The sequence below is a fragment of the Pseudonaja textilis genome, chromosome 1 (assembly GCF_049901715.1).
Source record: "Pseudonaja textilis isolate UNSWEBS1 chromosome 1, rPseTex1.2, whole genome shotgun sequence".
NCBI classification, from domain to species: Eukaryota; Metazoa; Chordata; class Lepidosauria; order Squamata; family Elapidae; genus Pseudonaja; species Pseudonaja textilis.
Window position 1 is genome coordinate 243,956,442 of NC_141990.1, and position 288,358 is coordinate 244,244,799.

At 37.9% G+C, this 288,358-nt stretch overlaps 4 protein-coding genes and 1 long non-coding RNA gene across 22 annotated transcripts; 3 read left to right on the forward strand and 2 right to left on the reverse strand.

The window, feature by feature from the left end:
- Positions 1-16,622: 16,622 nt before the first annotated feature.
- OVCH2 (ovochymase 2) lies at positions 16,623-58,228 on the forward strand. Its single transcript, XM_087929483.1, has 21 exons — positions 16,623-16,695; positions 29,229-29,338; positions 30,488-30,579; positions 30,980-31,152; positions 32,220-32,315; positions 33,128-33,279; positions 34,092-34,287; positions 36,550-36,573; positions 37,844-37,934; positions 41,610-41,743; positions 42,116-42,256; positions 42,904-43,034; positions 43,666-43,759; positions 45,288-45,419; positions 47,330-47,407; positions 48,275-48,461; positions 49,299-49,371; positions 54,033-54,228; positions 54,726-54,877; positions 56,374-56,542; positions 57,662-58,228. Exons 1-21 carry the CDS (start codon positions 16,623-16,625, stop codon positions 57,679-57,681), a joined length of 2,514 nt encoding a protein of 837 aa, XP_087785609.1. The 3' UTR covers positions 57,682-58,228.
- A 2,162-nt stretch (positions 58,229-60,390) lies between these two features.
- CYB5R2 (cytochrome b5 reductase 2) lies at positions 60,391-74,877 on the forward strand. Its single transcript, XM_026705799.2, has 9 exons — positions 60,391-60,541; positions 63,374-63,520; positions 65,370-65,442; positions 68,183-68,289; positions 69,587-69,716; positions 70,915-70,998; positions 71,761-71,846; positions 73,021-73,120; positions 74,021-74,877. Exons 1-9 carry the CDS (start codon positions 60,524-60,526, stop codon positions 74,191-74,193), a joined length of 918 nt encoding a protein of 305 aa, XP_026561584.1. The 5' UTR covers positions 60,391-60,523; the 3' UTR covers positions 74,194-74,877.
- A 2,285-nt stretch (positions 74,878-77,162) lies between these two features.
- PPFIBP2 (PPFIB scaffold protein 2) lies at positions 77,163-215,187 on the reverse strand. Of its 17 annotated transcripts, XM_087921179.1 has the most exons (30): positions 214,803-214,995; positions 186,202-186,299; positions 177,005-177,219; positions 150,252-150,344; positions 145,879-145,992; positions 134,022-134,153; positions 127,423-127,605; positions 123,995-124,087; positions 122,663-122,771; positions 121,512-121,544; positions 117,269-117,330; positions 107,524-107,599; positions 101,094-101,197; positions 100,938-101,002; positions 100,655-100,723; positions 99,682-99,742; positions 97,579-97,620; positions 96,572-96,719; positions 95,106-95,138; positions 94,203-94,338; positions 93,788-93,916; positions 89,984-90,134; positions 87,901-88,012; positions 87,387-87,475; positions 85,402-85,524; positions 84,946-85,071; positions 83,353-83,541; positions 81,612-81,785; positions 78,637-78,702; positions 77,163-78,295 (listed from the first exon to the last, which is right to left on the reverse strand). In XM_087921179.1, exons 2-30 carry the CDS (start codon positions 186,263-186,265, stop codon positions 78,224-78,226), a joined length of 3,063 nt encoding a protein of 1,020 aa, XP_087777305.1. In that variant the 5' UTR covers positions 186,266-186,299; positions 214,803-214,995; the 3' UTR covers positions 77,163-78,223. The 17 variants fall into 17 exon arrangements, with proteins under 17 accessions (XP_087777305.1, XP_087777306.1, XP_026561615.1 ...); XM_087921180.1 differs by lacking the exons at positions 95,106-95,138; positions 127,423-127,605 and having other exon boundaries at positions 214,803-215,163; XM_026705830.2 differs by lacking the exons at positions 77,163-78,295; positions 78,637-78,702; positions 95,106-95,138; positions 127,423-127,605 and having other exon boundaries at positions 81,033-81,785; positions 214,803-215,163.
- On the forward strand, positions 166,195-175,044 carry LOC148128134 (uncharacterized). The gene is made up of 4 exons (XR_015740912.1): positions 166,195-166,319; positions 172,249-172,322; positions 173,216-173,304; positions 173,459-175,044. It is a non-coding gene; the product is annotated as an uncharacterized LOC148128134 (long non-coding RNA).
- A 28,088-nt stretch (positions 215,188-243,275) lies between the features above and the next one.
- Positions 243,276-250,779, reverse strand: OLFML1 (olfactomedin like 1). Of its 2 annotated transcripts, none has more exons than XM_026705874.2 (3): positions 250,448-250,779; positions 247,199-247,490; positions 243,276-244,071 (listed from the first exon to the last, which is right to left on the reverse strand). In XM_026705874.2, exons 1-3 carry the CDS (start codon positions 250,571-250,573, stop codon positions 243,293-243,295), a joined length of 1,197 nt encoding a protein of 398 aa, XP_026561659.1. In that variant the 5' UTR covers positions 250,574-250,779; the 3' UTR covers positions 243,276-243,292. The 2 variants fall into 2 exon arrangements, with proteins under 2 accessions (XP_026561659.1, XP_087777287.1); XM_087921161.1 differs by lacking the exon at positions 250,448-250,779 and adding an exon at positions 249,124-249,239.
- Positions 250,780-288,358: the final 37,579 nt, after the last annotated feature.

Here is a 288,358-nt window from a genome sequence, read left to right on the forward strand (position 1 = left end):
CAATATTAAAAATAGCTTATTCATGTTTTCTGTTCCTATAAAGAGTTGGAAGAAGTGCTTAATGGGAATCTGCCTGCCTGCCTGTCTTATCTATTTATGTCTGTCTGTCTGTCTATCTATCTATCTATCTATCTATCTATCTATCTATCTATCTATCTCTATCTATCATCTATGCATTAAAATAGTTGGCAGAGGATTGGCCTTTCATGCTGTATTCTTGCTGCCAGATGTTTGAGGATGATGATAATGGGAACAACGATCTCTTTGTGCAATCTAAAAGCTGTTGGGAGCTGCTCCATTCTTTGTGGGAAGAATTCTATTGAGCCTTGACAAGCAGGTAAATTAATAATGGCTGCTAGATAAAGGCTGTGAAATAATGTTTTAGCTCTACAAATAACTAGACTAATAATAGCTTTTTATCATCAAGTGATGACTGATGGAAAGAGCTTGGAGCCTTCGATTCTCCTATATATGTGCTGGATTAGTAGGAAAGCTACCTAACTTGTGAGTATATTTTATATATATAAATGCAAATATCCATAAATTACTACCTCTCCCATTCCACCACCAGCCCCGTCCCCCCCAAAAAATCTTGTGATCAGGCCAACCAATGAAAACAACCCCAGGTTAGCAGCTTTATAATCTTGTTTTGTAGCCAATATTCAAGCTTGGTTGTAGAACAAAACTAGGGCAGGAACAAACAACTATGTAAAGACTGTTTCAATATGTCCATAACCAAAATCAGTCACTTTCTAAAAATGACTGTTTGGTTTTTCTCTTCCAAGTCTGTAAACCTCTGTATAAATTTATTTATACTCAGCCAAGTGTAATTTCCTCCTGACATATGCAAGTAAGGTCTCTTTCTAGCCAAGCTGCAGTTTTGGTGATTTCCTGGACATCCCCATGTGGTATCTTGGCAACACTTCAGCAGATGACAGCACCTGGCTGGTCTTGCCTGGGTTCAGAAGTCAAGCAGGGGCACACCTGGTTAGTACTTGAATAAGAGATTATCAAGGAATACCAGGATTGGTATGGGCTGGACCGAGAAGTTGAAGAACTTGCAAAAATAAATAAGTGGTACAATAAATTTCTGTATTATTTACAAAGGAAAAATGTGGCTTCCTGAATCTTAAGCTGTTGAAAAAAATCCAAATGACTTCCTTCCCTGTTTTCTCTGCCTAAAAGCTGCCTCTCTCTTTCTTTACAAGAAAAGAATGTACAGTAGTAAGAGCTTGGTTAAAACAGGCCAACTCTTATATAGTTGAACAGTCTTTCGCTCTAGTGGAAAAAAAATGAATAAAATCATTTAGATTTGTGACAATAGAATTATGACAGTAGCTTGCAGCACACTCAGAAAATAGTTTTCATGGAAAACATAACCAATAATAAAGGACAGATTTACCAAAATTATACCTACCATCTTCTCCAATTTCACCCCCTCACAATCTGCAGGACACTTCTTACTATTTCTGTTACTTTTGACACGGGGGTGGGGAATGGGAGCAAACGTACCCACTTCTAAACAAAACAGAAACCTTCCAAGTGCCCTCATTTTATTTTCTAAGAAGGCTTGTTGTGCTCATTTGAAATCCCAAGAGGTTTTTTGAAAATAAAAAAACCTAATTAGGAGTTGGTAATTTACTTCTTGACATATTAGTTTTCAGGTTTATAAATTGTGATACTCAAGAACCACATTGAGGACATCAGTTCTAGTGTAAGTATGGATACCAGGCTGCGCATGAATTTTACTTAGGTAAAACAAACTATGTAAGTTCTGCAATGAGGCTTCAGTAGGTACATAATTGCAATGCAGAAGGAGAGCTCAGACTTTGTTGGCTCCTAGCTAAGAGACAGCACATAGTAATCTAGCTGATCTCAGAAAACTAAAAAGAGTCAAGCCTGGTTAGTCCTTGGATGGGGAAAAAATCAGCAAATCTTTGGATTTATATTCCAACAGCATAATTTGGTATTTTGTGCAAAGAAAGGCAGTAAATCCCAAGTTCCTGTGACAGCATGTTCTGAATCATTTTCCTTTAATTCATTGCATGGTTTGATTATTATCAGACAGAGAGCCCTAGAACACAGGATCCAGGAAAATCTTTCTTTAAAACTTGAAATTGTTTGTCATAGTTCTCAGTTTCTTGCATAATATTACTTTTGCCTACCCAAACTTGCTATTCAGAGACACACCTTCCGGTAACTTCAGCACTGAAAGCATTCAAACAATGATGCTTCTTAACAAACGAACAAGTGGTATCAGCAAAGTTGTTTGACACTAAACCAATCTGAAAATCCTCATAAATACGTTTCTAGAAGTTTAGCAATAAGTCTTGTCAGAGATCTTGGTAGTCTATAAATGATGAATAGATCTGCAGCAAATAACTCCAGTTCTTTACAGATTTGTTCTGTGTGCCCTCTCTTTTTGTAAACATAATCTGTTATTTCTTGAAAGCATGAGGCATTATTCCTTATTTAAAATATAATCTCCAGATGTACAAACCCATTTAGAATGGCAGCACATTAACACCACAAGGACAAAATAATTATGAAATGCTGTACTGGAAAGTCAACCAACCATTTTATGAGCAGTTTGTAAATATTCATATAAGTACGTTATCCTAGTAACTCCCCAGAAATCCTAGCCAGGGAAATAGGTGTGAGTTATATGATTGTTGATTTTTGACACACCCAGCAACACCCAAAACACAGAACACTTTGAACACAACTCTGATTAACAGTACAAACTAAACCATACACTTTTATCTCCTACACAAGATATCTACAGAGAGAGACGAAAAGAAAGGCATATGCTTAGATGACCTGCGTTGACCTGCTTTCTACATTCAGAGTTTCTAGACCAGAAGAGTTGAATCCAGACTAAATCCCAAAAGGGGTGTTTGTCTATTTAACCAATGTAATTAAAATACATCCCTCTATGGTATTCAAAAAACAACAACAACCACATGTTCTATCCAAATGTGTTTAGTCTTCCTTTCAAACCATCACAATCAGGCACACTGTGGCAATGCTTGTGATCACTTTAAACAATTCTTATGATGAGTATTGAATATATGTGTGGCAAGAATGATTCATCCTTCCAAAAACCCCGTAGAGACAAGAGGATGTGGGAAAAATTCACCACTTCCTAGGTCATTGCCAATATTTCTTTGTTTATTTATTAGATATATTTGTTAATTTTCCATCAACTTTACCTTTGCAGCAACTTTGGGTGGCTTACAAAATAATAACAATATTTAAATATTTAAAATGTTTAAAATTTAGAAAGATTAAACAAAGACTAAAAACCAACAGGATAGGTAACATGGGTGTGGGAATCTTCTCTGTACCCCATCAGCCACTCCCAACCTAGATTGTCCCTATCGGGGCACCAGGTCAGCCAACAGAGACCAGGTTTAAGACTGTTCTGGGAGGTCAGGAGTGTGAGGGCCAACCTCAACTCCAGCAGGAGAATATTCTGAATAGTTCAATATGGTTGAAGAAAGAGGAAATGCAGAAATACAAGTATTTTTTAAGTACACAAGTGAGAAGAAAATAGATATTGAATAATAAAATATATATTTAGAGGAATCGAGTGAAATGGAATAATCTGCATACTGTGATAAAACCCACATAAGACCAAATTTAGCAAACAAGTGGAGACTGAAAGGAAAGCCATACTTTAAATGTTGCCCAACTACAACTCAGAATACACTCAAAATAGAATGATTGATTTTGTGAAATATATATACACTGCTCAAAAACAATGTAACTCCAAGTCAATCATACTCCTGTGAAATCAAACTGTCCGCTTAGGTAGCAACCCTGATTAACAATCAATTTCACATGCTGTGGTGCAAATGGAATAGTCAACAGGTGGAAAGCATAGTCAGTTAGCAAGACATCCCCAATAAAGGAGTGGTTCTGCAGGTGGTGACCACAGACCACTTCTCAGTTCCTACGCTTTCTTGCTGATGGTTTGGTCACTTTTGAATGCTGGCAGTGCTTTCACTCTAGTGGTAGCATGAGACGGACTCTACAACCCACACAAGTGGCTCAGGTAGTGCAGCTCATCCAGGATGGCACATCAATGCCAGCTGTGGCAAGAAGGCTTGCTGTGTCTGTCAGCATAGTGTCCAGAGCATGGATGCGCTACCAGGAGACAGCCCAGTACATCAGGAGACATGGAAGAGGTCATAGGAGGGCAACAACCCAGCATCAGGACCGCTACCACCACCTTTGTGCAAGGAGGGACAGGAGGAGCACTGCCAGAGCCCTGCAAAATGACCTCCAGCGGGCCACAAATGTGCATGTGGCTGCTCAAACGGTCAGAAAAAGACGCCATGAGGGTGGTATGAAGGCCCGACGTCCACAGATGGGGGTTGGGCTTACAGCCCAACACCGTGCAGGACGTTTGGCATTTGCCAGAGAACACCAAGATTGGCAAATTCACCAGTGGCGTCCTGTGCTCTTCACAGATGAAAGCAGGTTCACACTGAGCACATGTGACAGACGTGACAGGGTCTGGAGATGCCGTGGAGAATGTTCTGCTGCCTGCAACATCCTCCAGCATGACCGGTTTGGCAGTGGGTCAGTAATGGTGTGGGTGGCATTTCTTTAGGTGGCCGCACAGCCCTCCATGTGCTCACCAGAGGTAGCCTGACTGCCATTAGGTACTGAGATGAGATCCTCAGACCCCTTGTGAGACCATATGCTGGTGCGGTTGGCCCTGGGTTCCTCCTAATGCAAGACAATGCTAGACCTCATGTGGCTGGCGTATGTCAGCAGTTCCTGTGAGATGAAGGCACTGATGCTATGGACTGGCCTGCCATTCCCCAGATCTGAATCCAATTGAGCACATCTGGGACATCATGTCTCATGCCACATTGCACCACAGACTGTCCAGGAGTTGGGGGATGCTTTAGTCCATGTGTGGGAGGAGATCCCTCAGGAGACCATCCACCACCTCAGCAGGAGCATGCCCAGGCGTTGTAGGGAGGTCATACAGGCACGTGGAGGCCACATACACTACTGAGCCTCATTTTGACTTGTTTGAAGGATATTACATCAAAGTTGGATCATCCTGTAGTGTTTTTTTCCACTTTAATTTTGAATGTAACTCCAAATGCAAACCTCCATGGATTGCTAAATTTGATTTCCATTGATAATTTTTGTGGGATTTTGTTGTCAGCACATTCAACTATGTAATGAACAAAGTATTTAATAAGAATATTTCATTCATTCAGATCTAGGATGTCTTATTTTTGTGTTCCCTTTATTTTTTTGAGCAGTGTATATATGTAAAAGTCTGACTCACAGACGAACACAATACAGAAGCCTGATGATGGCAGATGAGATTCTGCCGAAATGTTGCTACAACTTTAAAAGCACAACTATAATGACGTGGGAAAATACCCGAACAAAGCTGAATACCATACATGTAAGTACCCACGAAAACTTAAGAATATATATATGACCTGGAAAACCAAGGCATATACGAAGTCCCTTGTGCATCATGCCCGGCCACATACATTGGACAGACCAATAGAAGAATAAGTACCCACCTGGATGAACACAAAAATGCAGTAAAAAAGCTGGAACACACTTCCTCACTAGTCCAACACATGAAAGCAACAGGTCATAGCATCGACTTCAATGGCACCAAAACCCTAGCCACTATGGAAAACCCCAGCCACAGAGTTATCAGAGAAGCCATAGAGATTGAAAAAAGACCTGAAAGCATGAATAGAAGAAATTATTCCACCAGACTGTCAATTATTTGGAAGCCTGCACTCACAAACAAATAATCTCCACACCACAAGCCAGGCCAACACCTGGGCACAAAGAGATCGCCCCTGATACCTCCAGCTCAAACACACCCCAACCAGGCACTCAGATGAAACCTAGCTTCCTAATAAATGATATTATCCATTTACTCGGATCCAAGCTGCACTAAAAGCCTCCAATACAGGAACACAATGTTGCCAGCCAATGAAGACAAAAAAAGCCACAAAACAGACAGAAGATATTAGAAACAACCAATAAACACAGACCAAGACTCTCAACCAATCAGGGTGAAGAAAAAACCATTCTGGCACAGCAGTAGGCTAGTCCAAAATTTAAAACTGAAATGGCTGTGAAAGTCTGACTCACAGATGAACACAATACCTGATGATGGAAGCCTGATGATGGCAGATGAGATTCTGCCAAAACATTGCTACAACTTTAAAAGCACAACTATAATGACGTGGGAAAATACCCGAACAAAGCCGAATACCATACATGTAAGTACCCGCAAAAACGTAAGAATATATATATATATATGTGTGTTTTCTTAAGTTTTCGCGGGTACTTACATGTATGGCATTCAGCTTTGTTTGGGTATTTTCCCACGTCATAGTAGTTGTGCTTTTAGTTGTAGCAATGTTTCGGCAGAATCTCATCTGCCATCATCAGCCGAATGCCATACATGTAAGTACCCACGAAAACTTAAGAAAACATATAGATAGATAGATAGATGATAGATAGATAGATAGATAGATAGATAGATAGATAGATAGATAGATAGATAGAGATAGAGATAGAGATAGAGATAGAGATAGAGATAGAGATAGAGATAGAGATAGATATATAGAGAGATATTATAGATATTATATAGATATATATTATATAGATATATATTATTTATATATGTGTGTGTGTGTGTGTGTGTGTGTGTGTGTATGTGGATCTTTGGTTATTCGGGTTTTCTCCCGCGTAAGATTGGAAGTATCTAGGCAATGTTTCGATGAAGTCTCATTCATCATCTTCAGGCTGAGAAGCACAGAGCCAAAGACACAAGCCTGAAGATGATGAATGAGACTTCATCGAAACGTTGCCTAGATACTTCCAATCTTATGCGGGAGAAAACCTGAATAACCAAAGATCCACATACAAATACCCATGAGAACCTCAGAAAATATATATGTATGTATGTATGTATGTATGTATGTATGTATGTATGTATGTTGTGGCTCCGGGCTTGGATTCAGCTCCTGTGACTGATATGAGTTCAAGTGAGGAGGACATGGCAGAAAAATATGAGCCGGCATGGCTCAGTGATTGGACTAGTAACCAGGATGACGTGACAAAGGAAGACAGACCTGATGTATTAGAATTGTCAGGACCTTTGACCTCCTCTGGTTCCTTATCTGATCAACAGCCAGGAATGGCTGACAGGGAAGTTTTGAGAGAGTCTTCTAGTGGAGATGAGAACTTGGAAAATTTGCGGTTAAATGTAAGGAACAGAAGACGTTTGAGAAGGCAAACTCAGCTGGAACGAAGGAGGAGGGCGAGTCAGTAAATTAGCACGTTGCCTCAATGAGTATAAAAGGACACAGCTGGGCTGGTACAATTTGCCAGGAACAAAGTGACTTATTGAGTGAGGACGTTACAGCAAGAAGCTCTGAGACTTGAGATTTATTGCCAGGATTGGTTTGCCGGACGGAGTAAAGATTTATGCTGTGGATTGAGATTTCTGCCAGCCGTTATCTTGTAAGATTTCTTTCTGTTTGATTTAATTTGAAATGGCTGCTTTCTGTTTTGTTCGTTTGAATTTTGAAGGGAGTCATAATATATATATATATATATATATATATATATATATATATATATATATATATATATATATATATATATGCAGGTCTTGGCATGTTTGGGTCTTTTCCCATGTAAGATTGAGAGTATCTTGGCAACGTTTACGAGGTCACACTCGCCATCTTGGTGCTTTCAGCTTCGTGCTTGTTCAAACAAAGCATGATCGGAGCTGCTGTCTCCCTATATGTACTGGTGGGTAGGTTGGTTGTGTTGTCATTTCTTGATGGAAATTGATGTTTGCAGATTGACTGGTTTTTTTTTGTAAGAACGTGTGGCTGAGGTATTGGTTGTGTGTCTGTCAGCCTCCTGTGTTGTAATGACCTGGGTAATGGGCTGTGTGAGGACCTTCTGAGTTCTACTGTTTTGACATCCTGGGTCTTGTTCTGTAATCTCCTGGGTCGTAATGATCTGGGTCATTAGCAGTGTGATGACCTTCTGAGTTCTATTGTTGTGACATCCTGGGTCTTGTGCTATAATCTCCTGGGTCATTGGCTGTGTTGCAACATCCTGAGGTTTTGTGGTGTAACCTCCTGAGTTCTGTGATGTGATGTTCCGGGTTTTGGTTTGGCTCCAAGTTTGAGGCCTGGATATGTGTTCATGGCATGTGTCCATTTGCTTGGTTTGGGGGTTGGGGTGTGTGGCAGCTGGTAATGTAGCCATGGTCTAGTTTCTGGATGGTGGTTGTCTTTTGTCTATGAGATGGGTTTGGGTTTGAGTCTGGTGAGAGAGAATGGTGGTGGTGTCATGTGTTGTTTTGGGTCTGGTGTTGGTTTTCATGGCTGGGACTCGTTTGTTGATAAGGGCTAGTTTCCAGATATATGGTAGGTGGGAGGCATTGTCCCGTTTATTCATGTTATGGGAGTATTTCTCTATTTCGATGGCAACCAGTGGAACTGACTGTCTCCAGAAGTTCTGGGTACTCAATCACTGGAAGCTTTTAAGAAAAGACTGGACAGCCATTTCTCTGAAATGGTATAGGGTTCACCTTTCCCAGGATCTCTACTCAGAGTTTGGCTTCCTCAATTTTCTTGCCTGAGCTGGGGGTTGGACTAGAACAGTGGCCCCCAACCTTTTTTGTCCCACAGACCGGTACCGGCATCACAAAATGATCCACGGACCAGTACTGGCATCAGTGCGCATGACCGAGGCAAGGCGAGCTGAGCGACCGGCCAGCCAGCTGTCCCCCACTTCTCCCCGACACCTTCAACTCCTCCTTTGTACCTTTTTTATGCTTTTCGGGCTCTTTCTTAATTTCCTCCTAACGCGAGACTCCACCACCATTGGGACGGCTCTTTGTTCAAAGCCGCCCCCCCCCTTGACGAAACTAAACTTCAGCACCCAAACGCCGCTTTCCAACCGACGACCAACAAGCTCACCCAGAAGCACTTTCTCAAGTGCCGTCAAAACAAGATGGCGGCGCCCACTTCTTTGCATCCTGGTAAAAAATGATCCACGGACCGGTACCGGACTAGAAGACCTCCAAGGTCCCTTTCAACTCTTGTTAAACACATGTGTATTTTATGCTCTGGACTATTGACACTGAATGCATGTAAACTCTGAAAAATATGTGGTAGAAAAATCATTCTAGGTGTAGGGACAGTGTAAAATATTAACACATGATAAATAATGGAACAATTAAAAATAATAGCACGGAGTTTTATCTCTCTCTCTTTTCCTATTTTTTTTCTTTCTTTCTCTACCTCCCTCTTTCTTTTCTCTCTCTCTCTCTCTCTCTCTCACACACACACACACACACACACACTGCACTTAACAGACAACCATTTTGGAAGCAGCTCCTTTAAATTTCTCCAAGGATTGAGTGGATTCTTTTACGTTGCAAAAGTGCTCCAAGGCTCGATTCACCCCCACCCTCTGTCAGACCACACTCCTTCTCACTCCAGGCACTTTACTCACACGGGGAAAGTGATACTTGCAGCATCCATGCCTTTCTTCCTTTTCCCTGGGGAGAAAGAGGATGTGGGGAATGGAAAGCTAGGAGAGCTATCTCAAGGGAGAGACTGGGAGACCGGGTTGGGGGCGTGGCTAGGCAGGGATTGCCACCGGTTCAGTGACCCATGACAAATAACTGCTACCGGTTCGCTTGAATAGGTGCGAACCGGTCGAATAGCACCTCTGATGTGGCTGGGCAATTGTTGCATGATGTTTCATAAACTCCTTGGTTTCTAGCTGAATCTTGTCTTTGGGGTTTCTTAGGATGTTGGCTATATTTTGGCCAGTGCCAAAGGTTGTCCTGATATTGTGTTTGTGGAGAATTTTGCTGATTTTATCTGTGGTGCCTTTGATGTAGGGGAGGAGGGTGATACCGTTGTCCTGTTCTGACACCCCCCAGAAACCAAGACACAGAACAGGAAAGCACCAGCCTGAAGATGGCGAGTGGGACCTTGTCAAAATGTTGCCAAGATACTCTCAATTTTACACAGGAAAAGACCCAAACACCCGTACCCGTGAAAATCTATGAATATCTATCTATCTATCTATCTATCTATCTATCTATCTATCTATCTATCTATCTATCTATCTATCTATCTATCTATCTATCTATCTATCTATCTATCTATCTATCTATCTATCTATCTATCTCTATCTCTATCTCTATCTATCTATCTATCTATCTATCTATCTATCTATCTATCTATCTATCTATCTATCTATCTATCTATCTGGCTGCCATTTAAATACAAGCAAAACTTAGGTAAAAATATAACAGCCGTATTCAACTACCAATTTAAAGGGAAGTGACTGAGTCTGCTTGCAGGTTGTCTGACAGCATAAAACAAAGCACACATTTTGAGCTCCATTAGTATCCTGATTTCTAGCCAGGAGTGTCCACAGGATGTGGCAAAGAAAGTCAACCTCAGATTTCTGCCTGTCCTCACAAGAATAATGAGTCTATGGGGACCTCCCCTATGTGAAAAATATTTGGTTGGCTTTCAAACAGGAGGCACTTTGTATATTCTGGATTCCATCTTGCCTTTTTTGACTTTGCCATACAGACACCCCTGTACCTGAGGGAAAATACAGATCATTAAGGCCTTCTGAAGTGGGCCTACATATGTATTTAAAGAGCAAGACCAATGGAAACATGTCACTTTTCAAAGAAAACAACAACCAAGAGCAAAGCCCCTACTATCTACCTTACCCCACTCCAAGAAGTCCCCCTGGAACTGAACGATCACTCTCATAGTATCCCACTTGAAGAAAATTACAGGTACTCAAAAAAGAGCATTCGTCAATAGTTTTTTTTTTTTTTTTTAAAAAGAGGCAAACCCCAGCATTCCTGCAACAGGAAAAAACATTCCAGACTCCCCTAGGAAAAAATTGTAAATATTGGAGATATGAGATTCGGTTCTTAGAGGAACAGAAACTATGGTCTGCAGACCAGGCAGTCAATCTGGGGACTTTGGAAAAAGTGCAAAGAAGAGCAATGATATGTTAGCAGCATTGCAGTATTTGAGGGGCTGCCACAAATAAGAGGTAGGGGGTCAACTTATTTTCCAAAGTACCAGAAGGCAAGACAAGAAACAATGGATGGAAACTAATCAAGGAGAGAAGCAATCTGGAATTAAGGGGAAACCTACTGACAGTGGAACAGCTTGTCATCAGAAGTGGTTGGTGCTCCATCACTGGACTTTTTAAAAAAGAGACAGGACAGCCACTTATCTAAAATGTATAGTGTCTCCTCCTTGAGCAGGGGGTTGGACTAGAAGACCTCCAAGGTCCCTTCCAGCTCTATTCTATTCTGATTGTTTGAGCTTTAAGTCCATGGCATGTTGGCTGACAACCACAAGGAGCAATGGAAAACAAAATTTAAAAGGTATTAAATCAAAATCAGATCATTACCCACAATGGAACAGAGAAAACAGATATAAGAAAATCACAAAGCACAAAAGGCCATAGCCTTTAACAGAAATCAAAAGGAACAAGGAACATGACAGAAAAGAAGAATAAAAGCATTAAAGAGGAATGGCAGAGCATTAAGCTGGAAACAGCCAAATAAAACAATGTTGTAGAGGCATAACGATTTACCTAAATTGGACTTGTAGGATTTTAAAGCAGGCCCCTAAGGCAAGTAATACCACCAATACCAACTTTCATTAATGCTGAAAGGCTCCACCCACTGCAAAGTTTGAAAAGCATTTCACATCTGTTACGAAAGAGACTCTCAAGGTACCATATTAAGAATGGTGCAAAGAGCCATTGAAAGTTACATGCTTGGCATTACAAGGCAAGATAGAAAGACCTGCACATGCATTAGAGGCCAAAGAAAAATATATGATGCCAGCAAGAGAGTAAAATAATTGAAATGGAAATGGGCTGGTCATATAGCAGGAAGAACTGATAGCAGGTGAACCAAGGCAGTCATAGAATGGATCCCACTCAGAGGTGGTATTCAGCAGGTTCTGACCAGTTCTGGAGAACTGGTAGTGGAAATTTTGAGTAGTTTGGAGAACTGGCAAATACCACCTCTTGACTGGCCCCACCTCCATCTATTCTTTGCCTCCCAAGTCCCAGCTGATTGGCTGGGTCTTCTTTTGTTGCCCTGCACAGGAGAACGGAGCTGGAAAGCAGGTTAGTGGGGTGGGAAGGGAATGGGATTTTGTAGTAACCTTCCCCCACAAGTGGGGAGGGAATGGAGGTTTTACAGTATACTTCCCCTGTCACTCCCACGAAGCTATGCCCACCAAGCCACCCCGTGCCCACCAAGCCACGACCATAGAACTGGTAGTAAATTTTTTTGAATCTCACCACTGATCCCACTTAATAAAAAGCGTCCATGAAAGAGACCTAAAACAAGATAGATTGATGACATCAGCAAGTATTGTAGGCCCAATTGGCAAAAGAAAGCTCAAACTATATTGGTTGGAAACATGTAGAAGAGGCCTTCATTCTGCAGTTGGTAGACAATGGTTAAAAGAATGATGATGAATATTCTAAGTGTGCACATTTCCATAAATCTGTATGAATCTGTATCATATTGATTGTTTCAATGTTGATTTAGTTTCTGGATTTATTTATTTATTTGATCAATGGCTTACAAGATAATAGGTATAAGTATAAACATGAGTAAGAATACAGGAAATAGGTACGAATAAATGGGGACAAAAGGACAGGGACGGTAGGCACAATTGTGCACTTATGCACACCCCTTACAGACCTCTTAGGAATGGGATGAAGTCAATAGTGGATAGTTTGAGGTTAAAGGAGTGGGGGTTTGAGGATGTAACAACAGAGTCAGGTAGTGCATTCCAGGCATTGACCACTCTGCTGCTGAAGTACTTTCTGCAATCAAGTTTGGAGCAGTTTACATTGAGTTTGTATCTGTTGTGTACTCTGGCACTTAGGTCATTAGATATGAGTACTCCAAGGTCCTTGACAGAGTGAGGGTCATCAAGAGGTCCTATCCGCCTAGCTTATATTTGGTGTACTGATTTTTTCTTTTACCAATTTGTAGGACAGAGCATTTGTTGGTAGAGATTTGGAGTTACCAATTGTTTGACCATTCAGACACATAGTCAAGGTCACTTTGAAGAACAGTGGCATTGTCGGTGGTGTTGAATAGTTTTACATCATCCACAAAGAGAACGCAGTTGCTTATAAGGTGACTTTTTCACAGATGCTGCATACTGTCAGCATTTTTGTCAACCTCTACACCAGAAGTCTTATAATCACTTGACAAATTAAATGAATGAATGAATGAATGAATGAATGAATGAATGAATGAATGAATGAATGAATAAGTCTCCAAACTTGGCAACTTTAAGACTTGTGGACTTCAACTCCCAGAATTCTCCAGCCAGCTATTCAAGTTGAAGTCCACAAGTCTTAAAGTTGCCAAGTTTGGGGACCCCTGCTCTACACTATCATCCTAAGACCTCTTTCACAGTTCACCCATTGCGAGCTCAGAGTTGTTCCATGAACTCTGAACAACATAGACAAGACCTCAACTTTGATGTGATGGTAGGTGGCAGATTTTGACATGGCCAAGAGAGGTAACAATTTCCTTGTCACTGATCCAGGAACTGCAAAAAGCAGGGAAAGAATTGTTTGGTGCTTCTGGGAACTGTTTTTTAGGTCAGGAACCTGAATAGGCAGGACTCAGAAGTCACTGATAAAACTTCGTTTACTCTAGATATACAAGAAAGGATGCAGTTATTCCTGTTAAACAACTCAAGAGCAGCTCCCTCTTTTTTCCACTTTAAAGTCTATTTGATCAATTCCACAAGACATCTCTGAATGAATTACTGAATTACATTTTTATGCAAGTTTTGAAACCAAGTGATCCTTAATTACTTGTGCAGCACAGTTCTTTGTCCCAAAGGACTAGCTTCTAGCAATGCCGTTCTGATCTAAAATTCAGAACATTCAGCCATTTTAATGTATACACATCCATAATGCAATTCTCTCTCGGGTAGCCAGCAGTGGTGGGATTAAATTTTTTTACTACTGGTGCTGTGGGCGTAGCATGGTGGGCATAGTGTGGCTTGGTGGGTGTGCCAGGGGAAGGATGCTGCAAAATTCCATTCCCTCCCCACCCCGCTAACCTGCTTTCTGGTTCCGTTCTCCTGTGCAGGGCTACAAAAGAAGACCCAGCCAATCAGCTGGGACTTGGGAGGCAGAGAATAGATGGGGGTGGGGTCAGTCAGAGGTGGTATTTGCCAGTTCTCCGAACTATTCAAAATTTCCGCTACCAGTTCTTCAGAACTGGTCAGAACCTGCTGAATACCAAGTAACAAGCATTATGCAGAACACAGAAATGACTGAGAAGTGGAGAAGAAAATAAAGAGTAGAAACAAAAGAAAGTGTGGAGTCTTTGGTACTCTTTGAGCTTGCTTGTTCGGTTGCAAATGTTAGGAGCCCCAATGGGTACGGAAACATCTTCAAGCAAACAACCAAGCTCAGATAGCACCAAGACTCCACAGTTCAACCCTGAGCAATGTTATTGTCTTCTATTGGAAAGACAAACTAAGCACATTTAATTCTATCAATGCCATTCACTATACTTCTCCATCCTTTGCATCCTTGCTAACTTCCTATTACAGCAACTGTAAATCTCCTGCCAACTATGTTATTTTAAAAGTACAAAAAACAGTGTTGTTTCCTTCTGTTTCTCCAAAGAAGTTCAACATACTGTATACCTGCACCAATTAAAGTTTTCTTAGCTAAGACCTGAGCTCAGGTCTGTGCCTGGGCTCAGTTGGGCCCTTTCAGGTCATTCCTTCCTTTGGAAAGAGTTCAATCCAAGTTTTTGCAAACCATTTTCAGACATTTTATTGCATTTTGAACACCGTCTTTTCTCCATGAGGCTGGCCGACTTAAAATCGAAATTTCTACCTGGATTTTCATTTCCTCCTATTTTTTCCACCTCCTTGTCCCCTTTCATTATGACTGACAGTGATCAGTCTTCCAGGCAACAAGTGCCAAACTACAATGTAATGGGTTTTCATGACCAGCTGTCACTTTGATGGGCTATGAACACACATCAGCTGATCTTAAGTATCAGACCATTGATTTAGAACTGCAACCAGACTTTCCAGCTCTACTCAGAAACACCTTCTTGAGTCATTTATGCTCATCTTCTCCAACCAACTAGATCTGTTAGCTGCACAATGATTCCAAAATACAGAAGGCTCTTATTTTTAGCCAGATTCAATGCCTTCCCAATCGCTGTTATTGAAAGAAAATACCCTTTGAACAAGGACTATGTTCATATAGTAGAGAAATAATTGAAGCCATGGAACACATTATTCAGTATTGATCTTTTTACACAGGTGCTCCCCAGGAATTACGATTTCCATTGTTTACTAAGTAACCTGGCTGTTATGATTTGTTTATCTTAAGTTGCTAATTGAATAAATCTCATTTTATTTCCTTGACCTGAATCACGCATTGTCCTATAGTCTATAGTACAGTTCACTTTAGTATGTACTCTAATTCTTTAAATATATTTTTGAACATTTTTTTTCTTTTTATCCTAAATAATTGTGAAATTTTATTTTATTTGCCAGTCTATGACCAAATATAGAGGGATTGACTAATTGATTCTAATTTCCATCACATCCATTTACCAATTCATACATTATCTTTTTTTTTTAAAAAAAGAAAACTTCTTACTCCTCTTTTTAATGCATTTAAAAATATATAATATAATGTCCTGAATAGAATAGAATACTTTATTGGCCAAGTGTGATTGGACACACAAGGAATTTGTCTTGGTGTAAATACTCTCAGTATACATAAAGAAAAGATACATTCGTTAAGAATCAATCATAACGTACAACACTTAATGATAGTCATAGGGTACAATCAGCAATCAAATCATACTAGGAAACAGTCAATATAAATTGTAAGGATACAAGCAACAAAGTTACAGTCCTACAATCACAAGTGGGAGGGTGATAAAGAGAGATGAGAAGATTACTTTACTATAGGAAGGAAAAGTCACAGTCTTCCAGTTTCTAGCCTGGTGCCTTAAGCCCTATAACAAACTGGCTCCCCAAGCACTTTATATAATTCCTTTCATATGGGTGACGCAATAAAATAATGATGGGGAGAGAGAGGGAGAGAGAGAGGGAGGGAGGGAGGGAAGGAAGGAAGGAAGGAGGGAGAGATGTTTTGTTCCATGACCACAATTTCTATTTTGCCAAAATGTAATCCTCTGTTGTAATAAAGAGTTGCTTAACATATCTGCACATTTTCTTCACCTCTCTTCATACCTAAGGATAACAAGATCCTTTTGCTTTATTGGCAATTGTATCCATTTACCGCACAAGGATACTAAAAAATATTGATCGTGGGGGGTACGCCCATAGTATAATGTGGGATTGCTTTAAAATTTTGCAGAAACTTTTATAGTTATTTGTTGTCAGTGAATCTTTCAACCTCTGTATTTCATAGTAATTTCTTGATGTGCATTTTTATCTTTCCATCTTGCTATTTGCCTACAGCTACCTAGGCATTGCTTTCCAGTGATGAAAACTGAAACAAAAGAGCAAATTGCGAAAAGGCTGTTGGAAGGAAAAGTTCACGATGTAGTTGCAATTGGTGAGTGACACATATCTATATAAAAATGCTGATGATGATAGATGATCCCCATACTATGTCACAGTGTGAATATGATGTATAGTGCCCCACCCACCCAAAAAACTCACAAAATATAGTTCAAATGAGCTGTGAATGTAGACCAATGAACTATGTTTTACAACTGGGTTGTTAGAATTTGAATGCAATTTCAGAGCTGCTTTGGAATGCTGATTGGCTTCTTTTCCTGGTTTGTGTTCACACAAATAGGATAAAAATGAAAATTTAAAAACCTCAAAGGTCACTATTATATCCAAGTGGGAGGGGGAAACTATGTGTGTTTTCTGTCTCATTTAAATTTGATTCATCAACCTTTGCAGTGCAGGGATGTTGGGATGGCATTTCTCAGAATACCAAGTGATCTTACTTCTAGAGCATAAATTTGTTCAGTTATGCAATATTTAACTTATTTTCCTTTTGTAAGGGACTTGTGGTGAGCAGCTGCCCAAAGGATCCAGACTGACATATTCCAGGGCACAAAATGGGAAAGTTAGAAAACAGTTAAGTAGTCTAGCACATTACTACCCTGATACATTTCAGTCTCAGGATTAGACCACAAGTCTCAATTGCAACTGATATTCAAAGATGTGCTGAGGCTGGATTAAACACTACTGGATAACTCTTCTTAAGGGAGTGATACTAAATTTCCTAAATAGAGGGAAAGCAAGTTATTCAAAATATGATTTTTGCTCCACAGAGACTCTATCCCAATGCTGTATTAAAGGAAATGAGAAGAGTGGTTCTCAAAATAGGAGTTTTTATTAGTAAGCCCTTCCTCCATTATGGAACAAAGTTGGCAAAGAACATTGTTATGTGGTCTTTTGGGGATTAGGCATAGACCTATATATCCAGCCTGATTTTAAAGTGGTTCATATGGCTGAGAACAATCCATGTTCTAAAACTGTGTCTTTAATATGTGAATTATGTAAAATGTTCTTCTTTCAAGATACTTTTCTTTTGCTTTTACAGTTTAATAATTGATTTTGCTCCTAAATGAACATTTTGTTTAAGTGACTCGAAGCCACTCCTTTACAGACAACTATGCAAATGTCATAAATGCACAATGGTATGGGGTGATTTTCTGCCTTCGTATTCCTAAGCAATGGAATTCAGCATTATGACAAATACTTGATACTTAGTCATTTTGCTCACCGCTGTGCTCTACAATCTTTATATTTCAGATGCTGACAAATAATGAAAACATTTATCAAATCAATGGAAACTGATCTTTTGAACTGTATTTTTTATGAAAGTTTGTGTAAAAAGAAGGCAAAAAACCATTTGAACATTTATCTCAAAAGAGGCATAAGTCCAGCTGGTGAGAGGCTTTAATTATCTAATTACAGCTGGGAAATTCATCTTATAGTATTAAAGTTTTTTTATTTAAACAAATCTTCCTGAAATCCATGTTGCTATTGCTTCCTTGCACTGCCAGCTTCATGGGGCTTGGTAATTTCCTTGACTTCCTGCTAACATTCTTCATTAATTATTTGCTTTTGGGAGAAATATCTTCTCTCTATATATATTTGTATGTGCGTGTGTGTGTGTGTGTGTGTGTGTGTGTGTGTGTGTTCTAGAATTGCTTAGTTATTACATGTAGCCATTTATTTCAAAGATTCAGTGTTGGACAATAACAATGATCAGAAAAATACTTTCTGAAATGCCTACCAACATGGCTGTCACTATAATTGATAGTGTGCTATTGCCACCTCATGGTGGTATTAAAAATATAACAAAGCCTAAAGATAATATCTCCCATTACCTCCTTGTAAAACAGATGGTGAAATATAATTTGTATAGGATATGGTATTATTGAGTGATGAAGAAATGTCTGCATACTGTTAGGAGATGATAGGTAGCCAGGTAGCAGGATAGCTAATAGCTAGATAGCTAGATGATAGCTAGCTAGATAGCTAGATAGCTAGATAATTTTCAGCAAGTTTAAAGTATATGTTATATTTTCAGATAATTTCTAGAGCAATAACTATGTTGCAGTAGGTGGAAGGCTTTTCAAGGTTCAGCAATCTGAATTATACACAATACGTTATCCTAAATACCAAGGAGGTCAAAATTTTGGGCTGACATTAGAAACTAAGCAGGATTGACCTTGTTAGTACTTGAGTTGGTGATTAACTGGCAATGCTAGGATTGTTGTTTAGATTGGGAAATTGAAACTGTAAGAAAGTAATGGCAAGCTATTTACAACATCGAGAATGCTGCCACTAAGTATCAGACTTGATTTGTAAGTGCCTTCACCTTATATGAGGTACATATGTGAAACAGATGTTCTAAATCAGGTGTGTCAAACTGGCAGCCCGTGGGCTAGATGCAGCATGCACAGGCCACGCCCACCCTGGCTCTGCGAAGGAAAAAATGTCGCAAAATGTCACATGACAGCAACATGATGCCACGAGTTTGACGCCCGTGCTCAAATTAGGATGAGGAATATAAGGGTATTAGAAATTAGGGAGGATACAAAGTAAGGATTTTAGGATATACAGACAGGAGTCAATTATTTGCAGATAATTGTCAGCTACTTTTGAAAAAGATATTGTTACATTCATGAGTAAGTAAAATGTTATTTTGAGTTTCTTTAATTCATAAAAAAATGCAAGCAGCCATCATATGTGTGTATGTGTCTGTGTCTGTGTCAATAAATGAAAAAACACAATAGGTCTCTCTTCTGTACTAGATAGACAGACAGAAATAAAGACAGACAGAAGGATGATAATAGATAGGCACATTATTCAACTAAATTGGTTTAATTTACAATAAGAAAGCATATAAAAATTAGGAGGTAAACAAGCATATGTAGTACAAAACCTTCAAGGAGGGTAAAATGTTGGGGAAGGGATGTTTTCCAGTTTTATAGGTTTCTTTTTTAAAAAAAACCAATGACAAAACTACGGATTATATATTTTGATTATGTTCCTGCTAGTTTCCAAACTATTTGCATATATTTAAAAAAACACTGAAACCAACAAAAGACAATTACTCCTTTGAAACAAAATTGATAGAGCTTCAAAAATTAATTCTGGTTTTTAATTTCTTTAATAATAACAAGGAGAGAATTTTCCTAAAAACGTTTTGAAAACAAACCTTTCTGAAAGTATATAGTATTTTATAAACATAATTGTCAAACTCTATGTACCTGAGAAAAAACCCTCTATGAGGAAATACGCAGTTAAGAAGTTTGATAATAATAAATAAATAAATAAATAAATAAATAGGATCAAAGAAGCAAGAACTACAGAGTTTTCAATAAAGAATATATAGTACTAGTTTGGGATCAATATGGAATCTTGGAAATTGAATTTCCCAACCTTAATGGGTCAATTAAGGGTGATTCTCTGAACAACTTGAAACACTTCTTCCCACATTTCTCTCTTAAGTTGCTGTTTATGGGATAAGCTGTCGGTGAGCTCACCTGTTATCTCTTGATTGTCTGTGTTCTCCATTTCTTTTCTAGCATCTGCACAACTTTTCACAGAGGGTGCAGTCTCTATATTTCAATGATGACGGATGCCTCAAGCGTCCTTCTTTTTCAGCATATACCTATCCCAATTCTATTCCCACCAAGCAAAGAAATTCATGAAGAGTAATACCTACTCAACAAACTGAAGATAGGGAAATGTTTTCGGTGAACATGTCTCCTTTTTAATGCTCTCAGTGCCTTAATCATAGGTAAGTTTACCGCATTGGGTTAAAAGGATTAAAAAAAATAAGAAACTGACTCACTTAACCGGAAAAAGTTGTTTTAATGGGAAAGAAAAGTTGGAGGATTGAGGACGAGAAGGAAAAGGGCAGAAGAAAAGTTGCCAACTCTACATTGATTCATAAAAGCAATATTTTCGTGGGAGCCAACATACTAGTTCCTGAATATATTCCTGTTTTCTACGTTAGCCAATGCTGGTCACCATTGACCATGAAAAGAGAATGCATTAATAGATGTTTTTCATGCCTCTCTCTCTTTAGAGACACTGAAACAAGCTGGCTTGGCTTGCCACTCTACTGTGAGTCACTTGGGCAATGTCCCAGAGGCATTGCCTGTTTGACAAGGCTTCTAAAAGGGTGGGTACTCAGTGAAAAGAGGTTGCGCATAAAGGCAAACAATGAGATTTTCTTGAAGCCAAGTTCTCGATGTGCATAGACAGCATCATCCATCTGCCCCTTCTGCCTAATGGATTCTTCAGAAATTGGCAAGCTGTTAGGATTCATTCTAGGTCGACATGCTATGTTAAAAACAGTTGTTCTCAAGACATTCCAAAGAAAAATACAGCTGCCTTCTAGGCTGAGCTGAAAAATGATTATTTTTGTCTTAAGCAACTGTATTTGCCTTAAAAAGCTCAGCTTTTTAAAATTAGGGTAAACATCATGGGTGCTTTACACATTCCAAGGAAGTGGTATCAGAGGCTGCATCTTTGCTTCAGCTGCTGGTGTAAGGCAGCAATCTGTGTGATTTCCATTGGTACGTTTTTTAAAAATTTCTACTGAAATGAGCTGTCAATAAAAGTGAGTCACAGCTGCAATGAACGTTTTGTCTGAGTTCCTAAGTCCCCAGAAGCAATCTTCATCGCTAAGCAATCTGGAAACAAAATTAGCTATTTGTCTATTTCCAGATCCACTTCACTTTGGGGTAGAACTCAGCCCACATAGACTGTCCTAATTTTATCTTCTGAAAGCTCTAAATGTGTTTTGCTGGCACACTTTGGCCTGTTAAGTTATGACGTGGTTTAGCCTACACAGAGTAAACAGGCAGAGAATTATTCTCCAAAACATTGAATGAGGTTAAAAAAAAAAAACCTCACTCTGCATTTTTCATGAGTTAAAAATATGTAAATAAGTAATATCAACTTTCAGCTGTATCTGGCCGGTCTGGTGGCAATTCCTGCCTGCCTTGTAGTAGGATGATTGTAAAGGTCATTCAGATTTTAGCCACCTACCATATGTCTCAAGATTGGACAGTGCCTACTGTTCAAGAAATGCTTACTTTTCTGAGATTTGCTTTCAACCGCCTACTTTCAACTACTGCCATTTTCATGTCCTTAAGAGGAATCATTTTAAATATTTGATATTTCCATCCCTTCAAAGATATTTATTTACACAAGACGTGTATTGTCCAGCCAGTGTATGGGAATTGGATAGTTAGGTAGCAATTGTGAGCTGTTCCCTTAAGGGAATGCATCATGGCAAATGTAGTTAAGGTATCCTGGGAAAGTAGTCCATGTCATGTGACCACATCTGTAATCCTAATTGGTCACTAAATTGACCCTCAATGGGTTGGGGGAGTTTTCCTCACTCTTGGCTGAACTCATGGACTCGTGGTAACTGTTCTACTTCTATCGTTACAAAATGGGTGAAAAAGGATAGGAGATAAACCATCTTTTTACCTACAAAACAGATATGCAAAGGATTGGTCATTAAAGCAGAACTTCATCACAAATAAGAGTTATGAGGATATCTGATGAACCAATAAAAGTACTTTGTTATGGATGTTTTGTGGAATTTATCTATCTGCATCTGTACAGGATACAGAATAGTAAAAAGATGGTTATTTGAAGTCCTGAAGCCCCTCAGTATAAAGACAGTTAATTTGGATTTGTGATAAAGTAAAGCTATGTTGAAGCCAGGAGTGAATGTGGAATGCTAAACTCTGTGCCTCAGTTTGAATTGCAGGGAGGGACAAGAATCCCCCTTTCCCCTTTTACGCAAGAGACTTTTCAAATATCCTATGCTTTGGCTTTCAAAGGCAATCAAATCTGCCTCCTTCAATCTTTTTTTTTTCCTCTTCCTTTACTGAGGCAGGATTCCTTTGTCTTCGTATCAAGCCAGGAAGGAGCAAATTCCCTCTCCTTTTCTCTTCAGCAAAAGAAGTGCTGTGTCTCAAATTACAACTCCTAACTCAAAAAGAACCAATTTGTAAAAGAAAGGGAGTGGCCAAGTATCTCTCATCCATCCCTGTAGTCATCTAATTACAAACCCTTTCCAAACGCAATGAGAAAGTTTCAGAAATCTTGCTGGCATTTCTAGAAAGGAAAACTAACTTTGCCTTGTCATTTCAACTGAAAGGCTTTGCATTTTTCCAGCTCAGAGGCAATAAGAGAAGCCTCTCCAGCCATTTTTACAACTACTCTGGCCATTTTATTGGGTACAGGATACAGAATAAGAAGAGTAGTTTGTTCAATCCATTGTTAATATATAGAAATACTTTGTAAAGAATATCATTGTCCAGAAATAATCTCTACTTTTTTGAAAAAAAATTGTTTTGAGATATAATAGGTCATCTATGCTCTCACCTTCCTAACCTTGGTTTTTCAGCCGGGGGGGGCGGGATATCCTTTGATTATATCATTAAATACCTTACTCTTGCTAGTTTGTGTCATGGAGCATTTATAATCTGTTGTGCATGCCACAATAGGCTTAATATGAATTTTTTAAAAAAAATTAAAATAGGCCAATGCCATTCAATAGTAAAATAAACAAATACTCTTGAAATCCTGGCCCTCTCTATGTTCAAAATACTGTGTAGCCTTACCAATTTGCATAATTATTCAATCCTTTACAGGTTTTGTGCCTCCTAAAAATTGTTTACATGAAGACCATTGGCCTGTTCCTGAGCACAGAACTGTTATTGTTCGTTTTAAATAACGACGCACCAAACTTTTCAGGGTAAATTAAGCTGGCCAAATGGAAGAATTGAGCATTTGTAGTATCTGACTGAAAAATCTGAGGGACCACAAGATGTCAGAAAAGATACAAAAAACACTTTGCTGCTGATTTGTGGTTGCCTAAATATGTTTTTTCCTGAAATCAGTATACCTTAGCATGCTTAAATCTGTTGGAAGAAATATCCTTCTGGGTTCAGTTCCAAGTGGGGGAAAAGACACTGGAAACATGGAAGCTGCTTGGAAAGATGATTTTAATGGTGGACAGGATCACATGCCTTGGAGCTCTTGGGCAAAGAAAAGTGAAGAGATGCTGAGAGTCCCTGGGTTTTATGCCCTCTTTGGGTTTTGACTTCCTGGGGCACAGGAAGAGTATCCTGATTGGTTGCTGTCAGAAGTCGTAGCTAGCTTGGTAGGTTGTCTGTGTGCCAAGTTTGGTTGAAACTTGGTGGGTCGTGCAATGAAGGGCAATTAAATGGCTCTGCCTGAAGGAGGTAGATCTTTGTTATGTAGAATAGGCTGCTCCAGTCCTTAATGGGTCATTAACAAAGGTGGGAGTGGGATGAGTTTCTGCCTCCTAGAAGTTCTACTTCTCTTTTAGGGGAAATATTCTACCTTTTTAGTATATCCTAAAATATTTCATTTTTCTAGGAGAGGGGTAGGTTTTAACTTCCAACAAATCCATGCAGGAACAGTTGGAAGTGGAACCCACTTTACTGGAGAAAAGAACCATTAACATTTTCTTTTATTTATTGAACCAAGCAGGTAATGACATAATTTTACAGTACATGATATTAGAGTGTGCTTTTTTGGGGGCTTATCTTATTATATATCAAGTTGTTCTGTTAGGTAAACCACAATGTATGGCTTAGTAAGGAGTTCAAACCCAGCTAACTTATTTAATAAGGTATGACTTAGTATGTTATATGAACCTATGGTAAAATGAGGAGCCAAATTGTTGGAGCAAATATGCTGACTCTGTAAACAGCTTTGAGAAGACTGTAAAGCACTGTAAAGTGGTATATAAGTCTAAGTGCTATTGCTCTACAGTACGTGATGTAGAGATTGGAGCATCAGACTAGGAATAGGTAACAGGAGATTTTTCAAGACTTCCCCCCCTCCTCAGCTATGAAGCTCATTTAGTGATTTTGGGCCAATCCTCATCTCTCCACTTACCTCAAAAAGTTGTTACGAAAATAAAATGGGATTTGGAAAAAGAGAGGACAATTCACTCCACTTAATCTTTCCCTGTGGTTATTTTTGAATCATTTTGAAGAAAGAAATGATCAGCATGTATGGTCTTAACCTGTTGTTTCAGTTTGGATTTCAGCATAATGAAAGAAAAATAATCAGTGAATGGAATAGCTCAAGAATAAAGTAGCAATGAAAAACAAGAGTGATGGGAATGAGTAGAATGGTGCACGTTCTAAAATGATCTTAAAAGAGAAGTTGTTGGCTGGTGCCTTGGAAGGAAAGAGCAGACTTGCAAATGAAATCTCATAATAGGGTAACCAGTAGTAAGTCCATCATTGTACGTCCAAGGCAGATTTGCCAACCAATAGACTCGGATTAATTTCATGCATTCTTCACAAATAACGAATTCAGATTTCTGACAAGAATGACCTCCTTCTTCTGCTGGGTAAGATGATAAAAAAAGAGGGGACAATGACAAAAAGAAAAAAGAGGCTGTAGGCCCGGAAACTGAACCACGACTAGCTAGCTACTTTTTGGCCAGCTTCATCTGAATCTAGAGAACTGAGTAAACTATGGTTCACTTAACCATAGAAAAGGCAGTTGTGTAATTATAGTTAGAGGGGAAAAAATATAATCAGGACCCATCATACTGGCTTTAGCTTGCTCTATCTATCTATCTATCTATCTATCTATCTATCTATCTATCTATCTATCTATCTATCTATCTATCTATTCTTAATTCTTAACCAGCCATGTCTCTTAGAGATCAATTGTTTTGTTCTGCTCATCTGTAAAGATGATTCCCAAGGAAATATTGTTTCTTTTTATTTTTCTTATACATATCCATCTCATGTATTCATAACTATGTTTATACTTATACCTGTTATCTTGTAAGTGATTGATAAATCAAATCAAATAAATAAATAAATAGAACTTCAATTATTCAAAGATTCTTTACCTTTGTCCTTATGAGTTGTACAGAGAGAAAAATTCTCTAATCTGTACAGTCAAATTTTGCAATTTTAGTAGTTCTCAAGGAACTCCTAGGTTCTAGGTTTTCTAGGTCTAGAATTTCGAGTCTGGTGGCATAAGGTATTCTGCAACGAGTGGAGGAATGGAGAACTCTTCTTGTTCTTTATTAATTATAAAGTAATAAAGGTAGGATTAAAAATCTAATAAACAAACTGATTTTCACATGTCAGATTGAATGCATCAGCTAAATCTCTCAATAAGGCAAACAGATCAGTGGTGGGATTCAATTTTTTTTTTACTACCGGTTCTGTAGGAATGGCTTGGTGGGTGTGGTGTGGCTTGGTAGGTGTGGTTTGGTGGGCATGACAGGGGATACTGCAAAATCTCCTGGGGGAAGATTACTGCAAAATCCCTATTCGCTCCCCACCCCACTAACCTGCTTTCCAGCTCCATTCTCCTGTGCAGGGCAACAAAAGAAGACCCAGCCAATCAGCTGGAACTCAGGAGGCAGAGAATAGATGGGGGTGGGGCCAGACAGAGGTGGTATTTGCTGGTTCTCCAAACTATTCAAATTTTCTGCTACTGGTTCTCTGTTTAAGTGCACACTTTAAAAAGAAACCCAACCCAGCCCAATTGCACTAAGCTTGCAAAATTGTCAGTGACAACTACGATTGTTTTCTGGAAAGTTTAAAGGAATCCCATGAGATGTATTTCTTTGTCATCCAATTCTCAAAATAGAGATCTATGTTACAGGAATTCCTGACTGTTTTTAAAAGGTCAGCCTTTTTTGCACATTCCTTTGGAAAAGAAAATTGGCCTCATAAAATTACAGTGGCTGGCTTGCTCTTTGCATAGCAATTCCCCCTTTAAAAAAAATCATACATATCCCTGGGAAAGTTGCAGATACTTTTTCCCATTCCTGAGGAAAAAACAGAATAAACTTTCCTCTCTCTCCCTCTTTGATGAATAATGCATCTTTTAGATAAAAGCTCTGCCGGTAAATAGTAAAGACTCCTTTGGACTAAAATTGAAAGCATCCATGTGATATTCCTGGCAAAAGTACAGAAATAGTTTTCCATTGCCTTAGTCCTTATTCTTTTTAAACATTCCATGTAGTTCATAGCCCTGGAACTTTCTATGGTGTGGGCCTAGAAACCAGGAAACAGTGATCCAAAGGTGCTTTTTCAAAAGGCATCTGGACTTTCTTGAAAACCTTTCGCTTCAGATCCAAGAAGCTTCTTCAGTTCTGACTCAGAAGCTTCTTGGATGAGAGGCAAAAAGTCTTCAAGCAAAAACAAAGGTCTTTATTTTGCACAATGATTTCAGTAGGAATTTCATAGAAAAGATGCTCTTAAATGGCAATCCTAGCCAGCTAATTAGATAGACAGACAGACAGACGGACGGACGGACAAACGGATAGATGGATGGATGGATGGACAGATAGAATAACTTTATTGTTGCTTTGAATGTACACTAATAGGCATACATTAAGATGAAATTTTGTTGCATAAAGCTCTCAAAGGGTCATCACTTCCAATATACAGTACATAAACATGATAAAATGAACAAATGAATACAAAATTAGGTATACGCCCACATGTATTATATGAGAAACTTTGGAAATGTACCTACTGAATGGTTCTCAGTTCATCTTCTCCAAACCTGTGGTCTCAGAACATCAAAGGCATCACTTCTCCTAATTCCCAGCCAGTGGTGAGAGCAGGGAGGCTGTATTTCGATAAAAGCATCAGCATGAACAGTTCCTTTGCTGTCAGATCTTTAAATACAGAAAATTAATTCTTTAAAACAAAAATAACATGGGATGCCCTTGGAAACAACTATAATGAAATCAGAGTTGTTAATCATCAGTTATGTTGGCATGAGGCCATTATGTGATGGCTAGTGAGGAGGCCTCTTTCTATTGTTCCTTTTAATGTATAGACAGTTTGAGAAAGATTCAAATTTAGCATCAAGTAGTAACGAACTTCAGTCTCCTGAGAAATTGGAAAGGAATCAGGCTTGGCTAAATGTGAAAAAATTTACTAGCGCTTGGTTAAAAGCTTTACAGCTGAATTAATGAGTAACCTGCACTTTAATGAGCGAGTTGTTGCTCTCCTACTGTGTTACAGTTTTTCTTTGGCTACTATAAAGGTCTCCATGCTGTTTTAACATAGCTACAGCTTGAACATGCCAGTGGCTTTAGGGCATCTCCTTCTACTTGTACTTGGAACAGTCTATCTTCAAAAAACAAGCTGTCCATCAATGGCTCTCCAACAAGGTATGGTTCCAATTGCATCTTTATTGCTAATCATTTTCAGAAGGTAAAAATAGTGATATTTCTATTGGGCCAAGTAAATATTATGTTTACTTATCTCAGTGACTTTATTTACCAGCTATTCTTTCTTATTTCTTCTGTAGCCAAGAGTAGGAAAAAGATAGGTGCTGGACTAGGACTGAGAAAGGAGGTTTTATAATCCCCATGAACCATGGAAGTGCACTGCATGATTTTGGGCCATGTACTCTTCTCAGCTCATCCTTTGCCAAAGGGTGGTTGTTGTGGAAGAACCAAAAAGGAGAAAAGGGTGCAACATATACTATCTTTTGCCTCTGGGAGAACAGTAGAATATACATCAACAAATAAAAGAATAGACTGTAGACCTTATATGATGAGTGGCAGTGACACATCACCTTAAAAATAACTTTGGGTATGGGTTTTTGTACATGAGATAATATTTCATTATGATTCTGGGAGTAGATCCTGAATGGACTATTATATGAAAATGTTAATTTTATATACAAAGATGCAAAAGGTTACCTCCAATTGTGTCCATCTGGAAAGCTCCTTGATTCTATCAGAGAATTTGGTGCATGGAAAACAAGATTTGGTTGATTACCTTTCCTTCAAAATCTGTTCAAAGGCTTGGAAGACATTGGACAATGTAGAATCACCTTCCTTCCCTTTTTATTCATAAATTCCTCTTTTGGAACAGACAGTTCTTAATTATGTGGACGTAACTGGACCTAAATTTGCAACCTGTTACTTTGCATTTTTATTACTCATGGATCAGTTTATTCTGAAGATTCAGGGAGACACCAAAACCTGATAGCTAAATACTCAATTAATATAAAATAAAATTTGTGATTATTTCATATGTTACCTTTAGTAGGCTTATCCACATGTTGATATCTCACTGCTATATGGCCTGAGCTTATAACATCTTGAACAGAATGTTAAATTTGTTAGTAAATATAAATATATCCATGTGGATAATAAAGACTTAATATTCAATATGATAATAAGTCTGATCTTTATGATTATTTTGTAGTTGGCATGCATAAAGTTAGTCTAACTGAATTTCAAATTAAGTCATTTGTGTTTAGAATTGAGCACATATAGATACTATTTAATTGCTTTTAATAGCATAGTTTAATTTGATCTACAGAATTCTACAAAATGAAAAAAATTCTTTCTATTTCTGTTATTTATCTGAATCTTTCCCATTGCATTAGAATAATATGATTAAAAATACACTTCATTAAATAATATGATTAGAAAAATTCAATAATTTGGGGACAATTTAAATTTAGACATGATCACTAAATAAAGTAGATGATTAGTACTAAGGGTTCCTGTTTTCTACATTGCCTCTTTTCTATGCTTTTTAGATTCAAGATGTGGGCATAAAGTCCTTGGAAGCGATTCGTGGGCCTTTTATAATCACTTTGCTCGGATTGTTGGTGGAAGTCAAGTACAACAAGGATCACATCCATGGCAGGTCAGTGTATTTCCTCCCACTCTTATCACACTAATAAGAAAAGTTAGGTTATCACATATCTTTGATTTTATTTTTGTATAGTTGCTTTTGCTAAACAGCACTTTGCAAGACCAATGGAGCAAATAATGAACAATGGCCATTCTTTTTTTTTGATCCCCAATACAACATTGTCATTAATTCTGTTGTCTGTATTATGAGAAACTGAGATAGGCATACTCTTTTGGAAAATCCAATTTTAATCTCATAGGTAATGCCAAACAAGAGAACAATGCATTTGCTCCCCCCTCCACAGTTTTTATTGGCCATCTGCGGTTACTTAAAGGAAAGACATTGTTCAGATATAATAAAAAAATGGGTTTTTTTTGTTGAAGATTTGTGATGGGAGTGTAACTTTTCTTTCAGTTTCCAACATTTTCCTCCCACAAAATGCACTTTGTCACTTCTAAGCTTCTGGCCACACCAAACAATGCAATATACTACATCCATTTTGATTGGCAGGTTTAGGCATTTTCACAAGCACAAATGATATGCTCTACTATAATCTGCCCCTTTGGATTTTTCCTCCCAAGTGCTGCTACTGCAACTATTTATACTGCACTATAAACCTGAGGAAGGGAATATGAAAAAAAAGATAGCTTCAGTCATTACAATGATATTAATCTCATATGAAGAAAACTATTTAGATATTGATAGTATTGGGCCAATTTTGAGAATAGCAATAGCAATAGCACTTATATACCAATTTATAGTGCTGTACAGTCCTCTCTAAGTGGTTTACAGAGTCAGCATATAGCCCCTAACAATCTGGGTCTTCATTTTACCCACCTCAGAAAGATGGAAGGCTGAGTCAACCTTGAGCCTGGTGAGATTTGAACTGCCAAATTGCAGTCAGCCGATAGTCAGCAGAAGTAGCCTGCAGTACTGCACTCTAGCCACTGCACCAGTGGTAAAGTCAATGGGTTGATGATGGCTATTAGCATTCAGTTCTGCTTCATATTATGCACAGGAGATATTGTTTTCATGAATTTATGACATTAATCTGACTTTTACTACATATTCACTGTACCCCACTGTGTATTCTGCCTTCTACTGTTCTTTCTGTTCTGAGATGTTCATTTCCTAAAGTAGTATGTGCTCTCTGTGATACAGGTTTCCTTGAAAAGAAGTAATCATCATTTCTGTGGAGGAACTCTTGTTTCCACTCAGTGGGTAATCACAGCAGCTCACTGTGTTGTAAGCAGGTACAAGCAGGCAATTCAATTGGAATATTTCAAGGTTTTTCTTTCTTTTTAATGCATTTACAGACATTTCTAAAATTCCATTTTCACTTTGTCATTATGAGTGCAGATTAATGAGGAAAAAAATGAATTTCAACAACTGTAGAATCAGGCTGCACCATAACAAAATGGACCAAAGTGAAGGGGGTCTGAATATTTTCTGAATGCACTGTAGATATAGATTAGAGGTCTCCAAACTTGGCAACTGTAAGACTTTAAGTCCACAAATCTTAAAGTTGCCAAGTTTGGGGACCCCTGATATAGATAGACAAAATCTCTGCCTAAAAGAGGATTCTTTACTTAATTAAGTTTTGAGAAACCCATCTTCAGTTTTTCCCAGTTATAACTCTCCACTGTTCTGTAGATCACTGCTGCATTTGCTGACCGTCACTGCTGGAGAACATGATTTGAGTCTAAAAGATGAGGAAGAGCAGACGCTCCCTGTCAAATACATAATTAAGCACCCCAAATTTAATAGGAGGAAACCAATGGATTATGATATTGCTCTTCTAAAAATGGATGGTCACTTCCAATATGGTAATATCCTAGTTTTAGATGATATGTCAACATATGTGTGATGAGCATGTGTGCCTATCTGAGCTATCGTATAAAAATGTGGTATTCAAAGGAAAATAATTTACTGTACAATCTAATACAAAGTCTAGGGACATAGTAAGTTGTGTCAGCAATCAGTACCAGAGGTGGTATTCAGCCAGTTCTGACAAGTTCTGGAGAACTGGTAGCAGAAATTTTGAGTAGTTTGGAGAACTGATAAATACCACCTCTGACTGGCCCCTCCCCCATCTATTCTCTGCCTCTTGAGTCCCAGCTGATTGGCTGGGTCTTCTTTTGTTGCCCTGCACAGGAGAATGGAGCTGAAAAGAAGGTTAGTGGGGTGGGAAGGGAATGGGGATTTTATAGTATCCTTCCCCTGCCACGCCCACCAAACCACACCATGCCCACCAAGCCACGCCCACAGAAACGGTAGTAAACAAATTTGATTGCCACCACTGATCAGTACCCTTACATAGCTTGATTCTCAGGAAGTCTCATGATTACGTTTCACTAGCACAGTATGTACACTCTGCTACCACCCACAGTGCAGCTATGAACAGAGCACTCTGTTAATTGCTTTCTGGATAAGGAAAGATGTGAGTGATTTAGAGGCAAAAGATTAAGTGTGGGTGATGAGAACATGCATCCTGAGGGGAAGGCAAGATTCTAGTTGTCCACCCAAAGGCTTGTGCCTGGCTTGTTTATCATTAGATGATCAAACAAAATCAGGCACTTTTACACAACTCCAATTGTGGATGGAAAGAAGACAACACATTTAAAACTTTGGGTGTACAGGTAGGAAACACAAAGACATTTAATAGTGGATTTTATTTTGATGTCCACTTTGGAACGGAATTGTATTTCCATTTCATAGTGTTAAATTAGATTTTATACTTTTGTAAATTATACTTTAACTTTTGTAGAAATTACTTTCTGTGCTGGGCCTCTTGATACCTATTAAGGTGTATGAAATTGTCATTGAGACATGAGCCACATTAACATTATTCATTCAAATGTGTAATCAGAACTTTGATCTGTTTTAATGTTAGGTGCAACAGTATGGCCAGTATGTCTTCCTGGCCCGCATGAAAAATTTGATCCAGGATATGTATGTGTCACTTGTGGTTGGGGTCGTTTAAGAGAAAGTAAGGAAATGATATGATATTTCAACATGTTTCATGCTTCAAAAGGAGTTATTATTCAATGTACATTTATGTATATGTGCTATCAGCTCTCTCTCTCTTCTCCTCCTTCCCCCTCATGGGAAGCCAAGGTGGGAGGCAAAAAATGAAAATGAATAATGTTAAAAATGAAAGTGGGGAGAAAGTGACAATAAATGCAGTTTTAAGTTTTAGGGAAGTGTGTTTTCTCTCTATGCCCAATACTATTTTCACTCCCAAAATAAAGTCAGCCTTGATTCTAGTGCATTCTAAGGCTAGATTTCCACAAATATAAGCAAATGTTAGATATTGCGGTAAAGAGAGATTCAGAAACATCTGCTTATTACTCTGTTGCTTAATTTATGAAAATGATTGCATAATAGTGTGTATCCCATGACGTTCAACCATGTGACATATTTCAACATGCAGTTCTCCTTTCATCTAGGGCTAGAAATCCTGTTTTCAATGGTGATCACGTTTAACAAACAGTTGGAAAACTGTTGGCTTCACATTGTAGTCTTTCACCATTTCAATTCATGATGTTTGAAAGTTTTGTGGAGGGAAAAATGGCACAATACACATTAAGTACTTTGAGGGCTAGTGGTCCAGTCCCTGGAACTCCAGATTAAAAAGGGATCAGGCAGTAAACAAAGATCTTTGCTTGAGACCCCTAACATCTATTTCTAGGTAGAATGAACAATCTGGACCTTGAGGGAATATGACAATATGACAACTTGCTATGCAACTGCTAAGCAACTTCCTGAAGTTTGTTTGTTTGTTTGTTTTTTGGTTTTCAGATGGGATTCTCCCTGACGTTCTGCATGAAGTCAGATTGCCTATCTTAGACCAGACACAATGTTCTGGAATCTTGTCAACTCTAAGGAGGCCTATTCAAAGTCACACTATAATGTGTGCTGGATTTCCAGATGGAGGAAAAGATGCTTGCCAGGTTGGTAGGTTATATCAGTAGGTTTATTAAGGAGAATGTGATGATGATGATGATGATGATGATGATGATGGTGATGATGATGATGATATTGGTAGTAATGGTAATGTTGTGGATGATGATGATACACAATATGGTAGTAAAATACCATTGTAGTTTTAGGTCCATTTTGTGACTTTTAGAAAAATTCCAAAAGAAACTATTAGGAGGAAAGGCCGTGGCTTATTAATAATAGATTTCAAGTTCATTTCCAGGTGGAAATTCAGAGCAAGGCTGCTTGATCATTAGCCACCAAAGAACCATTGCTTCAAAATAAGTAGAGTCAGCCCTGAGCTTTTAATGGTGCTTTTATTAGGGCGTTGAAAAATTGGCAAGAAATGTGAATAAAAATAATCTATTTTAGTTTTTGCAAGTAGACAGTCATTCTAGTGTTTCAAAGTGGGCATGAGAATAATTCTTCAGTAACTTAGGATCCAATTCTTCTTTAATCCACAGTCCTGCAATTTTTAATGCAAACTTAGTGGAGGCATCAAAAACCCATCCATTCATTGATAAAGACCAACCAATTATATTTTCTCAACTGGATCTCAAATGGGTTCCTCTCCCCTTCACTTTTCGGTGAAGTCTTTCATACATTAAGTCCTGCCCTAATTTATTCTCTAGGTAACATTGCCTCTTTATTAGGTGACAGGGCTGGAATGAGCTGCCCCACCAGTTTGCAAAAAGGAGTATGCTTAAGATCCAATAAGTAAAGAACTGCATGTAATGTTTCAGATGTGTCTCCTTTTGGGGAAAAAAAAATGTTTCTCCTGCAGGGGGATTCTGGAGGTTCACTTGTGTGCCAACGTGAACATGGCCCTTGGACCCTGATTGGAGTGACTTCATGGGGCATAGGATGTGCTCGAAGCTGGATTCATAATCTGCAAAAGAAGTATGCGAAAAGAGGAACTCCGGGAGTCTTTACGGATCTGACCAAGGTGCTCCCTTGGATTCAGCAGCATATAGATACCGGTAGTAACAAAATATCACCAATACTGTGATTTAGCTCATTATTAACCTCAATTAGCGTCTTATTGATAATAGTATTTGACCTGATTAGAATTTATGACTTGAATTCAGAATAGAAACTTGCTCCCCTTCCAAAAGTATCCCCTCTCCCACCCATGCAAACAAAACACCCATGTTTAGCCAATTTTTAATATCTGTCTTTTGAGGGAATCTTTCTCATCCCTTGTCAGCCTTGTGGGGTAAACCAGATAGGAATCACAACCAGATAAGCTTATTCTACTTTATTGTAAAGCTACATTGCAAGTATGAGAAAGAACAATCCTCCCTGCCCCTCTCTCGTTTCCAGCCTCAGAAACTCTTCTGGGCCTCTTGTCCTGTCCACTATCCACTACTACGCTGCCTGTTATCTAACCATTGCCTTAGATGTGTCTCCTGGCTCTTTCTCACAAGGTTTTCTCATACACCATCGCATTACTTGACAAAAATGTTGAAAGTTGATGCCTAGTTTTATGTTGCGTTATGTTATGATGTTGTTATGTTTTATGTTTACTGGGTTATAAAGTCAGGCTACATACATCTGGCTTGACATGAGCAGAGTCTGCTTTAGAAACCAGGTTTTTCTTGACTCTGCCTTCTCTGCTCTACTCAGATGTGTACCAGAAGGTGGCAGGCTTTCTTTCATCACCTTAAATCAGATTTGAGGGAATGTTCATTGCGAGGAGAAATATTTGTCTTGATAAAGTGTAATTAGAAAGTTTGTGGCTTTCCAAAAGTCACTAATTGCAACTTTCAGCAACTCCAGCTATTATAGCTTTTGGCATTTGTAGTTCAGCAACCTGTAGAAAGCCATGAATTCCCTACTTGTGCATTAGTGAATGCCATTCTGTTAGTATGCACTGGCAAAATTAGCAATATTCATATGAGTGCAAGAACATTGGGTAAGAAAAAGACACCAATGATGTTGGGTGTAATATACATGTAATGTTTTTCATTTTGTTTTGTTATACAGCAAAGATATGCACATGAAATGGTTCCAAGTTTGTTCTTCTGATCTCTTTGTTTTAAGAGGCTAGTTGTGCACAGAGGTGGGATTCTACCAGTTCTCACCTATTCGCTAGAACCGGTTGTTAACATTCTAAGCAGTTTGGAGAATTGGTTGTTAGAAGAAATTACTGGTCTAATCCTGTAAGGAAGGCAGGAAGAAAACATTCTGGTGTTGCTTACAGAAACTGCCTCTCCATTAACCCTTATTACGTTCTTGGCAGGATTAGACTTCCTGTCTCAGGAACGTCTCTGGAGTTTTTTTTCTCCTTTGCTGGTACTTTGCTTATGTGGAATGACCATTCAAAGTTACAATGGCATTGAAAAAAGTGACTTATGACCATTTTTCACGCTTACGACTGTTGCAGCATCCCTACAGTCATGAGAGGGCAGGCAAGGAGATGCGTGCCTCGATGTGAGTGATATTGAGTTGGCCACACCCAGCCAATAACATGACCACCAAGCCATGTCCACCCAGTCACATGACCACCAAGCCACATCCACCACCTAAGCCACACCCACAGAACCAGTTGTTAAAAATTTGAATCCCACCGCTGGTTGTGCATTATAGGAAGGTAACGTCAGAGGCTTTGTTGGTAGTGACTGAAGGCAGTATACCACTTTTGCACTACACTGTTATGAATGTCATTGGTTTTATTTTATAGAAATATCAATATTTAGCTTCAAACTGGTAATAGTTCTATTTCAGTCAAATTCCAATTTGGATTGGAATTTCAGTCTCTGAACAAGGCAATCGTTAAGCAAGTCTTCATGTGACCATATGATAATTTTATTACATTTTTACCACAGCCATTAAGCAAGTCAACAAGCCATTAAGTGAATCATGTCATGGTTAAGTGAATCATATGATTGCTAAGCGAATTTCATGGTCGTAAGTGAATTTGGCTTCCCCGATTGACAGTAACAGACTGATCATAAATCACAATCATGTGATTGCAGGTTGTAAATAATTTTTGTGATTGTGATCATAAATCACAATCATGTGATTGCAGGTTGTAAATAATTTTTTCCTAGAGCTAGGCTATCTTTAAGTGAATGGTTGTAAGTCAAGGTTTGCCTGTATACATTTTTTTAACAGAAAGACAGAGATTTGGGTCCAAAGAAAGCTACATTTTGCTGCTACAAATTCACTGTGACATTTTTGATGCCGTACAAAAATGAAAAGTTTATAGCTAATCTATTTCATTCATTCCTTTTAATTAGATGTCAAAATGAAGAGTTCTGTAGGTGAGTATAGAATTTCAAGAAGACCTTTTTGAATTTGAATATTCTTGATAAGTTCGATGTTTTATGGTCAACTTTGTGCTTATATCTGATAATATTTCCAGTCAATGCAAAATTAAAATGTGAAAAATTGATTTTTAAAAAAATATTTACATAGTTTCTCAATTCAACTGATTTTTAAGTAATTGATATTCCTTTTCCTTATAAATGCTGAATGTAATTAAATAATTAAAGTTGATATATTTAAGTAACATTAAAATAAGCAGTTCTTGAAATAAGATAGGAAGAACAGTGATGAACTTTTAAGAATTTTTCTTTAGCTTTAATAGCTGCTCACTGCTGTCATGCTGATTAATTTGTAATACCTTGTGCACAGTCTCATTTGGTAAGCAATTTCAGTGGATAAACTTTACCCTCCCTTGAAATTTATCTTAAGAACTGGTTTTATTTCTGAATTCATGTCTTCACTGCTTTTATTTTATAGATTGGTTAGTAAAATAAGTCTTTAAATATAGGAGCTATGCTGGCTTATTTGGACTCCAGAACTCCTTTTAAGCTATGGACCAAAAGGAACATGAGACGAAACAAGTCCTTAATTATTGGAACTAAGCGGCTTTCCTCCTCTAATTCGATGAAATTGAATTTTACTCAAAGCATGATTACATTTTTATTTTTTGTTATCCCATTCGACAAGCATTGTATTAGGGCATCCCAGATGACACACTGTCTCTTGTCTTCTCTCTCACAATTAGCAAATATGGAACGGTTGTAGCTGTGTAACACAACATATCTCTCTGTACCGACTGAATTCCTGCAAAGGTTCCCCAAACTTTATTTGAAAGCCCTGGAAACCTGCAAAACCTTCTTGTGTTAGCATTTTTGGATCTCCCCCATAGAAGCTTTAAATTCATACAGTCACTTTCTTATCTAAAGTAATATAGAAATGTTACTCCTTGTTTGTTACTCCTATATTTTTTACCCCAGTAAGATTTTAATGTAAAAAAAGAAAGCTGTTTTCTGTGGTCTTCTATGCGGTTACTTTAGTTTTGAGGAAGTAAAAATAAAAATAAGCGCAAGCGTAAAATGCCTAAGTAAGAAAAAGTGAGGAAAATAATCCACCAGATGTGCTGGAGTCAACTTTCAAAATTCCTAGCAATGATTATGGTGGCTAGAGAGTCTAGAATTCAAACTCTTGAGGACTGCAATAAAAAAAAAAGAATATTCAGTTTAATTGAAGTGTTCCATTATAACATGTTATATATTCACAATACAGCATCGTGTAACATTCAAGATGGTGCACTTTCTGGCAGTGAAGGAAAATTGGTTTTTCCTGAATTCCCAAAGCCTTTTTATCAGGATAATCAGTAAGTAGTTAAACTACAAACACTTATTTATTTGCCATTTTCTAGGCTCAATTACCCTGGATTGTTGCATACAGAGACCTTCTCAATCCATACTCTATTGTAGCAAAGTTTTTACAGGTAGTCCTAGACTTACAATCATAATGCAGCCCCAAATTTCGGTTATTAAGTGAGACAGTTATTAAGTGAGTTTTATTCCATTTTACAACCTTTCTTGACACAGTTGTTAAGTGAACCACTGCAGCTGTTAAGTTAGTAACATGGATGAGAAGTGAATCTGGCTTCCTCATTGAGTTTGTCAGAAGAGAACAAAAGGTGATCACATGACCTCAGAACACTGCAAATATGAATCAGTTGCCAAGTGTCTGAATTTTGATCACATGACCATGGGGTCATCCATGGGGATGCTGCTGTGGTGATAAGTGTGAAAAATGGTCATAAGTCACATTTTTCAGTGCTGTTTTAACATCAAACAGTCACTAAACAAATGGTTGTAAGTCAAGGACTACCTGTACATTTAACCAGAACTCTTCATTATGTAAACCAAGGCTCTTCAAACTTGGCAAGTTTAAGACTTGTGGACTTCAAGTCCCAGAATTCCTGAGCTAACATGACTGGAAGAAGAATTCTGGGAGTTGAAATCCAAAAGTCTTAAAGCTTAAAGTCTCATGTTTGAAGACCTCTGATGTAAACCCCAATAGAGTGACCAATTCAGAAGATTAAAAGTATGATTTCATTCATACAACATATTAAGGGCATTTTCTCATGGCCATATTAATCTTATCTTTAATTTGGATGACAACATCATCATCAACAACAATAATAATAAGGGCTAAGAGCAGGAAAGTTAAAGAAAGAGACCAAGGGATTAATTCTGGCTGTGCAAGACCAAGCCTTAAGGACAAATGTATACAAAGCCAGAATTGAGAAGACGGGAACAGACAGTAAGTGCCACCTATGCAAAGAAGCTGAAGAAATAGTGGTAAGCTGCTGCAAGATAATTGCACAAACTGACTACAAGCAGCGACATGACAAAGTAGCAACAATGGTGCATTGGAAGATCTGCAAGAAATATCATTTACCTGTAAGCAAGAACTGGTGCGACCATAAAATACAAAAGTCATAGAAAATGAAAAAGTTAAATTGCTCTGGGACTTCAGAATCCTGACAGGCACCTCCCATATAACACCCTGGACTTAACAGTTGTTGATAAGAAAGACAAAAAAAAGTCTGGGTAGTGGATGTGGCAGTGCCTGAAGACAGCAAAATAGAAGAGAAAGAACTGGGGAAGATAACAAAATACAAAGACCTACAAATAGAAATCAAATGACTATGGCAAAGGCAAGCAAGTGTAGTATCAATAGTCCCAAAACAACTGGAGCACCACTTGAACACCATAGGCGTTGACAAATTTGCCATCAGTCAATTGCAGAAGGCAGTTTTATTTGGAACAGCTTCCATCCTGCAGTGATATCTGTAACACCATCAAACATCCAGATTTGCCTATCCCAGGTGCTTGGTAAGGACTCATTAGGTAGACAAAAATGCCAAACCCAGTCTGAACATCTGGCTGACTGTACGATTAATAATAATATTAATAATATTGATATTATTATTATTATTATTAATAACAACAACAATAATAATAAAAAGCTGAATACAAAAAAGAAATAATTGAGAAGCAAATTGAAAACTGGAAAAGTAAAGCCATGCATGGCTAATACCTGAAAATTAATGAAGGCAAAGCTGACCAAAAGGTTACTTGGAATTGGTGAAAATCAGGAATACTGAAAAAAGAAACTGCAGGCTTTATTTTGGCTGCTCAAGAACAAGCCTTAGCCATAATTTGCATGAAGGCAAAGATTCAGCATGTCACCACCAACAGCAAATGCCGCCTCTGTAATGAGAAAGATGAAACAGTTGACCATTTAATCAGTGGGTGCAGCAAAATTTCACAAACTACCTAGAACGCCATAGCTAAGTTGCTAAAATCATTCACTGGAAACTGTGCCAAAAGTTTGGATTTGAATATAGTAACACCTACTGGGAACATCAGGTTGAGAAGGTTCTGGAGAATGAAAAAGTCAAGATCTTGTGGGACTTCAGAATTCAGACTCACAGGCACTTGGCCCACAACACATCTGACATGACAGATGTGTTGTGAAAAGAAAAAGGGCTGGTTCATTTACATTGCAATACCTGGTGTTGCACGAATTGAAGAATGCAGTAAGAAATAATCATGAAGTGTCGGGACTTTCAAATTAAAGTTGAGCAACACTGGAAAAGAAATCGTGTGTTATCCCAATTGTAATTGGAACCCTTGGACTAATACCTAAAGGGCTACCTAGCTATTTGGAAATTCTGAATTTATCAGACCTGATTCTACAAAAAACTACCCTACCTGGAACAGCTTATATCCTCCGACACTAATTTAACAGTTCCTAGGTCCTTGGTTAGGACTCGGTCTGTTGAGCTATCAACCAGCCCCAAAGGCTGTGAATCTCACTAAAGATTTAATAATAATAATAATAATAATAATAATAATAATAATAATAATAATAATAATAATAATAATAATAATAATAATAATAATACAACAACAGCAACAGCAATAACAATAGTAATAATAGTAATAATAGTAATAGTAATAGTAATAATAATAATAGTAGTAGTAGTAGTATTAGTAGTAGTAGTAGTAGTAGTAATGATGATGTCCGAATAATTTCTGGTGTCTGAAACCCTAGCCTCCCTCAGAATATGCTACAGGAGATTGGTACTGTCCATATAGATTTAATGCAAGACAAGTTAAGTAAAACGAATAATGGATTCCCATAGCTCACTTCTCCAATTACGCATCAATGGAGAGGAAAAACTTCTAGTGGGTAAAACCTCTCCATAACCTGGAATGCTTCTGGAGTTGAGGAGAAAGTGAGTTTTGTAAGATAGGAAAAGAAATTTGTTTACATTTGCTATGTCTTCATGCAAGTCTTTTTCATGGGTACATTCAAAGGGACCCAATTATTAATGAATTGCCAAAATATTTTGACAACCTAAAGGTATGTCATTTTAAAATGGTTAGTGAGGCATCTTCCGATTATGGTGAGCAAGATGTGAGGATGATCTCTAAACTTTAATGTGCTTTATTGGTGTTATATGAACCAGATATTGCGATTTGTAAATAATGGGCTTGAATTTATGCAAACTAAGATGATTGTAATTTATCAGCTGAGCCATGGTTAATCAAATGTGGCTTAATATGATAAGTAAAGTTATGTTCGTGTAGTGGGTTATTCGGTAAATAAAGCAAGCAATGAACCTTCTTTTTAAAAGGTATTATGTAACTATGACTTCTTTATATCCTAGAAAGTTCTAGACATTCATCTTTATACATCTTTTCATGGCATTCATCTTACCTTTTATTAGTCTGTGAAATTCTTCTTAGGCTGTTTGAATTAAGTTTTTCAGAAGCAAATCTAAAATCTCACTGGGTTTTATTAGAGATCTAAAATTATTATGTGTGCATGGGGGGGAGGGTTATAATATTTAACTGGATTTCAATATAATATGCATGGGAGGGTGGAAGAAACACATTTTTGTTTTATCTATGATTTTGTGCACCTGTGCTTAATTAATGGTTTAATTTTCAACTAGAATTCCCTCCATATTTTTTCAATTTAGACTCTGCATTTGGACTTTATCTGTTCCAGAAGGGAGGCATATAGTGTTGAATTTTTCTCACTTTGATGTGGAGCCAGATGCATTCTGTGACTATGATTCTTTGTCAGTGATTTCTATGGATGATCGACTCATTGGTAGGTTGCTTCTTCAAAATATATTGCCGCAAGCTGGCTTCTAATTAAAAACAGAAGTTTCTGCTATTGTTGACATTTCTTTGACAATCAAAACAATCTTCTACTCAAATGTCAGCATTACTTGACACTTTATTGAACTGAATAACCACTTATTACCTGCAAAGAAAATTTAAATCTGGGGGCTTTATGGCATGGAAAGAAAAATCATCCCTATATTCCACTATAGTTGAACTGGCAAGAATGTTTCAGCAAATGACCACATTTTTTTTTAATTAGTCTCTGAAAGTTGAAAGGATGAATGTGCGACCCTGATAATAATAATAACAATGCCTATGAGTATCAATATCTTCATTTCTACATATTGCTTTCTAGGGAAATTGTGTGGAATGAACCTACCACTGCCTATTTTGATTGGTTCAAACAGCGTAAGATTGAAATTTGTCTCAGATAACAAGGAAGAAGGAACTGGATTTAGCATGACATACCGAGCTATAAAACCAGCTAGTTTTCTAGGTAAATATTAATGCTCTTGATCAATCCATTGTGCATATTCAGATTATTCTTGATTAGAGATACTGCATAATCAATATAAAAATACATTATGAAAAACAGAATGGCATTTTGGAGCCACGCCTACCCTGCATTCGTCTTTCTCTCCTTCCCTTTCAAAGAGATAAATTTGGTCTTTGTGGTTCTGAACTTCTGAGTGCATGAACTTCATGGAGAAGTATCATTACTAAGTTCCTTGAGGAATAACTTAAGCCATCACAAGACAGGATGGAACTGAGATATGAAATGACTTTACATATAATAAGATGTTTACACTCAAGAACCAAGCAATTGCTGATACAAATGAACCAATCCACATCAACTTTAGAACTGGCCACTCTGACAAAAGAGGTACCACCACAAGCAAGGCCAATCCACTATTCAAATACACCATCGCACCATTTGTAGTAAAATTATCCCTTTCAAAACTGTTTTCATTCACCATCTAAGTAATATTTCTTTCCCTATAATGGTAATGTTCAAAGAGCTGTATTTCATTTTAATGTACATCATAATTATATGCATAAATTTCACAGTGTGATAGGACAACATAACCTTCTAAATGTTTGAAACAGCTTATTTATTTTGAAGAAAGTTTGGTTTCTGTTTAGATTCTGGCTGTGAATCTCTAGCAGTTCTCTTTGAAGAAGGAACAGTGCAAAGCATGCATTATCCAGAAGCATATAATAATCTAGCAGAATGCCAATGGATTGTTCATGCTCCAGAGAACCATGTTGTTAAGGTATAAGTCATATGCATAACATATTTCTTTCAATTAAAATTTACACATATTTGATTTGGTTCAAATGCACTTTGCCACTTTTTCTGTTCATGAATTTTATTTTATACATATTACTCTGTGTTTATATTAGATTTTTAAAATATGGAATCCAACATTTTTAGTATTGAGCCTGACTATCTTCAGCCAGGCTTTTATCCTATGTCCCTATCATTCTGATTACATCCCATAAATAAATATTTGTTTTTATGTCAATCCTGATTGCTGAAGTTTTAAAACTTTGGAAAACTTTGGGGCACATGAGGATATTGCTACTCTCATTTTGAGATCTGCCATTATATTAAATAGTAGTAAACTAAAGTCTGGATCTTTTTTGAATTAAACATTTGCAAAATGAAATTTTTAATATTTTAAGGATGTGAAACCTCATCTTCTGCACATTTCTTGGGAAGAGGATAATAGCATTTGTTTGTGCTTTGTTGAATGAAGTTTTTCTTGAGCATCATGTTTGATCAATGGTTTAACTGTTTGGTAACAGTAAGAGCTGTACGAATAAAAAAAGAAAAACATATTTATTTAAAATCAAACTCCTTTGTTTTGGAGGAATTTCAGTTTCTTTTTTATTTTTCTGAAGCTTGCATATGAACACTTTGAACTGGAAGAAAATGAAGACTGTATTTATGACTCAGTGACAGTCTATGAAAATGTGGCAAAGGAGAAAGAAATAGGTCTGTTATATTCCTTTCTAAATTGTGGGTTGATTCAGTTCTAATGGTTCTTGTGTATGTGCAGAAAGGAACTAAATTAAGAATGCTGGTATAATTGATTGGCTTTATAGCTGCAAGGTGCATGGTTTCCCATTTATCTTTGCCTGAGCTTTTCCTACTATATTAGTGGTTATTTGTTATACATAATCAGTCCATCATCTGCACAACTGTAATAAAAATACTGCAGAGTCTTACATTGCACTAAATGGTACAAGCAGGAGACCCTACACCATTTCTGAGAGATAGCAGTCCATTCTCTTTTTGAAAGCTTCCAGTGATGAGCCATCACAAATCCGCTGCTAGATCTCTTGTATCACAGATCTAGATTTGGTAATTGTGTCTGCGTGCATACAGTGTAATTTATCTGTCCCTCTTCCCTATTTGCAAAGCTTAAAATCAAGATAATTATTACATGATTACTTTATAGAGTTGTGCCTTTGGGTAATACCTGCAGTTTTACAAATGCTAAGAGGGGTGGAAATATCAAAAGAAAATAGCATAGGGCACCAAAGGTCATGGCTTGAGTCACAGGTGACTTTATATATTAGCGGGGCTTCTCCTGTGTCTTTGCCTTCATTGGAATGGAGCCACTCCTTTTACCTGAAGACTATCTTCAACAAAACATGTGGGCCTTTAAAAAAAAAAATCCATTCAATCACGTCTGATTTTCAGAGACTATTGGTCCCTGCAGTGTTTTAGGAAGGATTTTCAGAAGTGGCTTGGCATTGTCAATTTTTAGGTCTGGGAGACTGATTGATCCAAGGTCATCCAGCTGGCTTTGTGCCTAAGAAAGGACTAGAACTCATAGTCTTTTGATTTCTAGCCTGATGCTTTAGCTCAGGGATCCCCAAACTTGGCAACTTTAAGACTTGTGGACTTCAACTCCCAGAAACAATACAGCCAATACTGCACCAATTAATCAATTACACTAATCACACTAGTCAAATAATTTCACTAAGCAACAATCACCCTAATCAATTAATTACACTAATCACTAATCACACTGGTCAATTAATTTCACTAAATCACTAATTTTATTAATCAAATTACACTAATCACTGATCATTTACACCGATCAGTAATCACGCTATTTGCACTAAACACTCTAATCACACTAATCAATCAATCAATTGATAAATTAATTATTTTAGAGATTATTTCAGAGAAATTATTTTAGAGACATCATTAGCTCATCATTTATATAAGTCCTGTGGTAATAAAGTTATAAGTTTTGAGGTAATGAAGTAATCAGTGTTATAAGTATTGAAGTAACGAGGTAGTATTGAGAGTCAGCAAGTAAAGGGTTATTGCTTTGTTCGCTGCTGCTATCTGATCTGCTAGGTGAGACAAGCTGTAAAAGTTGTAGGTCTGAAACAGGCTGTAACAGAATGATTAAAAACACACTGAATAACTGAACATTATCTTTTAAAAAGAGGCAGTTTGTTGTTATGATCTTACCATTCGTTCATTCGCTGATTCATTTTCTTAGCTCGATCATGTGGATTTGCTGTCCCAGCACCAGTTCTGAGTTCCTCTAACACAATGCTTATCCACTTTCATTCTGATGAAACAGAGACCTACAGTGGGTTCAAAGCTGTATTTTTCTTCATTGATGTTGCAGGTAAAGAAATTGTTTGTATGTACAGCAGTTCCTCATACATACACAGAATACATTTTGTCCACTTCAGTATGTTGTTTATAGCAGCAAACTGCTTTCAAATTGCTAGAGATTTCAGTGGATCATGAATACGTTTTTCATTCTAACAAATCAAATCACAATTCATACTTTAATCACATTTCTCCTGCTTTTCTAATGTAATACTTGAATGAATGAAGTGAGGCATAAAATTTACTAGCATTAGAGCCTGTAGAGAATAGTTATTACTACAATCACCTACTGCAATTTATCAATAATTTAGAAGCTTTAATATCACCACAACCATGTCTAGATGATGTTGCAAAATTGTTAGCATGGATAGTCTCTAACCCTCAGATTGTGTTCAGAAACCAGTCCCTGCAATATCCAGATAGGGACGGAAAAATTATTATTTGAAAATCTAGACAGCTTGTGAATCAGTGCTGATAAAACCAGGCTAAATGATCCACTAATGACTTGGCATAAGATATTGCCTGAAGTTGCTCTTACTCCTAGTTAGCTGGTCATGGTTGCCATTCCTGGAAAACCAAAGCCATAATTTGTTTCTTTGTTTATAAAATGTATAGGCTGCCCATCTTACCTCAAGGTAACTCTGGTGGTTTTTATATAGAACCGAACATAGGTACTGTACAATATTCTTGACTGTTTTGTAGCCTTTTAAAGAACACCTGTACTGAAGCTTTTGGACCATCATATTTGAGCGTTTCTAGGATATATTGTGAAATAGGACTGCTCTGTGGAACATCTTACCCTCAGCAGTGAGGAAAGCCCACATTCTCTTGGCCTGCTGCAAAACCTGGCTATGTAGCCTGAAGGATGATGACGAAAAAGAGGCCTACACAACTATGTGGCTGGCTGACCCCATGAGAACCTCCCTGCCTTATTAAAAACTGCTAATCCCCCATCTTGGTGTATTGCTTCTTTATAATGTTGTTTTATGATTTTAAATTTTGTAATTCTAAATTATGTTGATTTTAATGTTTCATTTTATTGATTAAACTTTACACTGCCCAAAGCCACTCTCCATGGGAAATGTTAAGAAGTATAAACATAATAATAAATAAATATATTATTTTATATCTTGCGCCATTTTATTTTTTTAAGACTTTCTTTTTTAAAGTATAGTCTCTGGAATGACGTTCAGAAAAAATACTTTTAAATCAGGGTTGGCTTTGCCTCTACTGTTTTTATTATATAGCCTTGGACAAACTGTTCTTTCAATATTGTTTTCTTAGTTGATGGAAATGTATTAAACTATATAAGTAGTTTCTATTAGCAATATTATTATCTAGTCTCTGAATTATGTATCTCAAGGCTAACTTTGATATTAGAAAATCTAAGTGGTTGTGGAAATGTAATTGTGGAAACCTCCTTCAAGGTGAAAGTTAATCTTGAATTTTGAGCCAAGTTGAAAACCTGTCATTCTGCATTTACAGTATACCAACACTGTCCTCTATGTATCTAAGTCATGGTACATGACATATCTTAAACCTGATTTTCTTCAGATTTGGGCTTTCAATACTAACTGCTTCAGATTGAGGAAATCTGGTTCTAATTATTAAGAGGATGGAGTGATGGTGATAATTAAGGACCACTACTACTTTAACATTGATTTTATGTACCAGTTTCATCTGCTACTCCAGGTGTCCTTTGTACTAATCCTTTGTACTAATACACCTTTCGTGTAGTAAAATAGGAAAATATAGATACGTAATGAAGCCATGGTGCTCCAAACTGCAGACCATAAATTAAACCATATATACATATACATACATATACACATAGTTGTAAACTGAATTTTTTATCTTTCCTGGTGAAAGCTGAATAACATCAGGAATACTGATAATGTGTGCTTCTTCTTCTGGTTTGATTAGATTTAAATGTAACAAATTCAAGCAGTGGAGTGATACTTGAAGAAATCAGTGAGCCTGCAAATGAAACAGACATGCCTGGTAAATATGCTTCTCCTGAAACTCTTTTTAATAACCACAAAGAAGGTGAAAAGGAAAGCAGAGAAAAATCCAGAATTTAATTTGTAAATATTCTTGGAATAAATGTGACATATACTGTAGTATAACATATGCAGAATGATAATTATATACAAATTTCTGTAAGCATTCTATTGTCACTCATCAAATCTAGGTAGAAACTGTGTTGCTCTAATAAGTAATTCATGGATGAATCCACTTATTTAACAATAAACTTCACAGAGTTAAAATTTGAATTTTTGTACATTCTTTTATAGAATATTGGCCAGTCTGACCCTCTATCTATTTGGGTTGCACAAAGGCTCCATTATAATGGAAAGGCTTTAATGAAGAGCAAAAGAAAAAAGAAAAAAAGATGGATGATAACCCATAATACTGGATCATCAAGTATTTTTTTTAGCAAGAATTATGGAATGCCACTGACTTTCCTCTTTATGGATAGAGATGGGATGCAATAGCCATCATTTGGCCATTGCAAACTTGTAGAATGACTAGGGATTTGATGTATAGATGCTAACTGAAGGTCATCCAATGGATTTACTATCCATTTGGAAAAAGACCGTTCATTTGGGACAGACACTGTATGCCTCCCCTACTTTTCTTTACACCAACTTTTAGACTGGCAAATCCCCAATGTTGTGTTGCTGTTAATGATAGCTTGCCTAGAGCAGTGCTTCTCAACCTGGACAATTTTAAAACAGGTGAACTTCATCTTCCAGAATTCTTTAGTACAGCATCCTAAGCAATCTAAAGAATCAGCCAAGGATAAATAGCATTATGTTTTCTATGAAGAAATGTTGTGCTCTGTGTTCACATTTTCTTTGTCAGCAGATGATAACTGTGGATTAGCATCCAACCAGCCTAGATTTCTCTTTAGTCGGATAGTTGGCGGTGAGGAAGCTGTGCCGTATTCTTGGCCTTGGCAGGCCAGCTTGCAGATTTTGGATGAATACATCTGTGGTGGAGCTGTTCTCACAAGAACATGGATTGTTACTGCTGCTCATTGTTTAAAAAAAGAGTAAGTACACTACGGATGCTCTATTTTTGACAGAAACAGTCTATTCAATCTAGAAAACATATGAACAAATGCATAAATTACAGTGCAATGCTCTGTACTACTTACAATTGCCCAGGTAAGTAGACACATTGACTTAAGCCAGAGTGATTTGACAGTAGTTTGACAGTAGTTTAGTAGTTTAGTTTTAGTTTAGTAGTTTAGTGATAACCTATATGTCTACCATGTTTTTACCTATATTTCATCAAATCCACCACAATACATTTGACAAATGCTGTCCAGTTCTGAAGACCAATGTTTTGTATCTTAATTCTGCTAAGGTCTTCCTACAATTCTGATTCAATTTCAGGGCAATCATACTCATGGCTTGCCTTACCTCATTATACCAATATCTAACTCTCAACTCTCTTCTGCAAATTTAACTACATTAACTGGGCATGATATTAATGAATTCTTTGGATTTAATGACAAAGTCCCTCTTTGATAACTATTGATAATTATGTGGCTGCCTGTTGCTACATGACAGTTACAACATTTATACGTAACATTTATATTCTCATTTCTTCTCATTACTCTATGAAATAAATTGGAAGTTTTATTCCCTTTCAAATGACTGGACATTTTTAGACATAGTAAATATATTGAATATTTTTTTATTATATAATCGTATTACAATACCTAGTGGCAATGTGAACTTACTTGGTTTGTGATCGGTATTGGATTCTTATTTCAAATTTAGTATTTTTGTTTATCTACCAATGAATAACTGTGTAGGGGAGTTATGAGAGATGCTATGCTTGAGCTGATTAAAGCAATATTTGAATTATATTGTTTTTCTAGGGGAAAATATCAAGATCTTTGGAGAGTGGTGGTGGCCACTCATGATATAAAAGAGCAAGATCAGAGCAGCCAAGTTAGTACAAGTTGTTCTTTCTTTATAACATAATGTGAGTTGACTGTGAACTTGTAGTAGTCTATATAATCTATGAGCCTCAGTTCTTTTAAGGAAAGTGATCCTTGTTAGTTGAACTGAAAACGGTTTAGATGCTATTTTGCATTTTATAATACAGAAGCATGTTTCTGGTAAAGCCAGTCCTACAGGATTTTGAAGCAATGTGGAAGTTGTCAAACTTGTTTGGTTTAAGCATTGAAATATTTTGTTAAAATATTTACACTATTAGCTATGATTTCTATTTGGATCAGCAAATAGCTTCTAGCCTAACTGAGCTTTTTAAAGTGTTTGGTTCTGCTGCAGGATTACATTTACCATAGCTAAGACAGTTAGGCTAGAAAATGGCTTTCTTTGATTTCCAGGTATTGTTTCCTTTCTTTGTTTTTCTAGCTTTTTGTTTTTCTTTTTATTATCTATCTTTTTATTGTGTTTTATTATCTAGTAGTAAATAAGGAGTTGGAATATGAATAATTAAATGTAGAGACTTGATAATTATCTGATCCTAGGGAACCTTGAGTATCACTGAAGCAAAAATGTTCCACTCTGTGTTGAGCTGATTGATAGATGATGAAAAGTTGCCTGTGTTGAATGGTCTACAGCAGGGGTCCCAACTGTGGCAATTCCCAGGTATATGGACTTCAACTCCCAGAATTCCACAGCCACCATAACCATCGCTGAGAATTCTGGGACTTGAAGTTCACGCACCGTTAATTTGCCAAGGTTGGGAAACACAGGTCTACAGATAAGATGTACATTTGAAAATTGTCATTACAGGCAGTCCCTGTCTTATGATCATTCGTTTAGTGACAATTTGAAGTTACAATAGGACTCATGTTTATGATGGTTGCAGTGTCCTATGATCAGATGATCATGATTTGCAACCTTCCTAGTGGAAAAGCATAAAAATGTATTGTTTTTAAAAATTTATTCGACAAATAAATGGGGAAAGTCAAATTAACTGAATAATTGTATCATTCACTTAACAAATGCAGTAAGAACAGTTGTAAAATTGGGTTTGGTCACATTAAGATTTACTTAATAACTGCATTGCTAAGGGACTGAAATTCTGGTTCCTAGAGTGATTGTAAGTCAAAGACTTCCTGTACTATTTAATAATGCTGGACAATTAATAAAAAAGAGTCTTGCTCTTTAGCTGATGTCTTTAATATACCTAGCCACCCAGTAATGTAGGATAAGTTTATTTAGGACATCTAAAAAGCACAGGTGTATTATCTGCAGCTTAAGTGTTAATGCTGTAAGTAAAGGCTATAGTGTAATAATTTCAACAAAGGGGACTATTATTTTTAATGTGATGGATGGTTGAGTATTAAATACATGAGAAGAAATAATTATAGCTAATGCTTAAATTTAGATAAAACTAAATCAAATCTATTCTGGGCCTACAAACTTTTTAGTACGTGGCTCCCAGCATACTATCAAAAGCTAAATGCAACCTTTGACTTAAAAAGTTACACACTCCTGTCCTGAAAAAAACAAAAAAGCAAAAACAAAAAAACTCTGGGCAATTTGATGCCAGGATCAGGAAGATGTAATGATTATGTTCAAGTCACTTTAGAGGAGGCAGGTGAGAGAGCTCTGAGTCCCAGCCTTCCAGGTGTTATAAACAATGCCACAAGCCCCACGGAATTTAACCCCTTCACCTAGTGAATGCTTCCTTCCTGCACTACTCTTATACTATTCCTATCATAAGGAGCAGATGCCTTCATAACTTTTTTTTAAACAAATTTTATTCAATTTTTCACATAAAAACAAAAAGCTCTTTTTAGTGGACACACATATTTCCGGGTCATCACTTTTGCGTACAAATATGACAATAGTTATACATTCATATATGCATACTTAATTCTATTATTACCTTCTCCATTCCGAACTTTCAGAAAGGAGAGAAACAAGCAAATTAATTGTAGTCACTTATATTGATCTCAATCTAAACATCCCTTCATTTCATTTCAATTATTTCAAATATAATCCTTTGATATTTATTTTAAAAACAAAAATAATAATATATGTTTGCCTAATAAAAAAATGTTACCAATGTCTCTCCTTCCTTTTAATAGTCTGTATTAGCTTATTAATTTAAATAGTTCTTTAATCTGTCATATTTTCTTTCCATCACACATTCTTTCTATAAATTCTAGATTAATACAAGTTTTAACACAAAAGAAAAAGAAACAAGCATAGGTTTCCCCACTTTTACTGCTTTGAGTGTGACACCTCAGTAGTTAAAATATACCTTTGTTCCCTCATCTTAATTCCCAATAAACCTTTATTTTTAAGTAATTAAAATAATAATCATTACGTCTTTTCATTTGGATTCCGCAATATATTTTCCCCGCTTAATTTTATTTCTAATTTCAAAGAGGTAAAAGGGAAAGATTGACTATTCAATTCCTGGTCACTGATATTGACCTCATTTTTAAACATCTTCACATTCATTTCAATTATTACAATTTCTTCAATAGACCTTAACTTTTCTTTTAAGGATAAAAATGAATATTCATCTAATAAGAATTTATCAGTATCTATCCCTCCTTTAATAATCTATATTACCCTATTTTCTAAATATTTTTAATAGCAAATATATTCTTGTTATTCCTTGTCACCCTGCAGAATCCCCTTTTTAATTCATCAACCATTATCTCTGAAAAAACAATTTCTTTTCATCATTTTACTATTTCCATGTTTCTTTATTTCCTGCACCTGTTTCTTACTGCCTCTCCTCCCCCTCTTTTTCCCATATCTTTTCTGATTCCAGTTTATATCCCTCTCTTTCATATTATCTTCCTTTCCCCTTTTCTGCTGCACCTTTCTACCTTTCCTGATTTCACAGGTATTCCCCTTTTTGATTATCTTCTTGAATCTCAACTTTTTAACCTTCCCTCTTTCCCCTTGTCTTTGTAGTGTTCTTTGTGTTAATTGTCTATTTAAGATGGCTTCTCCTTGAGTCAACTCCTCCTCCTCTGAAGTTCTTTCTTCTTGTTCTTCAATCACCATTTTCATTTCTTCTAACACAGAGCAAAGTGATTCACCTCTTTCCTGTAGTAATTCTCTCATATTTTTAAGTTCCATTTTTAATTCCCGAAGAGATATCATCATTACACACTCTTATATTTTATAATTGTTGAAGTCCACAAAAAACACTTTTACTTTCCTTCTTTCTTCTTCAAGTTTTCTAAAGTTCTCAATTGGTCCAACCCAGGGTCTATACCAAAAACATCAATCAATCCCACAGTCATTCTCTCCTTGCTTCTTTCTTTATTCTGGTTCCGTTTTCGCTTTCTAAAATTCTTACTTTGTTTCAATATTTCTTTAACATTATATCGACATAAGTTCATACAGAAACAGGATGATTTCCCTTTTGTTTGAGTTTAAGTTTTTGTCAGAAGATGGCACTCTCCGTTATGCAAAGTCTTCACCTTTTTCCCCCTGTTTTATTATTTAGGGTTTTTCGAACCTCAGTATTCCAACACAATCCCGTCTCCAATTTGTAAATTTGCTATTATTATTTTTTGACAATCTTAAGTCCAGCTTTATTTTAGGCCTGTTTATTGCCAAAATAAAAACTTTAACCTTAGACCGTCTACTATTGACCTCACCCCTTTCCTAAGAGGTTTGTAGGGGGCGTGCATAAGTGGACTAACGTGCCTACCGTCCCTGTCCTATTGTTTCTTTTATATTTTTTAATATTTTTTTTTATTTTTCTTATATGTATCCATTTATTCATGTATTCATAACTATGTTTTTACTTATACCTATTAACCTGTAAGCAACTGACAAATCAAAATAAATAAATAAATAAGTAACAAGGTAGAAGTCTCAAGCAAGCAAGAGGTTTGCATGAAAGTGTTATGCTTTTTTACGATATGGCCTGCTTTGCACTGAATTTCTATAGTGGATTACTATTTTACCTATCTTATTCTATCACAGGCTCTTGCCTCTCATGAAAAGAAAAGATTTCTTTCTAAATGGCAATAGATAATTTATGACTTACAAACATTTGTTTAGAGACTGTTTAAAGCAGGCATGCCAAACACGCTTGCATAGGCCATGCCCACCCTAGCCCTGCAAAGGGCAAAATGCGGCCCACAATGCGATTGGGTTTGACAACCCCTGGTTTAAAGTTACGACGACACTGAAAAAGTGATTTAGGACTTATGTCACACAACTGTCGCACCATTCCCACAATCATGTGATCAGAATTCAGGTGCTTTGGTAACTAGTGTGTATTTACAATGGTTGTAGCCTTTTGGGGTCACTTGAAAACCATTTGTGACCTTCCCAGCTGGCTCCCAGCAAACAAAGTCAATTGGGGAAACATATTTGCTTAATAAATGTGTGAATCAATTCGTTGCAGTGATTTGCGTTAACAACTGTGGCAAAATAAAACATTACAAAATCAGGCATGAGACACTTAACAACCATCCTACTTAGCAACAGAAATTCTGGTCCCAATTGTGGTTGTAAGTTAAGGACTACCTATATTGAACTCTGCTGTATCGATGACAGATCAACTGGAATGCACCCAAGTTGACAAACATATCCAATATATATGAGCATATATTCTCACATAACTTGCTGCCATGATTTTCCCATGTGTATAGAAAAGACTGGTGAAGCAGTACATCGCACATCCAGATTTTAACACCAGTACTCTGGATTCAGACATTGCTCTAGTGGAACTTACCGAGCCTTTAGAATTCAATCACTATGTTCATCCAGTGTGCCTCCCGGAGCAAGATGAGAAGATTGAACCTTCAAGGATTTGTGTCATTACAGGATGGGGCAATCAGTATGAAGGTAAGCATTTTCCATTCCATCGAAAAAATATCTTGATGAGCCAGAATGATTCTTATCCAATTTGTCAGCCATGGAAGTGTATGAAAAAAATATAGAAAATAAGTAATGATAGACTGTAAGAATGATGATACGTATCAACTCAGCATGTTAGATTAAGGCAGGGTTAGAAGATCCTTTTTATATCAACAATTACATTTCCTTATAGGCAATCTCTTGGGGCCAAACAAGTGATAGGCAAGCCTTCCCTTTTCATTTTGCCTCCCGCCCCCCTCTTTTTTATTATTATCACTTTCTCCCTCTTCTTCTTCCTCAGAGAGGGCTGATCACTCTTGCCAGATGTCCCAAGTGATTTCACAGAGGGATTTTTAAATTAGACCAAGGGTTCTATAAAATCAGATTGAATATCACAAGTTGCTATCTTCCTTTTAAAGATTAAGGCTTTAGGCCTTATTGCTTTCTCCATTGTAAACCATTTGTTTTCTTCCTTTCCCCTCAAGATAGAGCACAGTCAAGTAAACTGCATCAACTCAGAGTTCCTATTTTGGTTTCTGAAGAATGTCAGAAATACTTTGTGAACCATCCTGGTGTGGTCAATGAAAGGATGTTCTGTGCTGGATTTCCTGCAGAAGGGGGAAAGGATGGATGTACAGTAAGCTGCCTATGGAGTATATGCATTTCCCAAATTCTGAAGTTGTACTTATACTAAGATAATGACAATAGAATTGTTTCACAGATATAAATTTACTTCTGTTAATGTTTTGCACCCAACAAAAAGTTCCATATCTAATAGAGGTTATGAACTAGCTACAAAGTTGGCTGCAAAAATCAGAACGTCCACTAGATGGCAACAAAGAGATGCTGAACGTTATATTTAGATTTTTGCAGTAGATCCATCAGCCTACCTTTGTATTCTTGCAATTGCCACCCCTGACTCCCCTCTCCACCAACCTCTCCCCTTATTAAATGAGCAGATATGAAGGAGATTTCTCTGCCTATTCGAGAAAGCTTCACCTTGAAGACTCTGATCTAGTGGATTTCCCTGATTATTTCCTAGATAAATATGCAGAGAACTCTCCTATTCATAACCCTCCACAGTACAGGATGGATTGCAATGGAACAAAGAGAGATGTGGAGCCTTTGATATTAACAGGAACATCCCATTCAGCCATTCCGAAACACTGTTTGTTTGTTTACCTGTTAAATTTATTTGCTGCCTATCTTACTGTAAACAATAATACAAAAGAAGAAAAATAACAGGCATGTAAACAAAAGTAAAATAATAGAACAATAAAATAAACAACAACAAAAGAATGTGTTTGTCTCTATAAAAAATGTTCTGTTTGATAGATTACTTAAAGAGAAATGTTTTGTTGGAAAACATTAAGGAAGCAATTCCTATGACTTATTTAGCTGACCTGCCTCCTAAAACGTGCATCTTTCAGGAAGAATAGATTAGCAAACATCTGCTATCTTGCACTGTCTTCAAAACTTAGCAGGATTCATTTTCATTTGCTGATAAATGGTGAGAGGAATAAGAAATAACCAGAAAACATTAATGGGATGGCAACAGGAGTTATGTTATTATTCACTCCTCATTGATTGTTATGCCAAACTTGGCAGGTCTTGAAAAAACTAACTAGCTTGCCTTGTCAGTACTTGAATCTGAGACTACCAGGAAATGTCATGGCTATAGATTAGATTGGGAAGATGAAAAAACTCCCTGGAGGAAGGCAATGGCAAACAACCTCTATATTGTGTCAGAAAACAGATGGATGTGTCCATGTAGTCACTATGACTAACTGATATTTGAAAAAGCAATAGCAATAGCACTTTAGACTTGTATACCACTTCATAGTGCTTTACAGCCCTCTCCAAGTGGTATACAGTCAGCATATTGCCCCCAACAATCTGGGTCCTCACTTGACCATCCTTGGAAGGATGGAAAGCTGACTCAACCTTGAGCTGGTGAGGATCGAACTCCTGGCAGTGGGCTGAATTAGCCTGCAATACTGCATTTTAACCATTGCGCCACCCTGGCTCCTGACAATTTCAGAACCTATACGCTAAGATCATAGTGACAATCCCTGAAAACATACTTCTTTGACAAACAGATTTTGTTAACATAATCTGTATGCTTTTCACTAGGGTGATTCCGGAGGTCCACTGGTTTGTCCCACAAAAGACTCAAGCTACTACACCCTTAATGGAATAATTAGCTGGGGCTTTGGTTGTGGAAGAAAAAGCTATCCAGGAGTCTATACAAATGTTGCTGCTTTTGCTGATTGGATCAGTCAATACATATATGGAAAAAATAGTAAGCGCTTATATTCATTTTAACAACAGCTCTTCAACTTTGATCTGGATTTTCTTCTTGAGCTTAATCTGTAGGGACTTGCACAAAACTGTTACAGACTGATAGCTGCCCTTTCCATATATCAGTGAGGGCAGAAACAATCTCAGTGTAATTCTGTTCAGTCAATCAAGTAATACTGCTCCAGCCCTTTAAAATTCAACTAACTGTAGAAGCCACCATGGGAAATACAAACACAATTACCAATAAATTATTCCAATCAAATTGTTGTAAGAGATGACAGAACTATTTACTGTTGTCTACTCCTGCACTACCCAAAATGCCTTTGCATCTGATTTAGGAAAGCATTCTTCAGAACCAAGAAAGCAAGTTTATAATCTGCAGTCCCTGGGAGCAAAGTTACTCCCACCTCTGACCTGACAAAACCCCGAGGGAATTTATCAAATTGTCAGGGCTCTCACTAGAAAGAGCGGGTGGGGCTTGTGGGAAAGGGTTGCTTCATATTAGTTAACTAAAGAGAAGGATAATTCATGCTTTCAAAAAGCCCCAAGCCCTTCCAGCTATATTTGCTTTCAAGTTGTTAATTTTGCAAGGGTTCTTTTGTAAGTTACCTGTGACCTGTGTTGAGCAATCTGGTTTAATGATTTCTATATTTTTCTGCATGTGTGGTTCTGTATATTGGACTGTGGAAGCAAAAGATAACATCTTTTTAGGGTTCCTTTGCATGTTTATGCAGAGATCCTTAAACTGCAAGTAGTAGTCTGGATCTTGAGAAGTCTTTTCTTTACCAGCTCCTGCAATTTTATTTTCAGATTATTATTATTTTTTAGTCAGAGCTCATTTCTTCCAGTTGGTCTGGCTGTCTCTGCATTAACAGTGGAGTTGGGCTACGATCTCAAGAGACATGGCAGGTGCTTCTCACACTGGCACTGTGATGAGATGTTGCCATCTGCTAGCAATGGGTTTCTAGAATCTTATCAAAATAATTGCAGTCAATGTTAATCTTTAATTAAATATATTCCCAGAAAGCTTAAGCATTTCATAATCATTCCTTTGTTGTAATTTAATGAGGATCAGCTTTTGATTGGCCTATAGTCATTGCTTCTTTCTTTATTTTTGCAGATTCATCAAGTATGGCATGAAGACCTTTGGAGAAGACAACTAAATAAAGGCACAATTCTGAAGGGCACTCCTTAGTTCATGTATCTGACCCCTAGATGTGTGAGCTACATTGGTCAAAAAAGGGAAAAAAGAGAAAAAGCTGTAACTGTTCTATTTTCATACTGGAATATTCATCTATAAGTACTGTCTTAATTGTGTGCTTACGTTCAAATTTCTGTATGCATTAAGAATTATTCAGATAGCAGTAGTAAAAGCACTGAATATGTTAGGAGTTCTAACTTTAAAAAAAAAAAATAGAGTGCACCTTGTTTTTACAGTAACTTTATCATATAGATGAATATATATATTTTTTCCATAAAGGAAAAAAATGAAGGGAGGAGAAAAAAAGGACAAAAGTTAAGGATGTAGCAGCACTACTGATTGTGAGGCAAGAAATGTATGTGATTGTATTATTATTTACACATTAGATCAACAATGTCCAGCCTCCTGATGAAAATTATACAGCTGTATAGATTTTTCACCATCATACTTATGAATGTTGCAAATAAATGGATATACAAAGACTTCTAATTGAGATGCTTGCCATATATTTTCAAATGATGCTTTAAGGCAGCGGTCCCAATCTTTTAGTGTCCTTGGACCAGCAGGGGCAGCAGGGGGAGGGGGGTAGAGGATGATTGTGCACACACAACCTAATCCAATGAATGCACAAATAAAGCTTTCCACACTTGCCCGCTGCTTTCCTCTAACAAAAGACAACGACATGTTGATTTTCCACTGATGTCTTTTCCAAATAAAGACTGAGAGTTCTTAGATTTTTTTAAGCTCAGCCCAGGTTGCTGTCCAGCCCTCTATTTCTCTTCTTTCTATTGGCCCAACTCTCTAATGCATCCCTAAGGGTCTGCCTACCTGTTAAAATGTGAACTAAACTGAGTTTATTAAACTGGACTTATACCCCAACTTTCTATTCACAACTTTACATCAAAGAGTGATGCAAGGCACAAAGTATTTCTATAATCATTCCTTGTCCAACCAAAGAACCCCAGAAACCAGACACCTAAAAAACCTCAGAGAATCCTATAGAAAAAGGCAGCACACTAGCTGTCTTCGGGTATTTGAATTCAGCAGCTCTTCTGTCTAAATTAAGAGAGCACAGGTAGTCCTCGACCAGGGGTGGGCTTCAAAATTTTTAGCAATGGATTCTCTGCCCGGTTGCCGGGTGGATCTGGCCGGGGGGGCGTTTTTGCCCTCCCTGGGCTACAGGGGCTTTCCTTGAGCTTTCAGGAGGGCAAAAACAGCCTCTCTGGGCCCGAAGACTCTCTGGAAGCCAGAAACGGGCCCATTTCCGGCCTTCCCAAACTTCCGGGAGACCCGTTTTTCGTCCTTCCTGAGCCTCCACATGCGCCCTGCACTTACCTGCATCCAAAACGGGCCGTGTGGGGTCTCCTGGGAGGGGCGGGGTGGGGGCAGCCAGGAGTGGGATTTGGGGGTTCTCTGAACTGCACAGAATCTTAGCTAGGGGCTCTCCCAAACCCCTGAGGACCCCAATCCCACCTGTCCTCGACTTACAACAGTTCATTTAGTGACTGTTCACAGTTACAACGGCCCTGGAAATAGTGACTTATGACCATTTTCACACTTATGACCTTTGTAGCATCCCCACAATCATGTGATCAAAATTCAGGTGCTTGACAGCCAACTCAAACTTATGACCGTTCCTGTGTCCCAAGGCCATGTGACACAGGAATGGTTGTAAGTTTGAGTTGGTTGTGCAGGTTCCTCTCGCCCCACAACCCGGTTCATGAGAGCTCACCACACCTCTCACGCTTCTCGCAGCTTCGCCTGCTCCGAAGGACAAAGGGCGTCTCGGGCTTGGCTTGAGTTCCGCGATTGCGACACCTGCCCATTCTTGGCTTTCTCTTAGGACGCGCACCTGCTCTGGGAAGGCATGGGGGATGCCCAAAGGTGGACACCCACTGAATGGCTGACGGGAGAGGGTAGCCCTTGTTGGTAGCCCTGAAGGCCACCGGCCGTGGGACAGGCAGTCCTTGAGGGTTCCCCACCCCACCCCCTTGGATAATGCCCTTCTGTTAAGTGAGACATTTGTTAAGTGAGTCCGTCTGCCCCCCGTTTTATGACCTTTCTTGCTGTGGTTGTTAAGTCAATCGCCACCGTTGATAAATTAGTAAAATGGTTGTTAAGTGAATCTGGATTTCCACATTGATTTTACTTGTCAAAAAGGTTGCAGAAATTTTGGGTTGTAAGGCAAGGACTACCTAAAGCAAAGCATGAGTCGGTGTTGCAATCCTGCCCAGTTGTTGCTATACACAACAGCTTTTCTTTGTGGCTCAGACAGTCTTCTCTGATCAATCTCACTGAAAATATACATTTTCATCATATTAAGGCACTGAGGAGGAGGAGGAGTAAAAACTGGAGTGGAAAGACCCTATCCCAATATATATATACACCCTATATCATTAAGTGAATGAAGAAGGGCATTATCCAAGGGGGTGGGGTGGGGGACCCTCAGGGACTGCCTGTCCCACGGCCGGTGGCCTTCAGGGCTACCAACAAGGGCCACCCTCTCCCCTCAGCCATCCAGTGGGTGTCCACCTTTGGGCATCCCCCATGCCTTCCCAGAGCAGGTGCGCGTCCTAAGAGAAAGCCACGAACGGGCGGGTGTCGCAATCGCGGAACTCGAGCCAAGCCCGAGGCGCCCTTTGTCCTTCGGAGCAGGCGAAGCTGCGAGAAGCGTGAGAGGCGCGTCGAGCTCTCACGAACCGGGTCGTGGGGCGAGAGGAACCTGCGAAGCTCCTTCGGCTTATTCCGCCCTCCGGTCTTACCTGCGGAGGAATCGCTGCCATGGAGTCGACCGGCTGGGTAAGCAGAACCGAAGCCGCCGCGGCTGGAAAGAGAAGCAGCAGCAGCAGCTCCTCGGCGACCCTCCTTCCTTCCCGATTTTTCCCCTTTCTTTCCCCGGACGCCCCCCCGAACCCACACAGGCAGAGCAAAGCGTTAGCCAGACGTGTTGGGGAGGCGGACTGTGGCGCCATTTGGCGAAGGGAGCGTAAGGGTGTCTCGGGAATTCGCTTCCCGCTGAGGAATACAGTACAGTAAACTTCCTTTGGTCCCAACGAAGTTTGTACAGGAGTGACCAATATATATGCAGACTCTGTATATTATACTTTGCATATTAGACTGTACCCGAAGAAACGCCACAGCGAAGAGCTCCTATTAAAATAAGACTCTAGAACAGAGGTCTCCAACCTTGACAGCTTTAAGACTTGTGGACTTCACTTCCCAGAATTCCTCCACCAGTCATGTTGGCTCAGGAATTCTGGGAGTTGAAGTCCACAAGTCTTTCTGGACCCCGCTCTAGAAATACAATAATGGATGTATTAACAATTCCAGGAAGGCAGATTCTGCAGGATCCAGTCTGGGTCGGTCGCCGGGACCAGAGGGTTTGTCTTCTGAGCTTTCTGATTTGAGGTTTTAAATCTGAAAACTCGGAAGACCAAACCTCTGGTTCTGGAGACTGACCCAGATTGGATCCTGCAACAGATTGGATCCCGGGACAGCTATATTCATCTTATATTTGTAAAAAGGCAGATTTTGGCTGCCTTTTTGGAGAAGTTTCCTGAAAAATGCAGTGTCACAGCATAGGAGGGCTTCTCTATCACCTCATTGGATAAACACATAGATAGTTTAAATCTGGATTCCAACAACAAAGAGAAGTTTTGATTTCATGGCCTAAGAGGCCCCCTCCTTACAAAATAAATTATATATTTCAAGGTGGGGGAGATTATGGTTACCAACATTAACGCCTCCATTTCTTGTAGTTTATTCCTTCGGATGATCTAGTGTAATACTGCAGATTTATTGTTTTTTCCAGCTTTCCAGGACACAAACATAAAAAGTTGGCACATAAAGTGAAAAAGTACAACCTCCATATCTGCTCCACCTCTGAAAAGCTGTAACCTGAACTAACCTGTTTATCATAGTGGTGCATTAAGACGAGTTTTACATTTCTTAGGTGGAAAAGTAATCAAAGAGGGTTTGAAAAATGCTTTTTCATTTATCCACAGTCACATATACAGGTAGTCCTCCACTTACAACCACAAATGAGCCCAGAATTTATGTTGCTAAGTGAGAAAAGGGAATTTTGCCCCATTTTTGCGACTTTTCTTGCTGCGTCTGTTATCACTGCAGTTGTTAAATTAATAACCCAGTTGTTAAGTGAACTTGGCTTTCCCGTTGCTTTGCGGTGATCACATGACCTTGGGACACAGCGACAGTCATAAATGTGAGCCAGTTGTCCAGCATCCGAAGGTAAATCGCATGACCATGGGAATAAAAAATGCTCATAAGTCACTTTTTTCAGTGCTGTTGTAACTTCGAAGGTTGCTAAACGAACTGTTGTAAGTCGAGGACTACCTTGCCTTGCCTTTGATAAACTAAAAGGTCACATTTTCCTCAGTCACAAAGCAGACTGCATAGCTTTTAGGCAAGCTGCTCCTTCTCTGGGCTCTTAAGTCTTTTTTGATGGGCACATTTGGGATTTTGAGAGCAAGTCATCCAACATGGGTCAGATGAACATCAGCCTGGGCAGCAACCAGACACTATTTCATTTTCTAAGAAGGATTCTGGGGGCACTCAGGCATCATGGAAATTCAGGTAGTCCTTGACTTCCAGAACAGTTCATTTAGTAACCGTTTCAAAGGGGGCTGAAAAAAGTGACATGGCTGTTTTTCATGCAGCATCCCTACAGTCACATGATCAAAACTCAGACTGGTTCTTAGGTATGTGGGCTGCAATGTCCTGGGGTCATGTGATCAGCTTTTGCGATCGTCTGACAAACAAGGTCAATGGGGAGGGTGGAAAAGCCAGATTCACTTAATAACCGGGTTACTAATTTAACAACTGAAGAGATTCCCTTAACAATTGTGGCAAGAAAAGTTGGAAGATAAGGCAAAATTAACTTAACAAATGTTTCACTTAGCAACAACGGTTTTGGGCTCAATTGTGATCGTAACTTGAAGACTACCTGGGCGGCTTATTCTTGAAACTGCTGCTTTGCTTTACAGCACAATAGCTTCCCATTTATTTATTTATTTCTAAAAAAAATAAACAAATCTTTTAAGGGTTAAATGGGGAAGGGAATTCTGCAGGTGCGAAGTTCTCTGGATTATCTCTGGATGCAACCTATAGGAATGAGGCCTGTTCAAAAGATTTAGAGCTGATCAATTCTATGAGAAGCTGATTGAGAAGGAGTTCACCTTTGCAGTGGAGACTTAAGGCTGCATGTCTATGGAGATTCTCAGTCATCCGGGTCATGGTTGTCCCAAAGGGGCTTTTTTTCATGAGGCAACTGGACTTTTTGGTTTTTCTTTGAAGACATTTCGCTTCTCATCCAGGAAGCTTCCTCAGCTCTGACTGGATGGTGGGAATCTGATGAAAAAGGTGACCTTAATGAACCGCTAAAAGAATGCAAATGACCAGCTGTCTGCAAGGAGTATAAATCCTTCCATTCCCCACCATCCAGCCACAGCTAAAGAAGCTTCTTGGAGGAGAAGTGAAACGTCTTCAAAGAAAAATCAGAAAGTCCAGTTGCCTCTTGAAAAAAAGCACCTTTGGGACACTTAAGGCTGTAACACATAAAACCAAGTTTTAATTCTTTTTACATACATGAGCTCTTTTCCCCCCATCTTTCAGGATATTTCCATTTTGATTGCTGTGGCTGCAGTTATACCATCTATGCTATTTTTGCTTTATAAAATAATTGGATCTCAGAGGAAGAAACACCCACTGACCTTGCAGGATCCAAATATCAAATATCCATTGTCTTTGATAGAGAAAGAGGTGAGCTGTCAGTTCTTTTTCTGGCTTGAATGTATGAAAATGTATGAAAATGGCATATAAAAAATTGCTTATAAAACTCTTGACAGCAATGTGCCAGGTTGGATATCTGTATTTTAAATGAGAGATTGCAGGGATTGTACTTGAGCCTTTGGCATAGAAAGTGTGTGCACTGATACACTGATACAAAACTGTGTCTCTTCAGAAACATTAAGATTTAAGCGTGTGATATTGGCCTACATCTATTTCTCCATGTTTGGAAGGCCATAAAGTTGCCCTTGGAATATTGCATAATGTTCTGTAACAGCAGCTCTGATATACTGAAGCAGCAACAGAGTAGTTACCACTTGAAATTCTAATCTGTGGTCCAGCAAGTACAACATTTTCCCAACCCACAGCTGGGTACATTGTGTGTTCAGTTCTGTGGGGTTGTGTAACGATCTAATAGAAGCATAAAAAGAAAGAAAAAGGATTATTCTAAGGAATTAAAACTTAAATGAGTATGGGGGAGGCACATTGCATAAAGTATGTTACCTGCTGGGTCGCATTCATGCCCATGAAAAGGCCAGAAATATTCAAACTGAATTGAAACAGAACATTTTATATGGAATATATTAGGTGACATTATTCGCTGTACTCAGCTTCATATTCCTGATGTGGCAACCAGCCGTATTTCTCATTGGCTGGTGACCATATCATCCAAACTGGGACACTTTGAGAGAGATAGGGGGAACACTAAAAAGTAATAGACACATATCAAAATTACATAAACTTTTTGAATGTCTTTAATTTCCCTGTGTTTCCCACTGACCTCACTGTCTATCCTTGCAGCACCTCTGGCAGTTCCAGATGTGGTTCTTCATTGAATGGGCAAACTAGCTGAATCAGGGGAAGTAGAATGAGAAGACACACAAGTCAATGTGTTAAGGGAAAAGCAAAGGCAGTACCAGGCACCCTTTCTCCATATTACCTCCTTTATGAGGCTCCAGACAGCTGCTGTCTTTTTCCCTGCTGCACAGCTTGTGTGGCTCAGACTTCACTTTTACCTCTCACAATGCCAGCTTATGTGGCATCAGTTTCTCTCTCACAGGGTTGCAGTGTTAGCTGCTTCTGTGGGGGAGGAGTGAAGTGCTATTCACTATGGGAGAGGAGCCAGCAATGGGGATAGTGGGGAAAGGGTGCTTGGAGCATGAAAATCTGGGACTAATGAGAAATCAGGATGCATAGTTACCCTACTGAGACCCTGGCTACCAGGCATGTCCAGATGCACACAGTGGGGATGGGAGGAGAAGCTGCAGAAGTAGTGCCTGCCTCATGGTGAGCTGTCATTATTTGTTGTTAGTTGCGAAGTCGTGTCCGACCCATCGCGACCCCATGGACAACGTTTCTCCAGGCATTTTCTTCTTCATGGATTACTGCCTAGTCATGTCGAAGGGGCTTGCATAGCTTAATGAATGAGCTATGCCATGCAGGGCCACCCAAGATGGACAGGTCATAGCAGAGAGCTCTGACAAAACGTGATCCCCTGGAGAAGGAAATGGCAACCCACTCCAGTATTTTTCCCATGAAAACCCCACGGAGCTGTCCTAGGCCATACCAAAAAACTCCCAATGGGTCAGATATGACTACAAGCTGAATGTTTGAGATCTCTGAATGAACCAATGCCCAAAGATCTTGTGGCTAGGTCACTTTTGGCATCCTCAGTTCCGCTTTATCATTTATGGTGCCCCTTTTCTTCATCGGTTGTACATTTTAGCACATGGAGTTCAGATATTTTCATGTTGAAAATATCTGAAATCATTTTTGTGATGTTTTATTGCTCAAAGTTTTTCACCTGATTGCTTTTTCCCAGGATATCAGCCATGATACCAGGAGATTCCGATTTGCGCTACCATCACCAAAACATATATTGGGCTTACCTATAGGTAAGCATGATCTTATTCTTCATCAGTTCCTGGTGCAAAGTCCTTGCATTGGTTCGCTCCCGCACAAAAAATATCTCTGAAACGCTCTTCTAGTGAAACTTGATTGATATTGAAACTGTTTTTTCCAGTGCTGCACAAAATCCTTTATTTGTTATCTCCTTGAAATCATAAGTGATTTTAATATTGAGAGAATAACAGTTAGAATAAATGCTACAATATGTACTGTATCATTTGTATTGTATTGTATGTATACAATTGTGTTATATGATACAATATGTATTGTGTAATGTGTAAGGAGAGAGAACAATCTGCTTTACAACAGCATTGGTCATCATTATAGGCTAAGCTAGTAGTAGAAGAAAATTAATAATGTTCAATTGAGGCAAAGGAGTGAAAATTAATTCACAAAATCTTATGAAGTCAGTTTATATCAAACTGAGTAGCAAAATGGCTCCCAGTGTGCCTCTCTGTATGACTGCACAGAGAGGTCAGTTTAGGATAGATGGTTCAATGAGACAAATGAAGGTGGCAATCATGTTCAGATGGACAGTCCTTTCTCATAGTGAACCAATCCTGTTTCATTCAAAACTCCCTTTGCTGGAGAGTGAAGGCCTAAGTCATGCTTGGTCTGGAATTCAGTCACATTGTAGGGGAAGCAGTCAAATTGTAGCCATGGGCAAACCTTCCTGGGTAAATCCAGTGGACAAGAGTTGGCTTTATTGTTAACTAATTGTGTTGCAAAATAGCTTATTTAGCAATTCTGGGAAATATGGGCTGAAAACCATCCAGCTAAGTGTACATGCTCAAGCACAGGTTTCTTTTCCAATGGTTCTGCTACCTACATTCAGTATCTTGCCCTATCTTTCTTTCTTTCCTTTTTTTAAATAACGTTTTATTGAGTTTTAACAAAACAAATAAAACATCTTATTTGAATACAGCATGGTTCCGGGATATCACATTTCCATACAGACACAATTTCATATGCGTATTCATCTTATGTATTCAATTTCATATCTTATTACTCTTTTTCCAACTTCTCACTATTTCTCCCTTTACTTCTCTTAATTTTCTTTCATGGTTATCTCATTTTCTTCTTATTCAATTGTATTTCTTTTTCCTAATTTTCTATATCTTTTTATTCATTGTACTTATACTTTTGTCTGTCTTGTTTACAATTTCATATGTTCTCTTCCAACATTCTTAAGAAGCAAAATTCCCCCTATGATTGCCAATCGAAGTGCAACACCTTTAAATCTTATTGTTATTATCATATGAAATCTCATTAAACATTGAATTTGTGCATTCTAAAATTATAACATTCAAATTTCTAATATCTATTTTATATCATGTAGATCTCATCATTCAGACTCTGCTTGGTACTTCCCCTTGAAAATGTAAAAAGAAAAATTCTAAAAACATAGCAAAAACAATATATGATTGCCCCATCTTTCTTATGGGAAAATATAGGGTGGTCAGATTTCTGTCCATTCTCTGATAGATTATTAAGATTGCTTAATAAGAGCAATAAGATTGCTTAACTAGAGTTTCACACAGTCTGACTTGCCTTATTAGTAAGTTCTTTTATTGTAGGTGTTTATATACTGTCCTTCCATATATCATAACAGGGACTGCAAAATAAAATCAAAGTAAAGCACAGGTGCAATAGAAGTGAAACTACAGCAGAAAAGTGCATGTATTTAGAACTTGTCTCTCACTGAATGCCAGGGAGAGTAAAAGATTTCAGCTTTAAAGTAGGGGTCAGCCATAGTTTTTCAAGCCATGTATGACTCATGGATGGTGAGGACATAGATGACAAAGACATATTCATGCTCATTTCTTTGACTGTGTCTGATTTCAAGGACAAAAGCTTGGAATATTGAGCCAGAAGCAGGCTAGGAACCTAGGCAGATGTTATGGCATAAAAGATAGGTCTGATGAGGAAGAATCCTAGTACTTTTAGGCTTCTTGCAGTAGTAGGCTTTCTAATGTCATCAAGGTATTTAGGATGGCAAATCAAAATATAAAGCGTGGGGAAGTCATAAGGTTGTCCTCCTTTTGTTTTTCTTGGTCCAGTCTAGATGGATTTCAGGGCATAGACTCATGGTTAACTTTTGGAAAAGGCAGAAACAGCTCAAAATAGAGCTAGGTTTAACTGCTTGATTGTAGTTACACCTGTATTTTATTTCAACAAGCATGCTGTGTGAGGCAATCTTTTAACATAACCTGTATCTGCCAAACTAATGACTTAGAAGAAGAGGTTGAGGAAGAGAAGAGAAGAGTTAATCTCCTATTGGTGTGTTAATCCCACTGTAATTCTAACACCATTTATGCTGCCATAGTTAATTAACACATGCCCCTAACTGCCGTCATGCAGTTAATGTCATGTTTTGTTTGATGACCTTCTCCTTTTCCACAAGCTTGAATGGTGACACTCCATACCCCTACAGGATCTTCAGTTCATGAAGATTTGTATATTTCTAAATATTATTTTCTTATCAGCTAGTGGGAACTTATTTCTCCCCCACTCACAACATTTTATTGCTTATCTTCGTAACTATAGGAGGCTCCCCATTCTTAATTAAATTTATAACTGACATTTATCTCTGGGAATGAGAAAAATTGTGTTCCCAATCAATTTTGCAGATGTTATCCAGTTTGGATAGATATCTCAAACCATTTGCTTTCTTCATTAATGCCATAATAATAAATTTGGAATGGAACCATCATTATTTTTCTCCAGGCCAACATGTGTACCTCTCTGCCAAAATCAGTGGTAACCTTGTGATTCGGGCTTATACTCCAGTTTCAAGTGATGAAGTGAAAGGATATGTTGATTTAGTAATAAAGGTAGGTTTAAACTGTTTTGACAAAGTAACTTTGGTTTTGGTTACTATGTTTCTTGAATAAATTGTTCCCTAATATTGCAGTTATATAAAAAGTCAAATTAAAAACAAACAATACTCCACGTTTTATATCCAGAAATTTTTTTTGAAGATATGGTTGGAATAGTGTGCAGAGTTATTTTAGCGGACCTCGCCCGAGCGCGAGACAAACGCTGAAGAAAAAGAAGAAGAAGAAGAAGTGTGCAGAGTTATTTTAGAGATAAAGTACTGAGACTGAGAAGGACAATGAGTAAATGATGAAAAATCTGTTTCTCTATAGTTTACTTAATTTTGTTAATTTTCTCAGCAAAAGCAATGTAAAATAGGTGCTAGAATTCTCAAAAATCTGGGGAGTTCTGATTTGAATTTCTTTTCTGTGACAAAAAGTTTAAAAAAAAGATATCGGATCTTGACAGATCAGAATATCAAAAGATAGAATGTGACAGAAAAAAAGTTTTTAAAAAAGTTTCTTAAAGCAAATATTTTATGTCTAATTTGAGATTAAGGCCCAGAGTGAATACTTCTTGTCCTGTCCAGAGCTTAGTAAACAATGTTTCCAAAAATACTCTGAAGTAATCTTGATCATGTTTGGGGGTTATTCATTTTTATTTACCATATAAATGTTGCTATTTGAGGCACACATTCTCTGAGACCTCACAAACATTAAAGGCCACTGCAGTATGAAACAGTTATACTTAAGACCAGTTATAAACAATGATGCTTAGCCTAGAGTACATGCTGTTCAAAAGATTGTTAAAAAGTGCTTTCCCTTCTGTGAAAAGATAATTAATATCTCTTCAGGTGAATTTATCCGGGGAAACTGTTCTGTAACTGAAAAGGCCTTCTCTCTAGAGCTTTTCTCTGTCTTGCTCTATGTAGTGAGGACACCAGAAAGAAGGATTTCTAAAGACCCAGCTGATAGTTTAGCTAGGAGAAGTTATATAGAGAATGCGCTGCTCCCAATTTTGTGGTCTAGAACAAGTACATAAACAGGGCCTATAAATAGCTGGTAAAATGCATAACGGGACAAAAATAACAATCTAGGTTAATATTCTTGTAACCTTATTGAGGATAAAATTATTTGCCCTCAGCACTGCAATGGATTTGTTTTATAGAGTGTAAACAGGAGAAATGTGGTATTTTCCGGCTTCTAATTCGTGATTTATGTAACACTACAAAATAGAATTATCTTTTCCAATGCAGATTACGGTCACCTAAATGTAAAATGTTGCAATTGTTGCATGTGTATGTATTCTTTCTAGGTTTACCACAAAAATGTTCACCCCAAATTTCCTGAAGGTGGGAAGATGTCCCAATACTTAGACACCTTGAAGACTGGTGATGCCATTGATTTCAGAGGACCTAATGGGCTTCTGGTGTACAAAGGATCAGGTACTATTTCATTGTCAAGTCCCAAGAAGTTTATAATTATGAATATTTGAATAAATAAAAGCAGTAGTCAAGATGAGAAATATTTATTTATTTATTGTTTTATTTATCAAATTTTGAAACTAGCTATCTCCTTACAAAGGGACTCTGGGCAAATAATACAGCACGTCACAAGTTGAACAAATCTTAGCTCTTTTGCCCATGCAATCAATGTTAAGTTGTTTGTGTTTCCTTTATAGCCGCTTGAGCTACAATAATCCCCAGAGGAATTTGGAATGGATCTTGGATATTTTATAGGTAGCATCTCCAACTTGAGCATACTTTCTTCCTTCCAGGCCTCCAGCTGTTAATGAATATCACATTATTCATGTGGTTGAATGTGATTTGTTGAATAGCATTCATCAAATACCACCTTATATATCAACAAATACCATATCCTATCTATTGTTTTTACAAATAACTCAAAGTAACAAACATATTATCCAACACATCTTCAACAATGTGAGGTGGGTTGGGCTGAGACAAAGTGACTACCCAAACTCACCCAGCTGGCTTTCATGGCTAAGGCCAGACTTGAACTCATGGTGTCCTGCTTTTTAACCTGATGCCTTAACTACTAGACCAAACTGTTTCTCTTATTTATAATAAACAGAATTCATTTCTATTACACTAAACATAGTTTGATAATAACCCCTGGAAGTCTCCGGTTGAGCTATCAGATCTGAGCTGCAGAAATGTAACCAACCATTAGATGGTAGCAAATACTTACAGAATATTAGGAAATAGTTACAGAACACTATACCCCTGTTATAATGGTGGCAAATGCTTATAGAACATTATAACTCTGTGTCACCATGTAAAGGTGGTTCATATTGCAGCTCAGATTTAGTAGCATTGTTTCAAAGGTCATAAGAAAGCTTGCAGGAGCTGTAAACTGCTCTGAAGACTCAGATTGTACATTTGTGGATTAATACTTAGTTTTGTATGAGCTCAGGCAACTGTGGCTTATTCAGCAAGCTAGTTCCAAATATATACCTAGATTAAGTCTGCTTATGAGAGGAAAGGCCTTTAGCACTGTACAGGTATTCATTCTTAGAAATTGATATAATATTGCAGATTTAATATACAGTAGTGTATACAGCTCTGTTTCAGAGCTTTGCAGTTCAATTTTGTTGGAATTGACGCTTGTAATTTTACACAGGTAAATTTGCTATCAAATTGGATAAAAAGTCTGAAGCAAAGATAAAGGTTGTTAAGCACCTTGGGATGATTGCTGGGGGAACAGGTAGGTATTCCTTGTTTGAATTTTTTTTTAAAAAAGCTACAGTATATACTCCTTGATTATAACGTATGATCTAAAAGGAACCTTTATTCATCTTTCCTCTATTACAAAAGAGTAAGCACAGAAGACTTGACCAAGGCTTAGCATGGAGCAGAAGATATGTCATATCTGATGCACAACTTAATTTACTTTTTAAAATGTTTGAGTACTAAACCTTGTCTAGAATATTGCTTAATAAACTATCTCTGTACTCAGTTTGAAATGCTGATTATGACATGAAATCCTAGTCAATTTGACACTTTGGCTATTGAAAAGCCACATTTTTTATTATGAGCCTAGGCATTCTTTGAGATCTTTAAGATTACATTTCTATTCTACTGATCTTCTTTTATAGTTAAACATAATTTAATATTCTGTCACTAGCCATGAACCTATGGCTCAGAAGCTGAATGTAAAATTAAATAGTGTGAGACTAAAATCATTTAATATAAAAGGAGAAAAAAATCAATCTTGGGAACGACTGTTTTATCTATCGTTTCTCTTTCTCTCTTTCTTATCTTATAAATTTTGGAGTATCATATTACCTTCAGTATTAAAAAAGCCTACATTTGTTCTATTTTATATACCCTGTCATACTCACACAAAGGCCCACCTAGTTTTATAGTTGTCAAGGATGGGAGTAATAATAAAAGGTAACCTTGTTCTACTTCTGGGTTATGGGGGAAAAATATTACTTCATTCTGAACCTTGGCTTTGATTTGATAGGAATTACTCCAATGCTTCAGCTGATCCGGCATATCACAAGGGACCCTACAGATAAAACAAAATGTTATCTCCTTTTTGCTAATCAGGTTGGTTGACTTACGCTTATTTGCCTTTCCTTTTTGTGAAATCACTATAAAAGCAGCTAGGCACCAGCAGTTGCTTATATATCTATACCATCTTCCCAACTACATATCAAAAAGCTTGTTCATAGCTCTTCGTTTGGTGAAAATCAAACATTTTTTTTCTGGTTCCTATGGAAAGCTGAATGCTATTGATTGCAAACAGAGGTGGGTGGAAGGATGGTAAGATAGCCAGGAAGAATGATAGTTTGAGTAGCCTCCTTACATGTACTCTTTATATGGCTCCAGTGTAAAACAAATATATGCCAAGTCAAGCGCTGACATAATTCTGCCTGCCCCAGGTGTTCATTGGAAAGGGATTATGCTTACCACATTATTATTTCATCGCACAGTCAGCCAGAAGTTGAGATTTGGTTTAGCATTTTTGTCTACCTATCAAGTACTTACCAAGGACCTGGGATAGGCAAATCTGGATGTTTGATGGTGTTACAGATATTACCGCAGGATGGAAGCTGTTCCAAATAAAACTGCCTTCTGCAATTGACTGATGGCAAATTTGTCAATGCCTATGGTATTCAAGTGGTGCTCCAGTTGTTTTGGGACTGCACCCAAGGCACCTATTACTATTGGTACTATCCTGCTTGCCTTTGCCATAGTCGTTCTATTTCTATTTGTAGGTCTTTGTATTTTGTTATCTTCTCCAGTTCTTTCTCTTCCATTCTGCTGTCTCCATGGACTGCTGCTGCTGCTGCTGCTATTATTATTATTATTATTATTATTATTATTATTATTATTATTATTATTAATAATAATAATAATAATAATGCCCAAGCATATTTAATTAATAGATCCAGCATAAGATGTGCCAAGTGTTTTAGGAAAACCCTGATAGTATTGGTAGTTTTCTGATTCCACAGAATTGCTTACATCCAATTCTAACCACATTGTCCACAACATAAGCCACTCTACCTGAGAGTAACTCATTTCTAGGAAAGGTGGAATAGACTGCACTATTGAGGACTAAGTCTTCTAAGGCAAAGAGAATTGATGAATACAGGAAAGCTAGAAAACAATATATAAAATAAGAATCCTAGATCAAAAGGTAAGCTAATGCAAATAGTGGGCTCTGCGTCAGCCTGCATGTTCAACTCTGAATGGCTATTTGACTTTTGGTTGGCAGACGGAACAGGATATATTACTGAAACCAGAACTGGAAGATGTCGCTGCAAACCACTCAGACCAATTTAAATTGTGGTATACTTTGGACAAACCACCTCAGGGTAAGCTGATGTTGCTGAAACGCTAACTGAACTGTTCTGTATATAACCAATTTTAAGATAACATGTATTTCTCTATTGCAATCCTGTGAGACATTTGTCTTGATACAATGCACCATTTTTACCAAACTATTTTTTCACGCATTGCCTTGATTGAAATTATTACCGTTATGCCAAGCACCTTTCCATTGTGATATCAGATATTAAGTCTTTATAGAAAGTGACTTGAGAAGTATATAGTTACTGTGCTGTATTTCTAAGTAATGGATTCACCTATCACAGTTAGTGATACACATTTTTTAACACGGGAAGGTGAAGAGTAGCATGAACATTTAAAATGCAGTCTTTCCAACTGTAATAACAACAGTAATTAACCCATTATGTTTGTACAAGTCAGTAACAAATTAGATTTTTTATCCCGCTTTTATTACTTTATATGTAACTCAAGGTGGTGAATATGCATAATAGTCCTTCCTCCTCCTATTTTCCCAACAAAAACAACAACCCTGTGAGGCAGGTTGAGCTGAGAGAGTGACTGGGCCAAAGTCACCCAGCTGGCTTTCATGCCTAAGGATTAGAACTTGAAATCTCCTGGTTATGATTCTATCTTTGGAAGTACTAATGTTGCTATGAAACAGAGGTATACAATCATGGCCACGTGTGTTTCCAGAATATCTCCAAATGTTGTTACCAAATTATCAATATGGTCAGAGGGAATTATTAAATATAAAGATACTGTATCATATACTGTGAAATCATATACTGTGAAATATAACATTCAAATTAAATGAAATCAAGCTTAGATTTCTTCAAAACGGAGGAACCATGAGAATACCATGAATGCATGCAGTACTACCTTCTGTTAGACATTGTCATGAAGCTTCTCTCTCATTTTTGTTGCAGGATGGAAGTATAGTTCTGGCTTTGTTACTGCAGACATGATAAAGAACCATCTTCCTCCCCCTTCTGGAGACACTTTGATTCTTATGTGTGGACCTCCACCCATGATTCAATTTGCCTGTCAGCCCAGTCTTGAGCTTCTAGGATATGCAAAAGAGAGCACATTTGCTTACTGAACTTGAAGTTAATTTGTTCAGCAAATGTCAAGGGTAGTATGGTTATGCAAAACATTTGAAGGTGCACGTTACAAAATGGTTGATATAAGCAAAGTGTTCCTCCTTGAGACAACTACGATCTCTCGGATCTACCTTGAAAATTTTCTCCAAATGTGTGCATGTGGTTTGTGCACAACTGCTTTGATTGGCTAGCAATCCCAAAGAAAGTGTTATCTGTGCAAGAATATTGTGACGGGATGCACACCTGAAGTAGTAGGGTGGGAGACCTGTGGTAACAGAATTTTTCCAGCGAGAGGCCTAGACTAAGTGCCTGCTCAGTTCCAAGCTAGGTGTGGGAGGGGGAAGAGGTTCAGGGTAGTCAGTCTACAGTCTCTCAGGATGTATGGTGTCTAGTAGATTAGATTATAGTTTTAGTCTGGCAAGATTCTGTCTATTAACTGTAAGCAAATAAAGGAATGATTGGGTGTTGCTGTATCATCTCTAGGCTTGGGCGTGACAAATACACATTCCAGAGGGGAAAGACTTCAGAAGACCTGTGCCGATCCTTCAAAAGAGGACACTTTTCTCACACTAATGCTCTTGGCACAGTACCCCTTTCTAATGCCTTGCCCAGCCTTAACTAAGTTTTATGAAGCTTTTCTGTTTCACTTCAATAAAATGCTCATGTATTTTGTGGGCTTTGAATTTCCATAAGATTTTCTTATGGCAATTTTTATTGGTGTATAAAGCATGAACTGCTTTTGGAAGAAAGCTGGTTAGGAATTAGTTGCAGTGGACAGAGGTGAAGAGCCTGTGGCTTCCTGTAATTTCTGTAGGGCATTTTTTGGAACAGTTGGAGCTTCTTTTACTCACAGTTCCTGAAGTTGACTTCAGTTTTTCACCAACATGAAGTAGGAAATGTAAAAACTATGACATGTAGTTTTTAAAGCATATAATTAAAAAGATTTACTTCAAGTATGACAAAAAAAAAATCCAACTGAGGTTTCACTGGGCTTAAATAGCTAATTTTCCTCCCCAAATGTTGACTCCAGCTGAACATGATGAAGCCATCAGCACACTAAGACTTTCCTTGAGAGAAATCATGCTCCTCTTTTTCCTTGGTTGGACAAAATCATATTGAAGTTCTTTTATGGGACAGTCTTTCACTGATGAGAAGCAGGGATGCATTTAGCTTGATGTTTCTTATAGGAATGATGTCGGTCATGTAAAAAGAGTCATATAACCTTCCATCTATATTGGCTGGAACCAAAACGTTTGCCTTCTGAATCAAATATGCAGGTTTCCATGTGCAATATTTAGAACAACCATGCAACTACAGCACAATTTCCAATCATAAACTTCACACCAAGTTATTAGTGGGAAATGTTCTTCATACAGATCAACAGCTGTAAATACAACTAAGACTGACATCACCTAATCATTTGTGATATGATTTGGAGCATAACATTTTCCACAGAAAACTTTAATAATATTTAGATAATAATGAGGACAAGCAAGGAAATTATAAATACTTTAAAACTCTTCTCATGCAGAATCTTATACCTCATTTGGATTCAAAATATTCATTCTGCATGACATAAATCATAATTCTGCCATTACTGTTATAAGATACTCTGGTCCAATATATTTTACCTTGTAGACCAAATATGCTTTAACTCCTGGTAACACTGTATACATGCTTGAATGAAATCATTTTTGTAAAAAAAATTGTACAATAAAGCTTGACATTAGAACATGCAATATTTTATATCCAGAATTATACCTTTAAACCAAATAAAAATATGTTCAAACTGATTGTAGGTCTGAAAGGGACAGCTGAATATTGAGCCACATCTGCAAGTTACCATTGATTTTAATATTCAAAGCCCTGTTATTTAATTGTGAAAGCTGGGCTGGTGCCACAATATAAATTTGTTGATATCTTCAGGTTAATACTTCTGCATGAAGAATAAGGCTGTGCTTATATTAGCAACAACTTACATTGGGAATGTATTTGGCAAACAAGGAATTTTATCACCAGTAGGTGGCAAACTTGTATAAAAAATTTTAGATGAACAAGATTGCATTAGAATTGCTACAAGCTTTTTAATTTAAGTCTTTAAACTGTAGATTGCTGCAAGCCTTTATATTTCCGCAAATATATATTTATATATTCAGAGAATGGCCAATTACCCCCCAAATCAGTTCTGAAAGAGAATAGTGTTGAGGTGTGCCATTTATCTCATTTCAAGAGGAAACTGAAGCAAACAATAGAACAATTCTGTTAGAATAAGAAAGAATACCATGTCAGATTCTAATTAACAATATTCCCCTGACGTGGAAAGCTGTTTACACACACTGCTGAAATATTACTAATGCTTCTCCCTGAATTTAAATGGCAAACTTGGATAGTTTAGATGCAACTATTAACTATTACCCACCTCCCAAATTGTCATACATTTTAATAAAATCTTGGTATATAGCTATGAATTTTGAAGGTGTTTTTAATACTGAAAACTGGTAAGTTTGAAGAGGTTGGTTCTTTTCTGATTAACGTTTTTCTCTCAATTACTGTAATTCTAGAAAATATTAAAATTTAATAGTTGGGAGATGACTTCAAGAATTTTCTGCACTGAAAAATAAGTGGGATGAAGTCCAACTGTGGGCATTTGCTTGTTTTTCATTGTTTCATTGTTTTTCATGCTTCCAATTAACTCCAATCTATAGAATATTTCAATGAATGTTTAGTTTTCAGTTGATTAGGACAAAAATATACTGATCTGCAAGGCTGTTGTGTATAAAGCAGTGATGAGCTTTCTGGCTGTATGGATATGGTCTAGGATTGGGGGGTTTCCAACCTTGGCAACTTTTAAGACTTATGGACTTTAACTCCCAGAATTCTCTAGCCAGCCATATTACCAGAAAATTCATCACTGCTTCATTGATGCCAGCTGTGAAAGACTACACCAACATGCTGTTGTATTTCCTTTGAATGTGTAAGTCAAACAATATGTAGAATTTATTACAATGTATTTAAGAGACATTTTGTGTTGCATGAATCAATACATCCATCTAAACCCTTGAACAAAGTGCAATCACCTCTGACTTTTCCACAGTTTCTATCACAGTACAACAATGAAATGTTATATAAGCAAATCGCTACTAGAAGTGTTAACCTGTCACAGCTTAGACTGGATAAGAAGGCTGTTTGCTGTAGACTACATGTATAGTTCAAAATGAGCAAGATGGAAGACGAGAATGATTGCAAAGAGGATAGGAATGATTTCTTCATCAAATATTGGGAGCTTTCAGCACTCAGTAGTTGATATACATAGCAACTAGTCAAGGTCCTCAGGAAAACAGTGAGTGCGGACGTTGGTGGTAGCACCAGATTAATAAGCTTTGAAAATCAAACAGCACCAGACCTGGTTAATTCTTGGATAGAAGAACACCAGGGAATACTGAGATTGTAGACTAGCTCAGAAATCTTTAAAAAAAATAAGAAAAAGACAATGGAAAATTGTTTCCATACTACTTCAAAGACAGCTCCATGGAGTGATTGGGAGTTATAATCCTCTTGATCATGACTATCTTTTGAACAGGTGAACACATTTTTAATACATCAAGGAATCACTATTTCAGTGCCATAGTTCAGTTTCAATATAAATCATTGCACAAACTACACTGGCAATAAAGAATAGCTACAGCTTTGAGATACATTGCAGTTCCACTGCACCATAACCAAATCTTAAAATTACAAAATATAGGAAAAAGGATCACTATTAAATGTGCTCATGGTGATTAAAATAAGTGATCAACAGATCTTTGATTTCCTAATTTCTAGAAAAATTGCATAGTTCTCTGAATCCATGTCTTAACTACCCAGACCAGAGTGTTTATCTGTGTATACGTGTATGTTTTTTAAAAGCACAATGAAGTTGCACATATTTTAATAGCAAAGAAAACAATACATTTTTATGTACAGCATCCAGCCTGCATCAGTTTTCTGTCATAATAGGAGAAAGGACTTAGTGTTACTCATGTGGCATCTTCATCTCCAGTCCTCAAAAGTTGGTGTTAAAAATTGATCGTTGTTCAGCATCTGATCTTGACTTAACATTGTCTGGAAATTAAAAACAAATCAAGCCACATCTACAGTCAGATACACTAGAAAATGAGAAATCTTTTTATGATAATAATTTATGAAGGAGTTTCTCCAAAATCCTTTTCCCAATCAGAAGCCTAGGCTTCTTCATTCCTCCCTTAAAGGATCCAAAACTTTGAAATTAATATTTTTCTTTCATTGACCTCTGTGGGAAGAAAGAAAATAAACGAGGGGAGCTTGCTAGATCTAAAAAAATCCCCCTCTTGCATGGGGATGGCAGCTAATATATAAATAATCTAAGCTGATTAAAAATGATCCATAATAAAATTTCTAGATAGCCCTCTTGAATTCATACATACCGTGAGGTTGCTTATTCCTCGAGACAGCTCTCCTATTTGCATCACTGTTCCTTCTGAATGGTCCATCTGCAAAATCATTTCGGCAACTAGATTGAAATTAAAGCAGCCATCCAATCTTAGCCAAACCTGCATGCACAACTTTTGGGATAGCAGAACTGTTCCACACATATGACACATGTCTCTGTGTTCAGGAAGTTGAGGTTGAATTACATAATTCCCTCCACCCCCAATATTGGAAAGATTTCCAAGTTGCATGTTTTCCATAAACATAGATCTGACACCATTGAATTTAACAAACAGTTAGTAGGTTAGTGGAGCCAAAAATGAAAAGGTAATTCATTGCGACTTTTTTTTAAAAAGTGGTATGTTTGATACTATATTTTTAAATAAAAGAATGCAACTGAGCTGTTTTCAGTAATTCAAAAAGCATTTCTGGATCTCATGCAGATTCAAATGCTTATCATGCTATTTTAATAACTCAAGACATTCATGTTCATTTTTTAACACATAAGACATCTATTTATATGCTCAATGCTTCATTATTCTAAAATGTATTTCAGTTTTTCATCTGACTCCAACATTTAGTCATGGCAGTTATCACTGCATAACACAGATAGTAGGAATATGTCCACTGTTCTTTCCCCTTTCTATCCCCACTCAATGTCCTCATTGTAGGGCCTGAATTTCTGTATTCAGAGATATTTGTGGTTATGGTAATTTGTTTCTAAATGATTATGCTGCCTGCCTTGTTTAGATCCCTGGGAGATTAGGTGCCTAAGAACATTACAACTAATTCTTGTGGTCTATGTTGATTAGTTGTTTTTCCACTATCCCTTCCCCTTGCAAATTTTAGAAATTGACATTTATCAACTAGCCTTACTTAGATGTATGCCTATTTCCAAAGTTGGATTTCATATAATCTACCTATTCCAGATAGCTGGGGTTTTCTTTTGGGTTAGATACAGTGGTGGGATTCAATTTTTTTTTTACTACCAGTTCTGTGGGCGTGGCTTGGTGGGCATGGCAGGGCAAGGATACTGTAAAAACTCCAGTCAGAGGTGGTATTTGCCGGTTCTCCGAACTACTCAAAATTTCTGCTACCGGTTCTCCAGAACTGGTCAGAACCTGCTGAATACCACCTCTGGTTAGATACCTTTGTCTAACCTTACAGTATTCTATACAAATCAGCCTTAAGTGATACTCAAATAGGCCTACTAGCCAATCATACAATTGACTGCATGTGTTTAAGGATTCTTTCAGGCCTTAAAGGCTAGCACCTGGGGTAGAAAAAGCTAAGAGCATAGTTTTCCTCCCATTAAAAATGAACATTTTTGGCAGACAAGGCAGCCTAATCTCTGTAATGTTTTTTTTCTAAGGAAACAATAGATGGCAATTATACACTTATTAAACTCTAAGATACAGTTCCTGAATGAGCTGTGTATTCCATACCAAACTAGTGTTCATTGATATTCAATTAAATTTTGTTGACTTGTTTTAATGGTTTTAAATCAATGTTTGGGCTGGAAATTTCTGGGTTGAAGTCTACACATCTTAAAAGTTGCCAAGTTTGAGAAATGCTGCCTTAAATGAATCAGGACAGAACAGATCGGTCTTCAAATAGTGTGGTTCCATGGTTTTCAAACTATAATCATGACTGCTTTAGATAGGCAGTGAAATAGCATATAACTCTAAATTAGAAGTTGTCAGGAATCATAATATTTAAAAGATGCAGATTCCAAGTTTAATTTTCATTTACTTTGTGGTATTACATGCATGCATGGTGAGAAGCTTTTCTGTACATGATTGATTCCTGTAAACTAGACAGATCCTTTATCCTCAGCTGAGAAGGGAGTTCACAGTGAGTTTGAAACAAAAAGAGGCTGAGCACAAAATTAGGAGGCTAAGAAAATATGAGGAAAAATCTATATGAGTGTTTAATTTTAAGAAGTTCCAGAAGTTTGACTGAAAATTGTGTTTTAAAAATAAACAGAACATTAAAATAGTTCCAACTGTGTATAAATCACACACATACTGAACAAATTACATGCTTTAAACAAAATGGAAAAACAATTACATTTTAAATGAGAGAAAAATGGAGCATGTTAGATGTAGTAAATCATGCATATGAAAAAAAAAACTTTTTGCAATTAATCTTGTGATATTACCATAATTTTTCTGATCAGTTTGACTCAGAAATTAGAGTAAATGGAAGTTTGCCTTGCTATCTTATATCTTGCAGAAAACTTCAATGACTCCATTTTTCAGGCTTTTAAAGAATTACTTTACACATTTTTCTATGTATTATTTCTTGGGACAGCAATTTATAAAATCAGTCTAAGCACTTTTAAAAGCATAATTCAATCACAAAAAGAGTAATCACAACAAAAACAATTAAGACGTTTTCCCAAGTAAATATTTTATTGCCTTCTTCAAGAAATTGTATTTTCAGTTGTTGTTTTTTTAGAAAAGATCCATCATTAGGCCTATATTTTAATGTTATCGTATGTAACCACTATGGTGCAGACGCTGCACAATTAAAAGAACATTTTAATAAAAATATACAATTCATCTGTGCTGTCAAGAATAAAATAGATCATCCTTACCATTGTGGACATGAAAAAGCTAATACAAAACGTTTAAAATTATTGTTGGGCATTACAAAGGAAATATAAAAAGCTCTGAGCTGCCACAACAGCTCAATTTTAGGTGCCTTGAATGTCAGCTACAACTGTTGTGTAAAGCTTTTTCTTTTCCTGAAAAAGGGCTTGAGAAGATGAGTAGGATGAAACAATTGCAAATGGGAGGAAAAAATTCCAAGTGATATTTTAAAGATTCTTCAAGCTTCATCCTAATACATTCACTAAAGACATGCAGATGCATTATGCGCTTTAGTTAAATTATAAGAAAAGGTTATCTGTAAGCTTCAGAATGCACCAAGAGGATGAAAGGTGAGTGCCTCAGTCCCCCTGGCCCACCTGATCCAGTTTCTCTAATTCTTTGTCAGGGAGGGTGTTATGCACTCTGTAGGCACCACAACTCTTCGGAGTGCCATTGGATGTACTTGTATCCATAGGGCAAATATAATCTGTAGATTCATCAAACTTCTTTTTTCTTAAGTTTCCAAAATGTGAAAATCCAAGTTTCTTTGGCTGTCAAGAATGAAAGGTGGGTGGGTGGAGAAAGATAGAAAGCATTGTCAGAAAAATCACCACAGGGGAAATACAGAAAACACTGACAGTTAAAAACAACCTCTGCTAATTAATAACACCTTTCACAGACTTTACAAGATTAATTTTAATGTTTTCATTGATTTTTCAAGTTCCTGTAGGAAATGAACAAACGCATCAAAAGGAAAGGGGGGGATTGTCTTTATGCCAAAGAGAAGGGTTAGTAAAGGACTCACGGATATAACTTTTTGGACTCCGTATAGGGAAATTAACCTGAGGTAAAGTTCTTTAAAAATCAGAGCATAACTTTTACCATTTTATCAAGAAGTATTAACATAACCTTTAAAAGGACAGGAATGGTAATAGACTAAACTTTGTACTGCTGCATTCATGTTCCTATTCAACCTTAACTCTCTAGGTACATTAAATTTAAGATCCTCAAGGGCATGCATACTTTTAAATGCACAGAAGAAAAACACAGATCCCAAGCTGCAGTGTGTGTGATACACAAAGTTGCAGAACATAAACAAATGCTTCTTTAAAACAAACTGATTACTGTACTCAATGCTGAGAAACACACACAAAGGTTCTTGTATCTTTATGGAGAGCTTTTCTTTCACTTCTGCTCCCAAATATCAGACCTCTCAAGTAGCATAAAACTATAGCAACTTCGTGATTCTTTTTAAAAACAAGCTTTAAAAAAATCTGGACAAAACAAGCCTTCTCTTCAAAAAAAGAAAAAAATACCATTGCAAGCATATTGCTCCATAATGAATCCTGGTTAACACCATAGATTAGTCCTCCTATTATGTTCACTTAGAAATAAACCCTACTAGCCTTCTTCTGTCGTGTGTGTGTGTGCGCGCCTTTGAATCAGACTTGATATATAAACCCATGCATTATTTTGGGAGAATCAATTTGTCCTTGACTTCTTCTTAGGGCCGAGAGGGAATAACCTAGCTGGCTTCTAAAGCTGAAAGAGGACTAGAATTCAGGTTTCTCGACACCCAGCCAGCCTTTTAATTTACAAGACCAGATTGGCTCTAACTTGAACGCAAAATGAATGTAAGTCAGATGCAACAATCAGCAGGGGAATGTTTGAATCATTGTGCCTTGGCTAGAAGCTATGCCATTTTTCCATCTTATGGATAAGTTTAAGTACAGTATTTCAGCTACTAACGCAAAGCCTTCAATATTATGCAGATGCTGTTACTAGAGCCCCCAAATGGTTTAATATTTAGAGCAGATATTTCTCATTTGGGGACACTAAACTGAAATCCTTATCCTCTCCTAGTCAGATTTGCCAGAATTCCTTCGGGTTGAATGCTCTTAGTGTACAAAAAAACCCTTGACTTTAAACTAACATACCAGTTATAATGACTCTTATTAATCTATTTAGAAAGAGCTCCCATTGACCTCTCAATGAAACCCACTCTCAAGCAGTTATGTGGATTACAAGATTGCTGCCTAAGAGATTACCGGCTTTTAAACTGCCAACTAGGAACTCAAGCAGGATTTCTAAAGTTTGTATGGTTTCTCTGTAGCCTACCCGGACTTTTGCAGTGGTGGTGAGAGCTGTATAAGCGGTGGATTCCATGATTTCTCTTTTATCTTGCTGAGCCTCTGGCCCGATGAGCACATTGAAATTTGTGGTTAAGTGGCGTCTTAGCAGAGTCTTTTGAGGTGGAATGTTGAGGAGCATTGCTAGAGTATCTCCATTGAAACGAGGCTCCAGGATCTGTGGGAGAAACAAAGAGCATCTGTGCTGCTTTAAGTGTGGTCTCTAAGCAGCAAGGTATTCTAAGGCTATTCTGAGGGTTGCCTGTTTTCATTAGTCTCTGCATATGCAGGATAGTATTACCGTATCACAGAGCTAGGAAGCGTCAGGGCTTCTTCACGTGTTAGCCATTACAAGCCATTCCCAACAATTGTATAACATTAACAGGACATATACATTTTAAAAATGGCATTTTAAAAGCAGCACTTTTGGGGGGGATATCAAAGAAAAACATCTGTTTCAGAGGATTATATTGCAGTTGTAGATCTATAGGGTTAGTATGAGCTTCCATCCATTTCTATTTGATCACATCTCTTATAGTGAGCCTTAATGTCTTGGATCCTGGAGTTGTTCCTGGGATTTGGGATTCAACAGAATTTTCCCTATGTCAGGAAAAGAAATTATTTCCCTTTCCTCCTATATTTCCCCAATGCACCGCCCATGCTATTCTAAAGGGTTCTCCATTTTTTTGCAACAAATCCATGAGAGGGGATTGTAACAAAGATAAAATATTTCCAATTTTTCTGTCCAGCAGTGACTTTGAGCAGCATAGTTTTGCTCAAGGAAGCCAGGATCCAAGCCAATCTGTTTGGAAAGGGGTATTGGTCGTTTATAACAAATCCATTGCCTCAAGGGATTTTATAATTGAATGACAAAAAGTAGTAAAAGAGAAAGAAAGAACAGAAAAACTTAAGAAGAGATGAACAGAATTAAGTAGGACTATATATGCATAAATATATATGCTGCCTACATTAATAACATCTGATGTGTCATTTTTAGAGGCACAAAGGAAGAGATCAATTGTAGAAACAAGATTTAAAAGAAGGAAGAGGAGGATTATATGCTTGATATAATGTTATGAAATGTATACAGTTCTTAGGCTAATGTGATCTTGTTTAAAATAAGATAAACAATAACTGAGGTCAAGAACGCAATTGTTTTAAAAAGCATTTGTAACTGTCTATCTTCAGTCTAAACCACTTGAATTTGCACCGTTGCTTAAAAAATTCATGATAGAAGATAATTTATTCTCCCTTGCTTGGGATAGTTTATATCAATTAAAAGACTCAGCCAACATTGTATCAATTGATGATTTGAAAGTAGTTTCTGCTCTCTAATTTATTTAATATAAGTGTTAATGATTTGGGTACTGGTTTATAACACAAGATCATTTATAAAACGGTAAGTTAAATACTGCCAAATTTATTTCACATAAAACATTCAGGGGAAAAAAATCCATAAACTGACTTTCCTTTTCTTCAATCAACAAAATGGACAAAACATTAAAAATTGAAAGTTGATGTGTTGATAGATTGTCATGTTAATATTGCAAAACTTAAAGGAAATTAAGCTCTTTTTTCTTACAATGAGTCCACCGTGAACGCCACTTCCTCGAAGGTTTGGTGCATATTCTGCCAAATCTACTGATCTGAGCCATTCCATCACTCTATGATTGGACCATTGTACTACTTCTGATGATGAAATATTATTCTGTATTGCAGAAAAAATGCATAGTAAATACAATAAATTAGTCCACGTAGATGCTGCTATTAAAGTGCTTCTTTCTAAATATTCAGTAATTCTTCCTTAATCTGTTCCATAGGTTTTATTCAAATTTCTTTTCCCAAACGGAGTCCATCTTATCTGTAGAATCACACATAAATATGTACATGGCATTCATATTTCTCTGAACAGAAGCAAAAGGCAAGGAGAAATTAACTAGTGCGCTTGCCTAGGAATGAAAAAGGTTGATAGATTTCCTCACTAATGGATATAAGAGCACTGAGTCTAGGAAGCAAAAATCAATGACTTTTATCTCACCTCATCTGCTGGTCTTCTGCGTAAGCAATGTGGGTTAAAATTGTTCAGGTGTAGAACGTGAATGGCACATTTAATGCTGAGGTGATGTAGCTGGCTTGTAACTTTGAGGAAGAGGAGGTCATTCTGTAAAGGAAAGCATTGTTTAACGGAATAAAGTTGCTAAACTTTAGAATTAGAATTTCTTAGAATTCTAAGAAAGCAAAACCACACGTTTTTTCTTTTTTCTTTCCTATTGAAGCCTGTATGTACCATCACTATGATTCTTAGTACTGTTGCCAGAGGTCACAAAATAAGAAGGAAACACTGTTTCTTGTTCTGTAACCACAGAATCTTCTTTGTATAAATAATCCTTGACTGACAACCACAACTGGAAACAAATTTACCATTGCTAAGCAAGGCAGTTGTTAAGTGTGGCATGTCTGGTTTTATGAACTTTTTTTGCCATAATTGTTAAGCAAATCACTTGGTCGTAAAGCAAACCCGGCCTCCCCCATTGACGTTGCTTGTTGGAAGATGGCTGGGAAGGGCGCAAACGGAGATCGCATGACCCTGGGACACTGCAACAGTCGTAGACACATGCTTGTTGGCAGGTGCCTGCATTTTGACCCTGTGACCATGGGAATGCTGCAGCGGCTGTAAGTGCAAGGATCAATCTTAAGTTATTTTTTTCCCCAGTACCATTGTAACTTTGAATGGCTGCTAAACAAATGGTTATAAGTTGTGGACTAACCTGTATGTGGTGTATAAAATATTGGGGAGGAAGGTGGAATGTGCCTTATGCAACTAATTAGCAGGAGATCCCGCTCCATTTTATAGGGGCTGGAGTTCTGAAGTTGACTGTTTCTTTTGACTATTGTACATCATCTCAGTTCTGGATCCAAAAACCTGGCTTTGTTTTGTTCTGTTTACTCTTTTGCATTATGATACTGGCAGTGTATATCCACACATTATGGATACATGAGAGCCAGTTTGATTAAGGCATCAGACTAGAACAGGAGTTTTAGGCCCAAAGCCATCTGAGTGACCTGGATCCAATCCCTTTCTCTCAGCCCTAGAAAGGAGGCAGTGGCAAACCACTGCTGAAAAACCTTGCCAAGAAAACTGCTGGGACTTGTCCAGTCTTTGAAAACTGAAATAGAACACGACTGAACAGAGAAAAAGTGTGTACATAGTATGATGCTTAGATTGATCTACTATTTAATATAGGAACCAGAGGTGGTATTCAGCAGGTTCTGACCAGTTCTGGAGAACTGGTAGCGGAAATTTTGAGTAGCTTGGAGAACCAGCAAATACCACTTCTGACTGGCCCTGTCCCATCTATTCTCTGCCTCCCGAGTCCCCGCTGATCGGCTGGGTCTCTTTTTGTTGTCCTGCACAGGAGAACGGAGCTGGAAGCAGGTTAGTGGGGTGGGGAGGGAATGGGATTTTGCAGTAATCTTTCCCCAAGAGTGAGGGGGGAATGCGGATTTTGCAGTAACCTTCCCCCAGGAGTGGGGTGGGAATGGAGAGTTTACAGTGTCCTTCCCCTGCTATGCCCACCAAACCATGCCCACCAAGCCACCCCCACAGAACCAGTAGAATGTTTTTTGGAATCGTACCACTGATAGGAACAATAATTTTTCTTGGGATCAAGATGTGGTGCAGAATGAGATTTATCTTCTTTGCTAGTATGATTTTAACAAAAACCATTCCCTTGTTTTAAGCTACAGCAGCAATTAGTGTTGTTGTTTTTTTTAAAAAAGTATGTGTGTGGGAGTCTTCCATTGTCATGTTTACCATGAATATCCAAAAATGGTCTGGATTGGCTACCTGTCCACTCAAAGTGTCTGGAAAGTTAAATACTGACAATACTTGGGAATACAAATTCTAAATATGGTTTCGAAAGAAAGGAATCCTGGGATAAAATTATTCTCTTCTGCTCCATCTGAATGAAAGAAAGGAACTTTTACTAGTCCCAAACTTTGAAAATAAGGATTTTAGCTTACCACAGTTAGATATTGTAGCATTCTGCCATCAACTCGTGATTCATGAAACTGATCTTTGTATTGAGGTAAACCAATATCATCAAGCCATCCTGCGGAATACACATAAATATATTTTACTGCTTAATAAAAAAAACAATTCACTTGTTGACAAGACTAAATTTTGTTTTTGCAGAATAGTGTTTCTAGCTTCTTATATTCTCTGGAGAATAATATGATTTCCATCCCTGTTTGTGCCCATTCTACATATTTCATATTTTCCCCATCAAAACAGCTTTTTAAGAAATTTAATCTAATTCCATCTAATTTCATGGTTTATATAAAGCAATACAAAGCTCAAAAACATGTCAGGGAAATAAAATTGAAGAAAATGAAAATAAAGCCTCTGTAATGTTTCTAGAGATGAAATTGAAGTTGAGTAATTTTTTTAAAAAAACATATACAAATTTCTAAATTGTAAAGTAGGCTAAAACCATAAACAATCTTTTCATTTCATTTTGCCATTTCAAATACTTACGTGTAACCCAGATATGATCTAACTCTGCAGACTTTTCATCTTGTTTTGTATTTATAGCTTTGACTGCCAAAACCAATTTCTTCCTGTGTAAAGGATGCTTAATTCCTAACTCCTGTAAAGGGAAGCAACGATGATAATTTAAAACAGTACCTGTCAACTTGACACACCTTCAAATAGACCACAAATACACTGCGTTCTTGAATAAAAGATACTAGGCTGAATTGGAAATTGGGAATTTCCAAAGTAATATTAATGTTTTAATGTTTAAACCTCAAGATATCCAATTTGTTGTCTGCTAGTCCAGGACATAGAGCTGCTAACAAGAGCAACTCTTTTGAATTCAATATATGCATGGCTGATTTTATTTGGAAATATGGCTCATAAATAGTGATGTACTTCACTTTTAAGCTTAAAATATGCCGAAAACAGTTATATGTGAAAAAGGCTTGTGCAAAATCTTTCTCTCTTTTTCTCTCTCGTGCCCCCATGTGCGCCCCCATGTGTATAACTGTAAGAGAAAAATAAAAAAAGAGAAATTGATTTTGAAAATCCTTATAAAAATGAACACGCTAGAAAAAGCACATACAAGAATATGCATACATTCTGTCCTATTTGCACTGCCTTCTGCTTTGTTTTCAGTTTTGTTGTATGATAATTCTGGCAAATCAACCCTGAACAAATGTTTTAATTCCTCCATTTCTCTATGATGGCAACCAAGTTTATATACTCTCCCTAAAAAGATATATTTATATGTGCATTACATAATTAAACCTCCTTATTAACTAGAGTTGTATTAGCAATGCCTGCTATTGGATTTACAAATCCTATTATTTGGTTTACATTAGTAGAGGTTTTAGGAATGTTCACGAATTACTGGTACTAAGGGTCTTTGAAAATCTTTTATTAAATGTGGACTGCAGCTATAAAATAAAATAAAACCAATCAAAATAATCTGAAACACTCCCTTGAATCATATATGCACCATTTAAACATGACTTATTCTGTCCCTCTACTAAACTTCTAGCGTAACCTCTGTAAGTGACTATGATTAAAAACAGTGTTCCCTTCCCCAAAGAACAAAGGTCTTACGCAAAGCAATCTGACAATTGCTACTCATTTTTCTTGCTTAGACCTCTGCTTTATATTTTGGGGAGATAATCCAACCTTTGATGTATGCTATGGGGGAGATATTGCTGCAGCCCAATCAAATATCACTGGGGGTTAATTATTTCTTTTATATTTTCAAAATTACATATAACAGAATAACAGAGTTAGAAAGTACCTTGGAGGCAGAGGTGGTATTCAGCAGGTTCTGACCAGTTCTGGGGAACTGGTAGCGGAAATTTTGAGTAGTTCAGAGAACCGGCAAATACCACCTCTGGCTGGAGATTTTACAGTATCCTTCCCCTGCCATGTCCACAAGCCACGCCCACAGAACCGGTAGTAAAAAAAAATTGAATCCCACCACTGCTTGGAGGTCTTCTAATCCAACCTTCTGCTCAAGCAGGAAACCCTACACTATTTCAGACAAGTAGTTATCCAATCTCTTCTTAAAAACTTCCAGTGTTGGAGTATTTACAACTTCTGGAGGCATTTTGTTCCACTGATCAATTGTTCAAACTGTCAGAAACTTTCTTCTTAGTTTCAGGTTAATTCTCTCCTTGATTAGCTTCCATCCACTGCATCTTGTAGTGCCTTCCGGTGCTTTGGAGAATACTTGACTCCTTCTTCTTTGTGGCAACCCCTGAGATACTTGGAACACTGCTATCATGTCTCTCCTAGTCCTTCTTTTCATTAGACTAGACATACCCAGTTCCTGCAACCGTTCTTTATATGTTTTAGCCTCCAGTTCCCTAATCATCTTTGTTCTTCTTCTTTGCACTCTTTCTAGAGTCTTAACATCTTCTTTATATCATGGAGACTGAAACTGGATGCAGTATTCCAAGTGTGGCCTAACTAAGGCATTATAAAGTGGTACTAACCCTTCACAGGTTGATATACAGTATCACCTGAATGTACGAACAACCAGGAAAAAAACCAGAATGAATTCTTAATGGCATTTTTAGTATTCTAGAATGTTTACCTTTTCCATATCCTGAGGTGTTGCTGTCAAAAGTGTATGGCCAGATGTTATCCACTGTCTTGCAAAAATGACATATTGACCAAGGCCAAAGTCCTCAAGCCAGCTGCAAACACGTTCAGTGCCCCATTGGGCAAATGGGGCATTATGATCACTAAGAACCGCAATTAAGGAAAAGAGATTTGCATTAGCATATCATTATTGACAACCTGAACTGGGACTAAGATAAAAGATTAATGGAATATATATATATAATGACGTGGGAAACAATAATGATGTGGGAAAATACCTGAACAAAGCTGAATACCATACATGTAAGTACCCGTGAAAACTTAAGAAAACACACACACACACACACACACACACACATATTCGTAGATTTTCACGGGTACAGGTATGCAGGTCTTGGCGTGTTCATAGCCAACGACCCAGGAGATTACAGCACAAGATCCAGGATGTCACAATAATAGAACTCAGAAGGTCATCACACAGCCCATGACTCAGGTCATTACGACCCAGGAGATTACAGCAGAAGACCCAGGATGTCAAAACAATAGAACTCAGAAGGTCATCATACAGCCTATTACCCAGGTCGTTACAACACAGGAGGCTGATAGACACACAGCCAATACCTCAGCCACATATGTTCTTATGAAAAAGCCAGCCAATCTGCAAGCATCAAATCCATCAAGAAATGACAACACAGGCAACCTCCCCACCAGTATATATAGGGAGACGGCAGCTCTTGATTGGCTGGCAACATTGTGTTTCTGTATTGGAGGCTTTTAGTGCAGCTTGGCTCCGAGTAAATGGATGGCTATCATTTATTAGGAAGCTAGGTTTCATCTGGGTGCCTGGTTGGGGTGTGTTTGAGCTGGAGGTATCAGGGGGGATCTGTTTGTGCCCAGGTGTTTGCCTGGCTTGTGGTGTGGAGAGTTTTTTGTTTGTGAATGCAGGCTTCCAAATAAATGACAGTCTGGTGGAATCATCTCTTCTACTCATGCTTTCAGGTCTTTTTTCAATCTCTATGGCTTCTCTGATAATTCTGTGGCTGGAGTTTTCTATAGCGGCTAGGGTTTTGGTGCCATTGAAGTCGATGCTATAACCTGTTGCTTTCATGTGTTGGACTAGTGAGGAAGTGTGTTCCAGCTTTTTGACTGCATTTTTGTGTTCATCCAGGCGGGTACTTATTCTTCTATTGGTCTGTCCAATGTATGTGGCAGGGTATGATGCACAGGGGACTTCATATATGCCTTGGTTTTCTAGGTCAATTTTATCTTTGGGGTTTCTTAGGATGGCTGCTATTTTTCTGTCTGTTTTAAAGGCAGTGTTGATGTGATGCCTGTGTAGTATCTTACTGATTTTGTCTGTAGTACCTCTTATGTAGGGCAGGACAGCTGTTCCATAGGTCTATTCATCTTCTAGGTCTCCATTATGTCTCAGTGTGTTTTTGTGGATTAAGCCGGTGATTTTGCTTTTGTGGAAGCCGTTAGCTGTCAGTACTTTAGTCAGGGTGCATAGTTCAGTCTTTGTGTGTGTCTTGTCTGCCAGGTGTTTGGTTCTGGTGATTAGTGTTTTGGCCACAGAGTTTATCTGTGCTGGGTGATGGTGGGATTGGGCGTTGAAGTAGTGGTTGGTGTGTGTTTTCTTCTGGTATATGGTGTGTCCTAGTGTGCCATCTGTTTTTTTGTAGATTAGTACATCTAGGAATGGTAGTTGTTTGGTTGTTTCCGTTTCCATGGTGAACTTGATTTTGGGGTGTGTGCTGTTTAGGTGTGTTAGGAAATTGTTTAGGTTTTCTTTTCCATGGGGCCAAATCACAAATGTGTCATCAATGTATCTTAAGCATAGTTTGGGTTTGTGGGTGGCATTAGCTAGGGCTCTGGATTCGAATTCTTCCATGAACAGGTTTGCAATGAGGGGTGACAGTGGTGATCCCATAGGGGCTCCTTCAATTTGCTTGCATCTTTGTCCTTTGTATATGAAATATGTATTGGTTAAGCAGTGTACTGTTAGTTCCATGAGGTGTTTAGTTCCATGAGGTATTTATTTTTGATGATTTCAAGGGTCTCTTTTATCGGGACTTGAGTGAATAGTGAAACCACGTCGAAACTTACAAGCAGATCTTCTTGCTCCACATGTAGATCTTTGATCATTTCCAAGAAGTGGTATGAGTTTTGTACATGTGAAGCTGCTGTTTCAGCATGGGGCTGTAGCTGTTTTGCTCAGTGTTTAGCTAGGTTTTGTAGTGGTGCTCCTCTGGAGCTGACTATGGGTCTGAGAGGTATGCCTTCTTTGTGTATTTTTGGGAGGCCGTATAGTTTGGGGCATCTGGAAGATTTTTCTCTTGGGATGATCGTCCGCTGGATCTCTTTGCTCATGTGGCTGCTCATGTGGTTATAATTTTCTTCTTGGTTAATTTTTCCAGGTATGTGGTTGGGTCTGTGTTTATGGGTTTGTATGTGGAGTCTTGGAGTAGGTCTGTTAATTTTGTTTCATAGTCTTTTCTGTCCATTACTACTGTGGCATTCCCTTTGTCTGCTGGGAGTATGATTATGCTGTTATCTCTTTTCAGGGTTTGTAGCGCTTTAATTTCTTCTTTCTGCAAGTTGCTTTTGGGTGGTTTGCTTGTGCATAGGATGTTGGTAACTTGGTATCTTATTTTATCAGCTTCATCTGTATTTAATTTGGTTAGGCTGGATTCTACTGCACATATGATGGATTCTGTGGGGATTTTTTTGGGTGCTATAGCATAATTGAATCATATATACATACATACATACATATATATATATATATATATATATATATACACACACACACACACACACATACATTTATACATACATACATACATACATATACATACACATACAAATATACATACATACACACACACACATATATAAATATATATATGTTTTCTTAAGTTTTCGCGGGTACTTACATGTATGATATTCAGCTTTGTTCGGGTATTTTCGCATGTCATTGTAGTTGTGCTTTTAAAGTTGTAGCAACATTTCGGCAGAATTATATATATATATATAAAGTTTGCCAACTATTAGTCACTTTAGATTAAAGTCAGAATCACTTAATCCCAGGATTATAATCATTATAATGTGGGGAGATTATATTCATAAAAAAACCTGAGCACAGAGAAATCCCACTTCATACTATCAAAGAATTTCCAACATATCTTTGCTTCCTTGCTATTGGTTTTTGTTTTCAAGAATAGGAAAATTTGCCATGTGCCGCTTGCTTTTGAATATTAATAAAACTAGAATATTTTTCAGAAACAAATAGATGAGCTAACCACATAACAGGACAAAAATAGAAGCCCAATAGCTTCAATATGACATTTAGGCTGGGTAGGCTTAGCAGCTGTAGCATTTCATGCTAATCCCATTGCAAATCAATTTGCTCTTTGGTCATTTGCTATGACTCAGTTTCAAACAACCGAAGTCCAATTTGATAAAGTTAAGCAAAGAAGCAAAATTTATTCTTGTTTCAGAAACTGAAGTCAAATAGAACTGGGAAAAGAAAAATTCCCACTCAACAGTGAAGCTTTGTCAATAAGAATTATTACTGATGGAGGTTCCTAAACAATTGAATGTATCCTGTACAATTCCAACCACATATTTACCAATTAGGTCCTCTAGAAAATAAATCTTGATTTGAAAATCTCTACATAATGGTAAAACAATGCTTTTCATTATGGAGTGAATTTAACTCTGTTAAATGAAATCCAGAGTTAAACACTTAAGCAAATAGTTAGCCACAAAAAATAAATAAATAGCCATCTTCTACCTCTTTTGACCCTTGGCATCCTTTGACCGAGATAACCGAGGTCCAGCTGTTGCACGGAGACCACCTCTTCGAAATTCAACCAAACCTAGATCGTCTCCAGGGAAATTTCCAGATTGAGTTCGACGTATCCTTTTATGGAGTTGTTAAAAATGACAAGTCATCAGAAATTCAAACACAGGCAGCAAACTTTACATACCAATACCTGAATTTTTAATGTCAGGTATATGGCAGTTTCTAATGTTTCTTCAGGTGGATTCATTAATCTATTACGTTGCTTCTGTTTCCTGGATTTTCCTTTTACATTTTGTTTTATTATGTGATTTTTTTATCAGTTATTACTGATGTGTGCTGAGCATATAAATCAATATAAAAAAATAAATAATCAAGATAGAGAGGGGGAAAAAAGCACACTTACTTTCCCCATATTTTTTTAATTCCTTTTGGACTTTTTTTATTGTCTGGAGATAACGGAGACTGTGCACCTGAATCTGTTCCAGATGACAAGGGTGAAAGTTCCTCTGAAGTTGTGTTGTCCATGTGGCCGGGGGCTCCTGTGAAATATAAAGGATATCTATGAACTTCCAGAAGCCCAAAGTATAAATCACTCAGAGCTGCTCATATATATTTGGTGACATTGAAAAAATAAAAGCCTGCATCCTCTGCAATGTATAAACTGGTGTTCTATGGGTAGAAAAAATAATTGTACATAATTTATTTGGTGTATAGTCATGTTGGCCATGGAAATGTTTTCCCACAATGTTGGCTCCCGCAGAAATGGACATGAGCACTGCCCCCTAGAGTCCAACACAACTGGATAAGGGAAACCTATAACTTTACCATTACCTAATTTGTAACACTGAATGGATAGCTGAAGGCTTCACTGATCGTATTATAAATTGAACAGGGTGTCCCATGATGGATATTGGTAATTATAGCCTGATTTGTAACATGGATGCAAAATATATATTTTCAAATGAACAGACTTCTCTATGGCATGGAATAGCCAAAATGTTTTCCCATAAGCTATGTTTTGCATGGCTTAATGGCAAAAATAAGATGCATTTTAAATATTTTTCCCAAACATGTTTTCTTTTGAAGTACTAAATACAGATTTCAAGGATGTTCAGCATCCATTAAAAACCACAGAATCCCCCGTATTGCTCTCTAAACATACGTCTTGTACTATTAGGACCATATGTGGTTTTCACTTGCTGGATCAGAAATCACAATTAAAAAAGGCAACTCCCTGCAATTTGTATTTTCAATAAAGGTATTTATTTCTATCATAAATGTGGCATGTTGGTTAGGTATACAATACCTAATACTGGTGCACTGACACTCCTGATGCGATCTTCACTCATTCCAAGAAGCAGAAAGCCATATGAAGAAGCAAAGATGATGTAAAATTGAAGCAAAACAAAGTTAAAGAGAAGCAGAGAAAGCAAACAGACGAAAGAAGAAAAATAAAAAACATAGACAGGAGGCCAAAATAGAAAAGCAGATGAACTTGAATGCTCAGGAGCAGTGTGCACTATGCATAGATGAAAAACTTTTACTGTGAGAAATACACAATTTAAAAAAAATCCTCATACTGAATACTAAGGCAGTACAAAGAATAAATCAAAACATGTTATTATTCTAATTTAGAATCCAAACTGTTCATAGCAAAATGTGTTAGAAACAAATCATGCTGATCTTCTATGCTCAGCTATCAGTTTTATTTATAAAGAGAGGTCAAAGATCTTTTTTCCCCAAGGAGAATCTATACATTTCAAAAGGACTGTTTACTATTTCAACAGTTCTGGGTTTTTGAGTGTCTCCATACTGTAAATGAAAAGCAGCAGCAGGTCCCTGTGGCCTACTTCTTAGGAATTCAACCATTAAGTCATGCAACTTATTTACATGCACCAGTTAAATTTGTGACCAGCTTCAGCTGACATGATAGCAATAGCACTTAGACTTATATACCACTTCACAGTGCTTTACAGCCCTCTCTAAGTGGTTTTACAGAGTCAGCATATTGCTCCCAACAATCTGGGTCCTCATTTTATCCTTCTTGGAAGGATGGAAGGCTGAGTCAACCTTCAGCCTGGTGAGATTTGAACTGCCAAATTGTAGTCATCTGGCAGTCAGCAGAAGTAGCCTGCAGTACTGCACTCTCACCACTACGCCACTATTCAAAAAGACAGCAATTCAAAAAGTGCAATAGCTTTACAACAACATGTAGGCAGTGTATTAAATAATGACAAATTAAGACTGATGGAACTAAAGTAATACAAGTAAATAATGGAAGTTACCTTTCCTGGGCCTACACTGTCATTCACATCACTGCCTTGGTCTGACAGTGGTTTATTATAATCATGAACAGAGGTCGTGATACAGAGGTGTCCACAAGGTTTTTAATGTGTGCCACGTATCACATTGTTGTGGCTGCCATTGTGACTTTTCTGTACACACCCCTGCAGTTGTTCATTTCCAGCCTTTGCAGTGGATGTAACAATTCAGTGTCCACAAAACTCTTCCCAGATGAATAGATACTCAGGCTAATTATATTTTAGGGCCATCATTAACTAACTATGCAGCTAACAGTTCTGAATTCAGAGAATCAGGAAATCCAACTTTCTATAGTGTAGGAGCCATATTGATGGAAATTAAGATTAATTATTCTTATAACATATTATTCTGACCAGTCCAAATTTTGCTCTGTGGCATTTTAAAAATATTTTTAAACCATACACAAATGCACACAGACAGCAAGTGCATTGTTGTTTCCATAGTACATACTCAGACTCTGTATGCCGTTGTCCTCATTGCCATTTATACAACATGGAGTAGCAGGTGTATTGTACAGATGGTTATCTCCGTTGTGTGCTGCTCGAGGAAGTTTCCCTGGCAAGGTTTGGTACTTGCTGCTTTTCACGTGAGATTTATTCTGTGTAGGTTACAATTTTTTTTTAATGAAAAGAGAAAAATAATTAAGTCAACGTCTTAGTCTAAACTAAGCTACATTCGTTTTGGTCAGAAGCTATCAGCATTTGTCTTCTGAGAAGTAAAAATATTTGGCCAATATAGAAATTCTCACTGTGGTCAAGTGTTCTCTACTATTGTGGAGGGATGTGAGTTTCTGGATTAAAGAATGTACGAGAGAGCAGGATTTGACAGCTAAAAATAGAGTAATGAAGGCAGTGGTAGAGAACTTTGGCACATATATATGTTTACATGCCACATATCAATATTGATAGTAATTATTTTATCTTAATTTATCCTTGTATGCTGCTTGTTGAATCACTATTTATATTATTTAAAGAAAATAAATACCACCATCCATGTGATATCTGGAACAGATGCACCATGGATGCCCCTAATTTATCTGACACTTGATAGCTCTTCCAATATACCCAACTCTGTGCCGAATAGTCATGGATAGCTTTTATGGCCCATTTAACTATTCTCACTGTTGAGTAGCCAGTACATTTTTTACAAACACCTAATTTTTATCATTTATAGATTAAGAAAGCTAGGGGTAATGTGTTAATATTTAGTACACAAGCACTTTGACATAACGTTATCCTATTATTCCCATTCATCAGCCTTAGAAAATGTTAATTTTAAGCCTTAACTTAAAATATTTATTTTTCAAAAAGTAAAAGTAAAAGCTTGGCTAAGTTGCACAGACTGCCTACATACAAAAATTCTTAAGCACACATTCCATGGTAACACAGTTAAGAAAATTATGCACAAAATAAAGAAATTGTTTTCAGAGTGTAAATGTTAAAATGGAGTTAATATACCTCTTCTTCTAGATCATGTTCTACTGGTTTCCCATCAACATGCTATGAAGTTGCAGGAAGGGCAATTTCAAAGTATGAGGGAGAGAAAGTAACAAACAAAATGTTAGTGTAGACATAAATGATGTGATATTTTAGTCCAGTCTATTGGATAACAATAATAGGTTTATTTTCTCCTCAATATGCATTGTCCTGCTATACTGATATTGATGTGCATGTCATATCTCATAAGAGTACAGAGAAGAGCAACAAAAATGATAAGGGATCTGGAGGCTAAACTGTACGATGAATAGTTGAAGGAACTAGGTATGTCTACTCTATCAAAGAGAAGGACCAGAGGTGACACAGAAGCTGCCTTCCAATACGTAAGGGACTATCATAGAGAAGAAGGTGTTGTCCTATTCTCCAAAGCATTAGCAGACTGGACAAGAAGTGATGGGTGGAAGATCACTAAAGAGAGATCCAATCTAAAACTAAGGATAAATTTCCTGATAATGAAGATAATAAATCATGGAATGACTTCCCTTCAGAAACTGTGCATGCTCCACCATTTGAAGTTTTCAAGAAAAGATTGGACAATCATTTAGTATAAGATGTTATGCTCAAGCAGGAAATTAGAAGACCTCAAGGTCCCTTCCAACTTTTTATTCTATCTTCTAAGTCTAGCTTCTACCAAGTCAATGGAATCTGTTGCAGGGGTTGCTACAGACACTACACTTATTCCAGTCACCTTCCATTCATTGACTCACATCCATTCATTGACTGATCATTGACTCACAGAGAACAAACTTCAAAAGTTGGCTACTGCAGAAATCCATATATGTAGCACATGTTGGAAAATAGTAAAAATTACATTCACTCCAATCTCATAACTCCTCCATGAACACAATGCAAGATATACTAACTGTACTAATCAGCTTGTATTGTATCTGTAAATGGACTGAAAGACCTGCTGATTTCTCTTCAAAAGTGAGTGCAATACATTATTGCATTGAGGTTATACAGATTGAATTTAGCAATGTAAATTAGCACAGAGAATGTACAATCGAATGCATGAAAGTGATACAAATCTTCTGCTCCATCACTGTATTATACTAAAAATAGGAATAGAACAATCTGTTTATAGCAAATTGAGCTGCAAGTAGGAGAGACTGTATTCTAATCTCGTCTAACCCCTGGTTTGATTGGGGGGCTCTTTATATGTGCAAAGGATTATGTAGACACGAAAGTTGGCAGTTCAAGAACTGTTGGCATGTCAAGTATGCACATATCCAAATGTGCAAATTCAAAGAAAAATGTGCACTGCAGGAAAAATAGTTAATGGATGGCCAACAGTTTTATAAAACAAATTCTCACAAGTATGGAATCCTAGGGCTCCAGTATATGGTAAACTGGACGCTGCAAATGAAACAGAATCTGTAATATTCCTGATAAGCATTAACAAAACTGCCATTTCTGGCCTTAGGGTATGAGATCTCCCCTTCATGTTTTTGGCCAGCAGCTATTTCAGCTTCTGCCTAGGATCTATCTGCCAATTGCATGTAGTATCAACATAGTCTCTCACATCAGCGTTATATCAATCTCAATGTCTCACTACAAATCAATTACTTATATGCACATCCAAATTATACACCACAGAAGAACAAAGTAAAAATGCAAAAAAGGAGAAAATAAACCTTTGTATTATATGGTAATTGGGAAAGTTAGTTCTTCATTTGCTATGCATAAGAACACAAACTTATCAATGGAATTTGTAGATACAATGGAAAGCCCACAAATTAGCTATTAAGCTGATATATTACCTTCATGGTGAATAAATGAGTATAATTTGTTAGTTATGTACAATCAGATTATTTTTGATTTGGATTTTTATTGCATATGTTGTTCAGAATTTGCCAAATATAGATAGCTTCTTCCTGATGTGGATGATTTAGCAGATATGTATTTGACAGTACAGAGTGCAGTTTCTTTCGATCTCAATGTCAAGGCAACAATGGAAGTAAAATTATTCTGCTACATGAAACTTCTGTGGATTGAGCTTTATATCCAGCTTTATACACTTCCAATGCATATTTATTAGGCAAACATTGAAATATTGGAGCTAACCTTTTCCAGAGATTCACTTTGCAAGTCTTCTAGACTACTTGAAATTTTTTTCTGAGATATCCTTCAAAATATAATGGCAATAATTAGTGAAACCATATACATACCAAATCACATTGATGGCAGCAACAAGTATTTGACATTTATAAAATGCTCTCGCATAACCTGCAATCTTAAATTTGAATAATAAATACCACCAATAAAACTCTTAGCGGTTAAGACATGGGTGTGTCCATGTATATGCAAGTTGGCTAGAGCAAGTTCGGATTTTTAAATACAATAAGATGCTTGCATGATGTTAATATGAATATAATTTGTGATATACATTGTATATGTAAGACAGAAGTGTACTGGTTTTTGACAGATACATTGGGAATATAAGAATCTTTTCCTTGCCATCCAAATGCCAGAACACACAGCCTTCAGGGAGACTGATTCGTTTATCAAAGGAAAACCAAACAGAATGTAAGCATAATAACTGAATTATTATTAGACTATATGAGATGCAAAGGAGGAAGAATGAATTGCACTTTATAGAACATATAAAGAAAACAACTAAATAAAGAATGAGTGAATAGGCTGAGAGAAAGGGGGAAACACAAAAGCTTTGGTTGATGGATTCAATAATATCCTCAAAAGGAGAAAATTTAGAAGTGATGCTTAAATTAGATCAACTTAAGATTCGTTTCCTTTTCTTTTCCTTACCACTTAATTTTATTTCTTTTATTCAGTATTACACTTCTTTGCTATACTTTTCATAATATAATCTACTTTGAAAGGTAACAGCATGATGTGTACAGTATGCATGAATGAATATATTGATAGAAAACCTCATTTAGATAAACTGGACAGCAAATTCCTACAGATGGACCAGAATACACTCAAAGATAGTTTGTTGTGGGAGCCAATGACAAATGGTGTCTGTTAAAATGACCTTGGTAATATCTTTAAAAAATAGTCACATATATTTTCTTACCTGTTTTGAAATTCCAGGGTTTCCCCATTTGTCAAAGTTAGTTTATTTGAGGGAACTGGAGAGCTTCCCCTGTTGATTGTAACAATATGGTATTATTTGAATTTGAATTTAATTTAAATATAATGTAAAGGGCAATCTTTTATTTAGTTTAACTCTATCTCAGGCTATTTACCTTTCCAAACATATATAAGTAGCCCCAAATTAACTATGAAAAATAAATTGTGTAGCAGAAATAGGATACTTTCAGCCATATCAATCAAGTAAGGAAAAAGTTAGCTCTTACCTGATTTCCAGTATTTTTTGTGGTGCAGGAAGGATTATAGGTGGGGCCAAGTCCCCTTGAGGTATCTATGTGAAAAGCATTTGAGTGTGGATTAACTTTCACTGAAAAAAGCGACAAATGAAGTGCATAATTGGAAGAAAGAATAAGCAAACCAACCTCTGGTTTATATTCTATTTGGGGTGCATGCATGTGGTTCCACTTTCTTAAGGTTGCTTCAAAATCAACTTCACCAGTACCAGATAAAACTCTTTCTGAGGTTCCTTGAAGGTACAAAATTTTAAAAATGTCAGTTAAAAGGATAAAAACCCACAATATTACTAAAGTCTAAATACCAATTGGCTGAATCAGCAAGAAAAGTTAAATAAAGTGGATTCGTTTAATGAACAATTCGTGATATATGTTGCTGATTGTTACATATTCTCTTTAACAACTACATAACATTTTCTAGAAAGGAAAAGATATGATTTTCCAAAGTAGAATTGAAAATGGTTAAAGGATTTTAAGAATGTGAGTTTAGTGTAGTAATTAAGGTGCTAGCTAGTAACCAGAAGACAGCTAAGTTCTAGTTCCACCATAGTCACGAAGCCTGCTGAGTGACCTTGGGCCAGTCACTCTCTCCATCAGCCCTAGGAAGAAGTTCATGGCAAACCACTTCCAAAAATCTTTACAAGATAACTGCAGGAACTAGTCCCAGGAAGTCATTTTTATATAAGGTATATAAAAATATAAACATAAAACAAATAGAGAAAATAAAATGATAAAGTATAAATAAATAAAGGATCTTTAAAAAAGGCCAAGGAAGTTATAATTTCCCAGTATATCATTAGTAAATTATGAATTATCAAATATTTTACCTTGGATAACTAAAAATCCTATTATGCTATGAACAAGAATTAATATCAAGAAACATGGCCAGTTCAATATAAGCCACCACATAACATTTAAAGTTATAGCTGACACTGTCAAAACTGAGAATCTGTCCTGCTTTAAGTGTCTTATGAAATTGAAATATGAACTCTGTGTATAGAACCCAATGACTAGATGGAGAAGATTGTGGTTTTGAAGTAATTAGATCTGAACTAATTATTGGCAATCATGAAAATACGGTTCGAGAGCTTTTGAACATATCAGCACCAAATGGCTAAATTACAAGGGTTCTCTTCTGTAACCCTAAAATGAGAGAACACATCTACTGTAAATAAGTTTAAACCTAGAGATCTGATGAAGTAATTCATTAATATTGGTTCATGTGGAATGATTATTACAAATACTAATTATTCAAGATAATTGAGCACCATTTGAACTATAGCTGGTGCAGAATGCAGCAACATGGGTAGTACCCCCCAAGAATGACTCCTGTAACACCTTGAGTTGCATTGGTTACCAGTCTGCTTTCAGGTGCAATTCAAGGTGATTACCTTTAAAACCCTTTATGGCATGGGTCCAGGTAACTTGAAGGATCGTCTCAGCCCACTGGGATTGGCCCATTCCACTCATGCCAGTAGAGGAAGCATGCTGTGGGTCCCATCAGCCCAATTATACTGGCTTGCAGGACTCAGGAAGAATCCTGTTCCTGCTGTAACATCTTGCCCCTCCCCCCCCAATGTAAGGTTGGTCCCAACCCTCCTATCTTTCTGTAATGGCCTAGAGATGCGGCTTTGCCACTTGGCTTGGGGCCCCAGTGGGGAAACAGCGCAACTGAGATAGTTGAATAATAACAGACCCCACCTCCACCCACTCCACCCCTACCTTCCCCATATGTCTTTGGTTTTAATTGATTTTTAAAAAGTTTTTTATGTTTTAACTTAGATGTATCTGTAAGCCACCCAGAGTTACCCTATGGTAAGATGGGAGTCCAATAAATTCTGTAAATATATAAAATGCCTGATTAAATTAAATAAATATAGATACTGCAGTATTATAACACTGATGCATTTTGAAGATGTCTTAAAAGCATAATTACTCTTCATAAGTAGTTCTCTAGTATGTACTCATGGGAAGGCAAGGTAATTTTAATATTTTTTCAGTGTTGAGGAAACCAAATATAGAGTATTTCATAGTATAACAATATAGAAGAGGCATCTGGCTAAAAACAGTTTTCCCTCAAAATAACTAGATTCAAGGATCTCTGTTGAAGATACAGATGCCTTGTTTTTGGGGGAAAATATTCAGCGTTTCATGCCAAATAACAATATTTGGTAGATTTATTTAAGTAGAAGGAGGAGCTAGTCAAATTATATTTCAAGAGAAGTACTATAAGATATTGGATTGTATACTAGAGCATGAACATATATGTATGAATATGTGGAGGAGGGGGAGGAGAGAGAGAGAGATGGTATTGAAGTTATTTTTTATGTTGTTCCATTATAGTTTTACCCATAATAGCCAAAGATAGTTAACTATAGCAGATTGGATCACTGAATGTTTTGCGGTAAATAAGCTCTTTTAAAGATACATTACATCACTGGAAAATATAACCATGCACAATAAAATATTGCCCCTTACTATTTCTTTTACATATTATGTTTAGATAAATGGAGGCAAAGCCACAGAGAAGTTACTTTCTTGCAATTCTTCCTGTATTTTTTGCCTGCTCTGGGAAAAAAGCGTGCAATTTAACCCAACCTTCTTGCTAGACCTATCATTTAAGAAATATTAAAGGATTAGGCTTGGCATTAGCCTAATAATACTACAAGATGGGAAATCTGATGATTAATTTCTGATGTCAAGTTATGTACCATGTCAGCAAGTATTAAACTGCAATACTATAATTATAGCTTCACTGAAACTATAATGCATCCATTGTACATTATTATAGCTAAATAGATTTAAAACTTATTATTTATTTAGATATGCAGCTTTTATTTTAAAGAAGGGAGAATAAATGTTCTGTATATACCAGTATGTTTCCCATTCTGACTAGATATCCACATAAAATGTCACAATTCCTGTATGGATTTAGAAAAGCCCAGTCACGAAGATAAGTGAACACACAGAAAATACATTAAGCATGAAAAGAAATCAGTTTTGATAATGAAGCAGGAATTATTTGAATACAATTTGCCATCCCATCCAATAAACTTTTCATGCTTAAGGACAACAGTTTGAAGAATGTAGACTGACGACCAAAAGCCAACTAATATTCTTTCAACCTTGATTTTTTTCTCCTCATTAGTTTTACGTTACTGTGGGAAAATTCATTATTAAATATTAATAATGTTTCCAAGGTCAAAATTATCACCACAGTAACTAAGCAATACTTTGAGCTCCCACACCTGGAGACTTTTGCATGCTGTACAAGTAAGTTAAGGTGACTGAGATCTCAAACAATGAAGCTTCCTGGAAAGCATAAATGGAATATTTGTTATGGTACAATGCTCTAAATTCCTGCACATGTGATAAGGATATGTATACACAGAATTCAAAACACATTACATTTATGCTACGCTCACCAATTTATCTTGCTGGCATTCTTTTCCCTTTTAATGATAGGGTTTTAAAAATATGTTCCAATGTAATGATTATACAACTTTTACTGTTATATTTTATAGTTATAGAATGAAAATGTTATCATTTCTTGACCTGAGAAAATGGAAAGGCATTTGTAGGCAGGCAAATGGTGATTTTTATCCCTATCTATTCCTTTTATGAAAAGGGTGATTTAATCCAAGTTTTTTTGCAGTCTTTCAAGCTGTACCTTGCTATTCAATTACTTCTGATTATTAGTGATTGTCTAGATTGTCTGTCAATAACTGTGTCAGCCTTGGAAGCCATTTTTTTACTTTTTTAGTTTTCATAAATTCAAGCTTGAGTCACCAGAGACAACATAAGACATGTCAGCCTAGTTTGATTGCCTTTGATTTTTCCAAGTATCACACTGTAGTACAGTATATTTAATTTACAGCTGTACCATTAGTCCTCCCAATAAATAGTCTGATTTTATCACAATTAGTATTGAAAAATTGGTTGTTGCAATCCAAATTATTCTCAACGATTTTCCCATCATCACAATTTAATGTATCCATTATTTCTTTATACAACCTTTCTGGATAGGCCTTAAGTGCTGACCTAATATTTTAAAATGAACCAATCAAATACAAAAAGGCAGAGAATATGAATAGTAACAGACTTCATTTTCCAAGGCTCAAAAATTCAAGTTATATTACTATGGCCATTAAGTGAAGAGCTATCTGTTACTTGTGAGAAGAAAGCATGACAGATCTAAAAAAATATTAAAGCACAGACATATTAGTGCATTATTGACTAATATAGATATATATGGTCAGAGCCGTGACTTTCACAATTATAATATATGACTGTAAAAGCTGGGTCATTAGAAAGACTCAACAAAACAAAAATTGAGGATTCTGAATTGTGCTAGAGAAAATACCTCAGCATGCAAAACAAAAACAAAAATATTCAGTGTTAGATAAAGAAAATCTAAACCGTTTGTTAGAGATAGCAATAATGCAGATTCTATAAATCTTAAATACTTTGGATATATCATTCAAAGACAGAAGTCCCTGCAGAAAATTCTGATGCCTGGAAAATTGAAAGTTGAAACAAATGTATCAATAATTTGATGAAATGGACTGGTACACCAATTTATTAAGGGCCATCACAATTTGTTGTGGTCTATACAATCAAATTGGTATAATCAACAAAGGAAAAACCAGAATCTTTTTGAAGGTTCCTTGCCTTCTCCATTAGCCACTAGTTGCTATTAGTGTGATCTCAGAAATCTCCATCTTTTTTGAATGTATCTTGTTTACTTTGCATTTCTTATTCTTATTAGAGCTATGGTGACGTAGTAGTTAGAATGCAGTATTGCACACTAACTCTTCCCACTGCCAGGAGTTCAATCCTGATTGGCTCAAGGTTGATGCAGCCTTCCATCATTCCGAGGTCAGTAAAATCAGGACCCAGATTATTGGGGGCAACATGCTAATTCTGTAAACCTCTTAGAGAAGGCTGTAATGGAGCGGTATATAAGTCTAAGTGCTATTGCTATTATTCCATAAATTACTGAAAACTGGATCAGAGAATCTCTAAGATTAGCACCTGAGATAAGTGCAGCCATTTAGTAGTTAGAAAAATAGGATATCCCTATTTGCTATTGGAAAGTAAATCAAACATTTCCACCCCCTTGGCTGCTGCTGTGTTTTCCATACCTGCTTACAAACTTCAAACAGTATTTTAACTTATAAGAATATAAACAGCTCTGCTAGTATTTCATCAACTCTTGCAGCTTGATTACTAGCAATATTTTATAGGACCTATCTAACTTCATTTCTAGCTCTAGTTCATTGATCAAACCTTTCTAACCATCATCAATTTTACAATCTTTTTGGCAAAGTTCCTACAAATATTTGCACCTTTTTAATTTTCTTTCTTCAGGAGAACTTTGTGTTCTATATTTACATAAAATAACAGATAACTGATAATCAGAGTTGTAAGGGACCTTGTAGGTCATCTAGTCCAACCCCCCACCCAAGTGGGAGACCCTATACCATTTCTGACAGATGGCAGTCCAATCTCTTCTTGAAGGTCTCAAGTGATGGCGCTCCTACAACTTCCAAGAGCAAGCTGTTCCATTGGTTGATTGTTCTCACTGTCAGAAAGTTCCTCCTTATTTCCAGGTTAAATCTCTCCTTGTTCAGTTTCCATCCATTATTCCTTGTCTGGCCTACAGGCGCTTTAGAAAATAGCTTGACTCTTATCTTAATTTTCTTAAATAAATCTCCTGTACTTCCCCTCCAAATGTTATCCTCACTCTCTGCTGTGTTTGTTTAGATGCAATTCCTTAGATGTGAGATGTCTCTTTTTATTTAATTCATTCAATGTAGCTATGCAAACATTTCTGTCTCTGTTGCCTTTTGAATTCAGCCTTTCTTTAGCTATTTTCAACATATCAGCAGCAAGCTTTCTTTTACATTTTTATATTACACTGTAGCAAACAAGTGCATAATCCTTTTATTTTAAAATGTTCCCTCTGAAACAACCACACAAGCATTTATCAGTCTATTCAATTTTAAAGGAAATGGAAGCAGATTGTTTTTTTCCATAACTCTATTTCTATATAATACCTTGTGGATTATAGCTCTAATCAATAGTAAGCTACAGTTCACCTGCTATAAACACAAATAGTAGAGCAAAAAACTCATTTAACCTTCTTTTATTTTCCCATACGGACACTGCAATCCACTGATGAATGACATACAATTACATAATAAACATAGAGGTTATTACAGTGCATTCAACACAAAATATCCACAGAGCTATAAATGACTATGAAAAAAAAAGGGGTTTAACAGTGTGTTGGAACTCAAAAAGTATTTTCTGCCTAATATTTCAGACAGAGGCCTCAAGACTTAATTGAAACACTTTGAAGTAGAATCTGTATTTGTGTAATGAAAGGATACATCAAATAACTTTGAGAAGGAAGCAGAAAAGTGATTTGGGGGGAAGAAGAGATAGTAATGAAGGCAGTTGGCCATTTTTTTGAGCATTAGATAAATGTTAGTTATTAAATTAGATGAGACCATTTTGAGGACCTTCCAATCAATACATCAGTAATTAATTATACCTTGGACTGCTAGCATTATCTCTTTCACCCTTCGGTACTGGCTTAGCAAAATCGTTAACTCTTCTATGCGGCGGTCCTATAAAGGAAAAGATAACAACATTAAATTTATAAGAGTATCAAAATAATCAATCACAGAAAGTGCTATGTGGAACATGTGGATACATGAATCTTTTTCTAGTCTTCCAAATCCCAAAGTTGTTTCTGTGGTTTGTTGCCAAGTGATAAAGGTATATATTTTTCTAGTTTGGTCTTAATCAGATATACAAAAAGGCAATGTGTTCTTACTGCTGGCACCAGCATTCACTTTGATATTTGGAAAGCTGTGCTTAAATGTTTGTTTTCTTCCTTGTAAAAAGCAAACCATAGGAGCATTTTTGCAGCCATATTTGATAAAAACATATAGCTTTTTCTGTTTCACTTTTGCTGTGACTTGCCTTACCTTTTTTCTTTTGCATATCTAATAAAGTTAAATAATTATTTTAACAAAAGCTGTTAAATTTTAACAATTATTTTAGCAAGTGATTACCAGACAGAATAAATTTAACTGCTGGGGGGAGATTTGTATTTGGAAGACTTGTATTTTCTCCTTCAGCAACACCTTTATTATGGTAACACCATCTTGACAGAAAACAGCTTTAAAGCTGTGTAGCAAGAAGCTCTCAATTTGCTTTGAAAAAATAATTCAAATAAATAACATAGCTAAAATACTGAGAAGAGTGAAATAAGAAGACATATAACCACTTTAACTGCAACAGAAAGTAGGTTAGGTCAAATAGTGAATTATTTAAAATTGCATTAGAATGTTTCACTCTTATTTCTTTCACTACTAAAAAGACAAGCTTTTATTGCAGGAGGTCCTGGGTTAACTCATTCAGTGACCATTCAAATTTGCATGGGCACTGAACAAATGGCTTCCACGATTATAATATTCCAAAATCTTGAAGTCACAATTTGCCACCTTCTTGATCAGCTTCCAACAAGCAAAATCAATAGGGAAGCCAGCAGGAGGTTGCAAATGGCACATGTGACGTCCAGAGGTGGGCTTCAAAATTTTTAGCAACGGGTTCTCTGCCCGGTTGCTGGGTGGGGGTGGGTCTCTGGAAGCTGGCAACGGGCCCATTTCGGGAGGCTCATTTTTCACCCTCCTGAACCTCCACGCGGGTCCTGCACTTAGCTGCATCCAAAACGGGCTCTGTGGGGACCCCTGGGAGGGGCTGGGTAGGATAGGCAGGGCCAACCAAAAGTGGGATTTGGGGGTTCTCTGAACTGCAAAGAATCTTAGCTAGGGGCCCTCCCGAACCCCTGCGAACCCCCAGTAGCCCATCCCTGGTGATGTCCTCCCTGAATGATCCATGGTTACTCTCTTAATGCAACCAAGAGTGCCGGAATTACTATCATTAAATGACACAGTCAGTGACATCACACTTCACTTTGCAACAGCAATTCCCAATTCAAGTGCTGTTGTTAACCGAGGATTATCTGTAATAGGGCTGTACAATGTTCTGGATTTGATTTTGAAGAAATGCTTTTGAATACAAGAGCCTCATTAAAGTAACTCTGTAGGTAGGTTACCCCATTATCCTTTAAGACTTTATGGCAGGTATGGAAGTGTCCAGGTATCAAATCCTGCGATAGCAGATGGGTGCTATATTTGTGCTCCTGTCTTTTCTCTACATCCTCTTCTGAATAAAATCTAAAATAATGCGCCATCCTATTCAACAGTGCACAATTGCATTAGTGTGCCTCTGCCACCCTCTCTGCAGATGGATAGCGTCTTGGTAATGGGGCAGCATATGAGGCCTCTTGGAACTTTCCCTACCTACAACTATTACTAAAATAATATTCACAGTATTTGCTCTAAAAGTCACATTATTATTTCGGGAAGATGCATCAGCTTGTACATTAATACAACATTATCTTTGTCCTCTCTATGCCCCACATTTCTCAAAGACATGCCAGGCTAATTTAGTTAACCACATAATTGATTTAAACTAGTAGTTCCCAAAGTACGCGGTACCACCCCGACGGGTGGTGGGATCCCTTAGGGGGCACTAAGAGGCAAGGGGGCCATCAGGGGGTCGCTAAGAAGCAGGAGGGGGGCGTTCGAGGCATCGGCCCGCCAGGTTCACTCATTGACTGTAGCATCACTCTGGAGCCAGAGCCTTCAATGCGGAAGCGGTGGCATGTTACATGCCGCTGTGGCTGTGTTCAATGCACAAACATCCCACTGCTGCCTCTTAGCGTCCCCAAGGGGGCCAGCAGAAGGGCGCTAAGAGGCAGCAGGGGGGCGGCGCATTGAATGTGGTGGCACATAACCTGCCACCGCTTCTGCATTGGAGGCGCCAGCTCCGGAGCAGTGCTAGTCAATGGGTGAACCTGTAGGGCCAGCCGGCACCTTGAACACCCCCCTGCCTCCTCTTAGTGCCCCTCTGCCAGCCCCCTTGGGGATGCTAAGAGGTGGCAGGGGAGTATTCGAGGTGCCGGCCCTGCAGGCTCATCCCATTGACTGTTGTACCACACCGGAACTGGTGCCTCAAATCCGGCAGCATGTTGGGAATAGCCGCCGCCACTGCTTTCCCAAAGTACTGCCGCTGTTGCATTCTGTCTGTCTGTCTGTCCATCCGTCCATCCATCCATTCATCCAAAAGGTCTGTCTGTTTGCCTGCCAGCCTGCCTGCCTTCCTACCTACCTGTCTGTCTTTCTGTCTGTCTACCTACCTACCTACCTACCTACCTCTACCTACCTACCTATCCATCCATCCAAGTCTGTCTTCTTGCTTGCCTACTGACCTACCTACCTACCTACCAATATCTATCTACCTACCTACCTATCCATCCATCCAAAAGGTCTGTCTCTCTTCCTGCCTGCCTGTCTACCATCTATCTATCTATCTATCTATCTATCTATCTATCTATCTATCTATCTATCTATCTATCTATCTATTTATCTGTCTATCTGCCTGCCTGCCTGCCTGCTCTCTCTCTCTCTTTCCATCCATACATCCATCCATCCATCCATCCAACCATGTTCAAAGCGCCAACCCCACAAGCACATCGGGAAAGTAGAGCAAAGCCAGTCTGGGAGGGAGGGAGAGAGAAAGAGAGAGAAAGAGAGACCTGATGCATCAGATTGAATAAGGCCTAGTTTAGTCTGAGGCCATTTTCCACATGGAAACATCTTTGCCAGCACATTGAAACCTCTTTGGCTTCTATTAAAGGTTTTGTGGATGAAACATGGTCAAGACTATCAGGAAGTTCCACATTTTGTTGAGGCTTTAAACAGGATCCATTGGACCAGATCTCCACCCTAAAAATTACTTTTGCTCAATGTATTACAGTGCCAATTCTGAAGAAGGCAAACCCAAAATGTACTGGTAAATTGCAAGAAGAACACACACACTCTCTCTCTCCCTTCTAACCCTGCTGGAGCAGGTGATTGGGCTAGAATAGATATCTTATTATCTTTCAGAAATGCATGAAACCAAGGATGAAAACCTCCTAGAATGCATATGGGTCAATATAAAAGAAAAAAAGAATCATAGGTGTATATTATAAGCCACCCAATCAAGCAGAAAATATTGATGTCCTTTTTGCCAGCCAACTAACAAACATATGCAGGAAACACATAACAATAGTAATGGGAGACTTCAATTATCCTGATATCAATTGGAAAACTAATTCTGCACCAAGTGAGAAATCAAATAAGTTCCTAACCAACCTAGCTGACAACTTTGTTGTCCAAAAGGTAGAGGGTGAAACTAGAGGGACAGCCATACTGGACTTAATTTTTACAAACAGAGAAGAAGTGAAAGAGGGAGTTGAAACTGCAGAAACCTTGGGTGAGAGTGACCATGTCATACTAGAATTCAACATAACACAAACACAAGCAACAAAACATAATGACACCAGAGTCTTGGATTTTAAAAGAGCTGATTTCAATAAACTCAGAGAGAACTTGAGAAAGATTCCATGGATGAAAATCCTAAAGGGGAAAACAACTCAAGAATCTTGGGAAACTCTGAGAAGTATGATCATAGAAGCCCAGACCAGCACAATACCACTGAGAAAGAAAAACAAGAAATCCAAGAAGAAACCAGCATGGCTGCACAAAGATCTCTCTGGCAAATTGAAAGAAAAAAAGGACAAGTACAAAAAATGGAAAGAAGGACATACAACTAAGGAAGAATATCAGCAGATAGCCAGAATCTGCAAAGACGAAGTCAGGATAGCAAAGGCTCAGAATGAACAAAGACTTGCAACAAAAGTCAAAGATAATAAAAAAAGTTTCTTGCAACATATAAATAACAAGAAAAAAATCAAGGAAACAGTCGGTCCACTAAAGAGAGAAGATGGCAAGGAAGTAAGAGGCAACATAGAGAAAGCAGAACTGCTTAACTCATTCTTTGCATCTGTCTTCACGCAAAAAGAAACTATAGTTGAACCCACCAAACCATAACTGTAAAAGACAGACCAGAAACAAAAGTTAAAATAAGCAAAAAAATCGTAAGAGAACACCTGTCTGATCTTGATGAAAACAAATCACCGGGGCCTGATGGATTACATCCCAGAGTTTTAAAGGAGCTGGCAGAGGTCATCAGAACCACTGCACCATATCTTTCAAAAATCCTGGAGCACCGGGGAACTAACAGAAGAATGGAAAAGAGCTGATATAGTTCCCATCTTCAAAAAAGGAAAAAAAACAAAAAAAAACAGACCCAGGAAACTATAGACCAACCAGCCTAACATCAATACCCAGGAAGATACTGGAAAAGATAATTTCAAAAACAGATCTGCCAACATCTAGAAACAAGTAAAGTAATAACTAGCAGTCAGCATGGGTTTGTTAAAAACAGATCATGCCAAACCAATCTTATTTCATTCTTCAACACAATGACTAAATTAGACCAGCAAAATACTGTGGACACAATATATTTAGATTTCAGCAAGGCATTTGATAAAGTAGACCACAAACTACTTCTTAGTAAGCTAGAAAAAAGTGGAATAGATAGTACCACCACTAGATGGACTCGCAACTGGCTGGCAAACCGTACTCAACGAGTAGTCCTTAATGGGTCTAAGTCTACATGGAGGGAAGTAAGCAGTGGGGTGCCACAAGGTTCTGTCATAGGCCCAGTACTCTTCAATATCTTCATTAACGACTTAGATGAGGGAATAGAAGGGGAACTTACCAAATTTGCAGATGATACTAAGCTGGCACGAATAGCTAACACCTAAGAAGATAGGCTCAAGATCCAGATGGATCTTGACAGACTAGAACACTGGACCATATCTAATAAAATAAAATTCAATATAGAGAAATTTAAAGTCCTACACTTAGGCAAGAAAAAACAAAAGTACACATATAGACTGGGTGAAACCAGGCTCAACAGCAGTAACTGTGAGAGGGATCTTGGAGTCTTAGTGGACAACCAGCTAAATATGAGCCAGCAGTGTGCAGCAGCAGCCAAAAAAGCTTATGCAATCCTAAATTGTATTAACAGAGGGATATAATCAAGATCAAGGGAAGTACTAATACCACTCTATAAAGCCTTAGTAAGACCACACCTAGAGTACTGCATCCAGTTTTGGTCACCACATTATAAAAAAGATGCTGAGACTCTAGAAAAAGTACAGAGAAGAGCAACCAGGATGATTAGGGGACAGGAGGCTAAAACATACAACAGACGGTTGCAGGAACTGGGCTTGGCTAGTCTAGTAAAGGAGAAGGACCAGGGGAGACATGATAGCGGTCTTCCAATATTTGAGGGGCTGCCACAGGGAGGAAGGGGTTAAGCTATTTTCTAAAGCGCCTTAGACCAGACAAGGAATAATGGATGGAAACTGAACAAGGAGAGATTTAACCTGGAAATAAAGAGAAACTTTCTGAGAGTGAGAACAATCAACCAATGGAACAGCTTGCCCTCGGAAGTTGTGGGAGCGCCATCACTTGAGACCTTCAAGAAGAGATTGGACTGCCATTTGTCAGAAATGGTGTAGGGTCTCCCACTTGGGGGGGGGGGGGTTGGACTAGATGACCCACAAGGTCCCTTCCAACTCTGATTATTTGTTAAATCTATTTCTCCTCCCTCCCTCCTTCTTTACTTCTTTTTCTTTCTGTCCCTTCCTTCCACCACCCCCTTCTTTCTTTGTCCCTTTTTCTTTCTTTCCCTTTTCTTTCTTTCCCTCTCTCTCTTTCTTTTCTCTCTCTCTTTCCCTCTCTAAGACTCACCCCTTTAGATCAGGGGTCGCCAAACTTTTGGACCTCAGGGACCACCAAACTCATAATTTTAAATCCCGGAGACCACAAATATGAATTTTGACTGACGGTGGCTTTCTGGCGTTGGTGGGAGAGAGAGAGAGAGAGAGAGAGAGAGAGATCTAATCCAACCTCTCTCTCTCCCTCTCTTTCTCACACACACAGGTGGGGGTGGGATTTAGGCCCCTGATTTAAAGCTGTCAAAATTCCAAAAACAGATCAAGTAGCTCTGGGGAGGCCAGTCATAAATTAGAACACTTGCTAAACAACCAGCCATTAAGTGAGGACCACTTGTATTTGGTTTACCAGTCACCTGGCCACGCCCACCCAGTCATATGACTAGCAAGCCACATCCTCAAATTAGGCCACGCCCATAGAAATTTGAATCCCACCCCGGGGTGGGGGGCACCGTGGATGAGTTTGTAGCACCAAGGGGGCAGCGGACTTAAAAAGTTTGGGAACCACTGATTTAAACCTTTGATATGCTAAAAATACAATCCCCAGAATGATAGCCAATTTGTACATGGAAGTAAGCCATCACTACTTTCCCCAATCCAAGTATTCATTACACATTATCGGTTGTATTTTATTTTATTTCCAAGTACAAAAAGAGGTCTCTCCAAGGCAATGAAATGGGTGAAAAAATAAGTCAGCTACTTCAATTCTGGACAGCAACTTCAATTCTGGATAACCACATTATGAGAAACACTGACATAAAATTGTTTAACTTACTGTGAATTACCCTTTTATAAAGAACCAATTCCTCCCCCCATCCCCAGCTATGGCTTGAATATAATCCATATTCCATAAAATACAAAGAAAAATAGAAGAACTATAATAAAAGATTAAGACATTTCACTATTGTAATAATTAAAAATAAAAACAAAATTCTGAAAGGCTAGAGACAGTATAAGGAATCAAAAAAGCAGGAAAAGGTCTGTATTTTATACAAGAATGCCAGAAACCATGACCTCAAAATGAGTGCATCATGGATAGCTTCCAAGGGAGACAGAACAGATACCTGAGGAATGGAGAAATCAGCCAAAGAAATAAACAAGCACAAGTTAGCCAATTAGTATTGTGCACAGTGAGATTTTGAGCAGCAACATAAATATAAAACCTTTAAAAAGAGACAATGCAAGCTGCATGCTCTTTATCCTCAGAAGAACTTCTCTTTCCTTGAGTTGGATTGGGTCAGATCTAGCAGTGAGAGAACAAGAGTCATGAAGGTGTAACTGCAGTTGCTTGTGAGCTACTGAAGGAGTTTGTGCATGTCTCTAAGAGGAGTGACAAAGGAAAGTGACTGTCTATACATGGGACTCAAAAACATAAAGCCCATTGGATTCAGAATAAAATTTTCTTAACACTAAATAAGCAATATTCATAGCTGCATGATCAACAACTACATCTTGATTTAAATTTTTGATACTCAACATCTTTCAGTTAGGAGTGCAGAAATGCAGAATGGAAAGGATATTCCTGAGCAAGGAAGAGTTTTTTTTTTCTTTTAAAATCTCTCTCTCAAAGAGATTTCTGAAGGAATATGGCTGAATGAAGATAATAGCTCAACAGACAAGTGGAGCCAACAGTTGCAGAAATTACACAGGGGCTGGCACAGATTGTCTCATACGATCCTTTCTGGATCAAAGAGATGAGAAATTGCTCAAGCTATTTCTCCTTATGGTTGCTCCTCTTCCTCACAAAGAGATTGCAAGACAGTTATCTCTGGCGATCGCGGTGGGTGGGGTGGTAATAGTGAAATTGGGAGACAGGGGAATTAATTCATATTTGTTCCAGCTGCAAATGAAGTCTTTCAAAGTTTGTGCACCTCCCTTGCTACCTATTTTTAGAAATTATCTTTTACCTACTTTAAAAAAATTAAGACACCTACAGGGTGTCAAGGCTGGAAGTACTGAGTGAGTGCTTTCAATCTTCAATATAAAAATATAAAGGTTTATTTTTATAATAATTAAGAACTTGAACAGCTGAAAGGAAGACAAAGTTTTGGCTACAGAAAATTTTAAGGGGTCAGAAAATTCTGGAGTTTTGGACTTTAAACATTAAGACTCTGAGATTATTTTTTTTAAATGCTTGTGGGAAAGAAATTTTGCTTTTGAGATTGAACGTATAAAAGACAAGTAATTTATAACAGAGTTTACACACATCTTTGAGGATCTGCATGGGGATCTGCATCATGAATTTGAAGTCAGCTTTGTTGGTTCCTGGGTGAAGATGTTATAGAACAAGCTATGCAGCAAAATTAATTTTCTGAATAAGAATTTGTCACCAGATATTAAGAGAAGACTCGATAAGGCTCTACAAATCACAAAGAAAATATAAATGATAATCCCAAAGAACAATTGCAATAATTTCCTTTTGTTAGATTTACAAAAGAGGACTGTTTAAAATGCTAAAGTAATTTGTAACCAGGATCAACAACCATTTGAATGGATTACTGAAAAAGACTCCTGTAAAGTTGGTTTATTCGACTAAGGATAAAATGGGATACATTGTCATTTTGGGTGGCTCTTTCTGAATTTGCTGATATTTTAACTGGAAAAATATGGTACTGGATTTGCTCACATTTAAACTGATGTAAAGATTCTTTCCCTTATACCTACTTTAGGTAATCCTAAATTTATAGAAGTTAGATTGGCTTTGTATTTAATTGCTTTTTGAAAATTTAAAGTGCGGACTTGGTCTTTCTAAAGGAGCAAATATTTCTCTTTGTTATACTAAATGTTGGTCTTTTGTTTATATTAGGATATTAGGATTACTTTAAATATATGAAATGTGGATGTGCTTAAAGTCTAGAGATATGGAATGTATATTGTAGAGATAAGGTGCTTTCTGGAATGTGGTATGTTGGAGCTTTTTTTTTGTAAGGGAGAATTGGTGCCTTTCAAATGTGGGCTTTCTTTTATTTAGATTACATTAGGAGAGTGGAACCATTGTATGGCTTTTAAATGTTATATATGATTCTGTTATACCTGAGGTATAGATATGGAATGCTTTGTTTGGATCTTTTGCTGGTAACTGAATTGAAGAACGATGCTACTATATGACTTCCTGGGGCTAAGAGATAGGTTATGGGGTGAAGAATCTTATAGTTGTTAGCTAAGAGGAGGTGAAGAGATTGAAATTGTTTACACTTGTCATTATGGAAAGTCACCTTTTGGGGGAGGAGTTCTTTTCATACATTTGTCTACCTTTTCCTTGCATTATTTTCTCTTTTTAAAGACTTCTGGTTTGTATTAGCTTTTATTTTGCTATTAAAAACAATATATATATTTTAAATAACTCTCTTTAAGAGAAAAAGGATGGGCTTGTTCTTCAGATCAGATAGAAACGTTAGAGCAGAGTTGAGTTCTGTAACTAAAGGCACAAGGCAGGTGCAGCTGGAAGCCAAACAGATTGTCTATCAACATTACCCTCCAACAAACAAAATGCATCAAAAGCCCCAGGGATAACTCATAACTGCTTTCTTACCTTTTCCTGATTTGCAGTCAATAGGGATTCCATTCCTACTTTCAAACGCTGGACTTCTTGGTCTAAAAATGGAAACAATATTTGAACAGTGCAAATTATCCAAAATGGTATACAAAATGATTGATTTAGGGAACCTCAATAGCTATTTCACCGTCATTGTCTCTCTTCCCATTTAAATGATATGCTGATAGCAAATAGTTCCTGAGTATCAGTTCCCAGGTTTAATCAGATGTGCATGTCTAAAAAAAAAAAGGTAAAGGTTTTCCCTGTGCAATTGCTTCTGACTCTAGGGGGTGCTGCTCCTGTCTGTTTCCCAGGCAAGGAAGACAGTGTTGTCCGAAGATGCTTCTGCAGTCCTGTGGCCAGCATGACTATCCGCCAAGGCACATGGAACACTATTACCTTCCCACCAAAGCGCTACCAGTTATCTACTTGCATCTGCATGCTTTCAGACTGGTAGGTGGGGAGGAGCTTGCACAAGGTTGGGAATTCATCTGGCATGAACTGCCAACCTTCTAGTTGATAAGCCCAAAGTCTTAATCACCAGCCCATCATGCTCTCCTCCTGTACATATCTCTTAGAAGGTTTCAGTTGTTGTTCCTCTTCCTCACCCTTCTAGTACTGTTAGTGATATTTTAAAAAGGAATGGCCTCGGCTTTTTTTTCCACAATTCTACCCTATAAAAGCCTTCTTTTGGTGGAAGAGTGAAGCTTAGTCAGCTACATAAGGGAGGAGAATGTGGGAAAGAAATGGCACTATTTTTATACAACATTCAAGTTAATGAAAATACAGCAGAAAATAAAAACAGAACAGGAAAAAACTTAGCCTAGAGTTGTACAACCGGTAAAAGATTCAAAGTATTGTATGTTTAAGAATACGCATAACTGTATCTGTGACTTTATATAGGCAGATTTCTATGGACTATGGAAACTAGTTGCTTATTAAAAAGTAAGCATAAAGTGTCAATATTTTAAATATGAGAAAACAGACAATTTAAAACCCAAAGTAATTGAGAGTAACTGACAAAAAAAAACCCATCTCCTTAAAACTACTTAAAACATCACTTGAAAAGACAAAGTTGCTTATAAATTTTGGATTTTGTTTTTCTTTCCCATTTCTAAGAATAACTGCCTCTTTCTACTTTACTAAATGGTATAAAAGTCCTTGGAAGAAAATCTAGTAATGCCATTCAAGAGAAAAATGGTAGCAACTGTACTTTTCTCTTGAATCTGCTTAAGGGAATTTTAGGAAAAGTAAAGTCTTGTATTGCACCACATACTATATAACAACCTTTTGCTAGTCTTATTAAAATATAAGATTTTTGTCTCTGTGTTTTTTTTAATGTAGGCTAACTTCACAGTCTTTTTGCAAACTGGATTGCAAGTATGCATATTATCACTAGATGGCAGCTAAGAAAAATGAAAAACTCAATTTCTTTGCTAATAACTAGGGGCTGCCTATATTTCTTGCAGCCAGTTTGGCTGCCTTGTTTTAGTCTTTATGTAAAATCTTGATTTATATGTTGGATTCACTCTAAGGTGATTTACTGTAATAGAACAGCTCAGTTATCCTTCAAAGATAAAACATGGATAAATGACTCAAATATTATAAGTACTATTGACTGGATGGAAGATTCTTCACTGCAGACATGAAATTGCTAGCATTTTAGGAAAACGATATAGCTGATGATGTAAAAATGATTTGATTATAATATCTGCCCAAACAATTCTGAATAATTTTAAGTGGACATTTCCCAAGTTCCAAAATTTTTTGTACAGTAATGCAAAATGATTCAATTTATTTAAGCTTCAAAGGAATAATCTGCAAAGATGGCAACGTGACACACAAGGAAAGTACAAAGAAAGAATGAGCGCTAGCTATGTACATTAGTCAGGTATGGAGGAAATATCATTGTTTAGAGATAATTTCATGCAGAAAATTTGGATTATTAATTCTAATGATTTATAAAGTTTTGTACAGTATATTGAGGAAGCAGCAGAATTAGTAATTATATATATATATATATAAAGTTGAAAGAAAGACAAGGCCATACAAAATTGCATGCAATGTGCAGTAACCAGACAGAAAAAAATTGTGCATTTTTAAAGAGATTTTTTAGGGTCAATTTGTTCTAGTGGTTAAGGCACCAGGCTACAAACTGGGAGATTGTGAGTTCCAGTGCTTCCTTAGCCACGAAAGCCAACTATATGAACTTAGGCCAGTTATACTCTCTCAGTCCAAATCACCTCACATGTTTGCTGTTGTGGGGAAAATAGCAGGAGGAAGCTATGTTGGATATGTTCATCGCCTCGAGTTATTCGTAAAAATAATAAAGTGGGATACAAACAAACAAACAAACATTAATCTTCTAAAAGAGCCACAGTGTTGGGGCTAAATACTGAAGTGCTGTAAAAGTACTTTATTAGACACGTAAAGTATTTTAAAATATCAATTTGTTTTTTTTTTTTTACAAAACTATAAATGTCAGATGGGTACTGGAAATAAAAAGGAAAAAAGTGTGTAAGAACTGAAGTTAATTCAATTCTATCATTTCTCTGCAACCAATGGTGGTTTGCATTTCAAAGTTTTTTTTTCAGCTACCCAGTCTATCCTACAACCTTGGTGTCTACAATCCAATAAGCAGGTCTGCTGCTGCTTAAAAATCTGTCAAAAGTGGTTGAGTATTGTGACCCATTGTAGAAAAGCACTTTAAAAGATCTTTATGGGTTAGAATTATATTTTATTACAGATAAACCCACTAAAATCAACAACATGTAATTAATCGGTAGCATTTTAGTTACTCAAAATGTTAACTATAAAGAACTTATACTGGAATTTATTGACTTTGACAGAGCTTATTTTAAAGGGTTATCTAATTTCAGACTGAGATTTATTTTTTGACAGATAATACAAACAACAAAAATGCTATCTGCAACACAAATCTTATGGTACAAGTAGTCCTCATTTAATAATCATTTGTTCAGCAATTGTTTGAAGTTACAGGATGCTGAATGAATGGTACTTATAAGTCCCTGAAGTTACGGCCTTTACAGCACCCCACAATTATGTCATTATTTATTGTTTATTTATTTTTTCATCCCATCTTTACTCAAGGCAGCAAACATATATAATACTTCTACCTCCTCCTATTTCCCCTACAACAGCCGTGTAGGGCTAAGATGAGAGAATAACTAGCCCAAAGCCATCAGTTGCCTGTTATGACCAGAGGAGCGTTTCAACTTCTCCCACCCACCTATCTCCCCATGGTCTCTGCCCTTTTGTCCACCCTGCAGGGACTCTTTGGTGGTAGTGGCAATGTTGGGGCTAAAGTAGAGGCCTGAGAACTTTAGTAATCTCAGCTAGCCACTTGAGTTGTTCTCCAAATAGCACACACTATTTACATAATGCTACAGAAGGGCTCAGAAGCTTTCAAAAGGATTGCAAGAATGATGCAGGCTATTTGGAGAATAGCGCGAGTGAACCTCGGGACAAAGGCCTGGCCTGGCTGGCAGCTGCTTTGCCACAGGGGTGAGCTAAGAAGGCCACATCAGCAGAGGGAGGAAGATGACAAAAGTCAGCAGTGTCTCTGTGGTGTGCAGAGTGGAAGGGTGGCCGGGGCTTTGTGCTGTAGGTCTGGGGTGGTTGGCCATGGCATGGAGTTGAGGAAGCACTCCTCAGCAATGGCACTAGGGTTGAAATAGTAGCCCGGGGATGATGGCAGCTGGCTGAGACTGAAGGCCTTGGGCCTCTACTTCTGCCATAGTGCCACTGCTATGAAGTGTCGCTGTGCAAGATGGACAAAAGACAGAGATGAGATGGAGCTGAATGGGTGAAGCAAATTGAAAAGGAGGCAGAGGAGGCAGTCACTCCTTACTGAAACTTGAGGCTGGGAGGGACCAACCCAGGAAGTGGATCAGGGTGGGTCCTCGCCTAACAACTGGTGGGGTTTGGTTAGTGACAACAATAGAGACTACCAGGATTGTTGTTACTAAATGATGTGGTCATCTGACATTGTATTTTACAATCACATCACTTAGTGACATAAATTCCGGTCCCAATTTCCATCATAACTGTGCCTGTGTTTAGATCAAATAGCTGTCTGGTTGCTTTCAATAGTGAGTTATTCACATATATTAACATTATGATTTAGCAGCTAAATATAAATTAATGTTCACTGCTGCAGAAATGCATTTTAGCTGAAATTTGTGTTTGAAAGGCAAGAAAGTGAAATCTCAGGGCTTACGTTTTTCTTTTAGCCTTTTCTTATACACTTCCTCTACAATTGGAGATGGAGAAAGTCAATGAAGAATGTAGGAAAAAACAGATGAGATAACTATATTCATTTCCATCGAAATATGCATCCAAAAAGAGAAATATATACTTGACATTTCTAATCTCTTTCCTATTTTCAAAGGGAGGTTAAGAATGTTTGTAAGGAGCTAAGCCACTTAAAATGCACAGGTCCTGCTTTTGGAATCCACAGACAATTCAAAAACAAGTGCATTTGCAAACATTTCTAGCAACTTTTAATCAATAGTCAAATCTAGTTTTTGACTATTTTTAGCCAATAGTCAAATCTAGTAAACGTGTGTTTAATGCAAAACATGCAACAACATTATGATAAATAGAACTCCTATCCATTTAATAAGTAATCAATCCCTAGTGTGTCTCAGGACATCTTTGAAAAACATCTTAAAATATTCATTTATTTATGGTAAAGTACCACTAATTCAATTTTACTGCCCATAAATAGGAGAACAAGATTCAATCATCCACAGTTGATCTGGAAGGATAAAAGGCTGAATAATTAATGTACAACATTATGAAATATCAAGTGGGAAACGGCCATGCACATAATTAGGTGCAACCCTTGACTCGGTGTAGGAATCCAAATAAGCATCTTTGACAGAACTTTCTACAATTTTTACTGAAACACAGCTAGTAAACATATATTTTGCTGGTGTGACTGATGTATAAAGCATTTTGGTAAATAATAGAAAGTATGAATAACATTTAATATTGCCCATTATTTTGTATAATAATGAAATTAATTAAATTTATTAATTAATGAAATTAATGAGCAAGTTTATCTCCAGCGAACTCTTAGCAGGAGTATATTCTTGCCTAACATAGAACAAGATTACAGTGGGAATTCCACCTAAATTGTTGAAAGCCAATTAAAACTGTGACACAATACATAAATAACGAAGCAGGGTATGGGAATGCAACTTTCATAACTTAATAAATGCAGAAATGCTGTATGGATAACTGAGAAAATCAGTTTTTATTCTCTCGGCACTGAGGCTACTCTATTAGACACTTCATTTTAAATAACAACTATATATGATTCTTTAAAACATCTGGCAATAACAGAAATAAAGCACACAGCATTACCTCTCTCTGCAATTTCATTATTGGCTGATGTCCTAGAGATTTGACTCTGTAATCGTTCAATTTCCGAGTCTTTTAGAGCTAACTGTTCTTGAAGCTGTGCTATTTCAGCCTAAGGGAAAAGATAAATAATAATGTTATTTCTACCTTAACACTTTGCCAATCACCGTGAATTATTTACTTCAACAATATCAGAAACAAATCCCCCACCTGTTTTTATTTTTGAGAGGATTGGAAGACCAGATAATGGATCCATATATGATCCTATACCTATCCTGGTTTTACATAGCATGAGCTATTGTTTTAATTAAAAGGTAGGGATTGTTTGGCTATAGGAGTTTCGAGAGAGGAATGGCTTTTGTGTTCAGATTTCAGAACAATTGTCTGTTAGTCTAGAAAAGAGGTTCTCAAACTCTTCAACTCAATAACCCTTAATGAAGTTTCAGATTGTTCACTGACCTTCAAGCACTTATTATATGAACATAATTTAATAAATTCTACTAATAGTCCTACAAATAATAATAAAACAGCAATAATAATGGATATTATAGTCCCACTGATGGCTTTGCAGAATCTTGGTTTAGAGTCTGGGGAGGTAGATTGCATACAAATTATTGTATATATATATATGCACCTTTTTTGACATGTTCTCTATTTTTATCACATTTCTTAGGATTTAACTTCTAGCAGCTAGCAATTTCAAACAGCAAACAAATGTTCATGATAACAGTGTGAAGTGACTGAAATATTCTGTAAGATCATTTTTCAGGAGCCAGTCTGCACAAAATGTTTTAGGATTTGTATATTCCCTTCCTTCTGATATTTCCCTACATCCCATAAAAGCATTCTTGTGAGAAAACTTAGAAACAAACAGAATCAAATGCACTATCACCTCCCTTTGGGTCACATGCCAGCATAAACCAACACCAAACTCCAACCATTCTTGAAAGCACATCCCATTATCTTGCGATTTCTGGAAGATGCATGAAAATGGGTTGTGTTCTCACGTGGCCTCCAGACCCGCCAAAAATCACATGAGACCAGGGTGTGCTTTCGCATTTGTGTGGTTTTTGAAGAATGCAGAGACTGCAAAAGAGCATTCTCTAAAGCCACTTCAAGAATGAAATCTCATGGGACTTGGAGTTGCCTCAGGTAGGCTGCAGGAGCCTGTCAACAAAAAGAGAATATTGCTCGAAGATAAGCAGAGTGTGGCAGATCCTGGGTATCATGCGATTGGACTTAGTGTGATGGTAGTGGTAACAAGCAGCAGAGTCAAATTGGTTCAGATCTTCCCTGCAGCAAACCTGAAATGTTTCCCTATATTGGGTTGCTTACTTTAGTTGCTTTCAGTTTCCATTCATATTGAGTCCTTTCATTTTCTAGCTCTTCAACCTTAATTTTCAGGTGTTTGAGTTCTTGTAACAAATTCTGGAGAGAAGTGGGAGGTAAAAAATGCTTCTTAATGACAGTGCATTTACAGTTCAATCATCTCTATATTAATCACATGTAAACATTATAAATGACAAATACATTCCATAGTTACATTTACAGTATGTTATGGTAAAATGACTTGACTAATAATATTAAAGATTTCAGTAGGGCAGTGTTTCTTAAAGTGTGAGTTTCATAAAAGGGTAGTTCTAGGACCTCTGAGGGTCCCCTAAGAACCTCTCAAGGGTTAAAAAAAATCAAAATTATTTTACCAGTTTATGTCGAAAAATAATATTCTATCAAACAATTGTAAGAAGCAAATGCATCAATTTTAATTTTTAATACAATAAATATTGATAATTATAACCCATACAAGCAAAAGCTTTTTTAGGGCCCTCCATAATTTTTAAAAGTGAGACGGAGCCTTGAGAGAAAAAGGGTTTAAAAAACACTGCGGTAGACGAAGCAGAATCACACATTCTATTTTATGTGGCAGATACACTGTTTTATTTATAAGCCAGAAATTTCTATTCCTAATCTCTTTTCATTAGTATCGGAGTTTGGTATTCTACAGATAGTCCCCAACTTATGAAAGAAATGGAGTTTGCCCATTCCATTCATAAACCATGAGTGTCATTACCAGACCAGATTTTCCAGTTGTTAAGCAAAATTGTTGTTTGGCAATGGGTCATTTTTGCCCAAAAAACAAAGTAAATGCTGATTTTTGGCAAAAAATATCATTAGTCACAGTCCCATAACTGTGGGACGCTCCAAATGGCCATAAATGGGGGCTAACTATCAAGTGCCTGAAACACATTCATATGATGGTGGAGGGGTCGACTACTGAAACTTTGTAAATGGATCATAAGCACCTTCTGGGGGGTCCATCATACTTTTGAACAATCACTAAGCAAGTCGTGGACTATCTGTGTAAAATCACTTCAAATTCCATTTTTAGCTTTATTTACAAAAAGACAACTGTGGTCAACATAACATGCATTCTTCTGGAGTGAGATGGAAAAGTTAGGTCTTAAGTATCTCTTGAACCAGGGGAAGGGAATATATAGACAGGATCTATGTGGATATAATATTCCCACACACCGAAACAGCAATAAAAATGTATTTCTTAGGTCCTGTTGTTCTCAGATAGATAGGACTTGGAAAAAGATCACCCTGTTTGATCTAATCTGATGAGGAAAATAACATATATAATATTTTGGGTCAGTTTCTTTTAGCTTTGTTTTGTTTTCAATCTTTATTAACCACTTACTATGTTATATTTAATGTAAAGCAATGAGACAGATAGAGGTGGAGGCATTCCTTTAAAGAAATAGCAGCAGCAAAACAAATATGTCCAAAATGTGATCCTCCAAGTTTCAAAAATAACACTGCAACTTCAGTAAACCTGAGCTAATAATAAATCTTAAAATGAGCTTACATTAGGCATAGCAGTGTCAGTCCTATCCTGTTGAATTCTACAAGCTTATCTAAAGTAGCTTTCAGTCTGACATATAAAGTGGTTTGGATCAGAGTGAAAGTTTATTCTACAAAACCAGATCTCCGCGAGATGTTTTTGCAGAATAAGCAATTAACTTTAAAGAGCTTTAGACGAAGAATAAAATGACTGAGTTTTTATAGAGGCTTTCCTGTCCCATTCATTTGATTCTCTTAAACAAAATATATAAAATAAATGAAATCAGATGCCTATAATTTAAATATATTTTGAAGGTCATTGCCTTAAATGGAGGCCCATAGTCAGTAACGTTCTCATGTCCATCAAATAATAAGAGTTTGATGCACTATGATTATAGGTAAACCTTTAAAAATTACTTAATTGGTTTAATTAAACTTTAATTACTATAAAATGAATTAAAAGCAGATTATGTCTGAAATGATTTTTTTTGCTTTTTTGTTAATTATGCATTATTAAAACAGATTTACCAAACTAAGCAATTAGGTTCAATATTTCTCACCTACTTCTATAAATAAGATGAGTGGTTTCTTTAAATAAAAGCATTATAAATTAATAAATAAGGATAAAAAGACCTAGTAAGTGCTTAACTAGACCTTAGAACATAGAATAACAAGGTTGCAAGGGACCCTGGAGGTCTTGTAGTCTAACTCCTGTTCGAGCAGGAGACCTTATTCCACTCCAGACAAATGTTTGCCTAATCTCTTCTTGAAAACTTCCTGTGGTGGAGCACCACCATTTCAAGGGGGCAACCTGTTCCACTGATTAATTGTTCTTGCTGTCAGGAAATTTCTCCTTAGTTCTAGATTGGATCTCTCTTTAACAATCTTCTGCCCTTTACCTCTTGCCCTGCCCTCAGGTGCTTTGGCTAATAGGTCGACCCATCCTTCTCTGTGACAGTCCCTCAAGGATGGAAGATAGCTGTCATATCACCCCTAATCATTCTCTTCTATACTAGGAATATCTAGTTCTCTCAATTGTGCATCATATGATTAAGCCTCCTGATCTCTTCACTGCTCTTTTCTGCAGTCTTTCTAGAGTCTCAACATCTTTTTTGAATCATGGTGACCAGAATTAGATGAGGTATTTCAAGTGTGGTCTCATTAGTACAGTATGGAGTGGTACTGTCTCTTCCTGTGGTCTTGATGCTGTCTTTTGTGTTATGCAACCTAAGACTGCATTGACATTTTTGGCAGCTACAGCACACTACTGGCTCATATTCACTAGGACTCCTAGATCTCTCTCACAGTTACTGCTGGCGAGCCAGATATTGCCTATTCTATACCTGTGCAATGCATTTCGTTTTTCTTGCCTATGTGTAGGTCCTTACTTTTCTAATCAGTGAATTGCATTTTTTTGGATGTGTTTAAGTCTTTCATGGTCTTTACAATTTGCAGCATGGTTCTGTTTTAATAACATACTTTGAGTTAAAATGTTCATGTACGAACAAATTATACAATGAGTACAACATAGTCATAACATTATAATTCATAATTTGAAACTACTTACATATTGTAAAAATCGGTTTTACAAATATACATCCAAAGGTGGATCACCATTACAATTTTATATCAGAAATAGTCACTGTTATTTCAAGCATACTCTTCAGCTTTGACAAAATTCAGTTTCACAAAATCCTTTTAAGTGTAAGGTAGTGTTGTAGGAGATGAAACTGATTTACAACTGGGAGTCATGGCCTGTTACTGCCCCAGTTCCAGGACAAGACAACATTACTTTGTTATGAAACACAGCATCAATTCATGCCAAGTGGTCACAGCAAACTCTGATTAGTAATAATTAGTGTATTCCTCAGAAAAAAAAGAAAAATGTATAGATTCAGGCTAGCATTTGACCTTCATACTTCACACTGAAAGCAATTCTCCTGTGAAGGGAATTCTGTCACCCATTCAGTGCTGTTTTGAGAACCAACTGCCTCCACACTTGGTTTCCTACTGTGTGATTTTCTTCCCTGGATTTGATTATTAATCTCCAGTTGCAGTCTACACATCTGTTCTTGCAGGTCACTGATCAGGTTGACTACTGACTAAATAAGAGAGACAGAAAATGACATCTAGAGACAACATGAAATGAAGCCAAGAACATACTTTTTGGAGTGGGGGTGCGGAATGAGATACAATAGGCATTAAGGTGTGTTCTTTTGTGAAATAGTGAAAAGCGTAGGGATCATTCCACAGAACAGATCCCGTTAATGCTTAAAACCAGTGGTGTGTAAAACTGGTTCTGTAGGCGTGGCAGGGGAAGGATACTGTAAAATCTCCAGTCAGAGGTGGTATTTGCCGCTTATCTGAACTACTCAAAATTTCCACTACTGGTTCTCCAGAACTGGTCAGAACCTGTTGAATATCACTTCTGCTTAAAACAACTACTTAAACTTTTCCTTCTTAATCTTAAGAAGCTCAGATGACAAGTAACATTGTAAGAGATAAAAAATAATGCTTTTGGAAGATTCAAAAACCCTTTGGCTTGATAAATGTTTCTAGCTCATTAAGAATATGTTATCTGTGTCTGATTTCCTCAACATCTGGCTGTGATCATAGCAAACCAGTGCTTTTTCTGCCATATTATAGAAGGCAGGAAACCCTCTCTGCAAAACTTACATTTCTTAAAAGAATATAAAAAATGAACAGTAAAAAGAAATCGTGTTACCTATTAAGGCTAGGCAATTCTTTAGATTCATCTGGGAAAACATCCCTCCAAAAACTTATCTGTAATTCATTAAAGCATTTCTGGTTTTTTTTTAAAAAAAGAATCTCACAACCATAGCAAAAAACATTCCATTGCAGCTTTGTGATTCTGAAAACAGAAGTGGTTACTTTAATGAGTTGCAGATAAATATAACACTTATGCTATGTTTTGAAGCTCTTCCAAAAAGTATCTGAAGCACTGACAGTCCTAATCCTATATTTTAAAATGTATCAAAGGCCTCATAGATCACAAGCTTTCATAAAATATTCCTAGGAATTTGCCTATTGTGGAATCTTATTAAATAGCAGTGTTCCCTTTGTTGTTTTTATGGCAACAATACAGAGATATATTATTACTGGCTTCTTCTGGGATAGTGTTCAGTTTCACAATCCAGCCTATAGCCTGGGATTTCCCATTCAAATACTTTACTAGCTTTGACTCTGCTTATTCAGAGCCAACTAAGAACAATCAGATATTGCTACTGTTGTGACAGAATCGTGATAGTTTTTAAAAATCAATTATAAATGCAAGTATTCTTATGTTGATATCCATCAGAACCCACCAATTTTTCTTTTTAATGCCAGGTAGATTTTGTTCAAGAATAATGAATTGAAAGAATATCTTGCAAAGAACCTGGTGTTTTTTTAAAATCACAAAGATTCCGTGACAGAGACATTGAAAACATCCTCTGAAAATATAAAGCTACTTCCCAAATAAAAATAGAAGCATTAGATAGCCTTTGCTGAGTTCATGGAGCCAAGATAGATGAGAAAGTTTGAGTTTGGCATCAGGTTTAGCATCCCATAACCTCAGTTTATGCTTTAAGATTATGATACATATAAATACACACCACAGAGGCACTGTTAAACTCTCTATCAACATTGTATTTCATTTTTATATTTGATGAGTGTCAGCTCATGTAAAAGTTAGTTTTAAATTGTAAAACACTAATGCAGCACAGAATGGTAAAATCTCACTTTATGCAGAAGTAAACTATTGGTTTTGAGTGGCTCTGTGATTATATATAAATTTCCACCTTAACTTATTTGTTAAAAATAACAAAGGCAGGATCTAAATAAATATATCAGTATGCATCGATCAACTTTGTATGCATATAAAATTGCATCTTTAAATCCTATAAGAAAATCAATTCTAGACAAGGTATTCAAGAAATGAAAATTATAAGTCTCAAAACCCATGTTCTCAATCTTTTTTTCTTACAATATCAATTGAAAATATTTTCAACCAGAGTGTCTTTAAGTTTTGAGAAGAAATTCTGAAGGTATAATTTTGGAGAGAAAGCCCCCTCACTAAGCCAAAATTTAACTGCCACTGCAGATGGAGAGAGAAATACAGGTAATCTCTGACTTACAACCACAATTGGGAACAAAATTCCATTTGCTAAGCAAGCTGGCGAAGTGAATTATGCTCAATTTTATTACTTTTATCACCATGGTTGTTAAGCAAACCTCTGCAGTTGTTAAAGTGAATCACATGGTTATTAAGCAAATCCAGCTTCTTCATTGGCTTTGCTTGTTGGAATCTGGCTGGGAGGGTCAACAAATGGCAACCAAATGACTCTGGGACACTGCAACTCTTTTAAATACATGCCGATTGTCAAGCACCCAAATTATGATAATGTGATTGTGGGGAAGTGGTGACGGTCATAAAAGCAAGGACCACTCATTAAACCTCTTTTTTCAATGCCGTGGTAATTCTGAACCATTGTTAAATGAATGGTCTACCTGTATATATTTTGCCACAGGCATTTGTTTTCAAACTAGAAGCAATGGGATTGTGACAGGTTCCTTTCACTTAGCTGAAAGCAGATGCTCAACCCTTCCCTGCATCTATCTCTCAGTCAGGGTGGGCCACAGTCTTCACCACCCAATTCTTGTGCCAGAACTAAGTGCAAAAATTACAGCTTTGTTTTTCATGACATTTTGTTGCCATAGGAACTATTTCACGTATATAGAGCCACATGATTTTGCTACTCTTCTTTCAATCTGTTTTTCTTTATTCCCCTGTCTGGGGGAGAAAAAAAACCTATGACATTGGTTTCATCTGGTTTCTAGTACCTGTGTCACTTCTTTTCAGAATTAAAATGGGAAACAGATTCAAGTTGAGTGGGAAAGAAGGGAAAGAGATGTCTCTGATTTAAGCCAATCTGTTATTTCTCCACAGAGCACTGTTTTCTGTGTGTGTCTTGACTGAAATAATAGAGATAAATCAAGGGGGATAATTTCATGTGTGCAGCACCAACCTGGATGCTGTCCAGCTCCAATCAATTTGGGGTGGCTCACAACTATAAAAGAATACAAAGAGAATACAAAAGAATACGAGCAGCAATTAGCCAGCTGTTTAAGGCTTTCCAGAATGAAACCAGGATGGGAGTTATATGGATTTCAAGGGGGGGACTTTATTCCAGAGGACAACACTGCTACGCAGAAGACATGTTTCCAAGACCCACAAAGAAGACAACATTCAATGGAGGGGACCTACAACTCAGCCATTGTGCCAGATCACACTGGACAGGCTGAAACAATTACAGATAGGAGGCCCCAAAGGATCTCCTCAAGAAAAAAAACAGCAAGCTGCTTGATATGCAAGCTTCTTGATAGTTTCCTCACTGACTTTGCTTGCAGAAAACCAGCAAAAGGCAGTCACATAACTATGGGATGCTGCAACCATTGTAAGTATAAGCTGGCTGCCAAGTGCCTGGATCACTCTCGTGTGATTATGGGGTTCTACAGTGGCTGGAATTTGACGATCAGTTTTAAGTACTACTTGTTCAGTGTTGTCACAATATTGTTACTTGTTACTGAATGAGTGATATTAACTGAGGACCACCTGTAGATGGGTACAGGTACAACAGTTGTATCCAACAAATACATACCAATGGGTCTACACCAACCGGTAGGAAGGTGATGAGTAATGTACTAGTTCAACATATTAATAAATTACTTGTATGGAGGGTTAGAAAATGTGAATGTCAAATCTGAAGATAACCCAAGAACGGGGCGGCTGGAAAATACTTTAGAGGATGCCAAAATTCAATAATACCTTGACAAAATGCAGATAATATCTTCATTAAAAGCAGAAAATAGAAACAAACATCAATTCCAGTATGGATAAGTACAAAGTCTTACATTTTGTTAGATAAAATAAAGGCATAAATGTAAGAGCTAGCTTGGTCTAGTGGTAAAGGTACCAGGCTAGAAATCAGGAAACTCTAAGTTCTAGTGTTGCTTTAGGCATGAAAATCAGCTGGGTGATTTTAGGCCAGTCACTCTCTCTCAGCCCAACTCATTTCACAGAATAGTTGTTGTGGAGAGTATAGAAGGAGGAATGAACGTTGGATATGTTCACCACATTGATTTGTTTATAAAAGTAATAAAGGTGAGATTTAAAAAATCTAAAAGAAATGTTGAAGAGATACTGAACAGCAATAATGTGAAAAAGATCTAGGTATCTTAGTGGATTATAAACTGAACATAAACCAATCAAGTTATGCAATTGCCAAAAAAATAAAAAAAGAGAGCAAATGCAATCCTAAACTGCATCAACTGCATCAACTGAAGTAAAGTCTAAAGTTTAAAAGAAGTGATTTCTCCTCTCTATTCTGAACTGGTCAAATGACACATAGAATTCTGCCTACAGTTCTGGGAACTGTATTTTAGGAAGTAGATTTGCAAACTGGAGTGTGTCTAGAAGAGAAAGTTCAAGGTGGTAAGGAATCTTGATGGGAATACTTAGGAAAAGACATTGGACATGTTCAGCTTGGAGCACAGGGAAGACTTCAGGGGGACATTTTAGCTGTCTGAGTATCATGAAGACGAGGGGCAGAGTTATTCCATTATTCAATTACATAAAAGTAACTTTGGTAGGAGTAAGTTTTAAACTGTAAAATCTGTTCAACACTGGAACAGATTACCCCAGGGAATGGTGGATTCTCATAAGGTATGTTTATGAGTGGTCATCTCTAAGATGTAGTACTGGCTGGAAACTAGATAATCTCCTTTCTAATCCTTTCATTGTATGATTCGATGGTTTCTCACAGCATGTCACTGTTTGGGGGAACAACTACTCTGATGTTTCCCTTTAGCAGTTATAGGTCAATTTCACCAAGCCCCTAGTGTTCCATCAGGTCAACTTTTAAAAAGCAAGACAATGACTTACAGAAAATAAATATTTTTAAAGGAACATGTTTTTAAACAGGAACTTAAATTATTTAAGTTATGTTTAAAGTTCTTAAGCAAAAAAAAAAAAGATTTTTACCAGTTCCAAACTGTTTGTTGCTTATTGTAAATAAGTATGAAAAAGATGGGATGCCTCTACATATCATATTTATTTGTTTATTTAATTCAATTGAGGTATCATTTGACTCCAGCTGATTCTGGGCAGCTCACAATGTATTACCATAGAAATCCAATAAATATCAAAACAAAATGGGATGGAGGTACACACATACACACTAAGGGGCAGTTTGTAGACCAAGTGATCTATAATCAATAATTAGCTTAGTGACATTTAAGATTAAGGATGAAACTGCATCAGTTGCTTCTCTTAGTACTCTTTCCAAGTAGTTTTGCAAAACAATACAAGGGATAAATTTATGCAGGTGGTAAATTCTGCCTGTACTGCCTCAGCAAAGGGATATAAAATTATGCTCAAACATGTTATACTTCTCTGGCTACTTTGAAATTGAGTTTTTCAGATAGCAATACATCTGCATGTTGCTCAGTATAATGCTGATAGAAGAAGGTACACACTATATAAGATAGAAATCAAGCTGGAAAGCTTTCTAACTGAACTGTAGAACTGATAACAGAAATATGAATTTAATCTAGATCTGATCTTTTGATACTGATGTATGTAATTGATAACACAATGGATGAAGCGTTGAAACATGACAAGAATAATAGGAGTAAAGGAATGTTTTTGAAATGATACGCTTTCCTTAAAGGACTGTGCCTTAGGAAAATATTAATTTTTATTTTTAAACTACATTAGGAGTATAAAATACGCAACATATGAACATGTGTGGCCAGATGGAAGATTGAGTATAACTCTATTGCATCAGAATAGATGGGGCCAAGAATTTGGACTTCCTGTTTTTGCAAGGCTTAATGTATCTATTTTATCTCTTAATCATCCTCCGCAGAAGAAACGAAAATAGCTTGGGTGCCATTTATTTTGGCAGCCTTTCCCTTCCACTTGTTTTTCTGTTAAAAAAGGAAAATCTGCATGTTTTCTCTTCAGCAGAATTTCACCATCTTTGCATCTTCTATTGATAAAGAAAAAAAATGCAACAAGAGGAACAGTAGAGAGCTCCATTACAAAAACTCTTCTTGAGGGAAAACAGCAGTTCAAATATGTGAAAAATAAATAAAACAAAATGCTAAAATAAAAAAGCCCACATAAAATAAAGTTAAGAAAAAAACTTGGAATTTACACACTCGGTTAACTTTGACATAAATCTGGAAGATAGATTTATCGAATTTGGTTGAGAAGAAGAAAGATGAAAGACAACTTAGAAAAATGTAAAGAATATTATCATCCTCTTTCTCTCTCTCTCTCTCCTTCCCTCCCTCCCTTTCTCTTCCCCCACTCCACTGGAAATGAAGTCTTTACAAAAATTTTCTTGCCCCAGCATAGGAACATGGCCTCAGTCAGCTTTAATAATGTAGAAAACAATCTGCAGAGTTCTGATCATAACTTCAGGAACTGAAAAGATAAACAAATCAGGCTTACCTCAGCTTTGTTCTGCTTCTCTTCATATTCACTTTGTTCCTTCTCCATTCCAACCAGTTTGATTTTCAGATCTGAAACTTCAGCCATTAAATCCAATTTCTGAGTTTCTAGCAACGTTCGACTTAATAGTTCCTGTAAAAAGAGAAGATGACTTTTCCAGTTATTCAATTCTAAAATAACAGAAATGGTCTTTTACTGATCCCTTTCTGATTTTAACAATGAATATGCAACATCTACTTTATTATTATTGTTGTTTGTTGTTATTATTACTATTATTGTTATTGTCATTGTTGTTATTGTTGTTATCATGGTTTGTCATACAGTCAGATGTTTAGAGAGGATCTGGCATTTTAGTCCACCCAGCAAGTCCTTCGCAGGACCTAGGATAGGCATGTTTGATGGTGTTTAAAGCTACTGTTACAGGATATAAATTATTCCAAGTAAAGCTGTCTTTTGCAATTGACTGATGGCGATTTTGTCAGTGCTGATGGTGTTTTAAGTGGTGCTCCAGATGTTTTAGAATGGCATCCAGGGTGCCTATTATTATTGGTACTTTTTTTACTTTCTTTTGCCACTGACTCCTATTTGCAGCTCCTTGTATTTTGTTATTTATTAATCTCACTATTACTACTACTACTACCGTAATTATTTTATTATCTAAGAGCTTTAGTATTTCATATATGGTATATGGTTCTTAAGCATGTTTTGAATTATGGAAGCAGTCAAATAAACATGTAGCACCAGTAAATAAAATAACCCATAGCTGTTAGAACATAATAAAAATACCAAAAATAAAGGGTTTGTTCCCCAGGGGTTCATCCAGAATACAGAACAAAATTGTTTTATTCTTGTAAGTTTAGAAAATTATATGTGGGACATTGGATTTTTGAGCAGGAAATAGCAACTGGGGAAAATGTTTGCCCCTATCCCCTCTTTCTTCCCACAAAGATGACTAGGTAGGGTATGTTTCAAAAATACAAAGGAATTATGTGGCCAATGGAGGGAGGGCGTGCTTTCTTACTCAGATGGCTTGTAGTGACAGTTAAAGTAAAAAAAGAACCAGAAAGAAATCTATAAATGATGCCCACTCTACAAATTAATCCTGGGGTGTTTTTTTTTTTTTTTGAGTGGGATTGTTCTAGGTTAAAACTCCCACAAATTGCTGGGTGGAACAATCTTAAAAAGAACCAGAAGATAAATGTGCACGAAGGATTTCACAAAATCACATGACAGCATACGGAGATACTATTTCTAACAATGTCATGTCACATTTTCCTCACAGCTAGATCTCTGACCCCATCTTTTCTGGAAGTTGGAAAAATGAGCATTAGTATCAACAAAGGAGCACCAAATAAACACTCCCGCCCCCCAAAACCCCCTTGCAAATAATGTGGCATCAAAATGAAATCAGTTGAAATCAATGAAATTTTATCCACAGATGGTAAAGAACCCAGGAAAAGAAATAATGGGTTAAATTATAAGGGAATATATTTTTTTCAGTTGGAGGTCAGAGAAAATATCCTCACTTCACCAGTTGTTCAAAAATAAAATGGTGGCATATTCTCCTTCACTGAAAGTGCTTAAATAGAAATGGTCACATGTCAGTAATGCTCCAGTGGAAGGTTTTTGCCCTGGGCAGAGGTTTGGAACCCATGATCTCCAAGGTCCTCTTCAACCTTTATAATCCATGAGCAGTGATGGGATTCAATTTTTTTTTACTACTGGTTCTGTGGGCGTGGTGTGGCTTGGTGGGTGTGTCTTGGTGGGCGTGGCAGGGGAAGATTACTGCAAAATCCCCATTTCCTCCCCACCCCACTAACCTGCTTTCCAGCTCTGTTCTCCTGTGCAGGACAACAAAAGAAGACCCAGCTGATTAGCTGGAATTCCGGAGGCAGAGAATAGATGGGGGCAGGGACAGTCAGAGGTGGTATTTACTGGTTCTACGAACTACTCAAAATTTCCGCTACCGGTTCTTCAGAACTGGTCAGAACCTGCTGAATACCACCTCTGTCCATGAGTAAATGATTGCTAGCACTGGAACTAAAATTTGTCCTAAATTGAAAAGAGGCCTAATAGTGAACACTTCAAATGTAGCAGAATTAATTTCTGTCTTATACTACAGGTCAATATACAACTTTTTTATTTGCATGAAAGTAATATTAAAATTCTTTCTATTAAAAAAGAAAGAAACAGCTGGATTAATTGAAGACATTCGAGCACTAAAGATAGCAGCAATAGACAAAGTTGTTGATTCCACTCCTTCAAAGTGGAATATCTAAGTAAATATCAAATTTCTGGAAACAAGTAACAGCAATTTTAATTGTCAAGAAAGAGACAATTATTGCAGGATTATCTTGGAGTCAATTGTGGGCAAGTTATTTGCAAAAGTAATTCAATAAATGCTTCAAAAAGGTTGAGAACAACTATCCAAGAATAACAGGACATTTTCTTGCCTGAAAGAAGATGCTGTGACCAAAATACAATGTCAGTTGTTTATGAAACACATCAATATACAGACTTATTCTTGTGTTTACTGATTTTGCAGGAGCATTTGACAGTTTCCATTGGCAATGGTATGAATGGTACTAGTCCAGAAGGTGTTCCTGCTAAAATGTTCCTTGCTTCACATATAAAGTGTATAAAAGATGACACAGTTCCTAATAATGACAAAATGTCCAAAGTCTTCCCGGTATATATTAGTGAAAGCAAGATGGGGTTGCTCTCTCTTGGGATTCAATACTATGGTCAATGCAGTAAAGTGGCAGTCTGCTGTTTGGAAAGGTATCATATTTGGATAAGATGACTTCATCACATATCAAATGTTATTTTTGCAGACAATGAAAAATATGCCTATGAAATCATGCTTGATATAAAAACTCCTGCTTATCTCTATCAATATTGACAAGACCGAAGTATTCACAACCAATGACTCTCAGACAACCACACACTTTGATGAAGCTTACTTGAGAAATTTACATACAGTACTTTGGCTGATTTATCCAAGAATATAAAATAGTTGCCACAATGTCAACAATCAAATTGGCCAGGCTGCTTTAGCCTTCAGAAAGATGTTTCTAGAGAAAAAGCAACACAATGATTGCTGCCAAAATGTAGTTATCAATAATCAATTATCAATGCACTTAAGACCTTACTTCAAATTGATTTGAAGAAGGTTGAAGTTCTCTAAAAGTTCTGCCTGAGCCTAAATAGTATAGATTTCAATCTATTCAAAAATATAAAATGAAACAATTAAAGAATGGGTCTTCAACCAATTTATGCTAGTTGATAAAATTCAGAAATGTAATGACTGTATGACTCCTGCCAACTTTCTCATCAACATCTCAGGAAATCACACCCGGGGACTGGAAGGTACAAAGATGATCTCCAAAACAACAAAAACAAAACCCACTAGCTGACACATATGGAAGAATTCCCAGGAAACAGGACCATAACAAAACAATAACAAAACAAAAACTGGAGGAATATACTATATGACATCAGCAAACCCACAGTACCTACTGATTACTGTAGATGATTACCAGATATAAACTGAGGATTCTTTTAACATCGAGATCAGATAATGAATGCAAACATAACTGAAAGGTATGCAGCAAAATGTCACAGAAATAGACATGAGGTTTTTGAACACCACATTTGAGAAAGTTATACAAAAACATTGTTCAACGAACAGTATGGAGGCAGTTTTCCACTGGTACTATATTATATATAAATACATCACATTTTAGCTGAACATATGAATGTGCATATAATATACACATCATATTAGAACATCAATACTGTCCTATATATCTATGAACTACAATTATATCCTCTCAACGTTTGTTTTATATTTTTATTTAATCCAGGTTATATTTCAGTGAAGCCATCTTAAATGTGAACCAGATGACACTTGTGGCTCAGAAAATATACTGAACTGAAAATTATTTATCTTTAAGTGGAGCTTAAAGAAATCACCATGGTGCAGTTGTTAACATGTGGAAGTAATTACTTCTATTTTCAAGCAGATGCTTACGTTGACCAATTCGCTAGTGGAATATGGCCCACTTGCTATGTGGAAATTACAGAGTATTCCAGCGGTATGATGCAATTGGAAGGCAGCTTAAATAAATATGGAGTTGTAAGAAGTAAAAGTACAGTTCAGAATTGTTACTTTTAAAGTAAAAATACAATATATGCCATATGAAGTGTGTAGAAACTCCAATATGAACAATAAAGAACTCAGAGTAGAGCCATAGAAAATAGAATATATATTACTTATAGCATTCTGCTTCCATGTAAACTATTTTTATTTCTATTAATATACATACATTTATTATCAATTAAAACAAGTTTCCAAGAAAAAAAATGGTGTCATTAAAAAAAACAATCTAAGTTGCATGATTGAAAAAGTTATGATTCATATACTCATCAATCACTACAAACATAATTCTATAAATTGGCACCAAATATTATTTTTAAGTTAAGATTGATTTTTAAACTAAGGATCTTCTGTGAGATTATTTGTATTTTATATGATTTATAAGTGTACATTTTCAAACATTCTTGTGAAAAACCTTGATTAAATAAATAAATACTACAGAACAGCAGTAATAATATGGTATATTAAATAGTATAGAAAGTATAGAACAGCAGCATAGATTCATAGTGCAACTGTAAGTTCCAAAACAGTACACTATTTTTGAAATATTTAGTTTATTTAAAACAACAAAATCTGGCAAATGCAGTTTGAAATTGCAACAAAATACCCAACTATCAATTTTTAAGAATATAGGGGACAGAAACAAGGCAAGAAATCATATACTGTAATGGAACAGTCCAAAATAAAACACATGCTTTATTAAAATATATATTATTGAAAGTACAAACTATTCTGTTCTACAGCATCTCTTCATGAAAGAAGTTTAGAAAGAAGCATCCTACCTGTTTTGCAAAATTCAGCAAGAATCACCATTGTATGAAGGCTGCACTTTACAAGAATCGTGTGTCAGCTCAGATGTAGTAGGCATGTAGAAGGGATGGGATACTCTTAACTCAAACACAGCTAAGAATCTGACTGGGTTATTACACAGTAACAGACATTGGCCTGCAGCCTTCCTCTTCACTGTTTAAAGCATTGCAAATCTAAGGAGAAAGCCCAAATTTGCCAGAGCAAACCGTTTCAACACATAGGCTTACGCATTTATATCCAACACTAATTTTAGATGTAACTTACAAAAGCTTAAGCAAGGACATTTTTCAGGGGTGAAGGTGAGATTTAAAACAGGGATCGCCAACCTTTTGGACTTCAGGGACCACCAAACTCATAATTTTAGATCCCAGGGACCACTAACTGGTTCTGTGGGCGTGGCCTAATTTGTGGGCGTGGCTTGGTGGTCTTGTGACTGGCTGGGCATGGCTTGTATGTAAATATTATACCTATTTATATAAATATTGGTTTTTTTTATAAAAAAGAGCAACTTTTACCCAAAATCAGGCAAGGCAGACAGGCAGATTGAGTTGCTCACAGAATCACAGATTCATTCAGAAATCTATCTATGTGCCATTGCTAGCTCAGTCTGTCACATAAAATTTGCTTGCAAGCAAACTCACAAAATTAACTCACAACACACCATGTATGTAAATATTGAATTTTTTATTTAGAAAAGCAACTTTTATCCAAAATCAGGCAAAACAGGCAGATTGAATTGCTCACAGAATCATTCAGTGATCTATCTATCTGCCATCGGCTAGCTTAGTTTCTCAAATTTGCTTGCTGTGAGTCTGCACTGAATTTGTTTGCAAGCAAACCTTCAGTACTAAGGGAGGTTTGGCTGTGCTTAGCTAGAAAGCAAGAAATCCAACCATTTCCTGCTTCCTAGCTAATCTAAATCTCCTAGCACAGCAGAACAGATGATGGTTGGAAAAAGGAAAAATAGCAACTTAGCAGACATGCTTACCGGGTAAGGAGTGAGTGAGCGGGGAGGGTTCCCAGGAGCCATGTGGGCTGAGCAGCCTTCTGTTTCTGTGCAGCCTGGATTAATTGCTTTGGGGGGGATGCTCTGGGGGTGAGATTTCTCTGCAGCCCACAAAATTTTCTCACGGCCCACCGGAGGGCTGTGGCCCATCAGTTGGCGACCGCTGCTTTAAAAGACTAAAAACCTCCAGTGGCATTCCAGCAATTACAACTGGCTGTTATAATATCTGCATAGCATCAACAATTAATGCCCCTTTTTGTCATGCCTTTTTGAGATCTGAAACCTGAAAAGGCAGTCTTGTTGTCATTTCAGTAAAAAGGCTGGCTGGCTTTTGTGTCACAACCCAATTGAGCTTGGCTAGACTTGTATGAGAGATAACAAGGAAGCCCAAGGTTAAAAGCCAGACCGGGAAAATGAAAAATGTCCTGGAAAAAGGAAACAGTTTAGGAATAAATGGCAGCTTCAGGGTTTCCAATCAAAGCTGAGAAATGGGGCATATGTCCCTTAAAGAATGCACATGACAGAAAATAGCAAACCTGTGCAGTGCAACACGTAAGCCTAAGGAATGCATGCTAGAGCTGCATAAGACATAAACAAGAATCAGGTCAAGTGGGGCTACATTTTATCCCAGACATCAGTTCCAAATGTACACTGTGGATCTTCCTGAAAATAATAAATATTCCTGTATATTTCCTCTCAATGTTTGGATATTGATCATTTTGTCAGAAAATTCACATTGGGCAAAAGACAAAGACAAATAATAAGACATCTACAACAGAGGTGGTATTCGGCAGGTTCTGACCAGTTCTGGAGAACTGGTAGCAGAAATTTTGAGTAGTTTGGAGAACTGGCAAATACCACCTCTCACTGTCCCTGCCCCCATCTATTCTCTGCCTCCCAAGTGCCAGCTGATTGGCTGGGTCTTCTTTTGTTGCCCTGCACAGGAGAATGGAGCTGGAAAGTAGGTTAGTGGGGTGGGGAGGGAATGGGAACTTTGCAGTAACCTTCCCCCTGGAGTGGGGTGGGAATGGAGATTTTGCAGTATCCTTCCCCTACCACTCCCCCAAGCCATACCATGCCCCCGAAGCCATGCCCACAGAACCAGTGGTAAAAATTTTTGAATTCCACCACTGATCTACAGCATTCACTGTAAGGACTTGTTAGGAATGTAAGTCACCTAACAGTTGGGTTGGAAATATATAAACCAGGATAGACATTTAATACTGTCTCTTTAAGGGAATGCTAAAATTGTAATTGGGTGTGGTTGCTCAAATGGCCATAAGATAGAGCCAGAAACCTGGTTTGGATGTCCTGCTGTTCTGTTGTTGCTAGATGTTATGATGGTCGATGTTTTTGGTTCCTGCATTTCCCTATTGATTGTTCCTGATCGTCGTTATTCTTGATTTGATGTAAGTCTGTTACTGAACTGTTTTTGATATTGGACTTTGTTATTTGGATTATCCCTGGACTGAAAACTGACTGCTATAACCATGTAAGACTTGGACTGTTTGTTGGACTTTGCTTAACCGTTTACTTGAAGTAAACACCTACATTTTACTATACAGTGCATCTGTGTGCTGGTTGAGTGTTATTCTTCACCACTCTCACTACGTTTCCCTATGTGCACTCATTCTCCTAACGAGGAATTACCTCAACAGGACTGCGCTGGGCAGAAGACTCGCAGAGTCTATCCATGAATACCAACTAGCAGACAGAAGACATGATGAAAACTCCTTAATCACACAACACAGGGACAGATTCAACCATAGTTTCAGCTGGGGAACTGTAAGCATCCAGGGCCAAGCTAAATCCAAAAACGTAAAGGGATTCCTGGAAGCCTGGTATTTAGATAAATCAACCATCAATAGACATGGAGAAATAAACCATTTTTAAACTCCATTCAAAGGAGACAAAAAATGCTATCTATTGATGGCAAGTATTAATAATGTCCCAGAAAACCAGTGTTGATGAAGTTTGAACTATTAAATTTTAAAAGTGCTGTGAAATACAAAGATTAACAGTAAGAGGATGTGAGAGGATTGATTTTTTTTTTTCAACCAGAAGATGAAGTAAGATCTTCCAAAGAGGCCACCTCTGGTTCCCTGACAAAAATAATGGCACTCAATGGCTCATCATTAGCCATACTTTTGGTGGCAGGTAAAGATCTTTTTATTTCCCTGTCTTTTAAAATTGTATTATAATTCATATTGTTTTAGATTTTTGACAACCATCAGTTTGTATGGGGCTTAATTTAGTATTTGTTTGGATTGGATATGTTTTAATTGTGTTTTATTGTATAGCACCTCAAGAACTTTAGCTATGGGTTCAAAATATAAAAACATATCCTTTTTTACTTGGAATATGTAAACATATATTTACAGTGGAGGGGTAAAGGGAAAAAAAGAACATAGAATTTGTAAGTGGATTGGTTAATAATACATAGGTTTCAACTCAGAAGCAGTATATTTCATACTGAAAAGAGACAGCACTGAACATTTAGCAGTTTTAATTTACAAATAATTTCTACTTCCTTTCTGCATTATAGAGAAATTCCTAACTTACCACAGAGAAATTCTTAATTTACCAGAAAGACTGGAAAGATGTGACTGGAGTCAACATTAAAGGAACATCACTGAAAACAAATGTTTGCTAGTTTACAGTGCATGAAAATAATCTTGTGTGATGGTCTGTGACCACTTTGGAGAGCTATTTAATTTACATTTGCTGAACTGGAATGTTCACCACCAAAAAGAAAGAGGCATTTAAACTAGCAACAAGAGTGAAAATTTCAAGTTTGTATAAATACAGGGATCTGGTACTTTGGCACTCTCTTACCTCCCTGGACTCCATAATGCACCACTGCCCATAGCACCCACTGCTCCTCCATGGTCTTCAGCAACTCTCCAGTAATGTCTGTCAGCCCACCTGGGGCCTTTGTTAGCTGTCTCATGGCTTCTGTTGACCTGCCAGCTCTCTGACTTGTTCAAAGCTTGACCTGCCAGCCCTCTGATGTGCTCTGTCCCCGATTGGCCGCCACTGACCTGCTCAATGCCTCCCCTGGATCTCCTATAGCTTCTGATGACTTATCTGATCCTCTGATGACTGTCTTACAGCCACCACCATACTGACCGTTCTTCCTAGTGCCTGTCTACTGTAACAATCTCTTTGCACTCCTTACCGAGGATTCTCACCTTTCCTCACTTAATGACCCACATAGCCTGGAGTTAAAATGGCAACCTGAACTACCAGGATTGCTTTCATTAAGCAACGTAATTGTTTAACATCACGTTTTATGACAGTATTGCTTAGCAAGAGCAATCTTGATTCGAACTGCTGTTGTAACCCAAGGACTGTCTTAATTTCAGAGGGAAAGGTAAACTATCCTATAGTGTATATTTTTATGTTCTATGGCTAGGATCTCAAAAAAAAAAAAAAGAGAAAGAGAATAGGAGCAAGCTTTTGTGTGTAAAAAAAAAGTCCCAAATACTCCATCTTTCCCCCAGTTTTTGCTGTTGATGCTGTTGTTTTCTTAGTGTTCCTAACAATCCTATGAGACAGATTCGGTTGAAAGATAATGGCTGGCTCAAAATCATTCAATTACTTTTATGGCTAAGTAGAGATTTGAAACTGAATGTCCCAGGTGGACTCCAGCATTCTATTTAGTACGGCCCATCTGGACTTAAATATCACAGTTACTGTTTAATTCAGTAATCTATTTTTCAGTTAACAGAACCAACCTAACCCCTCTATAACCTAATCCCTCTATAAAAGGATACGATTAGCTCTAACATTGGGATTTTGATTTTACTTACCTGTTCAATTTATAGCCCACCTTTCATACAGCTCAATGTTTAGACAGCACTGCCTCATCCTATTTTCCCAATAACAATCTTATAAAGGTGTATCAGGCTGAAAAAGATTGACTGCCCAAAGTTACCCAATCAACTGATGAAACTGAGACTAGGACTAAGTTTTCCCATTCCTACCCAATACTCTCTCTACGATACTATTTTGGTTTCCTGCAAGCAGCTAGTTAACAGGTAGTCCTTGACTTATGACCACAACTAAGCCCAAAATTTCCATTACTAAGTTAAACAGTTGTTAAATGAATTTTGCTCATTTTACAACCATTCTTGCCACAATTATTAAGTGAATCACTGCAGTTGTCAAGTTAGTCACATGGTTGTTAAGTAAATCTGGCTACTCCATTGATCTTGGCTTGTCAGAAAGTTACAAAAGGTGATCACATGATCTCAGGACAGTGCAACGGTCATAAATGTGAGCCAGTTGCAAAGCATCCAAATTTTGATCACATGACCATGACCAAATTTTGATCATATGACATGACTGCAATGGTTGTATGTGTGAAAAATGATAAGTCACTTTTTTTCAGTATTGTAACTTCAAATGGTCACTAAATAGCAATAGCACTTAGACTTATATACCACTTCATGTGCTTTACAGCCCTCTCTAAGTGGTTTACAGAGTCAGAATATTGCTCCCAACAGCCTGAGTCCTCATTTTACTGACCTCAGAAGGATGGAAGGCTGAGTCAACCTTGAGCCAGTGAGGATTGAACCCAGGGGTGGGATTCTACAGGTTTGCACCTATTCGTGAGAACCGGTTGTTAACATTCTAAGCAGTTTGGAGAACCGGTTGTTAGAAGAAATTACTGGCCTAATCCTGTAAGGACAGCAGGAAGGAAACATTCTGGTGTTGCTTACAGAAACTGCCTCTCCATTAACCCTTATTATGTTCTTTGCAGGACCAGACTTCCTGTCTCAGGAACTTCTCTGGAGTTTTTTTTTCCGCTCCTTTGCTGGTACTTTGCTTATGTGGAGTGACCATTCAAAATTACGATGGCACTGAAAAAACTGACTTATAATCATTTTTCACACTTATGACTATTGCAGCATCCCCACAGTCATGAGAGGCCAGGAGAGGAGATGCGTGCCTTGATATGAGTGATGTTGAGTTGGCCATGCCCAGCCAGTCACATTACCATCAAGCCATGCCTACCAATTAAGACATGCCCACAGAACCGGTTGTTAAAAAAATTGAATCCTACCCGATTGACCCCCCACAGCAGTCAACAGAATTAGCCTGCAATACTGCATTTTAACTCCTGAGCCACCACAATGAATGGTTGTAAGTGGAGGACTACCTGGAGATGCCACACTATGCTTGCCTCTCAAAGCATTTGTTGTTATTGTTTATTTTAACTGGACAACTATGGAATTAAGTTTTCATAGTTCAATAACTGCTGTGTTGCTTAGATTCTTTGTAAATAAGAGTAATTAATTGGTGGCACAAAACATTTTCTTCTTGGTTTGATATGAGAACAAAAATTGTGGGTTTTTTATAAATACAATATAATTTTATAAATGATAGATTTCATTTTGAAATTTTACACTGATATTCTTTATTTTGTTTTAAAATAAAATATTTTTATTTAAGCATTTTTATGTATACCAGTCCCCAAAGTCTGTAAATTCAGGTACTTTAAATCTCCTCTAATTTCAGCCACAAAGGAGACCAAGCAGAAACAGCTTCTAAGCTCTCAGTTTCAATGAATTTCTATATTATTAACAGAGTAGGTAACCAGTCAAACAGGTTCTTAGCCACATCTAGTTCTCTTGTTGAATTTTCACTGCCAGATAGTAATGAATAATGTACACAGTAGTATCACTTTACTTCCCAGCTGAATAGCAATATAAAGCAATTTGACTGAAAAATTCAACAACAAAGCAAGTAAGTACAGCTGATCATTGGAAACATATTTAATCTCAGCCTTAGGTGAAGGGTTTGTAGAATTAAGAGTGGTATTAAGTGTGCTTGTTTAAAGAAGAACTTGCACCAAAAAAAAAAACAGGTTTTCCTACCTGTTGAAGCATCTCTTCTGTAGCATTAAGCTTCAATTGGTGCCCTTCAAGGCAAACTTCTAAGTCTCGGATTTTTTCTCCTTGGGCTTCAACCTGATCTGTGAGAACACTCACCTGTAATTTAAGGATAAGAATAATGTCAAGCGTAGCAGTAGCAACAACCATGCAAAAGCAACAACATCAAAATAATAATACTTTCAGCAATCTCTTTCAGATCTCTTGTTTTTGAACACAGTCTTATTATGTAAAGTTTTCCAGTTAACTTCATGTCTGAGGAAGGATTTGAATCCACCTCCCCACAGGCCTAGATCTGTACATTGTTTTCCATTTCACATGCTTCTTAACCCTTCCTGCAAATATTACAAACTGATTCACAGTTTAACTATTTTGAAAAACAATTTAATTTTCACCTTAAAAGTCACTACATTGCATCTTAAAAATGAAGCAACAGAATTTTTAATTAATGAAAAAAAGGAAAAATTATATATCAAAAATTGACCTGAAGACCATGCAATAATATTTACATTAAACACTCCTTTGAAGGAAAAAGCCTCTGTAGAAACCCTGTTAATATTTTAAGCAGGCTTTGAGCAAGCAAAGTCCTTTCAGCTTTTGCCAATTTTTCCCTTAAAAGCAGGAAAAACACAAAGCAAAAAACCTTTCAGGAAGCTAACCAATAACCATTCTTCTTACAAGAAAAGCTCACCTATCAAATAAAGCCTCTCTAACTTACTTAACGCAGTACACAAAAGACATGTCCTAGTCCTGTCAGGGTGCTAGTTCTCGCCAATTCAAAATATACAAGCTTGAACATGAATGGAGAATTTATGCAATGAAATTGCCACAAAAGAAAGAATTATTATTACGGAGAGAGATTTATAGAAAAACATTATTAAGAAATAAATAACTATCCTAAAAGAAATTAGGAAATACATACACACATACATACATACATACATACATACTGTATGTGGTCTGAAAATGTGGTTTATAAATAGGATTAAAATTATCATATGATAAATGGGGTTTCGCACCATTCAGATTTTTTTTAATCTTCATAAAACTTAAAATTTGTGATAAATTGATTGAAGAGCTTCATCTCCTTTGGTATTGATAAAGGAACTATTGCAGAATAATGGATCGGTGACATACTTTTTGTACCTTTGTAATAGTACATAATTATAGGTTTTCCAAAGTAATATAGATTTAAAGAGAAAGTTGTTGACTGTGAATGCCAACATTGATTACAGATTCTTTTCATAAACAGTATTTTTTCAGTTTAAGATTTTTTTCCCATTAGTGTCCTTCAGCCTTCTTTCACTCAGACCATTCACTGAGACAATGTGGAGCCTATCATCTTTGTTATGATATTGACACAACAATGTCTGTACAACTCTAAAATATAATATATTTTGCTTTGTGTCACTTGAGGAAATCTTCCTTTTGGTCTGAAAGAACATGGAAAATTTTCAGTTGCAGTCAGAATACCATCTTTTTATTACTCTATATATTGCACTATATGTACAAAAATTTAGTCATTTCACATCTGGTGAGCAAAAATGCTGCAATCGATTTTATGATAATAAAAATATTTCTGATAAGACCCCTATTAATAATAATTAGATCAATTATAAAATTTCTTGCATTAGCTTAATTGTGTAAGCTATTGCAAAATAATTGAATCAATTATTTGCCACACAAATGTACTTTTGCAAATAATGTCATATTTCTACATGGTGCCCTATTAAGGCAATGCCTCATAAAAGAAGCATTAATGACTTGCACCTGCTTTTCTGAATGCGAAATAGATACTAGAGCAGGAAATAGATATACAGCTCACAAAAATTATTCTAATTATATCATCATCTTCAATTAACTATCATGAACATTTAAGGCCAATGGAAGATAAATGACTATGGTCATGAAAATAATAGGGATGAAGAGCAAAAATTGTAGCTTTGTTTCAAGACTACCTTGTGGCAAGGTTTAGTTCTATCACAGAAGATACATTCTCCAAGAAGCAAATTTATCACCATAGAGATTTGGCCTTTTGTCTTTCTTTTGGATAACGTCTAGTTATTAACATGAATCTTTAGGGAGATGGGCAGTCTAAAAACATGACATATAAATGAAGGAAGGAAGGAAGGAAGGAAGGAAGGAAGGGAGGGAGGGAGGGAGGGAGGGAGGAAGGAAGGCTTTATATGTTTTTGGAGAAAATTAAAAAAATACTATTGCTTACTTCCCAAGCTTGGAAACAACTATATATATCTTTTCTATCCAGATAAGACAGAAAATAAACATGTTTTCTTTTCTGACCTTTGAAGCTCTTAATGGCATAGCTTCAGGTACCTGATGAATTGCCCAATCGAACTAGGACAAGACCATCTTAGTTATGCTGACAGAGAGGACTTATTTTGGACTTTGTTGGTCAAAGAACTCTGGGGGAAGGATAAGACATCACCTAGCTCCTGTCTACAGCATATTTATTTCAACAGTTCCAAGAAGATTCTATCCCCATTTGCACTCTGATATAGGTGACTCTGAAAGCACAGATAAACCAAATGGTGTCAACAGCTTTCAGAAAGAGTGCTAATGACCAGATGACTGCAAAGAAATATAATCCTCCCATCCTCCCCACCTCTTCTGTCAGAATTATTCCTTCCATTGCCCCCACCATCCTGCCAGAACCAATGAAGCTTCTTGGATGAGAACAGAAATTTCTTCCTCAAGGAAAAACAACAAACAGTCCAACTGCCTTTTAAAAACACACTTTGGGACAACTCTATCAGGATCCAGAAGAAGAGGCTTCTCTGCTGTATCACCTGCCCTTTGGAACATCTTACCTTCTAAGATATCCTCAACCTCCTATCCTTTCCCAAGAGACTGAAGACCTGATTCTGCTGGTTGGCCTGGGGACCAAATGGAGGAGTTCCACATTGGAAATAGCTGCTGGATTGATGGCAGACTCCACTCCCCAACCCCTGCTCTCCACTCTCCATCTGTCCACATTTTTGATTTTCATATTGATGTATGCTCATTTGTTCTTATTCATTGCCTATTTCATTGTTCTATTATTTTACTTCTTTTTATACTCTTTTTATTTCTTCCTTTTTGTTGTAAGCTGCATAGAGTAGCCCCATAGCAAGATAGGTGGCAAATAAATTTAACACACAAACAAATGAAGAAAAATGAAGGAAAACACATAGCACCCTAATTGGAACTTTTTGTCTGTATGTTTGTTTTATACCATAGCTGTTTGATAAGGCTTATTTTCCTATTTGATGGGAAAAAATATTAGCATTGACCTGATCTAGGACACATGTTCTTGGTAGTCACAAAAAGAAGAGGCTTATGTTAATTTGAAACAAACAAGCAAAAAACAGACAACCAAGAGATTGCCAAGGGATTCAAGAGGCCAGGCATAGTGAAGAATATTGAACTTTTCAATAGATTCCATAAACTACTTTCATAAATCATTTCAGGACTTTATTGATAGTCAACACCCAGTAGATGCCAGGATTTGATGGTTTGTGTGTTTGCTTATTTTTCCATTACTAATTTGTAAAATGCCATGGGAGTACCTTGGGAAGAATGCTCCTAGGACTGGCATGGAAAACAGCCATTCATTTTCCAGGGTTGGTAGCACACCAATACAAGCAGTGCACTCATTTTGGTAAATAGACAATCCAACCAGGTCATTTGCCTCTCACACCCTTGTAACTATAGTGTAGTAGACTAATCCACCATTATAGCAGAAATCCAGCAGACAGAAAACTGAAGTTCTCCTTTAGCAATGATAAGCTTAGGCAAGATGAATTAGTATGGAAGATTTTAATGTAATAGACTGACTTTACACAAGGACACAAAAGACTGCACTGATAACAGAACTTACATTGACTTGTACGTGTGTATGCCTCTTAAAATTATTTTAAGTTGTTCTAAAAAGAATGGAGTGGTTTAATCATTCTACAAGCCTAAACTTCTTTCCTATGTAGCAGCTAGGTGATTCATCTTCTGTAAAAAGCAGGACATACTGTGTATCTGAAGAAAATGAATATGAAATTATTTTTGACGCCATCATGACTATTAAATGAATCAATGTATTTCATACTTTTTAACAAGAGGTGGCTGCATCTAGCTGATATTAGCTAATCTCCCAAAAGCAGGAGTGGATCTGGTCAGTACCTGGATGGGGAAAAATTGGGAAATCCCAAGGTTGGAGGAAATTGGAAAGTTTACAAAAGTTCTGGAAGAAGCAGTGGTAAATTACTTCCAAATTATTGTCAAGAAAATCCCATGGCTGTATCTCTCTAATTACTAGGAGGAAGACGTTGTTATGACACCACCAATGCAAGGTTATGTAAATATCATACCTGCAATATAAGAGATTCTTTATCACCTTCTAATCTTGTCAGACGTTCTTGATACGTCTCATTACTGGTCGAAGTATGATGATTCACCTGGGACTGAAAAGAAAAATAAGTTTACAACACAAGTAACAGAAACATATTTATTATATGTAATTAATCTAGTTATTCTATTTTTAATAAATATAATAGTTGTGTAAAGCTAGATCTTCCCATTAGTAGAAACTAGAGAGAGTGTGTGGTGTAGAAAGGATGCAACAAGGCTTTCTTTGTGTGTGCAGTTATTTTATCTTATTCACAGAGTATTATATAGGATCCAAATAAGTACACATCTGACTAGATTAGCCATAGGAAGGACATGGAGAAAAGCTGTGTGAATACAGTTAAAACAAGCTCAGGTCATTCTTAAGATTTAGCTGTTGATGGAACACCCAAGTCAAGAAATAACTCGTGCCTGAACCAGAGGGTTGTTAGTTACACCTTTCAGTAAAAAAGATTAACTTGCTTTAAAATAAGCCGGGAATGGGTGGGAACAAAGAATACAAGGTGTGTTCTGTTAATGAAAGGAAGTTTGAATCATCACATTTCTCCTTCAAAACACAGGCAAACTTAAGCAAAATGTAGTTATTAGGAGTATTTTTGTTATTCTATCTGCTATTATCAACTTGGTTGTCATGAACAGAGGTAGGAATAATGGTCATTAATTTACAGGTAGTCCTCACCTACAACCCCAATTGAGCCTGAAATTTCAGTTGCTAAGTGGGACGTCCATTAAGTGAGTTTTGCCCCATTTTACGACTTTTGTTGCCACAGTTATTAAGTTAATCACTCAGTTGTTAAATTAGTAACCCATTGGTTAAGTGAATCTGGATTCCCCATTGACTTTGCTCGTCAGAAAGTCAGGATTATTTATTGCACAATTCTTGATCAGATTTCTTCATGCCCATGTTTTCTGTCTCTTTTTTTTTCCAAACATAAATGTAATTCTTTCTAAACACGATGAACAGATCACTATACAATGTTTCAGATGCAGCCTTTCCATAGATTTATGTAGTGCTATTACAATACCATGGTTTGATTTTCAATCCTTTTAAAAAAATGTTCATTCAGTCTTCACAAGCTTTACAAATAGCATTGGGAACAGGAAAACATCTGTGTACACTCAGTTGAAAGTAGAGTCTATGAAAATTAAAATATCTTACTATCAAGAAAAATGCTCTATAATGTTTTCAAATTTCTAATTTCAAGTCAGCTAGAAGCTTGACTATTTATTGAGCTTTATAATAAATCAGAAAAATCATAATTAACCAAGCCTAAGAGATTAAATTCTTTATAATGAACAGGCACATGTAGTAACTAGAAAAACAGGTGCATTTTGAATGCTGCAATACATTTTCCCTAGCTCATTTTGTTCTGGAAAAAAATCATTCTACATTAAACCATAAATAGATAAAGTATTATGATGCTTCCTACTCTCATTTAAGCTTCAAAATATCCCAGCCTAAAACTACATTAGCTAACATCCACATGAGATGAAGTAATCAGGGAGAAAAACATCAGCTCTGCCAAAGCATCAGCTACTACCCGGCCTTAATAAAAATAGACAAACATAGTCCAGACAAGTTCATCTATTAAGTAAACAGCTGTTTCAGTCTTAAAAGTATGCAAATGTCTATAGTTAATGACAAGATAATAGCACACCCCAAAGGTGTATGTGTGCAGATGAAGCTTGAAGCAAACAGTCATGATTACACAAGAAAAAATATCTTATGACCAATCAACTAGTGTTAAAATAATTATGATTTTTTTGCAGCATCTGGTTGTTACATGTTCATGTTTTAAGTGCTGGTAACTGTTTACTGGTTATATTTAAAAGAATGTTATATTCTTGAGAGTAGGCATCTTTTTTGACCTATTTCCAAACTAACTGAAAAACCTTCCCAGAGGACTACAGAATTGCAGGAAGTTCAGAAGAGAGAGGGAAAACAGCTGGAATTGTCATTCCAGGCTCATAATACAGAATTGGAATAAGGGTTACATCAGAAGAAAATTTAGAATGGAGAGATATCATATCAATGCACATTCCAGAGACCTCTATGATTATTTGGAGGTTTAGTGGCATAAATTTCCTTTATACATAGAATACTGGATATCTGCTATACTATCTAAAATATTGGTACATGGAACTTTCAATCTGACAGTCATGTCTTTCTCTCTAAGTTGCTTAATGGTAAAGTCTTTCAAAGGGCCTCTGAAATATTGAGAGCATATATATCCCTTCCAATAACTTTATGAGATATATTCGGGTGAGAGAAATGATCATGCTGTGCACTTGATAGTTGAATTTCTGAATCTGAACCAAAATCCACTCAAGACTGGTCCAACACTAACCATAACATCTCACTAGCTATCCTCCTTGATAACATCATGCCTACACACTGATACAGAGCAGTAGAAATCCATGCCCTAGAATAGTGGTTCCCAAAGTGGGCAGTACCGCCCCCTGGGGGGCAGTGGAATGCCTTGGGGGGTGCTAAGAGGCAAGGAGGATGGCAGGGGGGCACTAAGAGGCGGCAGGGGGGCGTTCGAGGTGCCGGTCCTACAGGTTCACCCATTGACTAGCACCGCTCTGGAGCTGGTGCCTCCAACGTGGAAGCAGTAGCATGTTACGTGTCGCCACAGCCGTGTTTGATGCGCCGCCCCCCTGCCGCCTTAGCACCCCTCTGCTAGACCCCTTGGGGACACTAAGAGGTGGCAGGGGGGTGTTCAAGGTGCGGCCCCTGCAGGTTCACCCATTGACTAGCGCTGCTCCAGAGCTGGTGCCTCCAACGTGGAAGCGGTGGCATGTTATGTGTCGCTGCAGCCGTGTTCGATAAGCCACCCTCTGCCATCTCTTAGCGCTCCTCTGCTAGCCCCCTTGGGGACACTAAGAGGTGGCAAGGGGGCATTCGAGATGCTGGCCCTGCAGGTTCACCCATTAAGGTGCTGGCTCCGGAGTCAATGTTTCCTGACGTGCCTGAGGGGGGTGGCACCTCGAATGCAGTGGCAGTGGCACGGCTTAGCTCTACTTTTCCAAGGCTGCACTGCTGCCTGCCCTGGGTTTCCTCAACCCTGCCCTGTATTGGCTCCAGGAAGCAGCCCTCTACATGAGTGCCCCAGGAGGGGGGGGCACTTGGGAGGCTGATCCCTGGTGGTAGGGGCAGCCTGTGAACTTGCTGTCAGGCACGGCAACTACAAAGAGGAGCGGGCTTGGTTGAGCGGGATCCTGGATATTGGGCATGTGGTCAAAGCCTTCCTACCTATCTACCAATCTATCCATCCATCCATCCATCCATCAATCTATCCATCTATCAATCTACCTACCTATCCATCCATCCATCCATCTATTTTCCTACCTACCTATCTACCAATATATCTACCATTATATCTATCAACATATCTATCTATCTATCTATCTATCTATCTATCTATCTATCTATCTATCTATCTATCTATCTATCTATCTATCTATCTATCTATCTATCTACCTACCTACCTACCTTCCTACCTACCAATCTATCTACCAATCTACCTACCTATATATCCATGCATCCAAAATGTCTGTCTGTCTGTCTGTCTTCCTGCCTACTTGCCTTCCTGCCTACCTACCTGTCTCTCTCTATCCACCCATCCACCCATGTTTGAGGTGCCAGCTCCACAAGCATATCAGGAAAGTAGAGCAAAGCCAGTCTAGGAAAGAGAGAGAGAGAGAGAGACCTGATGCATCAGATTGAAATGAGGCCTAGTTTAGCCTGAGGCCCTTTTCCACATTGAAACATCTTTGCCAGCACATTGAAACATCTTTGGCTTCTATTAAAGGTTTTGTGGACGAAACATGGTCAAGACTATCAGGAAGCTCTCACATCTTGTTGAGGCTTTAAACAGGATCCTTTGGACCAGACCTCCACCCTAAAAAATTACTTTTCCCCAATGAATTATAGTGCCAATTCTGAAGAAGGCAAAACCAAAATGTACTGGTAAATTGCAAGAACACGCACATACACACTCCATTCTAACCCTACTGGAGGAGGTGATTGGACTAGAATAGATATTTCATTATCTTTCTCCTCTATCCCTCCTTTTTTATTTCATTTTCTTTCTGTCCCTTCCTTCCACCACCACCCCTCTTTCTTTGTCCCTTTTTCTTTCTTTCCCTTTTCTCTTTCTTTTCTTCCTTCTCTCTTTCTCTCTCTCTTTTTCTCTCTCTCTCTTTCCCTCTCTCAGGCTCACCCCATTGACTTGGTGCACTGTTCCGCTCGGGCTTGCTTGGGCAGGTCCCTCCAGTGCAGCGGGCTCAATGGGGTGGACCTGCGGGGCCGGCACCTAGAACATGGCAGTGCCGGCATGTTTGAAAAGTCGAGCAAAGCCAGAGGTCGGTAATTTTTGCAAAGAATAACAAAAGCTTCTGGGCTGTGCACAAGAAGGGACACACATGTCAATGCAATACAGCAACATAAAATAAAAAAATACAAATAAAACAAATCAACCAAGAATCAGCAAAGCATCTCTGATTAGATTCTATTCACTACTAGAATCTAACCAGAGATGCTTTGCTGATTCTAGTCCAATGACCTGCTCCAGCAGGGTTAGAAGGGAGTGTGTGTGTATGTGTGTGCATGGCTGTCAAAACTCCAAAAACAGGTCAAGTAGCTCTGGGGAGGCTGCAGTCACCAAAGCAGGCCCACCCAGTCACATGCCCACCAAACCACACCTACCCGGTCATGTGACCAGCAAGCCACACCCTCAAATTAGGCCACACCCACAGAAATTTGAATCCCACCCATGGGTGGGGGGCACCGAGGATGAGTTTGTAGCACCAAGGGAACAGTGGACTGAAAAAGTTTGGGAACCACTACCCTAGAACAAGGCTGTTAAACTCAAGACCAGCAGGCCAGATTCAGCCTGTGCATTGCTTAGATCTGGCCTGCAGTGCCACCCTGGAAACAGTGAAGGACCGGCCTGCAGTGCTTCTGCCAGTGAAAGCAGAGCTTGGGATGGCCTGCCCTTCCCAAGCTCCGTTTTCACTGGCAGAGGGTTGCAGGAGGCCATCACAGCCGAAAACCTGGGTTGCCACAGGTGCCCCCAACATGAGTGATGTGCCTGGTTCTCCTGATTTCCCTGGTGCTTGACAGTAATCCTACTAAGTCAATCACTGACTATGGTAATAATAAATGACGATGGGAAATGGAATCCATTATCACTAGGATGGGGTACATATACATGGCAACTGATTTGATAAAGACACTGGTAACCTTGTTCATGAGTATACACAAAACTCATGACCAGGAAAGAACCTTCCAAAATGTTCTATTAATTGGGGCTGCTCTGGAACCTAACATGCATTGGCATACAAAGGAGGAATTCCACACAGCTAATTTTAAAAAAATTATTTAATTATCATCTGCTCCACCTTCAAAAACTTGTAGATTTCTGCCTCTGTTAAGAATAAAATGCTCAATATACCAGACAGCATCGTAGGTCAAACAAAAAAAACCCCACTCTCCAGTTCTTGATTAAGGAAAATATGTCTTTTTCAGATAGGATGAGGAATACTGGATACTGGTTCTAATTGCCAATCAACAGTTCTTTCAAAATGGATCAGAGACTGTGAAAAAAAAAAGCAAGATCACAGAAGATGGAAAGAATTATACATATACACCAACATACCAATATTTTTTTTCATACACTAGTACCACAGTCAGTAATTGTTTTCATTATTGTATTTGTTTGCCATTAACACATTATGCTTTAATGCTATGTGGTTCTTTTGGTTTACTGTTTTTGCTATTGTTTTTCTGTTGTATGCTGCCCAGAATCACACTGTTGGGTTTAGGTTGCCCTTTTAGTCTATACAATAAAATAATAAAACAAATTAAAAAAATCTCTTTGTCTCACAGATTCCCTTTTGGGCTGGTTTTATAGATGACAGCACTTTTCCTTGCAAACCACTATGTTATTTTTCAATTTCTTGTTCTCACTTGATTCATTCTTGCTTAATTCTCTTACAATTAGTTCATTTGCCTTTCAGTTCCTCTCTTTCCCCACCCTTCCTCTGACTCCTTATTACACTTCTTTACTTCATGTAAACACAATACAATTTCAATTCTGCTAGATTTTACTTAGCCCTTCTCCTTCACTCGTCGCTGCTGCATCGTTAATTAAGTTTTCTTTCGCCTTATTGTGTGGATTATTTATGTATTAGATTTATATCCATCTTTCTTTCTCCTTTTATCCCCATAAAAGAATCATGTGACATGGACTGGGCTGAGTGAAAGTAATTGGCCCACACATTTTTAGTATTTTTTAAAAAATGTTATGCCCTTCAGCCTAAGATCCATTTTTCCCTGTAACAGCAACCTTATCAGACAGAATGCCCTGAGAAAATGGGTGGCTCAAATCCACCTGGTGAACTTCCATGAGTGAAGGTGGACTAGAACTTGGGTCTCCTTGCTCCTAGTCCAACATGTTGTCCATTTCATCACACAAACTCTTAAACATGAGAAGTGTCTGTGTTACTTTTCTTTTATCTTGGAAGCAATATTCTGCTAGATTACAACTGGAACATATTGTCAGGGGTATACATTCGTGTAGTAGGAAGTGTCACTAGAGAAATCAGGAACAGGGTAGGTAGAAGTTGTTGGTGTTCAGTCAAATTATACTGGCAAAGGATTACTGAGGCTTGGAATATGCTATGAAAATAATTTAAGCAAGATTGTTACAATGAAACAATTTACAAAATTTGGGGTACTATACTATATCTGTGAAGACAAACCTATGCCACGTGTGCTGGAAGTGGCACGCAGAACCATCTCTCTGGGCACACCAGCTGTTGCCTGTCGGTCTTCCAGTTTCCGGCACTTGCATACATGCCAGTGAACTGCTCTTTCGGTTTCCAGTGCTCCTCCACATGCACGCGCATGCTCCTGTTTCGGCACTTGGTGCTGAAAAGATTCGCCAACACTAGTCTATATTTTCCTGCAGATGTTATCCTGCTCTAATAAAACACGCCAGCAACAGTTCTAAACAAAAATATGTTCAAAAATGGGAGGGGAAATTCTTTTTTTCACATGACTTCAGAATGTACATGGGTCAGACTGGCTGCTCTTTGGACCTAAACAAGCTAAGGGTCTAGATATGAAGCAGGTTAGTCAGATTTTGTTCAGTACAATTGCTTATCACTTATGTAAGCAAAGTAATGTTTATATGCAAGATATTGAAAAACGTCAGATTGAGTTAACTACCCAAGCTATAAAAGAGAGCTGTATCATAAGAACAGACTGCTTTGCTTTTGCGGTATCATTATCCTTGAATACTTAATAAAATCCATGTGCCCTAAATGCAACTACTTGTGCAGAAAAGATATAGCAGAACATTGAGATATGTTCAGTGCATTGTGGCATTCTGTTAATGAAAAGTGGCAGATGGAAGCAGAGCAGAGACAAGAGAATGTGGTCATCCAGTTATTTATTTAGTAGCTCATCATTTTGAAGGCTGTGATCTGGTTTATTAATACACACTCAGATTTGAAAAGAAATGGAGTTAGGAACAGCTGCCTGAGCTTTTCAGCACATTTCTGATGTCAAGAGAGAAAACCAAGATCCAGTTGAATAATGTTGACTTTCTGGAGAGTTCAAAATCTTACTCTGAATCGTGCCATCATTAATGTAATAATCTGATAAAAATTATATAGAGAGGTTTCACAAGAATTGACTACATCACATATACCAAACATATCATTAGTATGTTTACCTACAATACTGATGATTGTCTGTTACTGGCTTTCCTTTGTATTTTCCCAAAGAAAGACTTAATAGCTCTAAGCCAAGTGGAAGCAAAAGGATTTATCCCCAAAACCAAATTTCTCCATTCAATCTCTTCTCCTTTAGACAGAAAGGGTGTCACATTGGGGGCAAGGCTTCCTAAAGAGGTGATTTGGCCCATGTAGGGGAACCATTTTAAGGTTCCCATTTTACAATGAGATATACTGCTTGAGGCCCAGAGCTTAATGCATCCCGCAAAGATTTCAAAATACTGTAATTTTTGATGTTACAAAAAGATAAACTCATTAAATGCACATCTAATGGATAAACATGCAATATTTCATTTAAATGTAAATCACAATATTTATCTTTGACTCATCCTTCACTTTTTTGGAGGATAGGGGAGATAACCCATATGAAAGGGTAGTTCTCAGCTTCCTCAAAAGTTATTTACTACTGCTCTATAAGAATTATTTTGTTGCCTCACAGTTTTTTCGAAATGGGTGAAGCCTCAGCCACCTACAGTTGCTTCCAGGTGAGATGAACAGCATATAAATTGAATAAATAAGTAAATAACAATAATTTGCAGGCACTCCCAATGAAAACATTGTAGCATATAAGTTAACCAGTGGGACAAAGTTATGGGAAGTATCTCAAACATCAGCTTGCTAATCGTCAACTCACCAAGCTAACATCTTTCCCCTTGGTTTGAGCTACATTCAGAGAATTAGCTGTGCACAGCAATATCATTCTCTATATGGGGAGATCCCTGTTGATACAGCTTTGTGTTGACCCACTGTGGGTACATAAAGACGTGGAATGTTGTTTTTAGCATGTTACTGGCAGCCTAAGTTGAAGTGAAAATCATAGTTTATCATAGAGAAATATGATCCTGTTTTCAAATATAGAGAAATACTTGGCGATACTGTACCAAGTGTCCCACCATTGAAGTGAAGATCTGTTGAAAGACAGGAAGAAGATTCAGTATCAAGGCAATGGTCAGTTAAGCAGGACTTGAGCCTAGGCCAAGAAATTAACTTGAGAAAATTGTCCCAGGCAAGTTCACAGGAAGGGGGTGCAGGGGGAAAATAATGTTCAAACTTGCTAGATTTTGTTATCATAGCTGTTATGATAAAAGTAGTCCTGACCTATAGGGAATTGGCTCCTTGATCTAGTCTATCTAGCAGGGCTGATAATGACACATACCACCTCTATGATTCTATGTAAGGTGACCTTTTATAGCCGTGATGGTGAACCTATGGCACGCATGACACGGGTGGCACGTAGAGCCATTTGTGCCGGCACACGAGCCTCAGGCAAACTTAACTCACTGCGCATGTGCATGTCGCACAGCTAATTTTCTGCTGGTTTGAGGCCTTTTTCGGCCTCCAAAGGCTTGGAAAAAAGCCTCTGCAGGCTGAATAAGCCCATTTTGTCACTTCCTGTTTATATCAGAAGTGACAAAATGGGCCTATTCAGCTTGCAGAGGCTTTTTTCAAGACTGGGAGGCTGAAAAAGCCTCAAACCAGCAGAAAATCAGCTGTGAGGCACAATGCAGGTAAGGGGGGGGGCGGCGTGAGGATTGCGCACGCATACGCAGGAGGCGTGGGAGGCGCATTGCCTTCTGGGTGCTGGCATGTAAGTGCACAAGGGCCATCACGCACACAATTTTTGCCACAGGAGACCAAAAAGGTTAGCCACCATTGTTTTATAGCCTACAGTTATATATACTAAACAGACAATTACGGTTCTTTTAGTATATCATGTTTTAAAAGCCCAGGCCTGACAATATGTTAACCAAGGCTTATTCTAGACTGGTCCATTGCTTTGACTTAATAGATTTCATGCTTTGATAAACATACGGAAAGAAGAAAGTGCCTGATAAAAGTAATGCAACACAAAGCAAAATAAGGAAGTGGCGAATTTGCATCACATGTGATCTTTTTAAGGCGGACAAGCCTTTTTTCTTACTATTTTTTAGCATAATTATTTTACTATGTTTCTCTTGTGAAAGAAAAAAAATCATTATTTGACTCCTGTCACTTGGCCTTTCTATATGCTGGAATGCAAAGGCACTTTCTGACATTAGTTTTCAAAGTAATTTTGGAACGCTTTCAGGAAAATATTGCTTTTTTCTGGGCATTGGTTTGATGATATATATGAAATCTTACATAAGCCTTTCTTTTTGTTCAAGTAAAGCAGATTTATGTTTTTTAATCTACTTCATCCATTAAATCTATTTCATCCATTGAATATATGAATGGTTTTAGATTATTTATTTCAGTTCATTCTTATAACAAACTTGTAATCTTGCAACATCAGAACAGAAATCACCTTTGAATCCTCCTCCCCCAGCCCAAGACGTCCTTCTCTTTGAAATTAGAGCCTGCTTTGGCAAATGCCACTGAGGGTGGATAGAAGCCCAGCTCAATTCCTTTCCCTCTCCCACCCTGGGCTGGAGGAAGTAGAGCTTTTATTACCAGCCACAGAGCATCGGTTTACCACCACAGCTGGTGTCCAAGCATGCAGCACCAATGTAATCATGTGGCATTTAAAAAAAAATCAACGTGGAATGAATTTTCAACAAAAATATGATAACTTATCAAAGGAGCTTGTGAAATTTCATTCAAATCATATTTTTCCCCCCCTCTGGGAGGAATAACAGAATAACAGAGTTGGAAGGGACCTTAAAGGTCTTCTAGACCAACCCCCTGCTCAGACAAGGAAGCCCTATATTATTTCAGATAAATGGTTCTCCAATCTCTTCTTAAAAATTTCCAGTGTTGGAGCATTCACAGCTTTTGGAGGCAGGTAATTCCACCGATTAATTGTTCTGTCAGGAACTTTCTCCTTAGTTCTAGGTTGCTTCTCTCCTTGAATTCTCTTCATGTACTATTGCCCCACTACATAGTTTTTCTTCTCAGCCCTTACTTTAAGAATCTTTTGTTTCTTAAAAGCCTTCTATATAAAACCAAAACCACAAAAATTCCATCCTACTTCTCTTTCCTCAGAATCTGAGCAGAAATAAGAGAATATTTAATAAAGTATATTGAGAAATAATCCCAGTTTGCCCCATGGCTTTGAGAATTAGTTGTCATAGTAAACAAGAAATCAATATACATTTATTATACAGCTTTCTGGAAAGTGCTCTTAAGCTCATTTGTTAACAAGTTCAGTTAAAAGAGCAATCTCTTCTCTTAACTCACCCATCCACCCTTTAGAAAAATCTTTTTAAAGTCTGTTTTTTAAATTCCAGAATTATAGACATGGGGCTGCAATCTTACATCTACTTACTTAGGAATAAATCACGACTCTAACAGGATTTACCAATGAAAAGATATATTCAACATCAGCATTAAATTCCTCAATACAAAAATCCAAATGCTTACTGTCAAGTTTTGTAAACTTCAGTGACAAATAATATGGAATGAAGTGAAGACTGAATCTAAATAATGCAGATCCCCTCTACATTTTTAAAATTAAATAGTATGAAAAAGAATACTTCATATGAACAGCATCTTAACTGCAACATTAAAGATAATAATACAGTCCCGAACTAGAGGAAATACCCGGAATATACTTCCAGCATTAGTGTACATAAAATATACAGTATTAAGTATTTCTTAATAATGGGTTTAGATTAAACATTACAAAATGAAGTGGATCTACATCAATTGGGACCAATACATTTTAATCTACTTAAGAAAGTCTGAAACTGTTTAAATCTAAAAAAACTACCTTGAAAGCTAATTAGCTTACTGACTGTTCAAATTAACTGAACTTTTATTAGTTTTAAAAGCTACTGTACAATATCTTTTCAAAAACCAATAAAGAAAAGCTTTGCAAACAAACACAACCACCTCACTCAATCAAACTTGAGCTCTTACTGAGAATGTTTTTTTCCACCACCAAGCTAAAGGATTGCTTGATCATTTTTGTTTAGATTGTCTTGCAAGTTTTACTAAAGACAAAGGAATACTGGCTATGTCCCCAGTCCCCTCCCTCACAGTTTCAAACTGTAGAACAATTTCTCTCACAGTGGCAGAAAATGTAACATGCTTAAGTCTTCTCTCCCTATACACGCATTAAATTGTAAAAATCAAAAAAAGAAAAGTCACTTACCCTCTTTAGCCACGTGAAGTGTTTGTAAATATTAATCTCACTATCCATGCTTCGGGCCCATTGCAAAGATCTTCCCTCCGTTTGTAGCAATTTCAGCTTAGTTATGGAAAAGCACAAACTCTCCTTTACTCCCTTCTAGCTTGCAGAATGTCTGCACCTCTCTGACTTTAATATGTCCTTCAGGCTGACTCTAAACTTTTCTATGGTACTGTGTTTATACACAACTGCATAAACTTCAGGCTGCATTCCCCACCTCCCCTACTAGCAGCATCTGGCTTTTTTTAAAGAGGAGATCAGTCATCAACTGGCTCTCATATCGTTCTAAAAACATCAAAAGATACCTAAAGCCAAGTAGACTCAGAAAGAAAAGGAAAAGAGGGAAGCTCCCATAAGCGCAATTGAAGTCTGCAGCGAGAGTGTTCTCGTTTTGATGGTAAAGTAACAAGCTAAAAATTGCCAGGCTGTCACAGAGAAACTATTTTCAAGTAATGCCTTCTCTAGCTTTCTGTTTCAAGAGTGGCTGGAACTCATTACCCCTCAAGACCCTCTATTTCCTGTCTCAGTTTTTACACTGTGTTTATCGGAACAGTCTTCAGAGTCCCAGTTTATTTCAGGCTAGCTTTAGCCTAAAAATAAGCCCTTGCTCTTGAGAATTGTTAGTAGCTCCTTTCTCACAAATACTTGGAAAGTGACTTTGTCTGTGTAATGCCAAATATTCCACACTTGGTTGTTGTTTTTAAGTGTGGGGGATGAATGAGCATATCTCAAATTCATAACTCAACATTCTTTTCATTCACTGCTGCTGCAGCTGAAAACTGTATTGCCCTGGAGCACTCCAGCCAGGTTGCGATCACGTGAGGTTACAGGGCTCAGAGTGGGTTCCTACTTGTAGTTTTGTTGTGTCCCTTTCATCTTCTATGCAAAACCATTAGCTTTAGCTTTTGATTCATTCAAAGGAAAATATTAATAGAGAAAAATAATCACATGTTCTAAACAGTTTCACTCTGTGTATCCACTGAGGGTGCTCATTGCAGTGAAGTTTATAAAATTTGTCATTTTCAGTTGATTTGACAAAACTTACGTATTTGCCGATTTTGTGGAAAAATAGGAAATGTCTTGTTCCAAATCAACCTTTGATCCATCTTGCTTAATACTGCCTTCAATGATTGACAGCAAGCTTCCAAGGTTTCAAGGCCTTCTCCAGAGCTGCTCGGGGTGTCTAAATCTTAATCTTTTGCATATAAGATTAGTAGCTGTGCAACTAAGCTACTCTTTTCTCCTAATGAAATGCTACTAAAATATTGGTAAATACAATGTAGCCCACTAAAGTATGATAAGTATAATTCCTGCTGCTATCTGATCAGGAACGTTACTTTTTGTTATGGGGAAGTATATCAGAAGTTGACTGCATATTAACTACATAAATAAAAGCAAGTCTCACAGCAGTACCTTTCAAAGCAGCGGTTGCCAACTGGTGGGCCGTGAGAAAATTTTGGTGGCCCACAGAGAAATCTCACCCCCAGAGCACCCCCCCAAAGCAATTAATCCAGGCTGCACAGAAACACAAGGCTGCACAGCCCACATGGCCCGCGGGAACCCTCCCCGCCCACTCACTCTTTACCCAGCAAGCTTGCCTGCTAATAAATTGCTACTTTTCCTTTTTCTGACCATCATCTGTTCTGCTGTGCCAAGAGATTTAGATTAGCTAGGAAGCAGGAAATAGTTGGATTTCTTGCTTTCTAGCTAGTTTTTAGACCTTCGGCTCTGCTTTTAAGCACAGCCAAACCTCCCTTAGGACTGAAGGTTTTATATTCAGTGCAGACTCATGGCAAGCAAATTTGAGAGACTGAGCCACTGGCAGATAGATGGATCACTGAATGATTCTGTGAGCAACTCAATCTGCCTGCCTGCTTTGCCTGATTTTGGGTAAAAGTTGTTCTTTTTTATAAAAAATTCAATATTTATACAAATGTTTATAATATTTACATACAGCCATGCTCAGCCAGTCACATGACCACCAAGCCACACCCACAAATTAGGCCATGCCCACAGAACAAGGTGGTCCCTGAGATTTAAAATTATGAGTTTGGTGGTCCCTGTGGTCCAAAAGGTTGGTGACCCCTGTTTTAGAGTACTATCTTTTTTAAAGGGAGAGGAATCATATAACAGTGAAACAGATTCTTATAATTATGGAATTAAGGCTTTCAAAGCATCAAATTTACTATGTAGATCACCTATGATAAATTTAAGGACTCTGCTTCCAACTAATAAATTTGTTGCAGGATCCATCTGCTTTAGTCACTAGGACCAAAATTTTATTCTTTCAAGCTTTTGAACTTGTGCTGGTGTCCATCATCAGGGAACTTCTCTCTCTCTCCAGAAGAGGTGCACTAGACTGTTCTTTGTGTTGTATTTATATGGTTCCTGGTTGTGTATAGCTTTTAGTTGTTAATTAGGATGTTGACGGTGCCCAGTGCATTCTGTCTGGAAAGAGATAAATTCCCTAAAGATGGGTTCTAGCATGAGCATGAAAGCTTGGAAGAACCAACCTTTGGTCCTGGTGATCAGCTCAGATTGGATTCTGTAATAAAGTTTGTTCATCCAGTCCATTTAAGAGCAAAGCTATTTTTCCTCAAATGCAGTAATATTTGAAATAGCACTGTTCAATGGCATAATCTAGATGGGGTTGTTGACTTTGAAAGAGAGTATTCAAACTAGTGATTTAATAGACTTTCGAAGCAGAAAGGTACAACTCTGCTTTTGGCATCTATTTTTTACAATATTTTGTTGTTTCATCATTTATTGCACTAACCATCTTTGATGACTTCATCTTGAAAGGGAAATAAAAACAATGAATGTTCATCAGACAGGTGTTCAATGAACCAGGACAGTAAATATATAACATATATGCAGCAGATGGGTTGGTGGGAGTTTTCTTTCAGACTATAGATGGTGCTTGCCATTTCAAAAATCACTTTGTAGACAATTCAGTAATGCTGACAGTCATCAACAAAGGTAACCTATCAACCCCTACAAAATATTACCACCTATTATAGTATGTAATAATATATATTCTGAGGACCATTGGGAATCTAATTAAGCAGTGTGTCCCACTTCAAACTTAGAAAATTCTTCCAACAATTTTTTCTTTCCCAAACTGTAATCTGAAAGTCATATATGTCTTCTACATCCCCATTTGTGAGTGATACCTCAAACATTTCAGTAAATGAAGAACTTCTTATTTCTCTTATACTTGAGAGGAGTGCCCAAGAAGTAGAGAAGTAATTTTGTTTATAATTTTTTGCCTAAATAGAATCCCCAATGGCAGGAGAGAACCCAAACAGACTGTAGAATTAAAATCAGTAGCATTTGAATTGTTAATTTGAATTGTTTATTTAATTTTAATCATCGTAGCATAGCTAGTCAAGTTCCCTTCTCAGGGTAAATGTACTTCCCCTATACAGCCTGTAATACAGAATGAGTTCATAATGTTCTGAGTGGCAAAGCATGTCTTCCATTGTCTCAACCTTCATAAATATGTCACCGAATTGAGGTCTCCCTAACAAGAAATGAAAGTCTATAGCTAGAAAGCAAGAAGAGCTGAAAGAGAGACTGTCCTGCATGCCACATCAAATATTGACTTTCAAATATTGACAGCACTACTTTCATGGAGAAAACCAGCATAGTTAAAAAGATTCCACATACCTATTTCTGGTTCACTGACCTCCTCCAGGTTTCACATAACTGAACCTTGATCCTCTCACTGTTCTTCTTCACTACAAAGGAACTGAAACTTCCAGAGACTTTAATCCAACACTCTTTTTAGTACTCTCATGGTTAGGAATGTTGACTAAGTACATTCCAGTGAATCGCATGCCATCCTGTTACCTGCCTCTTAGTTTCAGGTCACAATAGCACTCCGGCCCCAGGTAATTTGGAGAAAGAGAGGTTTTAAACAAACAGTGAAACACTGAACAAACTATGTTCCTTAAATGGGTGAGGAACTTCAATAAACTTCCTCTCCACCTGTTCATTTCTTCCGCTCAGGATACAAGAAAATTAGTATTTTCAATTTTGAACAGTGATTTACATCTGTTGCTCTTACTTACAACTATAGGATGCCACTGAACAGGGATGTCTCTCTCCTCACTTGGTAAGTTGATTTAATACTGTGCTTTTATTTAGAAGAGTGCTGTGGCCATTTCCCCATGCCAGAAAACAAAAGTAAACTGTCAGTGAACATACTGCCAGCAACTTCCTGGAACAGATTCTCAAGAGTTAACCCTTGAGTTCATAAATCCAGTAAGTTTTAAGTAATTTCCTCCCTTTCCTTTGATGTTTATATCTGTGTTCTAAACACACACACATAAATACATGTCTCAATGGATTAATGAATTCCTTCACAGAATTGATTTTGTTTTACTGCCTCTTTTTAGTTTGTCTTATAATGACTTTGAAAATTCTGTTCTGATAAGTCTCTCGAACATTTTACAATGTTGTGTTTTGTTTTTTTTTAAAAAAACACATTAACACCAACACTGTCATAATATCACAATCAAATATCAGGAGCAATCTGTCTGGAAATTAGACTCTACCTAGAAAGAAAAACAATGGTAAAACACAACTGAATAGTTTGTTTTAAATTTTCTGTAGAACAAACAAGGAATTTACTGTAGTTTTTAGCAGCAGAAGGACTTGATGAACTTGCTTGCAAAATAAATTTTACTGAATGAATGCTGTATTAGATCACCACCTATTATCTTGCCACAAGGCTTAATTTTAGAAGAGAGATTTTGTTAATTAATTGAGCAAATATGTGTTTAAGTAGATATATGCAAGTGTACGTATAGTATATATTACATGTTTGTGTCCACTAATGGTTCATGTCCATATATGTGTACACTAAAGAGGAGTTTCACATGCACTCAGAGCTTAGAACCAAAAGAGCAAATTGAGCCCAAATATAAGTCCTAGATAAACCAGCATAAAACTGGAAACAGAATATTCCTTGTAAGCAGAGCAAAACCAGGTTCTCCATATATGCTTCTTAATCTCCATGGCATAAAAAAGTAAAATATGCAAAAGTCCTAAAGTTTCTATTCATAAATAGAAAAGGAGCAGATTGATTTCTGTCTGGGTATTCATTTACTTCATTTCTACACTGGTTTCATGGAAATAATAAAAAAAAACTATGCATGGTCCAGTTAAAAGCATACAAAACCTGAAGCACAAAAATTAGAAAAAGCAAAAAATACTCAATGTACCCTGGAAGACCTTTATTTTCATCTGTTACGAGAGGGAGGTTAAAGTTAGGGCTACTCTACTTTTCAATGGATGGTTGGTTCAGAGAGTTGGTGCTGCTACTATCAAGGAGATTTTAATAGATACATGTGATCCTGAGCTTGGTGCAAACCAGAGGTGGTATTCAGCAGGTTCTGAACAGTTCTGGAGAACTGGTAGTGGAAATTTTGAGTAGTTTGGAGAATTGGCAAATACCACCTCTGACTGGCCCCATCTATTCTCTGCCTTCCAAGTCCCAGCTGATCAGCTGCATCTTCTATTGTTTCCCTGCACAGGAGAACGGAGCTGGAAGGCAGGTTAGTGGGGTGGGGAGGGAATGGGAATTTTGCAGTATCCTTCCCGTCATGCCCACCAAGCCATACCACGCCCACCAAGCCACGCCCACAGAATCGATAGCAAAAAATGTTGAATCCCACCACTGGTACAAACCCAAAGAGGGCTTTGTAGGTTAACACATTGTATCCAGAACCTAACAGAAAACCAATATATGTTTGTGGCCCAAATGTATTTGTTCCATAACTAAGAGTCAGTCAAGAGACAGTAATTAATTTATAGACAACTTAATTTTAAATCAAATGAAGCTTCTGAGTGATCTTTAAAGACAGACCCATGTAGAACACATTGTAAGTGTAGACAAAAGCATAAAGAGGTACCACTGGAGCTCCCCAAATACACCAATGGACAATATTACCTCTGCCTTGCTGGACCTCAATTTTAGCCTGTTTTCTCCCACCTAGACCCTCACAACTCAAGTACTGGGATAGGACCTCACTAGCCTCGCCATCATTGACCAAGGTAGAAATGTAAAGCTGAGTATCATCATCATATTTATGAAATGAATAGATAGATGACCTCAAAAAAAGAGATCTCAAAAAGATGATCTCAAAAAGCTCAAAAATGATTCCCCCCCTCCATCATGACCTCTCATAGAACTGCAGTTTAGAAAGGTTATTGGAGAACCACTGGAACTAATACTATGGGCAGAGTGGATAAAAACCAATTATTATTTTTTTTAAAAAAAATCTGATTTTTAAAATTTAAATCTATTTTTTTTAATTTTTATCAAATTTATTTTAATAAAATGCTTTTGGAGTAAACATCTATCTAAAAATATTTTTTAATCTTTAAAATACATTAATAATTTAGTTTATTCAGCATGAAATGGAGCTTTGTTATGTAGCATGAGGCTGTATATTCTGCAATATTTACATTTTTGGTAAAGTCATTCAATGAATCCAAGCTCTGCAAGCTGAACAGGAAACTAATAATAATGATTCTAACTACAAGCAAAAATGAGTCCTTACATTTAAAGAGCACCTGTCATTTCAGATCCATCATGGCACAGCCTGTTAGCGGGCATCCATTCACCTGCTGCTTGCCAAATCCCTCCCCTTGTTGTATCACCGCTGCATCACCAGCCGTCCCATTAAAGTGAATGGGACTGTCAGTGAGTCAACAGCAAGTCAGAGAAGCTGCTCCAGGACAGAGATGCCACTTGCTCTTTAATTTTTTTTTATTTAAATCGAGTTGATTTAAATCAAGCTTTTTTACTAGTGATTTAAATCACGGTTGAAATCATGAATGAAATTGGCTTGATTTAAATCAAATCCACCCTGACTCTGGGTAATGTGTATGGATAGCACTCTTATTTACTCCAGCTTTAACCTTTTCATGTACACGAACAGAAAAGGGGTGGAAGCTCTCCTCAGTTCTGCATAAAATGAATGGGATGTTGTGGGGAAAATGCCCACTTCAACAAAGAACCAAACATTTGTAGACAGAGGTAATAAAGTATTTTTCATTGCCACGTACAATTACAGAGATCACTGGGCTCTCAACAAAAGAATGCAAAAGATCTTCAAGCTAAATAAGGTTAGGGATTATATATCAAGCTCCCACAGTGGTGCGATTCAAAAATTGTTACTGTTAGGAATTTATGTCACCTAACAGGTATTTGGGTTAGAAATATACAAGCCAGAGTAGATATTTTAGTACTATGTCTTTAAGAGATTCCAAAAACTGCAGTTGGATGTGGTTTTTCAAATGGCCATAAGATGGAGCCAGAAACCTGGGTTGTTTAGCCTTAGTCTCAGAAGAGAGTGTGAGTGTATCTCTATTTCCTTCTGTTGGAAAGGATTGCCGTTCCTCCATTTCTTCTAATTGACTGATATTACTGGATTTGATGTAAGTCTGATAGTGAACTGTTTTTGACACTGGAATTTGTTATTGGATTATCCCTGGATTGAAAAAACTGACCGATTTACCTGTGAATGACTTTTGGACTGCCTATTTTGAACTTTGTTTAAACCTTTATTGAAAGTAAAACCCTACATTTACTGTACAGTGTAGCTGTGTGCTACATGTGTATTATTCAAACACTACTCTCTATACATCTCCCTGTATGCGCTCATTCTTCTAACGGAGAATTACCTCAACATTGGTTATGGGCCCAGGCCATATCAGGCTCAGATAACTGAGAGTTAGTGTGAATGCACAGTACTGTATACAGACAGCTGTTTACTGTTTAATTGTGGTTTACTATCCTGGTAAAGATGGCACAAGTCACTTCAACATGTCTATCACTGATAACCCAATTGGATGGAACAAACTGTTTCCTGGTCTATGAAATGCAGTCTACTGCTGTGTAAAGAAGGTTTATGGAATGTAGTTCAAATGTAAATGCTTGGGATCCAGCTAATGAGGATGATGCCAAGAAGCTTGCTGACTTTAAACAGAACAACGATCAAGCTCTTTGTATAATTGGACTAACACTGAGTGACCAGCAGCTAGTCCATATTCATGGAGAAGAGTCTGCTGCTAGGTGTTGGGAGAATTTGAAGAGGATTTATGTTCGTGACAGTGTAGGTGCACACATACAACTTACACGCAAACTGTTTAGAGCACGTCTTCTGAAAGGTGGAGATATGTTAGCTCATTTAAACTTCATGAAAAGAACTTTTCAAGAGCTCCATGAAAAGGAACCGATATTTTCAGAGCTGCATCAAGTTTACATCATTCTTTCCTCGTTGGATGAAAGTTATGATGATTATGTATCTTCACTGGAAGTCCTGCCCAGAGATAAATTGACATTGACTGAAATAACTGGAAGATTGTTAGAAGAAGCAAGAAGACGGCTGGATAGGGACCAACTGAGGAAGGAGCAACCACAAGAGGATTTATCTTCTACTGCCTATACTGTTAGGAAATGTTTTTCTTGTGGGGCTAGGGGACATATAGCTAGATTATGTAAGAAAGGAAAACAACAGAATATTGGCAAACACCAGAAGGCTAAGAAGAATGTTAGTTTAGCTATGTCTAGCAATTCAACTGTAAACCATGATTTGTGGGTTGTTGATAGTGGAGCATCACAGTGCATTACTAAAGATAGAAAAAGGTTTGTAAAGATGTCCACGAGTAAACAACATGTATCATTGGCAAATGGATGGAAGATTAAAGCATCAGGTAAAGGTACTGCATATTGTTCTTGTATAAACAAACATTTAACTATGTTATATGTACCTAAACTGAAATTTAATTTGTTATCAGTAAGGGCTTTAGTTAATCTTGGTTATGTAGTAACCTTTAGGGGAGATAACTATATAATAGAGAAAGAGGGTAAAAGTGTTACTGCTATTTTAAAAAGTGATTTATATGTAATACATGATGACTAGTTGAAGATGGCTAACTCAGTTTATAAAAATGTTAAGCATTTACTGCATAGACATCTAGGGCACATTAATTTCAAAATGCTCAAACAAACTGTTGAATTGTCAGAGGGAGTAAAATTGAAACCCTGTAGCAAGCATTTACACTGTAATGCTTGTAGTCAAGAAAAAAGTAAGCTTACTCCAGCAAACAGACTAAATGGGTTTAAGACCAAAGAACCTTTAGAAGTTGTTTTTGCTGACATAATTGGTCCTAAGAAACCAAGTTTAGGAGGTACCTGCTATATTTTGAGTATTATGGACCATTACTCACGATATGGTTTCTGCTATCTTATGAAAAACAAAACAGAAACATTCCAACATTTCCTTAACTGGCTAAGGTTTGCTGAGAGAAAAATGAAAAGTAAAGTAATTTTACAAATGCTTAAAAATGGAAATAACTCATCTGGCTAATCCAAAGGCTGGATAAAATACAACTCTCAGCTTCATCAATTCCTGCCAGCCCTTCTTTGCCATTCAATTTTTTGTTATTCAACTGTAAAGTGAAGAATTTTCTTGAGAAAAATAGATTGTACACAATCAAATGCATTTTTAGATCTTTCAGTTCAGAATAATCATAGACACTAAACCAGTAAATTTGAATTTTTTCTGATATATTACCTCTTTAACACTCAGAATAAGATTTATATAATAATCACACAGTTTATTTCCAGTTCAGTAATCCTTCTGGGAACTAATGTTATATGCCACAAATGCTATATACATATACATATATATCTTCCAACCAAAATTCTCTCAAAAATTCTCTCCCACTTATGTAAGTGGGATGGAAATTATACATGTTCAAATATTCCTTTTTGTCATCATTTCCATAATAGTTTTCATTATGCTGATAATCACCAATGGAATATAAGTCAGCATCAATATTTCCAAAATTAAAGTTATATATTATATTATGTTAAAAATGTGATGATAGTTCTAAACTTTAAAATTGATTAAAATAGATGTATTGGCTATAGCAACACTTCAATAGCAATGGAAAGAAAGCTACTGATTTAGGTAAGGGAAAGAAATAAGATTGTGACAACCTTTCCGCTATATATCACCCTATCCCAGTGAGACCGTGAAAATCCTGAACTAGTGCTTAGAAGATGTGAAGATTTGGATGGGGCAAATCAGAGACACTGTTTGTAAGTAAACATTTAAGCATTCCACTATTGGTGCTGATAGTAATTATCTTAGTGTTCACTCCAAAAGAGGTAGATCTTGATTATGAAGCACTCCAGAACTCTTACTTAAGCAAGAGACAGAAGCCGTGGCTTTGACCCAGCTTTTTCTGGGTGTACCAATTATGTAAAAATGCAAGTGGAAAAATGCATGTAAAAAATGGGGACCACTTTGGTGGGAAGGTAACAGCGTTCCATGCGCCTTTGGCATTTAGTCATGCTGGCCACATGACCATGGAGATGTCTTCGGGCAGCGCTGGCTCTTCGGCTTTGTAACCAAGATGAGCACTGCCCCCTAGAGCCGGAAATGACTAACACCTATGTGCGAGGGGAACCTTTACCTTTATCAATTATGACTATCTAGTTATAAATATTCTTATGACAGTAACTCATGTCTTGGTCATTACCTTATTTATGTAATCTGAAAGACTGCCCAATTTAAAAGGACCATGGGCAGCACATAATGTTCAAAACAGATAAAAAAACCCAGCAATTAATCAAAAGAAAAATGGCACAGAAGATTTAGCATAACCCATTGAAGAAGAGGGTTATTTAGGGTTTTCTAAAACAAAGTCAGGGATTTAAATAAGAATTAAAAGTCATCTGCAAGGTACATTTGTTCAGGCCACAAGCCTTGTAGTTGGCTTTCACTTGAACCTCTCCCTCTCCCTCCTGCAGCTTCATTTCGATAAGGATCTTTTTAAAAGCATACTGCTATTTTGAAAACAATCTCTTGAATTGTGGCAACATATATGTTGTACAATAGGTAATTAATACATATTTTTATTTATTTGCCTTGAAATAATTTGATTCAGAGGAAACTAACTCTTCGTGATTATACAACATACTATTTCCAGGCCAAGAACAATCAACTGATGGACTGCAAGTTGTCTCCCATGTGTGTTTTTTCCAACTCTACCAAAAAAAGTTTGCCAGATGATAGTGGGTATGTTCCCATTGATTTTCAGCAGAAAATGCATTGAAAGCTTAATGAAGGTGTAAAACACATCTACACTAAAGAAAAGCAGGGAGAGGAAATGAGACAAATTTCAGATCTTGGTCCCTAAACATAATATAACTGATTTCCACCTTTTTTCCAGCACAAAGGTAAATAGTAATAGAATGGAACCCTGAGCTACAGAAAGATTGCCTGCATCTCCTCTACACACCATTGAAATTAAAGTGTTGAACTCAGAAGAAGAAAAACCCAGAACATTAGCAGCTTTGCAACAACTATATTGCTTATCTTTTACCATTAATATTACAAATGCTATCCAGTGATATTTGCTAAAAATATCTACTAAAATGCTTAATATTTGTAAAGTTGATAAAAAGGGAAGTGGTAAACAGCCTGTTGAACTTTAGAGACTTGTAATGAAGCACTAGGACTGTAACTGGAAATTTTGGCCTCGGGTTTTGCTTTTTATTCACTAACTAAACATTTTGAGCCACTGTGTGGTATTACTTGAACTAAAGGCTTACTGGTGGCAGATATTACTCTAATTACAAAGTCTCATTTTACTGTCCTCATATCACTTCTCTGTGGGGTTGATATAGCAGATAAGAAAAAAGAAATTACATTTCAGGTTTGTTTATAAAGCAATTGAAGGAGACCAACTTGATTGATGGAGAACATCTGGGCTATATATCCCCATGTATTTCAAACCATTGTACTGCCCAAAAATTAAGTTATTATGCCCAAGAAAAAGAAAATAACTATATAAAACTTATTTCTAGAGCAAATAGACATTTTGCTAATATCATCATTTTATATAATTTCCTACTTGGATGCAAAATGGTTTCCAATAACAATACTCTAAGGGTATGACTTGGGAAAATAACTTTGCATAGAGCAAAGTAAAACAAATAAAACAAAATAAAATAAATCATGCAAACCTAATTTTAACTACATTATTATAAAGCAATGGATTACTCTTTCGTAGGGGAATATGAAACATTTCAAATTCGAATCATCTTTAATTTTAAATTGGTAGCTAATTGGAAGACTGCGTCCAAGATTTCACTGAACAGAAATTAAATCTGTTGGGTACCCTGCATATGACTCTAAGACCCATTCTAAGAGAGTTCAGCTGTGATGTCTCACGTAAACAGACTTTGATTTACAATGTGTCAGTCCTCAAAGTAAAAGAGGAAAAAAAGTTAATGATGGGAAAAATGTTAGGAGAGCTTTTGCCACTAATTGTTTTTACTGGAAAAAAAAATCATAAGTGCAACTCTAAAAACCACTGCTCCACCTATTTTAAAAAGTAACCCTTAAATTAATTTCTTAATGGGAATGCAAAGTTAGCAATGTCTATTCTATGAAACCAGTTCCGAAGCTTCCTAATAATTTCTATCATAAGACACTGATAACTGAAATGTTGCTCATATGATGCAGAGCAGATCTATCAGAACAATACAAAGCTTTTCATCTTGAAGAGATGCAAGGGAATCTTGTTCTAGGACAATGTTAAATATAATAAATTAAGATTTCTTTATTCTGTTTGACCAACTTGATATAGGATTTTAAACTGGCCATATTTTAAATGAATATTAAAATACTTTAATCAACAAAAGAACAGTATAGAATTCATAGTTGATTTATGTTTATTTTAGTTCTCTCAATACTACTTTGCATTATATGCTGAAGATTCATTACCATGTTGAAATAAACCAGTAGAACCAATTCATTTGTGCCTTAGCATTTCCTAATGTTATGATTGCCATGAATACTTATCGGCAGAAGTAATGCAAATAAGCTTAAATATATATCTGAAAATATATACTCTTTAGACAGTTCATTTATATCAATTCATCCAATGATAACATGAAGATAGTATGAAAAATATTAATTAGGAAAAAAGTGTAGCGCCTCTTTGGAAACAATTTCCTGTACAGGAAACTATTACTAGCTGACAACACATTCATTTTCTTGTAAGCTTATTTCAGAGCAGCAAATTAGATGTCAAATGGAATAATACAATTTCCTTTCTCTCTACCTATAATTAATATTAGGATGGTCACAAATGAAGCACAGAATTTTTTGAAAGTTAACTTTACAGAGAACTATAGGAAAGTAAAATTAATAAAATAAATCATACAAACTTTATAATTTTAGCTATATTATTATTAAGTAATGGATTAACCAGAACAAAATCCTTCAGATTTAAAGCTTAAGAGGGTAGAGGTAATATTCAAAATACAACACAACAAAAACGCCTTTTAACAATTTTAAGGAAGTGTACCATGCAGATTAGAAATTCTTCTGTTGCGAGAGTTTGTAAACCTATTCAAAAACTTTTAAGGTGTTTTGAAATCTGCAAGTGCCATGAGTTCTCAATATTACAGACTTCATTATGAAACACTACTTCTGTGTTGAAACTAGGGCCCTTAGCTATCAAACCAGCTACAAGTATTCCAAAGCTGTAATGCATGTTAACTTGATTCAAAGCACATATACATACTGTATTAACTTTCAGATTTCTTTTGCATATCAAGTTCCCTGTCAATGAGGAGGACAAATTCATGAAACTACTTAAAAAAAAATCTCTATTGTTCTGGAAGCAAAAACTGTCTTGCAATAGCTTACTTTTCTATCCACATAGAATAATAGAGTTGGAAGGGACCTCCAAGGCAGCGGTCACCAACCGGTGGGCCAGGGACCACTGGTGGTCCGCAAGAAAATTGTGGTGGTCAGCAGAGAAATGTCACCCCAAAGCACCCCACAAAGCAATAAATTCAGGCTGCACAGGTACACAAGGCTTCCATCACTTGCACTGTGAACAACACGAGGTAGTGAGGGGAGGGGGGGAAGGGCAGAGGGGGAAACTTGCCCCACTCATCCCACATGCCTGGCCTGGCCTGGCCACCAGGCTGCTTTTTAACACTTCTTTCTTCTTCTGCTTTTGGCTGCACACAGGGAAAGCAGCAAAAGTCTTTCTTTTTCTCCCACAAACTCTGCCAGAAATGAGTCTTTGGGACTCTACAAGGCATCCTGCTCCAAGAGGCTGCACTGGCAAAGACTCATTTCTGGCAGAGTTTGGGGAAGAGAAAGAAAGACTTCTGCTGCTTCTGCTACTTTCCTTGCATAAAGCCAAAACTCTCTCTCTCTCTTTTCCCCTGAGAACGAAGCTGGAAACGGTATCCCAAATAAAGAATGATCGATCGAAAAACAGGGTGGGGAATTTTCCTGCAGATTTTTTTCCTGCAGCCACTGTCAGTCAAAATTCATATTAGTGGTCTGTGGGGTTTAAAATTATGAGTTTGGTGGTCCCTGAGGTCCAAAAGGTTGGCAACCCCTGCTCCAAGGTATTATTCTATCCATCTACCTCTTCTGTTGCCACTTTTTTGTAGCAGCCCATCCAAGTGAAAGCCTCAGATCTGCTGCTATGTTTGATGCAGTCCTATTTTCCCACGTCATTGTAGTTGTGCTTTTAAAGTTGTAGCAACGTTTCGGCAGAATCTCATCTCATATATACAGAAGCCTGATGATGGCAGATGAGATTTTGCTGAAACGTTGCTACAACTTTAAAAGCACAACTACAATGACGTGGGAAAATACCCGAACAAAGCTGAATGCCATACATGTAAGTACCCGCGAAAACTTAAGAAAACATTTATATATATATATATATTGCTTTACTTACCAGATGTTCCTCCAGCCACTCATGTATGCAAGCTACTGTAGCTCCTGGCACTTGGTGCCATAAAGCTTCTTTCTCTTGAGGATCCTTGAGCATTTCCAACGCTACCTTCAAATCTTCCAAGAGGTGCAAAATTTGAAGTGAGCCAAAATACACTGATTGAGCAGGTGACACCATATCATAGACACCATTTGTATATTCCGCAGCTGCCTTAGTACCTAAAAGGAAACAAGAGAGTTAACAGAGAGAGTTCAATAAAAAGCTGAAGAACCAGATTAAAGAAAACTGGTTATTTGTTTATATACTGGAAAATCCTTGTGCATTTTATGTATTAGAAAGTACTCTCCGATTCCTTGATGTAATGTATATTCTTTTAAGTTCAACTGTATCTTATTTGACTAGGCTTCTTAGAAGATTTAACTTATGGCATACCAACCAATTATAGACAAAAGCTTCAAATACACTTACAAAAAGATGTAAATTATTGCATAGTTCTATTATAAAAGCTTTGACAGATATCTTGTAGGAGATCCTTGATGTTTTTAGAAATAGTTCTTTGCAAATTATTTTTTCAATATTTTATAATGCTGTGCTACCTCTCGACCAGGACAGCTTGCCATCATTAATGGAACTAAGAATTCTGAACTGTATCAGCAAATTCTGAATGAAAATCTCTTGGTACCTTTCTGTGAACTAAGGCTCAAGGAGAAATGGCTCATGCAACAAAGCAACAATCTAAAACACACCAATCGTATAACAAAATAATTAAAGCAAAAGAAAATTAATGTTAATGTTTTGGAATGGCCAAGTCAAAGTCTGACCTTAATCCCACAGAAATGTTGTGGAAGTGGGCAGTTTTGGGAAGGAAGCACATCAACATCTCTGAGTTGGAGCTGTTCTGGAAGGAAGAATCAACTAAAATTTATATGTAGGAATTATCACTAGTTATCAAAAACATTTAGTTGCAGTTACTACTGCCCAGCGGTGACATATCAGGTACTATAAGCAAAAGTTCACATGCTTTTGCCACACACAAATATATAGCTTTGGATCATTTTCCTAATAAATAAATCAACAATTATGCTTTTGACTCATTTGTTTAATTGACTTCTCTTTTTCTGGTTTTAGGATTTATGGGGAAACATGTTACATTTAGATCATATTTATGCAAAAATATTAAAAATTAAAAGAGTTCACATTTTTTAAGCACTCTATATACAGAAGGAACTTGCTAAAACAGCAAAGGTTTTCATTAATTGGCACATTAACTCTGAAATATATATATAGGTCTTGGCGTGTTCGGGTCTTTTCCCATGTAAGATTGCTAGCATCTTGGCAACATTTCGACGAGGTCCCACTCACCATCTTCAGGCTGATGCTTTCAGCTTTGTGCTTGTTGCTCAAAGAATATATATATTCTTAAGTTTTCGCGGGTATTTGTAAGTATAGTATTCAGCTTTGCTTGGGTATTTTCCCACGTCATTATAGTTGCTACAACTTTAAAAGCACAACTATAATGACATGGGAAAATACCCGAACAAAGCTGAATACCATATACACACACACACACACACACACACACACACACGCATATATACACATACACACACCCACACATACATACATACATACATAAATTGGTAACTTGAAATTACTTTGAACAACCATAAGATGTCACTGTCCTTTCAAGGACAAATCAGTGATATAAATATTTATGACAAAACCTAAAGGTATATATATATTTTACTATGATCAGAACAATACAATTAATTGGTCTTCATGTTTGTAGGGTAGTATTCTTACATGTGTGTGTGTGTGTGTGTGTGTGGTATTCATTGCTACAACTTTAAAAGCACAACTATAATGATGTGGGAAAATACTCAAACAAAGCTGAGTACCATACATATAAATACCTGCGAAAAATTAAGAACACACTTCCTCACTAGTCCAACTCATGAAAGCAACAGGTCATAGCATTGAGTTCAATGGCACCAAAACCCTAGCCACTTTAGAAAACCCCACCTACAGAATTATCAGAGAAACCATAGAGATTGAAAAAAGACCTGAAAGCATGAATAAAAGAGATGATTCCACCAGACTGTCAATCGTTTGGAAGCCTGCACTCACAAACAAAAAAATCTCCACACCACAAGCCAGGCCAACACCTGGGCACAAACAGACTCCCCCTGATACCTCCAGCTCAAACACACCCCAACCAGGCACCCAGATGAAATCTAGCTTCCTAATAAATGATAGCCGTCCGTTTACTTGGAGCCAAGCCACACTAAAAGCCTCCAATACAGGAAACACAATGTTGCCAGCCAATCAAGACAGCAACAAAAAAAGCTACAAAACAGACAGAAGATATTAGAAACACCAATCAAGCAGAACACAGCAAACTCCAAGACCAATAACACAGACCAAGACTCCCAACCAATCAGGATGAAGAAAAAACCATTCTGGCACAGCGTAGGCTAGCACCAAATTTAAAACAGAAATGGCTGTGAAAGTCTGACTCACAGACGAACGCTATACAAAAGCCTGATGATGGCAGATGAGATTCTGCCGAAACATTGCTACAACTTTAAAAGCACAACTATAATGACGTGGGAAAATACCCGAACAAAGCTGAATACCGTATGTATGTATGTATGTATGTATGTAGATAATCTTACACTAAAAAAGTAATTATTCAGTGAAAAAAATAAATATATTACTGCATAATGATTAATCAACAGAAAACAGTTCCATATAGTAAATATAGATAACCATATAATCATTTTAATTCTCACATTATATCAAGATGATATGGCAACAAAATTCATCATCTTCTCATTTTAGAACAATGACTTTTCAAAAATAGATAACAGAGTTTAATCCAGGAAAACTATTTTACTGTTCAAACCCTGGTTTTTTCATGCATGTAAAAACTTGGCTTGTTTGTCAGAGAATTGTTTGGTCTATTGCCAACAAAGTAATTTGTTTAAACTTTATTTGAGAAAGATATCAAATGAATAAAAAACGTTCACCTAAACCTCTCCCTATGGTCAGTCCAGGTAGCTTTCACTTAGCAACTGCCCTGTTTAGCAACCATTCAAAGTTACAACGGCACTGAAAAAGTAACTTCACTACTGATCCTCACACCTACGGCTGTCGCTGCATTCTATCATGTGATTAAGATTAAGGAGCTTTGCAGCTGAAGGGTTTTTATGACTCTTGCGGTGTCCCATAGTCACGCAATCACCATTTCTATGCTTCACAGCTTGCATCCAACAAGCTGAGTCTGTAGAGAAAAGGGCAGTAAAAGTGAAAATCCTAGTTACATGATGTTTCGCTTAATGACCATGGCAGATGTGAGGTAAGTCCATCACAGTTGGGCGACGTCTCACTTAATAACAATGACACTTAGTGATTGAGTTACCGGCCCCAATTGTAACAATCAATCAACCAGATTTCTATGGAAAACTGACAGTGAGATAGAAAGGCAGCAGTGCAGTTGTCAGCAGCGACACAAAGCTTGCACAGGCATTTTTCTTTATGGAAATAAGCGAAAACATGGAACCGTGGTGCAATGTGAAAGTCACAGAAGAGAAAGGGATGTGTGTCATTCACTTCTTCTCAACCAAGAAAGTGATGTCAATTATTAACCTGCAGGTTACTTATTACCTGTCTCCACTACATATTTTAATTGGAAAATACCAATCAATTCAGATAATGATCTTCTAGTCAAAACATACGTTCCAGCCTTTATAAAGACTTTTATTTACAACATTTATGGGGCAATTTTCACTGCCTATTCTAAAGCTAACTTTCAGTGTAAAGATTTGGGATTTAAAAAAAAATAACTCTGCTTCATCTTCAGATAATAGGGCTATCATTAAAAAAAACCTAACACTTTATTAAACATTGATAAAACCTTTTAAAAATCAAGCTCAGCTCCTGCTGACTAAGTACTGTAGACTTATCCATATAGATTTTTATAGAAATTTATTTTATAGAAATATTTCTTCCAGGTCATAATTAAATGGATTTGCAATAGAGGAAAAAGTGGTTGGCTGTGATCTTGCTGATCGCTCATTTGCCCCAGAGCATTTCCCTTTCTAGAATATATCCCTATGTTCCATAGCTGATTATGAGCCATGGTGGTGCAGTGGTTAGAATGCAGCACTGCAGGCTATTTCTATTGACGGCCAGCTGCCAGCAGATCAGCAGTTCGATTCTCATTGGCTTCAAGGTTGACTCAGCTTTCCAGCCTTCTGAGGTGAGTAAAATGAGGACCCATATTGTTGGGGGAAATATACTGACTCTGTAAACTGCTTAGACAGTGCTGTAAAATACTGTGAAGCAGTATATAAGTCTAAGCGCTATTGCTATTATCAGAAGACACACAGAACTATTAGAAGTTGAATAGAGGAAAGGGTCTTTAATAATTACATCAACTTACTTCAGAAAGCATGTCCAAATGAGACAATGCTACATATAAGAATAATATATCTGAATCATCAACATAATTCATCTTCTTGGAATGCCAAGAATTTGGAGCATCTTAAAGAGGCAAACTCTATTCTGAGAAAGACCATTTTAAGGAGTGCTACCATTTGAAGTTTTTAAATGATACTTACTTTTTTTTAAAGTTTAAACTCCTGCTTAATGATCATGAGGAATGTTCTTCCTCTTTCTACCTGATTATTTTAATTTCTGCAATGAGGAAGGTGTTTTAGATTAGCATACCATAAATGCAGCATTCCATATATTCCAGAATATGAGTTTCCTGAAAATACAAGAGAAAGGCCAAAGTGTGCTTAACTACATCCATTTATGTATATGGAGATTCCCAGTCATCCAGGTCATGGTTGTCCTAAAGGTGCTTTTTCAAAAGGCAACTAGACATTTTTCCTTAGGACGTTTCACTTCTCATCCAAGAAGCTTTTTCAGTTGAGACTGAAGATGAAAGGATTTATATTCATTGCGGTCAGTTACAAATCCTAATATAAATCCTTTCATCCTCCACCATTCTGTCACAACTGAAGAAGCTTCTTGGATGAGAATATCTTTAAGGAAAAACGAAATGTAGTTGCCTTTGAAAAAGCACCCTTGGTACATTCATTTGTCTTTTACTGAGCCAATAGTTATGATTATCCCTGAGTAGCTGGTCTGAATTGAAGGGGAAAACTATCATCCAGTGTTGTCAGTTTGACAGGGGTAGCTCTATCCTTATTTGTCTGAAAATTCATTTTATTTAGAAGAGTTGAAAAGTTGAAAACTGACGTTTACAAAATTCTCCAAGAGAGCTTTTCTTGTGTCTGTGTGTGTGCAGAAAAATAGGCCCAGCACAGGATGGAAGAAACATAATATTGCATCCATCTTCTAATCACAAACAGATGCTGTGTTATTTTTAAGCTAAATTGCTGCAGCAGTTGCTCTACTAGTCCTTTCACTTTCTGTCTGGAAAGAAAAAAAACACCAATTAAGAAAGCAGGAGTCTGCCCACAGCAGGATTCAGCTTGCACCTCTATTCCCTCTCCCAAATATATGTAGAAATGCTTATTTTTAACTCCGCATTTCCCATTTAAATAACTGAGCATGAAGAGAGATCTGAAAATGAATCTTCTCATTTCATGTTAACTTAAATTTATATTTCTGTTTATGTAGCCAGAAAGATAACACGAATTAAGCACATTACATATATTATAAAAAAAAGTAAATAAATACAAAAGAGCAACCCCAAAACATATTGTTTTCATCTTCATTCCTCTTTCAAGTTTATTACTATAATCTTTAAAATGTTCTCATTATTTAGAAAGCTATAATCTCTACTGCATGTTTAAAACCCTGGTTTGTGCTCTCTCTTGCATTCATTTATACAGTTTCTTTAAAGTTGAGTTGCAAGCTGCCCAGAGTCATTGACTAAGATGGGGGCGGGCTACAGAAATTGAACAAACAAACAAAGACTTCAATTAAGAGAAATGCACACACAAACCTTAAAATCAAGTGCTAAAATGATTTCTGAATTTTTAAAAAATAAATACCATGCCTCTTTCCTAGTATTGAATTTTCAAATTTCGAACACTTTCACTTTACAATTATTATACAGTGAGATTTCTGGGTGCTTCAGAACAGAAGAATATGTGACATATAGAACGTGGTAGTTAAGTGCAGAACTGCAGGCAAATTCTTCCTACAGCCTGGAGTTTGATCCTGATGGAGCTCAAGGTTGCCCTCAGGCAACTCCCTGGACACGTCCTTGCAATTTTTTTGAAAGATTTTGAAATAGCTTGCCATTGTCATCTTCTTCCTAGGCTAAGAGAGAGGGACAGGCCAAGGTGGGAGTAGAATTCATAATCTTCCAGTGGTTAGTGCCTTAACCACTAAAAACCACATTCTGCTGGAGCAGTGGCCCCCAACCTTTTTTGTACCACAGCCGGTACAAAATGTACAAAATGATCCATGGACCGGTACCGGCATCAGCATGCACGACCAAGGCAAGGCAAGCTGAACGACCAGCCAGCCAGCTGTCCCCCGCTTCTCCCTGCCACCTTCAACTCCTCCTTTGTACCTTCTCGTGGTCGATGGGCTTTTCTTAATCTCCTCCTGAGTAACGCAAGACTCCACCTCCATCGGGATGGCTCTTCGTTCGAAGCCGCCCCCCCCTTCGACGAAACTAAGCACCCAAATGCCGCTTTCCGACGACCGACAAGCTCACCCGGAAGCACTTTCTCAAGTGCCGTCGAAACAAGATGGCGGCACCCAAGCAAAATAGGTGGCCCGGTACAAATTGATCCACGGACCGGTACCGGTCCAGGGCCCGGTGGTTGGGGACCCCTGTGCTAGAGAGAAGTTCCCTGAGGATGGGCTCCAGCACGAATCTAGAAGCTCAGAAAGACTAAACCTCTGGTCCTGGTGACCAATTTGCAGCATTATCCTAGGGCACATCTACAGCATTTATTTACTGATTGATATGATTTGATTTGTCAATCGCTTACAAGATAATAGGTATAAATATAAACATGAGTAAGAACACGGGAAATAGGTACAAATAAGTGGAGACAGTAGGACAGGGATGGTAGGCATGATTGTGCACTTATGCACACCCCTTAATGCATGCCTTCGGTCACCTTAACTACTATACCAAACTGACTCTTGCTATAGTTTAGGACATCCTAACGCTAATGTGCTTGTTCACAAATGTTAAACTGGAATGATAGAGAATATTCTAAAGTTGGGGCTGTCAGAAAGTTAGCTGCTTCACTTTTTGATTATCTTGTGAATGATAGTAGCAGTCGTTTTATGGCTAAGCCTCCCATAATAGCCCTTTTGAGTTAGCAGATGAAAAATACAGGCTCAGTCAGGCTCAATTGCACTAAAGGATAGGAACATGCAGGCTTACAAACAGACTGGAAGGAAGCTCCTCCCTGCTACTTGTTATTTCAAACTAGCTTCCATGAGAATTTTATGGGTTTCTGTGAGAAAATAAGGCAGATAAATGTTCACTTGCATCAGAGGTTCTGATCAGCAGGTTCTGATCAGTTCTGGAGAACCGGTAGTGGAAATTTTGAGTAGTTCGGAGAACCGGTTGTAACCTTCCCTCAGGAATGGGGAGGGAATGGAGATTTTATAGTATCCTTCCCCTGCCATGCCCACCAAGCCACACCCACAGAACTCGTAGTAAAAAAAATTGAACCACTGACTTGCATGCAATCAACTTTCCATTACTCAAGCTTTGCTTTTTGGTGAGGGATTTCAGGTTTTTAAAAATCTTTTTAACTTAACAGGATCGACCGCCTGAAAAAGTCTGAGAATTCCTATGAATACTATCCCAAGTATTTTCAGTCTTCTTCATGAAGATGCCACCACTTCAGGCAGTTATTATTTAGACAGACTTGAAACAAAGGCATCTTTTTTTCAGTCTCACACAAAAGCGTGAAGCCTTCTTTAATGACAGATGCTACATTAGGAAGCACTTTTAAATTACTTCTGCAGCACAGACTGCTCTGGTATTTGTAGGAAGCTTCAAGATTCTCCTGGTTTCAAAAAAAAAACCTCTCGTTTAACTTTATCAGCTTTGTTATACACACTAAGAGCTATAAGATGCAATTGGTTGCTTTTGTGGTTCTTTATGACTAAGGAGGGAGTAACTTAACTGAACAATTTTCAGTTCCTGCACTTGAAAAGAACAGAAAGTCCTAGTTATCCACCAGACTTAAAAAGAGTACAAAGAGTAAGAGGAGTTTGTTATGACTTTGAAAGTGATACTTTACAAACCACTATTTTCTGTTTATTTTTTCTTTGCCTGAAGCTGAAGCCTTAAAACTTGGGTTGGTCTTCAAACTCTTGCTTTGAACTTCCGAGTCCAAACGTCTTTATATGTCACAATTTTATTGAACTTCACCAGATTTGGGTATGTAAAGGCTTCCACCATTGAGAGCCATTCTGGGATTTTCAAATATATTTTAGGTTTTATTTTTTCCCCATACAAATATTAGTGAGTTCTTATATAGTGATTTTGAAAGTATGTATGGATTTTAATCCTCTCATACCATAGGAAAGCATGCCATCCCAGTTGTAAGTCATGTCTTTCTAAATATAACAATCTCTGAGGGATATCCATTCTTTTAACCATGTTATCACACATGCTTAGTAATATAAAAACCAATCTGGTAGTCCAAACCCTCAATTTTCTTTAGATTCTTGTAACATTTTCAATTTTCACTTTTTTCCCTTGTCAAATAAATTTCAAATTTACTTTATTCAGATCATTAAAAAAACCAATTTTTCTTACATTTCAATACTGTACAAAGATAACATCCTTTTTCTTGATATTCTTATGCTAAAATAATTGATATCCTTACTTTATAATCACTGAAGATTCTTATTCTAATGTTAAATGACCACATCACTAAAAATGTATTAAATTTTACACTCTCCTTAACCATTTTATCCCTATAAGCTCAGTCTTGGTTGCCACACTAGACTTTTTATAAAACAAAGTACATTCTGCTCCCCAGGAAATTGACCTTGATCTGTTTAAAAATAGCTCAGAGAGAAAAAACTATTGTGGTCAATAACTTGAGAAAATTTGGACAGTCAAACATAAATGGAAATTCATCTGGATAGTTCATCTTTCATTATCACAGCTGCAAAATAGATTTTATGGTGGATATAATGTTGGTCATTTAAAAAAAAATAAACTATTACAATACCTGCAATGATATCATCCATTTGTTCTAGAGCAGCTTCAAGCATGTGACTAGCATCAGAAGTCATCTTTTGTGGCTTGCTTGGATCTTGTTTTCTTAGTCTAAAAGGGAAAAAAATAGGTAATGTTTACTTATTTGTTTGGTTTGATTTCTATAGCTGCCCGTCTTAATAGGTGACTCAGGGCAACATAGATCATATGACATAAAAAGAATTAAACAGTAGAAAATAAATATGTATGGCACCAAGTAAAATGGTACTACGGATGTTAATACAATCAGCACCCTCAACCCACTTGGGGCTCCAGGCCGAACCACACAACCAAGTCTTCACAGTCTTGTAAAAGGCCAATAGGGTTGGGGTAATCCTGATATCTGAAGGAACAATATTCCAGAGAGCAGGGTCTGTGGCAGAGAAGGTACTTCTGGTTACCACCGGCCAACAATCCTTGGACAATGGGGCCTGCATGTGTCCAACTTGTCTGATCAAATTGGATTGACAGAGACAACTAGGAAAAGGTGGTACCTGGCACCAAGCCACAAAGGGTTTTAAAGGTGATAACTAATACCTAGAATTGCATTTGAAAACAGTGTAGCTCATGAAGCAGTGGTGTTACAGGTATTGAATACCTGACAACTTTACTACCCATCTAGCCAATTCTGCACTAGTTGAAGCTTCCGAATGCTCTTCAAGGACAACCCCATGTGGAGCACATTGTAGTAGTCCAGATGAGATGTTACGAAGACATGAGTGATTATGAGCGAATTAAATCATAACAACGTAGCTGCTACGCTCTTAATTTGCCATCAACAGAAATCATTTCATTTTCAAGATACATATATATGTAAAAGTCAATAATCAGATCATGATCATCCTTGCGATTTATAAAAACAGTGGATTAAGTGAACAAGTAGAAAGTATATAAAGGACTAAAGAGGGTAGCAGTGGCAACCAATTTACCTTAAATGGTTGTCTGAGAACTGATCCTACTCACTGGAGAACCCACTAGATGGCAGACTTTTCTAGCCATCAGACTTTCTTGCAAATTGATGGATAAGATTGCTTAGCAGATTCTGTCCAGAATGGTGTCATTGTAAGGTAGAAAATACTACTTTAACCAAGGATGACTTAAGGCTACCTGTCTCACAGAATGGGGATGAGGTGAAGGCAGCATAATTGGGGGGAGGATAAGTTCATCCAGGACACAATTATGCTTATTAAGATGGTCTGCCCAAATACTTCATGGACCCAGACGGATGCTGATAGGCAGCTGCAGAGCTTCCTTGTGATCTGGAGGGCAGTTCCATCAAGTGTCTAGTCAACTGCTATCAAGCTCATGCTACTATAACAGATTAGTTGTAAATTGTCTTGAGAATAATTTGATGAAAAGTAGATGTTATATGTTTGAGTTAAGCCATTAAGGTGTTGAACTCGGAGCGGGGAAACAGAAGTTGAAGTAAGGGATCATGGTGGCTCAAAAGATTAGGATGGTCCTGATTATTGGCAGGCTCGCATTCAAGACCCAGTGTTGCTGCAGAACATCACACGTTCCAACTCCTGCCAGCCCAGCAATTCAAAAGCTGGCAACTGCGACTAGATAAATGGGTACCACTATGGTGGGCAACTTAATGAGGTCATGAAAGGAACCCCATGAGTGGGCATCCCCTGAGCAATGATGTCACCATTCAATCCTTTCAATCTGGAAGCGCTTCAGTGCTCACGATAGAATTGTACTAGTCTACTACAGTAGTCTACCCTTAACCCAGAAGATCACTAAGGGATATTTGGATCGATTGCTCTTGTTCGTCTTCCCACTACTTTCCAAGGTTGCTATTGCTATGGGGGGAAAGGAAGATAGCATCATGTTTTCTACCTTGAATTCATGAATGAAAAGCAAGATAGCAATCTGTCAAATAAATAAAGTATGTGATTATAAAGTCAAAAAGAAAGATTCAAGGCAAACTGAATTATTTTATAACACAGAATTATAAAACTCGACAAGGAGTATTTGTTATATTGATTTCTTTTTTAAATACAGAAATGTCCTAAAGTCACTCATCGTTTTCTAAAGCCCAATTATTACTAGCTTTACTTATCTTAGTTTGTAGGATGGGACCTAGAAGTAGTTAACTGGAGTTTATTTAATGTTTTTCTCCACTCCTAGCCTTGCTCAATCCCAGATTTGCAAGTTCCTCAGGTGGCATGCCCTCCAGTGCAACTTTGGCAGAAGCATCAGTCATTTCAAGCCATGACCTCTAGCTTTCAGTTTGCTATTCACAAGCAGATTTAAAGTTCATTTCAGGAAATAAGATTACCGAAACATTCCTTCTATGAAAAAATTTGGCAGCGTTTTTTGTTTTTCCCCCTTTAAGGGGAAAAAAATTTCCCTGCATATCAGTAGGTGCATATATATGCTAAATTAAATTATTTGGGATGTTCTCCCAGGCCAAAAAATATAATCTATGCATCTATTATATTTATGCTATATGTAGTTATGTTATATGCATTTATGTTATGCATTCAGAATACTGTACTATTTAACACAAGCCTATGTTTACTCAAGAGCAAGTACTGAGTGGGGTATAATACTCAACAAGGAATGTTGAATAGTATGAACAATCATTTCAGTAACCTTCATAAAGCTCCAGTGAAACCACTTAGCAGGATATTATTCTTTTATGGGGCAGAACTGAATCTTGCATAAAGGCCACCTAGAGAGCTAATGGTGATAGAAACTAGAAACAGAAAAAGGGTGTTGGTACTTACCTGACATGCCTGTTCTCTTTGAGCTGTGAAGAGCATCCAGTAGTGGGAGGTGCTTCAGTCTCTGCATGTCTAGGCTGGGCTTAATTTGTGGAATGCTCCTCCCCCTCCACGGGACTCCTCCCCAGCGTTCCCCAGTTTTGGCGAAGACGAGAGAAATAACCGCCCTCGTCCTCAATGCCCTAACAACTCATTGGCTGAAACAGGACCCCACCAGACTGAAAAAAGGGTGGGGCTGGATGCTCTTCACAGCTCAAAGAGAACGGGCATGTCAGGTAAGTACCAACGCCCTTTCTCCCATGAGCTGTTCAGAGCATCCAGTAGTGGGACATACTAAAGCTTGGCCTGTCCTACGGGAGGGACTCCGTCTGGCCTGGAATCTTCTCCTGGTCCCTGTGGACCCGTTGCAGAACTCTTCTGCCAAAGGAGGCCTCAGCGGATGCAAACACATCTATTTTATAATGCCTAATGAATGGCAATGGGGAGGCCCAGGTTGTGGCTCGACAAATTTCAGTTATTGGTGCCTGTGTGGCCCACGCTGCCGATGTTGCGGCGCTCCTTGTTGAATGAGCTGTTATGCCCCTGGGCACCTGCAGGGATTGAGTCTGATACGTTTTCGCTATCGCGGCCAGTAGCCAACGGCCTATTGTAGAAGGTGAGACCTTGCATCCCTGAGTGTTGGGCTGAAAAGACACAAATAAGGCCTCCGTTTTTCTGAAAGTCGCTGTGTGGTTGATATATATTTGCAATGCTCACCTCACATCAAGCCTATGCCATTGTAGTTCCAACCCTTGGGATGGTCTGGGACAAAAATTAGGAAGTATCAGCTCTTGTGCCCTATGAAAGACCAAGTTAATTTTGGGTATAAATGTAGGATCAGAACGAAGGACCACCCGGTCAGAATGGAAAACACAAAGATTTTGTCTGACAAACAAAGCTGCAATCTCTGACAGACAAAGCTGCAATCTCTGACAAGCAGAAGTGATCGCTACAAGGAAAACTATTTTATACGTCAGAAATTGGAGACTTGACGATTTCAAGGGTTCGAAAGGGCCCTTAGTGAGTGCAACAAGGACCTTGTTAAGGTCCCAGGTGGAATAACACTGGAGGGCATAAATTTGTGGCTCCTCGAAGGAAACTCCGTATGCGTGGATGATGGGAAAGAGATAGCAGACCTTCACAAGTGAGAACTGACGCCAAGGCCGCCACCTGTCTTTTCAACGTATTAGGTGATAATCCCTTGTCAAGTCCCTCTTGCAAGAACTCTAGGATTTGAGCCACAGATGGAGAGATGGGATCAATTCGAGACTCAGTACACCATTTTCAGAAACTGGACCATGTGGCATTGTAAATGCGAGTTGTTGAGGGGTGTCTGGCGGCTTGGATAGTGGCGATAACTCTGTTGGAAAGGTTTTCACTCTTCAGACAACTCCACTCAACCTCCAGATAGTCAGGTGCAACCATTGAGGGTTCAGATGTTGAAGGGGTCCCTGGGTTAGCGAAACCCTGGCTGGCGGAATTTTCCACGGTGTTGATATGGATAGACTGCGGAGGTCTGCAAACCATGGCCGTCTGGGTCAGTAAGGAGATACTAGAAGTAGTTCCGCCCTCTCGTCTAGCAGGCGGCCGTGGCTGCTCTGATGGCCCACTTATCAGACTGATGGGCTCTGCGTAGGGCTAGCTCGGCCTGTTTTTTCTCTGGCTTTAATGCCTCCTGCGCATCACTGGGAATGGAGGACGACGCTAATCCCACTATAGGTTCATCTACCTCGGGAGTATTCAATAATTTTGAGAAATCAGGGGCCAAATTGAAATATTTCCTGTCATATCCAGTGGGGCTGGGTACACTGCTGCAGAGGCCCACTGTTTGTGTACCAGGTCCGAAAACATGGGAGGAACTGGGATCACCTCTGCTTCAACTACTGGTTGGTTGAAAATTAGATCCTCTGGTCCCTCTTCCAAAGGAGTTGGAGTGGTAGAAGGGGTCGACTTGTTTAGGCGTGCAATATTTTTTGCCTTAAACTAGAGAGATCTGAAAAGTTGTGGGTGGAATAAGCCTGTAAAAACAGGTTAGTCAGGAACAAGGCCCTCATCCTCAGACATTCCCCTTTCTAAGGGGTCTGCTTCTGACAGGGGCTCGCTGTCATATATTGATCCTGATTCAATCTCTTCCATTTGATCAATTTGATCCACTTCTTCCTCCTCCTCCCCCTCCTCCTCCTTAGTCGGCCCTTGGAGGGGGACCTCCCCTTGTAAATGTACCTGGGTATAGTGCTGCTCCGATCTGGTCAATGACTTTAGCGATTGGGAATCATGATCAGTGATCACAGGATATTCCCTGGTCATAACTGCGTGTTGAAGACCTGCTGCGATTCCCTGGCGGATTGCCAGCTCCATCCAGGCCTTCATCCTCTCTGGAACTTCTTCTGTAAGAATGTCATCCTGATGAAGACCAGCAGCCATCGGAGTGAATGTAGCTTTGGAAGCCCTTTGCGTAGTCGGTGTCCCAGATACTTGGGCCTGTTGGCCTTGGGGAGCCAAGCTGTGCCTGGATAAGAGGGAGAGATCTAGGGGAGGAGGAGGGTGGGAAGAGGTAGACGGACCTGGACTGGAGGAGGGGAAGTCCTGTGAGACCTCGTGTGTGCACTTATCTGTTTTTGTAAAGCTTTATGGCACCTGATGGCATCCCTTTCTGAAGTTTTAGAATTCCCTTTAGCCTGCTTAGGTTTGTGCTGAGATTTGGCTTTGACCTTCAAGGATGTGGTCTGAGAGCTGCTACCATCTGCCATTTTGATTGAAGTTGGAATTGCAGTATGCTTGTTATACAATGCAATACTGTGAAGGTGGTTGGCACGCCCAGGGGCCTGATCTGAGGACAGACCGGTTACCCTGATGATGTTTTTATTGACCCTTTTCCTCTTTTTTTTTTTGAATAATACCTATCTATAATGAGTCATATCTCAGTAATAATATTTTATTGGTATTAAAATATACCGAAGAGAAAATTATTATTATTATATTATTGTATTATTATATAACCACTAATAAATATATATATATGGCAATATGTATATGAATATTAATTAAGTGGCACGATGTGCTGAGAAACCAAACAGCCAAATTGAGAACGCCTAAAGGCCCAGATTGATAAGGGTAGAGGCCTTCAACAGCTTCCCTGCACAGGCGGACACAGGCCTAGGTGCTCGCTGTTGTGCCACTGGGTTGATTGGGCTGTGAGGGTTAAGCCAACAAATTAACTGTAAGAATAGCCTCAAATGTAGAAAAAAACCAAGACGAGGGTATAATGGTCCCCAGTGTTCCTGAAGGGAACCTCTGCTCGGAACAGAGTTACCTCACACAGCACGAAATGGAATACAGGAGCGCGGCCACGAGGTCTTGTAAGAAAAGATGGCCTCCGGCCATCAATCTTTTGGTGTGCTCCCCAGCAGCAAACTCCCGCCGTGGGAAGGAATAGCCTCCGATGGCTTTTCCTATAAGGCTAAACGGCGGGGAAGGGTGGAAGGCACTAAGCATTTGAATCCTCCACCCCAAGTGGCATTCAGAGGGGGAAGGAAAGCAATATGACTCTGTTGGGAGCAAAGAGCTCACGCCGCTGTTTGGGTAAAGAAACTCTGTGGCAATCTGTCGGAATGGCAGAGGTAGAAAGATCGGTTGTGGGGAGGGGGCGCGGAGCAGCGCCGAAGCCTCCCGCTGCTTTGGGGCACGAATTGGCGCTTCCCTGTAATGAGAGTGATCTCTGTAATGCGAGCCAACGTCGAGAGATCGCAATCCGATTAGAAGGCTAAAGGCTTCTAAAGACAAGCTGATTAACTTTCAAACCTGCTAGCAAGGAAAGAATTTTTCCTGTTTTGGCCAAGGAAGAATCACAAGCGCTGCCTATCTCTCACAAAGCTGAGCCAAAACTGGGGAACGCTGGGGAGGAATCCTGTGGAGGAGGAGGAGCGTTCCACAAATTAAGCCCAGCCTAGACATGCAGAGACTGAAGCACCTCCAACTACTGGATGCTCTGAACAGCTCATGGGAGAACATTTTATTCTCTTACCTGTTGCACTATATAAAGCACTCAAGCTGTTGTAATCAAATCACAGATCAAACTTCAGTGGAGTAAGCCTTAAGGCTTTCTATCTTGTATAACTCATCCCTCACACAGGCAGCAGGCACTTATTTGCATAAGGCTATTTTATGCCAAACATTTTCTTCCACAGGTGCAGAATGTAAACAGGATCAAACTAGTCAGCACTATCCTACACAGAAATTATCCAAAATATCTCCTTTGCTGGTCATTTGTATGAAGGGAAACTCCTACAGCTTCCAGAGCATGCCTGTTTCCCCAAAATAGATTGCTAGTTGTACCCACTGAAAATGTACAGTTTCTTTGAGTCATTTATTTATTTAGATATTTATATCTGTCTTTATTATTTGTATAAATAACTCAAGGCGGCAAACATACCTAATACTCCCTCCTCCTTCTACTTTCTCCACAACAACAACCCTGTGGGGCAAGTTGGGATGAGAGAAAGTCACTGGCCCCAAACCACCCAGCTGATTATTCGTGCCTATGACAGGACTAGAACTCCAGGCTCCTGCTTTCTAGGCCACACCTTAACCACTAGATCAACCAGGTGAATAAAAATCTTTAGAAACCACTATTGTAATTACTGATATAATTCCGGAGCATGAGAGAATTTTGTTTCCTGAACATAAATATTTCTTTTTTTCCCCCTGCAGATATGCTATAATTCTGATTTCCAGTCAAATACAAAATCTGAAAATACAAAAAAAACTTAACTCGTACCACACTTACTCTGAACAGGTCAAAAATCAGGATTCTCAACCGCAATTATTTAGGCCACCCTTTAGTTTTTTTTTAAGAGAGAAATAAATAAGCCTAAGAAATAATAGAAATTGTTACTCTTGTTCATAATGGCCATTGTCACACTTCTGAAACATTCACCAATATTGAACTGGATTATAGAAGAAGTTTAACATTGGAACTTATTCTGAACTTGCTTTTTCTCTCTTTGCACAAACTGAGAAAGGGATATTGCCAGAACAACAGTAAAATAATATGGGTCTAGAGTGGTTATCTAACCCACTCTGAAGACTGAATTCTAGCTTTTAAAAATAGCTGGAACAGTTCTAGAGAATATACTGTACTATCCTATCAATTCCAGTTTAGGAGCATAAGCTGGTTTTTTTTTTAAAGAAAATGACCAGAATTGATCCTGTATGGGAAAAAATTAATTAGCTATATTTGTTATCAGGATAAGACAAAAATCATAAAATATTTAGTCCCTTATGAGGAGATAATTCCAATATTTGAGTCAGATACCTTATACGTATATAGGTGAAGATGCATGTTTGTGTGTATGTGCATGCTAGTAGCTGTGGTGTTTTTAAGAGCTAATGTGATTAAACCTGCACCAAAAGGAATTCTTTTGCAAGTAATATCTGCCGTAATTTTTAAACAGATACTCTAAATTACAGGGGCTATGCAAAAGAAATAAGGGGTCTTATTGTCCCTGCCCAAATGCTTTATAGCTGATTGCTGGAGATTAACAACAAGAAAAGACATGGAAGTAAAGCAAATAGCTCCCAAGGTAGTCCATTCAGCTACAATAATCAAAGATGACTATTTGAAAGACCAGGGAATGATGAGGTGGAGTGGATGCTTCAGTTAAAGGTTTGTTTCCCAAGTTTGATTAGCTCCTCCCAAGTGCCTGTGATTGGGTAGCTTGACAGCAAAAGTAACTCTGATTGAGATGATTGTCAGTGCTCCAATCACAAAGATATCTGAATTAAAGCAGATCTGCTAATTACTGATTTCAATCCCTCTCTCCATCACAGCACAGTATTTGAAGCAAGTGGCTTTATTTTGGCACAGTTGCTAATGCACTGTTATATGTAATGCTCCAGTATCTGGGAAAAAAACGAGTCAAGGCTAGTTTCAAGAGTGTTTTGAATTGGGATAAGGAAGTTTATAACCATCCATCCATTCCAGCTCATGTCAGCCTGTCCTAAATTGTTTTGTTTTAACTGCACCTTAAAATTCAGCCTTGCCTGAGATACAGTCCTACTAAAAACTCCTTGCAGGTAACCTATCTGTCTTATGAAAGAAGATTTTAATTGCTGTCATTTTGATTTATATGTTTAATGACTACAAAAAGGCTCAGCATGACGTATTTGGTGCCAGGCACAATTCAAAAATAACTTCAAATATGGCTATAGCATAATAGCTTATAACCTGACTGCTAATAAAAACAAATAACTTCAGAGTTGGAGAGCTAAGCATATATGTTTGTTCAGGTCTCTTAATCAGGATTCAAAGAGAGTGATCCATATTGATGGGAACTCCTTTCAGAGATAACTTCTGATTTCCTGTTAAGCAGTGTTAAAATTTTTTAAAAAGTGTTCTTGGTAAAGTAGCCCATTTTCCTCGTTCATCTGCATGTATTATTTTGAAAAAAAACAAAAACCCTCTTACGAGGATCTAATGACCACAATTCATTTGGGCTACCATGAAAACTAAAAGGAGTTTGCTATACTTGAATAAGTTGTTTGCCTAGAATATGTAACAATATACCCTAATTTTGATCTGATTAGAATAATTAGGATCAGAAATATTTAGGGGAGTGCATGGAATAGAAAATATAGAGCAGAACATTCTTCCAAACCATCACATCAGCCACAGTTTGGCAGAAACAAAACTCCAAATAGTTTGTTGCTTCAGGTTTCAACCAAAACAGATTATGAAAACATTGGGAGTGATTTTATGGAGTGTGCAGAGCAAGATTGGCATACATCTTTGAACTCTTCTTTTCTCCTAAATTGACCCTCCATGTGCTAAACACATGTCTTTCCCTCCCCCCTGCTGCTGCCACTAGCATCTAGCTAAAATAATCTCAATTGTACAGGATAGAGTTTGAGCATAATACACTCCACTCGGCTGGCATTGCCAATTTCACCATTTCCAAGAACCTCCCCCCACCAGTGTTGGCTTTTCTCCATTCTGCCAGTTTCTGCCCCCCTCCCTAACCACTGCCTGGAACTACCACCAAGTTTCAATTTGTATCCAGAAGTAGCGGCCTTATTTTATTTTGTATATGGATGGAAGTTTCAACTCACGCAAAGACTATCCAAAAAACTGTTGTTTCTTGCATGAACCAGTGAATGCAAGGGACATTTTGCACACAACTAAAAATATTGAAATGATGAACTCAAGCAATATTAGCCTGTGTCCACCCTGTATTTTAGCACAAGATCAAGGTCAAGCAATATTAGCCTGTGTCCACCCTGTATTTTAGCACAGCTATACAATATGGGCATATAAACATCCATGATATTGCCCTCAGCTCCTTCACAGTTCATAAGGGAGAGTGTTCAGTCAGCATGAGTATTATTATACACGCTGTATATTATACATTGTATTGTTGTAATATATTATTATTCGCAGTATACCTATATTATATATATATACATATAGTTGAGATTGCCCATGTCTATTTATATTTAGCTATCTTATGGAGACAGCACATTCATCTATCCATCAATCAATCGGAATAGAGCTGAAAGGGACCTTGGAGGTCTTCTAGTCTAACCCCTTGCTCAAGCAGGAGACCCTTTACCATTTCAGACAAGTGGCTGTTCAGTCTCTTCTTAAAAACCTCCAGTGATGAAGAACCTCCAACCTCTGAAGGAAAGCTCTTCCAACTGGTTAATTATCCTCACAGTTAGGAAGTTTCTCCTTAATTCCAGGTTGCTTCTCTCCTTGATTAGTTTGCTGACAGAGACACCATGGACCAGTCCTTTGCTGTTTTCAGGGTGGCCCCACGGGCCAGATCTAAGCACCCCACAGGCCAAATTTGGTCTGTGGGCCTTGAGTTTGACACTCCTGGTCTAATCGGTAAAACTCAAAATCAAAGTTTCATTCTTTTCCAGTTCAAGCACAAAGTTCAGAAGCAGTGTCCATGTGGAAATGAAAGTATTTATATTCTTTTCTTTAATCAAAATAGTAAAATTTTGCCATTTCAGCCATCTCCAGCAGCTTCATGCCTCTCTCAATCATTTCCTCACCCAGCAGCAGCTACTTAGCTGCCTGCTAACCTACTTGCAAGCTGAAAGTGCCTGCAACATCCTGTCGGCTTCCCCACTGACATGGTTGTGGGAAGCCAGCATGAGGCAGCTTCACCTACCGACCCTGGAATTTGGTTAACGATGACAACTAGGATCTAGTCATGTTGCCAAGTTCAAAAGCTGATACAAAAATTTATGCCACCAGATAAAGACTTAATGCACCAATCACATTAAACAAGAGAGAAACCTTCTACGCACCAATTCCACCTGCACTTTCTACAATATTGTAAACAACAAACTAAAAGACTCAAGGTCCATCCCACCCCTGAAAGGACCTAATAGTAAAGATTGCAACAATGACACCATTAAAATCAACCTCTTTAACACATTCTTTGGCTCAGTATTTGTAAACAGCAATGGATCATGCCCAATATTTCCTAGTCAAACCACAGACAATTACAATGATCTAATACATATCGATTTTACAGAAGACAATGTTGAAAAAGCACTACGCAATCTAAAACCATCTCTATCTATTGGACCGGATGGAATATGTGCCTATTTCTTAAAAAAGTTATCCACTGCCATAGCCAAACCTCTAAGCATAATCTTTGAAAAATCTTTCAGGACCAGTTCCTTGCCTAACCTATGGTCACAAGCCACAGTCATCCCCATCTTCAAAAAGGGAGACCCCAGCCTAGTTGAAAATTACAGACCAATCTCTTTATGCTGCGTCCCCTGTAAAGTCATGGAATCAATTATTAACCAATCCATTATCCTCCACTTAGAGACAACCTACTCTCCAATAAACAATTTGATTTCAGAAAAAAACTATCCTGTAATCTGCAACTCTTACACTGCAAAAATACATGGACTATAAAACTCGATCAGGACAAAACAATAGACGCAATCTACATAGACTTCTGTAAAGCCTTTGATTCAGTGGTACATGACAAACTACTCCTAAAACTAAAATCTTATGGTATCTCTGGACAACTGCATAACTGGATAGAAGCATTCCTGTCAAACAGACAACAAATGGTCAAAATTGGGAGCCTCCTATCAAATTCTGTACCTGTCAACAGTGGTGTCCCCCAAGGCAGTGTTCTAGGACCAACTCTCTTCATACCCTACATAAATGACCTCTGTGATCATATTAAGAGGAATTGTGTTCTCTTCACTGATGATGCAAAGCTATTCAACACCACAGAAAATACTGCTACTCTTCAAAAAGTCCTTGACTATGTATCAGAATGGTCAAACAAATGGCAACTTCAAATTTCAACAAATAAATGCTCTGTGTTACATACTGGCAAAAAAAATCAGAAAATAAAATACAGGCTGAATAGTCAAGACCTTGTTGTTGATCCAAGGATCTTGGAGTACTCATCTCAAATGATGTAAGTGCTAGAGCCCACTGTAACTATATAGCCAAAAAGGCATTAAGAGTTGTTCAGCTAATCTTACGTAGCTTTTTCTCTGGTAATATTACACTAATAACTAGAGCATACAAAACATTTGCTAGACCAATACTCGAATACAGCTCATCAGTCTGGAACCCACATTACTTATCTGATATTAACACAGCTGAGAAAGTCCAGAAATATTTCACAAGAAGAGTTCTCTACTCCTCTACTCATTGCAGAATACCTTATGCCACCAGACTTGAAATTCTAGACCTAGAAAACCTAGAACTACTCTGTCTTCGGTCCGATCTAAGTATAGTATATAAAATCATTGCAATGTCCTACCTGCCAATGAATACTTCAGCTTCAACCATAACAATACAAGAGCAAACAATAGATACAAACTCAAGGTTAATCGCACCAAACTTGATTGCAGGAAATACCACTTCAGCAACAGAGTGGTCAATGTCAGAATACTCTACCTGACTTGTGGTTTCTTCCCCAAACCCCAAAAACTTTAATCTTAGACTTTCTACTATTGACCTCACCCCTTTCCTAAGAGGTCTGTAGGGGGCATGCATAAGCACACCAACGTGCCTACCGTCCCTGTCCTATTGTTTCTTTTATTTTTCTTATATGTATCCATGTATTCATAACTATGTTTTTACTTATACCTGTTATCTTGTAAGCAATTGACAAACCAAATAAAATAAATAAAATATTACAGGGTTGCCGTTGCTAAAGGATGTGGTCACACTTTATTACCCCATCACTTAGCAACAGAAATTCTTGTCCCAATTGTCATTGTAAATTGAGGACTGCCTATAGCTGGTGGGAGAATGTGGAAGACAGCCGGTGTCTTCCAATAACTTGGATTCAAAACAAACAAGCAGTTTTTTCAGACAAGCTCAAAAACACTCCACCAGCAAAACATAAATTATTCCTATGTCAAGCTCAGTGTGATAATGAACGTGTCTCAATTTTTCATTCCTTAGAGAATAATAAGGAAATAAAATCTACTAATATAGGCAGACATGGGCAGTGAGCATGTGAATTGAATGCAGATATGGTTCCACGGTAGGAAGGCTGATTTTGCAAAGGGTTTTCCTGCTGCACCTTGTTAACAACTGTTTTCTCTATTAGAGACTCTGTGGCAGCTTCGTACTGCCTAGAGAAATAACACATATTCAAGAAAGCGATATTATAAAACTGTAGCAACACTTAATTAAACGGGTTAGAAAAAGAGTCAAGTCCTCTAATGAGTGCCAAAATAGTATAAAGCATTTCCAAATTTAGAGTTCTAACTGAAAAACCAGATAATCAAAATTATTCAACTGTATTTAGTCCTATACTCATCATACAATAGTAAAGGAGAGTAAACTTAAGTGTCTAGGCATCAGCTGCCTAGAAATATTCAATCCTAAGAAAATGTGGTTTATCTTTGCCATTGTGTAGCTTAGTTAAAAAAGTGCACCTCCAGCTCCAAACTTTTTTTCCTTATAGTCTCATTTGTGACATCATACCATTGCTACTGTTTGAAAAAGAGAAAGGGACTTTGTAGAAATGAGCTCCTGTGTGGCTCTGACAAACAACATTTAATTTGCCGTGGCTTTAAGCAAATTCCTTTGGCTATGGAGTACACAAAAATGATTTTTTTTAACACTTCCAGCAGTGTTTTCAGTGGGCTTATAGGAAAAAGGCACAGGTGCAACAGAAAAACTGTTAATAGACTTCATATTGTTCATGAAGTATTACCTGCTTCCTATTATTGATGAACTACATCTCTGATTGCCACCATATCAAACTATGCAATATTATTGTTCCATGATAATGCTAAAAAATCCACATGAATTAAAAGGCAGAATATCTCAAGTACAGTCACTCCTTTTATTGTTCTTCATGGCAGCCTTAAGAAATTATTTATATATTGGAGATTATATCAATTGGTGGGTGATTCCTACACTGCTACAGCATCATTTTAGAAGGAAGCTTTGCAACCTTTTACTCAGTCATTATAACAATTACCTATAATTCATCAATCTACAAAGGAAATCCTAATTTATTTGTTGTAGCTTCTGCTTTTTCAAATCTAAATAAAGTTAGTGCAAACAGCAATGTTTTCAAAGCCAGCAAAGAAACTGACACATTTCTTCATAATCAAAAGTATATGAGTATCGAGCTGATATTTTATGTTTTGTTGTTGTGTTTTGTATGTTAAAAAACAATAAAAAAATTTAAAAAAAAAAGTATATGAGTATCGAGGGTAATATAATTAAAACCTGTGAAAACTCTTAAAAAGAATAATTTTAATTTTGTTTGGACCAACCGGGTCATATTACTAGCTCAGCATCTTTTTCTAGTCATACCTGTTGTCACAGCTTGAGGCAAATCGGTTTTCCCAGACACTCCCTTCTAGTTCCTTAGCTGGAGCAGTTATTTTGAAACCAGCACTGCATTCCTGACTCTTTTCTATGCAGCTCAAGCTTAGCAAATATCATGTCTATTACTGGAAATATACAACATTACTGGAAATATACAACATTTGGAAACATGTTTTGTAGATGCAGGCATTCATGGAGGTTTAGTAAATCAAATCTCATTTGAGCTTGAAAAAAACTTTATAATGCATGCCTCTCCATTGACAGGGATCAGATCCTTGGGGGGGAAAATTCACAATTTCAAAAAACATTCATTTTTCCTTGGTCGTATAACAGCTGTCCATTTAGATAATAGTGAAAAACAATACTGAGGATTGTAAGGTTGCTTTCAGATTGCAAAATCCATTCAACAACTCCAAAATATTTAATATAAATTAATTAAATAATTAAATAAAATAAAAAGGCCTGCATGAGATAGTTCAATTATGATCTTCATCTTACAGTCTATGAAGTTGAGAAGGACTGTCAGGTAAAGGGTAGCTTGTCTAAGATTACCTAAGGAAGTCATGGCAGAGCCGAGAACTGACAGTAAACTCATAGTTTAAAAGCCTTGTTCTTATCAAAAAATGTCTTCATTCACATACAAGTTCCCCTCTGCAATGAAATAAATACCTTGGAAAAGGATTTTAAAATATAAGTGAAATCATAAATGAAAGACAAATAGCCAAAGAAGCAAGGAAGAGGGAATCTCCAAGAAGATAACTTAAGAAATAAAAGTTCAAGAAATGAAAACCCATAATTTCTGTTCCTGAACTGGGAGGGGACAGTGAAAAGAAAAGTCAACCTGTAAAGCCACTTACCTTTGGTGGTCTTCAAGGAAAAAAAAGTTCAGTTTCACTGTTCCCTCTGAGAAGTCTCATTGCTAATAATCACTGCCTTAGTGAAAAGACAGCTTTCATTCACAACCAACACCCTAACATCACATGCCCAGCCCATAATTAAAATGCTCACAACAATTCAAAGCCCAGCCCACAAAAAAACTGTGATAGATATTATCCCATTAGTCAACAGCTTTCAACAAATGCACCTGTCAAAATGGGTAGCAAACAGTTCTTATGGCTCCCTTCTTCCAGCAGGTGAATAGAGATTCCAGTACCAAATGAAAGGAAGACTATTTAGTTTTTCAAAGTCAGGCAGCTTTCCTGGCAAATATTACCATTTACCCTAGATCACCTTCCTTTGGGAAATATTTACACAAACCTACATTTTTATTTCCTACTTAAGATGGTTCTCGTCTTCTCTGACTGATTTATGCATTTATTTGCTGCAATTTATATCCTGCTCCAATCCAGCAGGATTTATGAAAGTACAGATGTATGGAAATATATTACCTAAATTATGACTGATATTAAAAAAAAATGTGTATGTCATCAACTAACAGAAAGGTCTGAATGTTTTGATAATCCTAGCAAATCTATACGCTCTCTCTGAACCATCACATTGTATATTTTACAACACCATCACATTGTATATTTACAACAAGATCAGAGAACTTGAGAGTTCCACAACTAATTGCTATAACACTTGTAAAAATTGTTAGTAAAACTAGCACCCAGTTGTCGAACCATCACAAGTGAAGAATCTCTCCTGAGAAGAATCTCTTCTGGGGGGGTCTCAAGAATTGCATTGCCCTTCTTTCTTCCCTGAAAAGGCAATATCAAAATAATACAGGTATTTAGCTTATAACCATTTGTTTTAACGGCTATTTGAAGTTATAATGGTGCTGAGAAAAGTAACCTACAACCAGTCCTTGCACCTATGACCATTGCAGCATCCCGCTAGTGACATGATGAAAAATTTGGTTGTTACTTATTCTTAAACCTTAGAGACAGGCAAGGTATTATGTGAGAAAGAATGTACAGGGAAAACATGGCTTAAAGCTTGTTAGCACTAATCTGCTGTTTACTATTAAAATAAATATAACAGTTCCTTGGTCCAAAGCAAGCTCTCTTCATAAAGAGCTAGCTGATCTTGCCACAGAAGCCATTTAGCTGTCCAGATTTTTATACCCCAAATCTAGTAGCCCTACCCAACAGTTTCAGTTGAAGAATTTTTTAGAAAAAGAAGTCTCTGAAGGGAGAAATTTGGGAGATGTGGGTGGAGAGATGTTTAGAAACCTTGCAGGGAAAGGAACAGGTGAAGCAAGAATTATGAGGGTGATACCCTACCTTTTCCAAACTGCATTTTCCTAAGACTTGTTTTTTTAATTCAATTAGCCAAAAGGAAGAACTGTTGCCAGTAGTCATCCTTACAAAGAATGCAACTGTAAATATGCCTTCTCTCACTATTTCACAATAATGCCCCTAGCGCTACACTGAGCTTAAAAGGTTTACACCAACAAGCAGAAGCTTATTGGAAAAGAAGTTCTACAAGGCTTCCCCTCAAATGCTTCAGAGTTAAGAATAAGATTCATAGCCTGGCTTGTTCTACGGTTCAAGGACAGATACAAAAGAAAGGCAGGAAGACTGCACAACAGAAATGCGTGGATGATATGGTGAAGGCAATGTAAATAGTATGCCAGATCAGATGACATGATACAAGAAATACTGGAATACTTTTGTTTATATATAGCACAATTTATCAGCAGCATGCTTCAGATGCCTAACTTCTTTGCCACTGCAAGCTATTCAAAGAATTATCTGTACTAGCATAGTTAGTTTTCAGACTTAGAATAACTTTATTGTCACCTTGAATGTACACTAACCGGCATACATTAAAATGAAATTCCACTGCATGCAGCTCTCAGAGGGTCTCCAATATACAGTACATAACCATGACAGAATAAATAAATAAATAAATACAAAATTATGCATATACCCACATATATTATATGACACAGAGAAACAGTCTAGTTTTGATGTATACATGTACATGGTGAGAACAACAAATCTTTCAAGTTTACCAGACGGATCATGGCATAGGGAACAAAGTTTGACCAAATCTGGTAGTCCTGCTAGAAATACTTTGAAACCTCCTCCCAAAGGGGAGCAACAGAAACAACCCATGAAGTGGGTGTGTGGGGTCTCTAACAATGCTTTGAGCTCTAAGAACACAGCACTTATAAGCAGTATCCTGAATGACAGGAAGCGAGCTTCCTATAATCTTCTCGGCTGTCCTTACCACTCTCTGAATGGACTTTCTATCTGTGGCATGGCTGCCACCAAACCAAACAGTGATGCAGTTTGTTAAAATGCTCTCAACTGTGCCTCTGTAAAAAGTGGCCAGGAGAGAAGGAGAAAGATGTGCTTTCCTCATCCGATGCAACATAACAATTCAAGTTTTGGTGGTGCATTTCAAGATTTTGAGCTGATATTTCTTCCTTTAAACTTCAGGATGATGCTCCAAAATTTAGCAGAAAAAATATACATGGAATGGTTTAAAAATATTCTAAATCTCATGCAATCAGTACTCCAGGGACCCCATGTATGGTTTGGTGGGGGATAAAATACTTGTTAATACATTTTTTTTCCAAAGTAATTAAAGAGCAAGGAATATTTTGTGTTTGCAGAACAATTCACATGAAATGAAAAGAGTCACTGGGGGATAAACCTTTGCTTTGATTGTGTGATGTTTGAAGATTATTCTGTGGTGAATGATCACAATCATAACAGAGGTGGTATTCAGCAGGTTCTGACCAGTTCTGGAAAACTGGTAGCGGAAATTTTGAGTAGTTCAGAGAACTGGCAAATACCACTCTGACTGGCCCCGCCCCCATCTATTCTCTGCCTCCCAAGTCCCAGCTGATCAGCTGGGTCTTCTTTGGTTGCCCTGCACAGGAGAACAGAGTTGGAAAGCAGGTTAATGGGTGGGGAGGGAATGAGATTTTCCAGTATCCTTCCATGACCACCAAGCCACACCCACCAAACCACGCCACACCTACCAAGCCATGCCCACAGAACCGGTAGTAAAAATTTTTGAATCCCACCACTGAATCATAAACTGAAGAATCTGGACAGACATTTATGGTATAGGTATAGGGTCTCCTGCTTGAGCAGAGGGTTGGACTAGAGCACCTCCAAGATCCCTTCTAACTCTGTTAGTCTGGTAACTTTCTGATGTTAATTAAGGAAAGATACAACGTATTCTGTTTTTAAAGTGAACGTATTCAGATTTATCTTCATTTTTCAGAAGCATGCTAAATATTTTTAAAAACCCTTACAAGTTATATATTTAATTTTTAAAATCGTATTCAAATTCTTGAAAATTAGGAATGGGAAAGAACTAGCAACATTTAAAGATAGCCTACAGAAGAGAAGATACAAAAGCTCAAAGTAAAAAAAAAAAATTATGCTAGGCATATAGTGAACAAACATTTAAACTACAGTCATTGAAATGATATAAATACAGATCATCTTTTCATTTTAAAAACATCTACCTGCTCAGGAATTTATTTGCCAAGCAGAACAGTATATTTTAGCCACAACTAACTACTTAATCATACTGTTTCATGCTTTCATGAAATTTTATCATTTCTGACCATTTGGACAGATACCAGTAAGTGGAATTCATATGTACTTTATAACATATTTTCTGTCTAGGTAACAGTGCTATGAATAACTCAAAAGCTTCTTTCTGAGCTGGAATGCTGAAGATCTATCAGGATTGCCATTTCCAGATTTCCTTATCAATATCTCTAGAGCAGACATGTCAAACATGCAGCCCATGGGCCAGATATGGGCCACATAGGCCACACCCACCCTGGCTCTGCAATGGCAAAAACAATCCCGATAGGTCACGATACGTCCCGCGATGCAATTGAGTTGGACATTCCTGCTCTAGAGAATAGGCTAGAACAGTAATTGCAGTAATTGTAGTAACTGCTAGAACTGCTAGGCCCATGAAAACTTGAAAAAAATATGATTTAAATCTTGAGTTAACTCTTGGGGATCCATGGCTACCAAAAGTATTTAAAGGGGACCCATGGTGAAGAAAAGGTTGAGAACCCCTGGTCTAGAAGATTCAACGCTTTCACATCATGCCACTGAGCCAGATTTAAAAAGTTACAATACCACTACTTACATTTAATCTCTAGCTAATTACACGGGCCAGTGTGGTGTCTGTGGTTAAGGTGTTACCCATCTTTAAATATACCTCAGCCATAGCAACTCATCACATTGCACAGGAAATCTACAGATGACCATGCATGGTTACTTGTACCCAGCTTCCATTCAGAACTCGCCATCAAGTCTATTGTCTCTAGCAGGTGTCTTCAAACTTGGCAACTTTAAGACTTATGGACATCAGCTTCCAGAATTACTCAGCCAGCATGTCAATCCACAAGTCTTAAAGATGCCGAGTTTGGAGACCCCTGGTCTACAGGCAGGTTTTATGTTCAACTGGTAGAATTAAATCAGGCCTTCAAGAAATTGAACTATCCTATCCAACATCATCAAATAAATCAATGGGGCCAGATTGATTCCAAGGAGGAGGTACCAAAAGACAGACCACAGGAACAAAACAAACAGAACACCGCTGACTGTCATTTACAGTCCGTAGCTCAATGCCTTCAAACGTGTTATTGATAAGCTGCAGTCCATGCTAACTATAGCACTGTACTTTCTCAGGCACTGATTGAGAGCCTCATACTTGCATATAGACAATCACCCAGGCTGAAGCAGATTCTCACAAACAAAAAGCGACAACAGGACAATGAGGCTAACATGAGCAATAATAATACAGTGAATAATAGTCTTCATATCATGCTTAACTTTACACTCCTCTATCATTGTAAGCCTGCTTTCCTGCTTTTTTTTTTTCCAGTGCTAGAAGACCTTCAAAATGTATGATTTTTTTTCACAAAAAGAGGATTTTGTTCCAGCTTCTTGGTCATTTGTTCCAACTCTTGAGCATTTTTAAACTTGTCCCTCTTTTTCTCCCTTTGACATTTAGTCAATTTGCATTTCTTATTTTTATCTGAATCTGGCTGTGAAAGGATATTATCAGATGGTGTATTCCATTACATCATAGGCAAGGAACAGAAGCTGTCCATTGGCATGACCATTCTCTATCTATCCTGCTTATTTTGCAAGGAAAGCACATAATCAAAGCTGTTATATTCCGTTTGGCACCTGACGTTTATTTATATCCTGCCTTTTCTTCAGGATCTCAGGCCCAATACGTAGCGCTGCCTCTCTCAATACCCTCTCTGTGAGATAGCTGGAGCAGAGAAAGAATGCCTGGCCTTGTGTCTTAGGGAGGACTTGAACCTGGCTTTTCTCCATGCTGGTCCAACACCTAAATCGCCACACCATGCTACAGGTAGTCCTCAACTTATGACCACATTGAGCCCAACATTTTTGTTACTAAATGAGACATTCGTTAAGCGAGTTTTGTCCCATGTTTCTTGACACAGTTGTTAAGTGAATCACTGCAGTTGATAAGTTAGTAACAGTTGTTAAGTGAATCTGGCTTCCCCATTGATTTTACTAGTCAGAAGGTTGCAAAAGGAGTTCATGTGACCTTGGGACACAGCAACGGTCATAAGCATGAACCAATTGCCATCTGAATTTTGATCACATGATCATGGGGATGCTACAAAGGTTGTAAGTGTGAAAAATGGTCATCCCTTCACTTTTTTGTTGTAACTTTGAACGGTCACTAAATGAACTGTTGTAAGTTGAGGACTGCCTGTACTTTATTACTCCCAAACACTAGTTATAATATTACAAGGATTACAATTTTATCATTTTAACATTGCTTAAATGCTAACACATATTTAAAGTTATCCACCACCTGGATGTATGTAACAGTCTTTTACAAATATGTTAAATAATAACAAATAAAGTCAACACATTAACTTCCTGGATGAAACTATTTATTTAATGAAGAATAGGAGTAGCTGGTTTTCAATTGGTTTTTCTGCATAAACAGAAATCTTATTACTGTAAATAATGATCATCTATAACAGTAAGCCTGGGACAAATTGACAAAAAGCACCTTGTCCCCAAACACCCAATTTTAGTTCATGTACTCTGCAGGGGAGCTGTTTTTCACCCTCCTCAGCTTTTTGTACCACCAAGATAGAAAATATCAACAGCTGTCATTGTTCCAAGAGATTTTACACCATGAAACAAAGAAATCATTTTTCATTGAACTTCAAATGTAGAGTTTGCCTCTCTTCCTGACCACTGTCTTAGAAAAATGCACTGGAATAATGCATTGGCAGTCTCTTTGGAAATATTATAACTAAATTATAATCTACAATATCAATTAGCAGGATACTGAAGAGCTTCTCTGAAAAACAGCAGATTCGTGTTTCAATTACCCAATTTCTCATTCAGTTTTGTTATGAAAAGGACAGATACGCAACCAGAGGCCGTGTTCACAAATCATTCAAGTTTTGCTTCATTCCAAAGTTTGATTGACACTTTAATTCCCTTGGACTCAAACTTGCATTTTGGTGTGTTTGAAATATCAGAATGGCCAGCACTGTGGAAAAGACACATCTTTTGGAATAGTCTTCATACCTTTTGAAGTACTTTGAGTAGCCTCAACCCATACCTTGCATCTGACCTGAAGATTTGTGCCAAAGCCCCTTTGGACTTGGTTTTTTGGAGGGTGAGTGAGTGGAATGACAATCTTCAGTGGTATGTTTTTTTTTTCTTTTTGGAAAAGTAATGTTCAAAACAAGTGTGTTAAGATTTAAAAAATAGTAACAATAACAGGATTTAGGTACCTGGTCAGATTGGCTTCTTGTATTTTTAGCCTTGAGTACAGAAAAACAAACATTAGTAAAAAAAAAAAGTTACTATATAGTATGAAACCTTACCAACTCTATTCAATGCCCTGTCTATGAATAATGAATAATGAATGTTTAGACATTGATATAGCCACCCCGCCCCCGCAAAAAAATCCCACATATGCCCAAGAAAGAATAAAAGAGAATTAACTTTGGAGAGACCACAGATTTATAACGGTACATATAAGCCTCATTTGAAAAAAAATGGGGAAATAAAGAAAGTGCCTAATAAAAACTGAGCATATTAGGAGGAAAAATTGAATGGTTGTCTGATAGACCCTGTATGTATAAGTAAGAAGTAATTTCATTAACGCACCATAAGCAGGGGAGGGATTCTACCACTTCGCACCTATTCGCTAGAACAGGTTGTTAACAGCAGTTCAGTTGTTAGAAGAAATTATTGGCCTAATCCTGTAAGGAAGGCAGGAAGGAAACATTCTGGTGTTGCTTACAGAAACTGCCTCTTCGTTAACCCTTATTACATTCTTGGCAGGACTAGACTTCCTGTCTCAGGAACGTCTCTGGGGTTTTTTTTTCCCTCCTTTGCTGGTAATTTGCTTGTGTGGAGTGACCATTCAAAGTTACAATGGCACTGAAAAAAGTGACTATGACCATTTTCCACACTTATGACTGTTGCAGCATCCCCACAGTCATGAGAGGCCAGGCGAGGAGATACATGCCTCGATGTGAGTGATATTGAGTTGGCCACGCCCAGCCAATAACATGACCACTAAGCCATGCCCACCAACTAAGCCACGCCCACAGAACCAGTTATTAAAAAATCTGAATCCCACCCTTGACCCTAAGGAGTCAGATGATATATTCTACATTCATGAATGATACAACCATCAAATTAGTTATCTGACCTAAAGCCAAGAAAAGCCAAGAACTTTAAGTAACTTTAAGTAATTTCTAATAAGTTCTTACTTTGAATAAGCAACTAGTTTATCATAACAGCTGTATGTCTCTTTATGGAAATATGCGTATGGTCAGAGTTCAGTGACCATATCTAGATGCAATACCGCTGGTTGCATCTGTACAATTCAGAATAAGTGAAGAAACAGAAAGGCCACTCATTTCATTATTCTATTGGCCTTTATTACAGTTTGCTAAAATCACCAAATAACTCTTTTATATAGTATATCATAACAGCTCTATCAGAATCATTACTATTGCTAGAAAGCCACAATTCTATTTGAAAATGAATCTCAAACATTGAAATAGCCTAAAGTAAACATGGATTGAGTAAGAGAATAATTAAAATAGAAAACACATGTTAGAAATACATCCGTTTTATGAATTTTGAAGAATGTTTCCCAAAAATGAGATTCTCAAAAATAAAATTATCCTGCAGAAACCAGACCTCCCTGTCAAATTTAATTCATGGCCCTGAACCTCTTAGCCTTTGCCTGAAAAACAAGTCACACTTTAGGCATAATTATCAGAATCAGTTTTAAATATATTATGTGCAGCAGAAAAGTTGCTTGTTGTCTAATATTATGTAGGGCAGCTAAACCCCAAAAAGTTTTTAAAACACAATTAGTCTACTCCCCCCCCCCCTTTTCTGTTTGGATTCTCAGAGACAGCCTAGAGAAGATCCTACAGTTTTCTTGGTGAGGTTTTTCAGAAGTGATTTTCCATTGCCTCCTTCCTAGGGCTGAGAGAATGTGACTGGCTCATGGTCACCCAGCTGGCTTTGTGCCCAAGGTGAGACTAGAACTCAGTTTTCTGGTTTCTAACCTGATAACTTAACCACTACACTGAACTGGCTCTCAAATATATTCCATTTACTCTTGGGAACCATGTCATCTTTAATCGGTGACTGCTCCACTAAATTCAGGAAGAATTACTTGTAAGGAAAACATCCACAAGTCTGGGGTATTTTTTCAATTTATAGATAGCTCAAGAAAATACAAAAGAAGCAAGCTCCAGTTGAATTAAATCTGTTTCAGAATTTTGCTTTATGACTCCCAACAGTGGTGGGATTCAAATTTTTTTACTGCCGGTTACGTGGGCGTGGCTTGGTGGGCGTGGCTTGGTGGGTGTGGAAAGGGAAGGATAACGTAAAATCTCCATTCCCACCCAACTCCAGGGGAAGGGTACTGCAAAATCTCCATTCCCTTCCTATTCGTGGGGGAAGGTTACTGCAAAATCCCATTCCCTCCCCACCCCATTAACCTGCTTTCTGCTCCATTATTCAGTGCAGGGCAACAAAAGAAGTCCCAGCCAATCAGCTGGGACTTGGGAAGCAGAGAACAGGTGGGGGCGGGGCCAGTCAGAAGTGATATTTGCCGGTTCTCTGAACTACTCAAAATTTCCGCTACTAGTTCTCCAGAACTGGTCAGAACCTGCTGAATACCACCTCTGACTCCCAAGCAAAGGAGAGATATTGTTGAATTCTGGGCCTGGAAGTGTACTTGGACATCTTCTAATTTAACCCTCCACTCAATGCAAGAATCCTCCTGAAATCCTGAATGGCAATCCAATATTTTCTTGAAAACTCCCAGTGATGGAGTATCTACAACTTCAAGGAGGCTGGTTACTCTGCTCTTAATAGATCTCACAATCAGGAAATTTCTCATTTCAAATCTGGATATCTATCACTGTAAAAGCTTCCACCTGCAGGTTCTTCTCCTACCCTCATGTAATCTGGATAATCAATCCACATCTTTTTCCCTTTGGCATCACTTCTTGTATTGAAAGAAAGATATCGTATCTCCCCTTAGTCTTCTTTTCCTTAGGCTAAACATACCAAGTTCCTTTCAATATCCTAGATGATTTGTCAAAGATTCAAGAGCTCAGATAGACAGCGTTTAGCTGATGAATCCATTCCAATCAAGCAGAGACTAATTCAGTTTATAGCTCCTAAATTGATGAACTTTAAAGTACTGTTTCTGGTGGTGTGGCCATTCTTAATGGTTTAACATAGTCTATAGTTGTACATTGTATAGCAGTTTTAATAAAGATTCACTAATCAGATTCAGCCATGATTTAACCATGTCAAAACTAAACCAAAGGGAAAAAAAAACCCTCCAAACAGACATGTTTTACAAATCACAACATGTGGATTCACATAATATTGTAAACCAAAAAGAAATAACACATTTTAGTTGGTGTGTGATGTGATTTTAATGTTTAATGCTTTAATGTCTTTATGCTTGTAAGCCTCCCAGAGTCATTGTAAATGAGATGGATGGCAAATTAAATAAGTAAATAAGTAAATAAATAAATATCAGATAAAAAGACTCCAAAGAAATCCCATTACTAGCATACAATGCAATTTACATGTATAAACGAAGAAAGTTGGATTGAGTAAAATAGGGCTTACTCTCAAGTCAGATGCTGAAGAATTGAAACTTTTAAGCAACATTTCACTGGGGTTAAATTGTGGACCGAAGTCCTGACTAATTTTAATGATTATTCCTTAGTTCCAGCTATTTATTTGGGAGAAAAATTCAATCATTTTAGCTGGAGATATGATTTAAGCTAAGGTCCAACAGAATTTCAGCTGCATAATTTAAAAATATTTATCTCAATGAACAGAAAGAAGGAGCTTATTCTGAAAAAGTGTTATTAAAACCACAGAATTAGATTGCACTACCACCAGCAGAAAAACATTTGTGCACATTAAATAAATGTATATGAGAAAAGAAGCAAAGTCACATTAACGATTCACGCATTTAAATGAATTGACACAGCTTAAATGTGTGCATTATTTCTGCTTCTTCTAGTTCCTTGATCATATTAAATGCTCCAGTCATGGAAGGCATATAAAAACCAGCATAGCTTTGATCATACAGCTGGGGCCACCATCTTAATTTTTTTACCATATCCTGGAAGGCATATAAAAACCAGCATAGCTTTGATCATATAGCTGGGGCCACCAGCTTAATTTTTTACCATATCCTGAAGACACCCCTGGGGTATATATGCATATATAACTTGTAAGCACGCCAAATTTATTGGTACCCTCAGCAGAATGAAACAGAAAAGAGCACAGCCATTTCACCTTCTTCTTCCTTATCTGTTCGGTGAAAGAATACAAATATATAAAGAATGCTCAAGAATGACTCTGAACCTGCCTAGAATGTCCCTCCATTCCCTACTACTATCACCAAACACTTAAAAAAATGTTTGGCTTTCCAAGCGCAAGGATTTGGCAGTGCTCAATTGCAAAAAAATAAAACAGCCTGACCTGAATAGAACCTACGTTTTGTATCCAAGACATTGCTGCACAGTAAACACTTTTTTTTTGGGTACATGTAATGGTTGCTCTGTGGTCACACATTAATGAATAAAGTACACTATCAACTGTATTCCTAATGTGATCCATTGCTACACTCCAGTGCCCAGTGTTATCATTATGAGAAAGAAATGGATGATTTTGTAAGCTTGTGCATGCTTTGATCATTTGCATTTTATACTGTGAGCTCAGGTCCCATGCAAAATATTACATAGGAGGAAAAAAATAACATGGGCAAAGCTGTTTCAGTTTACTTTTTTAAAAGAAGGTTGCAGAACTAAACTGAACACTTGACCTTTATCCCCAAACGCTGACAACTGTCATTGAAAGATAGCAAAGAACACCAGCCGAAAACAAGCTATTTTGCCTTTTTAAAAAAACAATCATGTTATTTAGCTTTTTTTTAAACCAATATACAATTTCTGTGTGAAAATAGCTGTGTTTGTACATATTACAAGTAATCCTCAACTTACAACAGTTCATCTAGTGATCATTTGAAGTTACAATAGTACTGAAAGTGTCTTATGACCATATTTCACCTTTATGACTTTTGCAGCATCCCCTTGGTCACGTGATTTAAACCAGTTGGATGCTTGACAACTGGTTCATATTTATGATGGTCGCAATGTCCCGGGGTAGTGTTCACATGATCACCTTTTGCAACCTTCTGACAAGCAAAGTCAATGGGGAAGCCAGATTCACTTAACAATCGGGTTACTAACTTAAGGACTACAGTAATTCACTTCACAAATCTGGCAAGAAAAATCATAAAACGGGGCAAAACCCACTTAACAAATTTCTCACTTAGCAATGTAATTTCTTGGCTCAATAGTGGTCATAAGTTGAGGACGGCCTGTACCTTGCTAAACCCGACTTAACTGAACCATATTTTGAATTAACAAAGTGACTGGGGTCAGGCAACACAGTGACCCACAAACTACTACTTATTTATTTCACTGTTATTATTTAGTCAGTTTATTATTTTAACTTTATGTTGAATCAATCCAGGCCATATGAAAGCCCAGAAAGAGTTATGGCATTACTATACAGGACTCTTCTAGCTCAAGTGTCTTAGGGTTACTGCCCTCAGCTGCAACAACAAAAAACACACAATCAGTGTCATGGGAAGATGCTGGACAGCACAATGGTATTACATCCAATGACCACATCAATAAATAATAATAAAGATTGATGTCTCTCATTTCAGCCACTAAGCTGCCATAACCACCAAGATATGTGGAGAAGGCCTACCTACCTACCTACCTACACACACACACACACACACACACACACACACACATCAACTAAGGATCAGATCAGACACCTACTTGGCATTTTTTTTTCCCAATCAGTATGCCCAGAATTTGCAATCCCATTTCTTCAGCAGAGAAAAATCTCTCCAAAAGCAGTTGGATTTCCACTCTACTCCTTTAGCATGCCTTGAAGTCCGAAAAAAAAAAGTTATTCAAAACACACACCATCCTTAACAGGTGAAAAGGAGCTTCCAATAGCTTTTGGTTCTAATTAAATACCGCCAACACCACAACTCCGGAATATTTTTTCGAAATTCCCAAATTTTTATTTTCCAGTTTGGAAAACAGCAGGCTGGGGAAAAACAAACAAATAAAAAACAAACGGGGGACGGGATGCTCGCATAAGGGTTACCTTCGGCGGCCCAAACTTTCAATGGGGGGGGGGGCGGGGCAGAATGAGAACCGACTTCCATTCACCGCAAGCGGCGGGGCGCCAAGGAACTACTTCGGGACGACTGTGGAGAAAAAAAGTAGCAAAACGGACTTGCCGGCCAGCACACGGGGGGCGAAAGGCTCGCCAGGGCAAGAGGAGTTGGTTGCCGCCGGGTCAAGGAAGGGCTGCCGCGCTCCTTCCAGCTTTTTGCAACGGCGACAGGTACGGGGCGACTCACCTGGCTCCTCCGACGTCTTTTCCAGGCGGAAGAACTTGGCTTTGCCCTGCGCGAAGGTCGGGTGGTCCGGCAGTCACTTTTTGCCTCCCTCTCTCCTCGAGCGCCCCTTCCACTCCTGCCTATCTCCGTCTCTCCCGGAGTCCCCAAGCCGCTTAAGCCGCGGCAGCCATTGGCTCTGGAGACAGGACCGGCTGGCAGCTATTGTTCCCACGTGATTCCAATTCGAGTCGGGAGGGGGAGTGAAGCGGGACCCAAACGACGCGGCTTTTAACGCCGGCGCGGGAAAGGTTCGGGCCCGGTTTGGCGCGGTGGACGGAGGATCCGGGACGCTTATTGCTGAGGAAGGAAAATTATTGATCCTGCGGTCGCTTGGGGGGCGGAGGGGAAGAGATGGCGGGGAGGGGACTGTCGGATGTCCCACAAGTAGTTTGTTTCTCCCTCCCCTCCAGTAAGCGCCCGTCGTTTATGAACCACCTGAATGAAGTTGATGCGAAAACACGGATGTTGTTTTCGGTCATTAGAACCTTCATAGACGCGGAAAAATCGTCCCTTTTAGGAGCACGTCTCTGCTGAGAAGCGCCTGCTGGTGGAAAAAGTCTGCGCCGTTTAGAATAGCACTAGTAATAGCACTTAGACTTATATACCGCTTTATGGTGCTTTACAGCCCTCAAGCGGTTTACAGAGTTAACATATTGCCCCAACAATCTGGGTCCTCATTTTACCTACCTCGGGAGGATGGAAGGCTGAGTCAACTTTGAGCCTGGTGGGATTCGATCTGGCTGTTAGCAGAAGTAGTTTGCAGTACTGCACTCTAACCACTGTGCACTGAGGCTCATTTAAGTCACATTTCCATCTGTCTGGAGATTCTCAGTCATCCAGGTCATGGTTGTCCCAAAGGTGCTTTTGCTTTTTTTTTGTTCCAACAGCCTACTGGACTTTCTAGTTTTTCTTTGAAGACATTTCACTTCTCATCCAAGAAGCTTCTTCGGTTCTGACTAGTCTAGTCCTGCTTTAGGCATGAAAGACTACTGGATGACTTCAGGCCAGTCACTCTCTATCATCCTATCTCACAGGGTTGTTGCTGTGGAGAAAATGGGAGGGGAGGAGTACGGGTACTCCTCCACTTTAAAAAGTTTGCTTAGTGACCATTCAAAGTTACAGTGGCACTGCAAGAAGTGACTTATGACTGTTTTTCACACTTACGTCCATTGCAGCAGCCCCATAGTCACATGATTTAGATACTTGACAACCGATTCACATTTGTGACGGTTGCAGTGTCTTGTCATGTGATCACCTTTTGCAGCCTTCTGACAAGCAAAAGTCAATGAGGAAACTATCTGACCTAAATTCACTTAACACCTGTGGCAAGGTTCAGGTGGTTAGGTACATTTTGGATTAATTCTACTGAGTTCATTATGTTTTGTTTCCAACTAAACACACAGTTGCAAAATTGTAAAGCACAGTTGTTTGAAAATGTATTTATGTGTGACGTATGCTGAATGGGATGCAACACGATGCAAGCAATGTCTGACCAACATTAAAGGTTATTGTTGGGGGATAATTCAGCAACATGGAATGCCCCATCCTCTATTCACTTCAGTTTTTCTCTCACTTTACTGTAGTGAAAAACAAACACAGCAGTTTTCAGACTACTGTGAAGATCTTACATTTGGTACAGGTAGTCCTTAACCTATGATCATTTGTTTAGTGACTGTTCAAAGTTACAGTGGCACTGAAAAAATGGACCTACAACCAGTCTTTATCCAATTATGAAACCATGATTGCCATTTGCAGACTTCTGACAAGTAGTCAATGGGAGAAGCTGAATTTGCCATGGAAAAGTAGACATTATGAGGTTGTAAAATGGGGCAAAGCTCACTTAACAAACTTCTCACTTATCAACATACATTTTGGGCTAAATTTTGGGTTGTAAGTTGAGGACTATCTATATTAAGTATGTTTTCTGCCTTGAATTATTTATAAAAAATAATAAAGGCAAGATTTTTTAAAAATCTGAAAAAAGAATCTTTATTAAGCTTACTTGCTATTCCCTACCTCATAATGTCTACAGATGACAGGCTACAATTCCCATTGGCTCCACCTAACATTGCAGGCTGTTCTTGACTTACGACTACAATTGGAAGCAGAACATCTTTCCTTAAGTAATATGGTCATTAAGTGAGTTGTGACTTTTTTTTTCCATGGCAAATTCAGCTTCTCCCATTGACTGCTTGTCAGAAGTCTGCAAATGGCAATCATGTGTTCATAATTGGATAAAGACTGGTTGTAAGTCCATTTTTTCAGTGCCACTGTAACTTTGAACAGTCACTAAACAAATGATCATAGGTTAAGGACTCCCTGTACCAAATGTAAGATCTTCACAGTAGTCTGAAAACTGCTGTGTTTGTTTTTCACTACAGTAAAGTGAGAGAAAAACTGAAGTGAATAGAGTATTTTTTTAGGATGGGGCATTCCATGTTGCTGAATTATCCCCCAACAATAACCTTTAATGTTGGTCAGACATTGCTTGCATCGTGTTGCATCCCATTCAGCATACGTCACACATAAATACGTTTTCGAACAACTGTGCTTTACATTTTTGCAACTGTGTGTTTAGTTGGAAACAAAACATAATGAACTCAGTAGAATTAATCCAAAATGTACCTAACCACCTGAACCATGATTATTCAGAAATCACCTGACAGATTTCAGTGAAATTATTTTTTTTTCCTAAGTAGTTTGGCTGCAACTAGTTTCAGCCTTAAAAGTGCAGAAATTCTCAGGAAAACTGGATGAAAATTATGAGCAGGAATTCAAATGGCATTATTCTTCATTTTTAGCATGCTTACTTTCCCTGTTTTTCTTCTATATTTTATTCCCCATGGCATATTTCATATTTTTTTCTTCCAACATTCCATTGGAAAAAATAAAAAGGAAAATATGTATTTTGACTGGGAAGAGCTGTCTGGAGTGTCTAAAATCTAATAACCTACTTCTGTAACATTAATCAGACTACATGGGAAAAAACCCAACATATGTCTATTCATTTAAAGAGTGCATATTTCACTATCATGTATTAGTTATATATTTATAGATAAATGTATAAAAGAAGTTGCCAATAGTTTATTACGTTATAGATTTTTCCATTTCCACCTGGTCTTAAAAGTTTCCACTGCTAAAATCTTTAGAATATCTGTTTATTTATTGCCCTTATAATTACTGTCTAAGCTTTTGGGAGCCAATCACTCTCTCTCAGCCCAATTCACCTCACAGGGTTGTTGTGGGAAAAATGGGAAGAGGAAAGAGGTATGTTTGTGGACCTGAGTTATTTATAATAAAAAAGTGGGTTAAAAAATAAAGATAAAAAATAAATTAAAAATGAATGGCAAAATTCATCAAGAGTCAGCCAACTTTATCCCAGTTGTTCCACAGGGGAATGAAGACGATAACTTGAGAATTCCCATGATTCAACAGGTTGGAAATTAATTAGGATGGCCCATAGAACTGCCCTGGTCAGGAATTTGGTATGTGGTACATCTCAGTTTCTCCTTGTTCTGCTTCTTTCCTGGTATATCTTGGCCAGAAGGGTATTTCCCTTTAAAAAAAAAAAAACCTTTTGTAAGCAAATTTTTGAGGTCAACATTGCCTATCTGAAGAAATGTATTTTTGCTGACTAAATGGGATATCTGCTAAAAAAATGACTCATACCTCATTATAATATTCCTGTAGCCAGTACACATATTATTTAGGATGGTGCTATTAAATTGCAATCCTATGCATATTTTTCTGGGAATAAGTCCTCTCCCCATTGGTGAGATACTCTTCTAAATCCTAGTTCCCACGAAGTATCCAGGAAATTACCTTTCTATAGATATTTTTCTTGGATGTTTCAGGTTCCATACCCACCTACTTTTGGTAATGAAAATAGTTGTGTGTTTGCATGATGCAAAGCAAAGCATCAGATGATTTCCAGGAATGCTTTTCAGCTTCATATGGGCCCAGCCTATTTGAGAAATCGTCTCACGCCAATGGGATTGTCCCGCCCCACCCACCTGGAACCATGACTTCAAGGCCCTGCTATGGTCAGGATATTGCAAGACCTGCCATTGACCGGCTGGCATAGGGCTCTGGGATGGGAATAAAAAATTGGAGACCTTCACAGAGGGGAAAAGCTTTTGACGTTACATGAAGTTTCCACCCACCATTCTCCTTTGTTCAGCAAAAGGAGAAAAACAAACAGGCTAGTCCAGAATGGGCTTTAAAGTTCTATTCTTTTCTTAATAGGAAGGAGAAAGCAAAATATGTGACTATACTCAAAATAACAACAGTCTTCCTTATTGCCATTACAGAGACACAAATCCACCTGGCTAAACTGTGCCATACTTTCCTGTGAATAGAGAAGGGGATGGAGCTTTGAGAGGAGAGCTTTGAAAATGGAAGGATATAATTTTTGCCTCCTCCTGGTCATAATACAGAACAAGACAAAAGAGGAAGTGCATTAACTCAAGGGTTATCTCAATGACCCAGTGTTGTCTACTCTGACATCATCTACTGCGGTTGCCTGAGATATTCTCAGAACTGAACCTGAGACTTTTGATGTGCAGATCATCTCCTCTAAGGAATAAAATGCCACTTGCCCCAATTTCCCAATAGACAATTGAATATTAGATTAATTCATTGATTGATTCAACGCATTTCTTTCCTGACCCGGTCAAAAAGATTCTTGGTGGCTTGACACAGAATACCCTAAAGCAATCTGAAACATCAGTGACCCTCCTATTGATACATCAGTGGCATTTTAATGGTGGGATGGTGAGAAGGCTTCACTGACTTCTTTATAAGGCATCATTGTCAGAGTTTCACCTGACCTCTGAAGTCCATTCCTCAGCATCTGTGTCTCTCAGTGAACACAATGTGCAGCTGACTTCAACATGCCCAGGCAATAGTAAAATAAGACTGCAATTTAGTTCGTACTCTCATGTGTCATTTTTGGCTACTGGAGATTAAAGATTCAGCTGTTCATGGTCCATGCATTTGTCTTCAGCTGTCTTGATCACTTGGTTAACTGATCATACTGGAAATCCATTAATGTTGACAAAGAATTATTTGTTTCAATTCAGCACCAGTGCGGACATATGAATATCACAAAGAAACCTCTGTCTGTGTTTGATGTCAGCCTCTTCCCTGTAACAACGGGGGGCATTTAAAAAAGAATACAAACTTCATCTGTTGTCCCCTCCCACCCACCCCCCAAAAATAAGAAAAAAAACCAACCAAGAAATGGCACCACTGGAAAATTCTCTTCTTGATTTTTCTTCCCAAAAGTATGTTCTTTTTTCTTTAAATTAGATCAAATCCTTACTGGGTTTAATTTCCAGAAAATAAATTATTAGTGTTGTAAATAACTAAAGGCAGATGTTAGTTCAATGTTTTGGAGTTAAAAATAATTTTTAAATTTATTTTATGCAAAATTTTCTTAGTGTATAATGATATTTTTATTATTTGCATGAGGATACAACTCAGGCTTTGTGTGTGTGTGTGTGTGTGTGTATATGTGTGTGTGCGCGCGCGCGCGCATGTATATGGCTCCCTCATTGTGGGAAAGGTTCAGATAAATGCTGTATTTAAATGGTTTATCAAAAAATGATTCATCTATACAAGCCTTTAAAAATGGTATTTACAGGTGTAAGTGTGAGGAATGGTGTATTACAGAAGATGGTAGTAGCTAATTGATCTTGGAGGATCAAAAAGAAAAAGTGTGAAACAGGTTAGGTTTAGGTAATATTTGGGTGGGAGGCTTTTGATTGTTTTTTTGGTTAGATAATATATTTATTTTTATTGTTTTATTTTTAGGCCACTATGATCAAGAACTGACTTTTAGCATTTCACAATAGAAATAAAAGCCATTTAAACATGCAGTCAAATTCTAGACAAATAAAACCCAGAAAACTCTGGTGCAATCAGAGTCCCAGCAATGACAATCAGTTCTCAGGGTCTCGTAGAAAAATCCAGTTATCACAGCCTTCTGGGAAAAAAAAGTAGAGGTAGGGACTCATGAACCTCAGGAAAGGCTGTTCCATAAAGTAGAGGTTACCTGGTCCTGTAGATACCTGCGCATCAAGTCCTCCAGGGCTTTATAGGCTCAAAACAGCATTTTGAATGGACCTATTGAAAGCTAATAACAAAGAGGTTACATGGTTATAGTGGCTTTCACCTACCTGTATGCAAGTTTCTACATATTGCATCAACTGCACATCCTGAGCAGCTTTCAAAGGCCACCTAACATGAAGCACATTGCAGTAATCTAATCTAGGGTCAATCAAGGTGAGAGCCGTACTTGATGCATCCTCCTGAACCAGATTAAAGCCACAAATGCTGGAACAATCAAAGGTGAACAAAAGCTCTATTAGCCATGTTCTCTACTTGCAAATTTAGCACTACCCATGAGTTCAGGTGAACTCCCAAGTCATGGGCTTGTTCTTTCGGTGGTTGGAGGTGGTAGTGCTACCCCAATGAGAGGTTAAAACCAGGGTATAGAGAAAACCAGGCGGTTATTGGATCAACTGTAGCTAGATACAGATAGTTCTTGAGTTATGGCCATAACGGAGCCTGCCTATCAGGGCCATAACATGTGACAGTTGTAAACAAGGTTGGTCATGTGATTGACCTGATTTTTACAACCTTTTTTACAGTGGTTGTTAAATGAACCTGCGGTCGTTAAGTGAATGCCATGGTCATTCAGCAAACCCATGATTCATTATGGGTGCAGTTTTGCTCTCAACTGGAAGCAAATGCAGTTATTTCAGCAAGACCATTGGAACATGCAACTCAAAGTGCGGCCACATGATCAGGAGGGGGAGATACCCATTAGAATTTTCAATTTGGGTCACAAGGATCCTTCCCCAGAAGACCTGTCAGAACTTCTAAAAGTTGCTGAGCAACTGCTCAGAACCTGTCTACGTAGGGTTCACCTTTATCTCGCTTTGTCACACTCAGGCGCTCAAAGCTTCCAGACACCAAGTCAAGAACTCTAGAGCATCTGGGGTAGAGATCCAAGAACATAGAATAACAGAGTTGGAAGGGCCCTTCGATGTCTTCCTAATCCAAATCCTATTTGAGCAGGAGTCTCTATTCAATTTTAGACAAATAGCTGTCCAGTCTCTTCTTAAAAGCCTCCAGTGATGGGGTACCCACAACTTCTGGTAGCAAGCCGCTCCACTGATTGATTGTTCTCATGGTTAGGAAATTTCTCTTTAGTTCTAGATTGCTTCCCTCCTTGATTACTTTCCATCCATTGTTTCTTTTCCTGCCCTCTGGTGCATTAGTGGGATTCAACAATTTTTACTACCAGTTCTGTGGGTGTGGCTTGGTGGGTATGGCAGGGAGAGGATACTGTAAAATCTCCATTCCCTCCCGACCCCACTAACCTGCTTTCCAGATCCGTTCTCCTGTGCAGGGCAACAAAAGAAGACCCAGCCGATCAACTGGGACTCGGGAGGCAGAGAATAGACAGGGGCGGGGTCAGTCAGAGGTGGTATTTGCTGGTTCTGCAAACAACTCAAAAATTCCATTATCACTTCTCCAGAACTGGTCAGAACCTGCTGAATACCACCTGTGCTCTGGTGCTTTGGAGAATAACTGAAATCCACAACTGAGCCTTTTGACATTTCACCCCAAATTAACGGATAATCTATCTTAGTGGTTTCAGGTAGACATGATGAGGTAGGGATGAGAGGACTAACCACTGCTATGTTCCACAAGGGAGGGTCTACTGGGATGACCTCTCACCCCTTTGTCCTGTGTTGATATGTAGTTACCAGATTGAATTCAGCTTCAGGTATGAGGTAGTCTATCTAAAAGCAGGGGTCTTCAACCTTGGCCACTTTTAAGATTTGTGGACTTCAACTCCTAGAATTTTCCCAGCCAGTCATGGGAGTTGAAATTCACAAGTCTTAAAGTGGCCAAGGTTGGAGACCCCCGAAAAGGACACAATGACTTGGGATTGTCCAGACAACAAATATTGCAATTTGCTGTTGGGTTATAAAAGGAGTCCCCCCACCCTCAACAGAAATATTTCCTTGAGAGAAAGCATTCACTTTTTCATGAAAACAGCCACATCCAAGTGCCCTAAGCTAGTTTGACATGGTTTCATAATGTGAAATTGCTGAATGCAAAAACACTTAACAAAGGCAAATAGCAAAGGCAAACATCTAAGGATCTCAGTGGGCATAAAACAAAGGCTTTGCTGCCACCTAATGGCCATGGAAGGAATATTTTGTACATAATACAATATCAAGTTGGTGTACCGTACAGTACTTCATTTCATCAGTTCATCTCTTCAGGTTTGTATGTTTGAATTTGCATATCCATCCAGTGGATGGAAGGGAGATAATTCAATGCTACATTACTGTCTTTTTCTCCAATTGGATATAGAGCATAGAAAGTGGAAATCCATGTAAAGAAAACCAAATTAGAAAAGGCTTGTCTGATACATCACACTAAACCATAACTGGGTTTGATTTGCTCGGCTTGCAAACCCAGACATTGTGACTGTAAATCAAGATTTCTATTTTTTTTTTTTTTGCATTCTGCAAACCCTTTCAATTTTCACAATATCTAAAATCTCTCTCTAATAATCATCTAATTATTAAGATGATTGAAATTTTGGCATGGCAAGCTTTTGAGTTCTAAAATTCTTCCTCAGGCAAGATTTTTTTTAAAGTAGAAAAGTACGGGAAATTGTTTTTTTTAAGTAGCTTCTAATGATGATGGAAAGTTTCCAAGACTGCAAATTAATACCATTTGATACATGAGTCTACTATTAGACTCTCAATGGCTTGTATTTTGGAGTTTGGTAATGTTTGAGATTCAAGGCTATATCTCCTAATCAATTCTAATCAGAACGTTGAGGTTTTAAAAAGCAGGTTCTGTCAGTTTATGATATTTGATCCATCTTTTGTTTTTTACTGCCTGAAATTAATAGGGAATAAAAGGAAGGGGATATACAATAATTTTTTTTAAATGCTGTCACACTGCAGTCCTCAACTTCTGACCAAAATTGGGACCAGAACTTTCATTGCTAGGTGTTGAGATCATTAAATGAATCACACCCTATTTTACAACCAGTGGTGGGTTTTCAAATTTTTTCCTACCAGTTCTATGAGCGGTTCTATGTGTGTGTGTGCGTGCACAGGGCTTTGCGTACGCGGGTAGGGCTTGAAGGCCAACCTCTGTATGAAGGGAATATAGGGGAGCTATTTATTTAATAAACAGAAATGTTTTTGACTCTTTAGTATATGCTGCAGTGGTGCAGTGGTTAGAATTCAGTACTTGAGGCTACTGCTGCCTGCTGGCTGCCTGAAATCTGGCAGTTCAAATCTCCTCAGGATCAAGGTTGACTCAGTCTTCCCTCCTTCTGAGGTGGGTAAAATGAGGACCCTGATTGTTGGGGGCAATATGCTGACTCTTTAAATAGCTTAGAGAGGCCTGGAAAGCACTGTGAAGCAGTATATAAGTTTAAGTGCTATTGCTATTGCTATATGTTGATAATAGCCAAGAGTACTGTCTGAAATGTCAAGATGAATGACAAATGCTTTAGGTGGAACAACACATTAATATGGCAAATCCCATTAGTAAATTCCATGATGGGTGAGATAGCAAATATATATATATTTAATTCCAATCAGTGAAGCATACCTCCTGGACCATTTGTCTTGAAGGCAGACTGCTTGAAGGCGTCACTCTCTCTTCTCTGTGGAGGATTGAAAGATTTGGGATTCAAATCAAACTAGATTTATTAAGTATTTTCAAATGAATTTTAAAAATAAGGTTGAGGATAAAGAGGCAGAACTTCAAGAAGGTATAGAGCAATTTATACATAATCGAATGAAAAGAATGGATATAAGCCAACATAACAATTTTTTTTTAGTTTTAAAAATATTTTATTAAGTACAAAAGATTAAAATATACAAATATACAAAAATAAAAAGATAACAAGTCATACAAATAAACATCATTACACGTTCTATAATAAGACAAATCTTACTTCTCTCTAATATATTTGATAGTAATTTAGATATCTCATAAAAGGTATTAAATGGCAGTTACTTCTTGTCCCTTGTAAGCTAACTGTTATCCATATTATATAATACATAATAGTTTATTATTATTATTATTATTATTATTATTATTATTATTATTATTGGATTATAACTGTATTTTTATAAATAAGTCCTTTATATAACTTAATCAATGAGAAAGAGGAATTAAACTAGAATTTTATAAATTCCTATTTTAGTATATATATGATAATATTTTCATAAGTTCATTGTTTTCCCTTGTTTAATGCATTCTTTTTTTCCTGGTCTATCCAATCGTATCATTTATCCCAAATCAAATAATATTCAGAGCCATCTTTTCCTTTTAATTTTAGTGTAAGCCTCTCCATTTTGGTGCATTCATAAATTTTCTGAATAATAAAGTATATAGGTAGACAATATTGTGCTAGAATATTGAGTTTTATAAAAAATATTTTGATAATATTTAGTAGCAATGTTCTACGTAAGTTACAACACTATTATAGGAAATACTATTTGCCATGTTCCTTTAACATATTAGCCAGTTTGGTGTAATCTTAAGTCATTTGGCTAGAAACCAGGCCACCATGAGGTCTAGACCTGCCTTAGGCACAAGGCCAGCTGGGTGATCTTGGGCTAATTGCTTTCTCTCAGCCCTAGGAAAGAGGCAATGGCAAACTGCTTGCCAATGAACAACCTTGCCAAGAAAACTGTAGGTTTTTATCCAAGCAATCTCCAAGAACCAGACCAGTCTAAATGGAAGGAAAAAAAATCTAAGCAAAACTAACTGGAAAGGGGGAAAATAATCAAAAGATTAAAAACAAAGGAAAAAGAAATCCAAATGTCAAAATTGTATAAAAAAATAATTAAGACTTCTTTGCTGGAAAATAGTGAATTCCTGAGATTTGCCTGAAGCCTGATCACCTGTTGCATCTCCCAAGAGGATAAGGATCTTAAAATTACACTTCATTTTCTCTCAGCCCCAAGTCCTTCTTCCTTTTCCCAAAGAAAAGGAAAATGTAGAAACCTATTGGACATGATACAAAGTTTTGCAACCAATCAGTGAACTATTATATCTGATTCTGCCCCCTCCTTCTACATACTTATAGGTTTTCCAAATAATGACTTTCATAATTTAGTCGACTAAAAGCTGCATGTGCTTTTGAACAATGAGCCCTATCCAACAAATGAATTTTAATGTGGAAAAAAGCAAAGTTTTACACTTGGGCAGAAAAAACCCCCCAAAAGTACAAGTACAGATTAGACGAAACCTGGCTTAAAAACAGTAACTGTGAGGGGGAGCTTGGAGTCTTAGAGGACGATCACTTAAACATGAGTCAGCAGTGTGCAACAACAGCCAAAAAAAAGCTAATATAATTCTTGGTTGTATAAACAGGCGTAGAATCAAAATCATGTGAAGTATTAGTATGGCTTTATAATGCCTTTGTAAGACCGTACCTTGAATACGGCATCCAGTTTTGGTCACCACATTACAAAAAAGATGCTTTGGAAAAAGTGTGAAAAAGAACAACTAAGATGATTAAAGACCTGGAGGCTAAAACATATGAAGAACTGCTGCAGGAATTGGACATGGCTAGTCTAGAGAAAAGAAGGACTAGAGTAGTGGTGGCTAAACTTTTTGGTCTCCTGTGCTGAAAATTGCGCTCGCACGCTTGCATGCAAACACCCAGAAGGCAATGTGCGCCCCCGTTCCCTGTGCATGCACGCATGATCCCCCTGCCACCCCATTACCTGCACTGCGCATGCGTGTGCCTCTCAGCTGATTTTTGGCATCTTTGAGGCCTTTTTCAGCAACCCAGAGGCTCAAGGGAAGCCTCCGCAGCCTTTGAAGGCTGAAAAATGGACCCATTTCATCACTTCTGGTATTTCCGGAAATACCGCAAGTGACAAAACGGGCCTGTTTTTCAGCCTCCAAAAGCTGCAGAGACTTCCCTCGAGCCTCTGGGACACTGAAAAAGGCCTCAAACAGGCCAAAAATCAGCTGGGAGGCACACCCATGCGCAGTGCAGGTAAGCTTGGCTGGGGCTCGCATGCCCGCACAAATGACTCTGAGTGCCACCTGTGGCATGCATGCCATAGGTTCGCCATCACACAACTAGGGGGAACATGAGAGCAGTATTCCAGTATTTGAGAGGTTGCCACAAAGAAGAGGGGGTGAATTTATTTTCCAAAGCACCAGGTTACAGGACAAGAAGTAATGGATGGAAACTAATCAAGGAGAGAAACAATCTAGAATTGAGGAGAAACTTCCTAAGCTTGAGGACAGTTAACCAATGGAACAGCTTGCATTCAGAAGTTGTGGGTGCTTCATCACTGGAGATTTTTTATTTATTTAAATTTTTATTGGTTTTTTAAACAAACATATACAAACAAAACATCAAGTCATCTTCCATATATGTACATACAGTGTGCTGGTTGGTTTACAAACTGTTTTGTGCTTCCATTTCATAGTCTTCAATTATAATTACATTGTATATAATCTTGTGTTTTCAATCAAATATTAAATACATTAACATCATTATTAATCAATCATTTGACTATACTTTTATTCATTCATGTTTTACAAAATGATCATATTTTACTTAATTTGTTTTATGACAATTCATATTATCATCCCAGATCTATCCTAGAATCATTGCGCAGATATAATAAGAAAAGAATACATCTTTATATATTTATTATTTTCTAAAAGTCTACATATTTCATTACTATATTTTATTGTCTAACCATTGATAGAATAGATCCCAAATTTTATAAAATTGTTTATCATTTTGTTCTCTAATTTCAAATGTCAATCTACTCATTTCAGCACATTCCAAGATTTTCTTAATGATTTCCTCCTGTGATGGTATGTTCTCATGTTTCCAGTTTTTAGCAAATATAATCCTAGCCGCTGTTAATACATTTACAATCAGGTATTTCAAGTCTTTACTATATATTTCAGGTAAAATTCCCAATAAAAATATCTCTGGTTTCAAATCTATATGCTTTTTTGTCATTTTTTCCAACCACGTGTGGATTTTAGTCCAGTATTTTTTAGCATCCGCACAAGTCCACCACATATGGTAATATGAGCCAGGTGTCTGATGACATTTCCAACATTTTTCGGATTTATTCTTGAACATTCTTGCTATTCTTGTTGGGGGAAAATGCCACCTGTAAAACATACAAATTTTCTTTATATGCTGTTGACATTGTCATTTTATAATTTTGAGACCACAATTTTTGCCATTTCTCTAGATCAATCCCATATCCAAAATTCTTCCCCCAAGCAATCATAATTTCTTTAACTTGTTCGTCTTCTAGTTTAATTTCTAATAAATATCCATACAATTTTTTAATCACCTTTTCATCAGTACCTGTCAAAATCTTATCTAAGTCAGTCAGTTTATCATAGAAACCTTCTGTTTTAGAATCTTTATCATACCTTGAATGTATTGCGCAGATGAAAACCAATTCATCTTTATACCTTGTTCCTTTAGTTTTTGTATAGATTTAAGTTCACCCTTTTCATTAATATTTCACCATATCTAACTGTTTGTTCCTCTTTGTATATTATAGGATAAGAAAATGCTTCAATAGTCGATAGACAGACTGGAATTTTCAAATAGCATGGTCTTTTAATCTTCTCCCAGTTTAACCACAGAGACTCCCGTATATAATGTCTTCTAAAATACCCCTGTATTTTGGTTCCTGTATAACATAAAAAAGCATGCCACCCCAACAACAGATCATGTCCTTCTAATGTTAACAATCTAGTATTTCTTAATGTTATCCATTCCTTAACCCACATCAAATATGTAGCTTGGTGATACAACTCCCAATTAGACAAACCAAATCCTCCTCTTATTCTAGTATCTTGCAAGGTTAAACTTTATTCTCACTTTCTTACCTTGCCATATATATTTCAACACAATTTTATTTAAATCTTCAAAGTAGTCTTTTCCAAGCCTAATTGGAATTGTTTGAAACAAATATAAAATTCTGGGTAATATATTCATCTTGATTGTTGATATTCTCCCTATTAATGACAGTTGTAAATTTTCCCATTTTGCCAAATCTAGTGCTATCTGCTGTTTAAGTTTGATATAATTATTCTCTTTTAGTGTACTGCATCTTGCTGTCAAGTATATCCCCAAGTACTTGATCTTATTCGTGACCTGAATTTTCAATAGGTCTGCCAATTCTTCCTTTTGTCTTGATAGCATATTCTTTGTCAAGCTCTTTGTCTTATGTTTATTTATTTTCAGACCAGCCACCTTTCCATATGGCTCTATCTTTTCTTTCAATTTTGATGCTGTTTCTAGTGGATCTTCTAAGATAAAAACCAGATCATCTGCAAATGCTTGCAACTTAAATTCTTCCTTTTTAATTTTCATCCCTTTTATATTCTTTTCATCTCTAATATTTCTATTTAGCACTTCCAAAGTTAACACAAACAACAGAGGTGATAGTGGACACCCTTGTCTTGTTCCTTTTCTTATATCGATAGAATCTGTCAGTTCTCCCTCTATCATTACCTTTGCCCTTTGCTTATGATATATAGCTTCTATTGCTTGGATAAATTTTCTAGCAAAGCCCATCTGTTCCAGCAGTAATAACATGAATTGCCAATTCACATTATCAAATGCCTTCTGTGTATCTAGAAATATCAGAGCCATTTGTTTTTCAGGATGTGCCTCATAGTATTCCAAAGTGTCCAAGATTACTCTCATATTGTCTTTAATTTGTCTCTTTGGCAGAAATCCATTTTGATCAGGATGGATAAAATTATTTAAATATTTTTAAGTCTTTCTGCCAATATTGAAGCAAAGATTTTATAATCTGTGTTTAGTAGGGAAATAGGTCTATAGTTCTTGATTTGTAATGGATCGGTCTCCTCTTTTGGAACAAGTGTGATATAAGCTTCTGACCATGATTTAGGTATCCTCTTCTTTAACATAACTTCATTCATAACTTCTAGCAATGGACAGTTCAATGAGTCTTGTAATGTTTTGTAAAATTCTGCCGGAAGTCCATCTGGGACTGGTGCCTTTCCATTATTTTGCTTCTTAAGTGCTTCAGTTAACTCCATCATTGTTATATTGCTTTCTAACATTGTTTCAATCTCTTTAGGTATCTGGGGTAAATTGGCGTTCTGTAAATACTGTTTAACTCTTTCCTCATCAATATTCTCTTGTGTGTATAGTTCCCCATAATAGTCTCAAATGATTTCCTTCTTCTCTTTACTACCATAGCAAACTTGGCCTTGGTCATCTATTAATTGCAATATTTTCCTTGATTCTTTCTCCTTTCTCAATTTATATGCTAACCATCTACCTGGTTTATTTGCATCTTCAAAGTAGTTCTGTTTAGCACCTCTAATTTTTTGTGCTAATTCTTCTTTTTCTATTAGACCCATTTTATGTTTGGTTATATCCATTGTTAACTTAATGTCCTTTTTCTGTGGCATTTTCTGTAGCTCTTTTTCAAGTCCTTTATACTCATCTTCTAATGCCTTAGAGGCCAATCTTTTCATGGTATTTCTTTTCCTTGTATAGTCTATTATCTCTGGCATATGCCTTCATTGTATCCCATACATTCTGGATTGATGTATCTTCTTTTTTGTTTTCTCCAAAGAAAAAGGCCATTTTTTTCTCCATCCACTGTGTGAAGTCTTTTTCCTTTAAAATAGTATTATTTAACGTCCATCTAGATCTTCTTCTTTGTCCTTTCCATTTAATTGTCATTGGATTGTGATCTGCCCAAGTACTTGTTTCAATATGTATTTCTTGAATATTAGTTAACAATTCTGTTGACATCCATATCATATCTTTTCTGGACCATGATAAGTGTCTATTTGAGTAGAAGGTGTATTGTTTAGTTTTAGCATTTCTTTCTCTCCATGTATCTTTTAAGTTTATTTCATCTACCATTTTAAAAAAAAGATTTAGGGAGAGTCTTTCTATTTTGCTTTGTTTTCTGTGCTGTATAGTGCAGTTTATTGTCTACAATTCCATTAAAATCTCCCATCATAACTATATTAACATAGTCCAGTTCAATTATTTTCATATGTAATTTTTTATAGAATTCTTCTTGATTGTCATTCGGGGCATAGATTGCAATCAGGAGTGTTTTCGTATTATTGTCCATTATTTCCATCATTAATATTCTTCTGTCGTCATCAGTATATATCAATTTCGCTGGGATGGTCTCTTTAATGTATAAAACCATTCCTCTTTTCTTACATTGTATCAAGGAGGTAAATATTTTCCCTAATTTTGGCTGTATCAACAATTGTTCATATTGTTTTTAATATGTACTTCTTGTGGGCAGATTATATCAAATTTTAATTTCTCTAATGTATGAAAGGTTTTCCTTCTTTTAACGGCTGAGTTAAGTCCATTTATATTAATTGTAATCAATTTTTACTCTTCCATGGTTATATTTTGTGGTTAGGTTTGACAGCTCTCTTGGATCTTGGTTCACTTTGTTCTTTGGCTTGCTCCTTTCCACCTACTGCACCTTCTTCTTTTTCAGTCGTCATTTGGCAGTCCTCTTGGAATTCAGTTAGTGAAATTTCTTTTTCTGCCTCTTCCTCCCCTCTGAAAAATTCTGTGTAAAATGATTCAGCTTTCTCAATTGAGTCAATTGTATATCTCTGTTCTAAGACTAAAGACTAAAAAAAGAAAGGAAAAATTCTTCAGTTTCTTCAACACCTTAATCCAATTGAGAGGTCTCAAATATAAAAGGATGCATAAAAATAAACACCCCCCCCCCAATATGGAAGGTAGATGGAAAGACAAAAATACCAGGAAGGGAGAGAGAAGAAAAGGGCTATTCCCTTAAAAAGAAATGGAAGGGAAACATTAATACTAAAGCTTTTCCTTTAAAATAAAAAGCAGGCGTAGAAATTTAACTTCCAAAGACAAGAAAAAAAACAAAGACAAGTTCCAAAGAGTCAAAAATCCAAATAGCTATTACAAAAAAAATAAATAAATGATGAGGAGGGGTAGCACAGCTTAGAAAGAAAAAGAGCCCACTTTGTTTAATTATCCAAGGCTCTTGTTATAACTCTCTTCTCCAAAGACTTATCACCTTTTCTTTTCCTAAGCTTCAACACCAGACTCCAGCTGTTGATAGAAATCTAGAAGAGCACCTGCAATAATACTCTCCCAATAATACTCTTCCCTCTATCTTATCAAACAGGCAATGTCCTTGAAAAAAAGTCTCAGTTCTTTCTCAGCTTTGTCTGGTCAAAAGAAAAATAGAATATTTCCAAGCCTCTAGTTGGCAGTGTTACAAAGTTTCTTTAGCTTTCACTTTCCCCCTCCTTTTCCAAGCAAAATATAATAAGGATTAATTAAAAAAAGAAAAAGATATTTTAAAAAAGTAACTAAAAGGGAGTCTCTGGCTTAGAATATTATAAAGTCAAAAAGGAGAAAAGAATAGAGAAAAAGAAGAGAAAAAAACCAGTCCAGTTTTAAAATATAAGATCATGTGTAGAAAATTCAGCAATGAGAAAAAAAATAAAAATATTATTTTGACATTCCTGTTTAAAATTGCCACTTAATCACTTCTGTCAAAACTTTTACAGATTCTTTCTTTCCCTTAGGGTGTCCTTTCAAGTCTTAAAATAAAGAAAAAGTTCTCACCAAACCAGCACACTCTCTCTTTCTGTTCTCTTTCGTTTCGGAGCTGTCCCAACTTCAGCAGCTTTAATGGCTGCCTCTTTGCTGCTGGCAAAAAGAGCTTCTCCTCGATCTACCAGGGACTTTGTGATATCCCTGGGATCGACAGGATGTGCTCTTTACATTTACCATCTCTTCGGGACGATTTAGATCCAATTGGACTGTCCAGGAGCAAAGATATCGGCAGCGATCTCAGACCTCCAAGATCGCATGTCATATCGTCGCGACGCCAGCTCCGCCCTCCCATCACTGGGGATTTTTAAGAAGAGACTGAACAGTTACTTGTCTGAAATGGTATGCTTGAGCAGGGGGCTGGACTAGAAGACCTTCAAGGTCTCTTTCAGCTCGATTCTGATTTGATCTGATTTGGTATTGAAACTGATTGGAAGCCAGTGTTAGTATCACATGATTTCCAGCTTAAGCTTTCGCAGTTTTATTGACACTATCTAAACTTCTAAAGCAAGGGTGTCCAACTTTGGCACCTTTTAGACTTGTGGACTTCAGCTCCCAGAATTCCACAGCCAGCATAGGTGTCTGGGAAATTCTGGGAGTTGAAGTCCGCAGGTTGGACTTAAAGCTTTAGCTCATCCTGAAAGATACTTCAATACACCATATATTACAATAATCCAAGTGGATACCAGATTACTGTAGCCAGTTTCTTTGCCATCTTCTAGGATATCACAAAGTCTGCTGGAATGTTTAATGATTGTGATGGTGACAGAAAAAAGACTTGAGCTATGCACCAAAACTTTTCTGAGAAATGCAACCAACTTGTGGAAAACTTACATGATGCTAAAAAATGCCACAGGATAGGTCTATATATCTTGCAAAGCCATTTGAATAAATTGGAATTAATGTATTAGTAACCCCATCCAACTGCGGCATTATTGACAAAGCAAAACATGCAATACGTGAACAATCACTTTTGCACTTTTGGCTCCACATCAGAACTCCCTCATGAAGGCTTTTGATTGGGTTTTATATTTTTCTTCTTTCTACTATAGATATTTCAAGATGGAAATGTGCTGATTTAGATAAAGAAATCAAATTCTTTTTTGAATGGTAGCTTTCAAGGAGATCATCATAATTACATTATGCTTCATCTCCCTATGACCTCATTGTTTATATTTCCTGTTCTGGATAATCATTCATTTGATGAAGGGGATACTGTCCAGGTCAGCATAATGTAATAAATCCTTAAAATGCCACAGGAAGTCATAATTCATTTATGCAATTGTTTTGCCTCTGCAGGTTCCATTGCAAACTTGTTTCACTGACTGATATTGGTTATTTTGAAAGAGAAGAAAAACTTACATTAACTTATCTTGATGTCTGCTTAAAAATAGACATTTAATAAATAAATACTATTTCTGCCTCCACCTCAATCTTCAGACTTTCAGAGTTTCCAAATACCTTTTGCTGTTGTTAGTCGCAAAGTCATGTCCAATTCATTGCGACCCCATGGACAATGTTCCTCCAGGCCTTCCTGTCCTCTACCATCCCTGTCTTCTTCAGCAAATACCTTAGTCATTTCTTATTGGCCCTGCTTCCCCAATCTTCCTCGAATGACTACAGTCAGGGGTGGGATTCTACAGGTTCATACCTATTTGCTAGGACCGGTTGTTAACATTCTAAGTAGTTTGGAGAACTGGTTGTTAGAAGAAATTACTGGCCTAATCCTGTAAGGAAGGCAGGAAGGAAACATTCTGGTGTTGCTTACAGAAACTGCCTCTCTGTTAAACCTTATTACATTCTTGGCAGGACTAGACTTCCTGTTTCTGGAACTTCTGTGGAGTTTTTTTTTCCCCTCCTTTGCTGGTACTTTGCTTGTGTAGAGTGACCATTCAAAGTTACAATGGCACTGAAAAAAGTGACTTATGACCGTTTTTCACACTTATGACTGTTGCAGCATCCCCACAGTCATGAGAGGCCAGGCAAGGAGAAGCATGCCTCGATGTGAGTGATGTTGAGTTGGCCACAACCAGCCAGTCACATGACCACCAAGCCACACCCACCAACTAAGCCATGCCCACAGAACCGGTTGTTAAAAAAAATTGGATCCCACCCCTGACTACAGTTATGTTTATTATTAAACACACACCTCCACAAGTAAAACTACACACAGAGATACTTCTTTTGAACTCTGAATCTTCTAGACTTGCAGTAATACTATCTCTCTATACTATCATACAAAGTAGCAGAACCTGCAAGCTGTGAGCAGGCATTTTGGAACTTAAATTCTTCCATCTCTGCTTTTTTTAAAAAAACTCTTATTCTACCTGGAAAAGTTAGGACGGTTGATCTGTCTCTCCAGGACAGTCAAAATGAATTTCTCTCAAAGTTTTGGATGAACAGGTGCATCTGTCATTTGGGAAGAAAAATAGGGGCATGTATTTGGTGCTATCCGTATTGTGTACTGTATTAGGTACTGAAAATCGATTTTATTTATTGCACGTTTGTATTGCCACAAAGTTAAAGACATTTGGAAAGCTTAAAATCATAATAGTGTTTTATTATAATGTTTTCATTATGCAATATACTGAAAACTGTAGAACACATGAAAACTGAAGTGTTTGTTTCCTTCCTGTTGACCAGAGAATCCTATCACTTAATATTTAATGTGGAGTGCAAATATAGAAAATCAAAGTTGCAATTTCCTTCTTGTTGTTTTGACTATAATTTCCTTTGCAAATCTCATATTTCCATCAGAACATCTCATGGTGGACAAATCTGTCTACTGTGAAATAGAAATAAAACCTGCCAGGACAATATATTAGAGAAAGGCAATTATAAGTTAAACATAGCATTGTTTACCCTAAAAGAGCCAAGAAAAATATGAATGGCAGATATGCTGAACCAAGAAAGATCTTTAGTTCTGATTTGAACAGACAAAGCATGAAACAGCTTCCTTCTTTTGTGGTTGTTTTCTGAAATGTTTTAAAGTGTCCTTGTTTAGCAAAAGCAAAATGTATCTGTTTGGGCATTCATTTCTCTCCTTACCTCTTTCCCCAGTAACAACATTTTGGTTTTCTTAGCAATCAAAGTACTGTATATTGCTGCTTATTGAAATTTAAATTCAGGCACCCTGAAATTTGTGAGAATCATGTGTGCTAATTTTAATTCATTATATTTCTACTGTATATTTATGTCCTCAAAAGATAGACACTGTGTGGTATACAGAAACAAAATCATGAAAACAGGCCCTGTAATAAAACATTGGAACTCCCACAATAAAGTAAAATGACATCTCTTACTTCCAGATGTATCAAAGAAGAAACAGTGACTGACCACTCATCATGAAGCTTTGAAGGCTGGTTTTCACAGCTTTGTGTATTGTAATGACGGAACTTGCCAATAGGAAGAAGATGCTCCAAAGAATCAGAGTTATGCAGAAAGGATCTGTCTTTTGATCTACAACTTCCTCACATCCCGCAGGATGGGAACTTGAAAGGTTATCTCGAGATACGTTGACAAGTGGTCAGAATTGTTATGTCTTTAGGACTGGTTGGAGTCCCCAACCAGGTCCGTCGTTTGAGTGGGAGCACCAGCAGCTCCCATTGGTTGGCTCCGTTTGATAGTCGGCTATAAAAGCCGGCTGTCGAGCAGAGCCAGCCGTTGTTCGCTTGCAGTCTGCCTTGTTAGCTGGCAGATGCGACAACCCTTTATTCCCTGAATAAAGACTGTTACTTGTATGCTCTGGTCTAAGCCTCATCTGTTCCATCGCTCTACAACACTGGCGACGAGGGTGGGATTGACCGCAGGCTAGCCAGAAGCACTCGCATTCAAGAGAGCTGAAATCGCTCTAGCGAAGCCTCGGTGCTGAACCGCAGCCACCTTGCTTTCAGAGAGCTCAAGCTCAAACCGCTGCGATATGAGCTGAAAGTCACGGCGCTGACAGCCTCAGCTGCCCACGCTCACAGAAGAGCGCGAAATTCAAACCGCTGCCGTTTGAATTTAGTCACTCAAGCGAAGTACGGCACTGTAGCCACAGTTGCCGACGCTCCCCAGAGAGCGCAAAATCCAAACTGCTGTTACTAAGCTGAAGTCAGTTACGGCGCTGTTAGCCGCAGCCGCCGACGAGCGCAGAGAGCGCGAAATACAGACTGCCCTCACGAGAATGGAAGTCACTGAGCGAGTCTAGGGCGCTGTAGCCGCAGCCGCCAGCTCTCACGATAAGCGCAAGCCCTAGGGGCATGACCACCCAGAGAGATAGTTCAGTCTGCCAACGACACCGAGGGTCCCAAGATGAACGCCAATCCAGCATTTCAACCATTCAAACCCAACGAGGAGACATGGGACTCCTACAAGAATTGCTTCAGCCATTACATCGATGCCATTGGTTTAGCTGACGCCGCGGAGCATAGGAAGAAATCGTACTTCCTTAGCTACTGCGGGGCTGCAGTCTTCGACACTGCCACGGCACTTTTCGCACCATGTGACATCAGAAGCGTTCCGTGGAACGAACTACAAGAAACACTCTCAAACCACTACTCCCCTAAACCTTCCCAGATTGCAAGATGCTACGCGTTCAGGATGAGGAAGCAAGCCGAGGGGGAGTCCATCAACCAGTACATGGCCGCCCTGAGGACAGCAGCTCTACAATGCGAATTTAAGAATTATTTAGACGACATGCTCCTCGACCAACTCGTCTGTGGGGTAAGAGATCTGAGGCTCCAAAGACGTCTGCTGGCCAGGAAAGATTTAAATCTTTCCCAAGCAGTAGATGAAGCCCTAGCTGCTGAACTCTCCGCCCAGTCAGCAGCTGAGATTCAGGGCACCACACCCAAGCCTGGTACTTCCACCGTCCACTCGGAAGAGGTGATGACCGAAGCTGACCCCACAGAATTTTCAGACATCCATCGCCTCAAGCAGTTGAAACAACCACAGGTAGGAGCGAGGCAGAGAAACAGCAGTGGCCCACAACAGATCCCCTTGTGCCTAACCTGCGGAGGTGCCCACTCCCAGGCATCTTGCAGGTTCAGAAACGCCAGCTGCCTAAACTGCCACAAGAAAGGTCACCTTGCACGAGTCTGCGAGGCAGCACGCGCTTTTCCTCAGAAACTTTCTTCATCTCCCGGCCTCCAAAGGCAAGTAGAAGACTGTTATACTTGCTACCACGCTAACCACACTTCCCAAACGCCAAATAAAATTAAACTTTCTGTTTCCCTAGAAGGTAAACCTTGCAGCATGGAGGTAGACACGGGCTCAGCGCTCTCAATCATCTCCTGGGATACGCTGAAGGAGATTCAACCCAGACTGACCAGGAAGCAGCTACAAAGGTGCAACCTCACCCTGAGAGACTACCAAGGCAAGAACATCCCTGTCCTCGGGAAAGGCAAGTTCCTTGTTAAATTCCGAACCTTCAAAGGCCATTTGCCTTTAGTGGTGGTTAATGGTGCCCTCCCTAGTCTTTTGGGGTTAGATTGGTTCCCCTCTCTTGGCCTTAGTGTAACAGGGATTCATGCTGTCTCAACTTCGGAAGTAGACACATTATTCTCAGACTATTCCGACGTCTTTAGCAGCGAGCTGGGTTGCTATAATGGCACACCCATCTCTTTCTCCGTAGACCCCCAGGCAGTTCCCGTCCGCCTAAAATCTCGCAGAGTACCTTTCGCTATCCGCCCCAAATTGGACGCGGAACTAGACAAACTTCTCAAACAAGGGGTAATAGAACCCACAGATTTCGCCAAATGGGAGACCCCCATAGTCACCCCACTAAAAAAGGATGGTAGTCTGAGAATTTGTGCTGACTATAAGACGACCCTCAACCGTTATCTTCAGGTTAGCGCATATCCTGTTCCAGTCATCCAGCACCTGTTGCACACATTCGAACCCGGCACCATTTTTGCCAAGCTGGACATGTCACAGGCATACCAGCAGTTCCCTGTCGACAGCCACACAGCAGATTTACAAACCATAGTAACACATAGAGGGGCATTCAGGTGTAAACGTCTCCAATTCGGCGTTAGCGTGGCCCCAGGTATTTTTCAGTCACTAATGGAGAGAATTCTCCAAGGTCTTCCAGGAGTAGTTCCCTATTTTGACGATATTCTGGTCTCAGCTATGGATAGGCCCCAACTCCTCCAGAGGGTCAGGGCAGTGTTAGAGAAGTTTAGACAGCATGGTCTCAAGCTCAAACGGGAGAAGTGCACCATCGCCACTAGACAGGTGGACTTTCTAGGATATAGGTTAGACGCCTCAGGCATCCACCCAGTGGAGTCAAAAGTAAAGGCCATCCACGAGGCACCCACACCTACCAACAAAACGGAGCTACAAGCCTTCCTGGGGTTATTAAATTTCTACGCTTCGTTCCTACCCCACAAAGCATCAGTCGCTGAACCTTTGCACAGGTTATTAGATAAAGACACTCCATGGCACTGGGGACCCACAGAATCCCATGCATTTAAAGCAGTCAAATCTCTACTCACCTCAGAAGCCGTTTTAATGCAGTTCGACCAACGCCTTCCCTTGGTCCTAGCCGCTGACGCATCCCCTTTTGGGATAGGAGCTGTCCTAAGTCACAGACTCCCCAATGGCTCCGAGGCACCAATTGCCTTTTTCTCCAGGACCTTCTCCATGACTGAAAGAAACTACAGCCAGATTGATAAAGAGGCCCTGGCTGCAGTAGCGGCAGTTAAAAAATTCCACGAATTTCTCTTCGGCCACCATTTCGAACTCATTACTGATCACAAGCTGCTTTTGGGACTTTTATCGGGGGACAGGCAAACTCCACAGGTACTGTCCCCCAGGATGACAAGATGGACCTTGTTCCTGGCGGCCTACTCGTTCAAATTGGTCTATCGCCCAGGTAAGACTTTAAGCCACGCAGATGCTCTCAGCCGCTGCCCCTTGCCGACCCCAGTCGAGGACCCCGCTCCGGTGCACTCAATCTTCGAAGTCAACGAACTCAAGCTGCCAGTGACTGCAGATGACATCACAGCACACTCCAAAAAAGATAAAATACTCGCCCAGGTTCTGGACTGGGTGGGGAGGGGGTGGCCGGAAACAAAGTATTCAGTTGACTTTACCCCATTTAAAACACATCAACAGGAATTATCAAAACTCCAGGGATGCCTGCTGTGGGGTACCAGAGTCGTCATCCCAACCACTCTTCGCGTACCTATATTGAAGGTGCTGCACGAGGACCATCCGGGCATCGTGCGAATGAAGGCATTGGCTCGCAGTTACGTATGGTGGCCCGGGATGGACGATCAGATCGCCAAGTGGGTAAGCTCGTGCCAACCCTGTCAAGAGTCCAGGGCAGCCCCACCAGCCGCCGCACCCACCAAGTGGGAGAGCGCCAATGCCCCATGGTCGCGGTTACACATCGACCTTGCCGGGCCTGTGCATGGCAAAACGTTCTTAGTGGTTGTGGACTCTTATTCTAAGTGGATAGATGTGGCCTTACTTCCCACAACCACCACGCAGGCAGTTGTTAAAGCCCTGACCCGGCTTTTCGTAACTCATGGGCTCCCGGACACGCTGGTCTCCGACAATGGCCCACAGTTCACATCCTGTGAATTTAGTATGTATGTCACGAATCTGGGCATCAGACACGTCCTCACGGCCCCTTTTCACCCTGCTAGCAATGGGATGGCGGAGAGAGCTGTCAGGTCAGCTAAGGAGGCACTAGCCAGATTCGGTCAGGAAAACTGGCATTCCAAGTTGTCTCGTTTTCTCCTCAGCCAGCATACAACACCATGCACAAGCACTAATAAATCTCCGGCCGAACTTTTAATGGGGAGACGCTTAAGGACTACCCTAGACAGACTGCACCCCCATTACTGTCCTGACACCCCGTTAGGGTCTGACAGCCAGGTCAGAGACTTTGCCTTGCAGGACTCAGTTTTTGCAAGGAACTACTCAGGAGATCCGTTGTGGGTGCCAGGGCAGATAGTGGCCGTCACGGGTCCACGATCCTATCGGGTCCAACTGGAGGATGGTCGCGTGTGGCGGAGACACCTGGACCAACTAAGGAGGCGGCGGAACAGTCTGACCAACGCCGAACCAAATCCACCGGCCAGCCCTCAAGTTCCCGTCCAAGTTCCAGAAGGAAGCTCCCTGAGGGACCAAACATTCCCAATCGAACAGAGTGAGCCGAGAGTGGATCCGGACTGCCAACCCGAATCTCCACCTCGTCCACCCAGCAGGATCACCAGTCATCCGGACCGAGACGGTTTTCCGAGCCAGCCCGAATGAGGGGTGTCATTCCATTCCCAAGATCCCTCGCCACGCCAAGTTGATACCCCGGCGACCTCGGAGCCTTGTTCCATGGACTCGATGCCCACCAGCAGTTTCCCTGAACCACGACGTTCCGGTCGCCAGCGAAATCCACCCATGTATCTCAAAGACTATGCATGTTCCCAGCTAGGGGGGAGGAGTGTTATGTCTTTAGGACTGGTTGGAGTCCCCAACCAGGTCCGTTGTTTGAGCGGGAGCACCAGCAGCTCCCATTGGTTGGCTCCGTTTGACAGTCGGCTATAAAAGCCGGCTGTCGAGCAGAGCCAGCCGTTGTTCGCTTGCAGTCTGCCTTGTTAGCTGGCAGATGCGACAACCCTTTATTCCCTGAATAAAGACTGTTACTTGTATGCTCTGGTCTAAGCCTCATCTGTTCCATCGCTCTACAACAAGAATCATTTTCAAGTGGTCATTAATATAACCAGCTGTCCAGCTGTCCCTTAACCTCAAACAAGTGCAAAATCTAAGTGTAAATGGAATAAAGTTATGTGGTAACTACATGGGACCTCTACCAATGAAGAAATTGTAGGTATGGTGCTATGCCCAAGAATTGGAGGACAATATTATAACCTTCCCAGCAAAGTATTTATTAATAACCGCTAGTTATTTATTTTCATTACATAGAAACTGCATCACTGCAGATACTTCTATACAACAGAAATTGTTTTTAACAGAAACAGGAAGGATGGCATTTGCAAAACCTGCCATCTACTCCCAATTCCTTTACCACTGACTTTTAAATGGCTTGATGGAGATTGTGTACTTCCTCTTAAGTCAGAGATCTTTCCAAGTGCCAGTGGGTTATTTGATGTATAGATATTATGCATCCTGCTGTGAAACTATATATACTCCATTTTTTTTTTCAACAGTAATCATTCAACAGCAGCAACAAAAGTGATCAGGATTTTAAAATAGAGTTGTAACCTAGTGAGAGCTTAAGTATCTACATGGGATCTTCTCATTTATAGCGTATGTATGAGGCAACCCAAGAGAGCCATCTGTGTCCAGTAGTATCAACTACGGTATTTCCTTTTCCTTTTGCACAGAGGGGAATTTTCTTCTTTCTGTTTTCAGTCCTACCCAAAACAGCACATTCCCATTCTATATCTGCAGTATAGCTTTGTGACTCTGCTAGGAGGTTTAGTGGTGATATTTTGTTTTATTTTTTGTTTCATGTGCAATTATGAAAAATTAGTCATGGTAATCATTGGCATGGATTAATATTATTCTGCAGTATTCATACATATATGCAGTAAAGAAGACAATATATCTTAAGGTTCTCTCCATTAAAAAATGGAGAAGGTGGGTTTACCAGCGAAAGCAAGCAAGCCAGGGGATTGCACCAAGCTCAATCATTACCTCACATTTTAAATGTAGTTTCTGGCTTGGAGGACACATAGATCATCCAACAAAGGAAATGCAAGAAAGGCAGAAAAGCATGGAACCATTTTCCTCAACATTACCTACATTTTTGAGTCTCAGAGGTTTCAGATAAGCTTTATTTGAAATAATTGGGCCTAGAGAGGAGATCTTTTATTGGGAAAAATGCTCTTTCATTAGAACTGAGACTAACTCTTCCGTGCCTCACAATCTACTGACCTCAAGGGGAAGTAGGATGTATATAGAAAGCAAAATATTAGTCCCTCTGCCTGCCTCTGAGTTTACTAATCTTAGACTGCCTCCTTTCTCTGCGTGGTATAGCAAACTAAGTATTAGGCTTTGCTATCCCTATCAAGCATTCCTTAAAATAAATATCTTTTTCTAGTAAAGCTATACACTCACTTACTCAGGTTAGATCTTCCCTCTGTCAAGAATACTAAGTACAGAGATTACAGTATTCTACTGCAAATATTTTTCCCAAGTAAAAGGGAAGAAAGGAAGACAATAAGCAAGTCAAAGAAAGGAAAATGAAATTAGAAAAGAGAATTGGTCCAGTTAAAGTAGTTTGGGAAGAGCAGAGAAGTTTTGATGAGGATGAGAAGAAAATCCTGTACACAAAAGAAAACAGAAAAATGAACGGTGCTATAAAATCAAGCATCCGATATTTTACATTTGAATAAAAGTGCAGGTACTCTTTTTCCCCCCTTCTAGACTCCTAGAATTGAAAAACAATGATGCTTCTTGTTTCTTTCCCACTCTTCATTTTTCTCTGAAGATACCCTCTTTTTTTTTTTTTTTAGCAGTAAATAGTGTCTTACCTCCTGATATGAAGAAATCCAAAGTGCTGCACTGAAAAGACAACTCTTTTCTGTATGAAGTAAGTAACCTTTTCTTTAACTCAGCAGTTCTCTTAGATCTCAGATAGGGCTGAGACAACTTCCTACAAAAATAACAAATTGTAAACTACCCCATAAACTTCAAGGAGAGGGATAGGGGGCGGGAGGGGGGAAGAGAAGGAGGAGGGGGGGGAGGATGGCGGAGGAGAAGAAGAAGTAGTAGTAGTAGTAGTTAGGTTGGTGTAGAGGACATTCTGTTCTTTTATTTTTTAACTTTTTTGACTGGTCATGAGCTTGTAAATGACCTGAGAGCCATCATCCCAGGCAAAGAGTTGTTTGTCTCTGTGGTTATAATGAACCATAGCATGATTTGACTGACGTTTAGGGAAACGAAGTACTGTGTTTTCATATGGACTGATGACATCTAAGGTATCATAAATACATTCTATTTGAGAGACACCACGCCCTGGAGAGTTGTATACAACATAAAGAGCACCACACATCATGAAAGCAGCTTCTGCATTCTGGCTTCTGCAGGACGTATCCCATGTATATTCCACAGTCATGGTTTCATGGTTGATTTTAGTAATCACGAGCTTTCCAGCAGTATCTAGTTCTGCATGGATTGCCCATAATCCTAGTTCATCCACAGCTAAGTCTATTTTAGTAGAAGGGTGAAGTTCATAGGCAGGTATCTCTCCAGCACCCGACAGCAGCATCTGATCAGTTGCATTTCTGTTCTGAATATCAAACTTAATTATCTCATTTAAGGAGCCATATTTATGATAAAACAGAAATCCATTGTATATAGCATGGCCTGTTCCTTGCCAGGGAAATCGTAGTGCAATTCGACGGGCCAGCTGTTTCTCACCACTTTCAGCAAAAGATCGAACGTTTGCAAACTCCATAACAATTTTATTCTTTGTTCCAGTGAAGAAGTAAATCTTTTGGTAATTTTTGCCAGGGTCTTTCAACCATGAGCCAATTGCATCTCCAGACTTTTTGACTATCTTTAGTGATTTGAAGCCTGTGATCATGTAGTTGCAGCCTTTAAAAAAAAAAGAGAAACAATAGACCATCACAAAACATAAATGTTTTAAAAGTTTTAATTGCTTTTCTATTTATTGTTTTATTTCTTGTAAACTGCCCAGAGTCACCTGTCTGGAGATGGGCTGCACATAAATTAAACAAACAAACAAACAAACAAACAACACAGTGGTGGGATTCAAATTTTTTTACTACCAGTTCTGTGGGTGTGGCTTGGTGGGCGTGGCAGGGCAAGGATACTGTAAAATCTCCAGTCAGAGGTGGTATTTGCCGGTTCTCTGAACTACTCAAAATTTCCACTACCGGTTCTCCAGAACTGGTCAGAACCTGTTGAATATCACCTCTGAAACAACAGTATTCTGATGTAGTATCTCAATTTACGTGAACAAGCATAAATGAAGGGAGCATACACTGCTCACAACTTTAGCTGTTTAGTTGCCATCATTTACTGACCCATGGTAGCGCAGTGGTTAGAATGCAATATTGCAGGCTAATTCTGCTGACTGCCGATTGCCGACTGTAAACTGCTTAGAGAGGGCTGGAAAGCACTGTGAAGCGGTATACAAGTCTAAGTGCTATTGCTATCTTTTTTCATTTTTGCACATTAAAATAGCTAACGTTATTTTACAAGGTCTCTCTTCTATTGCTGTTCCTAGATGGGCTACGATCCCTTCCCTCAGAGGCCACTGGGATTAAATAACATGAACAAAGAGTAACTCTTGAAGTTGCAAAGTTGCATGCTTCCCTTATAAAATTTACACATTTCATAAGAAGCTATCAAATATTCACATCTGGGGAGCCCAAGTGTCTTTATTTTACTTTCCTTTTGAACTGAGTCTTTTTTAAGATAGCCTAAGAATAGAAACTTTCTTCCTTTTATTTATTTAGTAAGTTACTCAGGGAGCCATTTAAGGCTGAAAGTACAGTATAAATGCTTTAAACATCATTTCATTAAATAAATATATTTAGTCTCTGTTTCTCCACAACATGGCTCATTTAGTACAATAATCCTGCTATATTTTTGTTGAAAAGTCATGAGTCAGAAAATTCTTCATGTTATGTTAGCATTCATACTGTAAAAAAAAGACACATACGCAGTAATATATTCTCTCTCTTAATATCACACACACACACACACACACACACATGCACACACACAGGCTATATAGGTTCTCAAACTTGAGCTTATAAAATGGATCTTTCTCATTTTTAAAAAAATATGAGGTATGAGTAGCTGAATTTGAATCCTAATGTATTCAAATGTATATACTTTTATCCAGTTAGTTACAAATTCGGCTATATATACTGTGTATATCATACATAGCATAGCATACATAGAAATATATCATACATAGCAAGCAAATAAAGGCACACACACTGAGAGAGAGAGAGAGAGAGAGAGACAGACAGAGAGAGAGAGAAACAAACAGACAGACAGACAGACAGACAGACAGACAGACTGTTTGAGGCAGAAGTGGGATTCAACTGATGTAACAACTGGTTCGGTGAGCGCACACTTCAGTTGGAGCTTCAGTTTTTGGTTGCATTGGTGTTTAGAGAAGGATGGGGATTCAGTATTATATTATTTCAAAAATAAAATTAGGGTTTATTTTAAGAAAGAAACTATATACTGTATTTTTTGTTACATCATTGGGAGCATCATGGTGGACTTAATTTATTATAAATATTAATAGTGGGCAGATAATTTAATATAGACATTTCTTGTCAGATTACATTAGTGATAGGCCTCTATCAGATGTCTGTCAATTCAGCTCAAGATACTTAAGATATTTTCAGGAAGGAAAATTTCCTAATGTATGTTTACTTTTATTGTTTCCATTACATTTCACCCCTGCTTATTGTTGCCAAATGTTTAGCAATAGTTTTTTCTTCTTCTTTGTGATTTATTTTATTTGTTTTAATGTTCTAAATTTAACTTAGCCATCAAGAAATGTTAGGATGAATATATTAGCAAATTCAGTCTTGAATACTCAGGAATGATGGCATACAATAATGCATTAAAATAATGTTCATCTCCTGAGATAATTTTATGTGCCAGTTTGTGGACAGTAGAGTATCATAGTAAGAGTAGCAAGAGCTTTTAAAACACTATGTGAGACCGCTGCCATTATTTTTTCATGAAATTGATTTTAGGCATGCACTAAGTGTCATTCTTTCAAAATAGGAAGTCCTTGACTTACAACCTTCATTTAATGATCATTGGAAGTTACAACAGCACTAAAAAAAAGTGATTTATAGCTAATCCTTGCACTTATGACCATTGCAACATCTCTCTTGTTAGCCCGACGTCATTCCTGGGCTGCCATTCGGGGGCCAGGCCGGCCGTGGACATTGCTTTGAAGCCCTGTGACTACTGATCATTTAGCTGCCGCGAGCCTGCAGGTGTAACTCAAGCAATAGCAGAAGACCTGAGAGGGAAATCACATAGGACTGACAGCGGGGGACGAGCTCCTCTCGGGAAGACTAACTGAGCATGTGCCTGCCTATGGGGGTGTGCCAGGATAATTGGTTAGGCCATGCCGGGATAATTTGGGCAGGGCACATTGGGTGCATAAAGGTGGTGGAGTGGGCTAAGTGATTAACCCTGACTTTAATCTCTGTTAGCTTGCATTGTCAAGCAGCTGATCAGTTAAATGCTGGCATGTTCCAGAGGAAGATAAACAGCTTACATTAGATCGTGTTGTGGCTGTTGGGCTTTTCTTTCGGTTGTGTGATGGAACCTGACATCTATGATCACCTGATCAAAATTCAGACACTTAGCAACTGACATGTATTTACAAAGGTTGCAGCATCCTGGGGTCATGTGATACTCACCATCTGAAACCTTCCCAGCTGGCTTCCGACAAGCAGTCAATGGGAGAAGCTCAATTTGCTTAACAACTGCACGATTTACTTAATGACTGCTTTGATCCACTGAACAACTGTGCAAAAAATTGTAAAGTTGTCAAATTGGGCACAACTCACTTAAAACAATTGTCTTGCTTAAGTAATGGAAATTCTGGTCCAGATATGGTTGTAAGTTAAGGAGTATGTGTACACCGCATGCACGAGTCCAACTATGAAACCATAGGTATACATTTTCAATATTAAGAGTAGACTGCCCTTACTTGCATTCAGCATGAGCTTGATCTTTGTCTTGGATTCTTGTTCTTCTGTTAACTGCTGCTCCAAAAGCTCTTCACCAATGTCCACACATGGGCTGGGATATTCCTTTGCAGATTCAAAGTAGTCAATATCTCTCTGAGCTCTTTCCACTCTGGTTAGCAAATGGTCTATATCATTCTTCAGCTCAGTCTTTAGAATGTTGAGGCCTTCTAGATGTGACATCAGCTTCTTTGAAAACTGCCGGAATTCCTCTACATAATCAGTTATATCTTGATTGCATTTGTTCAGTCGGTTCTTTAGGGAGAACACAGAAATGATCAGTTTAAGTGCTGGCTCCAAACTAAATGTTTACTAGAGCTGTGGCTGGTTCAACCAATATTTCAAATAAGTGCTTAATACTTGCATGACTGTAGCGTCTCTCTCCTGTTTGTTAAAGAAGGCATATCTTTGTTCAAGCTTCAGCATGAACTTATAAAATGATGCAGCGGCTTTGAAGCATCAAAATTTTGTGTCTTTTAGTAATCTGAAGACTGAAAAAAGGTATGTCTGCAATGAGTAATTCAGAGCTGTCCTTGTTCACACAAGTCTGAAACAATTCGGAATGATTTTTTATAATGTACACACCCCTAAAGTTATGCAAAATATTTATTTTTATTTTATTAAGGAAATTTACATGGCCACCCAATTCACTTGTAGTTTATTCCATGTGGCTTACAAGAATATAATTATCCTCTTCCATTTCAACCATCTCCAATAACTCTAATTTCTGCTTAGTTTATGACTCTCATTACTTCCACATCAACATGAAAGGAACAAACTCTAAAGTGCAAAGGAACATAGGACAGGGATGCAGAAAATTCCATTGAGAAACTACAAGGCAACCATAGGAGGTTTGAAAACACTCCAGGAATTGCCTGACCTTCAACTGAGATTTCCTCAGATTATATTCACATAATTTGAAGAAATACTTCTCCCTTCATTGGAGTCATTCATTTTGTCATCTGATCTCTGAGTCCAAGTATTTCATTCAAAACACACTGACAATACACTGGGGGGAAACCCAGGGAAGTGAATAAATGTTTTAGACAGGGAATTCAATACAGTTTTGGCTCAAACCTGAGTGTTCCTGAATTTGCAAAAAATGGATTTCTCATATTTATATAAAACAGATACTTCAGTATAATACTTGATTTTGAAGTGGGCATTTAAGTATATCATTAAAACAAGTCCTCCTTTTATGCTTTCTAAAAAAGGTCACTTTCCCATTTTGGGGCTTAAAGGATGTTGGGCAATAGCTTTCAGTAGAATTTCAGCAACAGCATAATCTTTTCTTTTAGGAGGTTGTAAAAATAGGAGTTGTGCTGGCAAGGCATAGCAGTGAGGCCCCTGCTGATCCAGATGCTGCAGGGAGGGAGAAAAGGGAGGGAGCAAAAAAGGGGCATCTGAGAATCTTTCTTGGGAATGATGAGTTTGCAACTCTTCTGTAGACAATTTGAAGGGGGCGGGGGGGGCGGGACCATTTCTGTTTTGAAAATGGGAGTACAGAGATTGAATCTATGTGAGCATTTATTTCTGAGTGAAAATATATATCACCTACAAGTATTTGGATGGTTGTAAATTCATGGAAGAAGGGATTATAAGAAACATTTTTTTTCATTCGACCTGTAATTTAATGCTTCACAGGCTAATATAATCCCATATGTTAGGATTACACATTCGGTCACTCCTCCAAAACATGGCAAAAAGGAAGGTTGATCTAAAAAAGAATAATTTTGCACATTTGATTTCAGCAACAAATACCTAGTCAAGGGTTACCTCCTCCAGCAGTGCTATGGATTGGCTCAAATGAAACCAGGAAGTTAAGTAATTAATCAAGATGCATTGGCTCCCAGAAACTTTAGCCTAAATTCCTTTAAATCTTTTATACCTTATCATCCACAGGGATAGTTCATTTACTACTTTCTCACTCTTTTTTCAACAAACTTCCCCAGAAAGGTAAGATTTGAGATAAGTTGATAGTTGTTCAGGTTGACTGAGTCAAAGCCTCCTGAGGCATGAACTTTTTTTCCTGGCATGAAAATAACACTAGATGTCAGGCAGCTGTGAATCTTTTAGACACAGTACCAGGGGAAAAAAAGCTGGATTACCCACCTCTTCTATTCAACACACAACCACCTACACTAGATGATTTTGCTTTATGAAGTGACCACATAGTCACAGTTCATAAACTATTCATAGAACACTGGCTTCCCAAAAGCTGGAGGAAAAAATAAGGACAGCTGTCTCAGCAGTAGTTACACTGCAGCCCCTGTGACTTTCTGTTTGGATTCTGCTGAGTTGAATGAAGTTTACTGTAGAGGAGACATAAGTTTACCTGTGATAAGAGGCAAACCTAAGATAAGAGCTGTTGAATACAAGGGCACATAGTTTAAATGCATACATAATTTAAACACATATGACATAACAAACATTTACAAATCCAGATTCTCTGGATGCTGCTTATTCACAGTCTCCCCATTTAAGTGTCTAATAGTGAGGAACTGTGTGGCCCAGGAAATTCCTGAGAGTTCACATTTCCCTCCTTGACATTACAAAATATTCATAAAATTGTTATTCTAATAATAAAAAAATGCCAGTTTTAATGAAAGTGTTGTTTTGTGTTCAGTAATTTGGCAGATTCATAGAATTATTTTAAGAAATATGTGATATTTATATTCTAGAAATAAATGTAGACATTTGAATATTATTTACTTACACTGAATCTCTGGATGACTAAAAGTAGAGTTTTTAAATTCCTGTTGAAGGAGCACCTGGCATACTTGTGGCATTCAATCTTATGTAAACAGCCACATGGATCTGCTCCTAAAGATTAAGAATATTTTAAGAGTATATCTACTTCTATACTGTTCTTCCGTATGGATCTGAGACATCATCTAGCCAACTTTAGATCAAGCATGTACTCTCTCCCATCTTCTTCAAGTGAATTTAAAATTAGCTAGATTTTATCAGAATTTTACCCATTGCAGATGTGTGCACATTTTACAGGGTAATAAATTTATGAGGAGCAGCAGTAACCCCGACTTTCTTTCATAAACAACACTCTGTTTGGTGGTTTGTCAAACTTTGAATTCTGCATAAAAAGCAAGTTTATTTTAAATGAAAACACTTGATTTCCCCAAAACTGATGGAATATAAGTCCCGTACAAAGAAAACAATTCATAATATATTCAAACAGTATGAATGGCACCTACCTCCATTGAGATAATTCGGCGATCTATATAATGCACAAGTTCAGCATCTTGCATAATATATTGTGCTTCTATTCTGATGCATGTAAAAAATGGAACAAGTAAAAATCCAATCTGTATTGCTGCCATTCTTTCATTAAATCTCAGAAGTGATTGAAAGGCAACTCTCCAAAGCTAACAAATACAGTAAGGTTTATTTAGCACAATGATATATATATGTGCATATATAAAGAGACAATCCTCATGCAAAGTCTGAATGATTTAAAATGGCTGTTCAGGTTCCTACAGTTTCTCCTCAACACAAGTTGTGTAAACTTCTCAGCAAGAGATTTATTTCTGGAAGCCAATGGAGTGCTTTCCAGGATATGATCTTTTGATTGGATCCAGATGTTTAGAACTGAACTGTACAACTCACTTAGATTAATGATGTCCAATGAAAGCAGTGAGCCTCCCTTCTTTCCTTTTAGCAGTCGTCATCAGTATGTAACACTGATAAGGTTTCATGTTATAGAATCTGCAACAGAGGTAGCAATCTTGCAAAATAGCCCACTTTTTAAGTCTTTTTATATGCTGTATTTGCAAAACATTGCTTGGTGGTGCAATAAGGGCTGTGCAGGACAGAGACCCATTTCCCCCTATGTAGTATTGATATCATCTTTTTTCATCATGACTAAAAAATGTTTTAGTGATGGATATGTTTCAGAGAGACTTTTTTTTAATGGAACTGCCTTAATTGCACCATTTCCAGCAGTTTCGATCTGTGCATAATCTCTATTCATAAGATTATGCAAGAGCTGTACATTCACATGTCTTAGACTTGAGAGTGTTTTTGCTTTTCTATTTACTGAGTGGGCAACACTTTCTTCCTAGGGATTATATTTGCTTAAAAAAAATGTTTTTACAGAATGTCTGACAGAAGGATCATGTTTCCTCTTGCATGTTAAAGGGGGAAAAAATCAAGAAAATTGAGACAGGGTTAGAAAGGGAAGTAAGGGTGATATTTTTTTACTGTTTTTCTAAGCCTTATTTTTTTCTCCACAATTGGAAAAACAAAAGGCATGAATATAATGCAGGGGTCCATGGACCAGTACTGGACTGTGCTATGCCAGGAACCAAGCCACACAAAGAAACGAAGTCCCATCTGCGGGATGTAGACAGCACATGGAACCAAGCCCCCTCCGGTGGGAAAACCTCTTCCATGGAACTGCTCCCTGATGCCCAAAAGGTTGTGGGGGTGTCACTGGTCTAACGTTAGTTTTAAATTTTAAGCTATTGCTATTTAGCTTTTACTTCCTGAAATGATTTCTTTAAAACTATGCAATGAATATGAAATAAAATTGTACAGTGCTATTCACAGTATCAAACTGTATTCTCAAATACCAGAGTCACACAGTCATTGAATGTAATGGTTGAAGGAGACTTTGAAAATCAACTAATATCCTCAATCTTGCCAACTGTAAGACGCATGGACTTAACTCCCAGAATTCCCTTGGTAGCACACATCTTAAAATTGCCAAGTTTGAAAAACACTGATCTAATCTGACTAGGCTGAACTGCTCAACTAGGTCATGACAAAATTATGCACAAGTGCAAGTCTACAGTTACAAGCATAAGTGATCAGCAGGGAAAACATCTCACCCTCCGATGGGAAGGCAAATCCTTTAATCTGAAAGACCTCTCCATTTGTCTTTTGTAATTCATGAACTCATTTCCTCTTTTTTTCTTTTTCTTTTTAAAAAATTGGTTGGTATTTTTATTTGTCCTTTAAGTAAACTTCAAAGCACAGGGGGTGGAGTAGACCACCAGCATTGCAATAGATGCTTTGAAAAGTACTATGTATGTATATTTCACTTTTTCTAAAGTTTGTCTGTGATTTAATATTTGTTCCCCTATATTTTATGGAACTTTAGCCAGATTTTTCAAAACGGTTGCATTGATAGAGTGACTAATTACAAAAGAGCTGTTTAAGAAAAATCAAATACTTGGGCTCTTGCAGTATGTTCAGAATATAAATCTAGCAAGTAAATAAATACTATGCAACCCTCTCACATTTAAGCAACTAATGTAAATCTACAAGTAACTATCACATGAGTAAATGGCCAACTCTATATATTTCTCTGCATATGTTCATATTATTGAATTATTCTTCTCCTTTATGATGAAAAAAAGCTTTGGGTGGATAGCAGTAATGACTAAAATGTACACTGAATTAAATATACCAGGAGCCGTAGTGGTGAAGTGGTTAGAATGCCGTATTGCAGGCTAATTCTGCTGACTGCCAGCAGTTCGATCCTCACCGGCTCAAAGTTGACTCAGCCTTCCATCCTTCCGAGGTTGGTAAAATGAGGATCTAGATTGCTGGGGGCAATATGCTGATGCTGTAAATTGCTTAGAGGGTGCTATAAAGCACTGTGAAGTGGTATATAAGTCTAAGTGCTATTGCTATACAGTCTCAGACATCATGATAGTATAGTGGTGACAATGTTAATCTAAGATTAAGAATACACAGATTTAAATCTAACTCAGCCACAGGAACTCATTAGGTGTTTAGTTCAATGACTTCCTGCCAGACCAAATATATCGCAGGGTGGTTGTTGTAGGGGAAATACGACTGCATGTTGCCACATTATCCTAATGAAATGCAAAATATACACCAAAAAGCAAACGAATGAACTTAATATAAAATCTATGTCTAAACTATCAACTTGCATGTTAAAGGCCCACCTAATAAAAGATGCTTCCAGTTCAAAAAATGAAACTGTTGTGTATATATGTCACTATGACGGGTGCTTTATTCTTTGCTGCTATGTGTTTAAAATGTTTGAATTATTCTAATTGTTTTTATTTTTTAAATTTTGTTTGCCACCCAATGGCACTTGTGGGGGGCATATTAAATAAATAAATAGATACAGACCAGTTATTCTTGTACAATAATGTCTGGGGTAGTCTTTCTGAATTATAGCCTACTTTTGCTTCTCCTAAGAAGAGCTTCCTTCCTCCCCCCCTTGTTTTATATATTTCCCTATCTTTTTTCCTATTCAGATTTTGTGAGCTCTTTTCTTCACAAAAGGAAAAAGATTCTGTCTATCAGATACATTATCTGCCCAATAATTGTCTGACTAAGCTCTGAATACGTCTGGCTCTCTGTCTGGCTCCCTCTTTAGCATACTCACAATCTGTCTGTCTGTTTCCTCTCTCAGCCATAGCTTTATCCACAACATTTGACTTGCTGTTTCCTTGTTCTACCTTGTTACTTTGCAGAAGCAATGACATCATTCTACTCCCTCCTGGTTAATTTGTCTGCTATGTAAAAAAGATTTATGTTCAGTATTTAAACATTGCATTCATTTCTTCCCCCTCGGAATTCAAAGAGTAAAATATAGTGCAAGCAGTGGCATCAATAGGAACAGCAGGAAAAATTAATGGAGGACAAATCATGCTCCCCCTCCTACCATGTTTTGTCTCATGACAGTGGGAAGCCTTGAGGTTGTTTTTTGGAGAAGGGTTGCCATTAATCAATTACTTTTTGTTGTGAGGTTTATAATCGTATGTTAGAGTGTGAGTTTTTATGGAGCAGAGTGCAGAGAAGAGCAACCAGGATGATGAGGGGACTGGAGGCTAAGACATATGAAGAACTGTTGCAGGAAATGGGCCTGGCTAGTCTAGGGAAGAGAAGGACCACAGGAGACAGGAGAGCAGTCTTCCAATATCTGATGGGCTGTCACAGAGAGGAGGAGGGGGTTAAGCTATTTTCCAAGGCACCCAAAGGCCAGGCAAGGAACAATGGATGGAAACTGAACAAGGAGAGATTTAACCTGGAAATAAGGAGAAACTTTCTGACAGTGAGAACAATCAACCGATGGAACAGAAGTTGCCTTCAGAAGTTGAGACTTTCAAGAAGAGATTGGACTGCCCTCTGTCAGAAATGGTGTTGGGCAGGGGGTTGGACTAGATGCCCTACAAGGTCCCTTCTGACTCTGATTATCTGTTAACAGAGCTTTTTCAGCTCTGACTGGATGGTGGAGAATGGAAAGTGTTATGTCCTTGGGACTGGCTGAAGTCCCCAACCAAGTCCGTTCCTGTTGCGGGGGCGTTTGCAGCTCCCATTGGTTGGCTCCCTTCGACAGCCGGCTATAAAAGCCGGCTGCTGGGTTGAGCCAGCTGCTGTTCGCTGGGCATGTCTGCTAGTTAGTTGGCAGACGCGACAGCCCTTTATTCAGTTGAATAAAGCCCGTTCTTGTTATGCTCTGGTCTAGCCTCTCTTTACTCGATCCACAACAGAAAGATTTAGATTTTCCTGTCCCTAAAAAGCCTAGAAATAGATAATCAGACAGCTATTGGGCCATTTTATGGCAAATGAGCAAACAGGGCAATCTGGATTGTAACATTGCCACCATTTAGAACAACAGTGAAGTATTTTTCATTTGTTCACTTACAAAAGAAACAGGCAAAATTCTATGCCACCTGCTTTTAAATAAAGGAAACTTTCCCCAGGTAGAATTAAATTATTTCTACCAACTGCCCGTTTAAAATCATTGTTACTCATCCCATCCCCTGACACTGACAAAAATCACTCAGCTTAGTTATAATAAAAACAACATATCCAGCTAAAGTCAGAGACTTCAAATGGAAGTATAAAACCTGAAGAAATCATTAATAGACTTTTGCCAGTGGAATGACAGTCGAACTCTCCATAATTGAGGTCATCATGAGAAATTAATAATCATTCACTCAAATTGATTGCAGTCTTCCAGAGAGCAACACTATTTTTTCTGAATCCACATACCTGAAAAAACAGCCAGGTTTTCAATACCTGTCTAAAGGTTTGCAGAGCTGGGTCCTTCTGTAAGTCGGGCTGGGAGGGGAGATCATTCCAGGGGGGAAGATTCACCACAGAAAAAAAACCCATACCTCCTAAATCCCATAAAATGACATCGTCTCAAAGAGGGGACCATGAGCATGCTCAACCGATTGACAACCAAATGCTTGTCTGAAAAATCAGATAATACCAAACTTTCAACCACTTTTGCTAGGTTTAGTGTACAAATTTACATGCCAAAAGTCTTCTGGGTTGTTATTAATCTGCCCAAAGCCATTAAAAAGTACTTTTATCACTTTTTATCAATGTCAGGTGCCCATCAGATATGTTGGACTATAGCAGTGGTGGCTAATCTTTTTGGGCTCCTGTGCCAAAAATTGTGCATGTGCTTGCACACTTGTGTTCACGTGCCAGCACCCAAAAGGCAATGCACCCCACCACGTCTCCTATGCATGCGTGCACAATCCCCCTACCTGCCCACCCCCGCCGCCCCTGACCTGTACTGTGCCTCACAGCTGATTTTCGGCCAGTTTGAGCCTTTTTTGGCCTCCAAAAGGCTTGAGGAAGGCTTTTGCAGGCTTCTACAAGCTTTGTAGGCTGAAAACTGGCCTCGTTTCATCACTTCCTGTTTTTCCGAAAATACTGGAAGTGATGAAACAGGGCTAGATTTCAGCCTGCAAAGCTTCTAGAAGCCTGCAGAAGCCTTCCTCAAGCCTGTTGAGGCTGAAAAAGGCCTCAAACTGGCTGAAAATCAACTGTGAGGCACACGCATGCGCAGCGAGGTAAGTTTGCCTCACGTGCTGGCACAAATGGCTCTGCATGCTACCTGTGGCACGCGTGCCATAGGTTCACCATCACGGGACTATAGTGTTGGACATGTTGAACTATAGTTCCTTTCATTCTCAGCCATCCTTTTCTAACAGCAGATAAAAGCCCATCTGGATGGGTCTGTCTTAAAGCTAGAACTCAACTAGCTGGTACAGTGACGACTCTATGCCATTTGAATAGGTTTCCCTTGTATTAATTACTTACAATTAAAGCAAGCCATAACAAAAGTATGACTTGAATATTGATTGCAGATCTTGTTTAAGGATACATTGGTATGTGTACAACAAAATAGTCAGACACTCAGTGAAGATACTTGGGCTTTACATAACTGAACATCAACCAACATCAAAATAATAAACATGGGGAACAGGATCAGTTTCCCTTTGTCTGGTTTCCAGGGAGAACACGTCATTGATTTAAGATTCACAACCAGTGGCATGCTGAGTTTGAGAATGTTATTTTTTTCTTTCTTTCTTTCTTTCTTTCTTTCTTTCTTTCTTTCTTTCTTTCTTTCTTTCTTTCTTTCTTTCTTTCTTTCTTTCTTTCTTTCCTTCCTTCCTTCCTTCCTTCCTTCCTTCCTTCCTTCCTTCCTTTTCTTCCTTCTTCCTTCCTTCCTTTCTTTTTTTCTTTCTTCTGCAGGCTACTAGCCGCCATTTCCCCAATAACAAGGCTTCATTATAAGAACAAAAAATGCAACCAAAATAAACACTGGCAGCTCCTCTCTTGTTGAATTGTCACTGTGGTGTGTGTGTGTGTGTATGTGTCCCAAGTCTGAAAACAAACAATGCTAGAAAACTTTTCAGTCTAAGATGCATTATTTATGAACCATATCGTAGTCAGGCAGAAAGTGACAACTGTTTGGGAAAGGGAAAGCTTGAATGAATGAATCTCAAGCAAGCAAGGATTGCATTTGCATTATTATCCTGGTTTAAAATTGACTTAAATATTACTTAATATCTCTTACGTTCAGTATTCTGTATTCAAGATTAGAGTTTCATATTTTATGTTCAACAATACAAAATAAATTTTATGACCTGGTCTTGTTCTTGTACCCAGATGAAATTAGTCATATTGTTCATAAAGTTTGATTGAAAGAGTGAAAATAATCTTTATCCTGTATATTTAATATTAAATAGTTTGTATGCTTTCCATTAATTTCTTTTGCTTGGAAGCTGGCTGAATTAGTGAATAAAAGGAATAATTCTATTATCACATTGGGATTTTTGTAAACAGGAGGCACAAATGATTTTTGTAAAATCTGAAAATTAACTTAAAATCCAGGGAACTGCTGTGAACAGCTGCATATTACATTCATCTCATGTATGTATTTTGTAGTCAAATAGAATTGTGGGCAGTTCCATTGTGAAATTTTGTCTTCGCTCTCGCTGTTGGCTTGTCTCTTGTTCCTTGAGACCTTGCAGTAAGAAAATGTATGTAAACAGAATCATATTTCCCCACAGCAGAAGTTACATAGTTGAGGTTTCAAAAACGAAGAGATCTGATGATATGTGCTCAGGATAAGCTATTGCAAAAATACACCTGCCATCTGCTTTTCTAGAGGTTGTTTACAGAGAAAGTTCTCATATTGCATAAATGTAGCAGCTGGTGGTAATGCTCCAAGAATATTGCTCCATTTTCCAAAGCAAATACCATTCAGAAATTGACTAAAACTCCTGACCCATATCAAATCCTTGGAAGTTTGCAAATAGGATCCTCAGGCCTCCTAGAAAAAGGTTTTGAGGACCAGCAAACATAGCCATCTAATATTGTACAAGTTACTTCATTAAAATGAGGATCCCAATTGTTGGGGCCAATATGCCGACTCTGTAAACCGATTAGAGAGGGCAGTAAAAGCAATATGAAGTGGTACAGTATATAAGTCTCAGTGCTATTGCTATTACCATGCTTATGTAGGGGGAAGATCTAATTACTAGAAGTAGAAAAAAATCTACAAATGCAACAAATGTCTTTGGAGGGCAGGCTGAATGGTAGGCAACAGCAATAACACTTAGACTTATGTATTGCTTCACAGGGCTTTACAGCCCTCTCTAAGAGATTTACAGAGTCAGCATATTGCCCCCAACAATTGAGCTCCTCATTTTACCGATCTCAGAAGGATGGAACATTGAGTCAACCTTGAGCCTGGTGAGATTCAAACTGCCAAATTGCAGTACTGCATTCTAACCACTGTGCCACCTCGCCTCTTTAAGATTGCAAGTCCCCCCCTACTACTTTCTTGTTCCCAGAATCTGCAACTCTCTCATTCTGGCAAATGATGGGATGGGTTATTCAGCCATTGCATAGCCTTATACCAATTTGTTCCTCAAAATAATATTCCTTCCATTATGCCCAAGAGCACACTAAATACATTGTGTTAGTGTTTCCAACCCCTCTATTCACAGGTTATAAAGTTGAAAAGGATTCTTTGTAGAATTCTCATTCTTTTTCAGTGTAGAAAATCTCATGAGAATATTCATGGAATATTCTTTGATAACCACCTGTGTAAGTCTGAAGCATTTAATTCCACAAATTTGATATTCAGACCTCTATTATTATCCACTTTTGGTCAAAGGAATATGAGTCCTTTTTTTAAACACTGATGAGATATGTTTTCAGTTCAATGGGAAAATCATCATTAATTGGTCTGATAACATTTTGATTAAAAAACTGGGAAAGGAAGTGATTTAGTTACTTTGGGTATAATGAAGGTAGAATGTCATTGTAGCGTAGCTCTAGTCTGAGTCATCACATTAAACAGCTCTCCCCAGGGAAAGTTGGAGATCAGGAAGGAACATGGCAGGAGAAATGAAACATTTGTCTATTCATTTGTCAGCGCTCGGCTGGATATTTATGCTCCCTAACCTTCAGATTGACAGAATAAAGTGTTCACCATTACAATAGTGAGTACTGACTTGCTAACTGAAAGGGAAATAAATAACTTTAAGAGACCAATCGGGAGCAATTTGATTATCCATCATTTTTAAGGCTTTCTTCAGACAAATGCTAAACATGTGAAGATGGAAGAAGTATTGTATTTCTGAATTCTTCCTCAATGTCTCATGAACTACATTGTCAGCCGTACCAAGTAGACCAGACTGGGAACAAGACCAGATGAGCTCATGCTACTTTACTGTAAAGCTACGTGAACAGAATATTGCAAGTCATAGAAATAAAATTTTCCCAAGGCCATTTTTACAGCGCAATAACTAAACATCCCTTCTGAGTCTTTTTCTTCACCCAATATGCAGGTATGGGCTATGGTGTCTCTTACCTGACCATTGCTTAGGTAGCATCTCCTCCCCTGTCTCTGAAGGTCATTCCCACATACCATTACCTACATACTGCTACTACCACTTTGATTGACTGTTTGTTTATTTATTAAATTTGCTTGCCCCCCATCCTACTGCAATTTCTTTTATCCTGCCCTTTTACTCTATAAGTAATTTAAGGCAGTGAACGTACCTAACACTCCTTCTTCCTCTTATTATCCCCACAGCAATAATCCTGTGTGGTGGGTTGGGCTGGGAGAATGTGACTGGCCATAGTCACCCAGCTGATTTCATGCCTAAGATGGATAAAACTCAGTCGCCTGGTTTCTAGGCTAGCTCCTTAATCACAACTTCAAATTGGCTCTTCATATATATGATTAAAGCATGCCTCCATAGGGAAATGTACCCATATTATACTGTTAGTTAGTCAGGTACCTATGATTACATGGACCATCTTGGCTTATTTGTAGGAATAATTCTTCCAAGAGCATTCCAGTGATCACAGATTTGTGTCTTCATCTTATCTGCTACTTTCCTTTTTGTCTATTTCTCTCAACCTTGCCTTGCATAATATTTTAATGTTTTTTTTTCTAATACACCAACAACTTATAAATGTGCTCAAAGCATTTGAATTTTTCACTTGCTGATCATTGCCTTATGGAAGCATTTGGTTCAAGTCTTTTGTTCAGGACTGATTGATTGACTCTTCCTGAAGCCCCTTGTACTCTTAGTAACTATCTCTGAAGTCATAATTCAAAGGCACCTACTTTCTTTCTCTCTTTCTCAGTTTCCCGCTTCCTGAAAAATTAGAGATTCTTTACATTAAGTAAAGAATTACTGAAGCATCTGTGCTATCTGAAGTTTTTAAAACAACTTGCCCATTTTTCCCACTTCAAGAAAACACAAGGAATTCAAGGCAACCATCCAGCCTTCGTTTTAAAACTTAGGTCCTTTAAAAGCACCTAGGAAACCTTTTTAGTTTTGATAGTAGCATACTGCACTACTCTCTTTCTAGCCCTCCACTGACATCTAATCTTGGGTGTGGACCTACATTAGTTTTCTTCTCTGAGTAAAGAAACTACAAGTAGCCAAATGTTGCTTAATGGTTAATTGTGGATTTCAGTTGGAGATAATGGGATGAGACTCAATTAGAGTACAAAGTTCCTTCTTGCCTCAAATGCATATGATTGACAATGATAAATTCTGATAGGTTTATTAGATCTGGGAACTTTCTCGGAATGTGAAGTAGAAAATGGAGATAGAAAAAAAATATTTACTTGTGTTCCAAAAAATACATTCTCACTTGAAATGTTTCAACTAGTCTCTGTTCTGATGGAATAAACTCAATAAGTCTTAAGCGTCTCCTGTTCTAGTGATGGTGGTGGTGGGAAACTATAAATCTTTTCCCTGGTCCAGAAAATTGGGGTGGCATTCATGTTCAGTGCTATTGTCTAACAAATGTAAACAAAAATTCATTTTGTACACTGAACTGTCAGTGCAAACATCACAGCCCATGAAAAAAGAATAAAAGAAAACTGAATAACTTTCTCCGTCTGCAAGCTATAGCAAAAACAAAGCAGTATGTTTTGCATTTGCATCCTGAAAGCAGAACAATGCAGTATCTATAATAAATTTGCATTATAAGGTGCATTTGCATTTGGCATCTGCCTAAAAATGTATTCTTATACATAAAAACACCTTTACATTATATACAGTATACATCAATTCCTATATAACAAATGTAAAAGAGAAGTCAACTTACCTGTCAGGCAAGTAACAATTCAGCAGGTGACATTTTTAAAAAATTATGTTTCCAAGGAGTCTTAATCTTTGAACAAGTATTTAATTCTCTGTCTTCTCACCCCGTGTTCTATCCAAATGAAAGCCTGGATGGGACTTGTATCTGCTGTTATAATAGTTAATATTTCTCCAAATCTCCATGATTTGGAAATGAATTTAAGGGGGGGCGGAAAATCTGCAGAAAGAACATTTGTAACATTCAAATAATGAAGGGGGGAATGGTCCAAGTTTTTTCTGAGCTCAGGAAAACATAGGATACATTAAAATGACCATTTGGAATAGGAACAGATTTTCCTTAGAACATTCATTAATCCTTACATGCAAATTTTCTTACACTGAAAATATCTAAAGATTTTTGCTAGAATTCTTCCCAAGATAAGAGCTTCTCAAGCGAGGCACAATTTAAGAAACTTGAGAGTTCTAGCTGATCATTCTGACTACGAAAATGGATGCTACATAGGTATTCCTTTATAGGGCTGCTCTTGTATAAGGTTCAGGGAAGTGTCAGGCAAATTTTGGGTAAAAATCATATGCTGTATAGCTTCTAAGGCTGGTGCCAACATTCCTAGTATTGAAATAAGGCAGCTGTTAGTAATTTCCTCCAGTACAATTGGCCTTTCTAATTCAGTTTATATTAGATTGATCATAAGAGAAAGATGGAGGAAGACAGAAAAATCTAGTTATTCTTTAGTGATTACATTATGTGTATATCAGATGTCTTCTAAAAGCTCTAGATGGAATATCCTCAATCATTTTGTTGCCACAAAGTCATCCAGTTAGTTTGATGTTAGAAAGGACTCAAGCTGGCTACATCCGTGCCCCTTAATCAATACAGCACACTACTCTGGCTGTCTTATTCAGAAGATGCCCAGTCTTTCAGAAACATCTATCTGACCTTGCTTTGGGGAAAACACCCTGATTCCTATCTGTCTGACACATATGTAATATGAATGTATTGATACATGAGTACTTTTATATAACAAAATTAACAACTAGGAACCATAACCCATAATTTAGAACTCAGAAAACCAGTGATATGAATCAATGAAGCCAGTCTGTGGATTTAGGAGCAGAGAGCACAAACCAGCTTACAGGCCAGAATGCTGCTCTTCTACCTACTTTCTGAACATTGACAAAAATTTTGGGTCAGGACAATGGTACTGACAGTCATCCTGACTATAAGTGTACAGTTTCTAACATGTTTCTAACAGGTTTATTTTCATAGAACTGAAAACCTCCTTGCTAAACAGGATGGAAGTATGTCCGATCTTGTGGGAGCACCATCACTTGAGATTTTCAAGAAGTGATTGGACTGCCATTTGTCAGAAATAGTGTAGGGCCTCCCGTTGGGGCGGGGGGTTGGACTAGATGACCTATAAGGTCCCTTCCAACTCTGATTATCTGTTATCTGTTGTGATTATTTCAAGTTCCCAATGAAGGCAATGGTATTCGACAGAACAATATTAAAGCCTGAAAGTCAAATATAAGGGCATTGAGAGAAAATGGTGCAATTTTAAACATTTTTTTCCTCTTCAGCTGAAAATTATGACCTTTCAACAACAATTAAAAAATTGGGAGTATCTAACTCTGCTTTTAAGCCATATGCGTTTAAAAATATGAAATGAATCTGGAGGACTATACAGCCTTAATATTTTTTAAAAGTAAAATCCATAGGAAGCCTGGCCTACAAGAAATAAGGGCCATGGCCAGTGGATTTTGCAGTCAATACTTCCCTCCAAAGTTAGTTTTCCTTCTTTCCTTCTTTTTCAGAGACAACAATCTAATTTATTATGGGCCCTTTTCTCCAAAAAACTGGTCTAAAACTACAACAAAGTCTTTTACATGCTTCCTGACATAAGACCTTTGGGACAACGTTTTAATTTTTACTAAAAACTCTCATTCTTAACTGATGACTGATACATAAATTTTTTAAAAAGAGGCTACCTCTGCTTGTCTCAGTGGCTGAGATTTTAAACTAAATCATTTTATCAAGGTAAATACCATTAAAAGATATTTCACGATAAAGTGTAGAATAGCCAGCAGGGGACGCTAAAACATAAAAGGAGAATCTGATCTCGGAGAATCAGCATCTAGAATTGCTCTTCGAAAAGCTATTTGGTTATAAGGTCATTGCTAAAGTGTAGAAAGGCTATGGGGTGATTCCCACAAATGTCTTTCAAGGATTTCCTCTATTTTCACACACACACACAGGTCCCTCAAAGTTGGGAGAGAAAACTATTTCTGTATATATCAATTACTTAATATTTTGTGGCACATCACATTTGGACAATAATATTCTTATTAATTTTTCTACTTTCTATTCTAGAAGAGAATTCTTTCACAGAAGGGCTCCCTGATCTGAGCTGGAAAAATCCAGATGACCAACAGATGGCAGCAATGTCCTACTTCTCTGAGCTGCCATCTGGTGGCCATCTAGATTTGTGCAGCCGAGATCTGATCTCCTTAAAAGTAGAATAGCATTTAACCTTATGACATGAACTCAAAATATAGTTTTGGTTTTCAGTTTTACAAAGCAAAATTGTTTGCAGTGGCTGTCTTTCCCCCTCTATTCTATTGTAGAAGGGGCTCCATAGATCTGCAATGACATACATCTACTTTGAGTAAATCCATTCCTTTTCCACATCAAGTTTATTTTCAGGTAACATTCAAGGAGCCTGGCTATGATCTATAAAGTTTTCAACATCACCTTGCTAGGATTTCTGAAAAATGTCTTTTCTGTAGCTAAAACCTGGCCATATTTTCCAGTTTCCATTCTTTTGTTAGATGAAGAGCAGCCAATGACAGGGTGTTTTTTTAATTTGTTTCTTGTGGCCAAGGATGCAGTCATACAAAACATGTGTACCTTGGGGCAACTGTCTCTTTTTGAGTTACTGGATCAAGACAATTTTGTTTGCTCAAGCTCTTAATAATTGTGCTGCTACTTATTATGCAAGTCCCTTCCAGCAGCTCATTTCAGTTTTGGATGCTTTGCATGTTATGCTTGTATTGCTCTGATCTATTGCTTTAAGTGCCATGATCAAAAGTCAAGGTATAAACCATTAGAATAAATAAATAATATTAATACCAGACACCTATGCACAATGCCTGAAAGAACTGCCAGTTCTGGGTCCTAGATTTATTTCTTTTTTCCAGATCGACTACCCTGAATAAGCTTAGTTGGCAGATGATTGAGGCAAAGAATGGATAAAGGCTGAAAGTGCTACGTGACCTATTTTGTACATCCAGGAGGCATATGGAGTTAATTTATTTACTGTTAATTTACTGTAATTGAGAAATTCTTGTCGGGTCACCGCCTCAACCATAAATAAAGCAGGATGTTGCCGACTGTGAAAAGTTTCACCTGCCAACCTGACCACCTTCACGACTGAAATTGAAATGAGGAAGAGAAGAGAAACATCTTTGTGTCAGGCAGCAAAAGGGTTGACAGTGTTTCTCAACCTCAGGAACTTTAAGATGAGTAGACTTCAACTCCCAGAATTCCACTAGCCAGCATGCTGGCTGGGGGAATTCTGCAAGTTGAAATCCACCCATCTGAAGGTTCTTGAGGTGAGAAACACTGCTGTAGAACATGGGTGTCAAACTCGTGGCATCATCTAGCCGTCATGTGATGTTTTGTGATGTTTTTCCCATTTGCGGAGGTGGGGTGGGTGTGGCCTGTGCATGACATATCCGGCCTGTGGGCTGCCACTTTGACACCCCTGCTCCAGAGGGTTACCATAATACAGAAATGTGAACTAGAGTTTAGTCAAGACTCCTGAGACCATAGGAATGACACAGTAGGATAAACTGATGAGCTTTTATTGTTGCTGTAGGACAAAGTTGGCATTATGAGCCCCGAAACTGCCACATTCCTGATGATGTAAGTCTGGGGTAACTGTAAGACTTGTGGGCTTCAACTTCCAGAATTATCAAGCCGGCATGGTTGAGAGTTGCATTCTGGGAGCTGAAGCCCACAAGTTTTAAAGTTGCCAAAGTGGGACACATCTAATGTAAGTGATAGGATCTGGCTTGGGTTCACAGTTCACAGTTAGACTAAGAATAATATGAACTATTTTCTGAGTTTGGAGAATTTTGCCAGTTTCTCTGAGCTGTTTTTTTTTTTAAAGTTTTATTTGGGTTTTCACAAAAAAACCCCATAATATAAATAAAACATCTTTTTTTGAAAATAGCATGGTCCCAGGTTACACTTCTTCATACAGACACAAACTCAATTTCATGATCATTTTTGTGTTCTATTCCATATCTTATTACTGTTTTACATTTTCTACATAGTTTTTCCCCACTTTTAATTTTCTCAATTTTATTTTGATTATCTCATCTCAATTCAAATCATTATATTTATACTTTTGTCTGTCCTGTTTCAATTTCATATTATAAAATTATCTTTTAATTTCATCCATTCAACTCTTATTTAAGCTTCAATGTATACCTTAAGGCTGTAATATTCAATATAATACATAACTTCCAATCAAATTCTGTTTGGTACATTCTTAAAATATACACTATATTCTTAAAAAAAGATTATAAATATATGTAATTAAAACACTCATTCCATTCCAATTTAGTCCGATCATTAATATTCATTAAAATCTTAACATCTTTAACATTTTTTTCAATTAAATATCATACTTCCTTGGGAACACTTATAAACTTTCCATAATTAATTTTTTCCCCTATTTCTCTTTACTTACATTTTATAAATCATTAAATAATTAAAATGTTCCCATCCTTTCCTAATTCAATTCTCTCATTCATTTTATTTCATTTGTTTATAAACAAACATTCCACTAGATTACGATAACTATTATATCCATCATTTTAATCATACATCGTTTCATATTTTCTGAAATTATTTCTATTTTTAATATAACAATACTATCTTATGTACCTTTGCAGAATCCCTTTTTCAATTAAATTTTCACTCATTATCTCTAAATAGGCCCTGTTTCTCTATATCTTGTTTCTGTCCTTTATAACTTCTTTTCCTTTCCTTCTTCCCTCTCTTCTTCTCCCTCCCCTTTTTACCCCCTTGTCTCTCTACTTCTAATCCTCTCTTCTGTAATCCCTTCTTCTGTTGCTTTCTAATATTATACTTATTTTTCAAACTATTCTTTTTTTGGTTGTTTTTTCAAATCTTAAACTTTTCATTCTCTTTCCCCCCTTTCCTTTTTTTCCCCAAATAAAATTACTTGTTCATTAAAGATGGCTTCTTCTTTGTCCCAATCTTCTTGTTCTGCAAGTGTTTCTTGTTGTTTCTCATAGTTCCAGATCTCCATTTCTAAGAGTTGAAATATGAAGCCAAAAGAACCCTTCCCTTCTTGTGCATCTTCTTTGTACTTTTTAAGTTCCATTTTCAGTTCTTCTAAAAGTGGTGCCATTTTAAACACTTTTAAACAACCACCCAATTGATTTTAGTCATTCAAATACAATAACCAAAAATCCAGAGATCACCAAGTAATCCAAATACTCCCAAGCTGTTTCTTCTTACTTCTTTTTTCCACTTTCTCTTCCTGGGGCTCTACTATTTTGTTGCCAAATTTCAGTTAAAATGTATCTTTTAGGAGTCTTGTTGAGGTTTTACTGTAAATTCCTTTTAATTCCAGGCAGTCTCCTCCCTTTTTTCCAGATCCTGCCCTTTTATTCTTTATCTCTCCTTTCCTGTTTTCAAAAGCTTTTAAGTATCCAGAAATCTTTATTATCCCTTTGACATTTTATTTTCAGCTTAAATGCCTATTGATGCCAAAGTGGATTTTTTTTTCAATTTCTTACTTAAGCCTCTTAGCTGTCAGTATAGGGAAAGGAAGAGAAGAAAAAAACCCAAATCCTTTCCCTTTTCTCTCTCCTTCACTGCTTCAAAGTCTTTTTTGGGAACAATGTTATTATTTTTTTTATAGTTTAAATTCCTGGATACCTTAGTTGTTGCTTTTGTAGTTTAACCTGGTCAACCAAAATTTTTCTCTTTTTATCTTCCTGCTGCACATTCTTTTCCAGTCGAGTTCTTCTTTGAGGTAGCCATTTCTGACCACTGTTGCAACCGCCTTTGGGAAAGGGAGTAATGGGCAGCCGAGGAGGAGAGATGCGGCTCTCCTCAACCCTGCTGGCAGTCTCCCCCCTCTTCACCACCTCTATGGGGTGGCTTAGCCCCAAAACCAGCCGGCTTGGGGCACTCCAGCAGCAAGCAGGGATCAAAACCGTGCACGATCGCGGTTTCGGTCTGTCCGCGAAGAGACTCAAACCAGAACTCCCCCTTAGCTCAGTTTTGAGTAGCTTCAAAATGGTGGGTGCCATCAGGCATGCATGTAAAAAGGAGAAAAGCTCTGATGACCTAGTCACACCTACCATTTTGAAGCCAATGATCATCATTCAGATGTTCCTGGTGTTCTGCATTAAATTTCTGTCCATGTTGTTTAATACCAGCATATGCCTCTTGAGCAATCGTGTTCAGTGTGGCATTTCAGGGGCTGAGTAGCTCTGGGTGTGTGAGAATAACATTTGCTTAGCCACAATGAAATAATTTTATAATATAAAACTTCCACAAAAACAAAGTACATCCTTGGGTCAGTGCCCTGAATATATATCCTTGGGTCAATGCCCCATATATATAGCTGATCACCATTCACAGTGACTATATGTAAAACTTGTTTTAAATGTTTGTTGCGGGCCTCTATTTTCAGGATTGGAGACAGCTGTATACTTTGCACTTTGGAAATCTTGAAATTCAATTCTGGAAATCTAGCTGCAAAAACTCAGGAAGCAGGACTGTATATCTTGAAACAGACAGAATAAGTGATGCTGTTGGGTCCAATGAATCAATACTACAAATGTTGGCCTATTGTTAGAAGTGTTTTGAAATGACTGTGGACAGCACTAGGTTTTGGATGTTATTAAAGCATTATTGCTGTCTTTATTAATATTGTATTTTTTTCCTGACTAATGGGGATAGCAGTGTTTTCTGCTTCATAACACTTTCTCTCTTATGTACCAAAATAGCTTGATTGGCTGAGCCAATCTTGTGTAGCATATGCTAAAATGCAGTTTCTGTATATTCACCTCATGTTGTGCACAAAATTCCCTAGTAAACACACAGATCTTATTTTGATTTTGGATGCTATGTGTTGTCTAGATTATTTAATTCCATGTGAGCATAAACTATAAAAAGATGTATGTTCTGCTATATAACAGTAGCATTTTTTTTAATAAGGCAGGAAAATAATAATAATAAAGCATTTTCTTATTGCTTGCAAGCAAACAAATACCATGGTATCCATGGTAAAGGAATCAAAAATATAGTTCAAAATGCTGACAATCCATCAAACAAAGCAAAATAACTGACCAAAAAGCCCAATTGTCTGCTTCTTGTTTAGGAAATAGCACAGCTTGTTTAGGAAATAGCACAGCTTGGTTTCTATGCCCAGACAGAAAAATGTGTGCCTTTTGCACACCATATGGCTGGCAAATAATTAAGAAGGAAAAAAAAAAGGGGGGGGGGAATTATAGTTTAATCTTATTATAGAAAATTTCACTCGCTTACTAACACCTTACAACAGAAGGCCGCTAGGAAATTAGCAGATAGGAGGCTCAAAGATTATAACAGAGGCTATAGGAAAGACTGCATTTCTATTCTCTAAGGTTAATTGTTGGACCACAGTGGCACAGATGATAATCAGCCTGCCTCATGAAGGATAAGGGTGGAGGCAGAAGGAAATCCCAGCTGAGTGTTGTAAACCGCATAAAGGAAGATTTATTCAGTTTTCAGAAGATAACATATGGAGAGTTTGGCTGATCAACACAAGAGTTTTTACAAGCACAAAAAAGTGGGAGGCCTTGCCATGGGGAGGGGTGTATAGGACCTGCCTATAGGGAGGCAGGAGCTGTAGATCCATATATACTCTCCAAATCCATTATCCCAATCTCAAAGACTCTCCTTTAGCTTTCCTAGATAAAAAGTTGTTCACTTTTTCTTGACATTATCTGTGACTAGCCACACAATAAGTCATGCACAGAGAGAAGAGGGGGTTGGCTACCTGAGAGTAGTAGACGAAGCAAAGGGTAGAAGCTCTTTAAAGAGAGATCCAATCTGGAACCAAGAAGGAATTTTCTGACAACAAGAACAATGAATCAATGGAACAGATTGCCTCCTGGAGTTGTGAATGCTCCATTGCTGGAGATTTTAAAGAAAAGATTGGACAACCATTTGTCCATGGTACCATTTGTCCATGGTATGATGTTTCCTGCCTTGAGTAGGGGGTTAGACTAGAAGACCTGTGAGCTCCCTTCCAGCCTGTTGATTCTATTCTATTCTATTCTATTCTATTCTATTCTATTCTATTCTATTCTATTCTATTCTATTCTATTCTATTCTATTCTATTCTATTCCATTCCACTCCACTCCACTCCACTCCACTCCACTGATTCTCTCTCCCTCTCCCTCTCCCTCCCTCCCTCTTTTTCTTCCTCATATGGCTTAGTTCACACATCTGTTTGGTTTTATTTGTCATGGCAATCTACAACCCATCATTTGATATGTTAGGTATGAATCAGGCCAGTGGCTTGTTCAGCAAATTTTTAACAAAATCAAATCATAAGTCGATGCACATATATCTGATATACTTTAAACATAGAAGTACTTGATGTTCAGTCTATGCATATCTAGACAGAAATAAATGCTATTGAGTTTACAAAGCTTAAGTAGGATTTGAGCTGGAGGTATTTGCTTTAGGCTTTTGATAACCTGAAGGCTTCTGAGATCTGGGCAGAATGCTAAGGGAACCTAAAAGATAATAAAGTCCCTTAATGATCACAAAATAAACACCCTGCTTAGATCTTGTTGCTAGGGAATTGATAGCTAAAAGGTAGAAAATAATGAGAGAATGCAAGTTATCCATCGTTGTCTGATTGAATGGTTGGGGGAAGGTTCCTCTCAATGTGTAAAGGAAGAAAGAAATGTAAAACAGCCAGAAAACCACAAGAGCTTTTGATATAGCAACACTTACTGTACAATCCTATATGTTTTGTTTAGAATCAAAGTTCCCAAACAGCCATAGGATATTTGTCAATTCCTATTGGATGAAAATCAGATGAAAGTTGACCTTGGAGGATCTTGCAAACTCCCTGCTCTCATCACCTCTGGAAAATTTCCCAAACCCTTACCCCACTGATCTCCAATTTACTCCCCTCAACCCCTTCTCTTGATCAAATCATTTATTTAAAGGCATTGCTTTGGTCTGCTTCTGAATCAACTTCATACCAAGAAAAGTAAGGGTAAATTTTGTGTGTAATCTGCTCTGCTCCATGAGATTAACCAGGTATGTTGGAAAGGAAAACAATTCCTGAGTGCTAGTTACCCTTCTGTAACGGTGACCTGGCAGTGAAGGATCTCCTACATTCTTGTCAATGCTGGAACTGTCACAGCCTTATTAAATTAAAGGGGCTTGCATAAGTGTCAGGGGTGGGATTCTACCAGTTCGGACCAGTTCTATAGAATTGGTTGTTACGATTCTGTGCAGTTCGGAGAACCGGCAAATCGCGGCACTGGCTGGCCTCTCTCCTCCCCTCCTGTCAGATTTCTGCTTTCTAGCTAATCTAAATCACTGTTGAACTGCTTTGCCTTTGCCTTTGCCTTTGGGAAGAAGTGGCCTGAGAGCAGAGCTGAACCTTCCTTAGGACTGAAGCTTCTATTTTAAAGTGCAGACTCAGACAGCAGATTGCAGAAAGGGAGATCTGTGAGTGAATCTGTGATTCTGCAAACAACTCAATCTGCTTTGCCTGATTTTGGGTAAAAGTTTCTCTCTCTCTCTCTCTCTCTCTCTCTCTCTCTCTCTCTCTCTCTCTCTCTCTCTCTCTATATATATATATATATATATATATATATATATATATATAATTCAATATTTACATAAATATTTACAATATTTACATACAAAAAGCCACACCCACCCAATCACATGACCACCAAGCCACACCCACAAATTAGGCCATGCCCACAAAACCAGTTGTTAAGAAATTTGAATCCTACCCTTGATAACTGCACAATCGGGCCTACCGTCCCTATCCTATTGTCCCCATTTATTCGTACCTATTTCCTGTATTCATACTTATTCTTATTCTTTTACCTATTATCTTGTAAGCGACTGACAAATCAAATAAATAAAATAAAAACATCTTCCGATCCTCTTCTCCCCATAAGAGAACATGAATATTCTTACAACCAATCTATTTCAACCCAGTAAAAATTGGCAATTATAATCTGCCTAAAAGCCCTAGAGCCTGTCACAGCAGCCAGAACAAAGGGCCTAAGACAGACCAGAGTTTCCAGCTGGTCATCTTTGCTTCCTTAGACAGGAAGGAAGGGAAGAAGAAACCAAAGACACCTCCAAACTCAGGCCAGGAAAATTTAAACAGAGAGACCTCTTGTCCTTTGTACTGTTATGTAGTTTTAGTATTGTAAACCTGCATATGCAGTGCAGATTAATGATATTTGCTTATTCATGTACTATCATGATATTCCTTTATTACCGTCACTAAAAGTCAAAATTCTCTATTTAATTGGTATACTGAAACAGAGTTCTTGCTATTTTGTCCAAACTGCCTCATTCAAACAGAACTAAGGAAATCATTGAAGATTTTGTATTCCTAAAATTGTGTGACTGCCCTGTTTTAGAAGGCCTTGGAGACAGGTGGGTCCTTCTACCAAATGTGTCCGTTTGTCAGATTGATGCGATGTTTACTGTTATTGTTTCATTTGCAAGGGCCTATTAAAAGCATTGGTTTTCTCATTAATAAAAAAAGGTGGGGTTTTTTTCTAAAAAAAAGTAATAATGTTTACATATTAGCAAATGTGTTCCTTGTTACAAGGAGTTACAGCAAACTATCTTGTAGCCAAGATACACTTTTAAATATCTCTTGCTTGTATTGTGATAAGAACATGAGCACTCTCAATGATTGGATTTATCTATTAACATTTATCTTTGATCCCATAATAATTAAATCAATCCCAAGCAGACCTGATATGTCAGAAAATATTTGGCTTTCTTTCAGTGAAGGGAGAAGATATATATTCATAGAATTCAAATTAAACATGACACAGAGAGAGAGAGAGAGAGAGAGAGAGAGAGAGAGAGAGAGAGAATGTGTAGACACATCTTGTCCATATCATATCCATCCATCATTCCCTCCTACTATATGTATGTATGTATGTATGGCATTCGGCTTTGCTCGGGTATTTTCCCACGTCATAGTAGTTGTGCTTTTAAAGTTGTACCGACGTTTCAGCAGAATCTCATCTGCCATCATCAGGCTTCTGTATATATATCATATACAAGTACATACATACATCAGTAAAGCGGCCACCACATTTTCCAGACTTAAAAAGAGAGTAGACAAGAAGCTGACAGAACATGCAAAGATTCTGGTCTATAGAGCCTGTGTCTTGAGCACACTCTTGTACTGCAGTGAGTCTTGGACTCTTTATGCACAGCAGGAGAGAAAGTTGAACACCTTTCATATGCGCTGTCTCCGACATATTCTTGGCATCACCTGGCATAACAAAGTTCCAAATAGTGCAGTCTGGGAACGTGCTGCAATTTCTAGCATGTATATACTATTGAACTAGTGACGTCTATGCTGGCTTGGGCATGTCGTGAGGATGGCTGATGGGTGGATTCCAAAAGACTCCTGTATGGAGAATTAGTGCAGGGAAGGCACCCTAGAGAGAGACCACAGCTGTGATATAAGGATATCTGCAAGAGGGATTTAAAGGCCTTGGGAATGGATGTTAACAGCTGGGAAACCTTGAGCTCTGATCATTCAGCCTGGTGGCTAAAGATGCAGCATGGCCTTATTCAATTCAAAGAGACACTCATTCAGCAGGCTAAGGCAAAGAGGCAGTCCTGAAACCAGCGAAATCTGGGGGCTGGACAGGGGATAGACTATACCTGCCCTCAGTGTGGAAGGGTTTGCCATTTTCAAATTGGCCTTTTTAGCCATACTAGATGCTGTTTTAGAATCTCTTTTCAGAGCACGATTCCATAGTCTTTTGAGACTGAAGGATGCCAATATAATATACAGACATAAATATGACTCGTAGCACAAATGAGGGATGAGAAAGGATAAACACACACTTTAATTTTGCACATTTGTGTGTGTGTGTGTGTGTGTGTATATATATATATATATATATATATATATATATATATATATATATATATATATATATATATATATGGATCTTTGGTTGTTCGGGTTTTCTCCTGCGTAAGATTGAAGTATCTAGGCAACGTTTCGATGAAGTCTCATTCATCATCTTCAGGCTTCTGTCTCCGGCTCTGTGCTTTTCAGAGTAATGTGAGATTGCAGCTGCTTTCTCCTTTTAACTGCCAGTGGGGTGGGACTTGATTGGGTGGGGGCTTGGCTGTGTTCTGATTGGGTGGGGTGTGTTCTCATTGGTAGGGGTTTGGTTGTGTTCTGATTGGTTGGGGTTAGCCGTGTTCTGATTGGTTGGAGGCGTGTTCTGTTCAGGTGGGGGCTTGGCTGTGCTCCGGTTAGTCTTAGTTGCTGGGGATTTGAGCTGGTGAGTTGTGATCTTGCTGTTTGGCTTCTAGTTCGTGGTCCTGTTGCATCTTCATAGTGGGTGTCGGTTTGCTTCATGTATGGCTCGGAGGGTTTGAAGTGGGTAGTGATGCAGCTGTAGTGCAGCTTATGGTCCATGGTCGTGTCTCATCTTCTGAGTGGGTGAGAGTCTGTTTTCTACATGGAAGTGTGGTGGTGGCATCTTGTGTGGCTCTCATGGGTGTGGGTCTGGTGTCCTTCTTCATGTTAGGTACTCGTCTGTTCATGAGGGCGGGTTTCCAAATGGCTGGAAGGCGGGAAGTGTCATCTCGTTTGTTCATGCTGTGTGGGCGTTTTTCTATCTCTATGGCTTCTCTGATTATTCTGCTGTTGAAGTGTTCGGTTTTGGCGATAGTTCTGGTGTTTTTAAAATCAATTTCATGTCCTGTGGCTTTGAGGTGTTGGACCAGGGAAGAGGTCGTTTCTTCTTTTTGATTGAGTTCTTATGTTCTTCAATGCGTGCATTTATTCTTCTGTTAGTTTGTCCAATGTATGTGGTAGGGCAGGCAGTGCAGGGATTTCGTATACTCCTTGGTTTTCTAATTCGATTTTGTCTTTGGGGTTTCTTAGGATGGTGGATATTTTCTGTTTGTGCAGAATGCTGTTTTGATGTTGTGTTTTTGGAGGATCTTGCTGATTTTGTCTGTAGTGCCTTTTATATATGGGAGGAGGGCTTTGCCGTTTTCTTGTTCTCTGTCTTGGATTTTGGTTGGGGTTTCTTTTTGGATTAGGTGGGTAATCTTCTTTCTTTGGAATCCATTGGCTGTAAGTACGTTGGTGAGAGTGTGTAGTTCGGTTTTTGGTGTTGTTCATCGGCTAAGCATTTTGTTCTGGAGATGAGTGTCTTGGCTACGGAATTGATCTGTGCTGGGTGGTGGTGTGAGAGTGCATGTAGATAGCGGTTAGTGTGTGTTTTCTTCTGGTAGATGGTGTGTCCTAGGGAGCCATTGGATCTTTTGTATACCAAGACATCTAGGAAGGGAAGTTGGTTGTTGGCTTCTGTTTCCATGGTGAATTGTATTTTGGGGTGTAGGCTGTTGAGGTGTGTGAGGAAGTTGTTCAGTTTTTCTTTCCCATGTGGCCAGATTATGAAGGTGTCATCTACGTATCTGAGCCAGAGTTTGGGTTTGTGGTCGTATTTTCTAGAGCTTGTGTTTCAAAGTGTTCCATGTAGAGGTTAGCGATGACAGGTGAGAGGGTGATCCCATGGGTGCTCCTTCTATTTGTTTGTATTTTTGTCCATTGTAGGTGAAGTATGTATTGGATAGGCAGTGGTTGGTTAGATCTAGGATGTGCTTGGGGGTTGTATTTGTTTTGGATGGCTGTCAAGGCTTCTTTTATTGGCACTTGGGTGAAGAGGATATGACATCAAGCTTACTAGTAGGTCGCTGGGTTGTAAGTTTTGTTTCTTTATGATCTCGATGAACTGGAATGAGTTTCTTACGTGTGAGTTGATGGATTCTGCATAAGGTTGTAGTTGTTTGGCGAGAAATTTGGCTAGGTTTTTGTAGAGGTGAGCCTATGGAGCTGACTATTGGTCTGAGTGGGGTTCCTTCTTTGTGTATTTTGGGAGGCCATAAAGCTTGGGGCATCTGGATGATTTTTCTCTGGGTATGATTCGTTGCTGGATTTCTTCACTGATGGGGAGGCTTTTATTTTGGATTTGGTAGTTTTTCTAGGTAGGTGGTGGGGTCTGTCTTTAGGGGTTTGTATGTGGGGTCTTGGAGGTTGGTTAGGCTTGGTTTGGTAGTCAGATGTGTTCATAACCACTGTCGCATTGCCAAGCTAACCAACCTACTCCAAGACCCCACATACAAACCCCTAAAGACAGACCCCACCACCTACCTAGAAAAACTACCAAATCCAAAATAAAAGCCTCCCCATCAGTGAAGAAATCCAGCAACGAATCATACCCAGAGAAAAATCATCCAGATGCCCCAAGCTTTATGGCCTCCCCAAAATACACAAAGAAGGAACCCCACTCAGACCAATAGTCAGCTCCATAGGCTCACCTCTACAAAACCTAGCCAAATTTCTCGCCAAACAACTACAACCTTATGCAGAATCCATCAACTCACACGTAAGAAACTCATTCCAGTTCATCGAGATCATAAAGAAACAAAACTTACAACCCAGCGACCTACTAGTAAGCTTCGGGCATGTCATATCCCTCTTCACCCAAGTGCCAATAAAAGAAGCCTTGACAGCCATCCAAAACAAATACAACCCCCCAAGCACATCCTAGATCTAACCAACCACTGCCTATCCAATACATACTTCACCTACAATGGACAAAAATACAAACAAATAGAAGGAGCACCTATGGATCACCCTCTCTCACCTGTCATCGCTAACCTCTACATGGAACACTTTGAAACACAAGCTCTAGAAAAATACGACCACAAACCCAAACTCTGGCTCAGATACGAGATGACACCTTCATAATCTGGCCACATGGGAAAGAAAAACTGAACAACTTCCTCACACACCTCAACAGCCTACACCCCAAAATACAATTCACCATGGAAACAGAAGCCAACAACCAACTTCCCTTCCTAGATGTCTTGGTATACAAAAGATCCAATGGCTCCCTAGGACACACCATCTACCAGAAGAAAACACACACTAACCGCTATCTACATGCACTCTCACACCACCACCCAGCACAGATCAATTCCAGCCAAGACACTCATCTCCAGAACAAAAATGCTTAGCCGATGAACAACACCAAAAAACCGAACTACACACTCACCAACGTACTTACAGCCAATGGATTCCAAAGAAAGAAGATTACCCACCTAATCCAAAAAGAAACCCCAACCAAAATCCAAGACAGAGAACAAGAAAACGGCAAAGCCCTCCTCCCATATATAAAAGGCACTACAGACAAAATCAGCAAGATCCTCCAAAAACACAACATCAAACAGCATTCTGCACAAACAGAAAAATATCCACCATCCTAAGAAACCCCAAAGACAAAATCGAATTAGAAAACCAAGGAGTATACGAAATCCCCTGCACTGCCTGCCCTACCACATACATTGGACAAACTAACAGAAGAATAAATGCACGCATTGAAGAACATAAGAACTCAATCAAAAAGAAGAAACGACTCTTCCCTGGTCCAACACCTCAAAGCCACAGGACATGAAATTGATTTTAAAAACACCAGAACTATCGCCAAAACCGAACACTTCAACAGCAGAATAATCAGAGAAGCCATAGAGATAGAAAACGCCCACACAGCATGAACAAACGAGATGACACTTCCCGCCTTCCAGCCATTTGGAAACCCGCCTCTCATGAACAGACGAGTACCTAACATGAAGAAGGACACCAGACCCACACCCATGAGAGCCACACAAGATGCCACCACCACACTTCCATGTAGAAAACAGACTCTCACCCACTCAGAAGATGAGACACGACCATGGACCATAAGCTGCACTACAGCTGCATCACTACCCACTTCAAACCCTCCGAGCCATACATGAAGCAAACCGACACCCACTATGAAGATGCAACAGGACCACGAACTAGAAGCCAAACAGCAAGATCACAACTCACCAGCTCAAATCCCCAGCAACTAAGACTAACCGAGCACAGCCAAGCCCCCACCTGAACAGAACACGCCCAACCAATCAGAACACGGCTAACCCCCAACCAATCAGAACACAACCAAACCCCTACCAATGAGAACACACCCCCACCCAATCAGAACACAGCCAAGCCCCCACCCAATCAAGTCCCACCCCCACTGGCAGTTAAAAGGAGAAAGCAGCTGCAATCTCACATCACTCTGAAAAGCAAGAGCCAAAGACAGAGGCCTGATGATGATGAATGAGACTTCATCGAAACGTTGCCTAGACACTTTGAATCTTACGCGGAGAAAACCCGAACAACCAAAGATCCACATACAAATACCCGCGAGAACCTCAGAAAACATATATATATATATATATACATATACATATACATATACATACATACATACATACATACATACATACATACATGTATGGTATTCAGCTTTGTTCGGGGTCCACAAGTTTTAAAGCTGTCAAGTTTGAAGACCCCTGCACTACACCATCATTTCCTTTGCCCACTTTCCCAGTTCTGAATACTCCTTCCTTTCTTCATGAATTAAAACTCTAAATGGATAATTGAACCCAGTTAGAAACTATATCCAAATGGAATGTTTATACAATTTTATATTTTAAATGACATAAGAACACCAGATATGAGTAAATAAAGTCCATTCAGTCTGGTTTTGTTGTTGTTACTCCACTCAAATAATTTATATAGACTGTTCCTTAAAAAGATAATGAATCAATACATTGTCATTAGCTATGTAGGATGTTGCAAATGGCAGCATTTAAAAAGGGGAAGAACATTCACCAAGAAAGTGAATAGATTTAGTTTAGGCCTATGTAATATTTATTTTGCTAAGTTATTTAAGAAGAAAACCACACATCACAGAGGAGACGTGTGTGTGATACAACAGATACTTATTTTATTAATACTATATAGTCATATAGCTTTGATGATGGCCTTTTGCATATCTATTCGTTCAGTGGCATTCATATAACCACCAAACTTCAAAATACTGTTCCCTTGATGTTGTTCTTGCCAGTTATATGCACTGAATAGTTTTTGAACAATTAATGTCTTTTCTAATAATGATGATTTATTTATTCTGTACACGACAAAACGCAGAAATAATCATGATTCAGCAGTCCACAAAAAGGAATTTATCTTTTTTAAAAATAAAAATAAATGCCTGCTTTTTAGTGATATCTTAAAGTCTGTATTGAATACCGATGTTTTGGCAGATAAAATTATAGTCAGCCAATTCAAATGACTTAATTGTTTTGAATCATTTACACAATTTTTTAATCCCAGAACTGGTGATGGCAAAGCTTGAAAGCAAGAGATACACAAATCTCCTAATAGTAGATAATTTTGTATGTGTTGTGTGAATGTGTGTGTATGAGAGAAAGAGAAAATGCAGTCCTGTATACAAAAGACAGTGGTTTATAGAACCTCAAAAATTTCTGGAAGAAACAAGGGAAGGAATGGGAAATAAAATGGAACAACCTTAAAGACGAAAGCCTGATCTATCTGATTAGAATCTTGAGTATTCTATACAGCCACATATTGTTGCAGGACTCATGTGAGATTACATGTATGGCTGAGGATGACTCAGTGGCCACAAGGAATGCCATTTGAGGAGACATTTGCAACCAGGACCTTCTTGACCTCTTCAATCTCTCAAGCTAAATTTTAGGGTGTAAAAGAAAGTTGCAATTAGAAGGGCACTCTCTTCCTGATCCTTTCATTGGTGGACATGCAGCACCATAAACACCCTGGAAAGGTACTCAAAGAGCACAGCTTAAGGTCACAAAACAGCAAAAGGCTAGCATGTGGCTCCACCACTCCTAAAACTGGTCTAGATGGCTCAAGGATTTTCCTTCATCCTATTGAAATGTTGCTTTTACCACTTGAAGCATCAGAGAGCAGGAGATAGATGAGTTCATGTTTATACAGAGACATAGTTAGCATTGGTGCTTGGAATCAGAACAGAAAAGTATCAGCTGCTCAGTTGAAGACTAGGACTTTCCTTCATTTGAAGACAACATTGGACTGTGATGTTGCAACATGTCTCTAGTTTCTGGCTGTGAAGTCTTCTCAGATAACCCAACTCCACTTGAATCAGATCTTTGATTCAATCAGTTCAGACTGAAATGCAGGCTATAGGAGTGTTTGAAATGAAAGTGGATTTTCAGACTTTATCAGAGACAGTATCATTATGGGAAACTTATAATCGGTGTGCCATCAAAGTGAATTTCTAAGAGAAACTTATTACTGCAAAGAAAAAGCAGAAATAATTTCTTCCATCTTGGTAATTTTGCTGTTAGTTCTTATTATAAATGCTCCTAAAATAGCATAGTTTCCAGATCTTAATATTAAACAACTCCTAAAATAGCAGAGTTTCCACAGCTTACTATTACATTAAACAGAAGGAAAAAACTGAGCTTTTCCTGAAATGTTGCAGTTCTTGATTTGGATTCCCCCTTTTCCCCATTCTCATAATGATACATCAGTGTACTTAGTGTTTACATGGCTGATCAAAAATAATATGAGGCATGGTTTCCAGAATTTTTAAAATATTTTATTTCTCTGTATTATGGATATTTTTTTCTTGTTATTTCTATAACTCTGCATGATTGCTTCTAGGAAAGGGATTATGAGAAAATTGTGTTATAAAATAATTATGTGGTAAGCTGCATTTCTTTAACACATGCTGCTCCCACCAAGGGGGTTGCAATTACACCCAGTTGGGCTAAATGCTACGGGAAATTAAGATAGATAACCAGTTTCAGAAGGGAAGGACTGCGGTGATGTCTTGATTCTAAATATATTCTTGAAAGAATGAGTCGCATTTTATTTCAAACACATGTACTTTTCAAAAGCAAGCTGAGAAAAAGGACACAAAAAGCCATGCTTGATAAACCAATATCCATCTGCTTTGTTATTTGCAAAAGTGGTCAGTTAAATATTGCTTAAAAGATAGAATAACAGAATTGGAAAGGAGCTTAGAAGCCTTCTAGTCCAACCATCTGACCTACACCATTCTGTACAAATGGCTGTCCAGCGTCTTCTTGAAAACCTTCAGTGATGGACCATCCACTTCTGAAGACAAGCTGTTCCACTGATTAATTGTCCTCACTGTTAGGAAATGGCCAAAAAGAAGGTTCAAGGGCAACACAACAGCTTTTGGTCCCCAACTATAGAAAACAATCCACGTCCCTTCGGACCCTTTCTGTGATGTTTCCTTACCAAACAGAGAAACAACATGACCTCAGGTGGTCAAAAAAGGAATGGGAACAGAAATGAATGTCAGGGTTCCAAGTAACACACCCATAGAAATCAAAACTCCGAGTCAGGTAGATTCCTCAAAGAATAGTTTTATTGGACATGTCATATTGGCATGACCTGGTGAAAACAGACTCTAAATATTCCTGTGGTTTTCACCTAATTAAAAATAAAAGTTCTTTCACTTTCTCCCAACATGGTTCAATCAGGATACAGTTGCTAGATGACTCCAGTCCCCTCCTTCCAGACACTTGGTGGGAATGTCCTTGGTTCTCAAGAAAAAGTATTTTATTTTGACTACAACATCCCAGCTATCTCTACTTCCCCCTTCCTTTCCCATGGCTCCAGTTGTGGCAGCACTGAAACCCCAAAACGGCCACAGCCAAGTCAGCTTCAGGATTGACAGCAACTTCCTGATGGTTTTCCCATTGACTTTTCTTGTTGGAAGCTGGTAAGGAACATCATAAACTCCTCTTCCTCTTTAGCTGAATTATGGAACTGCTACATGGTGTTCTGACCATGGTTTCTGAGACTGTAATTACACACATGCTTATTTTAAAAACAAGTCTTGTTTTATTGCAGCACTGGGAATTATTTTCATTCCCAGATGGTAACGAATCTCAAACAATCCTTCGAGATAAGCACCTACCTTTCTTTCCTGTGAAATGCTGCCAATAACAGATGTGTCAAATAAACTAGAAAAAAAAAACCAACCGAAGTACAAAGAGCTTCAAGAATGAATCTGAACTGAACAAATGACTTTGCTTCCTGCAAAGGTTTCATCATCTTTGCCTGTCCTTTATACCTTATGGGAGGGGCAATCATTTCCCAGCCTTATTCCCAACTCACCCCTTTTGTTTCAGCTGCTCTCGCCTTCTAGCAGTTCTGCGCACACGTGCACTGGGCTCCCCTGGGTCCTCTGCCTTGCTGCTTCCAGACTCCGAAGGCTCTGGAGGCAGCACCCCATTCCCAGATGGTCCTGTCCCATCTCTGCATCAGACATGGGACCCTCGTGCGAATCCTCTCCAGACTCCCAGACTGATTGCCTTTCTTCCCCACTGTCCAATTCCATTGCCATCTGCACAGGCTGCTGGCAAGCAATGGAATGATCACAGGGAGATTAAAAACCATCAATGGGATCATAAGCACCTTCCAACTGCCTTCTGGTTTTTCCATTGACTTCACTTATGGGAAGCTGCAAGTAATTCTTCTTTCTCTTCTTTGGCTGAGTAATGGACCTGCTTACCACTTTACTGGAGGAAGGAGGATCAAAGGGAACAACAGTATGAAGAAAACTTCACTCCTGCTCCCCATCCTGTCATGTTACTAAGAGTCCCTTCCCTTCAAGGAGGATTCACTCATTGTTCACCAGTCAATCTTACCTTGCCAGCAGGCATTTGAATAGCTCCTTGGTTTTTTCCTCACTCACCCACCACTGTTTAGGCGTTTTAAATTTCAGCCTTGTTTTTAAAGCAGCCAATCACTGCTCACCTGTTGGGCTTTGCCACCAGCCAATTGGGTGTAGGAGCCAGAGGGAAGCAGGAAAAATGGCAGAGATATCACTCTCCCATCTTACAATATTTTAACATACCTTTGCTCTAAACCAAGAATGACACCCTCAAGGATTCCTCCAAGAATTAGACCATCTAGGGCAGGGGTGTCCAACCTTGGCAACTTTAAGACTTGTGGACTTCAACTCCCAGAATTCCTCAGCCAGCAAAGCAAAGCTGGCTGAGGAATTTTGGGAGTTGAAGTCCACAAGTCTTAAAGTTGCCAAGGTTGGACACCCCTGATCTAGGATAAGGAATCCTTGTTTATACTAGGTGGTGATGAGACCATCTCAAAGTTAAGGATTATCTGCTTCTCAAGGTTAATTGGATTGAAGATAAGAAAGATACATCTACTTACATAGATGTCCCAGTGAATAAAATACATAGATGTTCAGTGAATAAAATAAATATTTGCTTCATTCTGCATTTCAGTATGGTACTGAACTATGAAACTAGAAAACCATATACTGTAGATTTCTATGTACCCTCTACCTAGGGAAAATAATCATACTCTTCTGCAGCCATTGCCTGTCTGTCTGTCTATCATCTATCTATCTTATATGACACCAGTCTCTCCAAAGGTGGTACTTAGATATATCCTATTTTCTTTTAATCAGGGTATCTCTACTGTATCAGGAGCAGAGAGTCTGTGGCCTGCCAGATGTTGCTGAATTCTATCTCCTAGCACCCCTCTGTATTTTTAATGTTACTTGACACTGACAACAATTATAGGTAGGCATCATATGGAGATGTTCTATAACACAACAAGCCACTTGTTAAAATGTATAACTCTTTTTAAAAATCCTGCATTAACTATGCGTTAATTTTGTTGATGATTCCAACATTCTAATATTAAGAGAATATGAAAAAATATTCATGTATTCTTCCCCCACATTCACAATTTTTATGACTATCACTTTAGTTTTTAAAAAATCTTCAAAGATTTTGTGAACAATCAAAGCGCCTGTTCTTTTCTTTAAAATAAGGTGCTCCAACTCCTTAATCATATTGATTCTCAGTTTTGGAACCAGATCTAAGTATCTTTTGGGAGATGCAGCACAATAATTTTGGGGAAATAAATCAATGCAGTTTATTTTGCTTATTCCAATTTATTTGAGGTTCAAGCTAAAAGCAACACTAATGTAGAAGCTTATTAAAAACAGAGCTATCAGCAATGGAAGTAATAGTGCCAAGAATATTAATAATTAATAATAAACTAATAACAAAATAACATGAGAAGGAATCATTGGGAGACTGCAGAGTTGATATTCTTTTATCTATATAATCCTGTTAAAAACTCACTTCTTAGCTTCTGTTAGGCTTGCAGGAAAATTCCTTGGTTTATTTGTGTACTATATTCTGTATTCCCATGCCCTATATATAAAAAGGAGTGTTTCAGGTATGTGCAGTTGTGTACGATCACATATCCTGCCTGATCCTTTTGTATTTAAGAAGATTCTTCTGGCACCTTTTTTTTTTCCTTAGAGATTTTTGTTTGTACCAGTTGTATCTTGATGGACAACATTTCCTGTGTGGATCTGAACCTGAAAAGCATTAGAACTAGATATCACAACAATTTATGATCTAGTCAGTTCAAAGCTTTTAACCAAGCCATTTATTATGTCAACGGCAGAGATTTGATATGCTGAAGCCATTCCTAGTTCCTAGGGAACATATCCCTAGCTACTTAAGTGGCTGAAGACCTCTGAGTTCTGCTGTCATACTTTAGAGCAGACTTTCCAAATCTCAGTTTCTCAGTTAGTTTCAAGCTACAAATCCTGCCATCCTTATCTTTAAAAAAAGTATTATGGGAGTTGCAGTCCAACTTTACTCTTCATGGTTTAAGTAAAAGTTGGACACCATCTGTTTTACTATTTTAATTTGAATTTCTGTACTGAGCAATAAATTTAACTTAATAGTTAATATGGCTTTTTCCAACTGGGGAACTAATTCTGTGAAAAACATTTCTATTAGCAATTGTTCTTTGTAAAGATTCTTTGGGATAGGCTGCTTGAAGATATGAGCTCCATTTTACTTGATTTATATATTAATAACTGCATTACTATTAGTGTGAACTTTATACCTTCCATATGTAACCAGATGTGTTGTGATTAACTAAATTTTTCACACGGGCACAAGAATTAACTATATATAGAAGATTTGACTCTGGTCACCTAAGAGAAATGCCCTGCAATGATTTATCCAATAATAGATTCCTGGATTATAGACTTTTTAAAAAAAAATTCGGATAGAACCAAGTACATTTTGTAAAACTTCTGCTCTGAATAAGTCAAAGAAAGAGAAAAAGCAATATAAAATGTTCTAACAGCATCCCAGTGACCCGAGAGAATATATTTTGTTCATAGTACAAGTAACTGGCAAAATTAGCACTACAGTGTCTGAAAGGAACTTCACAGAGTAAGCAAATTATCTTTTCTTGTACTATAATAAATTGAAGAAAAAACAAATATAATGTAGGTTTGTGATATCCTGGAAATACAGATTATTTAGATAATTAAACATCATGGAATCATTTACAAAGATGCTAATTTGGCTGACTTCTTATCAACCTTTTATGTTTAGGTTTTTTACAGCAGAATTGGATGATTACCCAAAATCATCTGAATAGAAAAATAGAGTTTGTATAATGAATGTTTCTTTCTTTTTCTTCTTCTTTTCTTTTCTCCTTTATATTTTCAATGCTGAGTTCGGCTATACCAGATCCATTCTATGTGCAAATCATTCTTACTAAGCTTTAACTAATATTTCTCTCACTTTGTCTTCACCATCCATGGACCCTAATAAGCATGTTTTAGTGTGGTCATCAGTTCAAATATTATATGATTTTTAGCTAATTGTTCCTCAAACCAGTTAACCAGTAGTTGTGCTTTGAAAAACCTTAACCCTTCAATAAGAGATTTTGCGGTATTCTGGCAAAGTTTGCTGTTTAGTGAGCTCATCTTCCATACTCTGCAAGAGCTGCCATCATTTTGTGAAACATCAGGCAAGCAGAAAAAAAAAAAACTTCTGTCCAATATGTGGCTATTCAGGCAAGACTTGTTTGATATTCCAAACCATTCTGTCAGTGTTACTTCAAGCTGGGCCAAATGAAACAGAGCAACGAACCTGGCAGTCATTCTGTCTAGGAAGGTGAGGTATTTACATTTATTTATTTACCATTATTTCTAGCTCACCTCAACTCTGATACACTCTGGGCAGTAAACAACATTCATAATAAAAAACAAAGACATAATACAGTCCCCATCCCACAATAATATTCTGCCAACTCAGCCACCTTGGGTCAAAACCATGCTGATATATGATTGCTTTACCTTGCTTTTGAATGCAAAGAGCATAGGCTGCATGTAACTCTAGGGGTAGAGAGTTCACAAAATAAAGGCTAATGCAGCAAAGGTTTATTCTCTTAACCTTATTATCTTACCTTGACCTTCTTTTATCTATAACAGAGGTCCCTAATCCCCGATCCATGGACCGGCATTGGTTCGCAGCATGCCAGAAACTGGGCCACACAAACAAGCAAAGCCCCATCTGTGGGGCGCAGGCAGCATGCTGAAACAGGCCCCCTCTGATCCACTGAAAAACGGAACTGGTTCCTGGTGCCCAAAAGCTTGGGGTCCACTGATCTAGAATTTATTTTGACTATAAGGTTCCTCAACATGCCCCTCTATTATATACCTGGACTGGATGGGCAGATTCAATTTTGGCCTTGCTGGAATGGGACTTTCACCTGTAACAAAAGTGTGTGGAAATAGAGCTTTAGGACATCCTTTGCTATTGATCTCATACAGGCAGGTTGTATAAAACATAAGTAAAATAAAATAATTAAATTATCAGGCAATGTTTGAGGGAGACCACGTAAGAGGGGAGCTCACCCAAACAAAGGGTTTTGCACTCTTTGGGAATTGATTCAGCTTATAATCAAACTGTATATATCCTCTTCATATGTTCTTTCACCAATCCAGATACAATCTACAGGCTATTATCTAGTAGATCTTGCGGTATTGGTTGAATGTTCAGTAAGAGCCATTTGCTAATACCACAATTTTCATCTGTCAGAGCAGATCCTAGCCCAATGATGGGCTTGGCATGTCAAAAATTCAGAAAATGCCTAACTTGATTATGCTGGTGTGTTACAGACACAGACATACATACACACTGAACAAAAGAGAAACATTCTTTACATATTCATTCATTTTTTAAAAGGTACAGTCTAAATGTGTTTGATTTCCAGAATCTGCTGTGCATTACTTACCTTCAAGTAGTTTTTCCTTTCTATTGACAGGGCGTTATGGCCTAACTGAGGCAGCTCCGGGTCGCATGAGGCTTTTGTTTTTAAAACAATTTTTGGAGAATATTCCTCTGTGCAGCCTCCAAAAACTGTATGAAAGCACTGCCTATTCTTGCGCAATTTTAAAGACTCTGGAGCCTGTACCTATTTTCTTGCATTCTCTGCAGCCTCCAAAAATCACTCAAGAATGAGGTGTGCTTTCAAGAATGATTATTGTCAGTTGTTGGTGAATGCTGGGGTGTCACCCAAAATGTCACAGCATATCACCCTTGGCACACGTGTCATAGATTTGCCATCATTGTCCCAGCCTAACCTAGCAGGCTCAATTGGACATACAGTATATATAACAATATAGTATTGCTCCTAAAAGCAGAACTATAATAGTAAACTTAATTTGTTGAGATGGTAGAGAACACACAGCTGCTCTTTCTTTCTTGAAGAGCTGATTTATGGGGCTGTTATTTATGTGACAGGGTTATATAATGATGTTTGATGTATAGTAAATGTAGGAGAGAAATCAGTTGTTAGCAAATTACAGAACCACAGTGTTATTCATGATTACAGTGGGAGGAGGGAAAAAAAATGTGAGAAGGAAAAACATTAGTTACTGAGACATTTTTGCTTTTAATAATGGAAATCCAAAACAGAGAGAATTCTGAAGTAAGTGTGAAAGCTCTTCTTCACAATTAGAGGTTGACATACCTATTTAGCAACTATCTTCTGCAATTTTTATGCTTCCTTCAACACAGACATGTTTCCTTAGGTTTCTCAGAGATGTTTTTCACTTATAATAGACATAAATAAAAATCAGCCAAATAAATGTGACATGCTCAAATTTCAAATGTCTCAATTACTTCTCTGGTTTCTGTCTACGTATTAATTTAAAGAATTATTGTGCACAGTGTAACTACATATGGAACTAAGAAATGAGGTATTTTTGCATCTTGATTTCAATTTGTCTTACAATACAGCAGGGAATTATAGGCTATGGTTCTAGTAAGAGGGTTGTTTTAGTTTATTCATTTTAGAGGTGAATTTAGCAAATGTTTGTCTGCTATGCCTTTTTAAATAAAATCATTTGAAAGCTCTGGCTTTTTGTCCTTTAATTTACCAGATCCAGGAGTCTCCTTCATTTACACAATGCATTTTTGGAAGGAATAAGCCTTTCCCCAAATCTGTGTACATTCCCTTTCTGATAGGTGCCAGTAGCTAGGGCCACAATGCCCCCTGCCCACCATGTTTCTTGCACAGTGGATTGTAAATTCTTTTAAAAGGTCTCTTACTTAAGATCATTTTAAAATTGCAAGAGGTCTCTACTTTTATTCAGTTGATATAGCTGCCTATTTCACCATGGTTATTCTGGGCAACTTACAATACTTAAAAACACAACCAATCACAAAAATTGCATTTTGTGCAAAACACAAAATGCAATTGAACCACAGTGAACCTATTCAATAATCTAACCCCCATCCAGAAGTCTATGCATATAGATTTCCTATGTGTCACTTCTATAATATAAGTGGGTGGGTAATAAAAGATTATGCCATATGAACTACTTAGTAAATAGAATAATAAGTAGAAAACCTTCTGGAACATTTCAAAAATGACTTTGATGTATGACTTAAAAAGTTCTTAGTCAATTAACAATAGGGGAAGCGCACACACAATATTGCCAGATATCTTTTCAGTAAGATCATATTGTGCTGATATATTTTTTTAAATGATGCATACAAGAGGTTTTTTTTTTTAAGTACTGTAAAACAATAATGCATGGCCATATATTTGGCCTTTTTAGCAAATCTTGAAAAAAATATGTTAAACAAAATGTTTATATAA

Bases quoted from the DNA above. Each gene is read 5' to 3' on its own strand.
- OVCH2 (XM_087929483.1), top strand. From the start codon at position 16,623: ATGAAAACTGAAACAAAAGAGCAAATTGCGAAAAGGCTGTTGGAAGGA. The intron at 43,035-43,665 runs GTATAAGTCATA...ATTTTTCTGAAG, and splicing joins CAGAGAACCATGTTGTTAAG to CTTGCATATGAACACTTTGA. The intron at 49,372-54,032 runs GTTAGTACAAGT...CCATGTGTATAG, and splicing joins AGCAAGATCAGAGCAGCCAA to AAAAGACTGGTGAAGCAGTA.
- CYB5R2 (XM_026705799.2), top strand. The intron at 69,717-70,914 runs GTACTATTTCAT...AATTTTACACAG, and splicing joins TCTGGTGTACAAAGGATCAG to GTAAATTTGCTATCAAATTG. The intron at 70,999-71,760 runs GTAGGTATTCCT...TTGATTTGATAG, and splicing joins GATGATTGCTGGGGGAACAG to GAATTACTCCAATGCTTCAG.
- PPFIBP2 (XM_087921179.1), bottom strand. From the start codon at position 186,265: ATGACTTCTGATGCTAGTCACATGCTTGAAGCTGCTCTAGAACAAATG. The intron at 127,606-134,021 runs GTAAGCCTGATT...TCTCTTATTTAG, and splicing joins AGAAGCAGAACAAAGCTGAG to TCAGTAGTCAACCTGATCAG. The intron at 88,013-89,983 runs GTAAACATTCTA...TTCCCTTTACAG, and splicing joins CACCTCAGGATATGGAAAAG to GAGTTAGGAATTAAGCATCC.
- OLFML1 (XM_026705874.2), bottom strand. From the start codon at position 250,573: ATGGCAGCAATACAGATTGGATTTTTACTTGTTCCATTTTTTACATGC. The intron at 247,491-250,447 runs GTAGGTGCCATT...TTCTCCCTAAAG, and splicing joins GCCGAATTATCTCAATGGAG to AACCGACTGAACAAATGCAA. The intron at 244,072-247,198 runs GTAAGGGCAGTC...TTTTTTTTAAAG, and splicing joins CAAGCTCATGCTGAATGCAA to GCTGCAACTACATGATCACA.